At 58.5% G+C, this 229,331-nt stretch overlaps 11 protein-coding genes across 59 annotated transcripts; 6 read left to right on the top strand and 5 right to left on the bottom strand.

The window, feature by feature from the left end:
- Nucleotides 1-2,883: 2,883 nt before the first annotated feature.
- On the bottom strand, nt 2,884-38,453 carry TPM3 (tropomyosin 3). Of its 13 annotated transcripts, none has more exons than XR_007353600.2 (10): nt 38,325-38,453; nt 36,706-36,831; nt 16,565-16,698; nt 15,529-15,646; nt 15,205-15,275; nt 14,269-14,344; nt 12,895-12,957; nt 12,571-12,640; nt 4,842-5,841; nt 2,884-4,082 (listed from the first exon to the last, which is right to left on the bottom strand). XR_007353600.2 is itself a non-coding variant. In XM_075122928.1 (10 exons), the coding sequence occupies exons 1-10, from the start codon at nt 38,436-38,438 to the stop codon at nt 4,079-4,081; spliced, it is 855 nt and encodes a 284-aa protein (XP_074979029.1). In that variant the 5' UTR covers nt 38,439-38,453; the 3' UTR covers nt 2,884-4,078. The 13 variants fall into 13 exon arrangements, 9 of the variants coding, with proteins under 9 accessions (XP_074979029.1, XP_048683905.1, XP_048683904.1 ...); XR_007353599.2 differs by lacking the exon at nt 14,269-14,344 and adding an exon at nt 13,655-13,730; XM_075122928.1 differs by lacking the exon at nt 4,842-5,841 and adding an exon at nt 10,637-10,715.
- Nucleotides 38,454-52,438: 13,985 nt separating this feature from the next.
- Nucleotides 52,439-56,895, bottom strand: CFAP141 (cilia and flagella associated protein 141). The gene is made up of 4 exons (XM_048828256.2): nt 56,702-56,895; nt 55,357-55,397; nt 53,500-53,629; nt 52,439-52,759 (listed from the first exon to the last, which is right to left on the bottom strand). Exons 1-4 carry the CDS (start codon nt 56,828-56,830, stop codon nt 52,658-52,660), a joined length of 402 nt encoding a protein of 133 aa, XP_048684213.1. The 5' UTR covers nt 56,831-56,895; the 3' UTR covers nt 52,439-52,657.
- Nucleotides 56,896-59,841: 2,946 nt separating this feature from the next.
- LTAP1 (lipid transport auxiliary protein 1) lies at nt 59,842-66,143 on the bottom strand. Its single transcript, XM_048828255.2, has 7 exons — nt 65,991-66,143; nt 64,873-64,974; nt 62,919-63,036; nt 62,076-62,129; nt 61,150-61,316; nt 60,906-60,964; nt 59,842-60,284 (listed from the first exon to the last, which is right to left on the bottom strand). Exons 1-7 carry the CDS (start codon nt 66,057-66,059, stop codon nt 60,086-60,088), a joined length of 768 nt encoding a protein of 255 aa, XP_048684212.1. The 5' UTR covers nt 66,060-66,143; the 3' UTR covers nt 59,842-60,085.
- An 88-nt stretch (nt 66,144-66,231) lies between these two features.
- Nucleotides 66,232-109,908, top strand: UBAP2L (ubiquitin associated protein 2 like). 26 transcript variants are annotated; one of them, XM_048828224.2, is made up of 29 exons: nt 66,232-66,364; nt 71,885-72,014; nt 73,161-73,238; nt 73,990-74,100; nt 77,065-77,272; nt 77,605-77,700; nt 78,456-78,501; nt 78,819-78,928; nt 80,733-80,807; nt 84,461-84,630; nt 86,133-86,218; nt 87,312-87,483; nt 88,625-88,826; nt 90,276-90,556; nt 91,046-91,218; nt 93,160-93,337; nt 94,770-94,824; nt 95,397-95,571; nt 96,092-96,164; nt 97,720-97,915; nt 98,110-98,198; nt 99,296-99,349; nt 100,046-100,127; nt 102,491-102,708; nt 102,804-102,909; nt 107,096-107,163; nt 107,638-107,832; nt 108,272-108,322; nt 109,008-109,908. In XM_048828224.2, exons 2-29 carry the CDS (start codon nt 71,925-71,927, stop codon nt 109,101-109,103), a joined length of 3,534 nt encoding a protein of 1,177 aa, XP_048684181.1. In that variant the 5' UTR covers nt 66,232-66,364; nt 71,885-71,924; the 3' UTR covers nt 109,104-109,908. The 26 variants fall into 26 exon arrangements, with proteins under 26 accessions (XP_048684181.1, XP_048684183.1, XP_048684187.1 ...); XM_048828226.2 differs by having other exon boundaries at nt 107,635-107,832; nt 108,287-108,322; XM_048828228.2 differs by having other exon boundaries at nt 66,233-66,364; nt 77,065-77,233; nt 107,635-107,832.
- A 1,997-nt stretch (nt 109,909-111,905) lies between these two features.
- Nucleotides 111,906-117,765, top strand: LOC125625769 (uncharacterized). Of its 4 annotated transcripts, XM_075122891.1 has the most exons (7): nt 111,906-112,054; nt 113,560-114,913; nt 115,760-115,901; nt 116,375-116,473; nt 116,596-116,836; nt 116,936-117,032; nt 117,464-117,551. In XM_075122891.1, the coding sequence occupies exons 2-7, from the start codon at nt 113,814-113,816 to the stop codon at nt 117,471-117,473; spliced, it is 1,689 nt and encodes a 562-aa protein (XP_074978992.1). In that variant the 5' UTR covers nt 111,906-112,054; nt 113,560-113,813; the 3' UTR covers nt 117,474-117,551. The 4 variants fall into 4 exon arrangements, 3 of the variants coding, with proteins under 3 accessions (XP_074978992.1, XP_048684207.2, XP_074978991.1); XR_012665969.1 differs by lacking the exon at nt 116,936-117,032 and having other exon boundaries at nt 116,596-116,920; XM_048828250.2 differs by lacking the exon at nt 116,936-117,032 and having other exon boundaries at nt 117,464-117,765.
- A 1,736-nt stretch (nt 117,766-119,501) lies between these two features.
- HAX1 (HCLS1 associated protein X-1) lies at nt 119,502-123,180 on the top strand. Its single transcript, XM_048828254.2, has 8 exons — nt 119,502-119,827; nt 120,287-120,510; nt 120,843-121,048; nt 121,348-121,393; nt 121,763-121,878; nt 122,157-122,307; nt 122,463-122,616; nt 123,017-123,180. Exons 1-7 carry the CDS (start codon nt 119,775-119,777, stop codon nt 122,579-122,581), a joined length of 915 nt encoding a protein of 304 aa, XP_048684211.2. The 5' UTR covers nt 119,502-119,774; the 3' UTR covers nt 122,582-122,616; nt 123,017-123,180.
- A 7,699-nt stretch (nt 123,181-130,879) lies between these two features.
- Nucleotides 130,880-165,686, top strand: ATP8B2 (ATPase phospholipid transporting 8B2). The gene is made up of 28 exons (XM_048828218.2): nt 130,880-131,072; nt 134,633-134,700; nt 136,339-136,397; nt 138,270-138,383; nt 138,622-138,720; nt 138,989-139,050; nt 139,337-139,409; nt 139,646-139,716; nt 140,901-140,980; nt 147,736-147,894; nt 148,119-148,207; nt 148,819-149,015; nt 153,798-154,006; nt 154,530-154,573; nt 154,808-154,973; nt 155,263-155,451; nt 155,999-156,114; nt 156,370-156,534; nt 156,630-156,741; nt 157,081-157,186; nt 157,310-157,466; nt 157,767-157,950; nt 158,126-158,349; nt 159,026-159,109; nt 159,507-159,752; nt 160,156-160,294; nt 162,205-162,335; nt 162,799-165,686. The coding sequence occupies exons 2-28, from the start codon at nt 134,670-134,672 to the stop codon at nt 163,081-163,083; spliced, it is 3,591 nt and encodes a 1,196-aa protein (XP_048684175.1). The 5' UTR covers nt 130,880-131,072; nt 134,633-134,669; the 3' UTR covers nt 163,084-165,686.
- Nucleotides 165,687-168,963: 3,277 nt separating this feature from the next.
- On the top strand, nt 168,964-180,090 carry IL6R (interleukin 6 receptor). 2 transcript variants are annotated; one of them, XM_048828252.2, is made up of 10 exons: nt 168,965-169,072; nt 172,829-173,068; nt 173,337-173,460; nt 174,257-174,438; nt 174,876-175,036; nt 176,653-176,797; nt 176,918-176,961; nt 177,224-177,305; nt 177,673-177,781; nt 178,794-180,090. In XM_048828252.2, the coding sequence occupies exons 1-10, from the start codon at nt 169,000-169,002 to the stop codon at nt 178,999-179,001; spliced, it is 1,368 nt and encodes a 455-aa protein (XP_048684209.2). In that variant the 5' UTR covers nt 168,965-168,999; the 3' UTR covers nt 179,002-180,090. The 2 variants fall into 2 exon arrangements, with proteins under 2 accessions (XP_048684210.2, XP_048684209.2); XM_048828253.2 differs by lacking the exon at nt 177,224-177,305 and having other exon boundaries at nt 168,964-169,072; nt 178,794-179,000.
- A 1,527-nt stretch (nt 180,091-181,617) lies between these two features.
- SHE (Src homology 2 domain containing E) lies at nt 181,618-199,353 on the bottom strand. Of its 2 annotated transcripts, XM_048828257.2 has the most exons (6): nt 198,239-199,353; nt 196,151-196,277; nt 188,006-188,320; nt 187,334-187,493; nt 186,570-186,689; nt 181,618-184,643 (listed from the first exon to the last, which is right to left on the bottom strand). In XM_048828257.2, exons 1-6 carry the CDS (start codon nt 198,707-198,709, stop codon nt 184,457-184,459), a joined length of 1,380 nt encoding a protein of 459 aa, XP_048684214.2. In that variant the 5' UTR covers nt 198,710-199,353; the 3' UTR covers nt 181,618-184,456. The 2 variants fall into 2 exon arrangements, with proteins under 2 accessions (XP_048684214.2, XP_074979171.1); XM_075123070.1 differs by lacking the exon at nt 188,006-188,320.
- A 77-nt stretch (nt 199,354-199,430) lies between these two features.
- Nucleotides 199,431-210,134, top strand: TDRD10 (tudor domain containing 10). Of its 3 annotated transcripts, none has more exons than XM_048828262.2 (13): nt 199,431-199,518; nt 200,396-200,424; nt 201,307-201,383; nt 202,683-202,744; nt 203,421-203,491; nt 204,059-204,218; nt 204,741-204,783; nt 205,628-205,709; nt 206,317-206,464; nt 207,120-207,265; nt 208,034-208,188; nt 209,331-209,401; nt 209,798-210,134. In XM_048828262.2, coding segments are annotated over exons 2-13 (1,074 nt in total). In that variant the 5' UTR covers nt 199,431-199,518; nt 200,396-200,422; the 3' UTR covers nt 209,855-210,134. The 3 variants fall into 3 exon arrangements, with proteins under 3 accessions (XP_048684219.1, XP_074979175.1, XP_074979176.1); XM_075123074.1 differs by lacking the exon at nt 199,431-199,518 and adding an exon at nt 199,576-199,650; XM_075123075.1 differs by lacking the exons at nt 199,431-199,518; nt 200,396-200,424; nt 202,683-202,744 and having other exon boundaries at nt 201,208-201,383.
- A 2,440-nt stretch (nt 210,135-212,574) lies between these two features.
- Nucleotides 212,575-229,130, bottom strand: UBE2Q1 (ubiquitin conjugating enzyme E2 Q1). 5 transcript variants are annotated; one of them, XR_012666012.1, is made up of 14 exons: nt 228,753-229,130; nt 225,727-225,831; nt 225,205-225,309; nt 224,240-224,290; nt 220,589-220,729; nt 219,683-219,767; nt 219,012-219,072; nt 218,348-218,438; nt 218,194-218,252; nt 217,566-217,614; nt 216,690-216,785; nt 214,066-214,132; nt 213,457-213,773; nt 212,575-213,014 (listed from the first exon to the last, which is right to left on the bottom strand). XR_012666012.1 is itself a non-coding variant. In XM_075123071.1 (13 exons), the coding sequence occupies exons 1-13, from the start codon at nt 229,026-229,028 to the stop codon at nt 213,694-213,696; spliced, it is 1,266 nt and encodes a 421-aa protein (XP_074979172.1). In that variant the 5' UTR covers nt 229,029-229,130; the 3' UTR covers nt 212,575-213,693. The 5 variants fall into 5 exon arrangements, 4 of the variants coding, with proteins under 4 accessions (XP_074979172.1, XP_048684217.1, XP_074979174.1 ...); XM_075123071.1 differs by having other exon boundaries at nt 212,575-213,773; XM_048828260.2 differs by lacking the exon at nt 213,457-213,773 and having other exon boundaries at nt 228,753-229,128.
- Nucleotides 229,131-229,331: the final 201 nt, after the last annotated feature.

The following is a 229,331-nucleotide window of genomic DNA, read 5'->3' as shown; positions in this document are numbered from 1 at the left end:
GGCTTGTTGGGGGGTTCTGGGTACAACAGTAATGGGACTCTGCATGGGGGGGGTCCAGATGAAGCTGGTTAGGGCTCAGTAGGGGAATCTGGGGCGGGCTCAGTTGCTAGGGGAGTGGGGCACAGTAATGTTGGGATCCAGGTGCAACTAGTAGGAGCTTAGTAAGATGGGGATCTGTTGGGGTGGTACAGGTGCAGGGTAAGTGCAGCTCATCTGGGGGGGGTTCTGAGTGTGTGGGGGGAATGAAGCTCAGGGGGAGGGACTGGGTATGAGGGGGTCTGGATGCATGGGGCTTGAGCAGATGGGGGAGCAGCTCCCTGTACAGGGATCCCTCCCCCTGCAGCTGAGAAGTGATGGGTGCAGGAAGAACAGGGTAGGTTGTAGAGCTTCCTACAGCCAAGGGAGAAATTTGAGAGTCAGTCTAACTCAGCCCTGGCTGCCATGCAGCAGAAGAGGATGTCCTGTCCTGTCCTCTCCAGCCCAGCCAGGACTACCAGCTGAGCCTGTCCGACAGTAGGAGCTACCAGCTGTCTTCCCTAGTCCTGCCACTACCCACCCAGTAATTTATCTCTGATGGGTGCCCTGTGCACCTGAAACATACTGCGAGGGCATGTTGCATGACTGCTTCTGTGGCTTCCCTTTGCTTCCCCCTCAAAGTCATTTTTCTGCAGGAAAACAAGCAAGCATAGAAGTCCTCAAGTGGTCAGGCATGAGGTGGTGGCAGAAATGAAATGGGTGGAGAGATAGGGCAAAGACTAGCAATGAAGACCAGGTCTATGCAAAGGCCTAGAAATCACACCAAGGAGCTTGAGCTAGAAGGCAAGCAGAAACCAGCACAGCATAGAAAAATACCCTCTGTTCTATGATTATGTGTTTCCTGTGCTCTCCGCCACCTAATGACTTCTCATCTTACACTGGGACTGAAAGCTCTTTGGAGGAAAGTGCAGCTTTGTGCAGGGTCCAGGAGGCTGAGGCTTGGGCCTGTAGCTACAGCACCAAAATTCCTTGTTCTTTGATCCTTAGAAAGCTTTGGTGCAAGGGGAAACAGAAGCAGAGCCAGTGACATCTGCCCCATTTAGCTGAAAGGATTTTTTCCTCCCCTCCCCCCCTTTTTAAAAAAAAACTTCTGCAGCTGATCAAATAAGGTTTTGGGGGGTTCATTTTTACTGCAACCGGGGCTGTAACAAGAGGGGGTGGAGCTCTGCAGTAGGCAAGTCAGTGCAGCATCTCCCCAGCTGCCCTTCCTAACCTGTTGCCCTATAATTGTCAGATCTTTAGTTTCAGAGGCTGGAGCCTATGCCACTTGCTCCCCACTCCCCTGACATGCCTGCAGGGAGGCCAGACAAGCCCGACAAGCCCAAGCTGGAATTGTTTAGCTACAGTGGAAGCCAGTATTAAAATCTTTTTTTAATTTACTCTCCCTAACTGGATTTCTACATACACAGATAGAGCTTCTGCCTTCCAGTTTTATGTACAACAGCTGGTCTAATTTAGCTCTTATTTTTCCACAGCCATTTTAGGTCCCAACTGGAATTTAAAGCCAGCTGTAGAACTGCCATAATATTTGCTCCTTATATTTTATTAGACTCCTGCTTAGTACAGCTAGAGGCTAGAGAGGAAAGCGACTGCCCTGTAGGTTTAGTTAGTGCTACTGCTCAGATCGTAGACTTTGTCCTCTCTCAAATTTGAGGGAGAAGCACCTTGTACAGGCAGAGGATAACAGGAGAGACAACTGACAGAGCTAAGGTAGCTGTATAATTAGATCAGAGCTTTTAAAAGTTTGAGGAACTTCTAAAAGAGAGGGTCTCACTAGAAACATTTACATGTTTCAGGAAAGAAACAAGTTGTTTTAGCTTAAAATATTTGGCACAAGCAGCCCCATCAGTTAAAATCCTCACCCCCAAAATTTCTTGAAGGGGTTTAGGCTACACATTAAAGGTAAAAAGGGATATGCAGATGGGAAAAGCAGCTTCCCAGATCACTGCATTTCTATATGGGATGCAAAATGAGTTATTCTGTGGAAAAGGAAAAAGACTGAAACAGCAATACTTCACCCCAACACTTTCTTACGAGCCTAGAGCTGTCCTCTGCCATGCACCTAGAAAGCTGCAAACAGCAGCCATTTTAGTTAACATTTCTTCTGGCAGTAGGGATCAGGTAGTTCCACTCCCTGCCCTAAGGCTAGTTGGACTTTCCTTTTTTGCAGCGGGTGTTGGAAATATTCCAAGGGGAGCTGGACTCTGTCCCTTATGGTGTTTATCAGCTATGTGAACAGGTTTTGCAGGGGTGGTGGGTTTTGGTTTATCTTGCCTTAAAGAGGAACTTCTTCCTTTAACTCCTGAAAAGAGAAAAAGGTTTGATAGATAACATGAGCTCAGATTTGTTACCCAAAAAAGGTAGGCTTTTGGGCAGGGGGCTAAGCTTAACCCTGTGGAAGATACAGCCCTTGGAAAGAGAGATGATTATACATTGCTGTAGCCGTGAGTAAAGTAGCTACATTTCCAGAGAGCTCGCTTGTGGCAAGGTCTAGTTTGGCACCTTGCTTTAGTTACTGAGTCTGGGTGCAAAGGAGCAGAGAGTCATTACACCCAGTTACCATCTGGTTATCTGGTGCAAGCAAGAAGTTAATTGTCCATTGAACTGCTTACCTGTATCCAAGTGCCCCCTTCCCCACCAGGTCAGCTGGGACCCTGAAGTAGCTTACAGAGCATCAGTTGAGCATCTAGTAGCACCACTGGAAGTTTTGTATGGGGCTGTGGTCAGCTGCAGTTGACAGAAGAACTAGTGACCAGTTCATGCACATCCCAATCCTTAAACATAACGGCGCCCATGGGTGTAGAGCAGCTTTATTTTAATCAAAGCCCATTATGTCTAAAACCAGCATGGCGGGAATGGTTTTTATTTCAAAAGACAATTGTCAATTTTAGTATCAAAACACTTGATAGAGGTTGTCCTCTAACTGGCCCCTAAAACCACCACAACCAACAAGCCTCTCTCAAGCCTAAGCTACACGATGCAAACCTCTTGCAGATCTCACTACTGTGCCTCACAAACAGAACTTCAACAGTGCACTGCAATGTGGCTTGGACCCAATTCAAGACAATAAGAGTACTCCTGGGTAACAGGGGGACTGAAGGGATCCCCTCAGTATAAGCAAAGCTCTTCACACAAGAGGCAGTTTTATAGATGAGCTGTTACAATTTATCAGCAATGAGTGATAAAGCTCAGTGCAATAGCACTTAGTGAAGGCAGATTCAAACCCAGTGGCAACAATGAGTTAGAGGGCTGCTTCTCTAGTCAATGGCCAAAGGGGTGTGACTGGCACACACAGGGCCAAGAGGCCCCTGTGACTAATTCTTCCATTCATGAGTGTTCAAAGAGAACAGGTTTGGTCTTTTAGAAAAAGAAAGCACTCTCCTCTTTGCTCCAACGGCTCTACCATGCAAGGAGAAACTTTACGGCTGAGAAACTGGATGTCCCTTTTTGGGCCATCTGCTCCTGCAGGAGTTCCTGTTCTGACAGGATGCATTAGTGCCCAGCAGAAAGGCTCCCTGCATTCCTAGCCAGGCGACTTGAACTTAACAGCCAGAGCCAGAACTGTCCCACCTCTGCTTCTCCCTGGCAGCAAGGCAAAGGGGACCAGAGCTGATGAGCTAAAGAGGTCAACATCAAATTTTAAAGCCAATAGCTTCTTTTAGGTGCAGCTTGTGAGCCCCAGAGTTATTTGGAATGTTTACAATGGTTGCTACAAAAAAAGGTAGTTACAAAATGTGTACATCTCTCACGTTCTCCAGACATTATTGCATTGGTTTGTATTTCCCTTAATGATGCTGTTTAAGGCTCTGCCCAACCTGGTGACCTTTAACCCTCAGGTGACTTGGCAGAAGTTGGTTTGGTTGAATTGGCAAGAGAAGGTAACCCTTGGGGTTAAAGGGCAGCTCTGGCTGGGCTGGCCCCCAGCGAGTCGCTGGGTGGGGCAGAGGCGATGGCAGGGATCCTTTACATGTCGTTCAGGTCCAGCAGGGTCTGGTCCAGCATTCTTTGTGTGCAGAGATGCTCCTCTTTGGTGGATTTCAGTTTATCTAGTGGGAGGAAGAGTTAGACAGGTTAGCGGGGCTGTACCTATGTGACTGGTGAGACCTGCATTAACTCTTCCCCCAGCACACTGCTTTGGTCAGCTCCTCATTAGACTTTGGACACAGGGCCACTTGCAGCCACAAGCTGTGGAATTCAAAGTGTTGTTCCCGGCCTCTGCCTCTTGAAATGCTGACGCTTCCTGAGCAGCAAGATCTCCAGAGTCAGAACTTGGCATGCAGATGTGTCAGACTGAAGCTAGCCTCCCCCAGATCTCCCATTGCTTCAGTAGTATGCCTCTTACATTCCCAGATCTCAAAACCCAGAGAGTTGCTTTGTTTGCCTAATGGTAGTGTGCAGAGACTGCTGCAAACCCAAGTCAAAACATAATGAGCAATCCCTTTCAGCCAGACTAACCGGTCCCCCTCCAGGTGATCACTGGCAGATGTTAAAAGCCTGGTCAGAAAGGTCATGGGACCACCTGCTAATAGCCAGACTCTTGGGGGGGGGGGGGGGGGGGGGGGGGGAGTGCTTGAGGAAGGAGAGAGAGACTAGTCTAGGTCAACAGCGGGCTAGCAAGACCATGGGATGCTGGTCTGCCCTGGAGGCTAAAAACGTGTTTCAGAAGCCAGGAAAGTCGATCCCCCACAGCTGACCTGGATCAGCCTTATTCCAAGGGTGGCCCTGACATACCAACATGCAGGACCCCTTCACAAGCTGTCGAGCTGTTTGCTTTTTAGACAGCTTGAAACAGGCTGCCCACTTACCCCCACTGCTGTACACAAACCTAGGGTCTCCATAAAGTGTAATCACTGCTGAGTGGCAAGAGAAATTGTGTGCATTACTTGGACCTTCAGGGCAGTCCAGAAGTGATGCAGTGAGGGCAAGGCATGGCACCTTGCTAGAGACTCCAGAGGCAGCTCTGCCCAAGACACACACGGACTGCAGGATCTGTGGGCTTTTCCCAAGCAGGCTCTCAAGGGGGGGTATTTCCAAGCTTACGCATGCTTGCCATTACAGTGGCTGCAGCCACAGCCTCCAACTCAGTAAGTCCTTGGACAACAGCAGCTCACTCCCAAGATGCCTCTCCACACCCCAGGCCATGTGGTCTTAACAGTAACCAGGCTTCTCCACAGGCCTTCTGAATGGAGCTTGGCTTTATTCAAGCAGCACAGGTTTGCATTTTGTCTTACAGACCACAAGGCCAGTGGTTTATCATCATCAGAAACAGCCATCAATCCATGCAGCAGGAGATCCTACAGACATTCAGCATATAGTAAGGTGGTCAGCCACAGCACTTACAGACATCGGATATTGTCAAAAGCAGCTTCTACATCAACTCATCTAACAGATTGGTCTCCAATGTAGCCAGCCCCCACATCACAGTTGGATGAGGGAGCCAGAGCAGCAGCCCCCAGGGACTCCCTGTGGCACTAGTGGAGTGAGACTGCCCAGACTGATCAGAACCAGGAGGAATTACACGCCTGGGGAGGGTTAGGCATGGAGAACAGGTTACCTTTGAAAAAAATAAGTACATTAGAGGATAGACTTTAGCTGCCTCGTTAAATAGCAGTAATTGCACAAAATCTGCTAATCTGCCAGTCTGTTAAGAATGATCAGATTTCACTGTGGTCCACAGCCCTGGTGCTCAAATAAGCTTGTTTAGTGTCATTAGTGGGCCACCTTCTCAGTCACACAGATCATGCAGCGTTAACTTCAGCTCGTTAGAGAGCAGGCGATTTTTCTCAAGCTGGCTGTACAGGCGCTCTGCATCAGCAACAGGAGGATTAGGGGAAACAAGAGGAAGAGAGAAAAAGAGAGAAAGGGAAGGTTAGTAGAGTACCAAGATGAGCAAGTCATACAACCTGTCCCTAACATGTGGGGCTTAGAGATAAGTCACAGCTTGTTTTTACGGACGGAGGCATGGAGACAGGAGACCAGCACTGCTGACTTGCTTTTCAGCTCAGAAAGCCTGTGGTAGAAGCCAAGTGTGGCCAGAGTAGGAGTCCTATTGAGGGCTTATGGAGGCACAGGAAGGAAGATGGATTGTCCCTGGAAAATGAAGCCTGAAGGGTAATGGGTGTTCTTTATGCCCAGGAACAGGAGAGCCTTTGGATACACCCTTTGGACTCTGAACAATTCAGGAAGGACATGGCTAGATCAAGACTAGCACTCAGGCAACCCCATTTGCTTACAGTGCAGCCATGTGACCAGAAACTGATGAGCACTGGCAGCTCCCCAGTATCCCTCAGAAAGGATGCAGGACAGCAGTCACGGTCCATGACTTTGCCAGTAAGTCATGCTTAGCAACTCATGATGGGTTTATAACATGGACACAGGACCAAAAGCCTCATCTGCTTTCAAAGCTAACTGAGGAGCAGAGGTAGATCCCAGGACCAATAGCAGGATGATCCACCACAGAAGTGCCAAGGGAGACCTGCCAGCCCTGCACCCAGCAGCACCACAGACTGAGATGCTGGAAGTCTCCTATCTTCTCAAGCAGCAGCCAGTTCATGGGAGCCTGCCAACTTTCCAAAACCAGACCAGCGGGCTCCAAAGCTATGTGCTATCAGAGCACAACTAGCCAAGCTAACCACCAGACTGGTCCCGTGGGTAGCGAGAGCCCAGCTCAGGCATAGGTCCTTCCCAGTAACCTAACAGCCTTCGCTCACTGCTTTCTTGAGTCCCTCTGATTAAACACCTTCCCACCCCACACACAGGACAGTCATCTCTTGATAGACTGCCTCAAGGGACTCCTGTGCTCCCAGTACTCCCTCTTGCTGGGGGAAGGAAGGATGGAGGGGGCATGGTTTTGTTCAGCTGCACTGTACCATTAAGATCACACAGGTGTATACTGGTCAGTAGAAGCTGCTAGCTTATACAAGTGCAGGCCCTTAAAATGTAGCTCTTGCAAAGAGGCAAGTCAGCAGGCCTGACAATGGCAAGCTCCTCCTAGCCCCACTGAAACCCCACCTTGAGAATGGAATTCCAGGTTCCTGTCAGCATCCTGGGGTCAGGGGGAAGTCACTAGCTATCCTCTTGCTCACCTCCTGAATCAAGCAACATGCTTCGGGGGAACTGTTCTAGGTGTTTACAGGTGTTCTCTGCCCTCAAACTGCTCTTTGAGCTAGTTAATCTTCAGCCTAATGTTAGGCCATCAAGACCACGGAGACTGTTTCATAATGGCTCTGGCCTGGACAGCCATTGTGGTGGTCCCCAGTACCCAGGCACTTGGACCAGCAGATGGCAGTAGCACAAGAACCTCCCAGTTTTAGTTAATCGGAGCCTCTATAGACGCCACACCTGGAACCAATACAGCCAGTTCCCCCATGACAAGATTTCTGGGAGCAGGGCTGTGTTTGCTGTGTGCTCTGAATGCTATGGTATTCTAGAGGGGGCCTCTAATAGAGCCTAGACTACAGGTCCCAGCACACTGACACCCCTTTCTCAGAGGAGGGGGAGCTGGGACCCACTCTGCCAGGAGCCCAGACTGCCTTGAAACAGAACAGGCAGTCACTTCAGCCCTTGGTTGGGCAGACTGGTCACCCTGGTGAGCAAAGCATGAACATGTAATGCCAGTCTGAGTGTAACTGCCTGTGGCCTTCAGTGGTGGAGCCAGAGAAGGGCTTTATGGCAACTGCCGGAGTCATCTCCATACTGGGGAGCAGAGGGAGGAACCAAATGGATTCCTCCCCCACATTTATTTACTGCCTAGACCCCAGGGAGGAGAATCCAGTAGCTAGACAGCACTTGTTCTTGAGCCCATGATTTCAGCTAGACTGGTATGAAACACCCCCAGCCTTGCAAGGGTGGCCTTGAGGCTCTGACCAGCATTGCAGGTGGCTTTCAGTCACTTCCTCCACTGACCACTCTGGGGAGAGCTGCTGAGCCTAGTCCTCATGTCAGCCTGCCTGTGCATGTGCCAACCAAGCTGGTTGGGCCTCAAAGCTTTCACAACCCCAGGTCAGGAATTGCAGCACCCAAGCATCCATTCAGAACACTACTGGCAGGTGTTATCTAGCATGACTGGCCGGAAGGGGGCCTGCTGACACCCCAGTCCCTGGAGGTTTCAATTTACATTGAAAAGTCAGACCCCAGGGGAACTACTTAGAGCTGTTTATTTCAATACAATTTATTGGAAGTGGCGGTTTCTTGGCCTCCCAGCCCAAAGTGAGAATGTTTAGTTCAAGGGCAGGAAGCAATGGCACTTTGAACCTCATCCCTTCAGGAGTGGTGACAGACAAGTGGGGAATGTTTCCAAGGGCAAAGATTTCAGTGTGATGACTAGTTACTTGTGCTTTATTACACTGGGGTGGTTGGAAATGTGTTTGAGAAATGCTAAAGGTGGCTTCCATGAAGGTTACAAGTGCCAATGTCTTCATATGATGCAACAGGCAAACTTCAGCATCTCAGAGCTTCAAGCCACTACAGCTGCTTCCCAACAAGTCAGCATGTAGCCTTTTCAGGGCAGCGACTCTTACTGTGTTTGCACAGCTCCTTGCAATGGTACCATCCTGACTGGGAGCTGCTGTAAGCCAGCTGAGTGAACTGGAAGGGGCTACATAGCTGAAGAGTAGAGTAAAGTGAGAGCAGGCTGGGGAAGTCTTCTGAACTACAGAGTACATAGCCTCAGTTTCCAAGATCTGGCTCATGAAGGGTTATGTTTGGACTTTACACCAGGACTTCCAGGACAAAGTGAAAATTTGAGGAACAGGAAAGGAGAGAGATTTGGTGAGCCACAGACACGATTATGTCAACCTGGGTAGTGTTCATAATCCCCAAAAGTTCTAGTAACTTGTGCAAGTCAAATGACCTGTCTTTATGCAGCATGACTGGTTCTAGGATTGGTTCCTACCACCAGCTGTGAACCCAGCACCACACTCCCCCATATCTGCAGTCCAAGCACTTTGGCCAAGAGGCATGTACGGATTTCCGACATTGCTTCTACACCCCTCAGACGGGCATTGTGCACGACAGAAACCAGGATCTTGGTCTCCACACAAGTAAAATTCAGTGCCGCTACTGGTACAGCTTCAGCATCTGACCAACCCTGTCCAGCTGGAATTCCTAGATGTGCTTTCCTACGTGTGTTAGCTTCTGCATCCAGCCAAGTGGATCACTGACCAGGGTAAATCAGACAAGGTGTACACAGTGACTTTACAGTGAGCCAGCATTTGATTGCCCCAATGCTGACTGCATCCTAAAGGGGAATCAGGTGTGATAAAGCCATTAACTACCAAGACCAGGATACAAATGCAGCTTCAGATTTCCTACTACAACTCCAAGGAACCATTCAGTCGTTCGGAGCACTCAGCACTTTGTATTGTTTGCAGATATGCAATTCAGACATGTGAGCCAAGAACAAACAGCAGAAGGAAGAACTTCTTGCATCAATGTCTATATATTCCATGGACACGGGAGAGTTATATGGGCCTGGAGGCAACAAACTGTTACCATCAGGCAGCAAGTCCAGAAATCCATGGCTCAGCAGCACCAGCCATTTCACTCATTACCAATGTATACATCAAGTTGTTCCTTAGAGTGACATCATGCTCAAGCAATAGGAAGTACAAAAGGAGCTTTATGACTCTACATGAAATATGCAGATAACAAAAACACCCCCTGCTACATTCAGCCCCTGTACCCAGACATACTGAAACAGCAGCCCCTCTGAGCACAGCAGTGTCTGGCACAATAGGTCATACAGAGGAAGCTTTGTTTGAGGGCAAATGCAGCACAACTGCTCCTGAGTTTCAGTGCATTCAGTGTTTATTCCCAGGGATGCCCTGCATACAGCCTAACTGGACAAGGGCACTGGAATTCAGAGAGTAGCAGAAAGAGCATAGTGAAGAGTGCAGATGCAGAACAAGCCACCAAGCAGAGGCAAATCCTAAGTGGAGTTTGGAATCAGATTTATCTGTATGAAATAGAGAAGGAGACACTTGTTTTAAGAGGCCCTTAAGGCTTTGTACACAGCAAACTGGGTTTATGGAGTTTTCAGATGTTAGAAACAAGGATGCTTACTTCTGAGTGAATATCAGCCCCTTCCTTGGTTAGTGGGCAAGGGAGCATGCAGAGTCCACAAGTCAAAGCTAGAGTAACAAACTAGTTTTGGCTATTTCTAGAGTAGTTTATGGATCTTAATCCCAGGATCATGTATCCCTGAGATTTGACTAGCACTAACTGCAGCTTCTGCCACACTAGATCTTGCAAAACAATGACACATTGTCACTCCTGCAGGAAGCCTTCTCTGAGTAACTGGGAACTGCATTACTTGGCACAAATTAAATGGATTCACACCCATCCCGTTTCATTCCCAGCTAGCACTGCATCATACTAGTATTGTTCATGCACATCACAATAATCTAACTCAAGAGTTAGTCACAGCATGCTGACAGACACCACTGCATTAATCTAGAGGCAGAGACCTGCAGGAAACACTACCCATCCATGTAAATTATCTCCATAGCCAGTCTATCAATCACAGCAAACCAAGCAAGTTCTGGCTGTTTAGCCTGCTCAAGCAGAGGCAAACCCCACACCACAGCCAGCTGATATTTACATGGAAGTCATATCATTGAGGGCGTGGTCCAATTCCTCACTAATAGCTTTGTACTTCAGTTTCTGTGCATAGAGTTCATCTAAAGAGGTTTGGAGGAGAACAAAGGGAAAAACCAATAAGAAAGGCAGGAGGAATATAGTCCAAATACCCAGAGGCAGGAAATGCAGCATGGAATCCAGGAACAGGAGAAAATGAAGTCAGAGGTGAAAGAGCTGCAACTCAATGTAGTTAGGAACCCATCTATCGATTTTGTTTAGAGACAGGACCCAGGTTTGGTCTAGTTTAATCAAGAAGTGCCTTGCAGGTTACAGATACAGGTTCCTTGAGGAGAAAAGGGCCAATAACTTCAAAACAAGGCAACTTAAGATGTGTTGACTCACAATGGTCACCTGCCTGACTGGATCTGCAGTAACCAATGATGAGAGGTTTAAGCAATGAAGCAAGAACCCCCCCCATTTTGTGGGGGAGCTGAACTGGTTTCCTGAGCTAGAGGACAGAGATCAGTTAAGTAGGTATTTTCATCTCAGTTTCAATAGGAAACTCCAAGGTTACCATGCTTAGTGGCTTTAGTCATCTAGTCTAAAGATGTAGGGAATTCCCATTACAGAGAGAGCATGTACAATTAACAGGAAAAATCCTAGCATGCAAACTACACCTGTGTTACCTGCCTTAATTGGAGGCTTGGAATCCAGTCTTATGAGAGTTTTAGTACTGATCTTGCCAGCTCCACTTAATTCCAAGGGAATAGGACTTCTGGCTACAGTACAGCTGTTATGTTATTCCACAGAGTGCCCAGAGGACCATGTCTTGCTCAGTCTTAAACTGTCACTTCAGCAGGCTTGTAGATCAGAGCCAACTGTCTCATGATCAATGTTTCAAGCAGAGCATGCAACAAATATTTTTGCAGTTGTTGTAATGAAGTTATCCCATGGAAGGCTTAACTGGCTTACCATAAAACATCTAGATCTGTTTGTGGCTGAAAGTACAGCTCAGGTGGTAGTATTCACTGTGCTGACAGCATGATTTCTAGACTGAAGCTATCTTTGCAAGAGTCTAGCTTCTTGGCTACATCAGAGCTTGTTAGACCAAAGTCTTCACCATTTTGAGCTACCAAAAGCTAGGGAATCAACAGGAGACCCAGACTGCTTAAGTCATTGGGTCAGGGCAGGTTGAGTCGTGGCCTTCCACCACCCTTCAAGACAGATGAAACCTCAACTATGACTTTTCAAAAGAGGAATTTAAATGGGTTTTAGGGTAGGGCTGAAGACCAGAGAGCCATTTCATGTGTTGGAAGTTGCTATACTCCATGGTTGGCACCACCTAAACCAAGGCTTAGTGGGTCTTGTACGACTACTTGCTTGTACCTAGTTATAAAAACCTATACCATGGGTTTCAGCTACACTAGCCTGACAAACATCTTACTGTCCCCTACCTGAGGTTCTCAGGACACCTTACAAAAGGTTTTCCCAATCCCACTCCAGAAATTTCAGACTCAAGAATGAGTTATCCTGGCTATACAAATGCCTTTTAAGCAACAAAATGCATGGAAATCCCAGTTGCTTAGTCTGGAGTGGCCAGGTGACACCTGAGTGCCAAGCAGTAATCTAGGAACATGTTACAGCAACACTTATTCAGCCTCAGTGCAGAGACTGAGCTGGGTTGTTTAACAGTAAATACCAGGTCCAGAGTCTGACTCAGCAGCTCTAGCTTCAGCTCACACCACTTGACAGCCAGCTAGCTGAACCAGAACAGGCCATGCCCATGAAGTGAGTAATCAAGAAGATTCTGATCAGGGGTAGCCTGTCAGCTCCCTCCCATAAGCTCCAGCACCACCCATGCCCCATGGCATCTTGGGCAATAAACTCAGCTGGCCCATCTGAGTGATCTTTGCCACTCCCTAGGTTTCATTTGACACCCCAGTCCCCAAAACATACCTTCCAAGTCATCAATGGTCTTCTCCAGTTTGGCTACTGATCGTTCAGCAAATTCTGCACGGGTCTCCGCCTGACAGAAAACAGCCAATCAATACCGAACTAGTCAGTGGTTCTTCACTTTGCATCTGTAGACACATGGGGCCCATGAGACTGATCTAGGAGGAGTCTACCACAGTGAAGTCAAGCTAGTGTGGCCAGCCTCAGAATGAGGTGCCCTGGTCCTGGCATCCCGACTCTGGTGGCTGACAGCCCCTATCAAGAGGTTTATCCAAATCCCACACCCCTGGGAACATGCTTTCAGACCCTGGAGAAGTGGCCACTCACCTCTTTAAGTTTGTCTGTCAGGATCTTAATCTCCTCTTCATATTTATCCTCTTTTTGAGAGTACTGTGGAAGAGGCAGAGAGTCAAATCCCAGTGCCACTAACTGCTATTAACCACCTCCCACAAATAGGTCCTGAAATCTGAGAGTCACTAAGTCCAGACCTCAGCTGCAGAGGGGAGGTTAGAGGCTCACTCTTGTACCACAACACAAAATTCCTTCCTAAAGATGTTGCACCAAATGGGCCAGCCACAGGGAGTCTGGCTCAGGACTGTAATTCACACCATGCTTATCCACCAGGAGGTGGTTAGGAAACCAAACCCCAGACCCATGTGTCTGATATTCAGCATTAGGCACATGGATGAATAAGTCTGCTTCACAGCCAGGCAGCCAATGCCTTATACTCATGTTGCCTGTGAAGCTTCCCCGCCCCAACCTTGGAACAGCTTAAGACAATGACCACCACCACCACATACACCAACAGACATTGGACCAATGGGAGATTACCTCACCCACCTTGTCTCTAGAGACAGGGAGTCAGACAGACACTCATGACTACTAGCTCTGCACTTCAAACCATTGGCACGCCCATGTCTGCAGCTCCCAAGGACATGCAGACTGATTCTGTAACAACTCAGCCTCATGCTAAGGCCATTACAAGTTCCACAGACCAGGGAGCATTCCCATCTCACTGGGTGCTCTTTAGTCAGAGGCCCATGCAGGAGTGCCTGCAGGCTTCTGGCCCTTTGCAAGGCAGGCCTACCTTCTCAGCCTGAGCCTCAAGAGACTTGAGATTGTTGGTGACATTCTTCAGCTCCTCCTCCAGCTCGGAACATTTACTGTGGAGGTTTTACAAAAGGCAGGAGAGAAGGAAAGAAAAGTGGGAGGGAGACAACACAGGAGAGATGAAAAAAGTGAATCCATGTGCAGAGGAGACTGGAGAGCTATTTAGGAGCCAGATCTCAAGTGACAGGTGGGATTTCACTTCCAGGCTGTCAGGAGAGTTTAGAAGCAGCTTTGTATGAAGCGAACACCCACACAGGCACTGACTACAGACACCTATTCTTAGTGCCTTGTCCACACTACAGCAATAGCAAGGCCTTAAAACTGAGCAGCTGGATGCAGATTCATGCTGGACCCAAAGGCTCACATGTAAAAAACTGAACATTAATAAGTACGCTGTGGGGAGGGAAGCTGTTCTACTATGGGGCAGCTGCAGCTGCCACCTGCTCAGAGAAAGGGAGGTCTGTCAGTCAGCAGGAGAGACTGGAGCATTCCAGAAGTGAGAAATGAAGGAGAGAAATGCTATTAAGGAGCAGAGGGCAGGAGTGTGATGAGGAGGCCATAAGACCTGTTTGACACTTGAAGGGTTAGTACCTTTTCTTCAGCAACAGCCAGACACTTCACATTCTGGTCCATCAATCGAATCTGTTCATCCAATTCCCGGCAACGACTGTTAAGGACGATCACACGATGGCACAAGCAAGGCAAGGGGGGCAAAGGTCAAAAGGAGCAGCAGCATCACAAACAAAGCCGAGCAAAAAAGAGGGAAGGGAAGGGGAAAAACAAAGAAAAGTCATGGTCACGACATGCACATCTGGGTGGGAAGCACAACTACACTTGCTGTACATGCAAGCAAGTGACTTTGTTATACAAGGCCTAAAAGATGCAACGGAAAGGCTCTCACTTCCCCCTCAAAGAGGAATTAGAGCAGCCACGCTTGAGGAAATAAAAGCCCTTACACTGCATCTCTTCGTGTTCTGGATAGAAACTAGCCAGCTACTCAGCAATGCTCTGTTCAAGAGTCTCTAATACTTCTTGATAGGATCTTAGAAGCCAGATCAGACTCAGGCATGGATATTCTATGGTTCCATGGGCTGCTTTAATTCCCTGTCCAGAGGGCCTTTGCAGTAGGTTGCATTGTGTATGTGCCTCAGTTTCCCACATCAATTTAAAGATAAGCTAGTAGACACCAGCTGCTCTATTGACCAACAAAGCAGTGCTGGTGAAAAGAACTAGGCTGAGAGGGACCTTCTGATCCTGTAGGTACAAAGTCACTCCATGCAAAGAGAATGGACATATCCACTACAAGGCAAACATTTGATTGTGATATGCATATTGCACTCCATGCCCCCAAATGTTGATTTTCCCCTGGTAGGAGTGAGAGATCAAGGAAGTAACAGCTCCTTTGGCAGAAGAACTAAACCTCAGCCCACACTTCAGGCCTTGTTTAACAAGGTTTGGGAGGTTTCAGTCATGTTAGTTCCCATGCAGAGGGAGTCATGCAGAGGAGGTCCAAGGCAAAATACTCACGACTCTGCAAGCTCAGCCCTCTCCTCAGTGCGCTCCAAGTCTCCTTCAATGATCACCAGTTTCCGGGCAACCTGGAGGAGAGAAAGCCACAGATAGTTGATAAGGCAAGAGATTCATTCTTCGGGAAGGAGCTCACAATGGACTGCTGTCCTGAAGCCCAGCTGGCCAGTTTCCTTACAAGGAAAGGATGGCATGATCTCAGCTGAGTGAAAAACCAACTCCTACTCTCACTCAGGAGAGCACTTTGGACAACAGGATCCATTAGGAGAGCTACCTTGCACCTGGGTGAAGCCAAGAGGGGCAAGATAGCTTTGAGAGCCTCACCTCCTCATATTTCCTGTCAGCCTCTTCTGCAATATGCTTGGCCTCCTTGAGCTGGATCTCCTGCAGTTCCATCTTCTCTTCATCCTTCAGGGCTCTGTTTTCAATCACTTTCATGCCTCTGCCCAAGACAAAAGGAAGGGAGGTGATGAACAGAACTGTGACCTTAAATTGGCATATTATACACTACAGCACCTTTATGAAAGTGTTCTTGAAGCAGGGCTGACTGCAATCAGGGTTTATACCTACTCTACATATTAGGGTTCAGAAGGAAGTTCACCCTCATCCACCAATGTTACAATTCAGTCTCAGATAACATCTCTGGAGAGTCTCAGGCCATGTCTACACTACCACTTATGTCAGCAAAGCTTCTCTCCAGGGTGTGAAAAAATACAGCGTGCTAAACAGCTTTGCTGGCATAAATAGTAGTGTGCACAGCCCTGTCGGCAGGAGAGCTTCTCCTGCTGACAGCCAGCTCACCAAGTGGTAGTAGCTCCGTTATGTTAATGGGAGAGCTCTCCCATCAGCACAGAGGGCTACACAAGCAACCTTACAGCTGTGCTGCTGTAAGCTCACCCATGTACACTTGGCCTAAAGCCCCACCCACAATGTTAATCTTTTTTTATACAGAGAAAGCGTAGAGGCAAGAGACTGATCTCCTTGCCTGCAAGGAGGATTGCTACATGGGTTAAATAGCATCCATGCTCATGGTAAAATACAGAAACCCATGGGGCCCAAGCAGCAGCAGTCTAAAGCATGACCTGCCAAGAGCAAACCACGAAGACTGGATAAAGCTGGAGGTTGTGACAGGGCAGAGGATGGACACCTGAAAAGACATCTAAAGGGATGTCTGACCAGCCATCTGAGGAGCTGTCTCCCAGACTACACACTTTACCCCAAGATCCAGATACACCTGGTGAGTTCAATGTTATTTTGCATTAACATTCAAGAACACCTCCACCACACATCTGCAATACTAGTGTAGAGCCAGAGAAGAGTGATATCTGCGGAAGCCTCCTGCTTCTGTAATGCAGCTCACCTTTCACTCTCATCTGCAGCTTTCTCTGCCTCCTCCAGCTTCTGCAGAGCTGTGGCAAGACGCTCCTGGGCTCGGTCCAACTCCTCCTCTACCAGCTGGATACGGCGATTCAAGGATGCAACTTCTGCCTCAGCCTAGAGAGTTGATCACACCATGAGCTAGTCTACAGCGCGTCCAGCACTGACAGCAAGGGAGGGCTCCTGGGATCAATGTCCCAGTCCACCATTGACTGAGATGGAAAAGAAAAGCAGTGCCACGTCTGGCAAGTGAAGACTGCCCTCCCAATGGTGGGGAGGGACAATGCTGGAGTGTCCTCTGATGGGCAGAGTTTCATGCAGTTAAGCTGCTCCACACAAGTTCCCAGCATACCACAAAGAACTAGGATTTCAGCTCAAGCAGACTTGTGACAGGTACCTGCCCAACTAACCTCTGCTTGCATGAGCATCAGATCTGCCAGAGGATTTCCAGTTAACACTCTCCCTTGATCCTCAACTGCAGCCTGCCAGTCCATGAACACTGCAGCCAGTCACTTTACACAGAACTAGTGCCATTTGCGTGGCTGAGCTGTGACTCAGCGTGGCTGGAGGAAAGTTTCAAGCAAGTCAGCAACTGTAAGTTTATCTGAACCACATTTGGAGGAGGCACCACCAGACTTCCAGGGCTGATCACTGTGCCTAGGCCAGCCAATGCACATCACTGCCGGCCTCCAGAGACAGGCTTCCAAGGACACCTTGGAAACACTGAACAGCAGCTTGATTTTGCTCAGTCCTTTAGCAGGAATTTGGAGCTAGACGCAAAGTTTGGGGAGATCCTGTCTCTAGAACAGTTCTTTGGGAAGGGAATTCTACAGCTATAGCAACAATGCAGCCCCTAGTTTCAGGGTCAGCCTCTCAATATGGGCTAGTGAAGAGCCACTGCAGCTATAAAAAGCTTTAGGTCTGGTCTATACGTAGAACTTGGTCAGGCTAGCTCCAGCACTCAGAGCTGTGAAAAATTTCATGCCCTCTGTGCCCCTTAGATCAGCCTAATGCCCACTGTAGATCCTGCTAGGCTGCCAGAAGAATTCTTCCCTTGACCTTGCTGCTGCCTCGGAGGTGGGTTTGCTACAGTGACAGAGGAAACCCTTCCATTGCTCTAGTAATTATCCGCTACTGCACTGCAGCTGGGCCATGGTAGCCCTTGCAGTGTAGCCATATTATCTTGGATCATGAGCTGTGGTCACCTGGGTCTGTGCTGTGAAACAAGCCAGCTGGGAGCCTGGGAAAGGGAGTCACTTGAGCTTTTGCTCTGTCAGCAGGGAGACTTGGTTCTCCACTCAAATCTAGACATTGCTTTGATAGCTACAACAGTTATGCAAGCGATTACTCTAGTGCTAGACACACCTTATGGGCTTCTGAGACACTGCAAGTAGGTATTCTATGAACATTACGACCCAGCCTGAGGCTGCAGATGAACTAGTACACTTGGCCAATGCCCATTCCTCCCCTTCCCCCATCATGGGGGGGTCTCTACAGCTTAGGGATGTCTGCTTGCCACTTAAAGGCAGTAATAAGAACCCTCCCCATCTGCCTTGGGCAATCGGATTTCTTCCCAGTAGCTTAGAAGAAGTCCTGCTGAGAGGAAGTGCTACCAAAGAGCTGCAGCTCACTTCAGTGCAGCAGTGAGGAGTCTGGCAGGACCTTTCAATCTGAAATACCTTAACCACCACATGTAACACAGCCGCCGGCAAGTTGCTGAGGCTTCAAAGGGAGCCAGCTTGAGCTTAGGGAAGTAGAAGTGCCGTACCAGCTGAGCAATGGGGAAAAAAGCTAGTGTTAGAATAGGGCTCAATATATTTGGAGTTAAAGCTTGGACAAGCCATTCAGTTCTTCTCCTTGGCTGGACCATTAACAGACGCATGGTGCCCTGATGAGCAGGGGTGAGGCCAGTACCATCCAGTGGCAGGTTTGAAGGAGTGCATCATGGGAAAGGGACTTTTCGGTGAGCACTTCCATGCAAGTGCACCTCCAAGCCTCTTCTGTGGATGCCTGAAGGGTGCTGTCATGGACCAAGCCCTGCTGGAGGAGTCAGTGAGCACCTATACTTGAGAGGAAGGGGGTTAAAACTGGAAAAAGTTCAGCTAAAGGTCTGGTCTAGTTGCAATCAGTGCACAGCCTGAGGAAAGTGAGACAGACCAACAGGAGAGCACTCTCCTCCCCAGCAAGTCCAGAGGAACACCAGAATGGTAAGGCCCATCCCCTCACATGCAGAGTAGCTGCAGAGGGTAGGATGCTGTCCCCACCATGGCTGTGGGGAGAACCTAACCGTCACCTCAGTTTCTGGCTATGTGATGTTTTAAGCTGGACTCAGCCCAGCTGTGGTAGAGAGAAGGCTCCCTCACTGCTGTGGAACTGCTTCTCTACCCTCTCTCAGCCACTGCAAGGGGGCTCCACCTTCTACCCTTCCACCACTCACTTCACTGCTAGTTTTGGCTCCCTGCAGCTTGCCCCAAGAAGTAGGGAAGTGAAATTCCTGACAGCTTTGCAGTCGCAACAAAACCCTGCTTGGTTTAGTTACCTTCTGCAGAAGGGTGCCCCCCCACACACACACCTGCAGCATGAGCAGCATCTCAGGAAGACTGCTGGCAGTCTTCGGAAGGCAACCCCAAGCCAGCTTGAACACAGAGCACTTTGCAGTCCTCAGAGTATAGGAACTTGCATTTAGAATCTTCTACAGAGTTTGATGGCTTAAGTACAACTTCCCTCCAGCAGCCAAGAGGGCTCCTCACAGGAGTAAGGGAATTCTTTGGCCCTGTTAGTGGTAGCCTAAACCAGAAGACACCTGTGCCCAGCCCCCAGCTCTAGAGATCTATGCCTCTCCCCAGAGATGTGAATGAACACTATCACAGGGCTGCAACAAGCCAGGGTGGCAGTGTACGTTTCCATGACAACTGCTGGCTGAGCTTTAATATGACAATACCTCAATTACAAAAGAATTTCTTATGAGGCTGCAAATAAAGAGCAGAACCAAGACCTGGGCATGGCTTCATTTTATTGCCCTGCAGTGTCTTTCCACGGCCAGATGTAAACTGGAGCCAGCATGTAGGGCAGCCCCTGGACTCTCAGGGCTTCAGTGCTGACTGCTTAAACCAGGGCACTCCTTAAATTCACATGTAAGGTAGGGGTGTCTTCCACACCTGAAGCCCAACTGCCTCATTTTAACCATCCTGTTCTTCAGCTTAGACTTAGCAAAGCCACTGCATTGATCCTGCTGTAGCAGGCCATGGTGACAGCCAGCAAGACAATCAGTGCATCAGACCCAACCCTCAGCCATTCATGGGCAGGCTATGCTATCTGGATCAGACTCTTCACCCCTATGCACCCAGGATATCAAGCAAGCTGCCTGTTTTCAGACCAGCTTGGACAGACTTGAGCTCAAGTGTCAGGAATCAATATGAAAATTGAAAGGTGGATAAGGAACTGGTTAAAGGGGAGACTACAACAGGTCACACTGAAAGACTAAGTGTCAGGCTGGAAGGAGGTTACTAGTGGAGTTCCTCAGGGATCGGTTTTGGGACCAATTTTATTACTGACCTTGGCACACAAAGCAGGAATGTGCTAATAAAGTTTGCGGATGACATGAAGCTGGGAGGTATTGCCAATACAGAGAAGGACCAGGATATCATACAGGAAGATCTGGATGACCTTGTAAACTGGAGTAATAGTAATAAGATTAAATTTAATAGTGAAGCGTGCAAGGTCATGCATTCAGGGATTAAGAATTTGTTATAAACTGGGGATGCATCACTTGGAAGTAATAGAGAAGGACCTCAGAGTAATGGTTGATCACAGGAGGACTATGAGCCGCCACATTGGCCATGAAAAAAAGCTAGTGTGATCTTGGGATGCATCAAGCGAGGTATTTCCAGTAGAGATGAGGAGGTGTTAGTACTGTTATACAAGGCACTGGTGAGACCTCCTCTGGAATACTGTGCGCAGTTCTGGTCTCCCAGTTTGGATTATCTTTCTTAAACATGAAAGAGGTACAGAGAAGGGCTACTAGGATGATCTGAGGAATGGAAAACCTGTCTTATGAAAGGAGACTCAAAGAGCTTGGCTTGTTTAGCCTAACCAATGGGGAGATAGGATTGCTCTCTATAAATATATACCACGGAGGAAGAATTATTTAAGATCAGTACCAATGTGGACACAAGAACAAATGGATATAAACTGGCCATCAGGAAGTTTAGACTTGAAATTAGACTAAGGTTTCTAACCACCAGAGGAGTGAAGTTCTAGAACAGCCTTCCAAGGGAAGCAGTGGGGGCAAAAGACATATCTGGCTTCAAGACTAAGCTTGATAAGTTTATGGAAGGGATATGACATGACAGGATAGCCTAATTTTGGCAATTAATTGATATTCAACTATTAGCAGTAGGTATGCCCAATGGTCTGTAATGGGATGTTAGATGGGTAGGATCTGAGTTACTACAGAGAATTCTTTCCTGGGTGGCTGGCTGGCTGGCAAGTATTGCCCACATGCGGAGGGTTCAGCTGATCACCATATTTGGGGTCAGGAAGGAATTTTCCTCCAGGGCAGATTGGCAGAGGCCCTGGGGGATTTTCGCCTTCCTCTGCAGCATGGGGCACAGGGACTCTCTGCACCTCAAAGTCTTTAAACCACAATTTGAGGACTTCAGTAGCTCAGACATAGGTTAGAGGTTTGTTACAGGAGTGGGAGGGTGAGATTCTGTGGCCTGCATTGTGCAGGAGGTCAGACTAAACTATCATAATGGTCCCTTCTGACCTTTAAAATCTATGATGCTATGACTCTGACCTGCTCAGAGCCAGAGCATTGATTTCAGCTTATTCAGGATACCATTCTGCAGAGTCCAGTAGTTCAAAGAAAGCAGTCCCTCTCCAAGCTGAAGAATGTTAACTCAGTTTGTATTTCAGTCCACTGCAAGTGTCACTTAGGCATAGCACTTGGGTCGACAGTGTCAGCATGGACACTGCATTGCTAACTTGTGAAATGCAGCAACAGTTGATGTAGTCCCCAGTCCCCTACATTAACAGGGAAATTGGTGGATGCACACCACTGACACAAGGCATCTAGTGTGGACATAGAAAAGCAATTTAACTACTGTGGGGCCTGTATTTCGACCTAAGTTACATAAGCTTAATTTTGTAATGTAAACGTGCCCTAAGACGTAACAGACATACTGGGTCAGACCAAAGGTCCATCCAGCCCAGTATCCTGTCTACTGACAGGGGCCAATGCCAGGTGCCCCAGGTAACCTAACAGGTAATGATCAAGTGATTTCTCTCCTGCCATCCATCTCCACTCTGACAAATAGAGGCTACGGACACCATTCCTTGCCCATCCTGGCTAATAGCCAATGGACTTCACTCCATGAATTTATTCAGTTCTCTTTTAAACCCTGTTATAAGTCCTAGCCTTCACAACCTCTTCAGGCAAGGAGTTCCACAGGTCGACTGTGCACCAAGTGAAGAAGAGCTTCCTTTTATTTGTTTTAAACTGGCTACCCATTAATTTCATTTGGTGGACCCTAGTTCTTATATTATGGGACCTTGATGTGATTGCTTCTTCCTGCCCCTGTTCTAGCAATTCCAGACCAGTGTCCATACCCAGCCCTGCCTTGAATACTGAAGTCCTTGTTATGAAAGTACTCAAGAGCACCATGTACTGAACAAGTCAGTTTCTGATTAAGCCAGTATTTGAGCAGGATGGAAAGTCTGGAAGTTTTCCACAGAATTCCCGCACTGGCAGCATCACATGTGATGTCACTTCCATTCTCTCAGAACACTTCAGTTCATGCCAAGTGCCACTTACTTATACCTATGAGCTTATAGCACTGAGTGAGCAAACATGGATGAGCTCAGCCCAGCTTCCCCCCACTTCCCCTTTATGGTTCAAGATGGAGTCAGAGACGGATAATACAACCCATCACAGCTCAAGCCCCAAAGCATTTTAAGTCAATGCTGTTTCTGAATGACAAGCTAGTACCACTAGACTCACGAGAGGAGTACAGGAAAATACACCAACTGTCTGTTGGAGAATCCTTCTCACAGCTCCAGTTAATTATTTACACTGTCAGCATGTTTAGACTTCAAGGGAATCATGTATTTGAGGAGCTGGGAGAAGGCTGTGTTTATGTCAGGGCAAACGGATTCAGGGCCAAGCATGAGGCATTACTTTGTTTCCCAGTGTAGATTCTCAGGCCCCTGCTCAAAGAAAGTTTCAGTGAAAGGGCAAAAGGGGTAACCCAGAGAAGCCAATTCATCACTGCACACCAAGAAATCAGTGAACCAGTAACTGAAATGCAAGGAGCACACACAAAACTGCAGTATGACATTAGATTAGAACCCACCCTTCCTTCCTCAGAAGCCATTCCTTCTCAAATACTGCTGCTCCTATTCAGGATATCCTGAAGTTGAATCTCCTTAGATAGAGGCAGAAGAGTTTCCCTGGCCAGGTAAGCTGCTGTCCAGAAGGCCACCTGGCTGAGTGATCCATGCCAGCTCCAGTTCAGAGAGAAGAAAGCCAAGGCAAGGTGGAGTTGACAGACACCATTTTGGAGTAGCAGTTTCCAAATAGTTGTGTACTGAGGTCATGCTGGACTTTATAAAAACCCAGACTAAGTTTACACAGATGTTCAAATGGGCCCAGACTTCATCCGAGTGCTGCTGTACAGATCCGAGTTTCTAGTACATGCCAGATAAACTGGTGGATTTCTTAGCCAATCACTACAACTTCCTGAGACGAAAGTGACCTACCCTAAATTGCCACAATACCCAAACCTGAGTCACTACTGCCTCACGATAACAAGTCAATAATACAGTGAGCAAAAAGATAATCAGTATTCTAAGTATCACCTGATATTAGTGGGAGTGTTCAGCAAAGCACTGCTGTAGACATGGGCAGCCAGCCTTTCAGCAAGGAACAGCCTGGAATGTGAACATGCAGGGCTAACTACACACCTCTTCAAATAACTACACACCTCTGCAAACAGAGCCTGGGAGACAAAGGAGGAAGGCAAAAGAGGCAGTCTCAGCAAGGGAAGACTGAGAAGGGAAGGTGGGACCAGATCCCTGGGACTAAGTAGGCTCAAAACCTAAAGAAAGTCTTAAAATGCTGCTCTGTAAAAATCTTTACCACCTCCCACAGGAATCTGTCAAGCCTGTCTTTCTAAAGACCTAGAAATGGAGTAAAAAAATTGGTCTACAATCTGCACATTCCTATTGCTATCTTTGGATGGGGCAAGTCTACCGCATACAGTACTGGAGGGAATACAACTGCTGCTTGTTACACTATTGCGACATGCAAGTTGTATCTGTAGGTCAGCCAAGGGCCATAAGGAGTTTGTGCAGACCTGACCATGCCTGACACTACATGTCTGACCAGAAGCAAGGTAACCAACTGAGGAGAGTTCTGCTGCAGGACCACACCCCTCCAGTAGCTAGTTCCAGTGCAGCTGGAGAAGCTGAACACAGAAGTGATTTAAGTGATACAATGAGGATGATTTAGGGTAATGGCTTTCACTTCGGAGACTGGCACACCCACTCCCTCTGTTTGGTATGAGAGAGGGGCAGAGGGCTTCAAATCTAGTTAGTGAGCTAGGAGTGTTCCAAGAACTGGAGAGATTTTATAAGAAATTTTGCCTAGCCCCACTGGCCAAGCATGGATATTTACAGTTACTTATTCTACTGAAGGAGAATTGGGAGTGTTCCTTGGCATCTTTACTCTAGCTGGAGCGTCCTCAAGAAAGTTTTAGCAGCCAGGGCTACTTTACCACCACTTCCCAGCATGTAGGGTATGGCATTGTTCAGCCTGCCAGAGCCCTTCCTCCAAGCTGGCTTCAAACTAGTGCTTCAGTGGAAGAAACAGATCGTATCTTTCAGCACGTACTAAGTTTCCCATGTACGTCTGAGGGTGGGTTAGCATAGCTCTCAGCCTACTTGGCTAGAATCCCACCAGTAAGCTAGATTTTCTTCAGTGGTTCAGGATCCCTTCCCGCACACCATCCTAGGATTTAGGCAGTGATCAGATTTGCTAAATTAGTATCAGCTTCTGCCATATTTAGCATGTATGCCAATGGTCAGAGAGCTCATCACAAGATGAGCCGGCTTATAAAGGCTACTTCTGGATTTAATATATCCCCTTGTTATCATCAAGGCAAGAAAGTTACTAAAAACAGTAAGGCTTTCAATTTAGCTATATGCAAAGCTTACTGAAGTTAAACGCCTCTAGGAACCAGGGTATTAAGCCCTTGAAGTTGGCACAACTAGTATTCAAGGCACTGTTCTGATCTGCTAGAGGCTGAACTGGGTTTTACCAGTGACAAATCAATCCTTAGCAAAGCCACAATTTCAGCCTGTCAAATCTGATGAAGTGAGCTGTGGCTCACGAAAGCTCATGCTCAAATAAATTGGTTAGTCTCTAAGGTGCCACAAGTACTCCTTTTCTTTTTGCGAATACAGACTAACACGGCTGTTCCTCTGAATACAGTGATTGTTGCACTAGAAGTGCTTTAGCTCAAATAAATAATGAATTACTTAGTAAGGCGGTTCCTCTTGGCCAATCAGGAGGCTCCCAGAACCTCCAGCGTACAGCAGCAAAACGTAAAATCCACATGTACAGCAATTACAGGCCTGCTGCCTCACCTCTACGCAAGGAGAGCACCAGATGCCACCACACCCAGGCGGGGAAGCAGAGCTCACAACCCACTCACTCCAGCACACGAGGAGGAAGGGGGATGCCCAGCACTACATGGTGCAAGCAAGCACACGGCACCAACGTGCCCATCCCCCTCCCAAGCCTCCCTACAACGGATCCCACACGGGGGGGGAGCATTTCCTCGGAGCCAAACTTGCGGCCTCATTTCCTGAGCGGGGAGCGGAAGAGACGCGGCCCCACCCCCGGCCAGCCCGGCTACGGCCGGTGACCCTCCCCCCCCTCCCGCGGTTCATCCCCACCTAGCCCAGCCCCCACCCCGCCGGTGACACCCCCCCCACGGAGCCCAGCCCCCACCGGGCCAGGCTATGCCAGTGACCCCCCCCCGCCCCACACACACCCCCCGCCGGCCGGCGACCCCCCCCCCCCACCACCACCGAGCCCAGCCCCCGCCCCACACACACCCCAGCCCCCGCCGGCCGGTGACCCACCCCCCCGCGGTTCATCCCCACCTAGCCCAGCCCCCACCCCGCCGGTAGACCCCCCCCACACAGAGCCCAGCCCCCAGCGGGCCAGGCTATGCCAGTGACCCCCCCCGCCCCACACACACCCCCCCCCCCGCCGGTGACCCCGCCCCCCCCACCGAGCCCAGCCCCCGCCCGCCTCAGGAGCCCGCAGAGGCGCCCCCGGCCCGGCCCGGCCCGGCCCGGCCCGCGGGGGCTGCGGCCTAGTCCCGGCGCGCGCTACCTGCTCGCGGTTGCGGCGCTCGGCCTCCACCTCGCGCTGCAGGCGGTCCGCCCGCTCCTCCGCGTCGTCCGCCTGCTGCTGCAGCACCTGGATCTTGCGCTTCACCGCCTCGATGGTGGTCACCCCGGCCATGGCTCCGCCGCCTCCCGCTCCGACTGTAGCCCGCTTCCGCCGGCCCCGCCCTGAAATACCGGAACTCGCCCCTCCCCCGCCGGGACGTGACCTCACTTCCGGCCGGGCGCGCGAGGACCCCGCCGGAGTCCGCCGTCCCCGCCCGCTCAGGGGTTGCCATGGTTACGAGGCAGCCGGCAGCGCGTCCCTGCTTCACGCGGCGCGCAGGCCCCACCCCCCAAAGCCACAGCGCCCCCCCCGTTCCCCCCCCGCCCGCCAGCCCCCCAGTCTGAGTTACAGCCCAGAGCCACAGCGCCCCCCCAGATCCCCCCAGTCTGAGTTACAGCCCAGAGCCACAGCGCCCCCCCAGATCCCCCCAGTCTGAGTTACACCCCAGAGCCACAGCGCCCCCCCGTTCCCCCGACCCCCCCGGCCCCCCAGTCTGAGTTACAGCCCAAAGCCACAGCGCCCCCCCAGATCCCCCCAGTCTGAGTTACACCCCAGAGCCACAGCGCCCCCCCGTTCCCCCGACCCCCCCGGCCCCCCAGTCTGAGTTACAGCCCAGAGCCACAGCGCCCCCCCAGATCCCCCCAGTCTGAGTTACAGCCCAGAGCCACAGCGCCCCCCCCGTTCCCCCCCCGCCCGCCAGCCCCCCAGTCTGAGTTACAGCCCAGAGCCACAGCGCCCCCCCAGATCCCCCCAGTCTGAGTTACACCCCAAAGCCACAGCACCCCCCCAGCCCCCCTGCTCCCCCCGACCCCCCAGTCTGAGTTACACCCCAGAGCCACAGCGCCCCCCCGTTCCCCCGACCCCCCCGGCCCCCCAGTCTGAGTTACAGCCCAAAGCCACAGCGCCCCCCCAGATCCCCCCAGTCTGAGTTACAGCCCAGAGCCACAGCGCCCCCCCCGTTCCCCCCCCGCCCGCCAGCCCCCCAGTCTGAGTTACAGCCCAGAGCCACAGCGCCCCCCCGTTCCCCCGACCCCCCCGGCCCCCCAGTCTGAGTTACAGCCCAGAGCCACAGCGCCCCCCCAGCCCCCCTGCTCCCCCCGACCCCCCAGTCTGAGTTACAGCCCAGAGCCACAGCGCCCCCCCAGATCCCCCCAGTCTGAGTTACACCCCAGAGCCACAGCGCCCCCCCGTTCCCCCGACCCCCCCGGCCCCCCAGTCTGAGTTACAGCCCAGAGCCACAGCGCCCCCCCAGCCCCCCTGCTCCCCCCGACCCCCCAGTCTGAGTTACACCCCAGAGCCACAGCGCCCCCCCGTTCCCCCGACCCCCCCGGCCCCCCAGTCTGAGTTACAGCCCAAAGCCACAGCGCCCCCCCAGATCCCCCCAGTCTGAGTTACAGCCCAGAGCCACAGCGCCCCCCCCGTTCCCCCCCCGCCCGCCAGCCCCCCAGTCTGAGTTACAGCCCAGAGCCACAGCGCCCCCCCAGATCCCCCCAGTCTGAGTTACACCCCAAAGCCACAGCACCCCCCCAGCCCCCCTGCTCCCCCCGACCCCCCAGTCTGAGTTACACCCCAGAGCCACAGCGCCCCCCCGTTCCCCCGACCCCCCCGGCCCCCCAGTCTGAGTTACAGCCCAAAGCCACAGCGCCCCCCCAGATCCCCCCAGTCTGAGTTACAGCCCAGAGCCACAGCGCCCCCCCCGTTCCCCCCCCGCCCGCCAGCCCCCCAGTCTGAGTTACAGCCCAGAGCCACAGCGCCCCCCCGTTCCCCCGACCCCCCCGGCCCCCCAGTCTGAGTTACAGCCCAGAGCCACAGCGCCCCCCCAGCCCCCCTGCTCCCCCCGACCCCCCAGTCTGAGTTACACCCCAGAGCCACAGCGCCCCCCCGTTCCCCCGACCCCCCCGGCCCCCCAGTCTGAGTTACAGCCCAGAGCCACAGCGCCCCCCCAGATCCCCCCAGTCTGAGTTACAAACCAGAGCCACAGCGCTCCCCCCGACCCCCCCAGCCCCCCAGTCTGAGTTACAGCCCAGAGCCACAGCGCCCCCCAAATCCCCCCAGTCTGAGTTACAGCCCAGAGCCACAGCGCCCCCCCGTTCCCCCGACCCCCCCAGCCCCCCAGTCTGAGTTACAGCCCAAAGCCACAGCACCCCCCCAGCCCCCCTGCTCCCCCCGACCCCCCAGTCTGAGTTACACCCCAGAGCCACAGCGCCCCCCCAAATCCCCCCAGTCTGAGTTACAGCCCAGAGCCACAGCGCCCCCCCCGTTCCCCCCCCGCCCGCCAGCCCCCCAGTCTGAGTTACAGCCCAGAGCCACAGCGCCCCCCCAGATCCCCCCAGTCTGAGTTACACCCCAGAGCCACAGCGCCCCCCCGTTCCCCCGACCCCCCCGGCCCCCCAGTCTGAGTTACAGCCCAAAGCCACAGCACCCCCCCAGCCCCCCTGCTCCCCCCGACCCCCCAGTCTGAGTTACACCCCAGAGCCACAGCGCCCCCCCGTTCCCCCGACCCCCCCGGCCCCCCAGTCTGAGTTACAGCCCAAAGCCACAGCGCCCCCCCAGATCCCCCCAGTCTGAGTTACAGCCCAGAGCCACAGCGCCCCCCCCGTTCCCCCCCCGCCCGCCAGCCCCCCAGTCTGAGTTACAGCCCAGAGCCACAGCGCCCCCCCGTTCCCCCGACCCCCCCGGCCCCCCAGTCTGAGTTACAGCCCAGAGCCACAGCGCCCCCCCGTTCCCCCGACCCCCCCGGCCCCCCAGTCTGAGTTACAGCCCAAAGCCACAGCGCCCCCCCAGCCCCCCTGCTCCCCCCGACCCCCCAGTCTGAGTTACACCCCAGAGCCACAGCGCCCCCCCAAATCCCCCCAGTCTGAGTTACAAACCAGAGCCACAGCGCTCCCCCCGACCCCCCCAGCCCCCCAGTCTGAGTTACAGCCCAGAGCCACAGCGCCCCCCAAATCCCCCCAGTCTGAGTTACAGCCCAGAGCCACAGCGCCCCCCCGTTCCCCCGACCCCCCCAGCCCCCCAGTCTGAGTTACAGCCCAAAGCCACAGCACCCCCCCAGCCCCCCTGCTCCCCCCGACCCCCCAGTCTGAGTTACACCCCAGAGCCACAGCGCCCCCCCAAATCCCCCCAGTCTGAGTTACAGCCCAGAGCCACAGCGCCCCCCCGTTCCCCCGACCCCCCCGGCCCCCCAGTCTGAGTTACACCCCAGAGCCACAGCGCCCCCCCAAATCCCCCCAGTCTGAGTTACAGCCCAGAGCCACAGCGCTCCCCCCGACCCCCCCAGCCCCCCAGTCTGAGTTACACCCCAGAGCCACAGCGCCCCCCAAATCCCTCTGACCCCCCTAGCCCCCCAGGTCCGAACCCCAGTCTGAGTTACACCCCAAAGTAACAACAGCACCCCAGTGGGTTACACCCCCTACACCTCAAAGCCGCACCCTGAAATCACCACCCCCTGGACCCCAAAGTCTGAGGTGCTCTCCCCCCGACTCTAAGACGAGCCCCAGAACAACCCGAAAGGCACAAACGCTTATGAGCGTAAAGGTCAGAATCCCTGCTAAGGCCCCGAAAGCCACAAACACCCCAAAGTCCCAGTGTCACAACCTTCCCACAACCCCCCAAATCCCAGCCACCCCTTGTAGGTCAAAAAGCTCTACTGATAATAGACCTAGGACCCGCAAACTCTGCACACTGGCAAGCTGCAAACAACAGTCACCCCTGCACACCTGTGGGCTGCCACCTGTCCAGGTTTTTGCCAGGATCCTCCCCTTTTTTAGGGAGCTGTCCTGAGAAATCCCAAGCTGCCAGCTGGCCAATGTTATGGGCTTAGGATCATCCTGTACGTCCACTTTTTTTGTATCTCAAACGTGGCAGCCCTAAGCCCAGGAGTCACCAGTCCATCCCCACAGGCCCCAAGCCCAGGAGACCATATACATATATGGGCATGAAGACTATAATTCATGATCTTCACCTCCCAGAACAACAGCACAAGCCTTCGCGGGTGCAGCTAGACATTCCACTCAGCTGAGATCACCCAGCACATGGCTCCCTCCTTTCCCATTTCCCCCCAGCATGACAGCATTGCTCAGGCTCTGGCCAGCATTTTGTCCAGGTTACTTGAAAAGTAACTGGGTTAATACTCACTAGCACATTTTTCATTTTGAAATATCTTTAGCTTTAAGGAGAGGTGTCTGATCAGCCTCCTGGAAATCAACTGCCTTTATTCTGGGCCTCTGCCCCTGACCTAGAAGGACCCCCCGCCCCAGCCCAGATTTTCTGCTTAGCACAGTAGAGAGCAGGCCTTTCAGGGAATGAGTTACAGCTCCCTGACACTGCCCATCCCGACCACTAGGTGTAGGTTACAGCACCCTTGGGGTTGCACTAAACTGTGCCAGATGACTGTGATCCCCAAAGGACCATATGCCAGCTGGGGATAACTGAAGTGCATTGTACACTCCCCCGTCTGCCCTTCTCTGTCCCCAATGTGCCCCCTATGCTAGGGGCAGTGGGGAAGGAAGAATAGAGATTACAAGCAGGCAGGCAGCAAAATAGGTGCTTAGCAAGGTAAAGAATCTGTCCCCCTTCTTCACAGGGTGAGAAGAAAGTTCATACTCCTTGACCCATTCAGCCCTTGGCCTCTTTCGGAGGCTGCCAACCTGTGTGGCAGTTAGCGCTGTCTGTGACGACAGGGGAAATATGTCCACTGAGAAACGGGCTGAGGTGCCCACTTCATTTCACCCAGGCTGCTGAGCAGCCGTTACATTGGGACTGAGTTATGAGCCCAGCTCCCAGCGTTGTACGGCAAGTCTCATGCTGTTTGGTGTTTTCCATAAAGCCCCGACTCCCAGCATCATGTGATTAGCGGGGACTCTCCGCTGTCATAGTTTCTAGCCCTCAGATTTAGAGAAGAGTTTGTAAATGTGAATCCCGCAGCCAGACTCTAATCTGAAGGCAAATAGAAAGAGCTTGGAAGAGATCACTTTCCCTGTCCCATGGCTTTTACGCCACCCTTCTGATTTTTGAGGCTTGATTCATTATTTTTGAATACTTGGTGTTGGCAAGATTCCCAGCAGCTCAGTGAAGCTCTGACAACTTACACTAGCTGAGAATCTGACCAGGGTCACTTAGGACCTGGGCTGCATGGAAGGCTCCAAAGCACATAGACACTCCCTTGAGCCAGTTTCTTCCCCTTCAACGGTTACATTTTTTAAAAGTAACTCACTGCTACCCGTGGGTCCTGTGCTTTAAAGTGCTGCAGGGGTTTCCCCATAGACATACCTGGAAGCCCACTAGTTTTAGCTAGAACTGAATACTCCCCCCACACCTCTAGCCCTGTGTGCTAGGCGATGCAGGACGCTTTAAACAGCTTTCCTGTGTTGTGAATGGCAGAGTCCCAGGAGAGTTTGCTGATTTGCTGCTTATTTTCAGCCTAACCGAAGTTCCCTTTTGTTTTTACTCATGACGATAACCCCTGTTTCGCAGTTTGCACTATTGCAGTGTGGAGCTTTCCAACAGAAACACAATTTGCACTTCAGCTCCAGCCAGTCTGCGACTGCAGCTGCTGCCTGATTGCTGCTAGCAAAGGACCGCACACCATTTCCCTGGCACTATTTCTCTTCCCCTGACAGGGCGCTGTGACCGTCCCATGAGGGCGCATGCTGTAGCCTGCCCACATGTGTGTGGAAGCTTTGGCACAGGTTCAAGAAGCCATGTCCGAGCAGGCTGCGGCCAGAGCAGCCACCGTCCAGACATGCTTGCCACACGCAGTGTCAGGCTGGGAAGCGTGAAATACACCCGACTCCCCAGCCAAGACCTGCCCACACAAAGCTGCACTGGTGTAATTTCACAACGATGTAGTTATCTGCGCATGGACTGTCTTAAATCGACTACAACCCAGCGGGTATTGGTTCAGCTCGCACTGGGAAATGTACAGGTGCAAGTAAAGCCACTAGAACCACTTTTAAACCGATATAGGTGTGTCCACACAGAGGTTTAACTATACTGGTTTTCAATCTGATTTAAATTAAACCAGTGCAACTTCAGTGCCTGTGTAGATAGACTCTAGGGAAAGTGCCCTTTTTCTGCTGGGTAAAACTGACAGGCAGTTTTGCCTTACCTGTACTTTGCATTGTCCAGGTCCTGAGCTCTTTACTTCATCCATACTCAGAGAAAATCCCTCCTGACTCAATGGAGAGATCTGCCTGTGTAAGGATGCCCAGATTTGAATTTACTGTGCATGGTGAGACCAAGCCCCAGAGGACCCGGAGAGCCCAGAAAACTATAGCAAGAGGGGACTGGAAAGTGGGGCTGGGGGAAAGTGGAAAGAAAGAGGGCAAGATGGAGAGGAAAGAAAACCCCAGAACCCACTGACAAAAGAGGCCTTGTCTTTATTGCTTAAGGCACCGATTCAGAAAGGTCCTTAAGCATGAGCCAAACTTTAAGCACGGACGTAGTACACTGGGATTACTCGCATCCTTAAGTACCTTGCTGACTTGGGGCCTAAAGGAGGAAGCCCTGAGCAAAGCCACAGAGGTTGAAGAAACATCCCCGGCCTGGCCGCAGCTGGTGTGGAGCCAAAGTGTTTCTGTTTGCACGCCCATTGCACCAGCGCTACGGCTCTGCAGCCTGCCCCTCCCCAAGGGCTTTACCAACCATCTAGGCTGCTCTTTAATAACTGGCTCTCCAGGCTGGCCTTCAGAGTGGGGGGCTCTGAGATCACCCTGCCTTCTTTGTCCCATATCTCCCTGCAGTGCCTGATTGACCAGCAGGGCTTTGCACTGAAAGGTGCATATTCCTAACTCTCACTGTCCTGGGGAACCCAGCTGCACTTCCGGGCTGAGGAACTATCAGGGGACTCGTTTCTGGTTCCCATCGGCAGGGGACACTTTCTCCTCCTGGTTTCAACTCAGGCATTCTCCCATGAGTCATCACGTTCCCACCATGGCCGGGGGGCAGGGGGGAGTGAAAGGTGGTGAAAGCTCCTTCATCCCTCAAATCTCTGTGGAGGATGAATCTGAATAGCTCATCCCCTTCTAATTCCATGCAGCAGCTGCATGGGACTCTGATGGCCCTTAGCCCCATGACTGATGGGAGGACGACAGCACTGAGCGAAACCCTATGCCGCTTGTGCCATTGTTTTCCTGGAAACCGCCGACAACAATTGCAGCGCTCTGCAGTTGTCGAGAGGGCCGCAGAGCTTCCACCCTGCCCCAGCCCAGGCCAACAATGGCTTTTCTGTTTCCACGGGACCGAGCTCTTTCCACGGCACAGGGGACACAAGGATTCCTAAGGTCACGGAGAGGCTGTAGCTGGCCTGGATCCCGGGCACAGGTCTCAGAGCCGTATAGCCCACATCTGTCCCCCGTTGTCTTGGCTTTCAAATACAGGTTCTCTCTCTACCCACATCAACGGCAACAGCATTCTCAGTGCCACTTCCTCACACCACGGCTGTGCAGGAGCCTTCTCCTCTGCAGCTCAGCTCACCTGGGAGCTGCCTCCCTGCATCCCCCCAGCCCATCAACTCTGCCCCTGGAAACACGCCGCTCCCCACCCTGCTGTCCTCCGGCCTGGCACCGTTTCCTCTCTAACTCCCCAGCCTGGGTTGCCTGGAAGCTGCTCCTCCAAAGGGAGCTGTATTAGGCTTGCAAGGGAGCAGAAGGGAGTGAGTCTAGCCCCTGATGATGATCTGGATCCCGGCACTGGATGTGGCCGCGACCGTAGGCCCAGATTCACTCCTGAGCCAGCCCTCGGAGCAGGAGTTCAATGGAGGGGGTTGCACCTCCTCTACTCAGGAGCTGCTGGAGCCTGGTTCCAACAGCCCCTATGGGCCACTGCAGAGGCAGAGTCTCTCTGGGGCACAGGACCATCCAAACCACTGCCTTTCCCGCCATGGACACGCCCTCGATCTTCCCCTGGCCTGCCCCAGAATCCCTTGCGCCTGGGCCTCCTGCCCAGGGGATGCAGACTGGGCCGTGCTTCCTGCCCAGGGCCTTTTGCTCCGGCACTATTTCCTGGGAGGCTCTTTCCCCCCCTTTGCATCCATGTCCAGGGCGTGGAGCAACAGGAGCAAGTTTCCGCTCTGCTTTTCTGGCTGCTCTGTGACAGCGGTGAGATGGGCACACACCATGGCAGGCCGCACAGCCCTGATCCCTGCCTCAGAGGCTGCCTAGCAGCAGGGGCCGGAAGAACCCAGCAGCTGAAAATATCCTTATCTCTCCCTGTTGCTCGTTGTGCGGTCAGTGACTCCACATTGCACATCTCTGCAGCTGCTTTCCCTGCCATGCCGCAGGGCTGCCCTGGGCACCACTGACCAGCACAGGGAGCCGGGGACGCCCCTTCCTGCGGCTGATTTTGACTGCACTGCACCACCATGCTCTCACACACACAGGTACACCCACTTCCTCTGTGTGTGCACACTGTGCACACCTTGCACGCTGCACACCCTCTCACACCCTGTGCACACCCACTCACTCCGTGTGCACACCGTGTGTGCCGCACACCCGCTGTCAAGTTGGCACGGCAGAGTCTCTTCAAAAGGGGTTTTCCTGCTGGTGAGAGGTGCCCTAGCGGAGGCCCCTTTATCCACAGGAGAAGGGCACCCTGGGTGCAGGGCGAGCTTCCCCACACCCGGGCTCCCACCTTCCACCTCTAGTGGTGAGAGGGTAGTTCAGGCTCCGAGCCCCACCCAATCCTTGGCCTCTGTTGAGACCCACAAAAAGAGGCTCGGGTAGGACGCTGGCCACTCTTTCTCAGTTCTCCGGTGACGATTTGTGCTCGAGGGCTGGGGATAAGCATCCTTATTCCCAGAGCCAGACAGCCCAGCCTCGGGCAGGAGCGACCATCAGGGCTAAGGAGAAAATCCCGGGTAGGGTGTCATCTCTGTGCCGTCAGCCTTCCCTGCCGTCTGTCCCCTCTCTGATTATCACCTTCAAGTGCTTTAATTGAGCAGAGACCAGCGGAGAGAGAGCGTAAAGCACCCTGCACGCACACCCAGACACGCACGGGCCCATAAGTGCACACACAGACACATGTACATACATGGCTGTGCGCACGCAGCCTCACACACACACAGCCATTCACTGCTGCTCCTGCCCCTTCTCTTCGCTCTCCCTCTCCACATGAACCCAAGCCCAAGATCCCCAGGTGCGAGCCCTCAGGTGACTGCATGGGGTCTATCTCGGGTGGCTGAGGCCTGGCCTACCCTGGGGCTTGCTCCAGTTCCAGCCCTGGTACAGCTGCCTGGGCACAGATCCCTGGTGTGGACAAGATAAAACCCGTTTAGAGCAAGATCTGCACTGGGTTTCCCGGAGGGGTCAGCTCCACTGGTGTAAACAGCAGCTGGATCACAGCTGAAGCTCCCAGTGCGGGCAAGGCCTTTAACGGGAGAAGGTGACTTCCTCTCGCTCCATCCCAGGGTGGTGGTGGGTGGGGGGCAGTACAGAGGCCACGGGTAAAATCCCATCTGCATGAACAAAGCAGCCCAAAGCAGCATCCTGCTTCCTGTGAGCATGCCAGGCCCCGGAGGGGCAGCGCTGAGCGAGCTCGTCTCATGTGTCAGCCTGAAACCCAAGCTCTGCCTGAATAGACAGGTATGTGGGCAGCCTATTAATACCCCTGCGTAAGCCTGGCGCTTGCATGCCGCTGACGCACAGACCCAGTGACATGTTTTTGTCAGGCCGTGTGCCCACGTCCCTTTGTGAGGGCAGCACCTGGCTCCTGCCTGGGGAAATCCTTGGATGGCATCAAGCTCTTGTAGCAGTTCTTATGCGCCCCCCCCACCCCAGCCTTCAGCATATTATGGGGAAGGGAGACACAGCTAGAGTGCCCCTGTGCCCCTCTGAGCTCTGGCTACCAGAATGGCCCCTCAGCAGCTGGGTGTTAGATAGAGAAGCCCTGAGGCTGCTCTAAGTTATGCTAGGTAAACTAGATAAATTCATGGAGGATAGGTCCATCAATGGCTATTAGCCAGGATGGGCAGGAATGGTGTCCCTAGCCTCTGTTTGCCAGAGGCTGGGAATGGGTGGCAGGGATAGATCACTTGATGATGACCTGTTCTGTTCATTCCCTCTGGGGCACCTGGTATTGGCCACTGTCGGTAGACAGGACACTGGGCTAGATGGACCATTGGTCTGACCCAGTAGGGCCCTTCTTATGTTCTTAGGGACCAACGTGGTCCCAGCCACCCCCAGGACTGGGGAGCATACAGGTGGAATAATGCCACCTTTGGCCTTCTCACTTCAGCCCTCTGATGAGCACAGCTCAGCCAGCTGGGAGGCTCCAGCCCAGTGACCGCAGTGGTGTAAGACAGCCGGATCTGACCTCTGGTGCCCAGCCCGGGGGCTCCCTCTCACCCCAGACAGCTGCTTGCTGAGGCAGGGGCTCCAGCACCGCTTTGGTTGATGCTGGTTCGTTTCTTCTCTAAAGAAGCAGGAGCCGACAGTAAAGCAGGATGGCTGGACAGAGCCCAAGCCCGGGCTGTGGGAGGTACGGTTTGCTCTCCATGACAGCAGTTCTGCTGTGTGTGTGTGTGTGTGTGACCTGCTCCTGGGTGTGGCTGTGTATGTGCTATGCAGACATGTGTGTCACCATGCGTGTCTGTGTCACTGTGCGCCTGTGTGTCATTGTGCGTGTGCTCCCAGGCAGGTGGTGGGGCCTGGCACTGCCATACGTACATCTGCTGCCTTCTTCTCAGCCAGCTCCAGCTTCTCCTGGGCATCTTTCAGGGCCTCTGAGTATTTGTCCAGCTCGTCCTCCGTCCCCTTCAGCTTCTTCTGCATGGCCGCCAGCTCATCCTCCAGCTGCCAATGGCAAGAGGTGTCACTTACGGCTGGCACCTGGGAGCTGCTGCCCACCCAGCCACCCCATCTGTGCCCTCCGAGACGCTGAGCACCCCTAGCTGGGATCCCTAAAGGAGGCAAAGTCCTCCGTTTTGCTGGGATCCCCCCTGGCTTGCCCAGTTTATGCCCAGCGCTGGCCTTAGGCACAAGCAGACACTGCCTCTCATCTCCTCCCCCATGATCCGGATCTGCAATTCATGGGCAGTGGGATGAGTGGGGACGGGAGTCGGTTCTACATGGGCACGAAGGGCCTGACTCAGCTCACTGAGGCCAGGCCAGTGGGGCTCCATTGACCTGGGTGCAGCCGCTCCTGGTTTGTAGCAGGGCAAGCGAGGGGAGAATCATGCCCCAAGTGGAAAGTTTCTTCTGCCCGGTGAGTGGGGAGCTACACGGGGCCCCGGTTTAATGGCTCCTGCAGAGCTGCCCTCCTGAGTCATCTCCCTGGTGCGCTGTGGCAGGATGTCAGAGCCCAGGTTCCGCTAAACCCCAGCATGGCACAAACCCACCTCCCATCCCTCCAGCTGCGACTCTGTACTCCGCAGCGGAGCTGCTGCTGCATCGCTTCCGGGGGAAAGGCAGGGCTGAGCTGGGCGGTGTGTGAAAGGAGGGAAGCTGCCCTTGTGGAACTGGAGCAGGATTCAGCGCTGGGCACACGTTTGTGTTTGTGTGACCCACAAGCGATGGGGGTGGGTTTGTGAGTGTGGTATTTAGGGGGCACACAATCCATGGGGTGGGTGTGCTCAGGACACACAATCTGTGTGTGTGTACACTGTATATTGGGCACAGAAGCCGTACTGTGCGTCTGGGTGCGGTACACAGCCACCTACCACATTCTCCCCCAGGTATGCAGCTCTACGTTGTGAGTGACCCCCTGGACTCCAGCACCGTGCATGGCCGTGCATGGACCTGTGCGTGTTTGCCAGGCTGGCGGTGTGTATTATGGGTATGGATGAGTGTGTCTGGAGCAGCGTCTGCGTGTGCCCAGGCATCCGGGAGTTGACGGGCATTCCCAGTTTGTGGACCAGTCCCCTCCTGGATCTGCTGCACCCCCCGGGGCTCATGGCAGCACCACTTGTACCCACAGACTTGACTCCAGCGTGTCTGTGCCCAGGGCTGGAGGAGCCGAAGGCAGGTCCCGCTCCGCACCCCTGAGGGACCCTGACACGCAGCACTCCTCCTGCTCCGGGGGATATGGGACGAGCCCCATCCCCGGCGGAGCAATAGGAGCCTCCCCAGCCTTCGAGTGAGTCTCCCCGAGGGGGAGCCGCTGGGCTCCTGGGGGCAGCTGCCTTTCCCTGGGGTAAGTGCCACTCTTGCCACGAGGGGGGCGAGGGGCTACTAGGTCTCTGGCCAGGGCAGGAGTCCACGCAGGGAGCCAAGGCAGGAGTCCGGGACAGGGAGCCAACCCCGGGGAGAGGGGTGGGTTAGGGACAGCGCCGGCCTCTCTTTCCCACCTGTTTGCTCCTCTCCTCTGCCTGCTTCTGCTCAGCCTCTGCCTGCTCAGCCCGGTCCAAGGCGTTCTCCTTGTCCAGCTTCAGCATCTGCATCTTCTTCTTGATGGCCTCCATCTTCACCTGCGGGGCTGGGGCGCCTCTGGCTGGGAGGGACGAGCAGCGACGTGGGATGCGTCGGGCTGGGGCTGCCGAGTGTCTGGCCCCCTCCCTGGCCGAGGGTTTTATCAATACGCCCCTGACAGGTGGCTCGGGGCCTTTGCCTTTCTTGGGCTGAGCCGCCTCCTCTCACTCCCGAAATGTCTGTCCACAGGGCCCCATTGTCTCAGCACCCGCCGGGGGAGCGTGGGGTGGGGGGATGCCTGCTCAGTGACTTCATGGACAGGGCCATATTTGGGCCCCCGAGGGACAGCTGGGAGATGGTTATAAAAAGCACAGGCAGCTCGGTGGGCTGGGGGTGATGGGGGGAGATCCCCTGCTCTTCTGAGAGTCACAGATCCCAAGGCCAGAGGCTAGCCCAGGCCAGAGACCTGCCCCCCTCTCCCCCCCAAACTCTGCAGGGCGAGACATCACTGATCTGTTCCCCGTATTGGTTCTTGGTGTCAGGCGAGCTCATGCTCTCCTCCCCAGGGAGAGCTGCTGGGTGAATACGGACCTTTCTGGCCCTCTCTACAGGCAGCAGTCTGAACAGAAGACTGGGAGCCAGGACTCCCAGCTGCAATTCCCAGCTCTGGGAGGGGAGGCCAGTGATTAGAGCTGGGGGGCCTGGGAGCCAGGATGCCTGGGTTTTAATCCTAGCTCCGGATTGGAGTCTAATGGTTGTGTGGGGGTGGGGGGGCTGGGAGCCAAGACTCCTAAGTTCTATTCCTGAACAAGGGACTCTTTCTGTGGCCTTAGGTGAGTCCCTTCCCCTCTGAGCCTGACCCTGGCTGGCTTTCCAGGGGATTCTCCCATTACCAGATAAAGCCCTTTGCAGATGGAAGGTGCCATATGAAGGCTGAGCGCCATGGGGCCCTCTCCTGCTCTCACGCACCCTCAGTGGGGCTGCGCCGCACTCACCCCACTATTCCCGTCCCACTGGGGGGAGCCAGCCATTCCACAAGCTTTATAAAGGGATGTGGCAAAGCGGCCCGATCCCGCTCCTTTCGGCACCAGTGGGGAAGGTCCTGGGGGGCCTGTAGGGGAAAAGGGCAGGGAGCCGCATAGCGAAGTCTGCAGCTGGCGAGACTCGCTGCCCATGGGGTCTCCTCGGTTCTGTGGGCAGCACAGCTCCTGTGCGGGGCCTGAGCCAAAGCCTGTGGGAATGACTCCGGCTGACCTGAACGGGCTTCGGCTCAGTCCCAGGACCAGGTGCCCCTCTGCACGGCCCTGCCCGCCCAGGCCTGACATTAGTGCTGGCCCCTGGGCATGGCCGAGGTGCTGACCTCCCTGAGATCAAACAACAATGGCATGAAGGCGGCCCCACAGAGAGAGCTGGGCTTAGCCGCAGCGCCAGGCTCCCTAATTACAATGGAATTGTCTGGCACCGGGGGTGAGGGGGGCGTGACCGACTGGGAAGCAGCTCCTAGGGCCTTGGCATGATGGGGAGGGGGCTGGACCCGCTCACGGCACCTGCCCCTGGAGCACAGGTGGGGCCTGCAGCTGCTGCCAGGGCCCAGGGGAGGGCAGCCCGTGAGACAGGTGTGCAGGGGTGAGCCTGCGTTGCCAGGGCCTTGAGATGCTCTATGGGGGCACAGGAATGGCACCCTCAGGCTGACTGGCTGAGCCACTGGGGGCTCCGTTCCCTGCAGGAACGCGTGTCCACGGATGCATATCTCTGCTGCCCACTGTCTGCCAGGCCCCATCTCCCATCATGCGGCGGTGCGCTCGTTAGCTCACAGCGCTGGCCTTGGGGGGCAGAGGCCTGCCTGTGCCCTGAGCAGGAAAACACCCTCTCTCAGTCCCATGCCCACCGGTTCTGCACCATCCCATGCCCCAGGGGGGCGGATGGGGGCAGGAATGTCTGAGACCCGCGGTCAGTGAGGAACCTCAGTCCCTGAGTTTTATCCACATTCCTGGAGGATTTGCAGTGTCCCAACCCCAGGCCAAGTCCCTGGCTGTACCCCACTCCCAGGCCTCGGCCCAAAGCACCTTCCTCTGTTCATGAACAGCGGGGGAACCTCAGAGAGAAAAGAACGGGGGCGCGGCCGCATCTGTGTGGGTGTCAGAGGCGAGGGGACTCCCGGGGGCTGGGAGGGAGGAGGGCTGGATGGGGAGGGGTGGGGTAACGAGGTCTGTAGTAGGGCTACATAGGAGAGGGCTCTCTCAGGCAGGCCTGGGAGCAGGGGGGTCTCTGCTGGGGACCGATGGGCAAGGTCTGCCTTGGGCTGGGGTCAGACGGGGCGCGCTCCTCTCCCTGAGTGCTTGGCCCAGCGGACGCCTCTCTCAAGCAGCTCTGGAGGCTGGGGCAGGCAGATGCTGCGGGAGAGAGGAGTAAATCCAGGGGCTTGCTCTGCCCAGCTCAGGAAAGAGAAACTGGGAATGTCTCGGGCTCCCACGCAGCCAGGCGCTTAGTGGGAGCCCTGGAGCCTTGCCCAGACCCACCCAGCGTGGCACAGAGGTGTCTGATGGGGTGGCGTGGTGGGGGGAGCCACTCTGCTCTCCAAGGGGGCCTGCGCAGGGCCCAAGAAAGGGGTGCTGGGCAGGCAGGTCTGATGGCTTTAGGAGGCTGGTGCCAGGAGCTGGGGGCCAACGCGCTGCCCAGACAAAATCTCAGCAGCTTCTCACCATTACTGCTCTGTGCTCTTCAGGGGGGCCCTGACCCCCATGCCTGAGGGTGGATTCCCCAGGGACGGGTGTGAGCTGGGAGCTGAGCTTCCGAAAAGCTGCCCCTTGCACGGCCGGATCCCTGATGCCCGGGCAGAGCCAGGCCAGGCCCTGCCCACTGAGGACCAGAAACGTGGCCTCCGTCAGGCCAGTGTAGCCTCTGAACTGCAGAGCCATGGGCAGCATCACCAGTGCGGGGTGGGGCACGGCCCAGGCTTGGAGGAGCTGGAGGGATGGGGCGGGCGAGGCGAGCGGCCCGCACAGAGCACCCCCGGCCCCCAGGCCCTTTGTTCCTGCAGCGCCCGACTTCGGAGCTTGAAATAAACCCCAGGCGCCTCGGAGAACAATCCTCCCAGCGAGGGCGGCGGGCGCAGGGCCATGTTTATTCAAGGCCGAGTTCATTCCATTCCTGAAACCGAAAGCTGACAGCTGGCGCGTGTGTGACACCGCTGCCATCCCAACCATCCGCCCAGGAGATTCCAGCCGCCCAGCCAGGAGGTGGGAAGGGGCCTGTGCCCGGCCCCATGCCCCGGCCTGTGCCCTGGGTGCCATGGACGACAGGTGCCTGCGGGGGCCAGGTAACCTGACCCCATCTTGGCAGCAGGGCCAGGAGAGACGGTGCTTTGTCTGTGAGCGGGGACGGGGGCTCAACTCAGCCCGCTGGACTCCAGGGATGGGGGCATCAGTTCTCTTGCCCCGGGGGGCAATGAGCCCCAGGGGCTGCGCCACTCCCTGCCCCATAGCCAGGCAGCACGTTACTGGTGCCCGTGGAGAGGGCCATGTCTGGCTCAGAAAGGCCTGAGGCCAACAACTAACAGGCATCTCGTCTCCTTGGGCAAAGTCCTGGCTGTGCATGGCCCCCTCGGTGCTGGGATCCTCCCTGTTTGCTTTGGCCGGGGGGCCTGATGCCTCTGCTCCCCATTTGGAGGCAGAGAGGGAAACAATGGCCATTGATGGGGAGAGGATCTGAAACAGCTTTATTGCAGCGAGGGGCGGGGAGGGAATGACAGGAGGGGGAAGGGCGGATCCGATCGGAGGGGGGCTGCCCCCCACCCCTGGCCGGTGTCGCGGATGGTCCCAGGAGTGGGGCTTGCTGGAGGCCGAGCCAGGCGGGCGGAGAGAGCCGGCGGCGTCTGCCCCGGGGCGGCGCTGAGCGGCCCTGGCGCGGGAAGAATATGTTTGATATTTAGTTGGTTTTCCAATAAAACAACCTAATATCAAACATATCAGCCAGCGGCAGGGGCAGGGGCAGGGTCCGGCCCTGGCACGCTGCGGAAGAAAAGAGAGAGAGCGTGAGGGTTAACGGCCCCCCCACCCCACCCCGGCTGGGTATGGGGCCTGCTCCCCCGGCTCCGTTCCGGCGCAGCGTAGAACCGGGGGGAGAGAAGAACGGACCCCATCCCCCCTTCCTCGCGCCCCCATCTGCCAGGCTCCTTCCCTGCCCCCTCCCCCATCGGTTCCATCCTGCGCAGCCCCTAGGGTGGGCTTCTTCCCTAGGGGGAGGGGAGCGGCGTTCACTGAGGCAGGGCGGAGACAGGACTCCTGGCTCTTGTTCCATTCATGGGCAAGTTCCTGCCCCACCCTGTGCCTCAGTTTCCCCTTCTGTACCTTGGGGCTAAGGGTCCTGTGTGGCTTTGTTCGTTGCTGTTTGTACAGCACCCTGAGAGCCCCGTGGGAGGGGGCTAGAGAAGGGCAGGGGGTCCCTGGGCCGCCTCTGAGGAGCCACGTGCTCCGTCACCACCCCCACTCAGCTCCCTGCCCCAGCGCACTGGGCTCCTAGGGAATTATTCCCAGTGGGAGTCTGTGTCCTGCCCCCTGTGGGCCAAAGCCATCCCCGGTGGAGCTGGCAACCACGGAGTCACCTGTCGGGGAACCTGGCCATGAGTGTGGTCATTAGAATTGGGAATGCTGCATCCACTGATACAGACCCGCCCCCATGCCTATATCCCCCCCATGATCTCCCTGTCCCCCCACATCCCACAGGCCCCCTCCAGTTTCCCCATGACCCTCCCCCATCCCCCCATTCCTCCCATGCCCCCCTCGCCCCCATGATCTTCACACACATTCCCCCCCATGCACACCCCTTCCCCCTACACCAGCAGGATCTAGGCCAGCAGGACCCTCTCTCAGAAGCCACTCAACTGCTGGTTCCCAACGCTCCAGGAGACGAGAGGGGTTCCTGAGGCCTGGCCACCCCCCACTGGCAGGGGGCCTGAACCTCCAGCCAGCCGGAGGGGTCCTTTTCTTGTTTCCATCCTGGCTCCCCTCTGTACACACATGCCCCCAGCATGTGCCCACACCATTGTGCCGCCCCATAGGTGCTCCCCTGGCCAGCGCGGCTGCAGCCACCCACCCTGGGGCTGAGTCCGGCTCCAGCTGCTCACCTGTGCCATGGTGACGAGGACGCAGCCCAGACCCGCCACCCAGGCAAGGGAGCCCCACGGCTGGCTGTGCAGTGCAGCACACACTGCAGCGCGCTCCTGATCACGGTAGTGACCCGTTCACTGATTGACACAGAGCAGATCAGGTGGGTCATGTAGCTGGAGGAGTCCGGTGGGCTCAGCCTGGAGAGCTAATGCCTGGAGAAGCCCAGAGGCTATGGTGATGGGCACAGGACGGGATGCATGGACAGGCTGGTCTGAGAGCCTTGGGGGAGTGGCTGTGTCCTGTGGATGGAGAGAGGGTGCCCAGGGCCAGATCTCTGTGACTCTCAGCAGCCAGAGAGACGGGGCTCAGAGGTGGGGCCTGGCCCCTGTTATTCAGCCAGGGCAGGGCAGGTGGGAGCTGTCAACCCCCCCCCCCCCGCCCACTGCACTGAGCTCCCCCCGTCACAGAGAGGAGCCACCAGCTGCCTGGGGATTGGGGCCCAAGGCAGGAGCACAGCCCCTGGAGAGCAGCCGAAACAGCGTGAGCTGGGCCGGGGCCCGTCCTCCAGTGCCAGCGGGAAGGGCAGCTCGCCCCATGCCTGTGACTGGCCACACCCCCCCGGCCTGCTGCGGGTGGCAGGAGGGTTCCCCAGGCTCCTTGCCCATCTCCCTGCCCTGCAGGTGCTGGCAGTCCGTCCCCAGACAGTGCTGGAGCCGGGGCCTTACCTGAGCCGGGCATGCTGTCCGGGCGCTCCCCATGCGGCTCTGGGTCGGGCTGCAGGCGCGGCTCCGGTTTATAAACGCACTTGGCTGCGTCCGGTGGGGGGAATCGCACACTCGAGCGGCCGGACCACACACACGTGTCCTCGTTCCCAGTAATTACCACCCATCAATCCCCGCCCCCTGCCTTCCGAGTTAAATTATCCCCCGATCAATGCGGTTCGATCCACCCGCGCTGCTGCCGGCTGCCCCCGAGCCACGAGCCGCCAGCCTGCGCCCGGTCGATATCCGGGGCTGTTTCCAAAGAACTCCCCCCCCGTCCCCCACCACCCCAGCCCCACTCCCTGGCCCGGGCCGGCGCCGTCGAGACGCCTGAGCATGTGGGGCCAGAGGTGTGAAATCCACAGGGGTGAAGCCAGCTGGGGCATGACCCCCCCAAGGAGAGGGCTGAATCCTGCTGTCCTGGTGCAGAGGGTGCTCCCCGCCCTGCTCCTCCAGCCCCAGCAGGGTGAACTGCACCCCGCTCCAGCAATCGGTGGCTCAGGCACCCAGCCGGCTTGTGAAGGCAACACCAAACTCACCCCACCCGGGAACGTCTCCCTTTGCCCCTGTCGGGCCCCAGGCTCCTTCCCCTTGCGCTGCCCCGCAGGCAGCAAGCTCCAGCAGGGGGCACTCACGCACACAGCATCCAAATGAGATAGCAGGCCTTGCCCCCCCCGGATGTGACCCCCCCCGACCATTGGCCCCTGTGCAAAGCTCACCCTATGGGCGCCTGTCACACCTGCATGGCAGGGCTGCCAGTGGGGCAGGGCGGGCCCAGGGTGGGTCTGGCTCAAATGCTGCGGGCAGTGGGGTAGATGGGTCAGGACTGACCCAGTGGTGCGATGCTCGGGGACACGGCCCTGCTGGAGGTGGCATCTTTCAGCTAAGGACCATCATCAACAGAATAAATTCATTGAAACACTGCGTGCCTGACCCCCATGTGTCCCGGCTCCCCAGCATGACACTCCACCGCATGAATTCCCACTTCCTGGCCCAAACACTTGGGAGGCTGTTCAGCTACCCTTGTGCCCCACTCCAGAGGCAGCCGCATCTAGCATCCGGTGCGCAATCCTCATATAACTAGCTGCCCATGACCCACTCCAGATGTGGCATCTCCATAGCAGAAGCAGGCCCAGTAAGAGCCATTTGCCCCCCCCACATTTCACTTTATTTACACATTACAGATGTTGTGGGGGGCCCCTGAGCGTGGATCCCCAGTACAATCCCCCCCGCCAACCCGGGCTGGAAGGAGCAAAGTCTGGCTCTCGTGTGCTTTTATGGCTGGAAAGAGCTTCAGGCTGCCTGAGGAAACCGGGGTGCATTATTGGCCTGGTGCGACGGTGTCACGGAGTCCCGGGGTGATGCTCTGGAGCTGCTCCCCATGAAGCCAGTCAGGACTCTGGGGAAGTCTCCTCTCTGGGAGCAGCCTGTCTGCAGGACACACAGCTCACACAGCTTCCACCTTCCTGGGTCTGACCTCGGAGCATTCAGCATCCTCTGCCCCTCCGTGCGCTTCCCATAGCGAGTCCGCCCAGGCGGGGTCCTGGGGAAGCCAGAGGGTCCTGCCCCCCAACTCCGCAGTCAGACGTGACTCTCAGCCAGCCAGTAAAACAGAGGGTTTGTTAGACAACAGAAACATGGTCTAACACAGAGCTTGTAGGTACAGAGAACAGGACCCCTCAGCAGGGTCCATTTTGGGGGGCAGTGAGCCGGACAACCACGTCTGCCCTTCACTCCATGTCCCAGCCAGCCCCAAACTGAAACTCTCCCCAGCCCCCCCTCCTCTGGGCTTTGTTCCTTTCCCGGGCCAGGAGGGCACCGGATTCCTTTGTTCTCCAGCCCTTTAGCTCTCACCTTGCAGGGAGGAAGGGCCCAGGCCATCAGTGGCCAGGAAACAGGGTGTCAGCCATTCTCTGTGTCCAGACCCCTGCACACATCTGCCCTCTAGGGCTCTGCAATGATCATACACCCTTATCCCACCACCTAGATACTTAAGAACTGCATAGGGGAAACTGAGGCACCCCCACACTATTCAGAGGAAACATTAAGAACAGTCCCACTTTGTCACAGACGGGGACGGTGTGTTGGAGGGGAGAAGCTTGAGGGGGTTGGTACCTAGCTCGCAGGCTAAGGCCTGGCGGCTGCGGGGGGCAGGGGACAGCCGTGCTCTGGGACAGCTCCTTGCCGCATCGTTTCCCACTGGCTCGCTGGCTCCCATGCAGCTCAGGGCCAGGTGTCCGTGCATGCAGGCAGCTCCTAGCAGAGGGGACTTGGCAAAATCACTGGGCTGCTCCCCACCCACCAGGGGTCGGAGCTCTGATGGGCTGGGAGACCCTGCGGGGGGCAGCAGGGCCTGCAATGTTGAAGGGATGGGTGGAGAGTGGGAGCTACAGCATCCATGCCACCTGGAGCCCCTAGCGTGACCTGTTCTCAGCGGGGAGCCAGAGAGCTGTGCCTGGTTCTCTAAGGGTGGGCTTGGCACCTGGACTCCTGGGTTCTACCCTGGCTCTGGGAGGGGAGTGGGGTGTGACAAAGTGGGACTGTTCTTAATGTTTCCTCTGAATACTGTAGGGGTGCCTCAGTTTCCCCTAGGCATTTCGTAAGTCTCTAGGGGGTGGGATAAGGGGGGTAATTGTTGCAGAACAAAGGGCCAGGGTACATAAATGGCCGACACTCTGTCTCCTGGTAACTGATGGCCTGGGCCCTTCCCCCCTGCAAGGTGAGAGCTAAAGGGTTGGAGAACAAAGGAATCCGGTGCCCTCCTGGCCCGGGAAAGGGACAAAGCCCAGAGGAGGAGGGGCTGGAGAGGGAGTCAGTTGGGGCTGGCTGGAGACATGGAGTGAAGGGCAGACGTGGTTGTCTGGCTCCCTGCCCCCCAAAATGGACCCGGCTGAGGGTCCTGTTCTCTGCACCTACAAGCTCTGTGTTAGACAATGTTCCTGTCATATAACAAACCTTCTGTTTTACTGGTTGGCTGAGAGTCACGTCTGACTGCGGAGTTGGGGGGCAGGACCCTCTGGCTTCCCCAGGACCCTGCCTGGGCGGACTGGCTGTGGGAAGCGCACGGAGGGGCAGAGGATGCTGAATGCTCCGGGGTCAGACCCAGGAAGGTGGAGCCGGGTGAGCTGTGTGTCCTGCAGACAGGCTGCTCCCAGAGAGGAGACTTCCCCAGGGTCCTGCCTGGCTTTGTAGGGAGCAGCTCCAGAACATCGCCTGGGGACTCCGTGACATGGGGTCTCCTGGATTTTGGGGGAGCAGGGAGCCAAGACTCCTGGGTTCTCCTCAGCTCAGTCATGGACTAAGTGGGTGACCACAGCCAAGTCCCTCTTCCTCTTTGCACCTCTGTTTGCCCAGCTGTGAAAGGGGGTGATGGCACCCCCTTGAGGGTAGGGGGCTATTACAGAGAGCGGGGTGCCTACCCCCCATGCAGCTCCCCTGGCCTTGCCCTGGATCCCGGCTGGCGTCAGCAGGGCATGGCCAGGCCCTTCATGGTGGTCTCCACGCCGTGCTCCCCTCGCTGGCGACTGGAGGGGGCGGGGGGGTTGTCTCTCAGGGACATTGGGGGGGTTACTCTGTTGTCATCAGGGGCTCTCCCTCCTCGTGGCCCAGCTCTAGTGCAGCCAATTAGTTCCCGCTGCCCCCTCCCCCGCTGCCCCATTGATCCCTTTGTCCTGATGGAGTTTTCCCCGGGGCGGGACAGGCTCCTGCACGCACTGACCTTGGGAAAGCGACAGATGGCACAGGGCGGGGGGGGGGGGGGAGCCAGAGAGCAGCCCCCTCCCCCCGCTCTGCCCATCCCCACCCCAACCACAGCAACTGGGGGTCCCAGCACCCCCTCAGCCACAGGGGCCCCAGACCCAGCCCAGATCTCCACTGGCAGATCCTGTCTGCTGGGCTCCTTCCCCAGCCCTGCCCTGGGGCCCAGTCCCCCTGGCTGTCGCGGGCTGTGGGGAGGGGAGCGGTCCCTGTGCTGCTGTGACCGCCTCCTGCTGGCTGATGGAGGGAGCTGCTCTGGGCTGGGTCCCACCCGCAGAGGGGGAAGATGTGAAAGGAAGAACGGGGCTTGTGGGACCTTGAGCATCCCTGTCCCCAGCTGGGAGAGACGAGGACGGGACGGGAAATGCATAGGCCCCCTGCACGGATCCTGGGCATGAGCCGCTCACGGCCCCTCGCTCTGCACCCTGGGCTCAGCCGGCCCCATCTCCAGGGCCAAAGCTGGGCACTGCAGGGCAAGAGCGGCCCACCTCCGAGCCGAGCAGCTGGGGACGAAGGTGGGTGGATGGGGCACGCCCAGGCAGGGCGAGGGAGTGGGTCTCTAGGATGGGGGGGGCCACGGGCCCTGGCGCATGTCCCTGATGGCTGATCTGATGTGACCCGACAGACGCGCTAATGAAAAGCCCCTCTTGGGAGGGTGCCGCTGGCTGGCCCCAGCCCTGTCAATACGCTGAGCCAGGCTGGGCGCTGACGGCCCCTCGGGCAGGGAGCCACCAAGGTCAGGCCGAGGGGAGAGACCCAGCACAAAGACTGGGATTGGGGGGCAACAAACCCAAGTGCAGAACCATGGGCCACAGGCTGGGGTGTGTCCAGGGGCCAGCCCCATGGGCTCCAAGGGAGAGCTGGGTGGGGAGGAAGGCTGCCCATGGTTTCAGATCACTCAGAGGGGTGTTTGGGGGATCTACCCCTGAGTGAGACCAGCATTTCACTGCAGCCAACGGCTCACCCCCCATCCCTCTGCACTGGGCCTGTGCCACCTGCCCCATCCCATCCGTGCCAAGGGGGGGCCGTCCTGCCCAATCAGAACAGAACACGAGGGGCCGGGTGGAGCCGGGCCTGCGGGACCCCTTGTGTGTCTGGCTGTGGCCCCCCCCAGCTCCATCCCCCAAGCGTGTGGCCAGAGTGGGGGGTGTCACGTGTAGCCTGGTGGCTCTGCTCCGTGCATTCTCCCTTCATGTGGGGCCATGCTGCTCCGCCCCCATGTCTCCTCCCTGCACTGCTCACGCCCAGCCTGAACTCCAGGGCCTGAGGGGGGCCTGACACATGCTGTGCCGGGACCCCAGGGCCAGGCTGCAGTCGTGACCCATCCCAGGTGCCATGGAGGGGCCTGTGGGCTACATGCGGGCACAGGGTGGGAGGCAGAGGGCCAGGGAGGAAGCCCCCCTCTATGTGTGACCCCTTTCCCCAGGGGATCGGGGTGTCCCTGGGGGAGGGGATGGGCCTTGTTCCCCCATTGGCAGGGAGGATCCAGGCTCCACAGGCCGATCTTGCGCTCAGCCATGAGCTGGCCTGGCCTGGGCGTGCCCCTGCCAAACAACCTGCTCCCCCCTGGCTTCTCTGTCCTGGGAAGCCAGGACCTGGGGCAGGACTTGTTGGGGGGACGGGGGAATCGTCAGCTGAATGGGAGCTCCCAATGCGAGGCTGTGAGCAGAAGGACTGGTACAGAAAGGGGCATTGCGAGTGGGAGCAGAGACCTCTGGACTTGGCCCCCAAGCGACTGCTGCTGGACTCCTGCGTCCAAGTCTGGGGCCCGCAGTCCAAGGGGGACGTGGATACATTGGAGAGGGCTCAGCAAGGACGGTGCGAAAACCTGCCGCCCAGTGGGAGACTCCAGCAGCTCCATCTGTTTCGCTGAACAAAGCGAAGGCTCAGGGGTGACTAGAGCCCAGGTGATCCGTCGCTGCATGGGAACAGGCAAAGGCCTGACGCAATCCCAGGGCTGGAAGCTGGAGCTAGGCAAACTCAGACTGGACATAAGGGGCAGATTTTAAATTAACATCTGGAACAATTGACTCAGGACTTGGGGAATTCTCCATCACCAGCGGGGCCAGTTCCCTGAAAGCTCTGGTCTAGTCCCATCTGGAATCCCTGGGGGCAGGGGTCTGGCCTACGCTCTCCAGGTGGTTGGATGAGATGATCACAGTGGTTCCTTCTGGCCTTGGACTGTAGGAATTGGCTGGGGCTGGGGGAGACAAGTCGGGGGGCAGGGGAAACGGCCCGTGACATGCACCCTTTGTTATCTGCCCTTCAAGCCAGAGCAGCTGAGCGGGTGCCCTGGCCTGGCTCAGTGTGGCTCCCGGAACAGGCCCATGGCCGCTGAGGGTGTGCGTGTGAGGTGTGTGAGGGAGCGTGTGTGAGGTTTGTGAGCCTGTGATGTGTTGGGGGTGGAGGGGTGGAGTGTTAGTGGGTGCGGCAAGGGAGCATGTATGTGTGTTGGGGGGTGCCTGGGGAGGCGAGTCCCTACCCTGGGGATCCCCCTGCTGGGACCCCCCACTCTGCACTGACGGTGCTGGGTGGCGTCTCCTGCTTTGGCCAGTGCCCCCAGGTCGGGGATTGGAGCGCCAAGGGCTATCGCACCTGGCAGGGCCACAGTGAGGCCAGGCTGGGCACAGAGCCAGGCAGTGCAGCTGTGCACAGAGCATGCGGGTTGGCACCTGGGCACTAGGCTCTTATCAGGGGCAGCGTGCATGCATGTGAATGCGTGTGAGTCCACACACATTTGTGTGAATGTGTCGCGTGTTCAGACATGCTTCCTCTCATGCCCAGCCCCCTCCTTGCTGGAATGCTGCCACCCCAGTTCCCTCTGCACCCCTCAGCCACAGCTTGTGTCTCCATCGCTGCTGAGCCCCAGCGTCCCTTCCCTGAGCTGGGGCCACCCGGATCCTGGGGAGGATTCGTTGGACACCAGCCAGCCAGCGATGGGGGCCTTGCACCTCACTGCGGGGGAGCTTATTTGCCCGGGAGCTGGGAAATCCTGGGGGCACAGATGAGCTCGGGGAGGTTCCCCACAGCTCTAGCTAACTCGACCCCGGGTGGTGCTAAGCCCCGGGGACAGGGGCCTTACGCTGCAGTGAGCCCACCAGCTGCGGCTCTGGCATGCAGGGACCTGGCCGCCCTGCTTCCCCACGCTGCTAGTGCATCTCCACTGGCCTGGCGCTGCCGGGGTCCCTCCCTGCACCCCAACAGCAGGGCTTGGCACACCCCGGGCTTCTCCAGGTTGCGGGACTCTCTGGTCTTGCCTCTAGTTGCATTAACCCACTTGGCCACCAGGTGTCACCGACGCTTCACAGATGACAGGTGCAGACACCCAGCGGCTCCCGGGGTGTCTCTGTTCACCTGCAAGTTGCTGGATGGTTTCAAGGGGCGTCATTGGATTCCATTTGCCAGGACTCCTGGGTTCTGTCCCTGGCTCTGGGAGGGGAGTGGGGGCTGGTGGGTGAGAGCAGGGGCAGCTGGGAGCTAGGACTCCTGGGTTCTGTCCCCGGCTCTGGGAGGGGAGTGGGGGCTGGTGGGTGAGAGCAGGGGCAGCTGGGAGCTAGGACTCCTGGGTTCTGTCCCCGGCTCTGGGAGGGGAGTGGGGGCTGGTGGGTGAGAGCAGGGGCAGCTGGGAGCTAGGACTCCTGGGTTCTGTCCCCGGCTCTGGGAGGGGAGTGGGGGCTGGTGGGTGAGAGCAGGGGCAGCTGGGAGCTAGGACTCCTGGGTTCTGTCCCCGGCTCTGGGAGGGGAGTGGGGTCCAATGAATCACAGCAGGGGCTGGGAAGCCAGGACTCTGGGTTCTATTGTTGGCTCTGGGACGGGAGTGCTGTCTCGTGGGTTATCGGGGTGCTGGTGGTGGGGGAAGGGGACTGGGAGCCAGGACTCCTGGGCTCTTCTATACCTGTCTGTGCCACTAACTTGCTGAGTAATCTTGGCACAAGATCCTTCTGCACCCCCTGCCTCAGTTTCCCCTCGATACGGCGCTGATAATGCTGCTGCCAGGGCACTGGGAGGCTTCCTGCCCAAAGTTCTGTGAGGCCCTGGGATGGGAGGGGAAGGTCTCTTGGGAATTCTAGCGACACAACCAGCTCCCTGTGTGGCCCAGCATCATGGTGCCGAGTGCCCCGAAGCCGGCTGGCCGCCCGCCTGCAGGACTCTGTGCCCACACGGATGGGAGCTGCCCCCCAGCGGGAGATGCTCACACACATTACACCAGTTATTCCCACCCCATTGGTGGGGCTTCTGCAGCATTAGCGGGAGGGTGGCAGGGGAGCTCACCCGCCCCAGCAGAGAGGCCAAGGACTCTGCTAACTCCATGGAGTTTCTTCAAATCTGCCCCACGACATGGTGTCTCCTGCTGCCTCTGGGCTACCCCCCCACCCCCGGTGCTGGGATCTAAACGCCGCCTCTCCCCAGAGCCTCAGGCTGCTCCGCTTAGCTCAACACTTTAATCTTCTCGGGAGGTTTTGTCGCTGTCTCTGAAATAGCAACAGCCACGACTGTCCCATCGGGAGGGCGGCTCTGGGGCAGGATGGGCAAGTGCCGTGAGGTGCAAAGCCTGGGGTCCCAAGGAACCCTGGGCTGCGGTGGGTCGCAGTTTGGTGGAGTGAGGGGGCTGGTGTGAGCAGGTTGCTGCTCCCCAGAGCTGGGTGCTCACAGCCTCTCCAGGTAGAAGGACTTCCCCCCATGGTTCAGCTCGCGGAGGTGCTGCAGGTGCTCGCAGTGTAGAAGGTAGCGCAGGGCTGCACGCCGGACCTGGCAAGAAGGCCAAGAGCTGTGTGAGTAGCCAGGACCCCTCTGCCCTTCCCTGGCATCTGGCTGGGGCCTCCTGCCTGGTCCCATTGCCTGCTGCAGGGCTGGGTGGAAACCAGCCCACGCCCCTCTGCCCCCAGCAGGAAGGGGACTAGCCCAGTGCCCCCCACCGCCTGGGCAGCAGCTGAGCCTGCAGCGGGGAGAGCTGTGGGCTGGGTGTGGCAGGGCGTCAGGCCTGGCCCTCCCCTCGCACTGCACCTTTGCTGACGCCGCTGTTGCTCACCTGTGCCAGCGTGTGGGGACTGGGGCCCCGAGGGGCCCTTTCCCTCCCACCTGGGGTGCAGCCCGCTTGGCGGGATGGGCGGATCCGTGAAGGCCGCAGGGGGACCACGGTGGGCTCTCCAGGCCGCTGGCTCTGGGGCATTTCCCCTGTGACTTGATCGGACCGTATCCCTCCAAATGAAATACTCCCCGCCCCCTCGCCCTGATCCCGCTGCCCCTCACCCACGAGGAGCCGACTCCTGCCCTGCTGGGGCCAGAGGCTTGTGTTGCAAACGGGACCCGGATGGAGCTGGCCACGGCGATGCCTAGGGTGGGTGATCTCCCCTGGCGTCCCCTGGCCCATTCTCACCGAGCAAACCGGGTGTGAAAGGCGGCCAGCTGGGAACCCCCCACTACCAGCACGAGCCTTCCCAGCCAGGCTCCCTCCAGGGTCAGCGCCCCCCTGCTCTCCCCAGCCTTACCATCAGCAGTGCCTTGTTAGCAAAGCAGAGCTCCTCTGCAACGCAGGCCCGCAGGTTCTGGCAGGCCTTCACCAACCTCTGCTCCTCCTGCTTCTCCCTCTCCAGACAGAGGACTCGGCCCCACGCCCAGCTGTGGGAGGAGGGGGGCACTGAGACACGGCAGCCTTTGTCGCGCAGACCCTCGCGCTGGTCAGGAGAGGCCCGGCGCAGCGGGGCGTGAGTTGCATGGAAACGCAGAATGGGAGGGGGATCGGCAGCCATTGGCCGAGGGGGACAGAACCAAACCCCTCACCCCTGGGCTGAGTTTGCCCCATTGCCTGAGTCAGCACCTGGCTGCTGCACTGAGTCAGTGGAAATGACTTAGAACCCGAACCTCCCTCCCCCCGCTCCCGCAGGGCCCTCAAGCTGCCAGTCAAAATGCACTCGACACTTTCACTTTTGTTTCCTAGCTTTCAGGTTCCTGGGCACTGGTTAGTCCCCTGACGTGGGAGACCTGGCTTCTATTCCCGGCTCCGTCCCTGCCGCTCTCTGTGCCTTAGTTTCCCCTCCCGCCTTGTCTTGTCTGTTTAGAGCACGAGGTCCTTGGGGCAGGGACTGTCTCTCGCTCTGTGTCTAGGCAGCTCCCAACACAGTAGCCCCCCGCCCCCCAGCCTGGCGACTGCTGGGCTCTAAATCACACCCACAGCGTGGGCTTGGAGCTCCTCTCACAGCTGGGGTCAGTGAAATAAGCAACTGAGGAGAAAAGGGGCCTTTACTTTGGGCTCTGCGAAGTGGGTGCGAAGCCGGTCGGATTTGCACCGGTGGGAAGGACAGGCCCGGACGCGGGCAGCTGGGGCCAGCTTAGCTCTGACTGTGCTGACCGAAACCAGGGCTCTCAGGGTCGCAGCCGAATGTGCTGGGGCTCGGCCGTGGAAACAAGCCCCACTGCCTGCAGCTCCCGCCATGCGCTTAGGGGGATAAACGTCCAAGCCACCAGCCTCGGCTCAGCGGCGGTTCTCCAAGCACCTGGCTCCCGTGCCCCAGCTGGGCTGCCCGACAGAGCTCACCAGGAGGGCCCCAGGCTACGGCCACCGAACCTCCTTGCTGACATCCATGGGCAGGATCAGGCCCAAAGCCAAGGGGTGGGGGAGCTTTGTCTGGTCCCGGGCCTGTGGCTAGAGCCACATGAGCAGCCCCCACTGCATGCCTGGAGCCCCTGTGATTTGAACGGAGCTGGGGGCGGATGTCGGGGGCCGTCAATAGGGGCCCTTAGCACCCGTCACCTCCAACAGCCCCAGCTGGGTTCAACGGAGCTGCCTCCCGCCCTCGCTCGCTCCTCCTCCAGGCCCCGGGAACCGAGGGAAGGGGCCAAGTGCTTTGCTCTGGGGAGGGCGAATGGCCCTGGGCTGCACTCAGGAAACACGTGGCGTTTAAAGGGAGCTGGAGGCCCGGGCGTCTGGCTGGCTGTCGCGGGTGGGGCGTCTGTGACCTTTGCTTTATGTTTTTGCCCCAGCTGCCTGGCCAATCTCTGCCCGCCCGGCTGGCACGGCGGCAGGTGGTGGTGGGCAGGCAGGGGGGCCTGGGCTGGTCCTGTGCAGGGGGTGGGGGGCCTCAGGCTGGACCCATACAGGTGGGTGGCGGTGGGGGCCCACTGGGAGGGGGGAACTGCCCTTGGGCTGGCCCCATGTGGTGTCCTGTTTCCCCATTGGGAAAATGTGGTCACCTTACCCCCACAGTTCCCTTTGTCAGTAGCCCCCGCCACCACCCCCCCTCGCCAGCGTTCTGCTGCTGGCCGTGGTGGGCGTTATTATTCCACAGAGAAGTGGCTTTAATCACAGTAACAAAGAGCTAGAAACCCCCCTCCACAAACCCATTTACCTTTTAACCAGATTCTCATAGGCAGCCTCCTTCTTCACCAACTGCAATCGAAAGGGCACATTCAGCTCTGGGCCCAGCCTCTCCCCAGTTTGTATTGCTACCCTGAATCGTAAGGACTGCCAGCTGGGAGGCAAAATCACCAAGCCCCAGCAAGGGAAAGTGAGGCTTCTTATACTGATTGGTTCAAAGCGCCTTCCATTTCGGGTGGTGAGGGGTGGGGTGACAGCTCCTAGCACCCATCACCCTGAAGGGTCACAAAGTGCTTTGTACAGTGATATATAAAATAGGAGAGTGAGGACTCCCAGCACTACCATGCAGCCACCTCTGGGGCGCAGCCTGGCAGCTGGCTAGCAGAGCACAGCCTCACTGCGCGATAGTTTAGGGTAGAATGTAAATACTCATGCTGGGTTTCGCTGGGATGCTGGGCTTGATGCCCCGAGTCTTACAAGTGCCACAGTTTGAAGAGCCACAAGCAGTCAGGACCTGCGTGTTATAATCCTCGCGAGCCGCTGGGAGCCCCCCATGGCCAGGCAACAGAGCCAGGCCCAAGAACAGAGGCCTCCAGACCGCAGAGTGCTCCAGGGCGGGCAGCAGGAGATGCCAGCTGGGAGCTAAAGGCAGAGGGGGCGAGTGAGCCTTCAGCTTCTCTCTGCAGGGAGGTTGCCCCGGGGGATAGGGCAGGGAACGCAGGGCCTGACTGGGGAGCTCTGCTGGGAGCTGTCCCCTCCCTTAACACCCCAGGGAGGGCCGGGTTTGGCCCAGGGACACGCCAGGACGGGGTGAGGGGGTGCTGATTGGATATCTGTTCTCAGGCCAGGGGTAGCGTGAAGAAGAGACCGGGACTGTGGCTGTGGGCAGAATCTAGCCCTAAGGAATGAGATGGGAAGCCAGCCTCTCCCCACGTCTACGGCCTTGATGAGACCCAGCCCCTATACAGCTGGGAGCCGCTCAGCCCCACAGGCTGCTGCCATCAATGGGGCCCAGGCCCCGTCCCCCTCCGTTCTATGTGCCCAGGGGCTGCCCTCCTGCTGGCCCCTCCCGAGCCCTGGCTCCAGCCCTGCCCCCCATCTCTACACCCTGCCGGCCCCCCCAGGTCCTGACTCCAGCCCTGCCCCCGCTCCCCATTCCATGCCCTACTGCTCCCCCCCCAGGGCCTGGCTCCAGCCCTGCCCCCCCACATCTCTACATCCTGTTGGTCCCACCAGGACCTGGCTCCAGCCTTGTCCCCCCCATCCACACCCTACTGCTCCCCCCTGGGGCCTGGCTCCAGCCCTGCCCCCCCTGTCCACACCCTACCGCTCCCCCCCCAGAGCCTGGCTCCAGCCTTGCCCCCCCCATGCCCTACCTCCTCTTCCCTCAGGAGCTGCTGGAGCGAGGGGACATTGCTGCCCTTGCCCAGCTTTTCCCTGCCGGGTGCCATTGTCGCTCTGGGGGCGGCTGCCGTCCCGGTACCGTTTGGTTCCCTGGTCACCATGGCAGCTTTAGAACTGTGAGACAAAGCCGGAGGCTCTGTCTGGGTGATCCGTGTAGCCCGGAGGAGGCGTGGGCAGAGTTCAGTCGCCCTGTGGCGGGGGCCTGGGTGCTCACCGGTGCCCAGTGTCCCCCATCCATGGAGCTGCGGGAGACCCCTGCTCAATTAAAGGGCAAGGACAATTTAATGAGCCCCGCGTTTGTTCCTGTCTCTTCCAATTGCCCCTGAACTAGGGCAGCCCCTGGGCCTGCTGCCCTGGAACCCTGCTGCAGAAGGCCAGGGACAAATCCTGCTGCCCTTGGGCCGGGAGCTTTGCCTGCACTAGCCAGATCCTGCGAACACTGCAGGGAAATGCGCCCCCTTTGCCAGGGAGCCCCTCTCCATGCACTCACAAAGGAAATGTTGCTAGGAGAGCAGGGCCCCACGTGCCATGCGACGCACACACCTACTGTACAAAGCCGTTCCCTGCCCATCGGTGAAGGCGCGGGGTGTCTGTAATGCCCAGGCTCTGGCTGCCCACGCAGGCAGCCTCAGTTACTGATACTTGATAACTGTGATCCCCATCTCGAACAGGGTCAGCCAACCGACCTGAACCATCCAGGCCCGATTGAAGGGCTGCTGGCAGCTGGCAAAGAACCCAAGGACTGCACCCGACTGGCATGAACCGACAGGTGGCAGCCATGCACTTTCTCTGCAATGGAGGTGCCAACCCCAGAGCCTTTGGTTCCCAGCCTGCCACGCTCCATCTCATCAGCCTGTGCAGGGCCTGCAGTCTCCAAGCTCTCTCCGCACTAGCGGGGAGGAGGGCTGGAGTCAGGGGCCGCTGTTTGCCTGCATTTGGCCAGTGTGGCAAGCTGAGTCACACGTGCTCGCATACGCCGTGACTGTGAATTTCTTCCAGGCCCATAAGTTTACATGAGGTGTGAGATACAGGTGTGCGCAGGAGCTAAACCAACACTGACCGCCACTCACCCCCGTGCTCTCCCCCTGCCATACATCAGCCCCTGGAAATCTATTAAGATCCCCATTTCCAGTTCAAAGGCCCATACCCAACCCTCTTCTTCCAGGGGCGGGAGCAGTGCTGCCCATCCCCACCATGGCAGCAGGGAGGTCGAAGGGTGGGAAATACAGCAGGGGGGCACTGGGCTTTGGCTAAAGGGTGGGGTTTCAAATGCACTCAGCTCTCACTGATGGGAACAGCGAAAGGGCCAGCAACTGCACTGGGCCAGGCCAACCCTGAGCCCTGGGGACACTCCCATGCGAAGTGGGTGCAGCCCCCTGAGCCTATAATACAGTTAGAGGCACCATGCTGGGGAGTCCCAGGGGTAGTGGGTGGGCCAAGGGCATAGGATTACTCCCCCCACCCATCAATCCATCCCCTTGCAGATATTGCTCCCTCCTCTGGGGCAGATGTGCCATCCAGTGTTGCTGCTTTTCATGCCAGGATCTCAAAGTGCTTTTCCCAGCAGTTAATGCTGCACCCTCACATCCCCGCAGAATAGGGCCCGGGGACTTCAGACACATACCCCCAAAGTCAGCTAAAAAACTGAACTGCTCTTCCTGGGAGGCAGCCCCCATCTGCCTGCCCTGAGAGCCAGTGCAGGAATGACCCCACCCCAATTGGCAAAGAGAAAGGGAGAGGGAGCCAAGCCTCTGCCTTTTCATCCCAGCTCTGCGATCCACTCCCTGTAGGCACAGTGGGTGAGTCACCTCCTCTGCTCCCCACGTGTAAAACAAGGAGCCCCTGCCCCTTCTCCTAGGGAGGAGACAGGGAAAGGAGCACGGGGTGCAGCGAGAATCCCCAGCGCCTGTAGCCGTGTATAACCCAACTGCAGCCAGCTGCTGAGGGGAGGGTGCGCTGTGCAGAGCCTTCACCAGGGAATGGCCCACGTTCTGGCAAGGGGAGGAGCAGCAGGAGAGGAAGCGGGCAGCAGCAGCGCCTGGGGGGCTCCCAGCTGTTCTTGGCCAGGTGATGCAGGAGCCTGCTCAGTACAGCGACAGTAAGGGACCTTTCTCAGAACCCCCTGGCACCCGCTCCATGGAGAGCGCAGGCAACTGCACGGGCCACCTCCCCCCCGGGATCAGACACTTCCCCCACTCTTTATTAGCCACCTCACAGGGGCTGGGCCAAGGCTCAGGCTGTCCTGAGAGCAGCAGGTGCAGCCCTAGAGCAGGTGGGGTCCGAGGGAGGGTTCCCTGCAGTCAAAGAGCACGTCGCCTGCAGGGGAACGTTCCTTTTATTAAACAGCAATTTAAAAAGAGAGCGAGCAGGCCTGACTGCCAGGGGCGCCTCCTCCGGCCCAGAGCAGGTGTCTGCCAAGCCCGGGTGACTGGCTCGCAGCTTGCCTCCAGCCTGGGAACTTTAGCTAGAGGGTGTGCTGCTGCTTGCTGCAGCCCCTTCCCCGAGAGGCCTGGAGGAGTCCATGGTGAATGGCACGAGGCGCTGGTGAGAGCGGGAGGGAACGGGGAAGATTTTCACCCAGCTGCCCAGCTGGGGTGTGTGGAAGAGACAGTTAGCAGCAGCAGCCTCACCCCCCAAGAGCAGGACACTGAGCCATTTACTGTCTGGGTGGGGTTTAAACAGGCTCAAGATACCAAGGCAACCCCCCCAGGTCTAACGGGCAATTCAAGCACAACAGGCTGACAAGGAGTGGGAGGATGGAACCACAGGCCCCCCTTGCATCAGAGGGAACCAACTCCCACAAGGCGTTTAACCTTCGGAAAGCCCAGCCCATGGCTCCAGCGTGGGAGCTGGAAACCACCGCTGGCCTCAGCCCGCGAGCCATTGCTGGGAGTGATGGAGGGTCAGTGGAGTGAATGGAGCCATCGCAGTCAGTGCAGAGGGGTGCAGGAGCACTGACCTGGAGCAGTGTCTTTTATAAATATGCTAAAGCTACTCCAATAGTCTATTCACAGGGCTAGGGGCTCCAGAGAGGCACTAGCCACTAAAAAGGGATGGAGCCTGGAATCTCTTCAGAGCCCAAAACACAGGCCCATGCCGGCTGCTGGTCATCTCCCTGTTCTGCAGCCAGTACACGGCTTCAGAAAGGGCCTCCTGCCCAGAGGCCAGGTATCCCCAGCCATGATGTTGCTGTTAAATCCAACTCCATGCAGCAGTGAGTGATCCATGAGCCCAGTGACTTCCCGCCTTCCAGCTACCACCTGGACATGGACTGCTGCCAAAAGCCACTTGTGACTTGCCCCACCCAGCAAGGGGCTCTCGGTGGCAGGTCCCAGGAGCAGTGCTCCTGGCGCAGCTCACAGGGTGCTCTCCAGCGTGTTGTAGTTGTCCTTGAAGCTCTTCAGCTCCAGGAAGTGTTTGGCACGTTTGCTCTTCTGGCTGGAAGGCAGGTAGGTGACCTGGATGGTGGCTGAGTTGGAGACATCAGGCGAGAGCGTGAGATCCTTCGCTGCTGACTGGTGCTGCCTCTGGCTGCTGCCCCCTCGCGCTTTGATACTGTGGAGGAAAAGGGGATGTTACTGAATCCACCCGGAACAGAGAGCAAGCCTTCCTGAGCGAATAATGAGACTGCAAGAAGCCTAATTAGATGTGCCAGTCAGTTAAATCAACGGGGTGCAGGCTCTCGGAAGGCAGGTCTGGGCAGGCTGTACTCTTTAACCTGTAAAAGGGGCAGCCTAGGTGCGGTCAAGGAAAACACCAGAAGGAAACTGAACAACGGATGGGATCAGAAGCCATGCTGGCCGCTATAGGTTGCAGGCCCCAGGCCACTCCTGACCGGAGCCCTACAGACTTTGCTTTTCTGACTGTCAGTTTGGTTGCTCTGACTCACTCAGATGTAAGGGCCTTAAGAACTGGGTCAAGTGGCTCCTTCCCTGACCTGATGCCTCAGGGAAACGGAGACTGTCTGCCTCAGATTGTTTTGGAGGCCTTCTTAAAGGGGACACTTTGTCAGTTTGGTTTTGGCCTCCCCCTTCTCAGTTCCTGTACAGACACAGCCAGCTGCACAGAGATGGGATCCTTACGCTGCAGAATTTCACCATCCACAACCCCCTTCAACGGATGGCCATGCAGACCAAGGCCCGGATGTTAAACATTCCCATCGCCAGTCAAACTTACATGTTCGTGAGCTCAGTTAGGGCACCCTGGTACTTCAGATATTCCGTCTTCCCAAAGACCTGAACACAAACAGAAGAGTGCCTTAGAGACCCTGGACTCTTGGTGTGCATTGTCCTTGATCCTATTCGCAGCAGCAGGCAGAACAGAGGGGAAATGTGTGCAATGCTGCAAGGCGAAAGACCTGGCTCTGCGGGAATCCACGCCCTTTGCAAAGACCAAAGAGAAGATCTGGGCTGACACTCACCCCTGTCCCATAGCGTGCAGTGTCATACCCATCCAGGAGGGTGTCAATCAAGGTTTTGCGAATGCCTCTGAATGGAGTGCTGGAATTTCTCAGCTCCAACAGGTAGGCATGGAAATTCTTTCCCATTAAGGACTGGGGGTGTCGGCCTTCTACATAAAATGGGATCTCTGAAAAAACAAAGTGACACAAGGATGCCAGTGATGGCGGGTCAGAGTGTGACACACACTCCAGGGGCCTGGAAGAACGCGCGTCCTTATGAGCGACCCAAACCATCCAACAAACTCCTCCTCCTGCACCTCTGCCTTTCTGACGGAGGCATCATACAGCAGAGACCAGGTTCTTGCTGCTGGCAGAGACACCGAAGCTAGGATGGTTCAACGAATCACTGCATCAAAAGGGAGCACATGAAAGACACTTTACAGCCAAAGCCTGCAGAAGCCTTTACTAATTGGGGGAGTTTCTCAGAAAAATCAAGCCCAGGTGTCTCAGATTGGACACCCAGAAAGTGAGGCACACAACAGTGTGAGATCCTTTCGGAAAGCCAGGCAGCTTAGTATTTGAGGAATGTCTTTTCCTGTGGCACTGTAGATAGTTTAGACAGGAAAGACGCAGTGTAAATAACTTCCCATGGCTTCTGCTGTGTGTTACATTCTGTATTTTACTCACCTTGGCACTGACTAACCAGATCAAATTCGCTTCTACTTCACTTCATTTGTGTCACGTACTAGTTTTCAACCTTTTCCTCTAGCAGACATCTCTACCCCTCTAGTGAGGACCCCAATTCCTTAGTTGGGAATCCCTCCCACCTAGGGATATGGTGGCAGCCCCCAGGCGGAGAACCCTTGTGCTAGCACAAGGCTATTGGCCTAGGCTCCAGAGGCATGTCCCCCACTGGCCACGCTCCCCACCTAAAGGCTTTCTCTTACCAGAAGCTCTGATTGCGTCCAGTGCCTTCATTCTGTACAAGTAGTTATAGCAACCTGGAAAAGAAAACACAAACTGGTCTGGAGAAAGAAAACACACACACACCAGCAAGTTGGCACAAGCGGGGGCTGCGTGAACAGGAGATTATCCTGTTGGAGCCTTTCCCACAGCAATGAGGCTAGCCCCGTGCAAATCGCAGAATGACACTAATCCGATTATGCAGCACCAATGGTAACTGACAATCAGTTTCCTTTGTCTGGGGGTTTCTGCTCTGCTTGGTGAGAAAGGTAAAGTCGGGAGTGTCAGAGCAGAGGTGGCCCAGAAGCTATACACCATGGGCTGTGGCTGCTTTCCTCTGTGACATGACAGAGGGGAACAACAGCTCCCTACACACTATTCCATTTTGAGCTGAATGGCTTCATTTCAGCCTGTGTGGTGGGAGCCTTGGTCGCCACAGGCTGCTTCTGTGTATTAAAGACAGGGGCAGGGCTGCAATCTGCTTGATTGTAACCAAGTCAGAGTAACTGTTAGGGATCATGCCAGGTTCTGGTGTGACAGGCTGCATGGTAACCATGAGCAGCTCAGCAACAGCGCCACCTGCCCCACGGAGAAGGACTGCGCCCCAAACAACACTGCAGCAGGACAGTTAATACTGTGGGAAGAGCCAGACAGGCTCAAAAGCTAGCAATGTAACTTCATAATTCCCAGATTCCGAGAGCAGTAGTGGGAGGACATTTGCATTGTGGAGGTTGGAAGGCTGAACAAGAAGCCCTTTGATCATCCTCCCCCTCCACCCAATATACTCATCAATAAGTTAGGGTGCATATATTTAGAAGACACAGTACATTGGCTTCCTGGTGTCTCTAGCTGCAGGAGCCTAGCATCATCTTCAGCCAGGAGCCGGGGTTCATACTTAATGTCCTGTACCCTTGAGAGGCGAATGTCAATTTCCTCTTTCAGGTCCTGTCCAGAAGAGAACAATGGCATCTTACATTTATAGAGCACCCTCCTTCCCAAAAGCATCTATGAATCCCAACAGACAGGGATCACTGCACCCAGCCCTGAGATGCAGCAATTATTTAACAATAGAAAGTAACACACTGTGACCATTTAATCCAGGAAGTGAAGATTCCCATAGTCAAGGAGAATTCAGAGAGTCAGAGCACAGCTATCAGGCCTGGTGTCCACTTAAAAGTTAGGTTTCAGAGTAACAGCCGTGTTAGTCTGTATTTGCAAAAAGAAAAGGAGTACTTGTGGCACCTTAGAGACTAACCAATTTATTTGAGCATGAGCTTTCGTGAGCTACAGCTCACTTCATCGGATGCATACCGTGGAAACTGCAGCAGACATTATATACACAGAGAGACCATGAAGCAATACCTCCTCCCGCCCCACTGTCCTGCTGGTAATAGCTTATCTAAAGTGATCATCAAGTTGGGCCATTTCCAGCACAAATCCAGGTTTTCTCACCCTCCGCGCCGCGCCCCCCCCCAAACTCACTCTCCTGCTGGTAATAGCCCATCCAAAGTGACCACTCTCTTCAAAATGACAGGTTTCAGAGGAACAGCCGTGTTAGTCTGTATTCGCAAAAAGAAAAGGAGTACTTGTGGCACCTTAGAGACTAACCAATTTATTTGAGCATGAGCTTTCGTGAGCTACAGCTCACTTCTGTAGCTCACGCTCAAATAAATTGGTTAGTCTCTAAGGTGCCACAAGTACTCCTTTTCTCTTCAAAATGTGTATGATAATCAAGGTGGGCCATTTCCTGCACAAATCCAGGTTCTCTCACTTCTCCAAAAAGTGGTCACTTTGGATGGGCTATTACCAGCAGGAGAGTGAGTTTGTGTGTGTGTGTGTGGTGGGGGGGGGGGGGGGGAAGGAGAGGGTGAGAACACCTGGATTTGTGCTGGAAATGGCCCAACTTGATGATCACTTTAGATAAGCTATTACCAGCAGGACTGTGGGGCGGGAGGAGGTATTGTTTCATGGTCTCTGTGTGTATATAATGTCTTCTGCAGTTTCCACTGTATGCATCCGATGAAGTGAGCTGTAGCTCTCGAAAGCTCATGCTCAAATAAATTGGTTAGCCTCTAAGGTGCCACAAGTACTCCTTTTTTTTTTTTTTTTTTTTTAAGTTAGGTCAACATAGCTATGGCGCTCAGCGGTGTGAAAAATTCACACCTCAGAGCCACAGCTACCCCGACTTAGCCCCAAGAGTAGGTACAATTAGGTCGACTTAAGAACGTTTTGATTGACCCAGCTATCATCGGGGAGGTGGAGGTCCTACCGTGACAGAAAACCCCCTTTGGTCTCTGCAGGAAGACTCAGCGCTACAGCCCTACATCGGCATAACTACAGGGCCAGAGCTGTGCTGCTGGAGTGCTCCGCGTGTAGACATGGCCATCAGAGCTTTCCTTTAGCCAGGACACCACAGCTGATGTCCTGACTCTTACAAAGTGCATCACAGAACCTGGAACAAGAGCATTGATTTTAAGACTCATCAGAAAGATGGTATCCTCCAGGAGCAGGGCATTCCTTAGCTCCTGGCTGGAGCATTGGGTGCATGGTGCATCATGGGGAAAAGAAGAGCCAAGACCATCTCCTACAGCACCTGGCTGTTCCCTGAAGGTCTCCCATCTAAGAACTGCCCCCCGGCCCTGTTTAGCTTGGGATATAGCTGCAGCGTAGGAAAATAGGAAGCATCAGCACACACAAAGCCTTATGGAAACAAGCAGATCGATCGCCCAACGCATAACCTCCCCCCCCGCGGCCAGCAGGAGGCAAGCCCCACACACGGACCTTGGGGGCGTGTTGTCCAACCGGCACATGGGGCCCCCGGCGGGACTTCATGGCGAAGCGCATTATCTGCCTTTTCACAAAGATGAAGAGCAGCACAAACACCTAGTCAAACACAGCAGGAGAGAGACGCGGTTAGAACCCAGCAGAGCCAAACCCTCCTGCCTCGGGGGCCGGGGCCCCAGCCGGGCCTCCGCCCTGCGAAGGGTCCCGGCTGCAGCTTCCAATGCCCGGGGGGACGAGGCGCCAGCGGAGAGGCCGGGGGCTGATTTCAGAGCAGCGGGCGGGGAGCCCGAGGGTGCAGCCCGCGACGGCCCTTTTAAAGGGGCCCCCCCACCGCCGTCTCCCCTGGGAGGGGGCAGGGGACACTGGAGAGGTCGCGCGGGCCCCCCCCCGCCCACTATGGGGGCCCCTCCCCGCAACGGGACCCCAGCGCGGGACCCCCCCGCCCACTATGGGGGCCCCTCCCCCCAACGGGACCCCAGCGCGGGACCCCCCCGCCCACTATGGGGGCCCCTCCCCCCAACGGGACCCCAGCGCGGGACCCCCCCGCCCACTATGGGGGCCCCTCCCCCCAACGGGACCCCAGCGCGGGACCCCCCCGCCCACTATGGGGGTACCTCCCCCCCAACAGGACCCCAGCGCGAGACCCCCCCCGCCCACTATGGGGGTACCTCCCCCCAACGGGACCCCAGCGTGAGACCCCCCCGCCCACTATGGGGGCCCCTCCCCCCAACGGGACCCCAGCGCGGGACCCCCCCGCCCACTATGGGGGTACCTCCCCCCCAACGGGACCCCAGCGCGAGACCCCCCCGCCCACTATGGGGGCCCCTCCCCCCAACGGGACCCCAGCGCGGGACCCCCCCGCCCACTATGGGGGCCCCTCCCCCCAACGGGACCCCAGCGCGGGACCCCCCCGCCCACTATGGGGGCCCCTCCCCCCAACGGGACCCCAGCGCGGGACCCCCCCCGCCCACTATGGGGGCCCCTCCCCCCAACGGGACCCCAGCGCGGGACGCCCCCCCCGCCGCTCCTCCACCCTCGATGCGGGCCCGGGCAGGCGCCTCGCTCCGCCCCCGCTCTCCGCCCGGCGCCCCCTCAGGCCGGGGCCGCGGCCTCACCAGGCTCCCGTAGGCCATCACCAGCACCACGTTGACCCCGGAGAGCCAGTTGCTGCCGGACGTCGCCATCCCCGGCCCGGCCCGACCCGGGGCCCCGCAACAACATGGCGGCCGCTGAGGCCACAGTGCGGCCGCGTCACGTGACGGGGGCGGGCGGGAAACGGGGGCGGCGCGCCCGGCCAACCGCCAGAAACCATGTGACCCAGGGCGGGCCAAGGAGAGGCGCGAGGCCGAGCCACGTGACAGGCGGGAGCGGCGACAGAGGCCCCCGTCACGTGGCGGGGGCGGCCTGAAGCCGGCCTGGCCCCGCCCTCTCCTGGGTCACGTGATGGGGCGGGCGCCGCTGGGTAGTTGTCAGTGTGGGGGAGACTCAGGTAAAGTTGGTAACGCGGAGGCGGCGGCGGCCCCGGTAATTGCGCGCGGCCCCTTTAAATCCCGGCCCCGGCCGGGCGCCCCTCCCTCAGCCCGGGGAGGGCGGCAGCGGCCGGCGTGGGCCCCGGGCCAGGGGGAGGCGGCCCCGGCCCCGCTCCCTGCCCGGATCCGGACGCCGTGCGGCGGGTTTTGTTTACGGTCGGCTTCGCGGCCTAGTGGGCCCGGCCGAAGCCGGGGACTCGCGTAGTGCGCGCGGCCGGGCCCGGGGAGGGGGTCGCGGGCGGGCGGCCGGGCCCGGGCCCGGGGGCGATGGTGGGGGGCGGGGAATGGCGGCAGCGGCCATGAGGGCGGAAGCGGCGCCGCGGCCGGGCTCCGACCCTCCCCCCCACCTCCGTCCTGCCGGCTCCGAGGGAGCTGCCCGGCCTGGCCCCGCGCCCTCGGCCGCTGCCGCCTTGACCTCCCCGCCGGATGGAGCTCCCTGGCTGCCGCCCCTGCCCCCTGCGTGGGGGGCGCCCCGCCCCGCACAATGGCCAGGCAGCTGCCTGCCGCCGCGCTCCCCCCGGGCCCTGCGCTCCCTGGCCGCGCTTCTTGCGCCGTGTGCTTGCCCGGGGGTCTCGCTGCGGGGGCCCAGCGCCTCCCCCCAGGGGCCGCGCAGCCCCGCTGGCTGATCCCTTTGCTCTGGGCGCAGCCTCTCAAAGCCACCAGCCCTGCTGGCCTCGAGAGCCCGCAGCGGGGTGAGCCCATCGGCGCCTGGCGAGAGCCACCCTCTTCGCTGCTGTTGGCCCTCAGGGCGTGAAACCTTTCTGGCCCTGTGGGCGGCTCATCCCCATTGTCCGCTGCTGGATCTGCCCTTCCCTCTCCCGAGCAGACTGATGCCAGTGCTGGCCGCTGGGAGCTTCTAGACTTCTCCTCCTGTCACTGCACAGTGACTCCTTCACCCCCGGGGCCGCCCTCGTGTCCCGCTGGTAGATATAACAGCCGTGGGTTTATTTCAGTCGCGTTCCGTACACCAGGTTGCTTTAGAAAGGCACTCCTGACTGCTTGTAGCAATTGTGCAGACGCTTGTGCGTGGCACCCTTTGCTCAGGTGAGCTCTGAAGGGCTTTACTGACTGTATCTGGAAACATAACTATGCGCAGCATCAGGGTACCCAGTGCTAATAGTCTCTGGCCTGGAACAGGGTGAATTAAAGGAAATGATCCAGTCTTCTACACTTCTGTAGTGCTGTGCATCTCATGCATTTATTACATAACATGCTCCTCACAATCCAGCATAATCTGAGTTTAGGTAGAGCTCTAATTACCAAGATATTCACAGGAACCTGCAGCAAATTGGAATAATAATATATGGTACTTGTAGCTCCTGAGGGATCATTCTGGTTCATTGACATCCACACCAGTTCAGAATCGCATGTTACAGTATATTTATGTAGCCTTTGAAACTATCTGTTCAGATTTCAGAGTAACAGCCGTGTTAGTCTGTGTTCGCAAAAGGAAAAGGTGTACTTGTGGCACCTTGTTGCATCCGATGAAGTGAGCTGTAGCTCACAAAAACTTATGCTCAAATAAATTGGTTAGTCTCTAAGGTGCCACAAGTACTCCTTTTCTATCTGTTCAGAGCTTCCCAGTAAAATAATGACAGGTTTCAGCGTAGCAGCCGTGTTAGTCTGTATTTGCAAAAACAAGAATAATGGTCGCTAATACCACATTAAGATTTCGGTAGTGCTTTATCTCTCAGCATTTTGCGAAAATCTGTATTTTCTATACCCATGAATTATTTCATCCATAACTGAAATGTATTTGCCTCTTTGCGAAATGTGGCATAACTCTTACAGACTATCCCTCTGTGCCAGGCTCTTTCCGGTGCACACGCTCCCCAGCAGTGCAGAATAATCATTCTAAATACTTTGCCCTTCTGTAGTCCTTTCATCTGAGACCTTAGAGCCTTTTTCAAATGTTAATGAAGCTTCATGGAGGGGGTGTGAAAATATCATCATTCCCTTCTAACAGAAAGGGAAACTGAGGCTGAGTCATGCTGTGACTTGCCTAAAGTCACGCAGGGAGTCTGGCAGAGCTGGGAATAGAACCCTGGTCACCTCCATCTGTTTTGTGCTCTGAACACTTCTTGCAATCGTGCATTTGACTGAGAGATCTCTGCTCTACAAAATGCAGCTGAGCTAGGATTTTTGATGGAACACATAGATTATTATAAATCTTACATTTCTTTGTCTCCCTTTTCCCAAAATACCTACTAGCCTGCATAGACAGGAATCTCTTCTACCCGTGAAATGAAAAGCAGTGGAAAATAAGTTCAGAAAGTGAAGAGTAACTGCAGAGTAAATTATTAAAAACATCAAATTAAAATGATAGTAAATTAAATTGCAAGCTCCTTGAGGTGTAGTGGTCGTGTCATAACATAGTTGTGGAGCACTGTGGCTTTGTCTGATCCTATATAAATATAGTGTTTCCCTTTTTGGCATATAATTCAGAAGTCAAACTGATTTGATAATGTTTTTCATTTCTCTAGTTCATTTCATTCTAGAATACCAGGGACACAATGGAAGGAAACTGGAATCACTATTTTATTTATATAGCATCTGCCTCGAAGTACAAGATGCTTTACAATTTAAAAAGAAATATACAGGTAAAATGAGTGACCAAAATACCAGTTAGAAACTTCAGTTAGATCAGACTGTCGCTGTTTCTGTGTGATAGCGTTTCAGATGTCAGACTCCTGGACTAATATTCTGCATTTTTAATAGTGCTTAATCCATAAGGGTTCTGAAGGGCTGCACAAACTAGAGTATGATCCTGGAGTGAATTCTTGGTAGGTGGAACCCTGGGCCTACCCAGAGCCTCACTGAAGTCTGTGGGGCACTGCACAGAGCTCATTGCAGGGTTGGGATCAGAACAGATACTTATATCAGTAGTTTCTTGCTGAGCTTTATACATAATGGTTATTTAATTCACCATTGAAATGCTGCTGTGCCAGGATTGAAACATGGCAGCTGTTAAACCGGTGCCTAGGAACTGCATAAGGGTTTAGGACAAGAAAGTAATAGAACCATATCCTACTGAAATTGCATATTAAGTTATGCATGTTTCATACTGTACTTATTACTTCCCTCTGGGCCTGCAATTCTGATGCCAAATTTAGTTTAATATGATAACTTGTTTGTCTGTGAAATATTTAGTGCTGGAGTAGATGTACCAGTGAGGAATAAGAGTAATATTAGGGGAAGAATCGGGTATGGGGTGGGAGGGGGAGTTTGCTGGTATGGCTTTTTGTTTTCTGACTTCTGTTAAAGTTTCTGCGGTGCTTTAAGGAGTGGGGGGGGAGGGGAGTTTTCTTCATTGACTCTACCCCCAAATGTTCTTATTGAGCAATGAGCCCTGTAGCATGAGTTTATTATGCTTTGTATCAGGCGGTGATACTGTTAGAGCCATTCTGGCAAATGCTAACAAATATCGTCTCATTGTTTCCTGGTGCTTCCCCTCTGTGTGTATCAGTCTCTTGTTTTATACTTGGATTTTAAGATGCTTGGGACAGAGATTATCTTCTTGTTCTGTTTTTGTATAGTGCACAGCACAGTTGGTCCCGGTCCATGACTAGGACTCCTAAGTGCTGTGGTAATGCAAATAATAACAACAAAGGCAGGTGATTGTTACCCCCATGTTATAGACCGAAAAAGCGAGGCAGAGGTTGTGATTTGTCATAGTGTATCAGTCTGAGCTAGAACTCAGGAGTGCGGAGGTGATTTGTATGTCAAACGTTATTTGGCAATAAGATTTTTGCAGACTTGCCCATCGGGTAACAGGTTTTATTGCTGAAGGAACTGAGCAAGATCTGGAAGTTTCAAAAAGTTCTGAAAAATCACTATTATTTAGGAGTCTTTGTATGTTTAAAGATGTTTAAGATGTGGATATCCCAAGGAGGTGGATGACTTGACCTTTTGTGGGAAATTGCAGGAAAGATTGCATTAGAAGCATTCATTCAAGTGAACAACAGAAGCTGGTACAGGCCATCTCTCACTGGAGCAGCAAAATAGTGTTGCAGGTTTACAAACACAGTGCAAAGCTAACTTTAGGGGCTTCTGCTTTGTGCTCCAAAGGAAAGAGGCAGTTGCACTGTCTACTCACTGTCTTTGAAGATTTAGATTTCCCATCCCTTAACACTGCCTCATGCTGAGAGGCTTTTCACTCGCTCCACCCTCCTACAGTACATTGGTTCCCACTTGAGGACACACAATTGATCTCCATGAATAAAGTTTCAGATAAGATACTGATCACTTGTTTCTCTTGCTGAGGTTTCTGTCTGCATGCATTATTTGTTCCTTCTTAGATTAGGGAGGTCCCACGTGCTGCTAGTGAAGGGCCTATCGCTCCAGAGGTAGAGCTGATAGCCTTATTATCCCAGTGGTAAAGTATTCAAAGTTACTTAGTTCAGAGGCTCATAAATAACTGAAATCCTCCTTGGTGCTTTTGAACGTACCTGGCATTCTTTATTCTTTGGAGCCGTTTAGGTATGGTGAGATTGCACAAGGTGTTACTGTGACTGCCGGACTTTCCTTGCATTGGGGGTGTAGGGATTTGCAATTTAATTTGGCTGTGATATATTTTCTGTGCCAAACTATGTCTGGACAGGAAGTCCTGAAATGATCATATAGCATTGCTGAAAGTGTCTCACTAGTTGCTGTGCCCTACATCGAACATGGGCAAAGTGATTTACTCCTGCGTAGAATTTTTGAAGGGTTTTGGAATCCCTCAGATGATATTTATAGCACTCTTCTTTCCGGAGTGTACTGGATTATAGATGACAAATTAATATTCCTAGAACAGGGTCACAGCCCAAATTACCTGCTTTGTGTTTGAAGATGAGAGCTCTCTATTTCAAACAAATGTTGGAAACATCTTGACTTGGAGAGTCACATCCCCACCTTTCTGTGGGATGCGGGGAGTGATGAACTTGTGAGGAGCAGAGGATGAAAGCAATGAGAACAGAGGTTCAGTTGATGGTCTTGAGGCTTTGAGCTGTTTGTTTTTGTGCACTTATAAAGTGTCCACCAGGGTAGCATTGAGGTGCCTCTAAGCCATGTAGATGGAAGGATCCGCGTTGACGAATGCTAATTTATATTCCTCAGCCTCTTGCATTTGAGCAGTGGAATGTTAAAGGCTGCCTCCTACTACGGAGACACATTTCTGCTCCAAAGATTTAGTCATGTAGATTTGGGGGAGGTGGGGGGGTGGGAGGCAGTCCTCTATGCAGGAACAGCCTGGGGTGTCTCAGCATGGGTGCAATGTTGTATCTTTCAGATATTGCGTATTATATGTTAGGGCTTCAGGAAATAGGAGAAGGTGGGTGGCCTTTTACTTTCACATCTCTGGAAATAGAGTTGGTGTATAGTGGTTTTGGGGGTATAAACTTTACTTTGGTGTCCAACCCACTCAGTACCCAGAGCCTTGGTACTGCCTTTTGTTTTCCATTTCTAACCGTCTGTTCTCTCATCTCTCCCTCCCCCCGCAGAGTTCTACCTTGTAAATACTGTTATTTGTATATACTGTAAATGATGACATCGGTGGGCACTAGCCGAGCCCGGGGGCCCTGGGAGCAGACACAGGCACAGAGCCAGACACAGCACAAGCAGCGGCCACAGGTAAGGGAGTGTCCATGGAAACCAGCTGGCTTGGACGTGGAGACTTGGCACCTTCAGCTGCTCCAAGCAGTTGGCTAATAATTGGGCTTGGCCTAACACAGGGGTTCTCAACCTTTTTCTTTCAGAGCCGCTCCTCTCCCCTCCTCCCCCCAAAATACTATAAAAACTCCAGGCCACAGCAGGGATGAGGCGGGGGCACTCAGGGCTCCTGGCTTCAGCCACCGGATGTGTGTGTTGGGGGCCCTTGGGGCTTTAGCCCTGTCGGACTCGGGGCTTCAGCCGTGGGGGGGGCTCCATGCTCTGGACTTCAGCCATGGGTCAGGGCTGGGGCTTTAGCCACGGGGTGGAGGGGCTCAGGGCTGCAGGTGGGAGAGGTAGGGGGTTCGGCTCTCGGGGGGGCCCCTCAGGGCTTCTGCCCCTCGTGGGCACTGGGGCTCAGGGCTTTAGACCTGGGCGGAGTGGTGGTGCTCGGGACTTCAGCCCCGTGGCTCCGCTCCTGGCTTCAGCCCTGCTGGGGTGCCATGGCTCGGGGCTCCCTGCAGTTCTGCTCCCGGTTTCAGTTCTGTGCTTCAGCCACGGGTCCCTGTAGCCCCCTAAAACCAGCTTGCGGACCCCCAGAGGGATGCGGATGCTGGCTGAGAACCATTAGCCTAACATACCTCCTAGAACAGCTTCCTCTGTGCTGAAGTGTGCTGCTGTGAGAGGCAGGGGGACAGGCTGACCAGGGGCTCTCTGACAGTGTGGTCACTGCTTCAGTGTCTCCAAGTGAGAGCCTGAGCTGGAACCTCTCTGTGTTTTCCTGGCCACTCCCTGCCCCTGTAGGTAAACCCAGCTGACTGATGTGCCACTTGCAGAGTTTGCTTTGAGGTTCTTGTTTCTTTCTATACTGAGGGATCTGTCCTGGGAAGCTAGTTTATTGTGAGATTGTTGGTTCTTCCTACGGGTTCAGTGGCATTTTGTTCTCCTTCAGACGTCTCCACCTGCCTCTCTTTCATCTTTATGTCCACTTTGAGACCTCCCATCTGTGTGCCCCTCTTCCCCCCACTCCTTACTGGTGTTCTCAAGGAAGCTGTAAGTGCTTAGAAGAGAGTTAGTTTGAAATGCATTGCTCTAACCCTCCTCCATCATCACCTGCAATCTCTCTAGGCCACTGCAGAACAGATTCGACTTGCACAGATGATTTCGGACCACAACGACGCTGACTTTGAGGAGAAGGTGAAACAAGTGAGTGTGGGGAATGGGGAGAACTCAGGATTGAGCAGCTTCTCTAGCTAGACGAAGTTGGCAGCTCTGTTTTCAGGAGCTGAAGTGCCAGCTGTGTTGAACAGCAATAGCAACTCTGAAATAAGCCAGAACGGGCCCGGGTTGTCAGGCTAGTGATGGAGGGCTGAGGGGAAGCAGGTCAAAGGGGCAGCTAACTCAGATACCTTTGCCAGGCCAGGTGGAGGTCTGCCCTTCATTGTCATCTTGTTCCTTCTGTTAAGAGATCTCTGCAGTGGAGCAGACCCAGGGAGAGCTGCCCTTGGGATAATAAGCTGCATTGGTCAGAGGAAGCAGATACTAAATCTTGTGTGTCCCACATGTGAGCTCATGAGGTTGAGCCATCAGCCTTTCAGTTCTCTCTGCAGCATTGTCACCCTCTTGTTGTGAGGGCCTCTGGCCAGCACCTGGAGTCACTTTGGGATTTGCAAGGCCCTGCCTCCACGTTGACTGGTGAGAGGTGACTTTAGGATTTCTGAGACATGGGGGCACCTTCACTCCTGCTTCTCTGGCCACCCAGTGTACGTTCTGGGGCACACGGTTAAACTCGGGGACAGCAAGGAGACATCCGTGCCTGGACACTTCTTGGTAGCTCTTCTCTTCTGCAATTACAGGTTTTCTCTCCTCTCGAACCCAAGGCATTTCTTAGCTCTAAGGAGGTGTCAGTCCTCTCTGGGTTTGGAATGAGCTGATTGTGTCCTCTTCCTCCCCACAGCTGATTGATATCACGGGCAAGAACCAAGATGAGTGTGTGATTGCTCTGCACGACTGTAACGGGGATGTCAACAGAGCAATCAACGTGCTGCTGGAGGGGAATCCGGACACGGTAGGACAGACTCCTTCAGCTTTGATTAGCAAAAAGGTGGTTGTGTGAAGCCTGGTTGGAGCTAGTGATCACCAGGTAATACAGCTAAGTGTGCGAAGAGCACACGGGATGGGGTAGCTTGTAAAGGGCTGTCTGACAGTGCGAGTCAGGAGGCCCTGACAGTTAAGATTGCAGTGTATGTGTAATGGGGGGCCATGCCCTGGCTTGTTTAGCGGCCTTTACTGTATGTGCATTGGGGAACAGATCAAGATCGAGTCATCTGACAGCCTCAAAGGAAGCAAGTGAGTAACCTAGTAAACCTCTGTTTCTTTGTGTCTCCTGAACTTTAACATCTTTGGCCCTGGGTTTTTACCCCGATCTTGGTGCAGTCCCATGTCTCTCAGCTGGTGTGTTCGCCATTGCATGGGCTGTCCCTGCTGTGTCCTGCTAGGGTCCAGCTCTTCTAGGTGCGGTGTGTCCTTCTAGTTAGACTTGAGTTCCACGGTTCATCTGAGTGCTCACATTCCGTCATACTTAGTTAACCCTCAGAATGACCCTCTCAATAGGCATCTGCCCAAAGGAAGCTTCCCCCCTAGCACTAGTCCATCACCTTTATGGTAAAGCAGCCCAAACAGTTTCATCAGTTGTAACCGAATCAGCATCGGTGAATAATGTCAAAGCTGTCAGGCCCTTCCATACTGCGGCTGAAGGTCAGATCTTGCCTATCTGGGTACAGTGGGGTAGTGTTGGTATTGGAAGGCTGATCTTAACCAAATTTCCTAGCTCTACTGGGTTTGAGACTGTCACTTTAGTGTCTGGTGCATTAGCTGGGTTTCTTTTAGAAAAAAGTAAAAAACCGATGTTCTAATTACTGAACTGTATGTCCCTGCCATCTGTATTCTGCATATCATCTCTCCTTCCGATCTGTGGACTCCCACGTGCTTTGGCATATCTGTACTGTCCGCGTGATGGATGCTTCCATGCCTTCACGGAGCCATGTGGGTTTAAGGGCCAGCCCTTTCTGCCCAGAAGCATGCAAAAACTGGCTGTCGGTTAGCTGTAAACTCATTTTAAAAACAACAGGAGTACATCTAACCTAGGCATATCTCAGCTGTGATTCTGTGCTTCACCCAGAATCACTTCCAGGGCTTCTTCCAATAAAACCGACATGCCATTAAAATCTTAGCGGTTTAATTTCTTGAATGAAGGAATTGCTCATGAAAATAATGTTGTGGGTTATATCAAATCTGAAGGTATGCCCTGTTTCCTTTACATGGGCAGCTGAGCCACTCAGCAGTGCAAGATGCCAGACGCAGTCACTGCAGTAGCTTTGCAAAGGCAGGACCAGCGTTGGCAGGGTAAAACCCTCTCCACACCAGCCACTTCTTTAGTCTGCAGTGCCGTAGGGGGCTTGCAGGTTGCCACCTGCAGCAATCTGAGCAGAGTCGTCTTCTGCACTGAAATTGGTGAAGGCTTTCTGAGCCTCTCTTGGTCTGAGTTCAACTTCTGCTGAACAACTCAGTGAAAAGGTATTTGTCGGGATGATGCGCCATTGATGATGAGTGTCTCAAAGATGCCCTAACGCTGGTGAGCACTGGCTCACTTGCTTAACGGAGTAGTATTTGAACGTGTCACACTTCAGAGGATAGAAGAGCAGACAGGATATTAGTTCTGAGTTTGATTTCTATTATGGTTGTGCTGTACAAAGTAAACATTATCCTGACTTCCTTCTGAGTGAGTTGCCTGTGAAGAGAGACTCCTCTGGTTTGAGGCCAGCGTGTGCCTAAAAGCTTTTTTGCCCCTCTGTGTGTTGCCATCCAAGGCCAGCTGTTCGTTAGTCAGCAAGTTTGTCAGTGACTTGTGACTCAGTGTTAATTGTGCTAACGGTGTGCAGCATTGGTTCAATATGAATGTGAAACCATTTCAAACTGGCATGAAATAAAACTGCCGTGGGTGATTGGGGTGAGGTGGTGATGTGTTGTTTAATTAAACTTGGAATGACTTGAGCTTCCCTGTTTGTGGGGTTTTTGGTGCTTCTCACAATGCTCTCCTCCCTGGAACCAGGCAAGTGTGTAGAAATGCCTGTGTGGTGGGAACAGCGGGTACCCTGGGATTTTTTTGTAATTTCCAGAGTTAACATGTTATGTGAACAGATACTGGGGCCCAAGCAAGTGACACCTTTTTGGGTTGTTTTGCCAAAAAAACACGGGCAGTTCCTTCCTCCCTGTACGGCCAAAATGTTACTTTTCAAATGACTGAGATAACGTGATGTTTTTCTAGCAATCCTTTAATTGGGTCTTCTCTGGGATGAGTGACCTAGCGCGGATCTGTGCCTGAGATCCCAAGGTAATAAGCTGAGTGATCACTGGAACTTCTTAAAAGTTTCTGTGCTACTGAGAAATCACTTCCATTCCCTTAAATGAGGGCAAGTGAGTACCCTGTCTCGGGGGCTGTAGCCTGAGGGGTCTCAGACAGCAGAGAAAAGTCAAAATGGCCCACGTGTGGAGTGACCTAAAAGAGATGATAGTTCTTTCTTCAGTTCCTGGGACAGAGCTATTTGGGTTATAAGAGCAAGCACAGCTCAAATTATTGATTGGCTTCTGAGATGGGCTAAAACAAAACAGCATCCCTCAACCCTGTACAGCTGCCTGCAGGTCAGCAGGAGAGAAGCCTGTTGTGTCCATGCTGTGTCTGTTCTGAGGGACATCACTTAGAATGAAAGAATGCAAACTGAGGAACAAGTATTCTTGGGTGGGTAACTTTCTGAGCGAAAGCTGCCAGGAGCCTGTCAGCTCAGACAGTGGAGAGGAAGGTGGCAGTGGCTGTGATGTGATGTGAAGCTTTGGATAAGTGCCTATCTTGTTTTATTAGAACAGTTTTCTGTCTTCCCTCATTATATTTCCCCCAGGATGTTAAATTATGCATGTAGCCTGCATCCAGTGTTGATCAAATGATGAACTTCTTTCCCCCTCTGCTAAACTTCAGCATTCCTGGGAAATGGTTGGGAAGAAGAAAGGAGTCTCCGGGCAGAAGGACAGCGGGCAGACAGAACCCAGCGAAGAAGGCAAAGAGAACCGGGACAGGGATCGGGATTACAGCCGGCGACGTGGCGGGCCACCAAGACGAGGCCGAGGCACCAGCCGTGGAAGAGAGTGTATGAGCGTGCCCTTTAATAGCAACTATAACTATCATGGTACATGGCAGGCAATTAAAGTGTTGTGCTGACGTTCGTTTTAAAGCTCATAAGTCTAGAAAAATGACTACAAAAATCATCCTCTTGTATGTGTGCAGAGTCCCATCTGGTGCCCGCAGCTGGTTCCCTGACCCTTTGGCATCTGAGTCCCTGGGTGATGGATTCACGCCATAGCTGCCAAACGGCACTAACAGAAGCAAAACATGGTGCCATAGCATCTATAGCTCTGTGTCAGTTTCCCACACAACCCTCACCATGTGCTCTAGGGTCTCCTTCCTTGAGTTCAAAATGATGTTGGAAGTTGTCCTAGTGTCGTTCTCCGTGTCTTTCAGTTCGGGGCCAGGAGAATGGATTGGATGGTGGGAAGAGTGGAGGCTCCTCTGGAAGAGGCACAGAGAGAGGGAGACGGGGCCGCGGACGAGGCAGAGGTACACAAAGTGGGGGTTGTGTGCAGGGGGTGGTGGATCCGATGTAGCTATTTCCAGTTGACTTCAAAAAGCTCTTCTGTAGAGAGGTCTTGAGGGGCTGAACAGAAGTCACAGGCAGTAAATATTTTTCATCTCTATTCTTGTGTTAATGCTTAGCACCTATATATTGCTTTGCACCTGGTAAGCACAGTAGAGCCATTAACTAGTTCTCATACCCTACCCCTGAGGCTTAGTTAAATATTGCCCCATTTTACAGGTGGGGGGAACTAAGACAAAGGTGGCTGTTGTATGAGATCAGGGAAAGCATTTGTTAGCACCAGAATCTAAGTTCTTGTCCTGGTACCTCTGGGCAGCTTTGCTGCCTCTCTGTGAGCAGCACTCATTCATTCTCATTGCTGAGAGTCTAAAAATAAATCTTTCCATGAAACAACCTGAGTTGTTTGGTAATTGCTGATGAGACCATGTCCTGTAGATTTGGAGTCTGGCCTCTCATATTTGTGCCTTGTGACCGATGGGGAGCTAATCTGTGGTTGGAATCATTTGTCCCTATTTACACCGCTAACATGTAATTCACATGCATGTAAAGGAGCAGTCTGAAATCTTATCAATGCAGGAAGATGCTGAACATTGTCATATACTGGGCGTTTGAAATGCCGCATAGTGTTAAACACTTACCTTCCCAGCAACACACAGCAAAGCTGTGAGCCTTGCTGTTTGACGGCAGGACAACACTGATGTGTGTTTGTCTCTTACAGGTGGCTCTGGAAGGCGGGGGGGAAGATTTTCTGCCCAGGGCATGGGGTAAGTTTTTATTGGATACAAAACAAGAAAAGCAAGATAATTAGTGAATTTGTCTCTGCACGGGGGTGGGCAGGGGACAACTTAAGTCTGGTTAAACTAACTGGTGGGTTCTGTCATTCCTTGCTGGTTTGTGTATCTGTCCCATTGCAGCAGCTGTATCGTACTGAGTTGCATTTGGAATGGCTAAGACAGCAGTAGGTTTGTCTTACAAAGTGGACGGGGTCTGCTTAAACTATGTCCTGGTTTAAATGTGATTGATTTTCATTCACAGCAGTTACAAGGAAATCTAAACTTGCTCCCCCCAATCTGTGTTCCAGAACTTTCAACCCAGCGGATTATGCAGAGCCAACCAGCACGGAAGAGAACTATGGGAATAGCAGCAACACATGGAACAGTACTGGCAGCTTTGAGCCCGACGATGGGACAAGTAAGTGACCTCCATGCTTCCGTCCCATTACTACCTGCTGGTTAGATCAAAAATTGGTTTCTTGCAAGTCCCCTTCAGTCACAAAATAGCAAGGGAATGGATTGTGGATTCAGGGCAGGAATTCAGTGTCCTGCTTTCCTTATACCCAATGCTGTTCTTGTTGCAAGTGTCCAGTGTGCGTTCATTGGGTTTCCCGGTAAGTTTTACTCTCCGACACTTTGAGGTTATCAGTGGAAGTGTGACAGCTGCACAGTCAGATCTAGCATGTGCACTGGAAGCACCTGGGTCGTGCAGTGCCCTGCTCCGAGCTGGTGAAGGTGCTGACCAAGGGCACTGGCGTGTTTGCCTCTGACTGCTTTCTGGCATGGGGGCTGTGTTTTGGCACACCTGTCAGCACAGAGGACATTGTGTAAACAGCGATAAGGCTGACTGGTGGCAGCTTTTCCTTGCACGTAGTGCATCCTCCTGAGCCAAGCTTTCTGCGTTCAGATGTCTGCTCTCTCTGTATTCCGACGTGGGGAGTGCTCTGCTTCCTGCCCCAAACTGTTTGCAAGATGAGATCTTAATACGGAAAGCTGGCTTCTGGGGAATTGATGCCCAGGGCCTCCCTTTTTGCCCAGGAGTTCTGCTCCTCACTGAGCTGTCCAAGCACTCTTCTCTTGCTGTTTTCTTGCATTGTGAAAATGGGGTGGTGTTTTCATATAAACATTGAGAGTGGGTTGTGAGATTTGAGTAGATGCAATTTTGGCAATGCAGTAACTGGACATAGTCTCATGGGACACTCTCTAATTAAAGCTAGTCGTGAGACATCTGTACGTTTTTAGAGGGGAGCAGTATCTTACATCACAGTGGGGTCAGAACTTCTGTGCTTCTCAGCTCTCTCCTCTGAGTTACTCAAGTGAGCCCGAGCTCCTGCCACCATACATCAGACTTTTAAACCAGACTATTCTGACGCTGCCCCGTTCGTCTGCCTGCCTCAGCTATGACAGCTCAGTTTTATTTTCCTTCTTCCAAAATCCCAACTGAAGACCTGTTACTTGTTAGTTTCCATTGATTACGTTCCGTCTGTGTAAGGAAGTGGTTAATATCGTAATTATGCTGTAGTTATGGTAATCTAGCAAATGCATTTTTCTGTCTCACTTTCAAAGCTGCTGTTCATTAGAATGGATTATTGCACCTTACCAGCATGTAGCTCTATTTTGGTATCTCTTTCAAAGACAGCGAATAGCCTTTTTCAGAAAAATCACTTTTTTGGTCACAGCTTTTTAGCAGATTGAAACTTCTGCCGATGGGTCTGAGACCGTGTAGCCATTTAATCTGGACTGTTAGAGGGCTGGATAAGAATCCATACCTTTGGGGCAAGGGAATGGTTTTTTGTTTACACTGCGTAGGATAAAAGAATGGATAGAAACATGCCACTTCTACTTACTGCAAGTTCATACCTTTCTTTTCCAAGTAGATTTTCATTGTGTGTACACCCAAACCAGTGTTCTTAGGAAGGATAAATCTAACCAGAGTCTGTAGTTGCTGGGTGGGGAGAGAGCATTGCTTCACTCCACATAGAAGGATCCAGGTTTGCTTCTGTGCTACAATGTGTTCATAGTGTAAATTTCATAATAAGTTCTTTACAAACATGTCATGCATTATCATTTTATGTTTCCATTTTAGCAGCCTTGAGCATCTCTCTTTAATTTTAGCAATATCCACAGGTACAATGTTACTGGTGTACGTGGGGGCAATGAAACTTGTTCTCAAGCCAAAATTTCACTGGTTGTTTTTCTTTTTCTTTTCTTTTTTGTTTCAGGACTTGATTTCATTGGGGGTGAGGGCTCAAATTATCCCCGAAAATTTGACACTGCTCCTGGTATGATACATCCAGGTGCACTAACTGCCCCGGATACCTTTACTTTATAGCTTATTTTAAAAACTGAAATATCTGTGGATATGTCTTCTTATGAATATTTGATGTTTGTTCTGACTGTGCTTTTACTAATGCTGACACCTTAAATGTAAATCAGGAGCGGTTATGTCTAAAGGCGCATGGGTGATGTAAATTCCAGGTTCAGCCACTGCTTGTCTGCACCCTCAGCACCACCAGGTCTGTGGCCCCGACAACATCCTACCCGGTACAAGGAAGTGCCAGGCAGCTCAGGCTCCTGTCTCTCTCTCTCAAATGCAGAAAGTTCTGACCTGGCTAGCTCCTAGTGCTGCACGTACCCTGAGTCCCAGGCTCAGCGACGCAGTGCTCTGCTCCCTGGCCTCCAGAGCAAGTTTTTGCAGAGGGTTTTGCAATGCTGCTGCAGGTGTAATTAGACCTGCTAGGTGCTATCAGCACATCACTCCCACTTACAGCTGCTTCTTGGTAAGCATTGCATTGATTAGTCGCTGCTCTGGCATTCACCACTGTGCAACATAACTCCTCCGTCCTGTGCACACATATGCCCGAGGTTCCTGGGTGTCTGAGATTCCACGCACTTGATGCTTCAGAGATTTAGGGCCTTGTCACTTTGCTTCCTGCCTTTGGGATCTTTTACTATTACGCACTTTAAGACCTGAAGGGGCCATTAGATCATCAGGTTTGAGCTCCTGTATCACACAGGCCAGAAAATTTCACAGTCATCCCTACATTGAGCCCAGTAGCTTGCTTGACTAAAGCAGATCTTCCAGAAAGGCAGCCAGTCTCAATCTGAAGTCTTCAAGGGATGGAGAATCCACCGCTTTACCATGGAAAGTGAAGAATAAATGGGGAAAGCTTGGCCGTTGAAGTCAAAGCTTGTTTTTCTGGATAAGGATCCTGTGAGGGTTCGGGTGCAGGTTTTCCATTACCTGCTTCTCCTCCCAGTTTTGCCCCGAGATTAAGCCTGCATGTCCCTTTCGTCTGCAGTTTCCTGTTCCTTTGTGGCCAGTTTACGGTTCTGAGCTGAGACCTCCAGCCGTGGGTAGTGCACAAGCTGTTAGTGTGAAACCAGCTGCTGGAGTTCTGCCATTCAGTGTCGCACCCATTTGTGTGTGCATCTGGATTTACATTCCATGGAGCTTCTCGAGCCCAGTCGCTCTTCTCTGAATTCGGTCAGTGAATATCCAATACCCTGTGGCACCTGCAGGCCCTCCTAGTCAGTTACAGGAGCAGCAGACTCTGATGTTAATGTTAGAGAGATGTCCGAAAAGAATAGAAAGGGGCCACCGAGGAGTCCCTCTCTTCAAGCTTGTGGCAAGTGCAACAGGGCCTCAGGCTGTCCAGAGGGAATGGCTAGCTGCTGTTACAGGAGCAGGCTGTCACCTGAACTACTATCTGGTACTAGCTGACTCAATGACTGCACCTCTGCTGCCTTGAAAATGGATAATATTTCTCCCAGCCAACTCCTTCCCTAAGAGAGGGGAGCAACTGCCCTGGAAGAGACTCCCTCACCAGGCGGGAGAGGGCAGGGCAGGCAATCTCCTGTCTTTCTGAATAGGACACTGTCTTGAGTGCCAGAGTGCTGGATTCGCTGGAGATGATCTCGCTTGGCCAGGAGCTTAGCGGGATGTTTGGTTTATTTTCAGCAAGGTAGATATACAGTGTGCTGGTTAGGAAACCATCCATTTCCTTTCTGGAGAGCATCTTGAATCGAAAGCAGCTCTTTGCATACACTTCTCCTTCCCTCTCCATGTGCAAGAAATCTCGATCAGGGCTGGACTGGGTGTGTGACACCTGTAAAGCAGCCTGGTAGGGAGAAGTTTTGGAGTGTAGGGAAAGCCTTTCTCATGGGTCTGGAAGCTGAAGAGTTTAGCTCAGCCTTCCTTGCCCCTCTGCTCTTCCTCTTATTCCCAAAACTGATCTGACAAAAGGAAATTGAAATGGGGCCCAGGGCCATGTCCTGCAGCACAGACTCTGTTTCCTGCTTTCTGCCAGTCACAACTGGATTGAGGTACCTAGCCTCTGCCTGGGTAGGGAGACGGGCTCTAGTCCCTGAAGGTCTGGAAAAGGAGCCTTCACACTGCTGCTGAGGGAGCAAAGAAGCAGAGGAGAAATGAGGAAAGCTGGCTTTAACTCTTCCCCACCCCCCAAAAGGGTAGCATGTACTCTTCCCCTGCCTGTGTTATAGCAAAGGGGGAGTTCTCCAAGTGTGGGATGCCCGGAGGCTGCAAGGACCCCAGGAGTTAAACTGTATTAATGTTTTGATCCTAAATAGAATAAAATATTTAGAGGTTTGAATCTGCTCAGTTTACCAGGGAAAATAAACAATAGGCTCTGCTAGTAATTTGCTTCCTTGGTGCTCTCAAGCAGCTGCATCTCTGGAACTGGGAGACTTTTCAAGTCTTGGCCTGACAATGATAGACTATATGGAAATTCCCCTCCCCCCCCTCCAAATCTGGGAGGGTTCTGACTAGCCTCTAAGAACCGGAGACCAAAATGTTCCACTTTTACAAGTTCTAAAAGCTCGTTAGCTGATTAAGGTGGTGTTGTCACAGGCAAAACTTGTCCTATTCTTGTAAATGTCTATAGAATTAACCCTGTTGGCTGTGTGGCTTTTTTTTTTAGTCTGGTTTGTATGGGTGAAAATGACCTGCTGAAAAGTGGCAGGCTGCTTTTGTGCCCTGATTTTCTGATGTGAAATGCTCCCCCTCTCCTCCCACCCCAGGACCTAAAATTAAGTCTCTAGTGGACTCTGAAGTGAGCATGCTACACCCAGAGTGCTCAGTTCAAACTGAGGTGTGTGTGTGGGGGGAGGGGGGAACAAGGGACTTGGAACTGGCTTGTAGGGGATGCAGTCAGGTTAAAAACAAATTTTTTAAAAAGTAAATTTGTCTATCTTTACAAATCAAACCTTGGACCATTGAAACCAACATGATGATCTTTTCACTGCAGTATTTTATCTGTTCGTCTTTTGTATTTGTCTGAAATTGAGCAAGGAAAATTCATGAATCACAGATTCCCAGTAGATTTCACTTTCAGAGTCTCATGTGCTAGGCAAAGTGCCCCCGTGTTGGGTTTCAAGCGCTGCAGGGAAACGTTCTCATTGAAACGAAAATAAACCAGGGAAACATTTCAGTTCTTGGGTCTTACGAAAGCTTGTTTACAAAACTAAAACTTGGGACTGAATTTGATCTGACAGTGTCCCTTTAAAAAAATCCATATGATTGCTAGCCAGTCTAGCTGCATGGTGGTGTCCCACAGGAGAGCTGGATTTTGGCGCCACCTCTGGCAGAAGACACTCTGGAGGTGGTGCTCTCGGTCTCTGCTGGGCTGGGGATAGCTGGTTGTGGGTACAGCTACGGCAAGGAGAGGGGGAAGCAGGAAAACGGATGATTCTGAGCAAAGAGGCTGGGGAAGAACCTAGGGAGCCCCCTGGCTAAACCCAATACCCTGAGTTTCTGCTTTGGTGTTGGGGTGTGTCTGTGTGCAGCGTTTCTTAGCCTCTCGCCTGTGCCTGGTTGGTGAGTAAGAACCCATCCAGCTGCCTGCTATGCTCCCAAATCGCTTGCCTGGCTTTTGTAAGAAATGGGGCTATGACACGTAGCAAACTTCCCAAACCCTTGCTTTCCTTGTAGGTGCTTGGAGGACAGCGACGGAGGAATGGGGAACAGAGGACTGGAATGAAGATGTAGGTACTCTCAATCCCCTCCCCATGCTAGAAGGGGGACAAAACCTGCTAGCTGAGGACTGTAGGAATAGCCCCAAACCAGGCTCCTTGTTCCAGGAACTGCACTGCACGACTCAGGTGGATTAAATATTGTCGCTACTGAACTCTGTGGAAAGTTAACACTGCGAGTTTGCAGCTTGGAAAGCATTGCCTCCTGTGGATCTGTAATATCCACGCTGGGGGCTGGGGGGAGGGAGTCTGGATGCAGAATGTCAAGTATCTTTGCTTGTCTTTATTGCCAAGGTTGTGCTTTTTATGCCTGTTTCCAGGAGCTCTGAGCTCTTCCTTCTGTGTTAATCTGTGGTTTGTCTCATGTTCATCTCGTTGCTTGATCTGTGTTCTCGGCATCCGATTCCACTGCTTCAGAAGAAACTTTGCCTTGGTTTTTAAAGTTCTCCTAACTTTGGCCCTCATCCAGCTGCCATTTAAATCAAGGGAGAGTTTTGCTATCACCTTAAATGGCTGCAGGACTGAGCCCTTTATTGTACATTTTTTCGCTTCCTTTCAGCTGGGCAGCTGGAGTTGACAGCAAAGGAAAAGGCATTCATTCTTCAAGTGCTGTCCGAAGGAAGCGTTAGTGCTGAGTGTAGAAACACAGGCAGTTAGAGCTGCTCCTGCGCTCATCAGGTCTCTGCTTGAAGGCAGTCTGGACACCCTTTCTTGCGTTACATGGAGGCCCTTTGCACACCAAGCAAACGCTCTGGCCTGGGATGGTTTTCTGTGGTTTTTTTTTTTTTTTTTTTTGGCCATTACTTGCAGAGGTGCTTGCAACAGTTCTTGGGCTTCTCTCTCTGGGATAAAAGCTGTTTATATACAAATATAGTCCACTCTAAACTATGTGGGGGCTGCTCTAAAACTTCCCATCCATCTATCCTGAGCATTCCTTAGAATTCAAACAGGAGTTACTGGCCTGTAGAAAGCAGACTGCCCCTTTGCTGGTTGTAGACCCAGTTCAGCAGAGCACTTTGGCTTGTCCATTGACTTGAGTGAAATGCAAGCACGTGTGGAGGGGCTTTGCTGACTCAGGGGCTAACTGAGCAGTTTTCCTGCACTGCCCTAGCAGGCCTTTGGGTTCTTGGCCCGGTAGCCAGAAGTCCTCACTTTGGCTGTGGGAACTGAGGCTCAACTGTCAGACTAAGTCTGAAGTGTCTTCGTAGCTGACTCTCCTCTCTCAGATATTTCCTCCTCCATGTCCGGTGGGTTTGGGGTCCGTGCTGCACTTCGTGAGTTTCCAGATGCCCGTTTTCCAATCGATTTTTCACTCCATAACTTCCCAGTTGCTCTGTTGGACTGAGGGACAGCCAGCACTGAGTGGAAATGCTTTCTAAGCCTGGCAGATGATTGAGTCATTGAGGAGGGTAAACCCAGGAAAAACCAAGGGCTGGCATGTTTGTGAAACACGTTATCAGTGCTAACCCCACGCACTGATTCTTGTGGGCTGCCATGAGCGAACCTTCCTGCACATGTTCTTCCCAGCCCCAGTTCCTTTGCATTTTTGCCTTAACTTTGAAATCTCTCTTTATTTGGAGCCCTAAAGCATGGTTCTAATGAGTGGGTTACCTCCCTCTTCTGTCTTCTAGCTTTCAGAGACCAAGATCTTCACTGCCTCCAATGTGTCTTCAGTGCCTCTGCCTGCCGAGAATGTGACAATCACAGCTGGCCAGAGGTGATGGCTTAATAATAATGCTATGGCAGTAGCAATATGGTAGTCCAGGGCCAGGGCATTGCTTCATAGAGTCATGGAACCACAGGACTACAGGGGACCGCAAGGGTCACCTAGTCGAACGTCCTGCCAAGATGCAGGATTTGTTGTGTTTAAACCATCCAGACAAATGGCTATCCACTTGGACAAAATTCAGGAGCTCTGAATAAGTTCACTTGGGTTTGAGTGGAAGGACTAAGTGCTTAGAGCCCAGGTTTGGAAGCCAGGAATTCCCAAGTTCTGTTAGAATTTCTGTCTTCGGCTCATCGGATTGTCCCTTTGTAAAACAGCTTTGAGATTTTCAGAGCAGACTAAGGGATTTAGGCACATCTCTTGATTTTAATGAAAGGCACTTGTCTAAATCCCCTGGACTAATTTGAAAGTCTCAGCCGAAATGCTTAACTACTTCACAGGAGGATGTGAGGGTTATTCATGTTTGTAGAAAACTTTGAGTTCCTCCAAAAGGTTCTATCAAAATTCAGAATTATCTCCATAGAGTTATTCTTGCAGACAATTCATTGAGTTCGACATATAAATGTAAACCATTAACATGTCAGTTGTTGGTCCCAGGAAAACAGTTACATCAGTGGCCTGTTCATTTATTAGTCAAGGTTTCACCTGCTTGGATGCAACTCTGTTTTGTGTAACTTCATAATTTGATTGCCCTGGCTTACCAAGCAAAACCTTTCTGTCTCTGTCCATTCTGTTGATTGCCAGACTTTTCTTAATAGTTTGGCAGGATTAGCTCTGCTTACTCAGCCTAGCCGATAGGTAGCACAGGTGTGCCTTGCCCAGGTGACCATACGTAATAGCTGCTCTTAGGCCTGGTTTTTCCTTTTGGTTACTTGTAGTAGGTACGGGCGGCTGCTCCTTTCAGGCAGTCCTTTGAGATTGCTAGAGACAGTTGCTGACTAGTGCTGAGGTAGTGTAGTGTGAATCTCTTTGAGGTCACGGGGGCGGGGAAGGACGTTCTTGGCTGGAATAGAAAGCTAACAACCCTCAAGGGATGGTACGGCTCCAGTTAACCTGGGTGGTTTCATCCTTTTCCTTCTCCCAGAATTGACCTTGCGGTGCTGTTAGGAAAGACACCCTCTTCTCTGGAGAATGAGTCATCAAACCTGGATTCAACCCAGGCTCCTTCTCTTGCCCAGCCACTGGTGTTCAGCAATTCCAAGCAGACTTCTATGTCCCAGCCTGCATCTGGTAACGCCTTCCCTCATCACAGCATGGTAAGGAAAATGCCACTCACCTTTGCCTAGGCAAGGTAGGGGGCCTGCTGAATTCACCCACCTTCTGAAACCCTCTCTTTAAGTAATAGGGGAGGGGCAGAATGGGTGCACCCATTTAGTTGAGAATCCCCAAGCTGCGTGATTTACAGCTTCAGTCCTGCGCTCATGGCTCCCAGTGTTGTGAGTTCATAGGAATTAGGTGACTGAGCAGGATAACCTCAGTGCTGGAGCAGTGTTCGGTCCTGGCTAACCCTGGGCCACGTGCCTCTTTCTCACTACGAAAGGGGAAAACCGAATCCCATAGCCTCTGAGCAGCTGTGAGCTGTATTGTCTGAAAGGGCGATAGGGTGGTAACCACAGCAAGGGAGCATGCCCCGAGTGTGTCGGGGCAGCTGGGCCTGTGACCATAGCCTTGCTGGGTGTCTCCTGTTCTGTACTTCCCTCTGGAGGCTTCTCAGAGAGCTGGTTTCTCCCTCTCAGGGAGACGACTTGTCCCAAGGACAGACTCTGCTTTCAAAGCACCAAAGGTGCCTGTTCCTTAAGGCAGGTGAGTGCTGCCACTCTGCTCTGTCCCGCTCCACTCAATCCCTGCATCTCAGGCTTAGCTTGTGCCGGGTTGGTTCTTGGCCATCCTGCAGCGACGGACAGGGGTACCCCCAGCCTGGTATGAGCTGAGAGCCCAGCAGTCCTGTGTTGAAGAGCGAAGAAGGGAATTGTTGAAATGCACCCAGAGAGGTGCCTGGAGCTGGACAACTGGTTCTTCGTGTCACCCTGGCAGACAGATTGGGAGGATAAGGATGGGTGGCATTTTCCAAAGCACCTATGTGACTGGGGAGCAGGAGTCCCATGGACTTTCGTTGGCACTTAGGGATTCTTGCAGATCCATCTGCTCCCTTTACTGGAGAGCTCAGCTGTGCTACATCCATGCCCTAAAACCTGGCATCCCACGCAGTGCAGGGCAAAATACGAGCATAAAGCCTCTCATTACAGACAGCACCCACAGTACATCCACGGGAAACAAAGCCTATGTGTGAAACATGCAGGGCAGGGGCACTCAGCTTTCCTGCGGCTCAGGGCTTCCCTTGGAAATCGCGGCCCCTGCTTTTAGTGGTGACTTTTCCTTTCCTTGTTAAAACCCCAGGTGAGCATGCTGGGGAAGGGGTTTGGAGATGTCGGAGAGGCCAAAAGCAGCAGCACCACAGGCTCTCAGTTCCTGGAGCAGTTCAAGACAGCTCAGGCTCTGGCCCAGCTGGCTGCTCAGCACACCCAGCCCGGCGGGAGCAGCACCTCCTCCTCCTGGGACCTGGGACCCCCAGCCCAGCCCTCAGCTCTCGCGCAGTATGGTAAGGCATCGAGGACGCGGTTTCTGGGCGGCGAAGAGTGTGCTGCAGTTGGTGGCGTGGAGGATTCACTTGGGAGTGCGAGCCCTGGAGCCTTTGGGCTCATTGCCATTCAGAACAAATCACCGGGAGCACACATCTAATTGCCCTCGGATTGGAGAGTTATTATTGCTCATTAAGGCACTCTCAGGGTCTTTCCTCGTCCTTTTTCCACTCCCAGCAACCGAAATGAGTTCATTCTGTGTGTCCATCTCACTGGCATCTGTTTCAGCCCTGCCAGCCTGCCACACGGACGCCTGCAGGCATCTGCTGACCAGTCCCCTCGCCATTTACGCAGCCTAGCGTGCTCTCTAAGTGCAGAGATCTGTAGAGAGGAATTTTATGAGCGGTGGCCTCAAGTACTTTGAGTCCAAGAGCTCTCCAGCGGAATAGATCTCAGATACACAGGCATGTGTCAGCCTCCATCTGCTGGAGGGAGCTGGGCTGCCGATCTCATCGGGCCCCTTGGAAAGGAAACTAGCCTCCGCTGATGGCTCTCATGCCAGAGGCCAGTGGGGAAAGGAAGCGATTTTCCTGGCCCTGGGGATACCTATGATACAAGAGCAGCTCTAGCTGTTCTGTGCTTCAAAGGTCTCTCCAAGCCTTGCATGGTCTAGTGTTAATGCAGTTCTTTCAGCTCCTACACGTTGTTTCTTGCTCTGGGGAAATGGCTCTGGTTCAGATATGAGCTGAGGAAAAACTCAGCCCTGTTCCAGCAGCCGCCAGTGTTGGCATCCTCTAAGTGTTTCAGATAAGGAGCCCCAGAGCAGAGGCAGAGAGAATGGGAGTTGTGTTTAGTAAGCCGGGGTGCAGGAGGTGCAGCCATGCTGAGGGGAGGAAGGCCTGGGTGGTGGTCGTGGGGTGCACAGTAGGTGAAGGAAAACAATCGGGCAATCAAATGCAGCCAAACTTGCGGAGGAGGGCAGGGAAGCAAAGCCAGGTTTCTCTGAGAGTCGGTGTTTGTGTAAGAGGCATTTGCAGTCGTTCTGTGATGGAGAAGCTCTGCTGACTAGATCTGCTTCCTTCCACCCCTAATCTTCATGGCAAGAGCTGCAGGGAGGCCTTATACGCTGAGCTGAAAGGTGGAGTGCTTGACAGGTCAGCACACTGCCCGTGGAAGAGGGCAGGGGTCTGGTTAGAATGCTGGACTGGGAGTCAGGGCTCCTGGGGTTCTTTTCCCAGCAATGCCCCTGACTCCCTTCGGAGTGGTACTCCCCATGCGCCCATGTAGGAGGGACCTAATAGCTCCATGGACATTAACTAACTCTGTGAAGAGCTTTGTGATGCCCGATGAAAGGCTCCAGGGAGGGGCAAGGTCTCAGTCATTTATTTCATTACTGAAACCTAGAAGTGGCGGGACTTGTGTTAGCTCTCACGAAACAACCAGTATTGATCCAGCCTTGTTTTGCGCAGCAGATCTAAAGACCCCAACGGACTCATCAGTTCACAGCCCCTTCACCAAGCGTCAGGCTTTCACGCCAGCCTCAGCGATGATGGAGGTGTTCATGCAGGACAAGCAGCCTGTGGTGACAGCCTCTACAACGGCACCGCCCCCACCATCTTCCCCTCTGCCCAACAAAACCAACCCTGTTCCACAGATGTCCCCAGGTTCATCGGACAACCAGTCCTCCAGTCCCCAGCCAGTGCAGCAGAAGCTCAAGCAGCAGAAGAAGAAAGCCTCCTTGACATCTAAGGTATGGGGTGTGTGGGGAGGTGGCAGCGGGATTGAGGCACAGCTGTGTTGGAATTGTAGCAGCCTCCCTCCCTGTTAATGGGAGTGGAGCTGGATTTGACTACCCTGAGTTGGATTAGGCTCTCCAGGCTGAACAGATTCATGTTCACAGCGTAATCCAGAGCACCTGCAGACCACAGGGGCGAGTGTGTTCGAAATTCCAGCAGGGTGAGGGTGGGTGTCACTGAAGTCAAGTCTGGGGTTCTCAGTACCTCAATATCTGACTGCAGAGTCGTAACCCTGCAGACATCTGTGTAGGTGAGCCCCTGTGGCCTGATCCCTGTACTCGGGGGCTGTTGGTCAGCTGACATAGCTCTAGCATTGTGACACTGAAGTGTGGGGTGGGCTGAGGTCAGAGCCCTCCTGTGCACATGTAGAATTTTCTCTGCCCACTTCAGTTTGGTTGTCCTTGCAGTGACTTGCCTTTCAGGGACCCCTTCTTCCTTTGCAGATTCCTGCTCTCGCGGTGGAAATGCCTGGCTCAGCTGATATCTCAGGGCTAAACCTGCAGTTTGGGGCATTACAGTTTGGTTCGGAGCCTGTTCTCTCGGAGTACGAATCAACGCCCACGACGAGCGCCTCTGTGAGCCAGTCTCAAAGCAGCCTCTACACCAGCACTGCGAGGTAAGCTCCTTTGCCATTAGGGGCAGCCTTGCTTCCAGCTCCATCTGGGTCTCAATGGACCGGCTATAAGGAGCCTCTGTGCTCTAACCCATTGCAGGGTCAGGAGGAGAAACAGCTTCATCCTAACCAGAGGGGCACCTTGTTTGTACTACTGAGATTCTGGAGTCTCCTGTACCAGCCACAGCACAGTGGGGCGGGAGTTTCCTTGGTGTCCAAGCCGCCTGGGTAAATGAGCGCAGGCCAGCACTGCTGACCCTGCAGCCTGCCCCTGCCTGCTCTGGGAGCCCCCTAACTATACTGCATACCAGTAGACCCTTTCTGGCTGGTCTCATAGCTATAAAGGGGGGACAGCGTATGCAACAGTAAACAGTTAAGTTGCCAGCGGACTCATTCAGACAAACGTATGGCTGATTGGCCTGCGGTACTTAAACAGAAAGTAAATTAGGGCAGGTTTCCTGCTGCCGTTAAACCACTCCCTGTGAATAATGAGAGGGGAATCCCCAGCACAACTGCGCCTTGTTCCAGGTGAACAGGTTGTGTGTGTGCTTTCTTCTTCACACTGTAAATACAAATTGTGGAGACTTCTGTAGCAAACAGGGAGAGAGCTGAGCACGTCTGTCCATTCAAACTGAGCGTGCCTTGTCAAATTGAAGGGTTCTCACCCCCTTGCTGTCTAGCTGATCCTCCTTTGGGAGCTGCTGCCACTCCCAGTCCCTAGCAAGTGTGTTGAGTATCCCTTATTGCACAACAACTTTGCCCTGATGTAATGCTGAACAGGAAGATGTTGGCCCTTTTGTCCCGGCGGAGTTACTGGAGATGTCTGGCATTCAGGCCGGGGAGTGGAGGAAGCAGTCATGGGGGTTTGTGAGAGTAAATATGCCTTAGGAGCTCTAATGTAAACCGTGACTTACGGCTGACCTGCCTGCCCCAACCCCTTCCTGTGCAAGGTCCGTGGCACAGTAATTCACAAGGGTTTCAATGATGTCTGGGTTCTGTGCATTTACTGCCCAGAGCTGGGCAGAATGGTGGAAGGGCTGGGGAAGACCTGTAACGTTAGGCAGTTCCTCCTCCAGCCATTGCCGTGTGTCCCCGGTTTATGTGCTTGTCCAGTCTGATTTCAGAATAGCTTTATATCCTCTCTCCTTATCAAGGATGGGGACCTCTGAGTCTGTCAGAAAGGGGAAGACTTGCCTGGATTTTTCACACTTAATTTTATAGAGAGCATTACATCCCCGAACCATTACAGAACCGTTAGCTTAGAGATACTCTGACCTCAGTGGTTCAGGAGCCAAATTAGCGATCAGCATTACCCAAAAGGGTCACAGTTGTGGGAATTCATTGTTTCATTTACTAGAGTGCAATAAATTCATATTTAAACAGCCTGGCCAGGGAAATGTATATAATTCTCACAGCAAAATGACTGACCATGTATTATTATTTTATCAACTGCAGCTGATTAATAACATAGTAAAAGCCTCCTGATTGGTTCATAACTTTAGTTAGTAATTAAATTGCACAGGGGTTTTATATCATGGGCTGCAAATAGCTGCAGGAGACCCATTAAAGGGCTGCTTGCAAGCCTCACTCTGAATATCCCTGCATTAGCGGGTCCTCACAGCCTCCTTCTAAGTACTAGCTCCGTTTTATGGGTGGGAAAGGGAAGCCCAGAGAGATGAAGTGACTTGGCTTGGGCCACGCAGTGAGTCAGTAGCAGTCAGAATGTGGGAGTTCCTGGCTCCCAGTCCAGTGCTCAGTCCACAGCACCACAAGCCTTTTTCAGAGAGAATCTCCCTGTGGCTGGGCCATCCCTCTCCTGGCTGCACTTCTCTGCTGGGTTTGATCAGCTACATTGATAAGCACATGTAAGCAAAGGCTTGAGGCTGCCAGCCCAGCAGGGTCACTTTGGAGAGAAAATAAACCCCTTCCTTTCTTTCTGTGTAGTGAATCTTCGTCCAATCAAAGCCAGGAGTCTGGTTACCAGGGCGGCACAATACAGACAGCAACGTATACCTCCCAGAACAGCGCTCAGGGACCACTGTATGAACAGAGATCCACCCAGACCAGGCGATACCCAAACTCCATCTCCTCCTCGCCCCAGAAAGACCTGACCCAGGCCAAGGTAGGGAGCTGGCCTTAACTGCCTTCTGGGGCCAGCGCATCCCCTCTCGGTGGTGCTGTCTTACCATGGCAGAGTGTGAAGCCCTGTGTGGAGGGGTGGCTGTAATTCTGCAGTGCAGGAAGGGTGTAAGAGAAATCAAAAAGCTGATAACTGGGCCCTGCAGATCACTGCAGAGGGGGAGCTGGCAAACTGGGAGAGCAGAGTGCTCAGCGTTGCTGGCTTGCTATGGAAAAGCCCTCTCTTCTGCTGAGCTAAAGGCTTGCTGCTGTGTAGAGGTGGACCTGATGTCGTCACCACAGGATGTGATGGTTGTCTGCAAACTGGCCTTGCTCAGGACTGAAGGAGGAGAGGTGGGAGTGGGTCATTTTAAATGGAGAGGTGAGTGAGGAAATCCATGGTTCCTTGATTCCACTGTAACTTCCTTTCAAAATCTGCAACACCAGCTAGAGGCAGGGTCTGTCAATATTTCTTGTAAATTGGAGCTTTATCATTAATTTAGCCCCAAGTAGGCATAGGTGTAATCCTGGGCCTTGTAGCTGCAGTGCGGCCCCCTGGGTACTGTGGTGGAGGGTGCACTTGCAGTGCCAACCGTGGATGATCTAGTTATTTCTTGGGATGGGCAACGTGTGGGATTTTCTCTTTCCTTCCCGTGATCCCGAGTGTTTCCCCTCTTTCTGGCCAAGGGCTGCACACACCTTCCACTGGAGCCTGCCACGCCACACCTGGGTTAGCTGCTGAGAGGGGCATTGGTCAGGTGCCCCGCTGCTTGGAGAGTCTGTCCCTTTCTGGTCTTCCCTGCTGGCTTCTCGGGGTGGCCTCTTTGGGTGGGGTGGGGGAATTGCCTCATGGATCCTTTGGTGTCGCCTCTTGTCTTGTGGAATCTGATAAATGTGCTGAGAACCCCTCGCTGTTGGCCACATGTCATGTGCCTGCCAAGTATCAAGAGTCCCCATGCTGAGATTTGTTCACCTTCAGTGAAATTCACTGGTGGCAAAATGAAAACTGACAGACGGTTCTGCTTTTCACACACCACCTGTGGTACTCACTGCAGAAGGGTAGTGCTGAGCTTGAGACTAGCATGATTCCAAAAGGGCTTGTAGATTCTTATGGATCACAAAACTATCCAGAGTGGGAATAGTTAATGGAATATCTGTGTTGGAGGAGATGTAGACCTCTTGATCAGCACTTGAGCCGGTCTCTAACTACTAGGTATTAGGAGGTTTCTTGCACCTTCCTCTGGAGCATCTGTACTGCCCATGGTCCGAGGGGAGCCTGAATGGGTTAGCCTCGTGTCTGATCCAGTCTGATAATTCGTACGGTCCTAGGTCTGCTCCTGGAGCTATTGTGTGGGCCTGGAGGGGGGTTAAACAAATGCAGAGGGGTCAGTGAAGACAAGCTGTAGCCATCCCAAACTCTCCCCTTTCTTTTCCAGAATGGTTTCAGCTCTGTACAGCCCACACAGTTACAAACCACGCAGGCCGTCGAAGGTGAGTTGCCAGCATGACTCGGGGGTTGGGTTTGCTCACACCACACATTCCCTTGTGTTCCTTCTGGGGGTTGTGAGCAACAGCCTCAATCCACGCTGGCAGAAAATTGTCACCTTGCTGGCCTGCTCTGTGCTGCTTGTTTTATTTGCTTACCCTAAAATGTTCTGTCTTTTACCACTTGCCTCTGTGACTTTGGGCAGGTCACTTAACTTGTGTGCCTGTCAAGTGGGACAGTCTATTCCTGATGATGATCCTTGGCCCTTATCAAGGGCTTTTCATTCATAGATCTCAGCTCTGTGTGAAGCTGGATAAGGATCATTGCTTCTGTTTTACTGTTGAGGGAAACTGAGGCACAGGGGTGCAGTGGCTTGACCATGGTCACGCAGCAGGTCAGCAGCAGAGCCAGAAATAAGCCCCAGGTCTCCCATCTCCCAGTTTTGTGCTCTCGCTGCCAGTTCATGCTGCATTCCCTTCCTCCACGGGCTGTTGGGAGGGGGGAATGTTTGTAGGTGGAAAGTGCTGGTGGTGTTCCCAGTGCTCAGAAGACCCCTAACCACAGCTTTCATTCACAGGTGCTCCAGGCCCTGTGGTGAAATCAGATTCCCCCTCTGCCCCCAATATTGCACCTCTGAATGATGCAGTATCCGCATCGTCCCTGCTGACAACAGCCAGCCAGCATTCATCAGCTCTGAGTAGCCTGAACCACACTGAGGAGCTCCCCAGTACGACCACCGCCCAACTCAGCAGGTGAGCTCGGGGCATGCCAATTGCTGGAGAAGCAGAACGCTAGGCCCTGTTCAGAAATGGTGAGTGGAGAGGACCTTTTGGACCACCTGCTGCCATGTGGTGATGTGGTACCCCTCCTCTCTCCAGAGGGGCCTCCAGGATCCCCTCACTTAGACACCATGGGATGGAGCTTCAGTCATTCTGGGCAAGAAAAGGTGTCCCTTCCCCTACCTGGCCAAGGCGTCAGGGAAGCGCTGGCTCCACAAAGGAAAGTGCTCTCAAAGTGCTCTTCCCCTGAAATGTACCGCGCTCTGTTTGCCTGGGAAGCAAGCTCAGCTTTGCTGTCAGGAGCTGGACTGCACTTGGCTTCCAGTCTTGTTGCTCTCTCCATATCTATCGTCCATCCCAAATGTGGTCTGGTCCTGCACCTGACGTCTCCTGTGGAGGGAGATAATGGAGCTGTATGGTAGCATTGGAGGGGTAGTGAGCCCTGCTGTCTAACTCTGCAGTTGGCTTGACAGCTTTTTCTCGCCTCCTGCAGCACGTTACCCACCCAGCAGAACAGCCTCTCTTCGTCTACGTCCTCTGGGCGCACATCAACGTCAACTCTTCTGGTGAGTCCAGATACTGCAGTGCAGATCTGCTCAGGCACTGAGCGCCTGTTACTCTGGCCCCACTCACTGGAAATATGGGCGCATCATCCCCTGTGAAAGCCAGGCCCTGATGCAGCAGCAGGCGATGTGTATAGCATAGATCTGGTGGCAAAACTGCTCACAGCCAAGTAACGAGTGCAGCCTGTCAGAGATGGGGTGGGACTCAGCCAGGCTGGCCAGCGATCTAAAGGTTATGGGGGAGAGATTTGTTTCAATATATTGCATGCCCGTTCATGGCTCTAGGCAGGATGAGGCCTGTTTGTCGCATACCAATAGCTCCTTACTAGCTTGCTGTAGCCATTAAGGGAGAAGTGTATGCCACAGAAACCTGGAGTTGCAACCAGATGCAGTCAGACTAGACTGTGGCTGATTGAACTGCAGTGCTCCGACATACCAACTGCTGGCAGTGCGGAAATGCTGAGCCCAGTGCTGCTGGTGCTTACAGCAGAATGAAATTCTTCCCACTCCACGGCATGCATTCAGTCACTGCTCTCCGGGGCTTGCACCAGAGTTGCCTTCAGCACGTTTAAATACCAGGCAGAGGCTCCGGATGTTTGCTTATGGGGGCACTGTTCGGAGCAGGGGTGGGTGTCTCTGGGACGTGGCACTTAACCCAGTAACACATGGAATGAGCAGCACCTTTCTCTTGGTCTCTCTCGCAGGACTGTATTGTTCCCCATGTGCTGGAGAAGGCTCCGGGCTCGCTTAGGGATTTGCTTAGGGGTTTTGCTTCCTTTGTAATTGTGGGTTCTCTCAGTACTGCCCCTTCCAAACTGAAGGGCCTTTTCTTCCTGTATCAGTAGCTTGAAGGGCCTTGTGTCCTGGCCTGAATGTTGGTGTGGTTTTTCGTGCTGGCTGTTGGGCAGCCAGTTCCCCAGATTGTGACTAGATTGTGGCAGTTTGACATTAGAGGATCTCACCGGAGACGGAGTCTGAACAGGGAACCTGCCACAGGGACGGCTCTCTGTGCCACTTGCACAATAGGTGACTGGGTGTGAAGAGCAAACAGCATCTTGTTTCAGCGGCTTTTCTCACCCCTCTTGTCACTGTTCCCCAGCTGCCCCTTTCGGGGTGCTGGAGGGGTAGTGGAGCCCTTTAAACTTGGGATTGTAAGATTTGCCCTGGTGGCTGAGGGGAGGTTTCGGGGTGGGTTTTGTTTTCCTAGTGTAGGTAAACTCCCCCATCTTGTGACTTTTGGAGATGCCCAGTCGCTGTGCCGGATTTCCATGGCCGCATTTAGTTCTGCCTGCAGCCATGTGGTACTGTTTGATAGCTGGAGACATGTAACTAGAGCCAGGCCTGCACTTTGGGAGAGCCCAACTGCAGAGCGGCATGCCCAGTGCAGGAGCAAAGCCCTTGCTGCAAACAGGTGCTGCAGTTAGGGATTTCCAGGTCCAGCAGTTGTTTGCACCCTCCCCCCTGCATACCGCTCCTCCTGCAGGGTGGTTGTTCGTCCTGCTTGGCTACATGGAGACTGCCTGGGCCTCTAACTCTTTCTCTCCCCACCCCTCTTTAGCACACTAGTGTGGAGAGTGAAGCAAGCCTCCATTCTTCTGCTAGCACTTTTTCCACCTCCTCCAGCACCGTCTCGGCTGCCCCACCTGTCGTCAGCGTCTCCTCCAGTCTTAGCAGCGTCAGCAGCCTGGGCTTGAGCCTCAGCAGCAACTCCACAGTGACAGCCTCCTCCCGGAGCTCTGTTGCAACAACATCAGGTGGCGGGGGGCTGCCTGCAGTGGGGGGGAGGGTGAGAAGCTGATCTGGTACTGTGCGGGGCGGGGGGGCTGCATGTGGTGGAGGAAGGACGAGAAGCTGATCTGGTGCTGGGGGAGGGGCCGCATGTGGTGGGGGGACGGCTGATTTGATCAGTGTTTTTTTTCACTGTGTAACTGTGTTTTTCCTCCTTCAGGAAAAGCCCCTCCCAACCTCCCTCCTGGAGTTCCTCCATTGTTGCCTAATCCGTACATCATGGCTCCAGGGCTGTTACATGCCTATCCGGTGAGTGGGGCTCTGGGGAGCTGGCCGCAGAGGTGCGGCATGCCAGTAGATCCTTCCTAGCTCTCTCTGTAGCTAGAAAGGAGGGACAGTGCATGCCAGAGGAATCAGAGTTGGTACCAGATGCAGTCAAGCAGACACCACCTGGTTGAACTTGCAACATAAAACTCTTACAAAAGGCTAATCAATGGGGCTGCACCAGGGCTCAGCTAGTTTGGAGGCTCCCCTCCTGGGAAAAGGCCCTGCGGGAGGGAGCAGTGCGTCTGTGTGCAAAGAGGGGTAAGTGTCACTTGGTGGAGATGACTGCAGGGGTATTCTTGGTGGAGGACTCTGTCTGAGCTGCCTGCTCTGTGGCGTGCTAACCTCCAGCAAGTAGGGCATGTACAGACATCCCCCACCCCCATCCAATGCAGAGCAAAGAGCCCTGGGTCCCAGCCTGGTCAGCCAGCAGCACCTATTGATCCAAGGTCCCTGGGAGCGGAGGTTTGGAGCAGTGCCAGCCCCTTGGTGGGTAACGTGCAAACAGCTGGAATGGGAAGTGGGTGGCAGTGGGACACTAGGACTTACCACTGAGCTTTCTCCTTACGGTAGAGAAACAGGAGCACTGAGTGCAGTGTCTCTGCTGGAGAATTGTCCCAGAAGCTGGGAACCAGGGTGACGGACTGAACCAAAGATCTTAGCCGGGGTGCTCAGTTTTTCCATACCAGCCCCCATTCTGTCGGGTGGTTGCGAGGCGCCCCTCTCGGTCAAGAGCCCACAGTCTTAGCTGTGGGTGTGTATATGTGTGAAACGAGAGAAGTTACACACTTGTGTATACAACTTCTGCAAACTACTTACAAACCGGGATTGTCCCACCGATATTTGATGAGCCATACAATCCCATGTGGCACCACATCTCTCGGCCGCGAACTAGAGATCTTTGACCAGGTCCCGTAGCGGTTTCTCTCGTTCCAGTCATTCTGTCTCTTGTTGTCATGGGGGCTGGTCTTCATTCTTGGTCATATAATTATCTGGACTATGGTCGTTCAGATCTGCCTTGGCTACTTGGTAATGAGCTGTAAGATTTGTGTACCTAATGCAATCTCCTGCTCCTTTCTTAGCCACAAGTGTATGGTTATGACGACTTGCAGATGCTTCAGACGAGATTCCCATTGGTGAGTATGTAAAATAAGATATGTAAGGCGCTTCTGTAGACCCAGCAGCTGGCCTGTATCTCTGGACCTAACCAGTGAATCCAGACAGGCCTGCCAGGTTGTAAAGTATTCGTGAGAGACTAGGAAAATGGGATTCCATATGTATACAGCTGTGGCGCTTTCTGTAGAGGTCACTCTAATCAATTTGTGATCAGTTCAGCTCCTCCAGGTGTTCTCTGGCACTTGGGAATCAGTAGCGTTAATTATTTGGTCAGCAGCGGTGATTGGGATAGTAGGTTTATGAAGCCGAGTCCAAAGCAAGCAGAGCTCTGCTCACTGTGAGTGGCGGATGGTGCTGGCTGGACTGACCTTCTCTAGAGACAGACGGAATGCTTGCCCCAGGGATGTGGTACATGGTCTGCAGAAGAGAAGTTATTCTTGTTCCCATGGCTGTGATGCTGGACGTACAGTCCTGGACCTTTTAAGAGCATGCATACCAGTAGACCTTTTCTAGCTCTTCTAATGGCCAGACGGGGGATGGTAAATGCAAGAGAAAATCCGGAGTTGCTACCAGATGCAATCAGCCTACCGTGTGACTGATCTGAACTGCATTACTCCAACACACTGGACTGTTGCAGCCTGGAAATCCTGTTTCTCCAAGAGGCCCGCCTTTGTAACAGTATGTAGTTCATTGCGCTTTCTCCCTGTCTCTTTTAGGATTATTACAGCATCCCATTCCCTACCCCCACCACCCCGCTGACTGGAAGAGATGGCAGCCTGAGCAGCAATCCGTATTCTGGTAGGAGGGAGGCACTTGTCCCTCGAGTTTGGGGTGGCTTGGCTATAGTGTGAGCACTGGGGCAGTGTTTTCTTCTGAAAGCAAGATCTCCGTATGCATGAGGTTTAAATACTGCACCTGGAAGCAGCCAAGCAGGGGAGCTCTTAGATTCTGGATGCTCCACGTGGCAGGCTCTGCTGGAGCCTCTCCGACTGCAGCACTCCAGCTCAGCCTGGTGTGTTTCTCCAAATGAGTGTGCGGCATTTCCTGTGCACTGCCCCACTGTGCAGCACTGGGCAGTTCTAGCCTCGGGAGTGCGGGGATGGCCAGTGGAGCAGGCACTACCCGTGGCTTGCGGCGATTATCCAGCTTGGGGGCTTTATTCTCTTTTGGTCCCTCTGACAATCCCGTTTCTGGTGTTACCGTGACTGGACACCTCATTGCAGCAAAATATCTAGAGGGATCCATTTAGCAGGGAGATGAAGAGCTGCCTGTCTGGCTTGGCAAAGCAGAGTCTAAGCAGGGGAAGGTACAATTGGCAGATACACATAGAGGGTAGAAACATAGGAGGGACAGGAATGCTGAGAAGTAATGGTATGAAATTCAGGCTGAATAGCTGGAAAACCAGCTCTTTTGGGCTGTGGAAGAGTCTCCCAAGGGAAGAGTCAGGTGGGGCATTTAAAAACTTGACTGGGCAACACACTAGCAAATATGCCCTAGGGGTCAGTCCGGAGCTGGAATTAGGAGGGGCCACCTGGCCTAAAAGGGGCTTTCCATCCCAGCTCCAGCACTGAGGCCTGCAGTTAGCTCCTTTAGCTGCTTGTCTTTGCTTTCCTGTGCGTCGCTTCTCCTCCTGCTTCAGGCAGGAAGTGCTTTGGACCAGCCCGCTGACCTTAGAATCCCAGCCCCGGGCTGATGGGCCGTCGCACGCATAATTTGCCAAGTTAGCACTGGAGCCATAATTAGCATTTGTGGCTGTCTTGGAGCTGGCACAGTGCCTTACTGTGTGCACTCTGAATGGGGAGAGTGTTTGCAGGGAAGAGCAAGCAGGTGCTCTTAAAGAAATGCAAATGGAGGCTTTCCAGACCCCTCGGCCTGTGCCCAGTCTCCAGGGCCAGCTGCTTGCGGGAGCAGAGGAAGTGATATTTGCGAGTATTCTCTACAGGTCATTGGGCCCCTGCAAGGGTACTTGCTTCTCTGCCATGGCATGGAGAGGACTGAGTGTGAGCAGCACTGTAAAAAGAAGCTATTCACATCTTCAGCTAGTCAATATCTGACTCCCCTGTTCAATGAGATCCGAGCACCAGGCAGCTGCTGGCTGACGGTGCAGGGCTCTTAGGGTATGTCTACACTACTCTTTAGACACCTGTGGCTGACTAGGGCTAAGGGGCCATTTAACAGTAGTGAGATACTTGGGCTGCAGCCTGAGCTTTGAGACCCTCCCACCTTGTAAGGGCCTAGAGCCTGGGCTGCAGCCCAAACTCCTACACTGCAGTTAAGCAGCCCATGAGCCTGAGCCCCACAGGCCCGAGTCGGCTGGCCTGGGCCAGCCGCGGGGTTGTAACTGGAGTGCGCACATACCCTGACAGCTTGGGGTCACTCGTGAGCCTGCTGCTTTGTTCTGGGCCCGTTCCAAGCTGAGTTTGGAATTGCCATAAACTCCGGGACCCTACTTGTGAAATCCTGGTGTGTCTGGCGCTCAGGCTGCGAGTGGGGCCTGCAGGAGTTTCTCAGACAAACCCCAGTGTTGGTGGGTCTCGCTCCCCTGTATGGGGGTTGGAGTATGAAGGCCAGAGGCTGCTATAAGAGCTTGTTAAGCACTTCGGCAGGACACTATGTCATGTAGTTTAGTCCCTGGGGAGCTGATTACAGGAACCCGTCTCCCTTTAGGGTCTGCTTCTCTGTGGGTTGCTCCTTGAGGGGCACAGAGGACAAAGGGGCTTTGGGGAAAGCAATTAGTTTAACAATCCAGCCTTGCATGCTGCATGGCTGCTGTGTGTCTGTAGGCCCTGCTGCAGAGGGGTCTGAAATGAATTCTCTCTCGGCTGCGGGGAAGGGTCGTATGTACTGGGCCCCTTTGATTTAATGGCTTGGAATCCTCGAAGGATCATCTGGAGGTTGGGGCAGGGGCCTGCGTTCTGTTCCTGATTCTGCGGCTCTCACTCTAGGACCCTGGGCATGCCAGCTTCACCCCCCCCCCAAGCGTCACGCAGCAAGGTTAAGGCTCACCAGCACCCCACGGGGGGTTGAGGCCTGTTGTTGGCAAGGTTCTCTGAGATCCTTGGGTGAAAGGTGACCAAGGCAAGGCAGTCGATCCCAGTCACTCACTCGTCGACCACTCAGCCCGGTGGCCTCACTCCCGCCCGTCTCCCTCTCTTCTCCAGGAGACCTCGCGAAGTTCGGCCGCGGCGACGCCTCCTCCCCTGCTCCAGCAACAACTCTGGCGCAGCCTCAGCAGAGCCAGACGCAGACACACCACACCACGCAGCAGACGTTCCTGAACCCAGCTCTGCCTCCTGGCTACAGTTACACCAGCCTGCCGTACTACACAGGGGTACCAGGGCTCCCCAGCACCTTCCAGTATGGGCCCGCCGTGTTCCCTGTGAGTGCTCCCCCTTTCCACACCTGGTGGGGGGGGCAGGGCAGAGAAGCTTGGCTGGCCCTGTGCTCACCATCCCGGCCCCTTCCTTTCTCTAGGTCGCTCCTACCTCTTCCAAGCAGCATGGTGTGAATGTTAGCGTCAACGCGTCAGCAACCCCTTTCCAGCAGCCCAGCGGCTATGGCTCTCATGGATACAGCACTGGTAAGAGACGCTTGGTGGGCAGTCAGTCGGTACGTCTGTAACATGTGGAGGGTTGTCAGGGGGGTCACAGGAGAGGAAACGGGCAATTGTCCCGGGCTGGAACAAACTAGTCCACTGAGCCCTGCCTGCGCTGGGCTGCTGGACTGCCACAGACACTGCCTTTCCGCCTTGGGTCTCTCTGGGGTGCTGTTGGAAACAAAGTGCAGCTGCAGTCTGGACAAACACCACTTTCAGTCCCAGGCCAGGAGATCCACCAAAAATCATCCTTGTGTCAGACTGCCCCAAGCAGTCCTGGGACTGACTTCAAGAGCCCTGGGGCTACATGGGCATTTACACCTCATGGGGAGGGCACCTGCTGGCTAATTAGAAGCAGTGCTGGGGCGACTTGTCCATGAAGATGCTGGGATGTCCTCTCTGTTTATGTACAGACACCTTGTTCTTGGTGGATTGCCTGCTGGTGGGTAAGAAGAGGGACTCTGCCCAGAGAAGAGTAAGGGCCCAGAGCGCTTCCTGGCAATGACTTGTAAGATGTTCATGTGCGGCTCTAGAGGGGTGGCCAGGACCCCTGGCACTCTGAGTCAAGCTTAAGTGAATTCTTCTTGCTCTCCCGATTGTCTGTAACTTCTAGCCTGGATGTACACTTTCAGAGCTGCTGCAGGATTTAGCCATCACATGAGTGACATGGCTGATGTTTCTCTTTCCCATCTGCAGCAGCATCGAGAATGGACTCGAGGAGAGACATTGCTCTGATGCACCCTTGTGCAGCATATTGATTCTTCTTGACCGGCCCAGCCATATCCCTGCGTTTGTTTGTATGGGATCCACGGAGCACTGCACACCCTTCCGGAGAGTCACGTGCTGGATTGCTGGCTCCCTGAGCATCGCTCTCAGAGACTGATAGCGTTTAAAGCTAGCAGGGACCATTAGATCATTTAGTCTGACCTCCTGTATGTCACAGGCCTGAGAATTTCACCCACATACCCCTGTAGTGAGTGCAATAACTTGTGTTTGGCTAAAGTGCATAATCCTGAAAGGCAGCCGGGCTTAGTCTGCAGACCTCAGGAGCTGGTCAGTCAACCCCCGCCCTTGGCAGTTCGCGGGTGATTAACTATTGGAACACTGAGAAACACTTGTGCCGAATTTCTAAATTACATTTGTCTGGCTTCAGCTTCCAGCCATTGGTTCTTGTTCTGCTGCCTCTGCTAAATTGAAGAGCCCTTCGCTACTTGGGATTTTCTCCCTGTGAAGGTCCATACACGTCATCAAGTCACGCTTTGATCTTTTGGATGAACTGAACAGATCATACTCTCCGAGTCTCTCGCTGTAAGGCATTTTCTTCATCCCTCAAATCATTTCAGGGCTCTACACTTTCTTCATGTTTTCAGCTTCCTTTTGAAACGTGCACACGAGAACTGGATGTGATATTCGAGCATCGAGCTAGTCAGTGAAGTATAGAGGTGAAATCACCTCCTTTCTCCCTAAGTCCGAGGATGGCATCCGCCCTTTTTTGCCACAGCATCACACTGGGTGCTCTTGTTCAGTTACTTGTCTGCTATCAGTCACTACCTCTGAGAGAGAGCCCCCGTTCTGTAGGGAATTACTTGTTTCTAGTTGTATAATTTTCTATTCAAACCCACTTTGTTTGAATGGCCCAGTTTACCAGACAATCCGGATTGCATTGTATGACTGCCCTGTCCTCCTCATTGTTTATATCCCTGCCAGTCTCTAGTTCATTATCAGTGACTTTATATTTGTTTCCAGATCACTGGTGAAAATGTTGAACAGGGTCCGACTTAGTACCAATCCCATAGAAACACTCCCATTGACGATGTCAGCCAGTTCTTAATCCATTTAACATGTACTCCACTGGTATTGTGTAGTGTCAGTTTTTCCATGAGAAAGTCATGGGGCACGAAGTCAAACACCTTCCAAAAGTATATTACATCTCTGCATTTACCTTTATCACCCGAACTTGGAATCTCAAGGAAGTAAGGCTTGTTTGACAAGACCTATTTTCTGTAAAATCACGTTGCCTGCCATTAATTATATTCCTGTCCTTTAATTCTTTTTCTCAATTGAATCCCTTATCAGCTTTTCCATTATTTTGTCTGCGATTGATGTCAGGGTGGCTGGCCTGTAGTTACCCAGGTCATCCTGCTTGCTTTTTCTTTTTTTAATGTTGGCACAATATTAGCATTCTTCCAGTCCTCTGGAATTTCTTTAAGATTTCTGCACATGTGTTGACAGGCTGGGCTTTGTCTGACACCAGACAGTATGTGCTGTCTCTGCTGGGCTTTTACAAATGGCAGGTGTGTCTAGTGTTTGTGCACAGCATCAGGGTGAGAAGGCTCAGCTGGTCTGTGTCCTCCACCATGACCTATAAATCAGAGTAATTCTTGATGTTGCGCTGGCCTGGTGAGTCTGCTGACCCTGTCCTGGCAGCCCACTGTCATATCTCTTCCCCCCAAGACCCTGAGCGACAGCACCTGTTGCTCTGTGATGCCAAAGTCTGGATCTGGCATGTAGTTTGCTGTGAAGTTGCTAGCTGACATGAAATCTCAGCCCATCTGGTGAAGTTCTGTGCGTGTCTTGGCTCTCAGTTCCCATGAATGTTGCCTACAAATCAAGGACTTTTGCTAGCACTGGGCCCGGGTGTGTGTTAGACTCACCCCGCCCCTAATGAGTGTGGTGTATTAAGGGGCTACCCTGCCCTTTCTGTGCCTTGTAGGGGTGGGAATGTGGTCTTGTCTATCTGCGTCATCCCTGCTGCCCCCAGAATGCTATGGCCACAGCCCTCTCGCTCTCAGCCCCACATCCTTGGTTGCGAAGCCCTGGCTAGTTCAGGAGATGGGGAAATGTTCCATCCCCTTCGTTGCGGCAGCCAGGATATCCTGGAAATGTTGCGCTAGAAGGGACTTCAAGAGGTAACCAAGTCCCGCCCCTTGCACTGAGGTAGGGCCAAGTAAACCTAGACCAGCCCTGACTGGTGTTTGTCCAGTCTGCTCTTAAACCTCCTCCCTCGGACGCCTATGCTGGAGCTTAACTCCCCGGAGAGCTAGGAAGTTTTTCCTGATATCTCACCTGAATCTCCCTTCCTGCATGTTGAGCCATTACTTCTTATCCTACCTCCCGTGGCCGTGGAGAGCAACTGATCCTTAATGAAAATAATTGACTGGTACCGGTCCCAGGCCTGTCCCCTGCAGGACCCCACTAGATACACACTCCCAATCTGACAGCAAACTGCTGATAACTCCTCTTTGAGTTCAGTCTTCCAATCAGTTCTGCACCCACCTTATAATAATTTCATCTAGACCACATTTCTCATTGGAGACCCGAAGAAACTGCTTTGGCAGCGGATTGTTCTGTTCTGGGATCCAAGAGCTGCTTGTCACCCTTGCCTGATGGTCTCCTCCTTGACAGATCTTCCCAGAACCAGATCGAAGTCCACTCCAGTCAGGATCCTTGCAGCAGTTCTTCCTGTTGCTGAACAGCTCTGCTAATTCTGCAGAGCCATGCTTCCCCTGGGGCTCTGTGCCATCGGAGCTGTTCTCCGTACCAGCGTTAGCAAGGTGCGAAACGGCTCCACGTAGGAGGACTGGGGTGTTGGGCCGTCTCCTCAGCACACCCCATAGTGGTGCTGAGGCTGCCTGGTGACAGTGTGTCAGCTCTGAGGGCATGCCCTTGCGGAGCGCACAGCCCAGGGAGCGGGCACTAGTGGAATGGGAGAGATGAGGAAATGGCACCTGTTAGCCATCCACGGCCACCCGTTTCTAAGGTCAAAGCCCCTCTGGGGACTGTTGTCTGGAAGGACAAAGCTGCTCTGCCCTTTGTAGGAGCCCCTGCCAGGTGCCGTCTGGCAACTCCCACAAAGCAGAGGATTTCTTCTGGTATAATCAGGTTGAAGCAGCGGGGTGGGAGCAGGGTGGGGTGTCTGAGGCCAGGGCGTTCAAGCTGGGAATGTGACAGATTCTCCACTCTTCTGAGAAGGGGCTTCCTCCTGCCAGGTGGGAGCTCTCTCCAAACCCCACCTGGAGTGGGGGACTCCAGTGGCTGCATCCAGTGCTGTGGCTCCTTCCTGCCTGGGAGTGGCGCTGGTTCACCTGGTAACCTCAGGGTGCCCGCCCCTGCCCTGCCTGCTGACGGGAGCTCCTGCCTGATGCTGACTTTTGGGTTCCTCCCTCCACAGGCGTATCCGTGACATCCAGTAACACAGGAGTGCCAGACATCTCGGGCTCAGTCTACTCCAAGACCCAGGTTGGTATCTCGTCCATATCTCTGGGCAGATAGTAGCTGGCGGGGGGGTGCTCCGGGGGACCTGTGCCAGGCTTTGTGGGAACTGCAGGCCTGTCTGGGTGTCTGCACTGCAGCTAGGAACGTGCCTCTTGGTCCAGTTAGACACTCGCACGAGCTTGGCTCGCACTAGTGCACTGCGAGCCGCTGCCGACGTTGCGACGGTGCTGGCTGGACCGAGAAGCACGCTCCCAGCTGCCGTGTAGACATGCTCGCTAATGCAGCGGGCTCTGTGGGGCGATTCTCTCCACCCGGAGGCAATCCGGCTGGGTGGGATTTGAGAGAGCGGCAGGAGATGTTTTGGGGTTGGGAAACGTCTCCCGTCTGAAGCATGCAGGGTGAAAGAGCCCTCGCCCTGTGCCGTCTTAGACGCAGGCGTGTGCTAGGGTAGACCTGCCTGGCGCCCCTCACCCCCCCGTGGTGTCTCCTTGGCAGCAGTCCTTCGAGAAGCAGGGATTTCACACTGGAACCCCGGCAGCCTCGTTCAACTTGCCTTCAGCATTAGGCAGTGGTGGCCCCCTCAACCCCGCAACGGCCGCAGCGTACCCACCAGCGCCATTCATGCACATCCTCACCCCGCATCAGCAGCCTCACTCGCAGATCCTCCACCACCACTTGCAGCAGGACGGCCAGGTAAGCAGCCCCCCAGCCCCCTGCCGGGTTATTTCCTAGGGCTCTCTCTCGCTCCCCTGGCCCCCCTTCCCTTCTCATGCCCCACAGCGGACACATGCAGACACGCGGTCACATGCACACACTCGTTCATGCCTGCACATACACACACGGCCTGTGAGAGGAAGAGGTGAGGAAGGCCCGGGGTGAACTCAGCTGGGGGGTACTCAGCGCCACCCCATTGCTGCTGGGCCGTACCAGGTACGTTCAGCCATTGCCCCTCCCCCCGGGAACATACCTGGTACGTCCTGACCTCCCCGTTCCTGCCAGTGGCGGCTCTGCAGGCCAGCAGTGGAGGGGTTAATGGCCACCCCCACGATCCCGCCGTAGCTGTCAGGTCTAACCGTGGATTTCTATTGTCATAGTTTGTCCCTTTATTTTCCATATCCTGGCACTGCAACAGCTTCCATATTTGCAGATGATTCTGTGCTGCCAACGCCAGCAGGAGGACCAGGTAATGAACCTCTCTGAATGGTAATGCCTTGCCCCTCCCCACGCTGCCCCCTAGGCCCCTCAGCCCCCAATCAGCCCTTCATACGCTCCCGAACCCCCTATGGCCGCACCACCCTGCCAGGCGAGGAGGGAGGCCCCCAGTCAGTAAGTGCGCACACACTCACACCCGCGGCACAGACACACACGCCCATGCTCACACCTGCCCGCCCCCACCCCCGGTTCCCTGAGCCGCAGCCCTGACGGAGCCCTCCAGCTGCTGCTGTGTGGTGGTGTTGGAAGCATTCCTGGTCTGGAGGAAGATGCGCGGAGTGGCTCATGGGGAAGGGGGAGGCGGGGGGCCCAGCTGGGTCGGGGGCTGTGGGCTGGTGTCAGCCTGCTGCACTGGGCTAGAGCCGTGCCGGGGCGGAGGGCCGCAGCAGGTTGGCACCATGGCTGTCTTGTGCAGCCCAGAGCGATGCTGTGGCCTGGAGCTCACCTGGCATGGTGAGCATGGGGCAGCTCTCCTGGAACTGGTCTCTCAGGTCTGCAGCTCGTGCTATTAAGCGCCGGTGCGGGACTCCTGGGTTTGAGGGCAAGGCACGGCCTGGCCTGTGGTGCGCAGAGCAGGCCGGGCTCAGGACCCTGGGGATTCTTAGGGCTTCCAGCTCGCCCCAGTAACCCTCTGCTTCCCCTCCAACCCCCCTCAGAGCGGCACCGGACAGCGCAGCCAGGGCAGCTCCATCCCCCAGAAATCCCAGGCCAACAAGTCCGCCTACAACAGCTATAACTGGGGCGCCAACTGAGGCTGCAGCGGCCCTGCGCACCTCGCCACTCGCTTCTGGAAGAGAAACGTACCGAAAACGACGACAAAGGAACCCGGGGAGGAGGGAGCGCCCCCTATCCCCCGGCACAGCGCCAGCAGCCCCCGGGGCAGGCCGGCCACTTGGCTCTGCATTGTGTCTGTTTTCAGCCACCTTTCCTGTTGTATGTAATATAGAATTTGTATTCTCTCTCTCTCTCTCTCTCTCTCTCTCTGCATTCAGACTGAACCGTTTGCCGTAGGGGCCTTTTTTGGTTTTTACTCCTTTCTCTCCCCGACTTCTCCCCCATCCTGCTGCCCCCTGACCCTGGTGGACCTAAAGGAGTGGAAAGCTGCAAGCCCACCTACAGCAAACCCCCTTTAATATTAGGAATAAGAACAGTAATTGATATGAACAGCATTGTCCGATGAATTAGTTGAAGTGTTTTTTGTACTGTGTTCTAAATTTAATGGATAAATGTGTCTTGTATATAAAAACGAAAACCCCACGCCGTCCTGGAGTCCTCATTTCCTCAGCACACTCCACTGCTCCCACAAGCCCAGGAGGGAATGTGTAGGGAAACCTCTCTTTATTTTAAGTTCTCCATCTGCCCCCTTCCCCACAGTGGGCCCCAGGCCAGGCCCTTCGCCTCCCCCCTTGCACGCTGTAAGTATATTCTGCTTTTGGGTTTTTTTTGGTCTTTTTTTCTATGCAGTCCAGATCTTGTATTTTTCAGTTGGAATTGGTCACTTCAAATGAAGCCCCCGTGCGGGTTATTTACTAAAAGAGAATAAAGATCACAAAGTGATGTGTGTATTTTTTAATACCTACCTTCTGAGCCTTGATCAGGATTTTTGGCACTGGGCCCTGGAGCATGTCATGGATGCTGGAGAGGGAAAGCGGTGGGCCGGGCCCTGTCCCGGTATATTGATGGGTAGTGGAGGAGGCCAGGCACGCTCCATCTCTGGGCCTGCATGTCCCCTTTTTGTCTTGAGATGCTGACCCCTCCCCTCTGTGGTCCCCAGGCATCTCTGCCCTTTCCAGGGCACTCATCTTGGTGGGCCCAGGTGCAGGCATGTTCTCCTGCCCAAGGCGAAGCAGTCACTGGCTGCAGGCGGTGACCCAATGGGGCTGTTCTCTTGTTAGGAGGTCTTTGGTTAGTCCCCACTCTGAGGCTGCCTGTCTACCGCATGCCACTGCCAGATGGGCAGGCCCAACGCCTCCTTACTGCCCCCTGTCTAAGGCTGTGCAGGGGTTCTGGCCGGAGTCCGCCAGGGCCATTCCCCCACTGTGCCTCTGGCAGGGGATGGTGCAGGAGTCTCTTGGGCAGAGGCTGCCACCCAGTGGTAACTAATAGACTAGCTACTGCTGACTTCCCTGCGTGGGGAGGATGGGGCTGGCTTTACAGACCCCATGCTGAAATCCCAGTCTGGCTACGGTGCTGCAGGGCCACAGCTGGGCTGGGTGTGGGGGCCTCACTACATGGAGCCAGCTGGCAGCTGCCCAGGCCCTCCTCACCCCCCTCCCCAGTCCCAGCCTCGCCCCAGAGCGTGGGTCCCCCCCTCATTTTTTTTCCCAGGGCTCCCGCCTTGCAGTGACCAGTTCTCCTCCTCTCTGTCTTGGAAGCAGTAGGGGCTGGTGGGTTGTGGGACCTGTCTCGGGCTTGGTAAATTGAACAGGCGGTTGGTTGGTCGCACCTTGGTTCGTAATGAAACCTACTGGAGACCAGAGAGCTGACATCAGCCAGGTTTTTTGCTGAAGTCAGTCACGTGGTGCAGCTTTTTGGTGCAGCATGGCTCAGTACGCACCCAAGGTGAAGCTACATGTGTCCTCCGGGAGCAGGGGTAGGCTGATCTGACACCTTCCGGAACTCGCTACCTGTCCCTAAGGTCCGACCCATCAGTTTGTTCCCTTTCCTTAGCTTCTTGCTCTGTCTGTGCCTTCTCTTCGGTCTGGATACTCGCGTGCGAGGTTCTGCTCCAGTCCCCTGCTTGTCCCAGGACAGAACGTTGCTCTCTGCACCTGTGACAAGTTTCCTGTTTGCTGATACCAAAGCTGACCTCAGCTTTGCAAAGTGCTCTGGGATTCGCAGCCATTTGGGCCCAGGAATGGTTAGAAATCCCTGTGCGTGTTGGCGATGCGTGCTGGTGTATGTGGTGTGAAGAACACAGATTGATGTGATCTACCTGAGCCTGGCCCATAGTGATCAACCTGCTGGGGGCAGGAGCGGCCCCTTCCCCAGTCAGGGGGCTTTGCAGGGGGTGCGAGTGCATGACTGCAGGGGCCTGCGCCAGGCCAGAGCTGTGTGTGGCAGTGGCTAAGAACATCCAGGCTGGCCCTTGGTTCCTCGAGGGGTGTGGCTCCTGCCGGTCCCCTGCCCTTCCCGGTCCCCAGTTGGTGCTGTGCGGGGCCCTCAGCAGCAGGCTCCTGTAGGCTCCAAGCTGCACCCCAGGGGGCAGTTAACCCTTAATAGGGCTCAGGGCAGCTGTTCTTGCAGCAGCAGGACTGTGCAATGGGGGGTGGGGGGCAGACAGGGAGCGAGAGGGGAGCTGTGGCCCGGACACCTCATTGTCTGACAGCCCCTTTACCCCAGCTCGGCTGCACCAAGGGGCTGCGCAGACACCTCCCTGCATGGGAGACCCGGCTCTGGACCACAGTCGTTGGGGCTGGAGCCTCAGCCTGTGGCAGGCCCTGTCGAGAAGGGAAGCCGTGGCGGGTTGTTCCTAGGCCCAGCGGAAGCAGGCGGGCAGGAAGTCTCCCCTGTACCTTGCTGAGCTGCCCGCAGAGAGCTGGGGGGGGCCTGCCTTTCTAACCCAGAAGCTGCTCAGCCCCCCACGTGCACAGCAACGGATGAGCAAGAGCCTCTTCCGGCTCCGGGCCGTCTGACGGTGCCCCAGTGGGGGAGGGTACAGCGCCGGCTGACTGCACCCCCCGGGCTGGGGCTCTTCTGCAGGGTAAGGCCAGGTCAGACCCGGTGGGGGGCAAAGACTGACCGAGACCTCCCGCTCCTGCCAGCAGTATTGGAGGGAGGGCAGATCCCATGTGCCAGGGGTGCCTTCCCCATGGGAGGACTTTATTGAATATACCCTGGGCAGGACGAATGAGACATGGGGGGAGGTTACCTGGCCCCGTGGCGGTGTGTTTTGGGGTGGGGGCGGTGCTGGGGGGGGCAGTAGAAGGCCAAGCCTGTGCCTGCTCTGCCCCCTGTAATCACAAGTCCTATGGCTGCTCTTCTGGGTGCTGCATGGCAGGACAGTGCCTGTTTTCAGCCTGTCCTCATGGCCGAGTCCCTGCTCCAATCACAGCACCGGGGCGAGGGGAGGTGCAGCCTGTGGTGTGACGGGGAGGGGGCGGCTGGTGGGGGGACACCTGGATGAACCCCAAAGCGCAGCATCCTGGCTACTTGTGGTGCAAGGTACCTGGCACTTCTCTAGATGCGTGTCCTGGCCAAATGGGCTGTTCCCCTCCCCATCCCTTGGTCCCCGGTAGGTGGGTTGGTGCATGATCCCTGCCCTCAACAGCTGGCACTTAAGACACGTTGCCCGGCTCACCATTGGACAGTTCAATCCAAACCTCCGGCTTCTCGCTGCTCCCCGAGAGGAGCAAGGAACAACCTGCTCTCAGCTGCCCTCTGCACACAGCTGGCTAGGTCCAGCACCCCGGGGTGAACGCAGACAAGCCACTTTCATTTGGGGTCCCATGTGCGGGTAGAAAGCTGCAGGGTCTGGGCAACCAGTGCCTGTCAGGGCATGGGGTCTGGCCAGCCAATGCCCATGGTATCTGAGTGACTGGTGCCCATCAGGCCATGGGGGTCCAGGCTGCAAACTTGAAACAGAATAAAACCCCTGTTTTATTTGTTTTTAAATCTCATTACAAATCTGCTGCTGCTGTTTGTTTGTTTGCAAAACTCTTTTTTCCCCTTGAACCAAACCTGGCTCTGGGTGCCGAACGACACCTCACCCCCACCCCGTTCTTCCTGTTCTCCAGCTGCCTGGTTGCATCCCAGAGGTGGCTGAATCCATCGCTGGCTAGTTTGTAAAGTGCTTCTGGATGCAGGATTCAACTGGTGTGGTTAGAGTCCTGCTCACCCAGCAGTGGGCGCTGCCTGCCCTCTCCCAGAGCCTCATCGCTCTCACGGGCCACCAAATCCCAAAGGCCACTGGAGTTTGCTCGGTCTCGGTCCCAGCCCCACCCAGAACATGAGACAGCCAGCGCCATGCTTGCCCCCGGTCATGCAGGGGTTAAATGGCTCCCTCCCATGCCAGGGCAGGTTCTGTCTAGATGGCACCTTAAATAACTCAGTGGCTCTAAAGCACCCGGTGATGACACGCTTGGGAGAGCGAGACTGTGGTGGTGGTTGGAGGTGCCCAGGCCAGGCCATGTCGCACGGAGACGGAGCAGGGTCCTGCAGGTGGAGGGTCCAGGGAATCAACCCCACTTTGGCCTCTGCTTCCAACAGGTCCAGGTGGGACGCAGTAGCCCCAGGCACCCTGCGGTCAGCATCATCTCCTCAGTCGCTGCCCCGGACCTGTCACTCTGGGAAGAAGCCCAGTGCACAGGGGAGCATCCCCCCAGGAGGGACGTGTAGGGATTGGCTGGGGGAGGCTGATGGATCCAGCAGGACCGGCTACGCGGGACCCAGTGGGATCAGCTGGGGATCCCTGAGCCGCCCCGTGGGACTTGGACTCGGAGCTCTCTGACCCGCTGCTGGGAATGGAGCCAGACGCTGCCCAGCCCCCCTGCCTGGGCCCTGGCCCTGGCCAACCTTGTCCTGGGAGCTGGGCTGCCACAGCCAGGCCTCGGAGAGCTGGGAGCGGTGATGTCCCGCAGGGGCCAGGGCCCTCCCGGCTTTTCCAAGTCAGGCCCCTGCAGGAGGCGTCAGCCCAGAGGGCCCTTGGCCTCTCGTGCCTCAGCCTGCAGGAGCGGATCAGACGCTTCCAGAAGAGCTTGGCTGCAAGCGAGGAACCCAGCCCCCGGGCCCCCAGCCCCAGGGCCCGGGGGTGGGCGGGCCAGGAGCCGAGGCCCAGTGGAAGGGACTGGCCGCCCCGCAGGAGTGAGGAGAGCGTCCTGTCCAGCAAGGCCCCAGGCTTGTGCCCCAGCAGCTCCAGGCCCCCTGCCCAAAAGGAGCGGACGGAACCAGCTGGGGAGACGCGGCCCCCGCCCGGCGGGACCAGGGGCCCCAGCGTGGGGCCAGGCTGCTCTGTGCGGGAGCAGGTTCGCTCCATCGAGCTGCGCTTTGGGGCGAGCCAGGCTCCCTGGGCGGCCGCTGCCCCCCGAGGCAGAAGTGGGCTGACGGGGGCCCCAGCAGCTGGGCCCCAGCGAAGCCGGGCAGCCTGGGGTGGGGAGAAGGAGCCACGGCCCCCTGGGAAAGGGCAACGATCCTCAGCCCTGCCAGCTAGGCTGTGCCTGCCCCAGCCAGAGCCACCAGCCCCTGAGCGGCCCCAGGGTGGTAGGAAAGACAATGCAGCACTTCGCCTGGGGGCACTGAGGGCAGGAGCCAGAGCTCCAGGGCTGCCCCAGGCCCCCCCAGACGCCGGCAGACCCAAGGCGGCCCAGGGGGAAGGTCCAGCTGGTGAGGGGCTGCCGGGGACCGGGCCTGCTGGGGGTCCATTGCAGAGCCACCTGCCCAGGCGTGGACCCCTGACATCCTCCCTGCTCCCTGCAGAGGGCAGGGCCCCAGAGCCGCCCCCAGCCCTGCCCCTCGCTCCCTGGGGCCTGGGGGAGTCCGACGGGGACGACTCTGACTCCACAGAGTCCTCACTCACCACCCCCAGTGAGCAGAGGCAGCCCCACGGCCGGAGCTTCGCCCTCAGGTGGGTAGCCGTGTTGGAGCCGGCCTTGGGGGTGCTCTGGGGTCTCCCCTCCAAGCCATCCTGGGGCTGGGGAGCTCTCACCCCCTTCTGCTCTGCTGGGAGGCCTGGCACCCTACCGGTACCAAAGCCAGGGTCACTCCTGTGCCACGTGCCCCTGGCTGGGTGGGTGAACATCGCACTGAGAACCCAACGCAGCCACCCTTGGCAGAGCCGGGCAGGACCCAGGAGCTGAGCGGGAGGGGCAGGGAGCAGGGCTCTGCCAGGGTGGGTGAGGGCCTTTGGGGGGCAGCTGGGGTTGGTGCTGGGTGCCTGAACCCTAGGAAGATAGCGGCGGTGCTGGAGGGTGCGTGTGGGTGCTGGGGGGCAGAGGTGTGAGGTGCTGGGGACGGGGGATGAGTGCTGGGGAGCAGGGTTGGTGGGGGGCAGGCGTGGGTGCTGGGGGGCAGTGTTGGGAGGTGGGGGGCAGGCATGGGTGCTGGGGGGCAGTGTTGGGAGGTGGGAGGTGCCGGGAGCAGTGTTGGGGGGTGGGGGCAGGTGTGGGTGCTGGGGGGCAGTGTTGGGAGGTGGGGGGCAGGCGTGGGTGCTGGGGGGCAGTGTTGGGAGGTGGGAGGTGCCGGGAGCAGTGTTGGGGGGTGGGGGCAGTGTTGGGTGCTGGGGGGCAGTGTTGGGAGGTGGGGGGCAGGCGTGGGTGCTGGGGGGCAGTGTTGGGAGGTGGGAGGTGCTGGGGGCAGTGTTGGTGGGGGCAGGTGTGGGTGCTGGGGGCACCATGGGGGGACGGGCCCCTGGCCGTGATGGGGTTTCTCCTGCCCCCAGCCTGGCCGAGCTGATGGAGTTTGGCCCGGACAGGAAGGAGGCGCCCTTGGATGAGGGATGCTCAGCATCACTGAACTCCAGCCTGTCCAGCCTGTCCGTGGTGTCCCCGATCCCAGCCCAGGACCTGGAGCAGCTGCTGCAGGAGGTGAAGGGCCTGGGAGAGGAGAGCCTGCAGGTATGTGCCACCCGAGGGGGCGCCATCTGTCTGTCTGTCTGTCCCCCTCACCCTGCGCACGGGACCCGTCCTTCCGGCTGGGCCCCAGGCAGGCCCCAGGTTGGGTGGGGTCAGAGTGAAGAGGCTTGGGCCAGGGCTTCGCGTGTGACAGGGGCTCCCCGTCAGGCCGGGGCTCCCGTGTGACCCCCCTGTTGGGCCGGGGCTCTGTGGTGGGCAGGGGCTCCCCGTGTGACCCCCCCGTCGGGCCGGGGCTCTGTGGCGGGCCGGTCAGGGGCCGGGTAGTTAAAACCGATCCTTCCTGCGGCCTGGGATCCAGCTGCCAGAGGAGCACGGGCCCGACATGGTGCAGCTGGTGGGGGCGTGTCATTGCCCAGCCCAGGTGCCCAGGTGCAGACCGGGGTGGAGGGGAGCCTTGACCCCCACCTCCGGGGTCTGCAGAGACCCTGGCCCCTAACGCGCCTCTCTCCCAGCAGCACCTCAAGGAGATCCAGGTGGTCGTGCTGCACAAGGACGAGGGGGCCGAGCTGGGCTTCAGCGTTGCAGGGGGGAGCGACCAGCACGAGAGGGTGACGGTGAGTGCCGGGGTCCCCCAGGGAGCAGCAGGGGGAGGGGAGCCTGGGGCCGGCAGGATGAGAGTGGAGGGTGGGCTTTGACTCTAGGGGCTAATGCAGCTCCCCGCCCTGATTCCCTGCAGATCCACCGCGTCTTTGCCAGCGGCCTGGCCGCCCAGGAGGGCACCATCCAGCCGGGGGATGAGGTTCTCTCCATCGACGGGCACTCGCTGACAGGCTGCAGCCATGGGGAGGCGCTGCAAACGCTGCACCGGGCCCAGGCCGCCCGGCAGGCCATTGTGGTGCTGCGGAAGGGGGCAGTGGATGGGCTCCCCAACGGCTCCCTCCCAGCGCCGGTCCCACAGCCCCCTCCATCAGCACCGGGTGAGTGACGGCCAGACAGGGCCCTGAGCTTGAGCAGGGAGGGGCTGGCGTCTGACAGCTCCATCTGTCTGTCTCCCCGCCACGGTGAGGCCCATGCAGGTGGTGAAAGATGCCAACGGACTCAGATTCAGCCTGGATGGGGGACGGGGGTCGCTGCAGGGGGACAGGCCACTGGCCGTCAAGAAGATCTTCCAGGGTGAGAGACCGGGGGTGCGGGGGGGGGGGGGGCAGCGTAGGGGTCAGGGCTGCGGAGCTGGCCGAGATGGAGAGGGAGGGAGACAGCGGCGGGGGGAGGCTGACGGGGGGGGGGGGGCGCTCTGCTCAGGAGCAGCTCCCAGCCCGTCGCTGCCCTGTGGGTCCCAGCGCCTGTGTCATCAGGGGGGCCTGGCTGTACCGTCCCAGCAGCCCCACTGGGGAGAGGACTCAGGGACAAAGCCACCCATTGCAAGCAGAGAAATCCCCCCGCCTCCCGGGCTCTCCCTACAGTGTGTCTCTCCCCATGGGCCCTGGGGCCTGCTTCATCACCCTGGCTGCATGTGGACCCAGTGCAGTCCCCAACACGACATGCCAGCAGCCCCTCGATCCAGGTCCCAGGGTCCAGGCTCGTCACCCTGGTGTCTCCTGCAGGGGGCCCTAAGGACCTACTGCAGCCTGGGGACGAGCTGCTCCAGATCGGGGAGAGGAGCCTGCAGGGGCTGATGTGGCTCGAGGCCTGGCAGCTCACCAGGGCCCTGCCCATGGACCCGTCCAGCTCCTCGTGAGAAAGAGGGGGAAGCCCTGATGGCCGTGAGATCTGCACTCAGACTGGACTTGAGCCCCCAACAGCGCTGGCATCTCCAGATGGCTGGGGCAGACACAGACATGGTTTTCTCTGCTGGGGTCTTGTTTCCTGGGCCTCAGTTTCCCTGTTCATAGAATGAGGAACATAATCCTGCCTTCGTCTGGCCTGTTTATATCATGAGCACTTCAGGGCAGGGACAGTCCCTGGGTGACTGGGCTGCGCGCAACGGGCCCTGATTTGGGTGGGGATCTGGCATGATGGGGACCCTGATCTCGCTCAGGGTCTGTGCCACGCTCAGCACAAGGGGTGCTTTGATTTCGGCTGGGGTCTGTGCATGCCCAGCAGAAGGGGCTCCCTGGTCTCGGTGTCTGGGCCGTGCCCAGCATGACAGAGCGTTGCTCTTGGTGGGGACCATGCCCAGCACAAGGGGCCCATCTCTCTGGGGTGGGGGCCGCGCCCGGCACAAGGGGCCCCGCTCGCTCTGGGGTGGGGGCCGCGCCCGGCACAAGGGGCCCCGCTCGCTCTGGGGTGGGGGCCGCGCCCGGCACAAGGGGCCCCGCTCGCTCTGGGGTGGGGGCCGCGCCCGGCACAAGGGCCCCTTCTCTCTGGGGTGGGGGCCGCGCCCGGCACAAGGGGCCCCGCTCTCTCTGGGGTGGGGGCCGCGCCCGACACAAGGGGCCCATCTGTCTGGGGTGGGGGCCGCGCCCGGCACAAGGGGCCCGCTCTCTCTGGGGTGGGGGCCGCGCCCGGCACAAGGGGCCCGCTCTCTCTGGGGTGGGGGCCGCGCCCGGCACAAGGGGCCCATCTCTCTGGGGTGGGGACCATGCCCGGCACAAGGGGCCCCGCTCGCTCTGGGGTGGGGGCCGCGCCCGGCACAAGGGGCCCATCTCTCTGGGGTGGGGGCCGCGCCCGGCACAAGGGGCCCATCTCTCTGGGGTGGGGGCCGCGCCCGGCACAAGGGGCCCATCTCTCTGGGGTGGGGACCGCGCCCGGCACAAGGGGCCCATCTCTCTGGGGTGGGGGCCGCGCCCGGCACAAGGGGCCCATCTCTCTGGGGTGGGGACCATGCCCGGCACAAGGGGCCCCGCTCGCTCTGGGGTGGGGGCCGCGCCCGGCACAAGGGGCCCGCTCTCTCTGGGGTGGGGGCCGCGCCCGGCACAAGGGGCCCATCTCTCTGGGGTGGGGGCCGCGCCCGGCACAAGGGGCCCATCTCTCTGGGGTGGGGGCCGCGCCCGGCACAAGGGGCCCGCTCTCTCTGGGGTGGGGGCCGCGCCCGGCACAAGGGGCCCATCTCTCTGGGGTGGGGGCCGCGCCCGGCACAAGGGGCCCATCTCTCTGGGGTGGGGACCATGCCCGGCACAAGGGGCCCATCTCTCTGGGGTGGGGGCCGCGCCCGGCACAAGGGGCCCATCTCTCTGGGGTGGGGGCCGCGCCCGGCACAAGGGGCCCGCTCTCTCTGGGGTGGGGGCCGCGCCCGGCACAAGGGGCCCATCTCTCTGGGGTGGGGGCCGCGCCCGGCACAAGGGGCCCATCTCTCTGGGGTGGGGACCATGCCCGGCACAAGGGGCCCATCTCTCTGGGGTGGGGGCCGCGCCCGGCACAAGGGGCCCATCTCTCTGGGGCTGGGCGGGACATGGCGGGGGAGGGGTAACAAGTACACACATAAAAGGCAGAACAATGGGATGTGTGTGGGCTTTTTACAAGTTGTTACTTTTATTGTTTATGCTAATTTCTGGGGGGCGGGGCGGGAATCCCACGTGTCCCGGTTTGACCCGCCCTCTGCGACCCAAACACAACAACGGGAGGGGCGGGGCCAGGCAGCTGCGCGGGAGAAAAAACCCACAACATTTCACGACTCTTGCGTGATTTGCTTTACGGCGACAGCGGCTGCCTCGGTTTACGGCAGGAGGAAGACTAGGAGCACGACGTGGGAGGTTGCGCTTTGCGGCGGCGCGCCCGAGGATCGTGGGGAATCGCCCGAGCGTCGGGCTGGGGTCGCTTTACGGCGGCGCGGCGCCACTCAGGCCGCAATCGCCTCCCCGCGACAGGGGGCGGCCGCGCTTGACGCGCGAAGGGGGCAGTCACGGCAGCGGCCGCGCTTTGCGGTAGAGGCGGCAGCGCGACAGAGGAGCCGTCTGGCTTTACGGCAGTAGCGGGATGAACCTTTACGAGCTGTTCCGCGGGTTCTTCGGCTTCCCGCGGGGCCGCAGGTTCGAGACGCGGAGCCGCCTGGAGCAGCAACGTCCCGCCCGCCGGGCTCGGCCCCCCATGGTGCCCCGGCCCGAGCCCAGCAACCATCTCCCCGGGCTCGCCCCCCCCCCGTGGCCCCCGGAGCCTGGCCCCGCCCCCCACTCGGCCCCCCCCCGTGGCCCCCGGAGCCTGGCCTCGGCCCCCCCCGTGGCCCCCGGACCTGGCCCCGCCCCCCACTCGGCCCCCCCCCCGTGGCCCCCGGAGCCTGGCCTCGGCCCCCCCCGTGGCCCCCGGACCTGGCCCCGCCCCCCACTCGGCCCCCCCTCATCAGCCTGGGCAAGGCCCCCAGAGGTGCCCTGCCTCGGGAGTGGGACATTCCCCCAGAGGGTGGGGGGGCTCTTCCCTGGTTGGGGGGCCCTTCCCTCCTCATGCTGATGCCCTTTGCCATGACTCCTTCTCTTCTCCACCCCCCCTCATAGGCCCCGGGACCCTTTCTTCGGGGGCATCACCCGGGATGAGGATGAGGAGGATGAATATGATGAAGACGGGGGCCCCTCATTTGGGGTGCGCCCCACCGAGGACTTTGGGTTCAGCTTCAGCGGGATGCGCTTCCATGACAACTTCGGCTTTGACGAGCTTTTCCGTGACTTTAACGAGCTCTTCAACGAGATGGGGGCCTGGACTCTGCCCTGCCAGCCTTTCGGTAGGGTGCTGCGCCAGGCCGGGAGCAGGGCTGGGATCGGCAGGGTCCAGGGGCTGCTGCTGGGCCTTTCTCTGTATGGGGCTGGCATCGGCTCTGAGCAGACGGCTCCATCGACCATGGTTTCTCTAGCCCCTGCTGTTTATGATTGGCATCATCTGCTGGAGTGAGCGCGTAGAGATAATGGGCTGTGAGTCAGGACTGAGGGGCACCAGCAGCCCTGGGGTGGAGGTAGCCCAGGGTTGGGACAGCAGCATGGGGGGGATACACGTCACGGCTGAGGGCTGTTGTTAGAACAGGGGTGTGATGTGCTGCTTTCCCTCTCTGCTCCCTAGAGCTTCCTGCCACTGAGGCTGCCCCACCTGCCTCGGGCCACTTGAGTGAGGAGCAGAAACGGCAGGCGCTGCGGGACTCGATGCTTAAATATCCAGACAGTCACCAGCCCAGGATCTCTGAAGAGGGCACAGTCCCTGGGAGGGACTTGAGGGATGGTGCGGGCCTGGCAGCCCCAGGCATGAAGCCTTGGCAGCCATTTGCTGGGGTGAGTGAACACGCGAGCTCCAGCTCAGGGATGCAGCTCGCAGCCTTCACGTCTGGGTCTCACAGCAGCCATCTCTCTCTCATTGCTAGCATGGCAGGGGCGCTGCCCATGCTCTCTGTCAGTACCTCCTTAGGGATAGCAGAGGCCCTCCTGGCAGGTGCTAGCACAAGCTGGTGGGCATAGGCCTCCCCAGAAGGTAAGGCAGGTCTGTAACAAGCCATCAGAGGCCCCATCGCTTGCTCTGTATGCCACTGTAATGCCCCCACCCCTGTTAATTGGCTCTTTGCTTTCCATAATAGCTGGGAGAGATGCATCCGGCTCCCCCGAGTGCCAGAGAGGACAAAGGTCAGTGCCGATCGAGTCTGGGGGCAGCTTGTGCCCTGCGGGGACTGCATGATGATCTGAGCTTTGGGAGGAGGGTGCAGCTGGGACCCCCAGCCTGGCAGAGAGGCCAGGCCAGGCTGTGCTGGCTGTGGTAGGTGCTGTTCCAGAGCTCTCTGGACTGGGAGGGGACATCAGAGCCCTGAGACCCAAACTGCTGCACGGTCTGAGGCGGGTGCCCCAGCAGGTGGTTTGGCACGTGAGACACATCTTGGTGTTGCTGCTGCAGAGCCCCACTCTCTCCCGGGCCCTTCCCAGGATGGGGTCCCTGAGCTCCTGGAGGGAGATGCTTTGCCTGTGCTCCTGCCTTATGCACGTCCATCCTCTGCACAGATCTGGATTCCCGAGTCTCCTCGGAGGGGCTGGAGACGGTCCTGAGACCAGGCGAGCCAAAGGCCCACTCTTATTTCCAGAGCGTGTCCGTCACCACGGTGACGGGGCCCGATGGGGTGAGTGCTGCAGGGCCAGGGATCACAGGAGTGACTCCTCGGGGCTGTGTCGGGAAGGGCCGTCTCCTCTTCTCTCATTAGGGGCTTGCAAACGTGGTCCTGGGAGCGGGGTGTGTTCAGTGTGGCTCCTGCAGGCGGCAGGTGCGGCCCTCAGTGCAGTCACAGTTCCCACCCTGCACTGCCTGCCATGCCTCCTGGCTGCCGGTGACTTGGGCTCCTGCGGAGGGGCAGGGCTGCTCCAGGCTGGGTGTGACAAGGGCCTGCTGTCCCGTCCTCAGACCGTGGAGGAGCGTCGGACAGTGCAGGACAGTCAGGGGCGCAGAGAGACCGTCGTCACCCGCCGCAGAGGAGACCAGACCCTTGTCACCACCATCCCGGAGGGCGGGCAGGGCAAGGACCCTCGGGAGGAGGACACCATCCCGGATGACGGTGAGTGTGGACCAGGTGCTTCCTGTGTGGTGGGGCTGGGGGCGGGTGGTGATTGGAGCCAGTGGGGGAGTCAGGAAGAGGGCCAGGCCCAGCAGGGTTCTTGGGGACTGTCCGGGAGCGCCCAGCTCCACTGATCCCTTTCTTCTTTTCTCCAGAGGAGCTGGTGCAGTTTGTGGGTGACTGGCAGCAGCGGAGGAGGCTCCGCACTCCAGACCTGGGCGACCCCTTCTCCTTCCTGGAGACCTTCCTCCGTGGCTGGTTCTCAAGCCGATAGCCCTGGCCTCCCTCGGAGCATCCCTGGGAGTCTCCGTACGTAACCCTGGGAGAGGGAGTGCCAGGCACAGACATCCCTACTTCCTAGGCACTGGAAGAGGGCGTCTTTCCAGTCTGCAGTGCCAGGGGAGAGGCCAGCTCCTCAGGGCCTGGGCCCAGGCTGTGGCAGCCGCTTGGGGGCTCTCGGATGGGGGAGGAAGAGGCCCTGTTGAGTCTCCTGCGCTTAGGGTGGGGCAGCAGGCTCAGGGAAGGGGTGTTGATAGTTCACCTGGTCCAACAGGTGGGGGCTGGCTGGCTGGCGGCTCTGCCCCATTGCAAGCCTGGCAGGTGCTTGCTCCCTTGGCTGTAGGGGACACCTGCCGTTCTTCTGGGTCTGCTGCTGGATGTGGGGGTGAGCACCGGGGGGCACTTTCACTCCAGCTGCCCTATATTGCAGGCATGTCTGAACCCCAGCAGCGAAACCCGAGGCTACGCCAGGCCCTGGTACCCTGTGCTGGACGGGCTGCCTGCTTTCCAGGGGGATCACTGAGCTGCAGTCCCCTCCTGCCCCTGCGGGGGGTGCCATGTACATGCAGAGGAATAAAGTCCATTTATGCCACAGGCTTGATGTGAGCTGTTTGGGAGCGCCTGGTACCCACCAGTGCACGGCAGAGCCCCTGTGCCACTCACTCTGGGGGAGCTAGAGTAGAGAGGGAACCAGTCCTGGGTGCTCGAAGGGTTGGCACCTCCCCTCTCATTTGCAGCCACTGGCAGGAGTGAGGTGGGGTTGGTGGCCTGCCTGGGCACAGGGCTGGCACCTGCCAGTGGGAAGTGATGGGCATGCACCAGCTCTGAGGGCTGTGTGGCTCTGGGAGAATGGAGACCCCTTAGCCGGGTGCTCAAGGCAGCAGCCGCTGGCGCTGAGCCTGGGGCGAGGGCACGGCCCTAGGTGTGGGGAGCGGGGCTGCTCAGGGACAGAGCTCAAGCTTCCCCCAGCTGCTGGAGCATCCCCTGAGGGGTGGAGAACCCTCGGCCCAGAGGCGAACACCCCTGTGGCAAACGGCTCAGGGGCATTGCTGGCAGCAGGGCCTGCCCACCCTGGCTCTGTGCCTTCCTGCCTGCACTGCCCCTACCTAAGCCGGCTAATTACACACACCCTGGCTCTGCTAACACCTCCCCTGGGCCCTTCTCAAGGGCTGGGGCTGGGGCTGTTCCAAGGCCAGTTTAATTAGCGCTCCTGAAATGCCAGAGCCGTCTGCCTGGCACGTTGCAGTCAGGGCAGGGACAAGCTGCGGGGGGAGCAGGTCAGGACTGAAGAGCACAGCAGTGTAGTGGGAGCCTACACAGTACTCAGCAAGACCCGTATGGACTGATCAGGGGTATAACGAGACGTCGGGCACTCTGACCCATTTGGGGGTCATCAAACCCCTGGCTGCTGTAGGGAGGAGGTTGCTGTCCCTGCCCCAGGATCATAGTGGGGCTTATCTGTGTGTGTGTCTGCGACGAAGTGGGACTGTTCTTAATGTTTCCTCTGAATAGTGTGGGGGTGCCTCAGTTTCCCCTAGGTAATTCTTAAGTCTCTAGGGGGTGGGATAAGGGGGTGTAATTGTTGCAGAGCAAAGGGCCAGGGTACCTAAATGGCCGACATTCTGTCTCCTGGCAACTGATGGCCTGGGCCCTTCCCCCCTGCAAGGTGAGAGCTAAAGGGTTGGAGAACAAAGGAATCAGGTGGCCTCCTGGCCCGGGAAAGGGACAAAGCCCAGAGGAGGAGGGGCTGGAGGGAGTTTCAGTTTGCGTCTGGCTGGGACATGGAGTGAAGTGCAGACGGTGTTGTCTAGCTCACTGCCTCCCAAAATGGACCTGGCTGAGGGGTCCTGTTCTCTGCACCTACAAGCTCTGTGTTGGACCATGTCCCTGTCGTCTAATAAACCTTCAGTTTTACTGGCTGGCTGAGAGTCACGTCTGACTGTGGAGTTGGGGGGGCAGGACCCTCTGGCTTCCCTGGGGACCCCGCCTGGGCGGACTTGCTGTGGGAAGTGCATGGAGGGGCAGAGGAGGCTGAAGGCTCTGAGGTCAGACCCAGGAAGGGGGAAGCCGGGTGAACTGTGTGGCCTGAAGACAGGCTGCTGCCAGAGAGGAGACTTCCCCAGGGTCCTGCCTGGCTTTGTGGGGAGCAGGTCCAGAGCATCGCCTGGGGACTCCGGGACAGTGTCCAAGCACCCTGCGGTTGTGGGGAACAAACAGGGTCCCAGGAACGCTGTTGATTTCGCTGCGGAGGCCGGGAGGCAGCGCGTGGCCCCGATGAGCCCCGGAGAGGAGTCATGGGGAACCCCGGTGCATGAGGTCTGACCTCATGCCACGAGGCGCTGAGCATCCTGGGTACTGCTATGCTATAACTCGCCTCTGGGAGCATGGAGCTGAGAGGCAGTCTGTGCTGAGACCATGCCACCCACCCTGCTGGGGGCACCATGCAGGGCAGGCTGCTGCAGCCCCTTTCCCCTGTCCCAAAACCAAGGTCACAGCATGTGCCCCCACCTCAGGCTGCACTCAGCCAAGAACCCCATCCGGAGCCCTCAAGCTGGGCTGAACTGGCATGAAATGGGGTCACCAGGAGCCACCTGGGGCCACTGCTCCCTGCGGAGCTGCAGCCAGTGGAGACTACAGCCCCCAGCATGCACTCCTCCAGGCCACGACCATGGTCACCTTCCCGCATGGCCCAGGGTCTAAGAACTGGAGAGAGACAGAGGTGCCCCCGTGCCCTGAATGGGTCAGCCTCCAGCATCTGTCTGTCAGTCACGCTGTCTCCTGTCTGTCTGCTCCAACACATGGTCCGTGTGGTCCTGCAGGTCCCCTAGGGGTGCGTACTGGCCTGCTCCCCGCCTCCCCCCATTGCCCTGTGGGGGCTGGGACTTGGGCAGATCAGCTCCCTGTCCCTGTAGTTGCTCTGGCAGGTGATGGGCACAGACCTGCTGAAGCTGGGCATCATGAATGCAGGAACAAGGGCATCCCCCAGGGGCCGTGGGGCTGCTGGTTCTGTCTAGGGGCCTCTCCAGGGGCTCCCCCTGCAGCTGTGCCAGCCCTGGGACTTCAGGCCACGACTCCGTATACTTGGCAGGCTGGGGCGCCCAGGTCTTCAGGAGGGTGTGAAGGCAAAACCCCTCTGGCTGGCGGGGGTGCTCTGGGCACCAGGCCAGCCCCAAGGCGCTGTGGGGGTCAGAAGGGGCTCAGGGCCCCAGCCTGCAGCTAGAGGAAAGGGGATAGTGAAAACCCTGGGCCCCATCTCCTTGGCAGACCATCTCCTGGGTGGGGCCAGGGGAGGGAAGATTCCCGCCTAGTTCCCTGTAGCTGGTCAGAGGGAGCTCGATCCCCATGGAGGGGGAGGCCTGCGATGGCCGGGGGGAGGGCGGCATGTCTCTGGACTGTGCCCTGCCCCTGAGCCCTTCAGCCAACGGGAAATGTACCCAGTGCCGGTGGCAGCTCCTGCCTGTGAGGGGTGGGCTGGCCGGGGGCACAGTCCCTGCCCTCCAGCAGCTGCCGCCCCCTCCTGCGTCCTAGTATTCCCCACGCCTGTCCTCAAATGGCTCCGGCGCCTGGCCGGATCTGGCTCAGGAGCACCCTCCCCTTTTTGATTACCCCAGGGGCCCCAGCTGCTGCATTGCTGGACTTGGGTGCAGCATTGCATGCTGGGACTTTAGCCCCTGCCAGCTGCTCTTGAACCCGGACTTCAGTCCGCTCTGGTTTGCAGCATGACCCCCCGCAAAAGTCTGTGCCAGGGCTGGGCTGTGGCCCCTGGGCCACCCCCCTCCCTGCATCCCAGAGCCCAGCATGTGCTCGGTGTAACGCCCTCCTCCCACCAGCACCCTGGCTGCGCGTCCCTGGGCACGTCTGACCTGGGCGCTCTCCCCTGGTGCTGGCAATGGCTGGAGGGGGTGCTGCCCTCTACCAGCTGTTCGTGGAGTGGAACGGCCCCTGGGAGTTGCCCAGGGAAAGCCCCAGCTGAGAGCAGAGATGGGCTGAGCTTTGCCACCCACCCTTGGGGGGGAGGCTGGGCCAGGCAGGGCTCAGTCACGGGGCCCCCCAGCCTGGGGGTAGGACGGACGTGAAATTTTTCTGCACTTAATGCCCCCTGGTGAAGCCTGGGCAGACACATGTCTGAGCCGCAGTCCCTGCCTGTAGCATCCCCGAGGGGCAGCCTGCTGTTAGAGGGGGCAGACACGGGCAGATCGAAGGCTCCAGGGAAATCCCAAGCAGAGATGGTACAGGCTGGCATGCAATCAGGTGAGAAGGGATCGGGGACAGCACTCTTACCCCACTGGCGACCCGAGATCCCCAGGCCTGGCAGCACTGCAGACTGGGAGAAGTGCCTGGCTACTCTGCAAGTCAGTGGCTGGGGAAATTAACCAGCAGGTCCCATCCTGGCAAGAGCAACTGATGGATTCCAGTGCGATTGGCAGCTGCTCGGTGCAGGACGCTGGGCTTCCTCAGGCATCCTCGTGTGTGGATCCAAGGGAGTTCTCGGTCCTTCCCCCTCATCTGCAGTATAGACATGAAATGGCCAGCGGCTAGCACTCCTGGGCCCTGAGCTGGCCACAGCACAGACATGCTGGTAATTGTGGCATCAGTAACTGTCCTTAGGGCCAGAGCAGAAGTTCTGCTCTTGCACGTCAGAAAATAGCCAGAGGACACGGGGGGCGGGCAGGGGTGTGGCTGGTTCAGTGCAACAGGGCTGTGGGCTTGAAAATGGGGATGGAGGAGGGGAGTCCAGGGGGCTACAGCCTGGGATTGAGGGCAGCAGCAGGGCTATGTAGCCAGCATTATTCAGTTTCTGCACAGGGGGCCCCTTTAGGGTATGGGTTTGCAGCCTGCCACTGAGCCAAGCCACTGCCTGGGGCTCCAGGTTGGCTCAGTCTCTGCCTCCTACAGACCCAGCTCCCCCCAGCACGGGAAGCGAAAGCCGAGGCATCTTGTCCCATCCCTGACCCTGCCGCTGGCTGCCCCACTATCTCCCCCGCCCCACCCTTGGCAGGCTCACAGCCTGGCAGGGCAGGCAGCCAGCAAGCACAATGCCAGCACGCCTGGCCCTGGTGCAGCATCTCCCAGGGTGTGCGTGTGCCCCACTAGAGGCCGCCACTGCCCCTCGCACATTGGCTTGTACACACACGCCAGCTGCCAGCTGCGGCATTCCTGGCCTTCTAGGAGTGCCCAAGAATGTGAGCTGAGCAGGGCGGGAGGCAGAAGCTGGGGCCTGCTCAGACCCTGGGCTGCTTCCTCCCTAGATCCCAGTGCAGCAAACCCCAGGGGGGCTCGGCTGAACCAGGCATGGGGCAATGTGGAAGGGGAAGCCAGAGCAGTGGCTGGCCCAGGTCCCGGTTGGGAAGGGCCTGGAGGGAGCAGGGTGTGCAGGGCAGCGGAATTCCCCCTCTGAGAAATCCCTGAGCCTGCTACTCTAGGACTCCCAGAGTCACCGGCACCTTAGGAGCTGAGGCAGTCTGGGCTGCTTAGCCTGGTCCAGGCTCTGAGCTGAGGTAGCTCCAGGGGCCCGGCCAGGCTTGTGCCTGACTGTTCCCTAGGGCTGGGGTGTAAATGTCCCCCAGCTGCCCCCCAGCCCGTTATAAACCTTTGTGACTCCCACCCCTTCCCTCCTAGCCACCCCCACTCATCCCATCCACCTCCATGCTAAAGGCAGCCTCCTGCTGGGGGGTGGGGGGGGGGGGCATAAACAGCTGCCACTGCTAGTCAGAGGTGGCTGCTCTGCAGTGAGGGATGAGGTGGTCGCAGGGACAGAGCCAGCCAATGTGGCGCGTGGGGGGGGGGTAAGGCTGGCAGAGGCGACTGGACCCAGCACGCAGTGCAGCCCGGCTGTGTCTGCGTCACGCCCCAGAACTGCTGCCATCTCCGTGTGTGGCTGGCACGGGGCCCCGGGGGTGGGCAGCAGGAGGGCGTCCCCTGCTGGCCGTACCAGTCACTACAGCACTGTATAGGGTGTAGCCCACAAAGCAGGCTCCCGGCCTGGGTCAGGGGGTGGGCGTGTGGGGGTGGGGGTGGGCGTTAACCGTTAGAAGCTGGGCGATGCTGCGTGCCGGTAGGCGGCATTGCCAGGCGCGGACTGAGCGTGTGCCGCCCTGAGCAGCCGCCTGGTGATGAGTTCGGAGACAAGTGAATGTCAGGGCGAGCAGGTAGTGATATCTTTGACTGGACCCACTTCTGCAGGGGGCAGGGCCCGGCTTTCCAGCTTTCGCCCAGCGTTGCCACAGGTAACATAGGATTCCCAGGTCTGGAGAAGAGCTGCCTTGCTCCAGACTTTCTCCCTTTTAGGGGCTGGTTCCATAAAAGATCTTCCCTCACCCACCTTGTCGCTGGGACCACTGGGCACAACAGCACCACAGGCAGAGAAGGAGCCGGGCAGGCCAGGTAACGAGATGGGTCCAGAGGGGCGGCCGGGTCCCAGGTCAGCGCAGAGCTAGCCGGGGAAGGAGCCGGGTCCCAGGTCAGCGCAGAGCTAGCCGGGGAAGGAGCCAGGCGGCCAGGCACCAGGCCCAGCTAGCCACAGAAGGGGCTGGGTCCCAGGTCGGTGCCCAGCTAGCCGGGGAAGGAGCCGGGCGGCCGGGTCCCAGGTCGGTGCCCAGCTAGCCGGGGAAGGAGCCGGGCGGCCGGGTCCCAGGTCGGTGCCCAGCTAGCCGGGGAAGGAGCCGGGCGGCCGGGTCCCAGGTCGGTGCCCAGCTAGCCGGGGAAGGAGCCGGGCGAGCCGGGTCCCAGGTCGGTGCCCAGCTAGCCGGGGAAGGAGCCGGGCGAGCCGGGTCCCAGGTCGGTGCCCAGCTAGCCGGGGAAGGAGCCGGGCGGCCGGGTCCCAGGTCGGTGCCCAGCTAGCCGGGGAAGGAGCCGGGCGGCCGGGTCCCAGGTCGGTGCCCAGCTAGCCGGGGAAGGAGCCGGGCGAGCCGGGTCCCAGGTCGGTGCCCAGCTAGCCGGGGAAGGAGCCGGGCGAGCCGGGTCCCAGGTCGGTGCCCAGCTAGCCGGGGAAGGAGCCGGGAGGCCGTGTCCCAGGTCGGTGCCCAGCTAGCCGAGGAAGGGGCCGGGCGAGCCGTGTCCCAGGTCGGTGCCCAGCTAGCCGGGGAAGGAGCCGGGCGAGCCGGGTCCCAGGTCGGTGCCCAGCTAGCCGAGGAAGGGGCCGGGCGGCCGGGTCCCAGGTCGGTGCCCAGCTAGCCGGGGAAGGGGCCGGGCGGCCGGGTCCCAGGTCGGTGCCCAGCTAGCCGGGGAAGGGGCCGGGCGGCCGGGTCCCAGGTCGGTGCCCAGCTAGCCGGGGAAGGGGCCGGGCGGCCGGGTCCCAGGTCGGTGCCCAGCTAGCCGGGGAAGGGGCCGGGCGAGCCGGGTCCCAGGTCGGTGCCCAGCTAGCCGGGGAAGGAGCTGGGTCCCAGGTCAGCGCAGAGCTAGCCGGGGAAGGAGCCAGGCGGCCAGGCACCAGGCCCAGCTAGCCAGAGAATAGGCCGGGTCCCAGGTCGGTGCCCAGCTAGCCGGGGAAGGAGCCGGGCGGCCGGGTCCCAGGTCGGTGCCCAGCTAGCCGGGGAAGGAGCCGGGCGGCCGGGTCCCAGGTCGGTGCCCAGCTAGCCGGGGAAGGAGCCGGGCGAGCCGGGTCCCAGGTCGGTGCCCAGCTAGCCGGGGAAGGAGCCGGGCGGCCGGGTCCCAGGTCGGTGCCCAGCTAGCCGGGGAAGGAGCCAGGTCCCAGGTCAGCGCAGAGCTAGCCGGGGAAGGAGCCAGGCGGCCAGGCACCAGGCCCAGCTAGCCAGAGAAGGGGCCGGGTCCCAGGTCGGTGCCCAGCTAGCCGGGGAAGGAGCCGGGCGGCCGTGTCCCAGGTCGGTGCCCAGCTAGCCGGGGAAGGAGCCGGGCGGCCGTGTCCCAGGTCGGTGCCCAGCTAGCCGGGGAAGGAGCCGGGCGGCCGGGTCCCAGGTCGGTGCCCAGCTAGCCGGGGAAGGAGCCGGGCGGCCGGGTCCCAGGTCGGTGCCCAGCTAGCCGGGGAAGGGGCCGGGCGGCCGTGTCCCAGGTCGGTGCCCAGCTAGCCGGGGAAGGGGCTAGCAGGGGGCTGGAGAGGGAAGGGTCCAGGCAGCCCAGACGGGGGGTACAGGGGCCAGGGCTGCACAGGGCGCTCTGGGGGGACCAGGATCGGTTCATGTGAATTCGCTGATGAGGGTCCGGGTCCCCCCCATCCCCCCGCTTTTGCACAGGCCGGGCAGCGCCTCCCCCCGGCACGCCAGGGGTTAACCCGCCCCCCAACCTGCCCCTCACCGCCCTGGCAGCCTCCCCAGCGGCCGGGCTCAGCGTCCTTTCATCACTTCCGTCCCCAGCCCCCGGAGCTGGCGGCGAGGCGCTGGGGCTGCGGCTGCACCGGGGGCCGCGATGGGGCTGTGACAGCGGCGGGGCCGGCCGAGGGGGGCAGCGCTCAGCACCCGGGGCCGCCTCCCCCACGCCCCGTCGGGCACCCGGAGCTGCAAGGACGGAGCGCGGGGGGGCTGCTCGCAGAGGTAAGGGGGGGCTGCTGGGACAGATGCAGGCTCTGCCCCCCCCCCCCCACGATGGGTCCCTGCCCCTGGGGGGGCAGCCCCGCCAGGCAGCGGCTCCTCGGAGGTGATGGGGGGGGGGGAGGAAGAGGATGAGGAAGGTGCTGCGGGGGGGGGGCTCCTGCAGGGAGGGGAAGGGGCCAGGTGGGGGGGAGGGGGCGGTGCAGGGGGGCAGGGGGGGGGACCGTGCGCGGGGCGGCAGGAGATGATGCGGGACCCCTGCTCCCAATTCTCCGCCGGGCAGCGGGGGGGACGCTGCGGAGGATTCTCCCAGCCCCGCTCCGGTTTTTGGCGGCGCGGGGGGGTTTCCCCCCCCCCCGCTGCGGGGCCCGGCCCGGCCCGGCTCTGGCCCTCGCTGCGGCTGGAGCAGAATCTGCTTTCGTGTCATCCGGGCTGGGGGCCCCCCCGGCCGGTGCTGCAGCCTGCAGGGCCCGCGCCGCATCCCCGCCTGGGCCGCTCCCTGCTCCTGGGCCGGGCTGGGGAAGGGGGCAGGGACCGGGGCTGGGGGGGGACCCGGATTTCCCCGTGGGAGAGGCACCGGCTGGGCCCATCCCCGTGGAGGCCGCTTTACCCCCGAGCTCTGTGAGCCCCAGCTGGAGTCCAGCCCCTCCACCCCCCATGCAGCCCCCACCTGGGGACCGCGCCCCGGGGGTCTGAGCGCGTGTTGGGGGAGCTCGGGGGTGTCGCACCCGCCGGTCTGAATAAACCTCCTGTCCCAGCCCAGCTGGGTTTGGCTCCAAATGTGTCGGGGACATATTTAAACCTGGCAGGAGGGTTTTTTTGGGGGGCCCCTTCTCCCACCCCCAGTGGAAGGAGCTGGCGGAGCCCAAGTGGCCCCTGGGCGCAGAAATCAGCCAGCTCCCCTGGGGCCGTTTCTTCTAGTTTTATTCTGCCTGTCAGAGTAGCACCTGCCCCCCCCCCCCCGAGATCGAGGGCGGCCACCCTGTTGTGCCGGGTGCCCGGGCCCTGACCGAGATCCAGGGGCTGCCCCCTTGTGCTGGGCGCTGCCCAGGCCCTGACCGAGGATCAGGGGCTGCCCCATTGTGCCAGATCTGTGGAGACCGAGGAAAACGCAGTCCCTGCAATCACCACCTGAATGGGCCTAGGCAGGATTGTTCTCCCCTTTTACAGTTGGCACCGGAGGCCCAGAGGGCTTCAGTGACGGGTCCAAGGGCCCTCGGTGGCAAAGCCAGGAGTGGAACTGAACTCTCTGGTTTCCCAGCTGGGTGTCCTGTCCTAGATCAGCCTCTGAGCAGCTGCAGCCGGGCAGGAAATGTCTGGTGCCGTTATGGTGACCAGAGAGCAAATGTGAAAATTCGGGACGGGGGTGGGGGGTAATAGGAGCCTATATAAGAAAAAGACCCCAAAATCGGGACTGTCCCTATAAAATCGGGACGTCTGGTCAGCCTAGCTGCAGTGGCCCTGTGGTCCTGGGAGCGGTGCAGCCCGAGCCCTGCTTGCAGTCCGGGCTGTCTGTTACTAACCTCTCGGGGTTGCAGGCCCCTAGCAGGGGATGCATGGACCCCACTCCCCTCCCAGAGCTGGGAATAGAACCCAGGAGTCCTTGGCTAGGGCTCTCTGCTCTGGGTCGCCCCGCCTGGGGCCTTCTCTGCCCTGAAGGCCCAGCTGCTGCCGCCTGCAGAGTCCCCAGAGGCGTGAGCATGGGGCAGGGAGGGGGGCGAAGCTGGGGCCCTGCCTCCATCCCCCTGGCTGGGCTCCCTGTGGCATGATTGTGGTCTCTGCACCTACGGCCTCCGACCCATCCCCCCTCCGCTTCCTGTCGCAGCGGCTCTGCTCTCAGGTCCTGGCGGGGCTGCCGAGGCCGGCGTGCAGGGCCTGGCTCGCTGGCCTGCACCTCGTGGCCACACGCAGGGGCGTGATGAGCAGCCAGGATGCCTGGGTCCTCTGCCCGGCTGCGCCCCTGCCTCGGCGGCCTTTCCCCACCGTTCAGGCTCTTGCCTCGGTGGCCCCTCCGTGGCCCCACTCTGCGCTGGGCGTGTTACTGACGGGGGCCCGTGGCAGGGTTATCCAGCAGCCTCTGCAGACCCCCGGGCCTGGCGGGGAGTCAGAGCCAAGCTGGGGGTGCGCGGGCAGCAGCAGCGCAGTGGGACCCCCTTTTGCCAGGGGCTGCAAGGCACCCGGGGAGAGGGAGACCCTCCCCGCTTCACAGGGAGTCTGCCTCAGAGCTGGGAGCTGAACCCAGGTCTTCCAAGTCACAGCCCAGCACCGGAAACACAGGCCCGGCCAGCCTCTGGAAGATGGGGCGATGAGGTGCATGGGGCCGTACTCTCTGTGCTGTCAATGGCTCTCGGTCTGACATACCCAGGTGGGGTCTGGTCTAGCTGCCTGCAGCCTCTCCCGGCTCCTGGGACACGGTGCAGGAGATCTAGGCCAGGGTCTCCGGGAGCCGCCTCCAACCTGGGCAGGGTGCTCTGCGTGTGAGCTCAATGCCTGGGGTTCCCGGAGTAGCTCACCCCGGCTCTCTGGGCAGCTTGGAGTAGGCCACGCACGTCCCCAGGCGGGAGCTCCAGACACGGCTGACCCCTGCTGCCCACGGACACTGGACAGGAAACAGCCAAGCCCCCGGGTGCTGCCGTGTGTGGGCCCCTATCGCCCCCTGCTCTGACGGTTCTGAGGAGGCTCCTGCCATGCTGAGCCCAGCAGCGACTGTCTCAGACCCTTGGGGCCGGCCCGGAGCTCCGAGTCTCCACTGGGGCCATGCGCAGAGCTGGGTGGCCTGGTAACCTGGCTCACAGCGTGTGTCGGGGGCAGGTTGGGAGGGCCAGGCCTGGGCACACGGGTCGGTGGCTCTATGCCCTGCGCGTGCCATACGCGGTGCCCCTATCGGCAGCATGGGAACGGGACCTGTGCTGGGCGTTCCCCCCCCTGCAGGCCTGGAGCAGGCCGGCTACAAGCAAGCAGCTGCCCATGTACTGGCGTGGGAGGAGGCCCAGTGAGCCAGACAGGAGGTGGCTGAGCCCTGCCTCGGGGGTCTCACAGCCACACGTGTCCTGGGGCTGCATAGCTGAGCTGTGTCCTGGCCGGGCAGGAGCCGCTCACCCTGCTGGGCTCCCAGGGAGCAGCTCCCACAGCCTGGGCTGCCTCCATTCCCCATGGGCTCCATCGGGCGCAGGATCCGCGGGACTCTCCGCTGGCGTGTGGGAAGGGGGTGCCTACACCCAATCCAGGGGTGCATCTAGGGACTTTCTAGAGCAACTGCTGAGCGGTGGGAGGCAGGGCTGGGGTAGCAGGGGGCTGCAGGTCGGGAGTGAGGAGCATGGACACAGGTCTGTGTGCGGTGGGGGGGCATCACAGGTTGGCACTGGGGGCTCCTGCCCTATTCCTGGCTCTGGTCAGTTTGACTTGAACACAATCACCCCCAATCCTCTCCCCTCCCCCAGCCCCCGGGAGGGGGTAGTCGGGGAGCCACAGAAGCTGCCAGCACTGGGTCCAGGAGCTGCAGGGTGGGAAAGGGGGTCTCTGGCTCTCCTGATGTGTTTTTCTCCCCCTTCCCCTTGGTGCAGGGTCTCCCATGGGCCTGACTAGCCGGACGTGGATGCCATGGAGCTGTGTGCAAAAAAACACCCCCCAGGTAAGGGGTCCTGCGGGGGGCGGGTCTGTGTAATGAAGAGTGTCACATTTTCCTTCGGCAATTCCCACCCACCGCGGGAGCGGAGTTGCTTTAAATATTTAAATAAGGCTAAAGTCATGGGGGGGGTTAATTTGGGGGCAGTGACGAGTTTTGGGGCCAATGAGGTTGGACGTACACTGCAGAAATTGCCTCTCTTCTCCCCCCTTGCCCTGGGCCTGCAGCTTGGGTTCGGGGTTCCTGTATGACTGGGGGGGTTGGAGAGCTGGGGGCGCTTGTACATCCCTTGGGGCGCAGAGTTCCCACCCCCTTAATCTCTGGGGAAGGGGGACAGAGCAGAGCTCCTGCACTCCAGAGCTCTGACCTGAAACCAGATCCAGACTGAGAGGCTTCTGCAGAGCTGCGGGGGCTGTGGGTCAGGATTGGGGGGGCCTGGCAGAGCTGGAGGGATTGGGGGGGTCTGGCAGAGCTGGGGAGCTACGGGGGGGCCGTTAGGGAAGCTTCCATCTCGCTCCCAGGCCCCCCCCCGGAACCTCACAGCCGGGCACATGTCTGCTTGGGGGGGGATATGGGGGGCTCTGGGGCGGGCTCAGTGCAGCGGTTGCCCCGGCAACACCATCCCGGCCCCAGTGGCTGGTGCGTGGTGGGGGTGAGCCCGGCAGAGCCCCTCCCAAGGGGGCATCCCAGGCAGGGGAGTGGGGATGGCCCGGCTAGGACGGGCGCAGGAGCTGCAGAGCATGGAGCTCCCCCGGAGCCATGACCGGCCCCAGGGAGATGCTGGAGAAATAGTCGGGGGCCAGCGGGAGCTGAGGGGCAGGTGCCTGCAGCAGGGGGGAGGGAGGGCTGCATGGGGGGCTCGGCCGGAGGGGCAGGTGCCTGCGGTGGGGGTCTGCATGGGGAGTGGGCTGGGGGTGCAGGTGTCTGCAGGGGTGGGGAGCTGGGCTGGTGGGGGGGCAGGTGCCTGCAACGGGGGGCGGGGCTGGCAGCGTTGGGGGACGGGCTTGCAGTTCCGCGTGCAGTGGGGCTGGGAGGAGCTGGGGGGGCTCAGGCTCTGCCAGTGGGGCTGCGGAGCTGGCCGGGCGGCAGCTCCTGGGGGCTGGGTCTCCATGCACCAGCCCCTCGGGCGGGACCAGCTGCAGCTCCTTCCTGGGGTGGGGGGGCGGCTTGCCCCAGGGTTCGCCCGAGTCCCTGCGTGACCTTGGAGGGCTTGGCCCCGGCTCCCGGGAAGTGGAGTGCAGGGCAGGGGGGCTGGAGGCCAGGGGTGACTTCCAGTGTGAATGGAGAGGAGGGGGCTTAATGGTGCATCCTCCCAGAGACAGCCCCAGGGGACGGGGTACAGGGCAGGGCTGCAGTGTGCACCCCGCTTTGGCTCCTGCCTCTTCCTCAGCACAGGGGCCTGTGTAACCAGCGGCTCCGAGTGAGGGCGGCCAGCCCCCCAAACTCCCCCAAGGTTGGGCTAGCAGGGGCTGCAGGTCGGGAGTGAGGGGCACCGGCAGAACTGGTGGGGGGAGTGGGCCCGTGTCCCATCAAGGTTATCCTGTACCCAGAGCGTTGGCTATGGGCTGGGGTAGTGGCCCGGGCGGGGTGGGGGGCATGTGCCAGGGCTCCGTCGGGCTCCCTCTGACCCGGGTTCTGTTGCAGAGGAAGAAAGGCGGGTGAAGGCCAACGCCCGAGAGTACAACGAGAAGTTCCAGTATGCGGTGAGTGCCCCGGTGCCCACAGGGGGTGTATGCAGCTGCCCCCCACCTTGCAGGGCCCGGCTAGTATGGGCAGGGGGGCTGCCGGGCAGGGCAGCTGGGCAGGACTCATGGGGTGGGGGTTAGGGAGGTGGAGGGGCCCACCCCAAAGGTTTCTCCCCATCTGTCCCCGAACCCCTGCTCTCCTCTCCTGAGCAGGGCCCCGGCAGAGGTGGGCTCTGGCTTGAGGTCTCTGCATGGGGCTGGGGGAGGAGGGCCCAGCCTGGGAAATGCGGGGTTGGGGGGGTGGCTCTGTTGGCCCTGGGGGATGGGGGGCCTGCAGTGCTGGGGGGATCGTGGTTCTGGGTTGCGGGTCACAGACCTCATCTGACTCCTCTGGGGGTCGGGGGTGGGAGCTAAAAATGGGTTTTGTCCATGAGAAAATTCTGCTGCTGAGCGTCTATTAATAACGCCGGGCTGGGACGTCCCAGCTGAGCGGGCCGAGGATGGGGCCCTGCTCCTGCACCGCAAACCCTCCCATCCCCCGGCTTCTGGAGGTCCCAGGGGAGCCCCCACCAGCTCCTTCAGCCAGCACGCGGTGGGGGGAAGGGAGCAGCTCACCTTGGCCTCCCCCTTTTTGCTGTGGGAGGGGGCAGGGAAAGGTTACTAGTAGCTGCTCCCCGGGCCCAGCCTCTGTGCTATTTCAGGGCAGCTGGACCTGGGGGCCGGGCTGCTGCTCGGGGCCTGGTCTGGGAGTGTCTGGCATTGGGAGATGGTGGTGCCCTGCCTGGCAAGCTGCCACGGGGGGGCCAGCATCACTTCCCAAGATGCTGGTGTCACGGAGTCCCTGGGCGATGCTCTGGACCTGCTCCCTACAAAGCCAGGCAGGACTCTGGGGAAGTCTCCTCTCGGGGAGCAGCCTGTCTGCAGGACACACAGCTCACCTGGCTCCACCTTCCTGGGTCTGACCTCCGAGCGTTCAGCATCCTCTGCCCCTCCGTGCGCTTCCCACAGCGAGTCCGCCCAGGCCGGGTCCTGGGGGGGCCAGAGGGTCCTGCCCCCCAACTCCGCAGTCAGACGTGACTCTCAGCGAGCCAGTAACACATAGGGTTTATTAGACGACAGGAACATGGTCTAACACAGAGCTTGCAGGTGCAGAGAACAGGACCCCTCAGCTGGATCCATTTTGGGGGGCAGTGAGCCAGACAACCCTGTCTGCCCTTCACTCCATGTCCCCAGCCAGACCCAAAACTGAAACTCTCTCCAGCCCCTCCTCCTCTGGGCTTTCCCCTTTCTCGGGGCCAGGAGGTCACCGGATCCCTTTGTTCTCCAACCCTTCAGCTCTCACCTTGCAGAGGGGAAGGGCCCAGGCCATCAGTGGCCAGGAAACAGGGTGTCGGCCAGTCTCTGTCTCCAGACCCCTGCACACACCTACCCTCTAGGGCTCTGCAAGGATCATACACCCTTATCCCACCCCCTAGATACCTAAGAACTGCCTAGGGGAAACTGAGGCACCCCCACACTATTCAGAGGAAACATTAAAAACAGTCCCGCTTCATCACAGCTGGTTCTGCTTGTTTGCCCCGTTCTCCCTCCTGGGACTCTCAACACCGCCCCCCACCCCCCGTGTACAGGGGGGTAAACAGAGGCTGAGAGAGGGCCGGGACATGCCAAGGCGGCCCTGCGAGTCAGAGCTGGGACCAGAACCCAGGAGTCCAGGCTGACAGCTCAGACAGTGGTTTTCCTCCTCTCTGAGCCTTGGGGCGTGTGGAATCTTGGAGAGCTGGGGGCGGGGGTGGGGGGAGATTCTTAGGGGGTCCCCATGGCTGGGGTTGGGCGCTTCAGGATGGAGCCTGTGGTCCGTGTCTCTCCTAATCCTGCCCATCTCACCCCCAGAGTAACTGTATCCAGACCTCCAAGTACAATATCATCACCTTCCTGCCCGTCAACCTCTTCGAGCAGTTCCAGGAAGTGGCCAACACCTATTTCCTCTTTCTCCTCATCCTGCAGGTGGGGGGACACGGTCCCGCCCTGGGGTACCATACAGTGGCTGGTGGGTGGGCGTCCCATGGGGAGGGGAAGGGATAGGCCCCTGTGTGGAGCCCTGCTGGGGATCCCTGCCTAGACTTGGGGGGGGATCCAGTGCCTTCTGCATGCAGCATCCCACCCTGCACGGGTGCCCTCTGGGGTGCCCGGGGCGGCGAAGGTGGGGTGCCTTTTGTGTTTAACCCCAGCCCCCTCTCTCCAGCTGATTCCCCAGATCTCCTCGCTCTCCTGGTTCACCACCATCGTGCCTTTGGTTCTCGTCTTAACCATCACAGCTGTCAAAGATGCCACTGACGACTACGTGAGTGCCCCCGGGGTGGGGGGGCGGGTGCTGGGGGGGAGCAGTGTTCCCTCCAGCGGCCCCTGGGCATGGGGAGGTGGAGCTGGTTCCGCTGTCCAGTGTGTGGTCAGGATGGAGCGGGGCGCTGCTCGGGCTCTGCCAAGCCCAGCTGCTGTCCCCCACCCCACTCCTGGCAAGGCCCAGGCTCGGCAGCCCGTGTTGGGGGCAGGTGGGGGGATGGAGCCCCTCCTGGGATCCCCTGACCAAGGTTTCTGCCTTCCCCCTCCAGTTCCGCCACAAGAGCGACAACCAGGTGAACAATCGCCAATCTCAGGTGCTGATCAACGGAACGTAAGTGTCCCGGGGCCCCGGCCTGGAGGAGCCCCTGGGGGGCCAGAGGGAGGCAGGTTCCCCAGCTGGAGATGGACTGTCTCCCCCCCCCAGCATCCGGCACAGAAGTCCCATGGGAGAGGGGCTGGGGGGAGCAGGCCACCTCTGAAGAAGGGGTGGGGGGGGTTTCAGGGCCGCTGCTCTCGTGGGCTCGGGCAGGGAAAGGCCTTGGAGCCAGGGCACGGCTGAGATAACGGTGGGAGGGGGACTCCCTGGCCCCCCTGACTCTGCTCCTCGCGCCCCACAGCCTCCAGCAGGAGCAGTGGATGAATGTGTGCGTCGGAGACATCATCAAGCTGGAGAACAACCAGTTTGTGGCGGTGAGTCTGGCTTCCAGGTGGGGGGCAGGAGCCTGGGGGCGAGAGGTCCTCCCCCCGGGGATGTGCTGGCTCCCACAGCCTTGGCGAGGGGCGCTCTGGGCAGCCGGAGGCCGGCTGGCGTGTCTGGGTCTCGGAGCCCACGTCTCCCCCAGTGGCAGGGATATGGAGCATTGGGGTTGGGGGGTGGCAGGGACCCCAATGGCAGCTCAGCCCTGGCCGTTCCTCTCCCCTGGCAGGCTGACCTCCTGCTCCTCTCCAGCAGCGAGCCCCATGGACTGTGCTACATAGAGACGGCCGAGCTCGACGGGTGAGTGACCTCGCCTCTCCTTCGCCCTGCCAGCCACGCGCATTCCCCCCACGGGGCTAAGGGGGCGGGACCGCCAGCCTCTCGGGGACTGGGGGCAGGGGAGTAAGGTGAGGGCACCCCCAGCATGGATGCTGCGCCCATCAGCATGGCGGTTCAGAACCAGCAGGATCTGCAAGCCAGGGGCAGTTTGGGGCTGGGGCTGTGGGGTGGGGGGCTGGGGTGGGGGCAGGGTAGTTGCTCAGTTTGACAATCTGGGCTGAGTGCAGCCCTGAGGTGCCAGGGGAGACCTGGACTTTCGATCCCTTGTAGACTCCTCAAGGCCCCCACTGAGATGGGGGCATCCTGCCAGGTGCCGCTGTCACGGACCCACAGGGCGGGCCCTAGGCCCCAGCCCTGGCTATGCCCCAAGGGGTCCCATTCTTCCTTCAGGCTAGGCCCTGCGGCTGCAGCACCTCCCAGACCGAGCCTCTGGGTGCAGCCCTCCTGCTTCGCCCCGTCAGCTCTGCCCAGCGAGTCTGACTGAGCCCGACGCCCACGGCCCCTGCGGGCTCCAGGCATCCCTGGGGTTGGCAGGGCACCCGGCAGCGTTCTCAGAGCCCCGGAGCCCAGTGTGGGGAGTCCGGAGACTCGCCCACAGAATAAAGGTTACGTCATCGGTTGGCCTGACCCACGTCCCACCCAGCCAGGTGCTGTGGGCTCCATTCCTGGCTCAGGCTCTCCAGCTCTGTCAGGCACCGCTGAGAGCTGTCTCCCCCCGGAGCCTGCCCTTATCCCAGCTCCCGCAGGCCCGGCTGAATTCAGGAGCGTCACTTGCTCGGTCTTTGCGGCCCCTCCGTCCCCGTGCGGGGTTTGAGCCAGGACCCAGCCAGGCCGTGCTGCCCAGTTTTGTGACCCAGCTCCGCCCTGGAGAAGTTCGTTGCCCCGTTGGCACCCGCGGGCTGGTAGCGCCAAGCCCAGTGAGTTGCGGCCCGGCGCGTCAGTCTCACAAGTATTACAGGCCTTTCCTGCGCGGGCACGGCCGCTGGCCAGGACGGGGGCATCGCATCGGGCACTGCACAGATGCAGCGGGGGCATGAGACAGGCCCAGGCTAGGCGGGGAGTGGGGCCAGAGCTGGGACCAGAACCCAGGTGTCCAGGCCCCTGTTCTGTGCCCTCGCCCCGGCCCACGCTGCCTCTCCTTCCAGAGAGACCAACATGAAAGTGCGCCAGGCCATTCCTGTCACCTCGGAGCTGGGGGACATCCGCAAGCTGGCCCAGTTTGATGGTGAGTGCGGGGGTCGGGGCGGCTCTGCACCCTCAGCCTTTCTGTCTCTGCATTCTCATGACGTGCTGGGGGGGGTGACGCTTCTGGGGGTTACCTGAGGCGTTTGGGGTGAATTCCTACCCCCTGCTCACAGCGGGAGGGAGCCCTGTCTGTGCCCACCAGGGGAAATGCTCCTCAGCCACCAGCTGCTGGCCACACAGGTGCTCCACTCCGGGAGCCCTGCCCTTTCCCAATGCAGGCCAGCTGTCACGGAGTTCCTGGGCGATGCTCTGGAACTGCTCCCCATGAAGTCAGTCAGGACTCTGGGGTAGTCGCCTTTCTGTGAGCAGCCTGTCTTCAGGACACACAGCTCACACAGCTTCCACCTTCCTGGGTCTGACCTCAGAGCATTCAGCATCCTCTGCCCCTCCGTGCACTTCCCCCCAGCGAGTCCGCTCAGGCGGGGCTCCTGGGGAAGCCAGAGGGTCCTGCACCCCAACTTCGCAGTCAGACGTGACTCTCAGCCAGCCAGTAAAACAGAAGGTTTATTAGACGACAGGAACATGGTCTAAAACAGAGCTTGCAGGTGCAGAGAACGGGACCCCTCAGCTGGGTCCATTCTGGGGGGCAGTGAGCCAGACAACCACGTCTGCACTTCACTCCATGTCCCAGCCAGCCCCAAACTGAAAAACCCCTCCAGCCCCTCCTCCTCTGGGCTTTGTTCCTTTCCCGGGCCAGGAGGTCACCTGATTCCTTTGTTCTCCAATCCTTCAGCTCTCACCTTGCAGGGGGGGAAGGGCCCAGGCCATCAGTTGCCAGGAAACAGGGTGTCGGCCATTCTCTGTGTCCAGACTCCTGCACACACATGCCCTCTAGGGCACTGCAATGATCATACACCCTTACCCCACCACCTAGATACTTAAGAACTGCCTAGGGGAAACTGAGGCACCCCCACACTATTCAGAGGAAACATTAAGAACAGTCCCACTTCGTCACATCTCTCCCCCCTTCGAGATCGAACTGAGCGGGGTCACTTTAGCCGGTGACCTGGGGAAGTTCGAAGCCACCAACGTTCCCATGGATGCCCCAGCATCTCTCCCATTCCTTGGTAGGAGTTACACCAGGCCCTTCCAGTTTCACGCCCTCCCTTAGGTCAGGGGTGGTCGATAGCACTCGCAGGCCGCATGTGGGAAGGTTTATGCAGCCCATGCCCTTTGGCCACCCCAAGAATGTCTCCCCATTGACCATCACCTTCTACTCCCACTGGAGGTCCGGGGGGCCTGGCCCCAGGAAACTCCACACAGACATATAGGTTGGGGTCAGGAGTGGGAGCCTGTCCACATCCCCAACCACCTGGCTGACGGAGTCTATGGCCTTGGGACCCAGCAAGGGAGCTAGACACCGGGGCTTTTCCGCAGGGTCCCCTTGGTTCAAATCGCCAGCCTGCTCAAAGGCAGTGAGGTGGGCATCCACCCCCCCCCCCCCTTATCCAGGGGCAGCAATTTAGTCTCGAGGTTCCCTGCGGAACTGGCCCCCCGGGATCTATCCCCACTCACCCCGGGGAGGTCCCCTAGGCCTCTCCGCCCCACCACCGCCAGTTCATGCTGCTCCTGCTTCTGCAGCTCTTTCTCGGGCTCTCGCTGTCTCCCAGGGTCCTCTTGCTCTCTCAGACTCAGCTCCAATCCCGTCTGTCTCGATCCCCCGATGGGGAACCCGATCGTGAAGACCCTCGTCTGGTCGGGGACAGGAGTCTTGGCGATGCCTGGCTCCCGCTTCAGCTGCTCCCAGATCCTGCTATAGCCCCAGTTGGGGTCAGGAATCTGTTCCTTAGAGCGGTCATCCTCCTCCAGCTGCACGATTAACTCTGCTTTGGTGAACTTTCCAATGCTCAACCCTCTCTTTCTGCACAGGGTTACAATGTCCTTCTTAAGGAGACGGTGACAGGCCATCACTCCGCTCCTCCCAAGTTGTTGTGGACTCACAGGCCCGTGTGTTCTCAGCTCCCCACGGTTTCCAGGGAGAACCCCTAGTGTGCCAGCCCTTCTCAAGGTCACCACCTCTTTGCCAGGGTCGAGCTGCAGACTCCTCCGCCCCTGAGACTGCTCACTGCAGTCCCCAGGGGGACCCCATTACTGCACAGTACTTCTCGCTGGTCACACACTCCCAGGGGTTAACCGCCCCCCGAAACCGCTCCTCTCTGAGCCTTCAGCAGGCCTGGTCCTCGGCAATCCCCCTTCGTGTTACTGCTCCCCAGTCACTTACTGCAGGAAGCGCCATCCACGGGGTGCAGTAGATCCCACCGCTGCCACCAGTTGTCACGGAGTTCCTGGGCGATGCTCTGGAACTGCTCCCCATGAAGTCAGTCAGGACTCTGGGGTAGTCGCCTTTCTGTGAGCAGCCTGTCTTCAGGACACACAGCTCACACAGCTTCCACCTTCCTGGGTCTGACCTCGGAGCATTCAGCATCCTCTGCCTCTCCGTGCGCTTCCCACAGCGAGTCCGCTCAGGCGGTGCTCCTGGGGAAGCCAGAGGGTCCTGCACCCCAACTTCGCAGTCAGACGTGACTCTCAGCCAGCCAGTAAAACAGAAGGTTTATTAGACGACAGGAACATGGTCTAAAACAGAGCTTGCAGGTGCAGAGAACGGGACTGTCACGGAGTCCCTGGGCGATGCTCTGGAACTGCTCCCCATGAAGTCAGTCAGGACTCTGGGGTAGTCGCCTTTCTGTGAGCAGCCTGTCTTCAGGACACGCAGCTCACACAGCTTCCACCTTCCTGGGTCTGACCTCGGAGCATTCAGCATCCTCTGCCCCATCGTGCGCTTTCCCCCAGTGAGTCCGCTCAGGCGGGGCTCCTGGGGAAGCCAGAGGGTCCTGCACCCCAACTTCGCAGTCAGACGGGACTCTCAGCCAGCCAGTAAAACAGAAGGTTTATTAGACGACAGGAACATGGTCTAAAACAGAGCTTGTAGGTGCAGAGAACGGGACCCCTCAGCTGGGTCCATTCTGGGGGGCAGTGAGCCAGACAACCACGTCTGCACCTCACTCCATGTCCCAGCCAGCCCCAAACTGAAAACCCCTCCAGCCCCTCCTCCTCTGGGCTTTGTTCCTTTCCCGGGCCAGGAGGTCACCTGATTCCTTTGTTCTCCAACCCTTCAGCTCTCACCTTGCAGGGGGGGAAGGGCCCAGGCCATCAGTTGCCAGGAAACAGGGTGTCGGCCATTCTCTGTGTCCAGACCCCTGCACACACCTGCCCTCTAGGGCACTGCAATGATCATACACCCTTACTCCACCCCCTAGATACTTAAGAACTGCCTAGGGGAAACTGAGGCACCCCCACACTATTCAGAGGAAACATTAAGAACAGTCCCACTTCGTCACATCTCTCCCCCCTTCGAGATCGAACTGAGCGGGGTCACTTTAGCCGGTGACCTGGGGAAGTTCGAAGCCACCAACGTTCCCATGGATGCCCCAGCATCTCTCCCATTCCTTGGTAGGAGTTACACCAGGCCCTTCCAGTTTCACGCCCTCCCTTAGGTCAGGGGTGGTCGATAGCACTCACAGGCCGCATGTGGGAAGGTTTATGCAGCCCATGCCCTTTGGCCACCCCAAGAATGTCTCCCCATTGACCATCACCTTCTGCTCCCACTGGAGGTCCGAGGGGCCTGGCCCCAGGAAACTCCACACAGACATATAGGTTGGGGTCAGGAGTGGGAGCCTGTCCACATCCCCAACCATCTGGCTGACGGAGTCTGTGGCCTTGGGACCCAGCAAGGGAGCTAGACACCGGGGCTTTTCCGCAGGGTCCCCTTGGTTCAAATCGCCAGCCTGCTCAAAGGCAGTGAGGTGGGCATCCACCCCCCCCCCTTATCCAGGGGCAGCAATTTAGTCTCGAGGTTCCCTGCGGAACTGGCCCCCCGGGATCTATCCCCACTCACCCCGGGGAGGTCCCCTAGGCCTCTCCGCCCCACCACCGCCAGTTCATGCTGCTCCTGCTTCTGCAGCTCTTTCTCGGGCTCTCGCTGTCTCCCAGGGTCCTCTTGCTCTCTCAGACTCAGCTCCAATCCCGTCTGTCTCGATCCCCCGATGGGGAACCCGATCGTGAAGACCCTCGTCTGGTCGGGGACAGGAGTCTTGGCGATGCCTGGCTCCCGCTTCAGCTGCTCCCAGATCCTGCTATAGCCCCAGTTGGGGTCAGGAATCTGTTCCTTAGAGCAGTCATCCTCCTCCAGCTGCACGATTAACTCTGCTTTGGTGAACTTTCCAATGCTCAACCCTCTCTTTTTGCACAGGGTGACAATGTCCTTCTTAAGGAGACGGTGACAGGCCATCACTCCGCTCCTCCCAAGTTGTTGTGGACTCACAGGCCCATGTGTTCTCAGCTCCCCACGGTTTCCAGGGAGAACCCCTAGTGTGCCAGCCCTTCTCGAGGTCACCACCTCTTTGCCAGGGTCGAGCTGCAGACTCCTCCGCCCCTGAGACTGCTCACTGCAGTCCCCAGGGGGACCCCATTACTGCACAGTCCTTCTCACTGGTCACACACTCCCAGGGGTTAACCGCCCCCCCGAAACCGCTCCTTTCTGAGCCTTCAGCAGGCCTGGTCCTCGGCAATCCCCCTTCGTGTTACTGCTCCCCAGTCACTTACTGCAGGAAGCGCCATCCACAGGGTGCAGTACATCCCACCGCTGCCACCAGTTGTCACGGAGTCCCTGGGCGATGCTCTGGAACTGCTCCCCATGAAGCCAGTCAGGACTCTGGGGTAGTCGCCTTTCTGTGAGCAGCCTGTCTTCAGGACACGCAGCTCACACAGCTTCCACCTTCCTGGGTCTGACCTCGGAGCATTCAGCATCCTCTGCCCCTCCGTGCGCTTTCCCCCAGTGAGTCCGCTCAGGCGGGGCTCCTGGGGAAGCCAGAGGGTCCTGCACCCCAACTTCGCAGTCAGACGGGACTCTCAGCCAGCCAGTAAAACAGAAGGTTTATTAGACGACAGGAACATGGTCTAAAACAGAGCTTGTAGGTGCAGAGAACGGGACCCCTCAGCTGGGTCCATTCTGGGGGGCAGTGAGCCAGACAACCACGTCTGCACCTCACTCCATGTCCCAGCCAGCCCCAAACTGAAAACCCCTCCAGCCCCTCCTCCTCTGGGCTTTGTTCCTTTCCCGGGCCAGGAGGTCACCTGATTCCTTTGTTCTCCAACCCTTCAGCTCTCACCTTGCAGGGGGGGAAGGGCCCAGGCCATCAGTTGCCAGGAAACAGGGTGTCGGCCATTCTCTGTGTCCAGACCCCTGCACACACCTGCCCTCTAGGGCACTGCAATGATCATACACCCTTACTCCACCCCCTAGATACTTAAGAACTGCCTAGGGGAAACTGAGGCACCCCCACACTATTCAGAGGAAACAGTAAGAACAGTCCCACTTCGTCACAGGGACCCCTCAGCTGGGTCCATTCTGGGGGGCAGTGAGCCAGACAACCACGTCTGCACTTCACTCCATGTCCCAGCCAGCCCCAAACTGAAAAACCCCTCCAGCCCCTCCTCCTCTGGGCTTTGTTCCTTTCCCGGGCCAGGAGGTCACCTGATTCCTTTGTTCTCCAACCCTTCAGCTCTCACCTTGCAGGGGGGGAAGGGCCCAGGCCATCAGTTGCCAGGAAACAGGGTGTCGGCCATTCTCTGTGTCCAGACTCCTGCACACACATGCCCTCTAGGGCACTGCAATGATCATACACCCTTACCCCACCACCTAGATACTTAAGAACTGCCTAGGGGAAACTGAGGCACCCCCACACTATTCAGAGGAAACATTAAGAACAGTCCCACTTCGTCACACCAGCGGTTTACCCAGCCCACTTGGGTACGCTCAAGTGCCCCATCCCCAGCTGCCAGCACCCCCAGGGGCACCGACTCGCTGCCTCCGGGGAAGCAGGGCACCCAGGTCACGGGTTCCCCCCAGTTCAACACTCTCCTTAGCACGAGGCACTTTGGCAGGTTTAGAGTAAAACCAACCTGGCGTTGGCTGAACAGAGCTCGAGGGAGAGATTCCGACATAAGCCAGCCTAAGGATCTGGAAACGTTAAGGCTACCGGTAAAAGGAACGTAAGACGCAGTTTATAGCCTGGACTTAGTAACCAGTGACTTTCCTGGCTCATTCGGTATTTCTCACCCACAGCCTGGTCCCTGCAGCGCGTGTCCCGTCCGGAGAGTAGGGAGCCATTTGTCATGAGCCGGACCCTGCTGGCGGAGTCCCTGTCACGGGTCACCTCTGGGGCCGGTTCTGCTCCGACACAGGCTTTGAGCCCAGCGGCTCCGCTGCCAAGAGCGCTCGGGGTTTGTTTGTCCCGTAGGTCTCCAGCTGGGAAACACAGGCTGTCTGGCAGCTGCCCTTCGTCTCAGCCTGGCTGGGGCAGCTCCCTGCCTCCCCCTCACGGCAGCACACGGGAACCAGGCCAGTGCCCACCCCCTGGGGCGAAGTGCTGAGGAGAGGGTCAGACCCGGGGTGATAGACCTGCCTGCTCCTGCCCCGGTGTGTCTGTGTCACCGGGGTGGCTCATCCCTGGATCCAGCTCTGCTCCTGCCCCGCTCTCTCCAGCGCCCCCTGCTGGGGGGGGGGGGGCGGGGATGTCTGAAGGAAGCTCTCAGCCCCGTCTGAATGCCAGCCCCTGCACCCAGGTTGCCCGAAGTCTGTGGGGCTGGGGCTGTGCCAGGAGCACTGGGATCGGAGCTGGGCTCCGGTGTCCAGCGCTGGGCTGAGGGGTACCAGGCTGCTGGCTCTCTCCCCAGGTGAGGTGATCTGCGAGCCCCCCAACAACAAACTGGACAAGTTCAGCGGGACCCTGTACTGGAAGGAGAACAAATACCCGCTGAGCAACCAGCACATGCTGCTGCGAGGCTGCGTGCTGCGTAACACCGAGTGGTGCTTCGGCCTCGTCGTCTTCGCAGGTGGGGGCGCGGGGCCGCCACAGCCCGGGGCCTGTCCCCTCATCCCCACGGCCCGTTCTGCCGTGGAGTCAGCCCTCCCATGGAGGGGGCTGTTCCCGGCCACATGGCCGACCAGGTGTCGGGCAGAGCTTCAGCGGGGTCCCCCTGCATTGGCCGGTGGGAGTCCCGGGGGGCACTGGGGTGGGAGCCAGGGGGCGCCCAGTGACGTGTTTCCCACCCCCCAGGTCCTGACACCAAGCTGATGCAGAACAGCGGGCGGACCAAGTTCAAGAGGACAAGCATCGACCGGCTGATGAACACGCTGGTGCTCTGGGTGCGAGTGAGATGGGGGCTGTGGGAAGGAGACGCCCCGGGCGGGTGGAAGATCTCCCGTGTGCTGGTTCTGTTACCCCGTCTCGGCTACAGCCCGCCACCCCCCACGCACGGCCCTCCGGGCTGGCCCCGGATCGCTCCCTTCCGGGCGCAAAGAGCAGGGCTGCCCCCTAGTGGTGCTGAGGCACCAGGACATGACGTTCCTGGAAGCTTTTAAACCTAGAAAGGCATAAAGAACTGCAGAGGCCCCACCCCCCGGGTGCACGGCCAGCCCCGATCCCGGGCTGGGGGACCTGGCCCCACCCCCCGGGTGCGCGGCCGGCCCCGATCCCGGGCTGGGCCCCGATCCCGGGCTGGGGGACCTGGCCCCACCCCCCGGGTGCGCGGCCGGCCCCGATCCCGGGCTGGGGGACCTGGCCCCACCCCCCGGGTGCGCGGCCGGCCCCGATCCCGGGCTGGGGGACCTGGCCCCACCCCCCGGGTGCGCGGCCGGCCCCGATCCCGGGCTGGGGGACCTGGCCCCATCCCCCAGGTGCGTGGCCAGCCCCAGTCGGAACGGGGTAGCAGTGCAAATCTCTCGATGAGCTCTGACCCCTGCCCTCCCTCTGGCAGATCTTCGGGTTCCTGGTGTGCATGGGGGTAATCCTGGCCATCGGCAATGCCATCTGGGAACACGAGGTGGGAGCCTGCTTCCAGATCTACCTGCCCTGGGACGAGGCGGTGGACAGTGCCTTCTTCTCCGGCTTCCTCTCCTTCTGGTCCTACATCATCATCCTCAACACCGTGGTGCCCATCTCACTCTACGTCAGGTAGGCAGCACCTGGAGAGCAGGAGCCGGCAGCAGTGGGGCTGGGGGCCGCTGCCGGGCTCCTGCCGTGGTGCTTCCCTGGGGTCGGGGCACAGTCACTTGGGGGGCAGAAGCCCAGGCCCGGTGGGGCAGCCTGGGAAGGCAGGGGAGGTGGCACATGGGAGGTGCAGGTAGAAGGCCAAGGAAAGGGGTCTGTGATTGGGGGGCTCAGGGAAAGAGGGTGCGTGTTGGGGGAATCCAGGGAGTGTGGGGTGGTGGAGATGGGGGGAGGGACAAGAGTCCAGTGTGTGTGGAGTGCCCGGGGAGGGGGTACCAGGCTGAGGGGGGATGCCTGGGGAGGAGGTACCTGGCTGTGTGTTTGGAGGGATGCGGGGGGAGGTACCGGGCTGTGTTCGAGGGAGGTGCCCAGGGAGAGGGTGTCACGGAGTCCCCGGGCGATGCTCTGGACCTGCTCCCTACGAAGCCAGGCAGGACTCTGGGGGAGTCTCCTTTCTGTGAGCAGCCTGTCTGCAGGACACACAGCTCACCCGGCTTCCACCTTCCTGGGTCTGACCTCGGAGCATTCAGCCTCCTCTGCCCCTCCGTGCGCTTCCCACAGCGAGTCCGCCCAGGCGGGGTCTTGGGGAAGCCAGAGGGTCCTGCCCCCCAACTCCGCAGTCAGACGGGACTCTCAGCCAGCCAGTAAAACAGAGGGTTTATTAGACGACAGGAACATGGTCTAACACAGAGCTTGTAGGTACAGAGAACGGGACCCCTCAGCTGGGTTCATTTTGGGGGGCAGTGAGCCAGACAACCCCATCTGCCCTTCACTCCATGTCCCAGCCAGCCCCAAACTGAAACTCTCCCCAGCCCCTCCTCCTCTGGGCTTTGTCCCTTTCCCGGGCCAGGAGGTCACCAGATCCCTTTGTTCTCCAGCCCTTTAGCTCTCACCTTGCAGGGGGGAAGGGCCAGACCCCTGCACACACCTGCCCTCTAGGGCTCTGCAAGGATCATACACCCTTACCCCACCCCCCAGATACTTAAGAACTGCCTAGGGGAAACTGAGGCACCCCCACACTATTCAGAGGAAACATTAAGAACAGTCCCACTTCGTCACAGAGGGTGCCTGGCTGTGGGGGTGTTGGGGAGGGGGTACCTGGCTGTGTTTGGGGAGGGGGTGCTGGGGAACGGGTGCTGGGCTGTGTGTCGGTGGGGGGTACCAGGGAGAGGGTGCCGGGCTGTGTGTGTGCAGGGGGGTGCAGGGCTGTGGGGGTGTTGTGGAGGGAGTACCGGGCTCTGTGGGGGGGGGATGTTGTGGAGGGGGTACCGGGCTGTGTTGGGGGGGGGTGCTGGGGAAGGGGTGCTGGGCTGTGTGTGGTGGGGGGCGGGTGCTGTGCTGTGTGTGTGTGTGGGGGTGCTGGGCTCTGTGTGTGTGTCAGGGGTATTGGGGAGGGGCTGCTGTGCTGTGTGTGTTGGGGGTTACTGGGGAGGCGGTACCTGGCTGTGTTTGAGGGAGGTGCCCAGGGAGGGGGTACCTGGCTGTGTGTGTGATGGGGGTGTGCAGGGAGGGGGTGCTGGGCTGTGTGTGTGTTCGGGGTGCCGGGCTGCGTGCAGGGTGCCCGGGAAGGGCGGTGCTGGGCTGCGTGTTTGTGTGTGGGGTGCAGGGAGGGGGTGCTGGGCTGCGTGTGGGGGGAAGGGGTGCAGGGAGGGGGTGCTGGGCTGCGTGTGTGTGTGGGGTGCCCAGGGAGGGGGTGCTGGGCTGTGTGTGGGGGGAAGGGGTGCAGGGAGGGGGTGCTGGGCTATGTGTGGGGGGAAGGGGTGTAGGAAGGGGGTGCTGGGCTGTGGGGGGGGAAGGGGTGCAGGAAGGGGGTACTGGGCTGCATGTGGGGGGAAGGGGTGCAGGGAGGGGGTGCTGGGCTGTGTGTGGGGGGAAGGGGTGCAGGGAGGGGGTGCTGGGCTGCATGTGTGTGTGGGGTGCCCAGGGAGGGGGTGCCGGGCTGCGTGCAGGGTGCCCGGGAAGGGCAGTGCTGGGCTGCATGCGGGGGGAAGGGGTGCAGGGAGGGGGTGCTGGGCTGTGTGTGTGTTGGGGGTGCCGGGCTGCATGCCCGGTGTCACGGAGTCCCTGGGCGATGCTCTGGAACTGCTCCCCATGAAGCCAGTCAGGACTCTGGGGCAGTCGCCTTTCTGTGAGCAGCCTGTCTTCAGGACACACAGCTCACACAGCTTCCACCTTCCTGGGTCTGACCTCGGAGCATTCAGCATCCTCTGCCCCTCCGTGCGCTTCCCACAGCGAGTCCGCTCAGGCGGGGCTCCTGGGGAAGCCAGAGGGTCCTGCCCCCCAACTCCGCAGTCAGACGTGACTCTCAGCCAGCCAGTAAAACAGAAGGTTTATTAGACGACAGGAACATGGTCTAACACAGAGCTTGCAGGTGCAGAGAACGGGACCCCTCAGCTGGGTCCATTTTGGGGGGCAGTGAGCCAGACAACCACGTCTGCACTTCACTCCATGTCCCAGCCAGCCCCAAACTGAAAACCCCCTCCAGCCCCTCCTCCTCTGGGCTTTGTTCCTTTCCCGGGCCAGGTGGTCACCTGATTCCTTTGTTCTCCAACCCTTCAGCTCTCACCTTGCAGGGGGGAAGGGCCCAGGCCATCAGTTGCCAGGAAACAGGATGTCGGCCATTCTCTGTGTCCAGACTCCTGCACACACCTGCCCTCTAGGGCTCTGCAATGATCATACACCCTTACCCCACCCCCTAGAGACTTAAGAACTGCCTAGGGGAAACTGAGGCACCCCCACACTATTCAGAGGAAACATTAAGAACAGTCCCACTTCGTCACACCCGGGAAGGGCGGTGCTGGGCTGTGTGTGTGTGTGGGGTGCAGGGAGGGGGTGCTGGGCTGCGTGTGGGGGGAAGGGGTGCAGGGAGGGGGTGCTGGGCTGCGTGTGTGTGTGGGGTGCCCAGGGAGGGGGTGCTGGGCTGCGTGTGTGTGTGGGGTGCCCAGGGAGGGGGTGCTGGGCTGTGTGGGGGGGGAAGGGGTGCAGGGAGGGGGTGCTGGGCTATATGTGGGGGGAAGGGGTGTAGGAAGGGGGTGCTGGGCTGTGGGGGGGGAAGGGGTGTAGGAAAGGGGTGCTGGGCTGTGTGTGGGGGGAAGGGGTGCAGGGAGGGGGTGCTGGGCTGTGTGTGGGGGGAAGGGGTGCAGGGAGGGGGTGCTGGGCTGCGTGTGTGTGTGGGGTGCCCAGGGAGGGGGTGCCGGGCTGCGTGCGGGGTGCCCGGGAAGGGCGGTGCTGGGCTGCATGCGGGGGGAAGGGGTGCAGGGAGGGGGTGCTGGGCTGTGTGTGTGTTGGGGGTGCCGGGCTGCATGCGGGGTGCCCGGGAAGGGCGGTGCTGGGCTGTGTGTGTGTGTGGGGTGCAGGGAGGGGGTGCTGGGCTGCGTGTGGGGGGAAGGGGTGCAGGGAGGGGGTGCTGGGCTGCGTGTGTGGTGCAGGGAGGGGGTGCTGGGCTGCGTGTGGGGGAAGGGGTGCAGGGAGGGGGTGCTGGGCTGCGTGTGTGTGTGGGGTGCCCAGGGAGGGGGTGCCGGGCTGTGTGTGTGTTGGGGGTGCCGGGCTGCATGCGGGGTGCCCGGGAAGGGCGGTGCTGGGCTGTGTGTGTGTGTGGGGTGCAGGGAGGGGGTGCTGGGCTGCGTGTGGGGGGAAGGGGTGCAGGGAGGGGGTGCTGGGCTGCGTGTGGGGGAAGGGGTGCAGGGAGGGGGTGCTGGGCTGCGTGTGTGTGTGGGGTGCCCAGGGAGGGGGTGCCGGGCTGCGTGCGGGGTGCCCGGGAAGGGCGCTGCTGCTGCTCTCTGGTGGGGAAACACGTCGGCGTCTCCGAGGCCTAGGGCCCCCCGTGCCGTCCTGCTGGTCCCCCGGGCCTGGCTGCCGCGGCTCTGTCTGACCCAGCTGCCTGTGCCCCTCTCGCCCGGCCCCTGCCGCCCCTTCTCCCTCTCTTAATGTCTCTCTCTTTTCGTTCCCCAGCATGGTTCTGTCCCCTTAGCCCCGAGGTAAGAACGGGTCACTCCCGCCCCTCCCCTGAGCCTAGCCCCTCCGTTTCCTGCTGGGGGAGCTGGGGGGTCTTGCCGGGGCAGGGGGGAGATGGGGGCAGCTCTAGTCCATGGCTCTAGCACCGGGCCTGGCGCAGGATTCCTGGGGGTCAGCTGGTGCTGCCCCTCACTCCCACTCAAACCCCCCTTCCTCGGAGCCCCTCGGCTTGCAGCGCTTCTGCTTCTCCAGGCCAGAGACCGCGGCCAAGGGGCTGCGCTCGCCTGTGTTGGTCAATATGAGCATAGGGGGGCCCGGAAACCAATGTAAGAGGAGTTAGCATGGTCCAGAGAGTGGGCACTGGGCCGGGGAGCCAGGACTCCTGGGTTCTATCCCCCTAGAGGGGATTGGGGCCTGGTGGGTTAGTGTGTGGGGGCCGGGAGCCAGGACTCCTGGGTTTTATCCCTGGCTCTGGGAGGGGAGTTGGGTCTAGTGGTTAGAGTGGAGCTGAGGGCTGGGAGCCAGGACTCCTGGGTTCTATCCCCCAGAGGGGATTGGGGCCTGGTGGGTTAGAGTGTGGGGGCTGGGAGCCAGGACTCCTGGGTTCTCTCCCCAGCTCTACCCCAGCCCTGTGTGACTGTAGGGTAAGTGCTGACCCTGTGAAATGGCTTAGCTGATGGAAGTGCCAGGGGTGCTGCGGGGTTGGCGGCTGGCGGCAGTGAGTTGCTCCCCAGCGGGGTGCTCCCCACCCAGCCATGCCGAGCCCTGTGCCCCCTCCCTCCCTGCGTGCAGCGTGGAAGTGATCCGCCTCGGCCACAGCTACTTCATCAACTGGGACAAGAAGATGTACTGCGCGCAGCGCCAGACGCCGGCCGAGGCCCGCACCACCACGCTCAACGAGGAGCTGGGCCAGGTGGAGTACATCTTCTCCGACAAGACCGGCACCCTCACCCAGAACATCATGATCTTCAGCAAGTGCTCCATCAACGGGCGCAGCTACGGTGAGCGGGGCCGGGGGCCAGAGCCGCGGGGGGGCCGGGGGCCAGAGCCGCGGGGAGGCCGGGGGCCAGAGGGGCTGGGGAGCAGGGCAGTGGGAGGGGGAGAGGACGTCTTTCCGTGGCCCTGGTGGTGGCTCTCCCCATCCCCAGGTCAGGCGGGGGTGGCCATGCTCCTCTGCTCCCTGGGGCACTTACTGTGGGGTACCCCCCAGCTCCTTGGATGCTGGGACACCCCTCCTGCCAGGGCTGTCCAGGCAGCAGCTCTGGGAGGGGACCAGCCAAAGGAGCCAGTCCTGGTGCCTCTGCAGGCTCCCTGTGTCCACCTGCTCTCCGTCTGTGCCTGCTTCGGGGGTGTGGGGGAATCAGGTGGAGCTGGGTGGGGCGGGGGCAGCTGCTCGTTCTGTCGGGCGGCTCTGTCTTGGGGACAGCGTGGCTCCTGTGGGGCGGGGGGCTCCCAGCATCCCCCCCCAGCGATGCTGCGCTGGCTGGTGTCCCCACATTAACCCTTTGCCCTCTGCATTTGCAGGTGACATGCTGGATGTGCTGGGGCACAAGGCGGAGCTGGGGGAGGTAGGAGCTGCCCCATCCCTTGCGGGGAGGTGACTGAGATGGTCAGAGAGTCCCAGGGAGGGGGGCTCCATAGGGGGCTTGGGGTGCAGATCCCGGGCACTGGGGGTGGTCTCTGCATTTCAAGGGGGAGCCCTGCCCTCCAGGCCTCTCCGTGTTGTGGGGGGCAGGCTCTGGCGTGCCCCTGTCCATGGCAGCGGGGGCCGGACGGGGGGGTAACTCTCTCCCCCTCCCTAGAGGAGGGAGCCGGTCGACTTCTCCTTCAACCCGCTGGCCGACCCGCGGTTCCGGTTCTGGGACGCCAGCCTGCTGCAGGCCGTCCAGCTCGGCAACCCCCACGTGCACGAGTTCTTCCGGTTGCTCTCGCTCTGCCACACCGTCATGTCCGAGGAGAAGAGCGAAGGTGGGTGGGCCACCCGGGGGCTTTGGTCGGGGGGGAGCTCAGGCAGTCCCCTGGGGAGGGCTCCATCCGGGGGTGTGGGAAGGGGGCTTGGGGCGTCCCCTGGGGTGGGCTCGGGCCAGCGGGGGGCTCGGGTTGTCCCCCTGGGGTGGGCTCTGGCTTTGAGGGGCTGGGGGGCTTGGGCCGTCTCCCCTTGGGGTGCAGTGGGTGCAGAGGGGCTCGGCCTGTCTCCCGTGTGGGGTGTTGCTGGTGGAGGCCGAGCACTGACACCCCCCCCCGCTGTGCCCCCCAGGTGAGCTGTACTACAAGGCGCAGTCCCCGGACGAGGGGGCGCTGGTCACGGCCGCCAGGAACTTCAGCTTCGTCTTCCGCTCGCGTACGCCCAAGACCATCACGGTGCAGGAGCTGGGCCGGGCCGTCACCTACCAGCTGCTGGCCATCCTGGACTTCAACAACGTCCGCAAGCGCATGTCCGTCATCGGTGAGCCGGGCGGGCTGGGCACAGAGGGGTGGCAGCGGGTGGTGGCAATTGTGGGGGGGTGGGGAATGGGGCAGGCTTGGGGGAGATCCTGTGAACAGTGGGGTGGAGGACGGCAGGGGCAGGGTCCCATGGGGACTGGCAGTGTGTGTGCCTGGGGGTCACAGGGGGATCAGCCTCAGGGACTGGGAGCAGGGGTTGTGGAGGGGACCTTCGGCTCCCTAGGATTTGCCAGCCTGAGGCTGCTGGTCCTCAAGCTCCCACTGCCCCATGGGCTGGGGGTCCAGCCACCGAGCGTGCCATGCCCCACACAGTGAGCAGGGTGGGACTGGGGAACACGGGGGGGCTTGGGGAGGTGCAGGATCACTGACCCCTCTCCCCTCCCTCGGCACCAGGGGCCTGACCTTTGCCGTCTGCCCACGGAGGGAGAGCACGTTGACCTGGCTGGGCCCAGGCAGCGCTGGGCTCGGGGGTTGTTCCCCTTGGCGCACCGGGGTCTCTGGCCGCTCTGGTCCCTGCATGTCCCAGCAGTCCCTTGCTCCCCCTGCAGTGCGGAGCCCCGAGGGCCGGATCCGTCTGTACTGCAAAGGGGCCGACACCATCCTCCTGGAGCGGCTGCACCCAGCCCACCATGAGCTGCTGAACGTAACCACCGACCATCTGAATGTGAGTGGGAGTCCCGAGCGCGGGCTGCAGCTGGCCCTCCGGGGGCCAGGGGCCCTGATCCTTCGGGGACTGGGTGGATCACAGGGCAGCCTCGAATCGACCCGGGGTCCTGGGTGCCGCCGTGGGGCGCGTCGACCTGGAACTCCACTGCCAGCCTCTGCCCCCCAGGGCTGGCTGGGGGGACCCATCCTCGCTGCGCTGGGATTGGCCTGGCCCCCGTCTGGGTTGGGAGCTGACGCAGCCACTGCCCTGCAGGAGTACGCCGGCGAGGGGCTGCGGACACTGGTGCTGGCCTACAAGGACCTGGAGGACGGCTACTACAAGGACTGGGCCGAGCAGCTGCTGCGAGCCGGCACTGCCCCTGACGGCCGCGAGGACCGGCTGGCCCGGCTGTACGAGGAGGTGGAGCGGGACATGACGGTAGGTGGGCTGGGGGCGCCTCCTGAGGGGCAGGCTGGGGCCATGGCGCAAGGCGGTGCCCCAGAATCACTGCTGTGTCTCCTCTCTCTGCCCAGCTGCTGGGGGCTACCGCCATTGAGGACAAACTGCAGCAGGGAGTCCCCGAAACCATTGCCATCCTAACGCTGGCCAACATCAAGATCTGGGTGCTGACCGGGGACAAGCAAGGTGAGGCTGGCTCTGCGCCAGGGGCTGGGTGGAGGGGAGCCGTTCTGGGCTGGCACCAGGCTCAGGCAGAGCACTCAGCCCCTCTGTCCTGGGGGCAGGACCCCCGTAGGCATCTGATGGCCAGCAGTGTAGGGAATCCTCCTGCAAGGAACCTTGGGGCGCAAAGCCCTGGTGCCCCAGGGTCATGGGGGGGGGTGATGGAGACTGGGGTGACACAGAGGGGGAGTGGGCTGGGGGAGTTGATCCCCGCTGGTTTGGGGGGGGCGGGCTCCCCAGGGGGTCCAATGGGCAGCGCTTGGGCACAAGCTCCCTGGCTCAGCCTGTGTCTCCCGTCCCCAGAGACGGCCGTGAACATTGGCTACTCCTGCAAGATGCTGACGGATGACATGACCGAGGTGTTCATCGTGACAGGCCACACGGTGCTGGAGGTGCGGGAGGAGCTCAGGTGAGGGCTGGGGGGGGGCTGCGGGAAAGCAGAGCTAGGGCTGGGGGGGGAGCAGGGAGGACACCCCAGCCCGGTCCCTGCGCTGCTGGTGGGAGCCCGGCTAAGCCTTCTCCTCCCCACTAGGAAAGCCCGGGAGAAGATGATGGACTCGTCGCGCTCCATGGGCAATGGCTTCTCCTGCCAGGAGAAACTCTCCTCTTCCTCGTCTGCTTCCCGGCTCGCCTCAGTGCTGGAGGCCATTGCGGGCGAGTACGCCCTGGTCATCAATGGCCACAGCCTGGTAAGGGGTGTGACGACACTTGGCCAGGCCGGGTGGGGAGGGGAGTGGTGTTACTGAGGGCGAACTCCCCACTCCCCTTCCAGTACCCCTCAGTCCTGACCCGCAGCCCCCTGGCTTCCTCCTACTCTACTGCCAGCTCTGCCGGTGCCCCCTGTCCCAACCGGTAACCCCCTGCCATTCTCTCCCTCGGTGCTCCTTGCCGTCCTTGATTGCCCTCAATGCTGGGTGTCCCTGCTGGGCTCAGGTCAGACCCCGGGCCTCATCCCCCATGAGCTTACCCATCCGTGCCCCTCCCCACAGGCCCACGCGTTGGAGGCCGACATGGAGCTGGAGTTCCTGGAGACAGCCTGTGCCTGCAAGGCCGTGATCTGCTGCCGCGTCACCCCGCTGCAGAAGGCCCAGGTGGTGGAGCTGGTGAAGAAGTACAAGAAGGCCGTGACGCTGGCCATCGGGGACGGCGCCAACGACGTCAGCATGATCAAGAGTGAGCGCTGGGGGCGTGCTGGCCGGGGGGGCGGCTCTGCCTGCGGGGCCGGGCTGGGGGTGGGAGGGGAGCACCGGTTTCCCACTGCAGGGGGTTGTGTGGGGCTGGGCACAAGCTGCTGCGGCCAGGGCTGCTCTGAGTTCCCTGCTGACCCACACATCTCTTCCCCCAACAGCTGCCCACATTGGCGTGGGCATCAGCGGGCAGGAGGGCATCCAGGCCGTGCTGGCCTCCGACTATTCCTTCTCCCAGTTCAAGTTCCTGCAGCGCCTCCTGCTGGTGCACGGCCGCTGGTCCTACCTGCGCATGTGCAAGTTCCTCTGCTACTTCTTCTACAAGAACTTCGCCTTCACCATGGTCCATTTCTGGTTCGGGTTCTTCTGCGGCTTCTCGGCCCAGGTGCGGTGCCAGGCTGCTGGGCCCTGGACAGGCCGGCTGAAGCCTCCTGCGGCTGGGGGAGCAGGGTTACCCGGGGCCGTGGGGCTTCCCTCCAGGCTGTGCCTGCTGGATTGGGCCCCAGCCGGCACCCAGGGGCCCAGCCAGGATCAGGGCCCTGCCGTGCCGGCTGCTGCGTGGACACAGGGAGGGAGGGGCCCTGCCCTGCAGTTCCCCGTGTGCAGGGTGATGACGGGGGAGGGCTGCGTTGGGGCCTCGAGCACCCAGCCTGTCTCTGCCGTGTGACTGCGGCCCAGGGCTGGGCTCAGAGAGCTGGGCTCTGCCGTGGCTGCATCCTCCCTGCCTTGCTGGAAGAGCTTGGAGGATGCCCAGGCAGGACTGGCAGGCCCCAGGTGAGCTCCCTTCTGGCCACCCTGCCCGGGCCTGATTCATTGGCCGGGGGCAGAGAACCAGGCTGGTCGTCGGGTCCTTCAGCGCTTGTGGATGGCCGGGGGGAGCATAGAGCTGGGGGGAAGCACGTCTGGCTGGGGGAGCACAGAGCCGGGGGGTGTCTGACAGGGGGGAGCGAGTCGGGGGGGGCACATGTGTCTCCGAGACAGGCAAGTGAGTGCCTTGTCCATTCCTGCATGCAGTGGGGCAGGGGGTGTTTTCCCCGCCCTGACCTCCCCTCTCTCGACAGACGGTCTATGACCAGTACTTCATCACCCTGTACAACATTGTCTACACCTCGCTGCCCGTGCTCGCAATGGGGGTGTTCGACCAGGTATGGTGGGGCTGGGGCAGGGTGGAGATCTGCTCCTGCTGGGGTGGCTGGGGGGGCCCAGCCTCACTCCTGTGCTCCTGGAGCCCCCACCCTGCAGAGGGGCCTCAGGCGGGGAGAGAGGGAATTCTGTGGGGGCCGCTTGGAGGGGCCGCAGCAGCAGGAGGCTGGCTGGGGGTCCCCCGTCTCCGGGGCCCTGGGCACTGCAGGGCCCTAACCCAGCTGGGTGGGGTCAGGGCGAGCCCTCCCCTCCCCCCCACCATGTGACTCGTCTGCCCTGCTGGGACCCCTCCTCAGAGGCAAGAGGTGGGCTCTGTCCCTGGCCTGTCCCTTCCCTGCAGGGGGCTGCTCCTGGGCGCGGGGACCCCAGGCTCACCCCTGCCATGCCCCCCCCTCACAGGACGTGACGGAGCAGCGCAGCATGGAGTACCCCAAGCTCTACGAGCCGGGCCAGCTCAACCTGCTCTTCAACAAGCGGGAGTTCTTCATCTGCATCGCCCAGGGCATCTACACCTCCGTCCTCATGTTCTTCATCCCCTACGGCGTCTTCGCCGACGCTACCCGCGACGACGGTGCCCAGCTGGCCGACTACCAGTCCTTCGCTGTCACCGTGGCAACCTCCCTGGTGATCGTGGTCAGCGTGCAGGTGGGCGGCCCCCGTCCAGCCCCGGCTCGTGTATCCTGGTCCCGCAGGCCCCGGGACCCAGCGTGCGGAGCCGGCGTTCGGCTCTGCATCTGGCCTCGGCGCAGGGGGCTGGACTCCCTGACCTCGCGGGTCCCTTCCAGCCCCACGTTTCTCGCGGGTCCCATACGGGGTCAGGTAGCCCAGGAAGTGAAGCAGCCTGGATCTAAGCTGTTGATGAGGTGGCTGCATCTTGGCGCTGGGCGGAGTGCGTGGCGCTCAGCCCTGAGAAGGGCGGTGGGCCAATGCGATGTGGTTTGGGATGCTGGGGGACTGAGGGCACTGCCCCGGGGCTGCCCATCGGCTCTCTCTGCCTGGCTCGGCAGCCTGTCTGCGCTCCCCCCTGAGCTCTTCCCTCTTCCCCCAGATTGGGCTGGACACGGGGTTCTGGACGGCCATCAACCACTTCTTCATCTGGGGCAGCCTGGCTGTGTACTTCGCCATCCTCTTCGCCATGCACAGCGACGGCCTCTTCCAGATGTTCCCCAACCAGTTCCGCTTCGTGGGTGAGTCCAAGCAGCTGCATTTGCCTGGTGCTGGGTGCCCAAGGCGGGCCGACCGGTCCCCGAGATCCCCGCGATGCCAGGGCCTGACTGCATGAGACATGCCCTGGTGACTGTGCCCCATGCTGCAGGGGAAGGTGGAACAACCCCCCAAGGTGCCTGCCGATCTGGCCTGGGGGGAAATTCACTCCTGACCCCACTGCGGGGCTCCCCAAGGCAGGCGAGAGCAGGTTTCTAGTGGGGCAGTGGCAAGGTTGCTGGGGAGCCGTCACGGAGTCCCTGGCGACGCCCTGGACCTGCTCCCTATGAAGCCAGTCAGGACTCTGGGGAAGTCTCTCTGTGAGCAGCCTGTCCCCAGGGCAAGCAGCCCACACAGCTTCCACTTTCCTGGGTCTGACCTTGGAGCATTCGGCCTCCTCTGCCCCTCCGGGCGCTTCCCACAGCGAGTCCGCTCATGCGGGGCTCCTGGGGAAGCCAGAGGGTTCTGCCCCCCAACTCCGCAGTGAGACTTGACTCTCAGCCAGCCAGTAAAACAGAGGGTTTATTAGACGACAGTGTCACGGAGTCCCCGGGCGATGCTCTGGAACTGCTCCCCATGAAGCCAGTCAGGACTCTGGGGCAGTCGCCTTTCTGTGAGCAGCCTGTCTTCAGGACACACAGCTCACACAGCTTCCACCTTCCTGGGTCTGACCTCGGAGCATTCAGCATCCTCTGCCCCTCCGTGCGCTTCCCCCCAGCGAGTCCGCTCAGGCGGGGCTCCTGGGGAAGCCAGAGGGTCCTGCACCCCAACTTCGCAGTCAGACGTGACTCTCAGCCAGCCAGTAAAACAGAAGGTTTATTAGACGACAGGAACGTGGTCTAAAACAGAGCTTGCAGGTGCAGAGAACGGGACCCCTCAGCTGGGTCCATTTTGGGGGGCAGTGAGCCAGACAACCACGTCTGCACTTCACTCCATGTCCCAGCCAGCCCCCAACTGAAACCCCCTCCAGCCCCTCCTCCTCTGGGCTTTGTTCCTTTCCCGGGCCAGGAGGTCACCTTTTTCCTTTGTTCTCCAACCCTTCAGCTCTCACCTTGCAGGGGGGGAAGGGCCCAGGCCATCAGTTGCCAGGAAACAGGGTGTCGGCCATTCTCTGTGTCCAGACCCCTTCACACACCTGCCCTCTAGGGCTCTGCAATGATCATACACCCTTACTCCACCCCCTAGATACTTAAGAACTGCCTAGGGGAAACTGAGGCACCCCCACACTATTCAGAGGAAACATTAAGAACAGTCCCACTTCGTCACAGACAGGAACAGGGTCTAAACCAGAGCTTGTAGGTGCAGAGAACAGGACTCCTCAGCCGGGTCCATTTTGGGGGGCAGTGAGCCAGACAACCCCATCTGCCCTTCACTCCATGTCCCAGCCAGACCCAAACTGAAACTCCCTCCAGCCCCTCCTCCTCTGGGCTTTGTCCCTTTCCCGGGCCAGGAGATCACCAGATTCCTTTGTTCTCCAGCCCTTTAGCTCTCACCTTGCAGGGGGGAAGGGCCCAGGCCATCAGTGGCCAGGAAACAGGGTGTCGGCCATTCTCTCTGTCCAGACCCCTGCACACATCTGCCCTCTAGGGCTCTGCAGTGATCATACCCCCTTATCCCATCCCCTAGATACTTAAGAACTGCCTAGGGGAAACTGAGGCACCCCCACACTATTCAGAGGAAACATTAAGAACATTCCCACTTCGTCACAGGAGCCCCATCCCCCTCCCGATCAGAGCCCCCTGTGAACTCTGCTGTTCTCCCTGCAACACGCCTGATTCCCGGGGGCCGGGAGGAGACCGGTGACAGCCTCATTTCTCTGCTGCCTCCTGCACCCCACTCCTGGTGCTGCTCCCACCTGCCTGGCTCTCAGGTCTCTCCCCCTTCTGCTGCCCAGGTAATGCCCAGAACACGCTGGCCCAGCCCACGGTCTGGCTCACCATCACCCTCACCACCGTGGTCTGCATAATGCCAGTCGTGGCCTTCCGATTCCTCAAGCTGGACCTGAAGCCTGAGCTGTCGGACACGGTGAGTGCGTGCGGCCAAGCCGGGGCCCCTGCGCATCCCCCAGCGCGGAGCAGGCCCCCCCCCAGGGATCGGACGTCTCTCACCCCCAGCCCCCCATGCTCAGCTGAGGGCAAGGGGGCTGCCCCGCAGCGCCCCCTCTGACCAGTGCCGGGAAAGGCCTTGCCATGGAGCAGGGGGCCGGATCCATCTCCACTCGGCCAGGGTTGTGTGGGGAGTTGTCTGCCCCCAGTAATCTCACCTCCCCCGCAGGTTACTGCCCCCTCACTGGAACGTCTCCATCGCTTTGGCCCCTGCCCCCGTCTCTGACCAGCTCCTTCTGCAGAGCTGCTGGGGGGTCTCGGGCAGGCTTTTTACGGCCCCCATTCACCCTGGCTGGGCCTTCGCCTCTGCCTGGCCCCCTGCAGTCTCACAAGAGGGCGGGTTGTGGGGTCTTTGGCTGGGCTCCTCACTCTGCCCCCCCCAGGTGCGCTACACCCAGCTGGTGCGGAAGAAGCAACGGACACAGCACCGCTGCATGCGGCGGGTGGGGCGTGCCGGCTCGCGGCGCTCCGGCTACGCCTTCTCCCACCAGGAGGGCTTCGGCGAGCTCATCATGTCGGGCAAGAACATGCCGCTCAGCTCCCTGGCGCTCTCCAGCTTCACCGCCCGCTCCAGCTCCAGCTGGATCGAGACCCTCCGCAAGAAGAAGGGCGGGGACAGCACCGCCAGCAGCCCCAGCGGGGGGGCCGACAAGCCGCTCAAGGGGTGAGGCTGGGGGGCTCCGATTCTTACCCCCGCCGGGGGCTGGGCGGCCCGTCAGCGCCCCCGGCTGTTCCCACCGCGGACCGTGGCTGGCTGCTGTGGGTGCTGCTCGCTTGGGAGACCCCCCCCCATGGCAAGGGGGAGGAGCGCCCCGGGAGGCTCTCCAGGTGCTGAGGTTTGGAGGCGGAATCTGGACCACAACCAACCGTGTAACCAAAAATCCCCCCACCCAGAGGGACAGGCGGCTCCCCCATCCGGAGCCCAGAGCCTGCAGTGTCTTTAATCGGGACCTCCACCCAGCCGGAGCGGACAGCTACCCTGAGTCATGCGCGAATGTAACGTGCTGGAGACACGGGGAGGGCCAGGCCTGGCAGGGGGCAGCTGGGCCTGGCAGCGCGTGCCCCCCCTCCGCCACACGTGTCTTTTTTATAGATATAAAATGAGAAAAACAGCAACCAACGGAGCCCCCACGTTTACGAAGTGACTCTTCTCTGTCCCCGCTGGCACTGGCTGCTCCTGGGGAGGAGCTGGCTGAGCAGAGACGGGCACAGACGTGCTCCCCACGCGAGCCGTGACACTTCCAGGGCTGCGTGGGCGCCCCAGGAGGGCGGGCTATGGCCTTGGCCTTCTCCTGCAGCAGGGCAGGGGTGGGGTGGGGAGAGGGATGCCCAGGCATGGAGGAGTTATGGGTCCTGCCCTCCCTGGGGCAGGGCAAATGCTGTAGCAAGGCTGGGCCCTCTCCTCTGCCCGGCTGGTTTCTACACATGGTGAAACCCTACGTGGCTGGGCGGAGACCCGACCCCCTGGGTGCTGCACCCAGTCAGTGCCCACCCCGGGGCTGGAGGGTTGTGGCACCTGGAGCCGAGGCCAGAGCCGGGGAGGAAACCGGGCCCTAGGGAGCTGTTACAGACCAGAGCAAAACCGCGGTGGAAAGGGCCAGGAAACACCCAGCGTCTGACCTGAGCCGGGCTCTGGGGGTTCCTGGCTGCAGGGGCGGCCCTAAGGTACTCCCAGCTTGGGGGTGGGGGGCGCAGCCACAGGGCTTTTGGCTGCTAGTTCACCCCCCCTACCCCGACAGCTGGTGGAGCTTGGCTCTGGCCTCGTGCAACCTCTGCCCAGGTCCTGGGACCAGCCCAGCTGATGGATTTGAAAGGGGAACCAGCCCCCCCCCCCAACTCCTTTCTTTTCTGCGTGCCAGAGGCTTAGGCAAGGGGCTGGGTCCTGGGGTCAGCATTGTTGACGGGCTGATTGTGATTCATTCCCCGCAACAGGGAGCCTTTCACAATCGTCTGGGTGTTTTGGGCTCTGTTTCCCTTCCCCTCTGTGCTGGGAATGGGCAGGGTCCCGGGGGGTGGGTCTCCTGAGCCACCTTCCTTGGGGCTCCCCAGCCCCTCCACCTCCCATCCACGCTCCCCTGGGGAAGCGTCCAGCCTGCTGGCTGCTCCCTCGTGCCGCGCTGGCAGGTGCATGGCCCTTCTCTTGCACACGTATTCGTAGCTCATCTCTGCACGCTTCTTGTGATGCATTCCTCATGTCCTTTGCACGGCCCCTACCCACCGGTACTACCCCCGGCACGCCTGGTACGCACACTGCCCGCGCCCGGCTCACTGCGGTCAGTACCCCCAGCTGCTCTGGATCCCTCGGAGGTTGAGTTGCTTGAGGCTGCAGGATGTAGCAGACCCGGGGCTGTGGGCAGGCTGGGAAAGGTCCCAGGGCCCCCAGTGTGGGGATCAGCTCAGGTGTCAGCCCCCAGCGAGGTGGGATCCAGCTGGAGGCAGAGGGGTTCTCCCGTACTGCTCCTGGACACCCCCTGGGGAGGGTCAGTCGGGGGGGGGGGGAGGCACAATGGGCCCAGGCCAGTCTTGTGCAGGGCATGCCTCCTGATCCACCCCTCTTCCCTCCCCTTGATCCATGTCTGTCCAGGGTGCCAAATAAGATGGGTGTGGGGGGAGGGAGGACCCAGTGTTCACTCCCCCCCGTCCCATTCTGCCTTTGAATGGGAGGGGCTTTACCAGCCAGGGGCAGGTTCGGGTGGGTGCTGTCACAGTTTCAGCCATTCTCTCCCCACCCGCAGCCGCTGGGGTTGACTACAGAGCTCGACCCACTTGACGAAGGAACAGTGTGCTTGGAGCGGGGGAGTGGGGTCTGGGACCCAGGACGACTGGGTTCTATTCCCAGTTGTGACACTGACACCCTGTGACTGGCTCTGTGCCTCAGTTTCCCCACCCCCCACCTCCCGTGAAGTGCTAGAGTCTCCTGGGGGGCTGGGTTCTGGAAGGTCGAGGCAGCTTCGGGCATTGCTGTGGTTGTGTTAAGCCCTTCTGGGAAGGGGCGAGGGCTGGCGAGGCCTGGCTGGGGGAGGGCGTGGCCCCCCGTGTCTGACTTTTATACCAAAGAGGAACTGTCTGTTTGGGAGCTGGCTGGGTGCGCGTGTGCTAGAGTATCTATTTTTGGTTTTTTCTGTTTGTTTGGTGGGGGGAGGTGGCGTGGGCCGGGCCGAGGAGCAGTCGGTATAATTTATTACACATTTCTATACTTGCAGAATTGTATCATTTTATGGGTATAAAGAGAGAAAAAAAAATAGCCTTTTATAAAAACGTCTCTTTCTGAGATCGTCTCACGTAGCCTCTGTTTTCTGCTGGGAAAGGGGAGAGGGCCAAGGCCCTGCCTGTGCCAGAGGGCTGGAGCTTGCCCCCAACTCCTCCAGCCCTGCCTCCGGGCCACCCATCACATCCACGCCCCTGGGTGCTCTGCAGACAACGGACCAGATTCTGCACAACGCTCGTTTGTTGTGTCTCCATGTAAACCCTGCACACGCCGGGCTCTGCAGTGCGAACACCCCTCTGGCTGCTGAAAAGCTGAATTCTGTGTGTGTTTGCTGCTCGCACACACAAACTGGGGCCCTGAGCGAGGGCATGGGCCAGTTCACACCTTGTGGAGCTGCTGTTTTAGGCTCTCTGTAAACTCAGGCAGGCATCAGCTACACTGTCATGGCATCTGCACAGCCGAGAAACTTCTTGTTTTTGGTAATGCAGCAGCTGTGATGCTGGGGCGAGGGCTTGAGTCTGTGTCTGTGGAATCCAAGGGCCCTGTTTGTATCGGGAGCAGGGCGCATGGAGCCTCCGCCCCTGCCCAGCATTAGCCCAGCTCAGGGTTCTGTTCTCCGTGGACAGCCAAGGCAGGATCCTCCTCTCTGTTCTGCAGCCAGGACCTAAGCTGGGGAGCGTGACGCTGAGAGTCAGGTGGGGGAGTCCGTGGCAGAGCTGGGTGTGGAATCCAGGTACCCACGGGGCTCAGCCTGGGGTGTTTACCCAACAGCTCCCTTGTGGGGCAGGCTCTGGATTTTAACTCTGTGTTACTGGGGGAACCTGTCAGCTCAGTTCTAGCCCCCCTTTTGTTTAAAGAGCAAAAGTTCCCCCAAACCTGAGCCCTTCACTGCATAGGAGAATGCACCATCCGCCTGCTCAGAGCTGCCCTCTTCGAGCCCCAACTGGCCTTTCAGGTCAGCTTTGGGCCCCCTTCCCTGGAGATACAAGCTAGCTCCCTAGGTGCTTAAAGCAGCATAGCTGTCGCTTTGAACCCCCCCCTGTGATGAAGCGGGACTGTTCTTAATGTTTCCTCTGAATAGTGTGGGGGTGCCTCAGTTTCCCCTAGGCAGTTCTTAAGTATCTAGGGGGTGGGATAAGGGGGTATGATCATTGCAGAGCCCTAGAGGGCAGGTGTGTGCAGGTGTCTGGACACAGAGAATGGCCGACACCCTGTTTCCTGGCCACTGATGGCCTGGGCCCTTCCCCCCACAAAGGTGAGAGCTGAAGGGTTGGAGAACAAAGGAATCAGGTGACCTCCTGGCCCGGGAAAGGGACAAAGCCCAGAGGAGGAGGGGCTGGAGAGGGAGTCATTTTGGAGCTGGCTGGGGACGTGGAGTGAAGGGCAGACGGGGTTGTCTGGCTCACTGCCCCCCAAAGTGGACCCAGCTGAGGGATCCGGTTCTCTGCACCTACAAACTCTGTGTTAGACCATGTTCCTGTCGTCTAATAAACCTTCTGTTTTACTGCCTGGCTGAGAGTCACGTCTGACTGCGAAGTTGGGGTGCAGGACCCTCTGGCTTCCCCAGGACCCCGCCTGGGCGGACTGGCTGGGGGAAGCGCACGGAGGGGCAGAGGATGCTGAATGCTCCGAGGTCAGACCCAGGAAGGTGGAAGCCGGGTGAGCTGTGTGTCCTGCAGACAGGCTGCTCACAGAGTGAAGACTTCCCCAGAGTCCTGCCTGGCTTTGTGGGGAGCAGGTCCAGAGCATCGCCCGGGGACTCCGGGACACCCCCAGCCCCCCCAGCTGCATGGGCATCACCTGAGGTCGGGACTTCATGCACTTTATTTTAAATTCCAAATTCTTCCTGCTTTGCGGGTGACAGCTAAATAGCGCCGACTTGGACAGGCACAGGAAAGGCAGAGAGGCCCCCCCCTCGCTCCCCGGCCAGCCCTGCAGGGCAAGTTCCCATGACCAGTGTTTAGCCTGAACTGGCCCAAGGGACTGGGCCTATCTTCTAAACGCCCCTGGGGCCCAGTGCTCGGCTGCTGTAACACCCCTGCTCTGCACCGTGGCTGCTTTACACCAGCTGAGAAGTTGGCCCATGAGCTCCAGGGACCCCCCCCCCGGTATTCTGGGAGGGTTTTTCATTTCCTCCCTCACAACCAGTGGTGGGGCCCTGAGGTGGCATGGAGCAGCGGCTGGCTCTTGCTCACATGCTCAGGGTCCCACTGAGGGCCAGGGGTGGGGGTGGGGAGGAATTGCCACCCGGGTCACTGGCAGGATTATCGGGGTGTCTCACTTCATTTCTGTGCCACTGTGGGGCCTCGGGGCCTCCCACTCCCTGGCACGTGCTAATCTGGGCTCCTGTGATAGCCGGTCCCTGCTGGTGGCTGGGTTTAGTGTGGAGCTGTGGGGGTCTCTTCTGGCCCTAAACTCTCTGACTCTGTCCTGTAACACCCCCCCTCGCCCCCGGCCCCCAGCATGTGCTTGCTTCCTGGCACCAAGCTGCTGGAGCGGGGCCCCCACCCGCTCTCCTGCCCGCCCCTGGAAATCAGGAGTTTTACCCCCGTGTGAGCAGGGCAGGGACACAGCCCCGGTCAGGAGGGGGTTAACAGGCCCCAGCTGGAGCGGGAGGGGGCTCACCTTGAACTGGGGGCAGGCCAGGCCTCTGCCTGCATTATGTCCCTCGGCGCTGTCACTGATTAACGAGGCTGGTACGCAAACAGCCGCCCCCTCCCAGCCCTGACCATACCCACAGTGGGGGCATAAGCTGGGTCTCCCCAGTGCCCACTAGGCCAGTGCCAAGGGCTGCTCACGCGTCCCCCCCCCAGGCCGAGTAACCAGTGCTGTACTGGGGGGCAGAGACCTGCCCAAGGCTGGCTGCCAGCGGGATCCCCCATCACACCCACAAAGCTCCCCCTGTCTGGGGGCATCCCAGCCAAACTCTTCAGAGCAGGCCCTAGGAGAGGGGGCTGCCTGTTACCCCACTCCCTGCCCCCCAGAGGCTCCTAGAACCCAGGAGTCCCGGCTCCCAGCCCTGCCCCCTCTAACCACCGCACCCCACCGGGTCCCAGAGCCCCAGGTAGAACCCAGGAGTCCCGGCTCCCAGCCCCCCCCCTTGACACCACGTCAGCCTGCACCTGGGGGCGGGAGTCGCGCGCGCGGGGGGGGGGCGTCTCTGCAGGTGCCCCCCACCCTCCCACGCGCTCCGCCCCCCCCGTTGCTCAATCGCCCCTTTCACAATCGCAGCCCCCCCAGTTCCTCAATTGCTGTTCCGCCGCCAGGCGCGCCCCCCGCCCGCCACGTGCCGGGGGAAGCCCCGGGCGGGGGCGGCGCCCGAGCTGCGGGATGCTCGCGGGGGGGCGGACGCCGGCAGCCCCCGGGGCGCAGGAGCATGTGGACGCTCCGGGCCGCCGGGCTGCTCTGCCTGCTCGCCGCCGCCGCGGGGGGGCCCTGCCCGCGGCCAGGTGGGTGCGGGGGCCGGGGGGGCGGCTCGCTGCGGGGCGCCTGGCGGGGGGGCGTCGGGCTGCGCCCTCTCCTCCGCGGGGTCCCCTGGAGCCAGGTGAGCAGCCCCGGCCGGCCGGGACCCCGCGGGGAGATCGGGGCTCCGGGCAGCCGCGGGCGGGGGGGTCTCTTTCGCCATGGGGACATTGCAAAGAGTGGGGGGGGGGAGGGGGGTCAGGACTCCTGGGTTCTGCTCCCGGCTCCCGGAGGTGGAGAGGGGGGTCAGGACTCCTGGGTTCTGCTCCCGGCTCCCGGAGGGGGGGATCTGGACTCCTGGGTTCTGTTCCCGGCTCCCGGAGGGGGAGAGGGGGGTCAGGACTCCTGGGTTCTGCTCCCGGCTTCCGGAGGTGGAGAGGGGGGTCAGGACTCCTGGGTTCTGCTCCCGGCTCCCGGAGGGGGGGATCTGGACTCCTGGGTTCTGTTCCCGGCTCCCGGAGGTGGAGAGGGGGGTCAGGACTCCTGGGTTCTGCTCCCGGCTCCCAGAGGCGGGGGGGGGGGTGTTCCAGGACTCCTGGGTTCTGTTCCCGGAGCGGGGTGTGTGTCTAGGACTCCTGGGTTCTGTTCCCGGAGGGGGGGGTGTGTCCCGGACTCCTGGGTTCGGGTCCCGGCTCCCGGAGGGCGGGGACAGGACTCCTGAGTTCTAACCCAGCTCTGGGAGGGGAGTGGGGTCTGGTGAGTTACAGGGAGGGTGCGGGCTGCGAGCCAGGACTCCTGGGTTCTCTCCGCGCTCCCCGGGGTTGGGGAATGGCAGCGCCTTATTTTCAGTCTGAGCTGAGAAGGGCTGAGATTTATTTGCTCCTTGTTCTTCGCTCCCCCCGCTGTGACTCGGGGGTGAGCGCTGCCCCTCCCCCCTGGCATGCTCCTGCTGGGACCCCCACACAACCTCCTCCTCTGTCCCCTGAATGGCGGGGCCCCACTGGGGGCTCCCCATGGGGCTGGCCACGGGCTCCTGCTCCCCTTCCTGGCCGGAGGTCCCTGGGCTAAGCTGAACTGGAGCTGGGGGAAATGCGGGGGGCTCAGAGGCCCTTAACTCCAGAGCTCCCAGCTGGGGCTGCCTGGGGGCTGGCCCCACTCCTTTGCCTGGTGCCAGGGGCATGGCAGTCTGTGAGCGACCCATGTGCTCTGAGCCCCTGTCCCAGTCTCTTGCAGCTGCCAGGGAGTGGGGGCAGAGGGAGCACCTTGCCCCCAGCCTAGGATTGGGCAGGAGGGGGGACCCCCCGCTGCAAAGGGGGGACCTGGGCCCTTGTGACCTGCAGGCACCACAGGAACTGGAGTGGAGCCCACTGTGGCCTGGGCAGGGGATGTGGGCAGAGGCTGCTGCCGCTCTCATCCTGCCTTCCCCAAAGCCGCACAGACCCCTCCCCCGGGGGCCAGACGGGGGCCTGGGGGGCGCAGAGAACTCTGCACTTGTAGGAGGGTAACTTTGGGTCAGGCCTGGCCTGGTGCCCGTCTGCCTCCCCACTCTCGGCCTGCATGACCCAGCGTCACCCCATGGCCCCCGTCGGCTGGGCTGCGCCGGGCTCATGAGCAGGGCTCCCAACTGCCCCACATCTGTGGCTGGGATCTGGGGTTCTCCTGTGTGGAGCCTCCGAGCTTCCCTGCTCTGTGTCTGGCCATGGCCACCCAGGGACCAGGCCGGGGCAGCGATGGAGTCGCTCCACACAAAGAGCAATGAGCTGCTGACTCTGGGGAGAGCCAAGTAACGAACCCAGGCGTCCTGCCTCCCAGCCCCCCACTGCTCTCCCCTGGAGGAACTGAAACTTCCCAGCACAATGGGGAAGTGCCCAGGCCTCCTGTGTGCCGATAGCCAAGGGCTGAGTTGCTGTTGCAGGGCAAGTAGGGAGTGGGTCCCTCGGGTGCAGGCCAGGCGGTGCGGAGCTGCCCAGGCCCCCGGCGCTGGGTTTGGCTGGGATCTGAGCAGCCTGCTGCCACGTGCGTCTCCCCTGAGCCAGCAGCCCTCGCACTGTCGCTGGGTATTTATACCCAGGGCGCCCCATGCTGATGGAAGGGTTAACCCACCCGGCGGGGCGGGGCCCCAGCCCAGGAGTCCCAGGTGGGGGGAAAAGCACAGGTCTGGAATTGCCCAGTCGTGGCCTCCAGTCCCCAGGAACTCTGCCCCACAGCCCCTGGGCACGAGCCTGCCAGTTCCAGGGGCGTTGGGGGCCTGGCATAGAGGACCCCCCTGAGGGGTCCTTGAGCCAGGCACTGCGCAGAGCCGCGGAAGCAGATGGCTCCTGCCCCAGAAGCTTCGCCTAAGGAGCTGAGGGAGGTAGGGCGGTTCCCCTGGCCGGACTGTCGGGGAGCTGAGGGCTGGGGAGGTGTCGGAGCTGCCCCAAGGGAGCCTGTGGCAGAACTGGGAACTGAACCCACCTCTCCTGGGTCCCAGCCCAGTGCCTGGTCCCTTCAGCGGAGAGGTGGCCCCCTCCCTCAGCATCTCCCTGAGGTGTCCTATTACCCCCACTTTACTGGGGGGCAGGGGTTGCCCCCCAAGGCTTGGCCCAGATTCGACTCCAGCTCTCCTGGCTCTCAGCCCCATGCATGGGGGGCTGATCCCTGCAGCGCCTGTGACGTGCCCCCGGGATTAGCAGGCAGCTGAGAGGTCCCTGTGCTGAGCCAGACCGTTGCGTAAGTGGGTTCGGGTAGGACTGGCTGTTCCTGGCAGGGCCGTGCGGACGCTGGGCGCTGGGAAACCTGAGTGTTTGCTTTTGTTATTGACGCTTGTGGGTTTGCAAAAATCCCAGCTCCTGTCCTGGCTGGGGGGACGGGGGGAGCTGTCAGCCTCTGACCTTTACAAACCACCTGGCCCAGCCACAATCCATCTGAACCAAACCCAGCTCTGGCCCCATCCCCGGGCCGGTGGTGACCCTGTGCCAGGGGTGGCTTGAGGATTAACCCTTTGAGGCCAGCAGCCCTCCAGGGCCCTGCTGCTGCGTGGCTGCCCTGCTGGCAGGGTCCTGGGTCCCCTGTGATTGCCGTGTACCCTGGCTTTAGGCTCTGGGAGCTGGAGGAGCAGGGATCCCTTGAGTCTGCTCCCCACACCCCAGGAGCCCTGACACCCCTCCTGCAACCGGCTCCGGGCACTCTCAGGCACCTCCTTGCTGCTGGGCACCCAGCTTGCCCAGGGAAATGAGGAGCCCACAGCCCCGTTAACGCACCCCAGGTAGGGCCCAGGCTGGGGCATGGCTGGCCAGACGTCTCAAGCTGTGGCTGGCAAGGGCTGGGAAGGGGGGATCTGATGGTGGTGGGGCCCAGCCGCAGTGCCTTGGAAAGAGGTGGGTGAGGCAGTGACAGCTCAGCCAGGCAGATGCTCGTTCAGGCTTGTCCTCTCCAGCAAATATTGACCCGGGCTGGCTGTCTCCTCCGTCAGGGAGCCCCTCCCGAGTCGTTTCCTAGGAGCCGGGAAGGGGCTGTCAAGTGGCCGAGGCTCTGGCCTCCAGCCTGGCGGTGAGACGGAGGGTCAGCACCACCATGGCACACAGCAGCCAGCGAGACTCCTCTCCTGTCACAGCATCTCCTGGTCAGCTTGTGGCACCCAGGGAAGGTGGCAATCCCCATGGAACAGAAGGGGAAACTGAGGCACAACGAAGTTGTTTGCCTAGGGTCATGCAATGAGTCAGTGGCTCAGCTGGGCATGGAACCCAGAAGTCCTGGTCCCCCCAGCTCTCACCCCTAGACTGCACTCCCTTCCCTCTGCACTAATGGAACTTCCCCTCCTGCAGCCCTCCCGCCTGACACGGTGCTGAGCGCAGTGGGAGCAAATGTCACCCTGCCCTGCCTGCAGTGGCAGCCGGAGCCAAACGGCACCGTCAGCTGGAAGCTGGAGAACCAGGCTGTGAGTTCGGAGCGCGCGGTGCTGGGGGCCAGCCTGCTGCTGCGCCTGGTGCAGGACAGTGACTCGGGCAGATACAGCTGCTATGTGGGCGGCTGCCTGGTGCGCTCGCTGCGGCTGCTGGTGGAAGGTGAGTCGCTCGGGGCGGGGGTGCCTGCTCCAGCGGCCAGGGGGGATGTCCAGATCCACGGGCGCCTGGACTGCGGGGGCCCCCATGCCTGCAGAATGCTGCAGCAGCGTCCGGGCTGCCAGACTCCTCCTGCAGGGTCCAAAGGCAGCACTGGGCGAGTGCCTGGCTGGCGTGGCTGGCCCCCCTTCTGCCCCCTGCCCAGCTCTGCAGCCGCTAGCCCCTGCTCACAGTCCAGGGGCTTCCCTCACCGCTGCTCTTCTGACTCCAGAGCCCCCGGAGCTGCCTGGTTTCTCCTGCTACCGGAGGAGCCATGTCAGGGACGTCCTGTGCGAGTGGCAGCCACGGAGGAGGCCGTCGCCCCGGACCAGGGCCGTGCTGTGGGTGAAGAAGTGGTGAGAGGCCTGGGGGAGCTGGGCCGTGGTCGGGGAGCACCCTGAGGCCCTGCGAGGGGCACCCAGCCCTGGGTAGCTGTTAGCCATGGAGCCAGCTGGGGATGAGAGCCAGGCCAGGGCAGGATTTGGCGTAGATGTAGCCAGCATGGCCGTGCTGCCGATTCCTGGCAGGGTCCCTCCCCGCTCCCCAGCTGCCGGCTCTCTGGGAGCAGAGCTGGGGCCTGCTTTCCTGGCACCAAATCGCCCTCCCCCCTCACTGGGTGCTGCCATCCTGCAGGGCTGGGAGTCGGGACGGTGCTGGACTGGGGGACGCCATGGCAGGGTTGGATGTGGGGATCCCCTGGGGGCTCTCTCCCATGGGCCGAGCCCTGGGCAGCGCTGGTGGGGGGCAGGGGGTGCTGCTGGCCTTCAGATCAGACCCCACGCCAAGGGCCTGACCGGGCCTGCTCAGGAAAGAGCCGTGCACCTCCTTGCAGGCATCCTCCCCCCATCCCCCCATGCTTACACCCTCCCGACTTTCAGTTCCAGACAAGGTCCTTCTCCTCTTCCTGTTCCAAAGCGCGGCCCCGCGGCTGCTCCGCTCCACCCCAGAGTGGCTGCAGAAAGCGCTTGGCCAGGGGCAATGCCCGAGCGTGGCATGAGGCTGCTGTTGCCTGGCTCAGCTGGGGATGTGGCAGCCCGGGGCAGACCCTGCTGTGACTTGGAGCGGATCTTGGGACCCTGGGGAGCTGGGGGGGCAGGGCCCGCTGGCTGTGTGCTGCGCCTGGGGCTGAGCCGTGTCCCCGGCCCCCGGCAGGTTCACCGGGGAGAACGCCACGGAGAAGCGCTGCCGCTACTTCCCCAAAGTGGACAAATTCACGTGCAGGGTCACGGTGCCACCCAGCGAGGACGACACCCTCCTGCTGGTCTCCGTGTCTGTCAGCAACGGGGCGGGGAGCGTGGCCAGCAAGGGCCAGGTCATCTCGGCCAACCGCGTCTGTACGTACGGCTCGCTGCCCTCACCCCCGCTGCCCCTCCTGATGCCCCCCCTTCTCCCTCTGCCTACCCCCCTGCCCCTCCCTGGAGCTCTGCCTGCCGTCCTGCCCGTGCCACCCAGCGAGGACGACACCCTCCTGCTGGTCTCCGTGTCTGTCAGCAACGGGGCGGGGAGCGTGGCCAGCGAGGGCCAGGTCATCTCGGCCAACCGCGTCTGTACGTACGGCTCGCTGCCCTCACCCCCGCTGCCCCTCCTGCTGCCCCTCCTGCTGCCCCCCCCTTCTCCCCCTGCCTACCCTCCTGCCCCTCCCTGGAGCTCTGCCTGCCGTCCTGCCCGTGTTCCGGCCGGGTCTCCCCCCAGGGGCTGCTGGGTGCGGGCTGGTGGGGCAAACGTGCTGCACCAGACCCCCCTGCCATGGCAACCCCCCTCTCCCTGACAGTGAAGCCGGACCCTCCGGTGAACGTGCTGGTGGAGCCGTTGGAGAGAGCGCCCCAGAAACTGCGTGTGAACTGGATGTACCCGCCCTCTTGGGACTCCAGGTTCTACCGGCTGCACTTCCAGGTCCGGTACCGGGCTGAGCGCTCCCAGAGCTACACGGAGGTGAGCCCCCCCGCTCCCCCCGCGCCTGACAGGCCAGCTCCACGCACGCCCCACCCTGCAGCTGCTGGGCAGGACGGGCTCCCATGCCTGGGCCCCTGCCCCCAGAGTTACAGCCTGGGGAGAAGGCCCTGGTGAATTGCGTTTCCCTGTGGACGGGGAGGGTGCTACCCAGCTCCCTGGGGCTGGAAAGGAAGGGGGGACTGTGATGCTTCCCGGGGTACCCAGGGTTCAGACGCACCTTGCTAGCATCATAACACACGTCCTAGACTGAGCCGGAGCTTTACTAATGGGACGTTAGTACGGGGCCAGAAGTGAACGCTGCCCCCCCGATCCTCCCAGTGTACTGCTGCTGGGCGTGGCTGGGCTCTTCCATTCCTGCAGCAAGCCCGCTGGCTGTTCCCTGGCTAGCCCGCTACAAGCCCAGAGAGATTCAGACTGCCCTTGGAGCCTTCGTCACTGTGACGAAGTGGGACTGTTCTTAATGTTTCCTCTGAATAGTGTGGGGGTGCCTCAGTTTCCCCCAGTTGTCACGGAGTCCCTGGGCGATGCTCTGGAACTGCTCCCCATGAAGCCAGTCAGGACTCTGGGGCAGTCGCCTTTCTGTGAGCAGCCTGTCTTCAGGACACACAGCTCACCCGGCTTCCACCTTCCTGGGTCTGACCTCGGAGCATTCAGCCTCCTCTGCCCCTCCGTGCGCTTCCCCCCAGCGAGTCCGCTCAGGCGGGGCTCCTGGGGAAGCCAGAGGGTCCTGCCCCCCAACTCCGCAGTCAGACGTGACTCTCAGCCAGCCAGTAAAACAGAAGGTTTATTAAACGACAGGAACATGGTCTAAAACAGAGCTTGCAGGTGCAGAGAATGGGACCCCTCAGCTGGGTCCATTTTGGGGGGCAGTGAGCCAGACAACCACGTCTGCCCTTCACTCCATGTCCCAGCCAGCCCCAAACTGAAAACCCCCTCCAGCCCCTCCTCCTCTGGGCTTTGTTCCTTTCCCGGGCCAGGAGGTCACCTGATTCCTTTGTTCTCCAACCCTTCAGCTCTCACCTTGCAGGGGGGGAAGGGCCCAGGCCATCAGTTGCCAGGAAAGAGGGTGTCGGCCATTCTCTGTGTCCAGACCCCTGCACACACATGCCCTCTAGGGCTCTGCAATGATCATACACCCTTACCCCACCCCCTAGATACTTAAGAACTGCCTAGGGGAAACTGAGGCACCCCCACACTATTCAGTCACAAACCGACCCCCACTGGCTGGGGGGGTCTGCTCCTGTGGGGTCTGTGATCTCGGTTAGCTGGCGTACGCAGCGCGTCTCCTGCCTGCCTGAAGGGAAGACATTCACCACCCGGTGACCTGCTTAAACTCCCAGACCTTACAGACCTCCGGTCTAGGGACCCAGCTCCCCCAGAGGATCCGTGCGCATGTCTCACGGGGGTGGTGACGCCCAGCAGAGACCTCCCCCCTCCACTCTTCGGTGAATTATCCTAGACAACGGACTCGGGGGATCCCTGTAAAACTCTGCACCCCCTGTGCCCTCGGCTAGTTGGCATCACGAGGTTCTGGGGTCACAGGGGAGCTGTGGGAGTCCTGATGCTCATGGTTTAATTCTGCCTGTTGCTTGCAGGCTGACCAGTTAAGAGAAACGTCCCTGGTGATCCATGATGCCTGGCACGGCGAACGGCACATGGTGCAGGTGCGGGGGCTGGAGGAGTTTGGCCATGGCTCGTGGAGTGAGTGGAGCCAGGAGGCCGTGGGCACCCCGTGGGCAGGTAGGACTAAGGGAGATGGGAGGGGAGGGGTCCTCTGGGAGGAGCTGGATCCCTAGACCCCCACCCCCTCGTCCCGATTCCCAGGGCTACTCTCTCACTCTTCCTCTCCTTGGATTGCAGATCCCAACAGCCCCGAGTGGCAGACAGGATCCTACAGCTCGCAGGTAAGGCGGGTGGTGCCGGAGCTGCCTGCCCGTCTGGCCCGTGGGCCCTGGTGGGAGGGTGGATAGGTCTCAGGGCTTAGCACTGTGTGTGCTCCACCCAAGGGCTCTGTGGTCTGGGGGACGGGGGAGCGGGACGGGGGACATGCCGTGCGTTGGGGGGTGTCACGGGCAGGGATGGGGGACATGCTGTGTGTTGAGGGTGTCACGGGCGGGGACGGGGGACCCTCTTGCTAACCCCCCCTCCCCTGTCTCTTTCCTCCAGTTCCCCTCAGATTATGATTTCTACAGCGACACATTCACAGGCCCCCCCGGGCCCTACAGCAGCAACACAGAGGGCACTAATGGTAATGAGATGCCCCCTTGCGTTGTTGGTCTGTCAGGCCCAGGGCTCCCACGCCAGGGACATGTGGGGTGACCCAGAGCCCAGCTGGCAGCATGAGCTGAGCACCCAGACAGAGAGCCCAGTACAGCTGCCTCAGGACGGGCTGATCGGGGCAAAGTGAGCCAGGTGGCAGCCCTATGGGTGGGCCCCAGGCTGGGCCGGTGGCTCAGGTGGTCCCCATCATTCTCCAGGGCTCCCCTGGCCTTTGCAAAGCCCCCGCTGGGAGGTGGCCCAGCAATACCCAGCCCTGCAAAGTGAACAAGGTTGGGGAGGGGGGCGCTGGGCCTTGCCATGTTGGGTAACGGTGCCCCTGTCCCCTCGGTTTGCAGGGGAGGCTCTTGGTGTTGGCGAGCGCTCCACTGTGCCCCTGTACACATTCCTGGTCACTGGAGGGAGCCTGTTCCTGGGCACCGGCCTGCTCGCTGGTATCGTGCTCAGGTGAGACGCGGCCGGGGTGGTGCGGGGGGTGCTGGGTCCCAGGCCCTGGGTGGGGCGATGCTACCGCTGGCCTGCTGGGGAAGCACTGAGGGAGGGACAGTCACTCTCAGCTGGTGCCCCGGGCCAAGCAGTGCATGCCTGGGTCGGATCTGTTACTCCGGTGTGAGTCTGGAGTGACTCTCAGGGCAGGACAGGGTCTGGCCTGCTGGGCTCAGCCCAGTTCCTGCCGGACTTACCCCTGCGGAGCCAAGAGAGGCCGTCTCCATAGAGCAGTCTGGGGCCTTCTGGCGAACAGGAAAGGGCCCCTGCCCCTTATATGGGTGCCCACTGCTGGCCTGGGCAGCTCTCTGGGAGTCAGATCCTGGTCTCCCTCCAGCCGAAAGATGCCCCTGAGGCCCCGGCAGGGCTGGGAGAGCCCCCTCCAGCCCCGCTCTGTTTCTCTGCAGTCCAGCAGCATGGACTCCTGCTTGGCTCTCCGCCGGGGTCCTTTCCTGAGGGCTGTGGGCTGCCTTAGCTGATCTTTGTGTGCTGGGCAGCCGGGCTTGATCCGTTACAGAGGGGCCCAAGCCCTGCCCCCAGCACGACTCTCCCCCTTCCACTGCAAGTGACTGACCCAAACGGTGTAGTGGGGGGCTCGGGCACACTGCCATGGGAGCAGCGGGGTGCATCTCGCTCTCTGTGGCCCCCCAGCCAGCGCTTGCCTTCAGGTGTGGGGGGGAACAGGACACCCCAGTCACCACCGGCTGTGTTTGCTGCTGGCCCTTGTGCCACGGAGAGCTGCCCTGAATGCCCATCTCACAGGCCATTACTGATGGAGACTCAGTGGGGCTTTGCCCTCTGCCTGCCCCCAGGGAGAGCCATAGGCCTGGGGCAGCCGTGTTGTGGTCCCGGGGCCATGGGCACCCTGCCAATGCTGGCCTGAGTCCCAATCCCGCTGCCAGCAGGAATTGGGGTGTCTGTGGGGCAGGAGCCCCCCAATCTTGGCCCCTTCCTGACCTGCTCTGTGTTCAAGGTACAAGAAGAAATGGAGGAGGGGCTCGCTGGGCCAGGGCAAGGCCAGCGTGGTGGTCCAGCACCCCTTGGTGCTGCTGGCTCCTCCGAGCCCCACGTCCCCGGTAAGCGAAGCCCCGCTCCTCTCCCCTCCGGCGTCACCAGGCAGCGTCGGCTCCACGGGCCCCTTCGAGGTCACCAACATGGATTACCTCCTCGTCCCCCAGTAGCCGGGGAACCTGCCTCGCTGGCCTGCGACACACCAACTGCCCCAGTAGGCGCCAAGCCAGGGGCCCGACCTTGTGGCTCAGCTATAACTAGCCCGGCCCTTAACCATGGCTCTACCTCTGCCCCGGCGGGCTGGGGCCGCTGTGCCAACCGCTTCCGGGCCGCTCTGGGCTCCTGGCGGTTCCAGGGACGCTGCTGGAAGGAGCCAAACCTGCTCTGCCCTCCCCGGGAGATGGACCCGCGCCCACTTGCAGCGATGCTCGGGGCTCAAACTGGCAGCCAAGCAGCTCTCCCACGGTCTCCCCCAAGCAGCCGGAGCCAGTGTTTCCCAGCCCGCCCCGTGGCGGGGTTTGGACAGTCCTTGGGTGTGGGCGGGGCTGGCGCCCCCGCGAGTGACACGGCGTGGAGGGCGTCCAATGAGCCCACTCCACGTGGAAGGTGGCAAGGGCTGGCCCGGCCCCACTGCTGGGAGAGGGGCATTTACCGGTAGAGCCGGGCAAGCTCCAGGCACTGGGCATGCAGGGCACTGCCCCGCGGCCAGGCGCTCACCAGGGCCTGAGGGCCAGCAGAGTCTGAGCCAGCACTGCAGCTAGGTGGGAGCAGCTGCCACGGCCTCGGGGGGCAGGGGCACCCAAGCGGCAGACGGACTCAGGGCCTGCCCCGCTCCGGCAGTAGTGGGCCACGCCTGGCCCTCGGCAGCTAGAGTGGGCTCCATCCCACTGCCCCCACCAATTGTACGGGGCTGGCGGTGCCAGGCGCAGCAGCCACAGACGACAGACCCTGCCGCAGGGAGCTCACCGTCTGAATGGACATGGGGGACAGCGGCTCAGAGTGGGGGGCAGGACGCGCCCGAGCGTCCCCCAGCCGGGCACTGGCAGAACCCAGGCCTCCCCGCCTCCCTGGAGCAGCTTGTGTGGGGCCGTAACAAATGCTCAGTTGGGCGTGTGACTGGCCTCCGCCCCTCCCCGGTGCAGCGCTGGGCATGGGATTCCCCCCCCCCATCAAACTGGTGTTTGTGTTAACAGGGGTTTGTACAGGAAGAACTGTGTGTGTTGGCAAACGTGTGTCCAATAAATGTTTTTTACTGCGTGCACAGGGCTACCGTTGGCCGGGTGGGGGCGTGGGATGGGGGAGCTGCTCTGGGGTGGGTTTGCTCATGGGGTATTAGCCGTACCTGGCGCTGGAGAGGCGTAGGTGGAAGCAGAGCACTAACATGTTCCTCCGTGGCTGGCGAGCCCAGGCCAGAGCCAGGCAGAGAACCCAGGCATCCTGGCTCTTAAGCCTACAATTTGTTTTGCAAACCTGAGAAAGCAAAACGGGGGCTGCAGCTGGTGAAGGGGACGGGTCCCTGTTGGGGCTGGCCCCTGCCTTAGAGGATGCAGCTGTCTCTCCTGGGGCTGGGGGGCGAAGGCAGCAGGGTCTTGGCCAACTCTTAGCAGCAGCTGGGGGGATGGCAGGGCTCGAGCCCTGGGCACATGGGAGAAGGGATGGGTTCAAAGGGGGAGCGGGGCCCAGGGCTGTGGATTCAAGGGGAGATGTACAGGGCAGGGGCCAGGCTGTGGGCTGAGCCCTGGGCCTCCCTGGGGGTGCTAGCCCCACGGCTGTCTGCGCCCTCTCCGTGTGAGTGGCTGGGGCATCCCCCACCCCCGCCCAGGGCTGTGCAGAGGAAGGTTTGCTGCCTGCTATGTAAATGGCCTACCCTGAAAGTACCTGCCACCATCAGCTCTAGTCTGGGTTTGAGTCAGCCCCTTCCCCCCAGAGCAGCTGGTGGCAGGGCCTGACAGGTGAGCGAGCGTCCCTCTGCCCCCAGGGTGAGAGTCAACACCCTCACCCCGGCGTGCAGGAGCCAGGCCCCCAAGCTGGGGGGAACCAACCTGGGAACCAGCCCACGGGCAGGAAAACACCCCCTGGAGCATGCCCAGGGCTGCTTTTGAAGCCCCCTCCCTGTTCTCTGCCTGGGGGAAGGGGTTCGCCATGGTTCTCATGGAGCCGTTCTGCCACCCTGGCCCCCCAAGAGCAGCAGGAGCTCACACAGCTTTCAGACTTGGTCAGACAGCAGGCGGGGGGCCGGGGACCCATGCTGCTCTTAGGCCTTGTCTACAGGGGGGAAACTGCCCAGCAAAGTGATCCTGGTACGATTCCCACTCTGGGTGGGACAGTCGCTGCTGTTCCAGACCAGAGCCTCCACAAAGGCCGTTGGACCAGAATGGCTAATGGCTAATGGCTAATGGTTCTTCCATAGCAACTCTGCTGGCCCCAGCTGCACAAGGCCTGACCAGAAGTAAAGCCAGATTTACCCCAGGCTAACAGCAGACTCCATCTCAGACCAGCTGTGTGACTTGTCTCTCTCTCACTTCTGGTCACACATTTTATAAGACACAAAGTTCCCCAAGTGCGGCTGAGAGCAGGAAGCTGACTAACCCTGTCTCTGTCACTGAAAAGGGAGAAGGAAAGATTTTTTTTTCCCTTCGTGCTGATGCAAATCAGAAAATCCAAAGCCCAGGGAGCCTTGCCCCTGATTTCAACGGGCTTGGAACCACGCACTTACTGCCACTGCAGCCCTAGCGAGCGTCTCTTCTGCCCAGGGCTCAGCTACACGCACACATACTGGGCAAGGCTTTTCCTTGAAGAGAGAGTTTATTTCCTCCTAGCTCCATGGCTACAAGCAGCCTTGTGCCCGTTCTCACCCGACATTCAGAGAAGTCATAGAACCTTCTTGGGCAACATCATAAATACATTAAAAACAATTAATACAGACAAGCAGCTGGTTAAAGACACAGTCTCCAAAAACCAAATGTCGAACACTAGCTAGCGATCCACACGTGGCACAGGGCTCAGCTACCTGCTGAACCAAACAACGCATGATGACCAGCCGGGATGACCTGCCCGTCACTTGCCCTGTCCTAAAAATAAAGTGGCCATACGCACACCGGGAGCGTCGGTCCAGCTGGATGCTGCGTGCACCTTCTACCCGGATGCCCCGGGACAACGGCTAGACCAAGCAGCAGCCTGGCTTGCGCTGGGAAGGGGATTCAATTCCTTCAGTGGGGCAAAGGCACTCAGGGCTTGAGCCAATGCACATGTCAACCCCACGCCATCCGCACCCCTCCCGCGAGGGTGCTGGCACAGGGTCAATGGAGCGGAGCTAACCCTGCATTGAGGCCACAGCTGGCCAGCCGGGTCTCCGGCCACGCTCCAGCAGGGAGAATCGGCAACCAAGGGGTGAGTAACATTTTCCTTCCTTGCCTGGTCCCACCCTGTAATGCAGAGTCCTCGCCACACGGTGGCAGCATTGTCCCAACCACTAACTGGCCCCTTTCTGGTCTCTGCCCACCCAAGGGTGCAGCAGGGGAGGCCCTGGCCCTGGGTAGGGGGCAGAGCAGTGGGGAGGGGGTGGCCTCCGTAGGAGTTGGGGCTCTGCTGGCAGTTTGCGTCCCCTCCATTACAAACCCCTGCCAGGTGCCAAGTCAGCAAAGCAGGTGCTGACCTGAGCCCCGGCCAGCGACGCCCCGGGGCTTAGCCACATGCTCAGGGGCTTTGCTGACCAGGCCCCCTTATGGGGAGGGAATCACCTGACTCAGGCTGGGGCCGAGCAGAGCCATGGTGCTGCTCTACCCACCTCAGGGCAGTCGAACCGCACAACCCCCTAGCCTGGGGTAACAGGCTGTGTCACACTAGCTAGGCCTCACCCGGCTGGGACCAGGAGCACCCTTAGTGCAGGGCAGCTGGGTGCCCACCCTGGGGGCTGTGCTGGTGTAGTCCTGTCCCAGCTGCCGTATCTACCCCACAGGGAACCCCATGAACGCAACGAACACGTGCTGTCAAATATACCAGTCACAAACTGTGGGGGGAGAGGGGGAAGGATCAGGCTGAAGTTGGGCCCCCAGGGCCACCTGAGAAATTCTGCTCTCTCCTTTCTCCACTCCAGTAAGCCCAGGGGTCACTTACCCCTAGCAGCCCTGGCCTCATCAGACAGAAGAGAGACTTTCATGCTGGCAGTGAGGAAATCCAGCCATCTGCCAGGACCCGTCCGTCCTTCATGCCCACTTCGAGGTCTGGCGCAGGCTGCTCTGCACCAGGATGAATTTCACCTCTCTCCCCCTGGCAGCGCGGCCGTCCCACCGTGCACAGGCTGGTTGTGACGGGAGGGTTGCTGGAGCCCTTTTTTAAAAACACACTTGCACCATCAATTTGTTTTCAGAGGGAGAAAGCTAGATGCAGGCGCTGCCAGGATGGCTGCCGGCCGCCCCGTCAGTTATGCCCCAAAGGAGCAGTCAGGTGTTTAGAGCCTGGAGAGGCAACGGGCACAGGTTACCAGGAATAGGTAACGACGTGTGCCCCCATTCCATTAGGCAAGTCCTCGTTACGGCACTGCCAGAAGTATGGGCAGGCAGGCCCCTGGGAACGGGCCCAAGGGCACCCGGAAGAACCCCTCTGTCAACTGCTGCTCCCCCCAGAGGGCATGTAAAGCACCACAGTCCGAGCGGGAGTTACTTAATTCCAAGCTGGCACTCAGCACAAGTAATTAACCTATTGGGACTTGAAAGCATGTCAGAAAAATGCCCTTCCTGCCACCTGGAGCAAGACGCCCACACGCCCCCGCCGGCAGGTGGGAACGCACTCCGTCGGGCACTACCCGAACACAGAGGTTGCCCTCCGTTCCTACCGCCACAGGGCGTTTGGCCCTGTCTTTGGGCTACACCAGGGCAGGACAGACCGGAGAGAAGAGAAGGCATGGAGGGCGGAATGAGCTGGCAGTGGAGGGTCACAAGGATGCTCACAGCAGGGAGACACCTTGCGATTGAGTCAACCATCTTGGCCTGGACAGGAAGCACTGGGGCAAAGGGAGAGTCTAGGGAAGCAGAATGGCTGCCCAGGGTGCCAGGCCCCAGCTGCCCACAACCGTCCGAGACCCCAGGAAGCCAAAGGGGATGTCACCCTCTCAGACAGCGGCTCTGGCTTGGCCCGGGAGGCAGGAGTCAGCAGGGGAGGAGCTCTGGCCTGTGGCAGGTCAGGCAGGTCAGCCCGGAGGAGCCAAATGGCCCCTCTGGCCTTAAGGGCATTGAGACCAGGACCAGCTGCCCAGGGTCATGCTGACTGACAGTCCCAGGCAGCACGGGGTCACCTGAGGCTGGGGCACCTCCCCGCGGGGCAGGCCATTGGGAGACAGGCTAGTGATCCCTACATCCCTTTATACCGGCACCAAAGCCTGGCAGCTCCGGCTCCATGCAGGGCCAAGGGGGTTCTCCATGGGGCAGTGTTCCCAGGCTGTTCCCCCGGACGGAACAAGCTCAGCCGTGCTGGTGAGCAGGGCCTTCGACTCTGTCCAGAGCGGGCCCCGGAGAGCCTGCCGCTGCTGCGATGCACCTGGCTCCACGCGCGCGCCCGCCTGCCCGGCCCTCTGGCCGCCCCGATGTCCATGGCGAAGGCCCAGGCAGCTGGCTGGGCGCAGCCGCGCTAATGCAGCTTGCTGTGTACAGGGTGCAGCAGGGTCATGTGCTCCGCCCCTTTGAAGGGCAGCTTCTCGGTGGAGTAGTGATGCACCACCTCGGGGACGCTGCCGAAGACGCCGCTGGTCTGGCTCAGCGTGTACTTGTTGTCCTTGGTCTGGGCCACGAGGATGTGGACACATCCCTGACTGGTCCTGCAGCAAAGCCACGGGGTGGGGGGAGATCAGCCCTGCCCATGGGGAGCGACCGCAGCCGGGGTCCCTGGGCCCTGCGTGCTGCAGTCCTCACTCTAGCTCCTCCCGTCCCAGACCTCCCAGCACTTCAGGTGTGAAACCTCGCAAGGCCCGAGCAGCTTCGTTATCCCCACTGTGCAGAGGGGAAACTGAGGCTCAGGGAGGCTGGGCCTCAGCAAGTTAGTGGCCGACCCAGGAATAGAACCCAGGAGTCCTGACTCCTAAGCACTTGAACTCACTCCCCCTCCGGAGCCAGGAAGAAAACCCAGGAGGAGTCTTGGCTCCTGACCACCAGACCCCACTCCCCTCCCAGAGCTGTAAATAGAACCCAGGAGTCTGGTCTCCCAGTGCCCTGCTCCCCCCACACTGTGCACTGAAGGGTGACCCCAGAGCAGCAGTGACTGGCTCCAGGGGGAGACTTCTCCACGGACAGCAGCTGGATCAGACCCAACAGGAACTGCTGGGTGCAGAGCTCCGGGCTGGCTCCTTGTCCAGCGTGCTGCCTTGGGGGCGGGGGTGTTTCCTGGGGTGTAGCTCTGGGCACCACCCCCTCCAGGCTCTGCCAGCTAGCCCTGCTGCCAGGGCCTGGTTCTCTGCTGCCAGCACTCTGGGCTGCCATTTGCACCCACTGCTTCCCATGCCAGACCGACACCATCGTCCCCCCGGCCAGGTGGGACGGGAGCAGCCGCACGAGGCGCTGGCGAGTCCCTGGGTATGTTGCCCATTTCCCTGGGCTGGGCCTGGCTGGGGGCTGCCCAGGGCCATTCCGGCCCCGCGGTCGCCTCGTCACCAGCCCAGCCCCCCTGTTTGTTCCCTTCCCTTCTCCGATTGTTTCGGCTCCAGGGGCTCCACTTCCTCAGGAAGGAAACACCGCCAGCACTGCCGACAACGATCCTCCAGCGCTGTGCCAGAGAGCCGGGGGCCAGGCATCGTTGCGACCCGAGCCGGCCCTCAGGGCCGCCCTCCCAGGACACAGCCAGCAACAGGGAGCGGGGCCTTGCCCCATGCCTCGCATGGGGGCTCCCCATGGGGCTCCACACCCAAAGGCACGGAAACCAAGGGGGTCAGTCTGCTCCCCAGAGACCCTTCTGCCCAGCAAAGATGTTTCTGCAAGGCAGCTCCACAGAGCCCTGCCAGAACTCCTGGGTCCTATTTCCAGCTCAGGGAGGGGCATGGGGTTCAGTGAGTTAAAGCAGTGGGGCTGGGAGCCGGGACTCCTGGGTTCTTTCCCTGGCTCTGGGAAGGGCCCAGAGTCTAGTGGGTTAGAGCAGCGGGGCTGGGAGCCAGGACTCCTGGGTTCTATCCCTGGGAGGGGATTGGGGTCAAGTGGGTTAGAGCAGCGGGGCTGGGAGCCAGGACTCCTGGGTTCTATCCCTGGGAGGGGATTGGGGTCAAGTGGGTTAGAGCAGCGGGGCTGGGAGCCAGGACTCCTGGGTTCTATCCCTGGGAGGGGATTGGGGTCAAGTGGGTTAGAGCAGCGGGGCTGGGAGCCAGGACTCCTGGGTTCTACCTCTGGCCCAGAGGGGCCTGGGGTCTGGTAGTTGCCAGTGCAAGGTGTCCATTGGACATGACCGCCCCAGGGGTGTCACCCCCTGTTTTATCCCGTGTAGAAGTCTCCAGCAGCAGGGCTTCCCCACGGGCCAAGTCACCTCGCTCCCGGGAAACGCCTAGTTCAGTCTGTCTCAGTGGGGCTGACCCCTGCATCTCCCACCAGCGATCGGCTCTTTCGATGGATCCCAGCCCATGGTACAGCCACTGCCCTGCCAGCTGAACCCTCCTGGCCACAGGGGAGCCGTATCCCTCAGCCAGGCCCATCCAACACCCAAGGCTGGGGCCTTGATCTCAGCTCTGCCCGCCCCCCTGTGGGCAAAAGTCTCAACGACTTACTTGAGCGCAATGGAGTATTTGCCGTTCCCCGTCTCGCTGGTCCGCACCAGGTAACCGGCCTCTTTGCAGGGCTGCAACCGGCTCTCAGCCTCAGCCCGGGTGATGGCTCCATGGTACCAGCTGCGAGGAGCAGAAAACGAGCTGGGTTTCTGAGCATGGCAAGTCCTGTGGGGCCCCTGAATTCTGGTTGTGTGGGGTGGCCCCCTCCCCCAGCAATGGGGGGCTACAGGAACCCCTCATATGCTCTCCCAAAGGAGTGCTCAAGTTGCTGGGCGGTTAGCTCTGGGGGTGCATGGCACAGCACAGTCTCCAACTTCCCTCTCATGATAGTAAAAGGCGCCTGCATGGCCCAGGAAGCAGGGCGGGGGATGCATTTAAGGGCTGGGTGTCCAGGCCATTGGAGGCTGATAATCTCATTAGCTTTAGGAAGTGGCTGGAGATCCTGGGATGGGAGGAGATGGGGCCAGCAGGGGACCCCAACACCGAGGCTGGCCCAGAGCCACTGCTCAGCTCCTCCACATCCTCGTTCAAAAAGCCAAGATTTGGAGGCAGGGGGAGGAGAGAAAAATTTGATCTCCCAAAGCCAGCGGGGAGAGCCTGGGGCAGAGGGGTCGAGACGAGGGACACCCCAAAGCCCTCGGAGGGACAGGCCGGTGGGAAGGGGCAATGGTGAACCAAAGTCATGAAGTAACCTCATTTTGTTTGGGACGCTCCCTGGGGCGCGGGGCTGGGCAGGGGAGGGGGAGGCCGGGCGCGGGGCTTACGGCTGCTTCTCCAGCGCCAGGGCTGGGTCCACTCGCTCGCCCTCGCCGTGGTCCGAGAGCGTCGGCTTCAGGGTCTTGGGAGTCCAGCTCTTCTGGCGATGGTGCTGCCGCAGCACCTCATCCTTGGGGGTGCCCGCCCGCTCTGCTCCCTCAAACTGGACTGGAAGGAAGGGCTCCGTTTGCCATCCAGCCACGGGCAGAGGTGCCCGACTCTCCCCACCCCAGAGCCAGCCTGAATGGGCCGCGGTTGTCTCCCCATGGCTGCGAGGGCAGCCGTGTCTCCCTTGTGCTCGGCTCTTCCCCAGCTCCTGGGCTTCCAGCAGCTGGGGAGCCCAGATCCCCTCCTCACCCCCAAGGACATGTTCCTGAGCCCCCTGCCAGGGGTTGGGCACTGCCCACTGGATATGGGCACCACACGGCGTGGACGGACATCCTGGCCTCTGCTAGCAGGAGAGTGGGGCAGAAGTCTCCCCGTGTAGAAGTCTCCAGTTTTCTGGGGCCATGCAGAAACCAGAGCGACCCCATGGCTGCTCCTCTGAGAGCAGGCCCCAGGCATGTGCCCGTATGCCTCTGTCATCTGCAGGCCCATGCCCTGCCAGCCCCAGTGTCCCGCCAGCCAGTGCGCCCCCCCCCCCCCCCCGCTGGCCAGCGCCCCACAGCCCCTCCCCCTACCTGACAGAGCCTTCACTATCTGCTCCTTCTTCCACTCCCAGGGCTGCTCGTACTCTGCGGCAGGACGCTCGTCATTCTCCGGGAGCCGGCTGTCCACGGCCCGCGCCCTCCTGTCCTGCGTGGTGCTGGCCGGTGCCTCCCTGGGCTCATAGGGGGTATCATACAGCTGCGGCGGGGCCTTCCCCACCTGCTCCTTAGAGCCCTGCCGCTTGGGCACTGTGTCCGGCCGGGCGCCACCCTCCCCCAGTTCCCCGGGCCCGTCCAGCAGCAGGATGGCCTTGACCACTGGGTCCTTGGAGCCCCGCCTGCGGATTTCTGAAAGGCCAGGGGAGAACCAGAGTCAGCCAGAGCTGGGTGGGAGGGGGCAGCAAGGGGGCCTGGCCCCTGCCCCATAATAATGCCCAGGTCATCCCCCAGACCCAAAGGTTGGGGTGAACACCCTGGAACCTGCAATGTCAGGGCTCAATCCAACACGCCCCGCCCTGGGAGACTCCCACAGACCCCCACAGGCGTTGGCCAGGCCTGTACCCAAGGGCTGACCCAAGCTGGTCCTGGGAACCCCCCGGCCCTGCAAACCCAAGCTCCGGGGGGCAGGGGATTAATGCTGCTTTGTGGGACATCAGCACATGGAGCTGGGAGGGCAAGGTGCTGTCCTCCCTGAATGCTATGGAGCTGGGAAGAGGGCGTGTCCCCCTGGTCTCAGCACTAGGGTACAGATCAGGAGATGAGTGCCAGGGGGTCTGGGGTCTCTCTGCCCCTCCCTAAGGCGCCACGGTAACAGGAACAATCCTGGAGCTGCAAAGGGATCCTTCCTGCTGGGAGAATGGAGCGGGACGTGCAGGACAGGCTCCCAGAGGAAACGCAGGCAGGAAGCTACGCCCTGGCTGTCCGATAGGAGCCCCTACACCACGGCAGGCCAGCGGGCGCAGCGAAGCAGGGCTGGGACCAGGCTAACCCTGCCGACCTCAGGACGCGCATGCAGCTGACCAGGGGCTGGGGACTGACCCCGGTCCCCCCTCCATGTTCACACTCAGCACCGGGACCCTTATCCCCCTGTGACGAAGTGGGCCTGTTCTTAATGTTTCCTCTGAATAGTGTGGGGGTGCCTCAGTTTCCCCTATGCAGTTCTTAAGTATCTAGGTGGTGGGGTAAGGGTGTATGATCATTGCAGAGCCCTAGAGGGCAGGTGTGTGCAGGGATCTGGACACAGAGAATGGCCGACACCCTGTTTCCTGGCAACTGATGGCCTGGGCCCTTCCCCCCCTGCAAGGTGAGAGCTGAAGGGTTGGAGAACAAAGGAATCAGGTGACCACCTGGCCCGGGAAAGGAACAAAGCCCAGAGGAGGAGGGGCTGGAGGGGTTTTCAGTTTGGGGCTGGCTGGGACATGGAGTGAAGTGCAGACGTGGTTGTCTGGCTCACTGCCCCCCAAAATGGACCCAGCTGAGGGGTCCCGTTCTCTGCACCTGCAAGCTCTGTTTTAGACCATGTTCCTGTCATCTAATAAACCTTCTGTGTTACTGGCTGGCTGAGAGTCACGTCTGACTGCGAAGTTGGGGTGCAGGACCCTCTGGCTTCCCCAGGAGCCCCGCCTGAGCGGACTCGCTGTGGGAAGCGCACGGAGGGGCAGAGGATGCTGAATGCTCCGAGGTCAGACCCAGGAAGGTGGAAGCTGTGTGAGCTGCGTGTCCTGAAGACAGGCTGCTCACAGAAAGGCGACTGCCCCAGAGTCCTGACTGGCTTCATGGGGAGCAGTTCCAGAGCATCGCTCAGGGACTCCGTGACAACTGGTGGCAGCGGTGGGATCTACTGCACCCCGTGGATGGTGCTTCCTGCAGTAAGTGACTGGGGAGCAGTAACACGAAGGGGGATTGCCGAGGACCAGGCCTGCTGAAGGCTCAGAGAGGAGCGGTTTCGGGGGGCGGTTAACCCCTGGGAGTGTGTGACCAGCGAGAAGGATTGTGCAGTAACAGGGTTCCCCTGGGGACTGCAGCGAGCAGTCCAAGGGGCGGAGGAGTCTGCAGCTCGACCCTGGCAAAGAGGTGGTGACCTCGAGAAGGGCTGGCACACTAGGGGTTCTCCCTGGAAACCGTGGGGAGCTGAGAGCACACGGGCCTGTGAGTCCACAACAACTTGGGAGGAGCGGAGTGATGGCCTGTCACCGTCTCCTTAAGAAGGACATTGTAACCCTGTGCAGAAAGAGAGGGTTGAGCGTTGGAAAGTTCACCAAAGCAGAGTTAATCGTGCAGCTGGAGGAGGATGACCGCTCTAAGGAACAGATTCCTGACCCCAACTGGGGCTATAGCAGGATCTGGGAGCAGCTGGAGCGGGAGCCAGGCATCGCCAAGACTCCTGTCCCCGACCAGACGGGGGTCTTCACGATCGGGTTCCCCATCGGGGGATCGAGACGGACGGGATTGGAGCGGAGTCTGAGAGAGCAAGAGGACCGTGGGAGACAGCGAGAGCCCGAGAAAGAGCTGCAGAAGCAGCAGCAGGATGAACTGGCGGTGGTGGGGCGGAGAGGCCGAGGGGACCTCCCCGGGGTGAGTGGGGATAGATCCCGGGGGGCCAGTTCCGCAGGGAACCTCGAGACTAAATTGCTGCCCCTAGTTAAGGGGGGGGGTGTGGATGCCCACCTCACTGCCTTTGAGCAGGCTGGAGATCTGAACCAGGGGGACCCTGCGGAAAAGCCCCGGTGTCTAGCTCCCTTGCTGGGTCCCAAGGCCACAGACTCCATCAGCCAGATGGGTGGGGAGGTGGACAGGCTCCCACTCCTGACCCCAACCTATATGTCTGTGTGGAGTTCCCTGGGGTCAGGCCCCTCGGACCCCCAGTGGGAGCGGAAGGGGATGGTCAATGGGGAGACATTCCTGGGGTGGCGAGATCCTGGGACAGAGAGAACTGGTGTCAGACCCTGGGTGGTGCAGCCTCAGAGGCTGAGGGCCTGTGTGAGCTGGGTGAGGGTCCCAGGGACGAAGCCCCTCGCCCTGCCTATGGCCCAGATCCCTGTGCAGACCCAGGAGGGGTGGGGCTGGCTGGCCGTTGGGGTGCCCCAGGACACCAGCTGCGAGACCCTGTTGTGGGGTGACTGTGTCTCTTTGGGACAGGATCCAGGCCCTGCTCCTGTAACTGCCGAGGGTTTGAATTTGAATCCAGGGAACCAATCGGTGGAGAGGGAAATGGTCAGTGAAAATGCAGATGACCTGGCTGGCAGCAGGGAGGAGCCGCTAGGCTCAGGCTACCTGCCTGCCTGTAACCAGACCCCTGGGACTCGGTGGGACAGAGAGATGCTCCCTGCCCCCTTGCACACCAGACTGGGGACTCTCGCTGGCTCTGATGCAGTGAGGAAAGCAGTGGCCTGCCCCCACTGGGACAGCAAGGGCAGTGCTGAGCACAGTGGGAGCTGAGACCCCAGCTGAGTGGGGGGAGACACAGGCAGGGCAGGGGATCTGTGGGGAGTGGCAAGGTGCTTGGTAAGGGAAGTTTGGATGAGCCTAGGCAGCCTTGTGAGCTGATGGCTGTGTCCAGTCAGCAGGGTGGGAAGGCGAGGAGAGTGGAAGATGAGAGTCCCTGGACCTTACCTGTTAGCTGGGTGGAGAATTGGGACAGTGAAGGAAATGGGTCTCTCTGTCAGGGGTATTGACTTGCCTATGGAGGGAGCTACCCTGATCTCCAAGCAGTTGTCTGTGACCAGCCTTGTGTGCTGGGACAAAGGGAATGAGATCCCAACCTGTGTGTCTGGTAAAGGAGAAAGTGTGTCCGGCTCTTCTTGGTCTGTGGAGCAGACAGAAGGGGCCTTTCAGCCTGTGATGGTTGAGGGTCATGCAGTTGTCTCAGAGCTGGTTCTGGATTCAGCTAAAGCCCAGGAAGGGAAGGGTCCTAAGTTTCTGTCTGCTCGGGAGAATGGCCCTGTAACTAGGTCGCATCCAGTTAGGGTCTATGTAAAATCCCCGAGACCAGACAATTCTGGTGCTTGTATTTTGCCTGTTGCTAGTGTGTTGTTGGAAAGGGTGTAGCAACTCTGTCTAATCAGGGTGAGATCCTAGCCAGGGCACAAGGAGAGCAGGAAGGTGATGTGATTGTGGAACCTACTGAGGGTGTGGAAACCTGTAGCAAGAAGGAAAAGATTCCTGAACTTGTGTGTGGCAAAGGGAAGGAGAATGCTTCTAACCTTTTATCTAGGAAGTCTGTAAGTTTGCATGAAAGGGGATTGTGTAGGAATCCGCCTGATGGGCCAGAGGTGATTCTGGATGTAAGGGAGACCCAGAAAGAGTCTGTAGTTGCTCAGGAAAGTGTTCCCCTAGAGCAAGCCCTAGGTAAAGAGGGTAAGAGCAGAATTTCTGGGAGGGGGTGAATTGTTGCATAGAAAAGCCCTCGGGAAAGGAATCCTCATGGAGTCTTTGCAAGCAGTTTACTGCCACTGAAGGGTGTGAAAGTGATTTAATCAAGAAAGTTTAAGTTCCTAACAGCCAGAAATTTTCTGTTGTGAATGGATCCACTGACTTTCCTGTTGAAAGATCCAGTGTGGAGAGCTTTGAGAAGGTCTCAGATGGAGTGAAAGCTATTAAGAAAGGTATACCGTCCTATAACCAAGTGGCTGTGTTTGGCCAGCTTGTTGGGGAGACAAGGTTGTTGGGAAAGGGATGTCTCCATGCTAGTTCTGTAAGTGAACAGTATGTGGCCCAGGTCAAGATGGGGGCCCTTAACCAAGAGAGCCCGAATTGCAGCCCTCCAGACTGGAGCTCTGGGAGAAAACCCAATCCCAGTTTGACCCCCTGGGGTTTTGGGGTGGCCAAAGGGCATGGGCTGCAGAAACCTTCCCACATGCAGCCTGCTAGTGCTATCGACCACCCCCGACCTAAGGGAGGGCGTGAAACTGGAAGGGCCTGGTGTAACTCCTACCAAGGAACGGGAGAGATGCTGGGGCATCCATGGGAACATTGGTGGCTTCAAACTTCCCCAGGTCACCGGGTAAAGTGACCCCGCTCAGTTCGATCTCGAAGGGGGGAGAGATGTGACGAAGTGGGCCTGTTCTTAATGTTTCCTCTGAATAGTGTGGGGGTGCCTCAGTTTCCCCTATGCAGTTCTTAAGTATCTAGGTGGTGGGGTAAGGGTGTATGATCATTGCAGAGCCCTAGAGGGCAGGTGTGTGCAGGGATCTGGACACAGAGAATGGCCGACACCCTGTTTCCTGGCAACTGATGGCCTGGGCCCTTCCCCCCCTGCAAGGTGAGAGCTGAAGGGTTGGAGAACAAAGGAATCAGGTGACCACCTGGCCCGGGAAAGGAACAAAGCCCAGAGGAGGAGGGGCTGGAGGGGTTTTCAGTTTGGGGCTGGCTGGGACATGGAGTGAAGTGCAGACGTGGTTGTCTGGCTCACTGCCCCCCAAAATGGACCCAGCTGAGGGGTCCCGTTCTCTGCACCTGCAAGCTCTGTTTTAGACCATGTTCCTGTCATCTAATAAACCTTCTGTGTTACTGGCTGGCTGAGAGTCACGTCTGACTGCGAAGTTGGGGTGCAGGACCCTCTGGCTTCCCCAGGAGCCCCGCCTGAGCGGACTCGCTGTGGGAAGCGCACGGAGGGGCAGAGGATGCTGAATGCTCCGAGGTCAGACCCAGGAAGGTGGAAGCTGTGTGAGCTGCGTGTCCTGAAGACAGGCTGCTCACAGAAAGGCGACTGCCCCAGAGTCCTGACTGGCTTCATGGGGAGCAGTTCCAGAGCATCGCTCAGGGACTCCGTGACACCCCCAAGTCACGGAGCCAAGCTGCTCCCCGAGGAGAAGGGGGCCCAGAGCCGAGCTCCCACATGGCGCTGGCTCCGGAGGGAGGGAGCTCCCACATGGCTGCTGTGGGCAGTCCAGGGAAGGGACCCTGCCCAGCGCCTCGCAACAGGAGCCTACCCTGCAGCCGGGGCCACCGTGGGCACAGCCGAGCCTTCAATAAAACCACCCGGCTGCCCCCAACCCTTCTCCGTCCACTGCGAACCCCGGCGCCCTGCATGGAAAAAACCCATCAGCCAGCAGCAAATCTTTCATTTCCAGCTTCCGCTCCACTGGCTTCCTGTTATTCCACCCAGCTGCTTGGCCGGGGCGAGCCGGGCCCAGCGCAGCACGGCACGGGCTGGGGCTGGAGGCGGCTGTGCTGGGAGCCGGGCAGCCCAGCACGCCGGGTTGCTAGGCACCCGCGGGATGTATTTTTCAAAGGGCAGCGGGAGAAAGTTGCCGTGAAATGAAGCTGTAAATCACCCCGATTCTCTGGGCTCGAGGGAACCGCAGCGCTCCCAGATAGTCCCCGTGCCCCCGCTGCTGTCCCTTGGGCCTCAGGCAGCCCAGGAGCACGCCACCCCCAGGGCGCTGGAGACAGGAACAAAGCCCGAGAACCTCTGCCCACGGAGACGCCCGGGGAGAACCTCAGAGGTGAAAGCGGGAGACGTGCTGCACCAGCTCGCCCAGCGATCTCTGCCGATCCCACCCTGTAGCCCGGCTAGTCCAGCCCAGGGGTCCCCACCCGGCTCTGCCAGTGCCCCTCACTCCTGACCCACAGCCCCTGCCGGTCCAGCCCGGGGCACACTGGCTCTGCTGAAGCCCTGCCATTTGACCAGGGGAAGCTGCGATTACCCAGGCCTGGGCAGTCTTGAGGGCGCAGCAGAAACCCGGCCCAACTGCTTAAGTGATGGACACACCCTGGGTCTGGGAAGGCAACGAGCCCCCGACTGACAGAGTCCCTACACACTTGCTCCAGCCCCACCGACTGGGACGAGGCTCAGGCGTGTGCCCGGCTGTTTTGCAGAACTGGGGCGTGGAACCCGGCAGCAATCAGGAGGGACTCAAAGCTCCAGCCGCAAACAGCCCAGAGCCCTAACTCTGCTCCCACGCCCCCTCCTCTCCCCAAGGCGTCGCCCACCCAGCCTCTGGCTTGGCTGAGTTATGCAGGGCAGGCTCACGGGCACGGATTGCCACCCGCTCCCTGGCCCAGCAGTACTCAGAGTGAGGTGCCACGCGCCCGGCACACCAGTTCGGGGGGGGGAGGGGGGGCAGGGGATGGAGACCCCCCCCTTTGCTGTGCTAGTCACTTCAGAAGTGCACCAGTGTCCCCTGGCTACCCCAGACCTGACCCCCGCCAGACACCAACCGGGCCTTCCATGGGCTTTGGATCGGAGCCCAGGGGAGGCGTAAGCAGTAACCCAGGGAATTCCAAGCTCCTCCGTGTGCACTCGTTCCCTGAGACCCTTTGCAGTCCCTGGAGTCCACGTGCGAACGGGGCCAAGCGCCACGCTCCATGCCTGCCCCGAGATACGACCCAGCCGCCTCCCGGGGTCAGTGACCGAAGGCAGAGTCAGGCCCCCACCCCCGATTCCCTCGAGCCCTGGGAACGAAGAGCTCCCAGCCCCGGTGGGTCGCACAGGGCGAAGGCAGGAGCCAGCCGGGTCACCCGATGGGGAAGGAGCCCTGTGCGCTGGGGCTGTCGCTGGCCAGGCCTTTGTGCAGCAGAGCTGAGCTGGCTGGTCTAAGAACGCGGGCGAGAGAGCGGGGAGGGAGGGAACCGAACAGGCCCAGACACAGGTAGACACAGCTCTGGAGCCCGACCCACCTGAGCCTGGCCAAGGACTCCAGGGACGATGGGGGTTCTGCACACCAGGATCGGGCCCGCGAGGGATTCAGTACCTGGCCTCATGGAGCGCTTCCTGGGGCGGGGGGCGTGTGCTCATTTCACTTCCCTTCACTGAGGGATTTGAGCAGAGGTCAGAGTCCATCGACCCCCGGGTCAGGCCCTGGCCAGAGCCTACTCTGCTCCTTATCTCTCCCCGCAGAGCAGCAGGAAACAGAAGAGCCGGCTTCCTGCTCCAGCTCGGTTTCATTTCCACAGGCCGCTTTGAGGGCTGCTGCAAGGATGGAGTCTGCCCAGCCTGGAGCAAACCCACATCATACCCAGCTCCATAGCTTCAGGGGATGGGTCTTTAACATCTGCGAATATCCCCCCTGCATGGGACTTCACGCCACGTGAATGAGCCTCCCCAGAGCCAGGCATTTCCCGATTTGGCAAGGGGCAGATTTAAATATTGACCCATGCCTCATCCCGCCCAGAGTTTCCCTTTCCTGGGGTCTGATGGGCACTGGCCAGCCCCGCCGCGGCTCCCCGGCCATGCACCTGTTATCATCTGCTGCGCGTCGTAGGGCTCCATGTACCCGTCGTTCTCCTCCAGCCGCTCCGCCTCCCGCTGGCCCTTGGTGCGCTTGGCGTCGTACGGGTCAGCGTAGTCCTCCAGAATGACGACCTGCGGGGGGCAAAGAGCTCCCAACATACCAGCCAGGACAACCACAAGCCCCCTAAGGGCCGCAGCACCAGCGTGCCCAGTTATGGGGCGGGAGGGCCTGTGTTTCCGGCAGTGCTGAGGCCCACAGCCCCCCACACCTTCAAATGGAGAGGGGACCGTCAGCCCCTGCTTCACAGCCACTGGTGGCACAACCGTGCGACACGACTGCGTTCGCACGCACGGTGACGGGAATGCTTCACGGTTGGAGACAATATAATCCCAGAGGGATCAGAAGCTGGTAGGGACAGAGAGAGACGAGGTGGCCTGGCCTGGTGGGGAGAACATAGGAGACCTGGCTTCTATCCCTGCTCTGCCCCTGCCCTGCTGGGTGGCCTTGGGCACGTCCCTTTCCCCCCTCTCTGCCTCAGTTTCTCCTCCCACACTTTGCCTGTTCGGACCCGTGAGGCCGCCGGCGCAGGGGCTCTCTCTCACGTCGACGCAGCTCCCAGCACAGACCAGGCGGCCTGCAGCCCTCACAGATGCCGGCCGGTCGCGGTGATGCTAGCGGGGAGCCTGGGGTTCCCTGTCACCTGCTAACGCACATGACAACCGCAACGGCCTCACGCTCACGGGGATCATACCAGCTGGTGGCAGCATGCCAGCGTCCCCGGAGAAGACAAGGCCTCTGCATCAGTGCAGCGCCCAGCACAAAGGGGGCCCGATGTGCAACCGCAGCACCCTGAATTCGAGACCCGGGACCTGAGAGGCAGAGACACGCGTGGGTTGCAGGCAGTGGGGGGTGCCCAGGCGAGGGCTCCTGTGCCAGCGGGGGCAGAGGGTTAATGAGGCCATTGGCTGCAGAAGCCAACGTGAAACGCACTCGCCTATCAGCGTGGGTGCGGCGGGCACACAGGACATGCCGGGCGCCCATTTCCCCCACTCTCGCTATCCAGTGAGGCTGGGGGGCTGGGGCTGGCCGCTGGGCTGGCTAGCGGCAGAGCTGCAGGTCGGAACGGGGGCGTATCTGCAGAGCGGGCAAGGAGGGGCCCTGGGCAGGAAAAGCAGCGAGAGCTGTGGGGCAGAATCGAGGTGCATTAGAGCAGCCCGGGGCTCCTGGGGGACGCTCTGTGGGTCAGGGCTGACCGGCCGGGGACACCTCTGTCTGGGCCAGCAGGAGAGCTGCAGGTCAGGATCATGGCTCAGGCCAGTGCTGCCAGCGGCTCTCCAATTCCAGGACGTAGACGCTTTATTTAGCTAAACCGCAGCCCCTAACTCAGCCTGTCCCGCTCCCCAGCAAACGGGATCCTTCCAGCCAGACTTTTCATACCCCTTCCCTTAATGAGCAGGCAAGCCCGCAGGGACTAAACGAGGTCAGCGCGGGATCAATAAGCTGGGGCGGGCGGGAGGGACAGAGCGCCTATTCTCCCTGTGATGGATTAAAGCGAGATTGGGATAAAGGGAATTACAAAGAGACGGCGGAAGGGAAAGGAGCACAGAGTTAGCCGGGCTAATGAGCTGAGTCGATGGCATTGAATGCTGCCTGCTCGAGGAGTTTTCCTCAGGTCCCTCATTTCGCAGGTATGGGGAGGGGGAATGAGAAGGTGACCTGCCCACGGCCACGCACGGGATCTCTGCCAGGCAAAGGGGCCGCCGCTCTCCCTGAGGGCGCTGGCTCCCTCTAGGCACCGATACTTCCATCCGGCAGGGCAGCACCATCCCCTTCTCCAGGCACAGGGCATGTGGACGCTGCGTTCTGACCGCGGGTTAGCCGCGGGAGTTAAAGCCCCAAGGGCCGCACTGCTAACGCCCACGAAAAGCGGAGTGGCCGTGTCTTCCCCGGGGGGCTGACCCCGAGTTAAGAACAGCCATTTGCTGCCACGTAGGCGCCCCTGGGAGAGTCCAAGCCAAGCCCAAGCCCACACAACAGCTCCCGCGAAAGCCAGCTCCGGGCGCTACCTGCTAGGCCGTCCACGGCTCCTTACCGTCTCCTGCTTGGCGCTCTTGGCCTTCTCCTCCGGCGACGGGCTGGAAGCTGGTGCTGGGCTACTGCTGGGGTAGCTTTTCCCGTTCTTCTCATGGGCATCCACCTTGATGAGCCGGTTCATGTAGGTGCTGCAGCCGGTGCCCTTGGGGGGGCCCTCCTGGGGGCTGCCTTCCGCCCGCGAGTTCTTGCGCATCTTGCCCGTGGCAGCCTGGATCAGTCCCTGCAGGTTGTCCCGGGACAGCCTGCTGCCGCCATCCTTGCCAGGCCCCGGAGCTGCCCTGCAACCCCCCAGCTCGGCCGCCGAGTTCTTGCGGTTTTTGCCCTGCAGTGGGCCGGGGCCTGGCTCAGCGGGGCCCAGGGGCTTCCGGGAGGCACTGCACAGCTTGCCCAGGCTCCCGCTGCCCGGCCTGGCCCGTTCTGAAGCGGTTTTCAGATTGGAGGGGAACTCCTTGAACCACTTGGCCGCCATGGGGCAGGGGGGCCGCCGGGCTATGGCTGGGAAAAGCTGAAGCTGAGATGCTGGGGGAGAAGGGGGGGTGACCTTTGGTGGGGATGGGGGGATCCGGAGCCTGGTGGCTTGGGGGAGGGGGTGTGCCCCACACACGGGGCCCGCGTGGGCGCTCCGTGCCAGCTCAGAGCCAGCAGGGGATGCAGCTCGGGAGACGGGGTGGTCCTGCTTCCCCCTCGCCCCCGGTAAATCACAGTCCCAGCGTGGGGGGGAGAGTCATGGCAAGGGGGCCCCCATCGCACAGGTGGGGAGCTGGAGTCACTCGTGGGGGGGGGCTGGTCCTTAACCCATGGGGGGTGCAGCAGTGGGGGGGGGAGAGAATTTCACCTGCAGGAGAAGGGGGGTGGGGATCCTCCTTCACCCCGGGGGGGATCAGATGGAGTCGCTCCAGGTCCTGCACCCCGCCCCAGGGGGCCCCACGAAGCGCCACTGGGCGCCCAGCTCCCGGGCAGCCCCGAGGCCTGGAGGGGGTCTGCGGGGGCGCAGCGCAGCGGGGGCGGCTCCGCGTCTCCTGCGCCTCGCTCCCTGCCGCTCAGCTCCGCTCCGAGGCCGCCGGCCAGCGCTGCCCCGGCTCCCCGCCCAGATCCGGAGGGGGCGGCGCAGGGCCCCGGCCGGCCGCAAGGGGGAGGGCGCCTGGCCTGCAGAGAGCTACCCCCACCGCGCGGGGGCGCAATCTGCCGCGCAGCGAGCAGGGCGATTTCCAGCGGTGTCGGGGCGCGCTCGGTTTGTAAATCGCCGCCCCTGCGCGCCGCTGAACGCTCTGCGCGCGGGTGAGAATTGCGACCTCCGCCTGCGAATAACCCTCGGCCCCGCGCAAGCCAGGGCGCAAAACCTTCGTGCCCCCGCGCAAGCTCCGCAGCGGGAATCGCTCTGCGGACCTGGCCGGCGGATACAAGCTGCGTGTGCGCGATAATTGCAATGAGCCGCGCTGCCCATTCGTGATTATCCAGCCGGGCGCGGCCTGTCCCGCCGGGGCAGGTTCGCAGCCGGCTCGAGTGAGCGACGGGCATTGCGCCCTCCGGCTCTGGGCCTGGCGCGGGTCCGTCCACTCCTCCCGCGGGATTCGGGTTCGGGTTCGGGTTCGGAGCCGGCTCCGGGCTGAGCGGCGGCGGCTTTGCCCTGGCTGCTGCGCGGCGAGCCCGGACCGCAGGGGTGGGTGCCCGAGGGGGCCCCGGTGCGTGGGACGCGGGGGGCTGCTGGCAGCTGGCGGTGCCGCGAGCTCGGAAGCCGCACGTCCGTCCCCCTCTTGGGTAGCGGCCAGGGACGGGGCTGAGCACGGGACCCCCCCAAACCTTCCCCATCAGGCCCCTCGGGGAACTGCCCCACCCCTTCCCCCATGTGGCTCTCTGGGGATAACTGGCCCCCTTATATAGTCCCCTTTGGGGGGACCCCTGGAAGGGAAATTGCCCCCTTCCCCATGCAAGGGGGTCTCCCCCATAGGCCTCTGGTGCCCCTCCCCGGTGGGGCCAGCTGGTGGGGGTGCCCAGGGGTGCACACCTGGCTGCGATGGGCACATCTCTGAGGGCACCTCCCTGGGTTCCCATCCGCAGGCTGCCCCCGCGCCAGCCGGCCCCACCCTTGGGAGAGCCTGGTCAGACGGGCCTCGGCCCCCCGACGCTCACTCGGTCTCTCCTGGTCTCTTTGCAGGTTGCTGGGCCCTGTGACCCCTGAGCCATGTGAGTAGCTGGGGGAGATGAGCTCATGCTGGCGGTGAGCTGGGGGGCTCGGTGTCTGTCAGGCCGGGATTGGGGGGGGCTCTCCTGGCTCTGGGCTGGGAAATGCCCATCCTAGCTCCTGGCCCCCCACATTGCAGTGTGTCCCATGGGGTTCTGTGGTGCTGCCCCAGCCACCGCTCGGTTTGGGGAGAGTCTTGGGCAACTGCCCCTCCCCCACCCTAGTCCTGGGGCGGCCCTACCGGTACAAAGCTCCGGCCCCCGATCAGACCTGTGTCAGGCCCCATGGCCAACTGGATCCCAGTTCTGCAGCAGCATCCCTGGATCCAGGGGCGGCGTCAAAAAATCTTTATCCGGAATTAAATCTGGCAGCATGGGGTTCCGCTGGCATAGGGCCCCGCAGCTCCGTTCACGCCTTCCAGAGCTACCATTTCAGGCTGCTGCAAACTCAGGAAACCTCACAGCACTGGTTTCCTAAGAGGTCGGCTCTCGGAATTATTTTGGGGCGGTTCTAACGTCTGGTCTGTGCTAGGCCAGACTCGATCACGGTGGTCCCTTCTGGGCTTGGGATCTGTGATCTAGGCCCTGGTCCTGTTTTGAGGTTATTTCGGTGGCATGAAGGCTTGAAACACACGTGTGAGTGAGCGCGAGAGAGGCGCCCTGGTGCAAGGGGTGAATTGCGTGTGTGGCCTATTGCAAGGCCCCAGGGCCCTGAGCGTGTGTCTGGCTTGATTTATTTACCTTCCCAGAGGTGCTGAGCACCCGCAGCTCCCTGTCACGTCACCCTCCTTCCACGCTGTGACTGTCGGGTGGTGGGTGGTCTCGTTTTGCTGTAGTTAAAAGCTCACAAAACGCGCATGTCCTCTGTTCCTTCCTGCCGTTCAGGGCAAGCAGCAGCGGTGTCTGGGGCCCTCCCAGGCCCCAGAAGACAAATGGGAAACCGGAGCAGCTCAAATACTCAGGTAAACCTTGGTTCCTTTTCCCCACCTGGTGGGGTTGCTCATGTGGCTGTTTGTTTTGCATCCTCCCCAAGAAAGCAGGAGAATCATTAACTCTCGGTGGGTCTAGGATTTACCGCTGTGTGTTGCACTGCAAGGTGTCCGTCATCTTTACGGGGTCAGAGGTCGAACAGCCAGTCTGTGTGATTTACAGCTGTGTCCTGTGACAGGACGGGTATCTCTTGTGCGTGTGACCTTCTGACAACTGCGCTTTTAATATTGCAAACAAGTCAGTCGTTAGAGTTGCAGGCACTTTTGTGGGGCACTCTCCTGCTGTTAGCAATGACAAACTGCTTTTTGTTTGTTGTCAACACCAGTGGGATCTAAAATAAGCCATGTGTGACAGTTCAAGCTAAATCCTTAATCTGGCAAATGGTTAAACCCGTACGTAGCCCCACAAAATGCAGATGTTAAACTGAATACACATTAAGGACGTGGGTAATTTTTTGCAGGATCAAAAGTCTGTACCTGAATTTCCATTATAAACCCTTTTACAGGGGTCAAAGGAAACTGGCATCTCCTCCTGGAAACTAATATCCAAAACCTGGATCACGAGGTTGGGAGTGATGGGGGAATCCATCTTTGGCTTTTAAGATAAAAGACGTGTTTTATTGTAACTAAAATACAGCTTGTTGATCTCTTGAGGAGTAAAGTAACTAACGTCCCAGAGATTCTGTGTGTGTATGTCTGTGTGTGTACAGAAATACTAATTTTAATGAGAATTTTCTGAAGATGTGTGCGGTGCACAGATATGCAGATTGGCATTGTTAGCATCTGTGGGCTAATGTCCATCATCAGAACTTAGCCCAAAATGTATTTACGTAATAGCAGGTATTGCCGTGGAGGGGGAGCTATTTACCAAAATATGTATTTGTCCCTTTCCCCTAAACAAGCGGGAGAGGGGGTCCCTTCAGACAACTCTCAGGTTTGTTATTAAGACTGTCTTTGCTTGGGAGGCTTTTTTTGTTTTTGTTTCTTTGTTCAAAAGTTGCAGTCACAGTTTGTTAGAGTGGCCATTCCAGGTGTGCACCTCCCAGACCAGGAGATCCTGTGTGTCCTGCTCGGGTGTCACAGGCAGGCATGGTGCACGGGTGGCTGGGCCAAAATTTGAGTCAAATTTGCTGCAATTATTTAAAAAAACCAAGTTGCTGTTTCCAGAAGAAAGTGGCGGCCTGCGATTTGCATCGAGCCTTATCCGTGAGCTTGTCAAGACCCTGCTCCGCTGCAAGCACAAAATGGAGTTTTTCTTGCTTGTTTTTCAAGGCATCACCAAGAAAAAGGACTCGGAAGTTTATGTTGGAAATGTCCCACCTGATATGAAGGAGGTATCTTCCCTGCTGTTTTGGAAGGGGCATTCTCTGCTTTAATGATATAAGCTAAGCAATTAACATTGACGTCCCACCGAGTCGTACGTGCAGTCTGCTGTTCTTAACTCTCTTCGGAATACAGTTACTTGGGTTGATTTCTCTGCTCTGCCCCCAAATACTCTTCCAGGGGAACCAAAAGGCGGTTTGCAAGCATCCGCACTTGTCCCGGTGTGAGTGGAGACAAGGAGGTGGCGGGTTGGTGCTGGCAATGGGATTAGTGATGCTTTTGGGGGGGACCTGCAGCAGGAACTCAGCAGTTGACTCTGATCCGGGCAGAGGAGCTTTCATCCGGTTGCCCGGGGTTGCTCTGCTCTCATTCCCTGCTGCCTGTCCTTTGGAACCAGGGGCAGGTGTCTGCTCCGTTCGCGTGACCCTTTGCCCAGGAACCGCGCCAGCAGACCTCGTTCCAGGGCCGGCTGGCCTGTGTGGACCAGGTTTCGCCGCAGCCTTGCCAGCTGCCTGGCGGCACAGACAAGGGTTGGACTCACCCAAGATAAAATGTGCTCCTGTCCCTTTGGGAAGGGGACGAACCCGCTGTCCCGACTCTGACAAATAAACCGACAGCTGCAGCCGCCGTCGGTGTCTCTGCCGTAACGAGGCCTCCCCCTGACCCTGGGCTGCTTTGCTTTCCTAGGAGGACATACTGCTCCTGCTCAGGGACTTCCACCCGCAGCGTATTCAGAGGTGCCAGGCGGGGTTGAGAAGGTAGGTTTGTTTTTCCTTTGCCCTTAGTGTTGCTCCCTGTTGTCCGGCTCAGCAGGCTCCCGTCCCTGCTCCAGGGGGCTTTGCTCTGTGATGATAGAGGCTAGTTGCTGATACCTGCCTTGGAGAGCAAATGGCTGATGGGGCAGGACCTGGTGCCTGGCCTTTCCTTAGCTTGCTCCGCAGACTGGGTGGTCGGGGTAGTTACCATGTTATTTCATTCTAGGGGGCGTCTTCAGAAGAGCCCCCAGCTGGCGCCATAACTTCTCCCTTCTGTCCAGAAACAGCAAAACAACCTTCTGGGGTCACCCTGGAAGCTTCTCGCCACCTGCCCCCCGTGTCCCCACCAAGCTAGTGTGACGGGAAGGCAAAGACAGCCCAAGGAGTAGGTTCTCGGGAACGGTTCCTGGAGATAACTTGGTTTGGGCTGCTCTCTGCCCTACGGCAGTCTGGCTCGTTGCCCTGAGTTCCCTGCAGGTCCGCCCAGTGGCACTTGTTCATTGCTGGGCCATTTCTAGCCTCTTGCTATTGGACACGCAGTTGTGTAACGTCTCCCCCTCCCCTCCCCAGCTATGCCTTTGTAGATCTCGGCTCCTCTGAGCAGGCGCAGGCCGCAATCCGGCGCTTCAGCGGGCAACTCGTGAACGGACGTCGCCTGTTTCTGAGCTGCACGGGTGCAGGCAATGGGAGGAAGGACCCGGCTGAGACCCAGAGCACCATGGAAATGCCAGTACGACTGCTGCGAGCTCTGAGCTGCGCCGTTTTCTGCCGGGGAGGCCCCCCCGCCAGTGTGTGCGGCCAAGACGGACCGAGCCCTTTGCTCGCTCTGTGGTGGCGCCCGAGACACTCACCCATCCCTTCTCTCCACGTTACGTCAGTCAGGCGCGGGGGTGGCTTCCCGGAGGGGGGCGTGGGAGGCAGGACGGACCCGGGTTCGAACCAGGAAGCCTGGGGGATGTTGCCAGCCCTGTCGTGATGTGAATGGGAGAACGGGGGGATGCAGTGTCCGAGACCTGCCTGGTGCAAGAGGAGAATAAAACCCACCTTTGCAAAGTACGCTGGGCTCTTTGGAGGAAAGCCCCCGTGTCGGTGCACCATCTTCCCTGTCCCGCAGAGCCGGCTGGAATACGACCGTCCGCAGCCCTGCGCTGCCCGCTGCGGGGAGCAGTCAGGACGCAGCTCCAGCTCTGAGTGCTTCCAGGCTGTGGGGGCTCTGTCTTGTAATGTGAGATCAGCTCTGTTTTCTTTGCAGGCTTTGGAGAGAGTCCCCAGGGGAGAGCTTGGTCTGAGCCATGGTAAGCTCTCGGGGGGCGGGGGGGGGGGGGTCCAGGCCTGCTGCCTCCGGGCACTGGTTCCATCAGCAGCTCCCCACCTTCCACCCCCATGGGGAATGAAGCTTGGTGGCTGCCCCACGCCCCTTTGCTCCGCACCCTTCTGGAGTCCTCCTAGACCAGGCCCCCAGACGGCAATTCCCGGCCTCCGGGCAGAACCGTCAGTGGGGCCCCCGCATGCACGAGCCGCGCCCGTGCGGACACCTGACCTTCGGGCGGTGCTGCATCTGCACTGGCTGGTGCCCAGCAAGCTGCCGGCTGGGCCTGTTCTTCCGGCACGGCCAGGGCTTCCACGTGCCTGCCTGGGCTGCCAACTGTCTAATCGCGCAAACCCTGCTGACAGCAGGGACTAAGGAAAATGCAGCGGGGCTCCTGTTTCCTGGCGGGCAGGAGCTCACCTGCATTTTCCTTAGTCCCTGCTGTCAGCAGCTCGCCCTGTGGAGGACAAAACACAGAACTGGCTCCAAACACCAGAACTGTCCTTCCTGAGCAGGGGGCTGCAACGCTGGTGCCGTTCGGGCTCCTGGCGCACGTGGGCCTGTTGGGGACGAAGGAATTCAGCCGCATGAGGGACCGGCTTAGCTAATTTGGGGTTCAGTTCTGGGGGTGATAAATGCCGCTGGGCATGTTTCGGTTGCTCCTGTTCAATCTCGCTGTAAGGTTTCCAAACCCGTTCTCCTACAGCCTTCCCCAGCCGCCGCGAGAGCTCCCAGGGCAGGAGGGGAAAGCGACTGAAATCCTGTCTGGCGGATTTTAATTAAAGGGCTCGTTTAAATCTCAAACCGTCCTGTTCTTCCTCTGCTCCTAGCCCAAGCAGAGAACAAAACCCTGCAGCCGGCGCCTCCCGATGCAGCGAGGCAGATCTGTTACGCGGTTCCCATGGAAATGAGGTAAGCACCCGTGCCAGGGACTCCAGCACCCACCCCGGCATCCCCAGCTCGGGGATAACTGAGCTGTGAAGTTTAATGCTCCCACTTGGCTCTGGCAGTCCTCCCCTGCTAGTTCAGTCGAGGCGGCCATGTTCCAGACGGCTTGTAACCTTGTTGGAGGAGTTCAGTTCTCTGATCTCCACCAGGACAGGACAGGGCACCAATCCACTCACCTCATCCCCAGAATAGCTCAAACGGCTTTTGGACACTCCATAACTCCGCCGACCCAGGCCCCTGATCCCCACCCCACAACCTCTCATTGGCTCCTCTCCTCTCCCTGCCAGACTGTCTTAACTTAACCCGTAGAACGAATTCATTCCAGCTGGCAACGGAGCACCTGCTCCTTGCTTTGCACATATCGAATGTGCAGGGCAGGAGACGAGAGGCCGAGCTGCTGCTTGAGGACCCCTGTAAATGAGCCTTGGAGGGAAGGAGCAGCCATGGATGAGAAGCTCTTTCAGTTGGCTAGATTGCACCCCTTCTCTTTCCCACCTTGCTAAAGGCTGTACCCCAGGAGACGCCTTCCCTTTGCTGACTGTCCTTTTAAGCTAGTTTGTTTCCTCTCCAGAGGGTCCTTCTTGGCACTCATGCTAAAAGACTGCTTTAAGGATTTAAACTGGTTAGTGGCGATTGCAAAGCTGCACGGCGAGGCAGGGCTGCTGGTGACGGACGCTCTGCCACAGACCCCGTACTTTTGGGCCATACACCTCACAGAGGTAGGCACGGTGGAAGCTGGGCTGTGAGTCCTTTCACAGGAGCCTCCTGTGAGACGGTCGCCTTGGTCTTGGTGTGCACGTACTGGACTGTAACGCGTATTTGTGGGCTAGCACGTCCTGGGGTGAGAAGCCTGCTGGTGTCTAAGAGCAGTCTGTGTAAGGTTTATGTAGGCCCGAGAGGAAAAGGCCAAACGTGCAAAGGGAACCGCAGCGAGTTCTGATTTCTGGGAACGGGATGATTGATGCCCATTCTGAGCACGGTTTCATGCTGGGATCTCTGTGCTTTGAATTTACAAGGCTCAAATCTAACGAGGAAAAGGCGCAATGGGATCAAGTTCCAAGACCTCCCACTCCACCCCCACCCCCACCCGCCCTGTTTTGTTTCTGCTCTGGGGTCTTCGCTCCTGAGCCAGCATCGTGCTGAAATCCCGCTGAGGCCCCAGGGGGCTAAGCATGATTTGCTGGATTGCAGAGGGAGTCAGAGTCCAGCTGGGTGCACGGGTGGTCCGAAGCTAGGGCGGAGGGGAGGGGAGAGCAAGGCTGTGACCCTCGGCTGGCACAAGAGTACAAGTGAGTGGTGGCGGCTGGGCAGTAGCTCTGGGAGCCTGACGCGAGGGGTGGGAGTGGCTGCTGGAGTCTGCTCTTTCCTCCGCAGGAAAGTCACTCGAACATGCACAAGCTGTTCGGCCGGCTGGCGGAAGAGGAGTCCAAGCAGCCCTGCCTGGCAAAGCAGGCGGTGCAGCGAGGGACCCGCTGCATGGCAGAGTGCATTCTGGGGGACGACGGGGCAGCGTGGAACAGGTATAGGACACAAGCTGCATGCTCAGAATGGACCAGCTGGGCATGAGGCAGCGCTGGGACCAAAGGGGCAGGAGGAGTGGGGCGGGGGGCATTTGCTGATATCTGTTCCCCTCCCACTGTGCACTTAGGGCGTGTGGCACCTTTCCTGGGCTGCAGGTTTCTTAGCGCGCCTTCACCACGTGCAGGAGCCTCTGTCCCCGCTACCGAGCCGCAGCCGCCCTGTGCCAGAGCTGCCTAGCTGCTGCCGAGACTGGGGAACGAAGCGTGAATTCCCCTGGCAGAGGGGCAGTCCAACTCAGCTAGTGCAGTTATCCAAGCTGGGGTTTGTCCGGGTGTTGGGGTGAACCCCTGGCCGCCTTCAAACAAAGCACATTCCGCTCTAGCCAAGCTTGGCGGTTCACCAGCCGCACGGTGTCACCTCGCACTACGCTGGTGAAACGTGCCCCCTGCTGAGTGCCCAGAACCAGCTCTTGTCTCACCTGGCTTCTTCCCTGAAGGTCTCTCATGCAGGTATTGACAGGGCCTGCCCTGGCTTCGCTCTCCCGGTCGGAGTTACTGAGATGGCAGTAGATAATATTGCAGCCAAAACTCCATATTGCTGATACTTTAAGCTGCATTGTTTAAGAAAAACAAACAAAAATCCCCTAACCCCTGAGGCAGTCAGCTGGCTTCTCTCTCTCTCTCTCTCTCCTCTTTGCAGGACAAATATTAAATCCCAGGTCCTGTAGCTTCTTTCTGGGCTCACGGGCTCTTGTCTGACCCTCACAGGTGCTGGGTCTTGGAGAAAGTGGAAGATCTTGCAGTGGTTCTCTTTGTTGACTTTGGCCGTTCAGCCACTGTCCCTCTGAACTCGCTGCGGAAGCTGGATGAAGACGATATCTGGGCCATAAAACCGCTGGCCCAGCCCTTCATCTTCCAGAAAGGTACTAGCATAAGGCCCCGATGTTGCAAAGGGATCCGATCACCTGGAACCCTTCTGCTGTGTGGAGTCCCACTGATGCTCTGCCTGGATCGCTTTGTCCTTTGCAGCCTCCCATGGCTACAGCCCTCGGATTTTAAACTTCAGTTTGGTAGAAACAACCTTCTGGTAGGGTGGTGCCACTTGCTGGCCAGGTGGGTGTATTGCATTTGACTGGCAGCAAGGTTAACCTTGTCTCTCCATTACACTCAGTAAAAAACAGCATTTTCAGTATGAAAACCCCCGATTCCCAATGCGGAGGTGCAAACCTGGGCTGGAAGAACGCTCCGCAGCTGTAAAAGCACTGTGGCTTTTTCTGCTTTGGATACTTACAGTCCCAGTGGCAAAACAGTCACCCGCTCGTCCAGGAACATAGTAGTTCATCATAGTAGAACTGATGAAGTGAGCTGTAGCTCACGAAAGCTCATGCTCAAATAAATTGGTTAGTCTCTAAGGTGCCACAAGTACTCCTTTTCTTTTTGCGAATACAGACTAACACGGCTGTTCCTCTGAAACCAGTAGAACTTATCTTACCCTGAAGGTCTTTGATGCCTATTTCTCCTTTCTCACTCCTCCTGCTGGGTTGCTGCCTAGTGACAACGTATCACGAACTCCTAATTTACCATAAAATGTTTGCTGCTCCTAGCGTGGGTTGGGTGTAACAGGAAGGAAGCCCACCTTGTACTGGCTTTCCTGGGTGGACTGAATTCTCATTTTCCCCTGGTTACCAATCTAGTTGCTGGTTTGCATCCCTCGTCCTGCCATCACTAGTTAATGCCTCTGATTAAAATACCACCTTGCTAATGGGGTCTACCACAGCACGCTTGGAAACAGAAGAGATGGTTTCTATTTGCCTGTCTTTGTATCCTCACAACCTCCCTAGGGTGGGTACCATGCCCCTGTTTTACGGGTGGAGAATGAAGTCACATGGAGCCGGGCCTTAACCCAGGTCTCCCACCTCCCAGGCCAACAGCTTATACACAGGAGCATCCTGCCAGGTCCCTGTAAACTCTGGAATCACTTGGCTGTTTAAAGTGCTGAGTTACTGTCCTGCGTTCCTCCATCTGGAGCAGGGCAGAACCCCACTGAACCCTCCTTGTCTTTTAGAGATTGTCTCTGCAAGACCCATGGTCCGGCAAATCCTGCGAGGGAAGGTGGTTGGCCCGTCTCGCCTGGAGGTAATACATAGCCCTGCACACTTGGTGTGTGAAAGGCTCCTGTTATTTGAGGGGATGCTGTCCTCCCCAAAATGCACATGACCATTGGTCACATCTGTCATCACAAACCCTGGGGTCCTATTTTATTGGGTGTGAATGTGTCTAACCATTGGACCAACGTACATACCTGAGCCAGCTTTCTGGTGTGTGTACAGCAGTGACCAGGTCCCCTGCGGTTCCTTCCCACACCTGTGACATCTTTACCCATCTGCCACCAGCCTCCCTGGAAGGGGAGTGAGTGGCAGTGGGTCACGGGCTTAGGGGGAGGGAAAGGGAGGCCAATAGCAGCTTTTTAGAGGAGGGATTTGGAAATGGTGGGTGAGACCTGCTAACGCTGCCCCACTTGCCTTGGGCCAGCCTCACATCCTGAGCTTCACCTTCTGCGCAGAGGAGGAAGAGGAAGCTCTGAGCTGAAGTCCCCTGCGGGGCTGCACCTGCCTCTAGCTGCCCAAAGGAGGAGCGGGGTAGAGAACTGCTGGACCTTGGAAAAGTAGTCTTCAACCTGAACCAGCCTTATTAACTGGCTCCACTGTTGTGAGTGGGGGGAGTCCCTTATTTCTCCAGGTTTAGTGATGTCCTCACTTAGCTTCAAGGGGAAGTTATCTAGTTTTGATTTTTCTGTAGACTTGTGAGGGAGCTGCTGACTGTCCCTCTGGTGCCTGACTATTAAATGGACCCTGGCAAGTCCCACTAATGCTGCCTCAGCTAGCTGACGTGTTTACAGGCATGCTGGAGCTAGGTGTGGGTCTGTCCAGAGTGCCTGTCTGCTGAACAAATCACCTCTTTGGGCCCAAGGGAGGGTTGTTCCCTCAGTGCTAGTAGGACAAAGCCTTGCAGCCCTTTCTTCAGCAGGACTAGAGCCTTCAGCCGCTGCCTTGTGTCACGCTGTGCCCGCAAGCTCATTTGGGTAAAGTATCTTAAAGTGTAGGTACAAATCCCCAATTTCTGTTTCTCTGATTGGACAGGGTCCAAATACACAGTTCTTAAGAGTGACTAAACTGCCAAGGCTTAAGGGCAGAGGTTGGTTTGTTTTTGAAGGCGGGAAGAAACTAATTGAATCAGGGCTATGGATAACTCAGGTCTGCCCCTAGTGTCTGGGTTTGGGGCTCAGTTGCTAAGTAGCTCAGAGCAAAGTTGGTCTGGTCCTCTGGGTGAAAGAGCAAAGCTAGCTTGAGAAGCTTATTTAAAGTAAAATGGCCTCAGGTTCCCACCTCATCCACAGTTTTAGATCAGAAGTTGTCAAGCTTAATTTCACAAGTGAAAGTCAGGGGGTAGAGCTGGCTGTTGTGAAACCATTGAGATTCTCCCACAGTAACCTCCAGGATGGTGAACCTGGCTTATAGAAGCCTTTTTCTGAAAGGCAAAACAAAGCTGTAAAACCCCTGCATGAGGCAGGCAGCTTTGAAGCTGGATAGAACATTTTAGTGAGGTGCTCTAGCTTACAACACAATAGCCAGCTATCTAGTGTGTGAGTTTAAAGCTCTAATCACAGGGAAAGTCTTATTTTAGCTAGGGCTTGAGGGAAATTCTCTCTAGCATTAAGTGGCTTGGCAGTGTTTGGTTGATGGCACATCAGAACAGGAGTTCAGCTCCCACCATGAACCTGTCCTGGGGTCTTACTCTACTGAAGGATCGCAGTGACATGGGTATTTTACCATGGTTCAAAGGGTGGAGGGCATTTGTGAAGCAGGTTTCAGTCAGAGAGGAACTCTAAAATTGGTAAGGAAAACAGCCTGGACCCTCCCAAATGACACTCTGCTTCCTTTATTCTGTGAACAGAACTGGCTTACAAGCAGGCCATGAAATGGTCCATGTAATTCCAGAGCACAGATGCAGAAGGGCTGCTGGTTAAGATAATGGGCATCTTCTGAGTGCCTGTGAGTTCTGGTAGCTTCTATTCGAGAAAGTTCATGCTGACAGGCCTAGATGTTACAGCAGCTATGAAGTCACAGTACTGGCCATCTAAATGCCACCTTTAAGGGATGGAAGATAAGAACAGGAAGCAAACAAGGGGATGAGCAGGGAGTACTCTGTCCAACACACACACCCTCCCCTGGTGCCTGAACTCCAGGAAAGCAGTAGGGGGCAGTTTACCCCATTGGAGACCTCTGGGCGATCAGCTGCCAGCAGCAGCTGCTTCAGGAAGGAAGGAACCAACCACACAGGAGGCAGATGGGGGATGATCTGCTGGTCTCATGGCCCATAGCTAGAGGCCAGAAGCCAGAGGGTTCACATCATCTTGCACACTGACTATTCCAGGCCCAGAAGCCTAGCTGTACTCAGCAGGTCCAGGGGACTGAGATCACATAGGTAACTGCCAGCAAGGGTAAAAGGGGCAGTCATATACCTCTTCAGAAATGGAGTCAGAGGCTACAGGAGAGAGCCCAGCTGCCATAATCAGTTCATCACAACCCCATGAATTTGGGGGGCATAAACAGGGTTGCCTTTCCAGGCAAACCTCCCCTCAGCCAGTAACCTGCCTCACTAGTGTAGGAGGTAGAGATGCTCTGTTACCTCTACAGGGAGCACAGAACTGGCCCAGCTATTAGCCAGTTTAGTACTGAACCTGCTGTCTCCCTGAATGCGAGGTGCTTTGCTCACCCGTGTCTTACTGAACAGCAGCCCTGGCAGAGACAAAACCAGAACAGGTTAGAGAGCAGGGCAACATCTCACATGCAAGCAAGCGTAGGGCTTCTTACAGTCCCCCCCAGCAGCAACAGCCCCCTCCCCCCAGAGCACATACAGATTATAGCTACTTTATCCTCTGTTCTCCAGAAGTGAGACACTTTGTGGTTTCTAGAAGGAAAATCTGTTCTTGATTTAGCAGATTAGCAGGCTAACCACCTCTTCCTTACAGCATGGAATTTGGATGCTCAAAGAAGTCATTTGCATACCAGACTTCCCCAGTCAGTTCTCCTGTGGGGATTTCAGAAGTGTTGATCTCAAGCAGATTTTGGCCAGCCATAAGTTAAAGAAAGACATACTGCCCCGTCCCCAACACAGCTCCACCGCCACACTGAAGACAGAGTTTGGCTTGCCCACCATCGCTTTAAGGGGCTCAGAGCAGTATGGTGTGCCTGCAGTGTAGAACTCAGCTCAGCAGTAACATGAGAAAAAATAGTCAGACCAGCATCTTCAAATTAACAAACTGTAATTTTTCTTCAAAGATACATTTTCCATACACATCCATCATACACTGTAACCAAAAAAAGCAGTGTACATGAAATAAGAAAATAAATTAAATCCGTAGCATAGGTGAGGAGGGTGCTCTAGACCGGAGCGGAGTCGAAAGTTTCCAGCGATACAAGAGGCTCAAGAGTTTTGTTTTAATAAGGATGCCTGCTAGCAAAGGTCCAGCAAGAGTTTCATGTCAGTCCGACTGATTACGCAGTTTTCCCCTTTGAGTTTATGACAGACATTACTGTCCTGCAAACAGGCAGAGCGATCACATCCCAGGAGGGAGCCACAGGGGCATCTTACGGGCCAAGTACAGCGTTCAAAAGTAACCAAGTGGTCCTGCAGAGCCCAGCCAGCTGTCAGTGCTAGCCATCTTCCTTGGGTGGTGTGTACCAGCCTGAAACAAGAACAAAGACTCCATGGGAGGGACAAGTCTCACCCCACTACTACAGCTAGACTCCCCAGAACAGTCACACCAGATTCCTGCAACCTTCTATGTGACAAGAGCCTCACATGTGAGACCATGCAGCTCTGCGATAGACAGCTGGACAGTCTCCTCCCCCCTCCCATGCCTTGCCTGTAGGTTCTGCCCACACTGAAGCACTGCACAGTATGCATGCTGCACGCACAGGGCAGGAAAATACTCTCCATCTCGAGCACTCCAGCTCTGCACATGCAATACCTGGTCTAGTTCTGCGGGACCACAAGCACCCCCAGGATGGCTAGGCCAGGCATCACCCAGATATTGCTCTGCTACACAGCCGTTTTTAGTGGCAGCATTACATGGTTCAATTAGCTGGGTACCAAATTTAACCCACCCTGTAATATGCCCCATGCACCTGCATTTGAGAAGCGGTGGAGGAAGAGATGGATAGTTTCAGCAAACAGGAGAGAACTGTGTCAGCAGTAACTCATCTCGGTCTCAGGCCAAGTAAGGTATTACACATTCAGCTCCTTCGAGCTGCTGCAGTTCTTCAGAGAGAGAGTTCTCCATCCAGCTGGGTTTGTTATTCGCAGTCCTGCTCTGCCCCAGCTGCTAGCTTCCACATGGATAAGATGGGTAAAGCCTCATGGAATCAGACATCGCGAAGCAGATGCAGGAACATTTTAACAAGGCCAGACATCCTGCCACTGCACAGATGCCACAGCATCTCCCCTGCGCGACACACACTTACATTCGGTCTCTTTCTGCAGCGAGCGAAGGGTCCTTCCCACATGCCAAGAGAGGAGGCTTTGCACAAGGTCCAAGCACGAGCTGAGAACCAGGGCATTTCACTAGACACACTGCCTGCATCCCACTCAGTCACTCTGCTCTCAAGCAGTGATTCTGAAGTGGGCACAGACAGGCTCAACATGCTGTCTCTTCTGCTGTGCCCTCTGCAGGAGCCCCATGGCAAGGGCAGACAGACACCCCCCCACACACACACACCCCCCACTGGAGGCCTTACCATTCTTCTCATGGATCTGAACCAGGGACTTGTAGGACTGCTGAGCTCGCGTCAGGCTGTACTGATTCTGCAAGGGGAAGCCAGAGGGACAGTCAGGTCAGTGCACTACAGAACACAGGCATCAGTTAAACCAGCTGCTCCGGGCCAGCACCATGGGATGTCCCACCCCAAGTCACTTCATACCCATTTCTGGGACCAACACCTAAGGCTGCAAATGATCAGAGCTGATGGTGGCAGGCAGCTTGCGAGTGATCCCATCTGCGCAGGGTTACCAGCCCCCACTCCAGAGCTGTAACAAGAACGCAGCACGTCATCCCAAGCCCAGTCAGGTTTCCAGAGCATGCCTGGCAGCTCTGAGGGTGCTGAGATGCAGGTGGGTACTGCGGCCCCAAAGGGCATGACAGCACAGGGGGCTTCGCACCAGGATTATTGGCTCCATCCCACAGCCCCGGACAAAGCACACTGCTGGCATTTCTGATTCACAGAATCATAGAATATCAGGGTTGGAAGGGACCCCAGAAGGTCATCTAGTCCAACCCCCTGCTTGAAGCAGGACCAATTCCCCGTTAAATCATCCCAGCCAGGGCTTTGTCAAGCCTGACCTTAAAAACCTCTAAGGAAGGAGATTCTACCACCTCCCTAGGTAACGCATTCCAGTGTTTCACCACCCTCTTAGTGAAAAAGTTTTTCCTAATATCCAATCTAAACCTCTCCCACTGCAACTTGAGACCATTACTCCTCTTTCTGTCATCTGCTACCATTGAGAACAGTCTAGAGCCATCCTCTTTGGAACCCCCTTTCAGGTAGTTGAAAGCAGCTATCAAATCCCCCCTCATTCTTCTCTTCTGCAGGCTAAACAATCCCAGCTCCCTAAGCCTCTCCTCATAAGTCATGTGTTCCAGACCCCTAATCATTTTTGTTGCCCTTCGCTGGACTCTCTCCAATCTATCCACATCCTTCCTGTAGTGTGGGGCCCAAAACTGGACACAGTACTCCAGATGAGGCCTCACCAATGTCGAATAGAGGGGAACGATCACGTCCCTCGATCTGCTTGCTATGCCCCTACTTATACATCCCAAAATGCCATTGGCCTTCTTGGCAACAATGGCACACTGCTGACTCATATCCAGCTTCTCGTCCACTGTCACCCCTAGGTCCTTTTCCGCAGAACTGCTGCCTAGCCATTCGGTCCCTAGTCTGTAGCGGTGCATTGGATTCTTCCGTCTTAAGTGCAGGACCCCGCACTTATCCTTATTGAACCTCATCAGATTTCTTTTGGCCCAATCCTCCAATTTGTCTAGGTCCTTCTGTATCCTATCCCTCCCCTCCAGCGTATCTACCACTCCTCCCAGTTTAGTATCATCTGCAAATTTGCTGAGAGTGCAATCCGCACCATCCTCCAGATCATTTATGAAGATATTGAACAAAACCGGCCCCAGGACCGACCCTTGGGGCACTCCACTTGATACCAGCTGCCAACTAGACATGGAGCCATTGATCACTACCCGTTGAGCCCGACAATCTAGCCAGCTTTCTACCCACCTTATAGTGCATTCATCCAGCCCATACTTCCTTAACTTGCTGACAAGAATACTGTGGGAGACCGTGTCACAAGCTTTGCTAAAGTCAAGAAACAATACATCCACTGCTTTCCCTTCATCCACAGAACCAGTAATCTCATCATAAAAGGCGATTAGATTAGTCAGGCATGACCTTCCCTTGGTGAATCCATGCTGGCTGTTCCTGATCACTTTCCTCTCATGCAAGTGCTTCAGGATTGATTCTTTGAGGACCTGCTCCATGATTTTTCCAGGGACTGAGGTGAGGCTGACTGGCCTGTAGTTCCCAGGATCCTCCTCCTTCCCTTTTTTAAAGATTGGCACTACATTAGCCTTTTTCCAGTCATCCGGGACTTCCCCGGTTCGCCACGAGTTTTCAAAGATAATGGCCAATGGCTCTGCAATCACAGCCGCCAATTCCTTCAGCACTCTCGGATGCAACTCGTCCAGCCCCATGGACTTGTGCACGTCCAGCTTTTCTAAATAGTCCCTAACCACCTCTATCTCCACAGAGGGCTGGCCATCTCTTCCCCATTTTGTGATGCCCAGCGCAGCAGTCTGGGAGCTGACCTTGTTAGTGAAGACAGAGGCAAAAAAGCATTGAGTACATTAGCTTTTTCCACATCCTCTGTCACTAGGTTGCCTCCCTCATTCAGTAAGGGACCCACACTTTCCTTGGCTTTCTTCTTGTTGCCAACATACCTGAAGAAACCCTTCTTGTTACTCTTGACATCTCTCGCTAGCTGCAGCTCCAGGTGCGATTTGGCCCTCCTGATATCATTCCTACATGCCCGAGCAATATTTTTATACTCTTCCCTGGTCATATGTCCAACCTTCCACTTCTTGTAAGCTTCTTTTTTATGTTTAAGATCCGCTAGGATTTCACCATTAAGCCAAGCTGGTCGCCTGCCATTCATCACATCATCCAAGGAAACAGCAGCTCCCAAGTATTAAGGCACCTGGGAATCTTGGCTTTAAACTGCATCCACACAGTAGATGATTCTGAAACATTACCAAGGTCTCAAACACTCCCTCCTCCCCCTGCTGCTCCAGACAGGGCCTTACTTTATTGGCTCCAAACTGCACCCTTGCTTTCCCTTTCACCAGCGTGGCACTGATCTGCATTATCACTGATTCAATAGAATAGGCACTGCTCCAGCCCTGCAAAACAAGGTGAAACAGTGAGACTGGCGGGAACCTGCCCTCCCAGTGACTAGGCAACAGCCAACAGAAGGCGTTCTGCTCCTGACTGGCAGGAGCTGGCTTCTCTCGGCTGGGCTCCGCTGGGGGGTCCAGGCAGGCCCCATCCAGCAATGCTGGGGTACGGCTATTAACAGAGGATCAGCAGCCTGCCCACCTCAGGCTGCACCAGTGTGCTAGGCCAGTGTTTGTCAATCTTTGCAGGCTGGTCACCACTTGTTCAGAGAGGGACATTTTCATGACCCTCTTCACCCTGGCCTATAAAAGTGAAAAGAACAAGAACAATGCTAGCCCTAGAGAACTGGGGTGTGTTCTCTGAGGCTGATGGAACACTAACTCAAGGGGCGGGGAGAAGGGGAGGGAGGGAAGAGATTTGCTTTGCTTAAGATTGTGTTGAAAGTTTCAACACCTTGCAGTCTTCAAGTCCTCCCCCGCTTTGAAAACACTGCTGCTTGGCACTGTTGCCCACTGACTGAACATTTTGCCATATCCTGTAAGCAAATGTTTTCTCCCTCCCCGAAAACGAAGAGAGCAGTGCTGTACAAAACAGGGAAGCCCCATAACGCCAGGCAGTCAAGGAGTCAGAGCAGTGTGTGAGCGTGAACTCTAGCAGCAGGATTTTCAGACACCAGCAGGGCTCCCAGCACCTAAGCACTAGGTGCCCAGGGCACACAATGGCCACCTGTGAGAACACAGGCCTTCCCACAGTGCAGCAGCCTACGCTGCAGAGAAGACACTCACCTGCTTTGTAAGCAGCTCCATGCAGATGGCACCTCCCCCCAGAACATACCTTGGGAGGGAAGATGACCTGAGTCAGTTACACGAAGGACAATCACACAGATCTCTTGCAGCAATGCCTAGTCCCTTCCCCCTCCTGAGCCTGAGGTATCTAGTCACTGCTCCCCGTCAAAGGGGGGTGGCAGTTCTACACAAACAGCACTAGTTAGCTGCTATGAAGACAGGAGCTGAGCAGGTCTCCGGCGCCTTTCACCTCTGTCACCTCCACAGTCACCCTCCCATGCTGGGCCCTGCACTCCCCCACGAAAGGCCACAGTCACCTTCCCCCTCTAGCACCTCCAGTCACCAATAGCAAACAGCACACTGGGGAGATGGCCACTGACCTACTGGGGTGGGGGGTGGAGTCACTGGAGCGTCACCTCAAATGCTCTCCGCAGACCCAGCGAGGGGACTTGGACCAAAGACATACGGAGACTATCTACACCCCCTCCCCAGCCCAGAGGAACCACCATCCTTGGTACTAATGCAGAGATCTAACTGCGCCCCAGCAGCAGCTCCCTAGATCTGGGACAAGGGACTGCCACAGCCAAAGCACTTGGTGGCAAGCGCAATCATTTGAATGGTCACTTACCCGCCCGAGAGCACAGGGGACACAACCCTCACAAACGGTGGGTCGAAAGGGAAGTTATCCTGCAAGGAGAGAGAGACAGGGCTGTTGAGAACCACAATACAAGCTCCGGCAGGGCAGAGTGGGGCAGGAAGGGACCGGGGGCAGCAGGCCTTACTTTAAAGGAGAAGTTTAGGAGGATGAAGTCCATCCCTTCTTTCTCTTTGAGGATCTGGAGATCATTGTGCAAAGCGCTATCCTCGTCAACCCTGCAAAGGAAGAGCCCATGGGGTAAGAGCACAGGGCAGGCAACATTCTGTACTGCCCACAGGAACTCAGGGCAATTGCACCTGGCTGACCCCAAGCCCATTCCTACTGGAACACAAACACGAAGGGATTCAGGTTCACAGCCCAGCCCCTTGCTCCCCAGGCAAGAGCAGGATCATGCACCAGGGGAGGAGACGGAAGGACCCCCCAGCAGGAGCATGGCACGACACCGACAGCTTCCTAGGGAAGCATATGTGGCCTTAGGCAAGGAGTGGCTGCATTTGGAGGGCAGGGGGGTGCGGGACTGTGTCATATGCACCCATGCCAAAGCTCCAGAAACAGCAAATAGCTCTCTGCTCCACAGCTCCCTCGAAGCAAAGAGGAAACCGAGGCACAGAGTGGGCAGGGCATGTGAGTCTCAGTGGCAGAGTCTGGAGCACAGCCCAGATCTGTCAAGCATCACCTCCTGCTCTAGTCACTAGCTCCCACCTCCTCTCCCGCTACACACAAGCTCTATGTACCAGGGCCCAGCCAACCCAAGTTCTGCCTACGACCTCCCGAGCCAGGCCACCTACTTCAGGAGTTTGACGTTCCAATCGTACAGGCTGTCGCTCACTAGTTCAACTGCATAGTTTCCTGCGGAGCAGAGAAAGGACACGTCAGCGCCATTGCAGACAGCAGTCGCTGTTCGGACAAGGATCTGAGCAGCAGCCCTCTGGATCCAAGTCACCTTGGGACAAAGCACGAGCTCAACCTGGCAGGGAGCGCCCTTGTCTAGACAGGCTGTCCCCATGGGGCACCAGCAACTCTGACTGCCCCTCCCAGAGTCTTGGGGCGTAGGGGCGGGGGACAGTCATCCCCCTACCGCCACCAATGCGCACGGTGAAAGGGCCATCACACCCATCTAGAGACTTAAGGGAAGCAACTACCAACTCAGAGGCCCCCCCCCACGCATAAGCTCCTTGTTCCCCTCTAACACTGACCGGGATATCACTGGTCCAGCTCCCCCATCTCCTTTGAACCCCAAACACGGCTCTGGGGAGCCCATTCCATTAGGACATAGGGAAGGGAAGTGACCTGCTCAACAGACCAGCTCTCCCTGGCCATTAGTTACCGGCTGGCACGACCATGACACAAGCAATCAGATTAAGGCGGGGCAGACACAGCAGGGCCCTCCACAAGTAAGGTCAGAAGCTGCCCCTCCCTCCTTCCCCCTTTTCCAGGCCCAAGACTAGTCACCACTTACCGCCCTTGAAACTTGGTGATCGGTAAATATCCCTGAGCTCCTTCATTAGCCGGTCAGTGGCCTGCACAGAGCCAGACACTGCGCCCTGCGAGGGGGTCGGGAAGAGGGATGGGGAGGCAATCACATTGTTTCACTGGTCTCACTACAGTCATTGCTACTGAAGCCAAGGCCTGAGCCAGAACTCCTGCCCTGGGAGATTTGGCCCAGGTGGGTTACTGCCCTCAGTGCAGCCCCCTCCTCTGCACTGCAAGATCTCCAGTCTTCCAGGTAATGGCCACCCCTCCCCAGTGACAGCTGCACCAGAAATTCAGATCCTCTAAGTTAGGAGGCAGGCAGAGAGCCCGAGATGAGCTCAGCGAAGACAAGCCCAGACCAATGGCGAGACCTGTGTTACCCCAAGACACCTGCTGTACCCCAGCAAAAACAGAGGAGTCCAGGAAGGGTCCGACCTCCTGGTGCTGTGCAGGGCAGAGCTCCAGCTCAGCCGTACTGGAGGAGGGGGCCTGAATTCCAGCAAGGAGTGGGAGAAGCAGCTGCACTTGCTTCCAGTAGCATTAGAGGTAAGCGAGCCAGATTCCTTTGGATAAGGCACCCAAGCACAGCTGTCTTCACGTGGACTCTCTGGATTATCCCTGCATCCTTCGCCGGAGACAGCACATTTGCTACACAGCTACTGGCCAGGTGTGGCCATGCAGACTACAAGCGTCATGAGCACTGAGCAAATGCAGATCCCTCCATGGAAACCGGAGTCACTGAGGCTCACTGTGCTTAGGGAGCTAGAGCGCTGCAGCAGAAGGGGACCGACGCAGGCCCGAGCACTGCTCTCCCAAGTGGTGCAGCAGCTTCACGGGGTATCCCTTGGCCCCCTCTGTGCCCCAGCCCCTCCCCCCTCCTAGTGACACGTACATTTAAGTAATCTTGCCTCTGGTTCTGTTTGATTTTCTCTAAGATGGCCAGGTTTTCCTTCCCGATGCCGTCATCCTCAGTCTTCTTCCCGTCGACTGGCTCCTCCTCTTTCATCTCATAGTGATCCAAGTCCTCAGTGTCCTGGGCAGGGAGAAGAAAGATCTCACACCAGACACCCAGCTCCACTCCTCAATGCTCCCGGCAGCTGCAGTTTTACAGCAACTCAATGGAACGTACGATACCCAGGGCAGGCTCTCAGGAGCACCCTGGGCTCCCAGTCTCCCTCAGTGGAAATTCTCAGCAACTCCCTTCCCAACATGTGCAGAGATGTCACAAGATCCTGGTGGGCCTGTGGTGTCAGAAGCCAGCGTGGGGCAGAGGGAAGCCAGGTCTGAGCTATGGGATGGGAAATTCCAGTCCCTGGGCAGCGAGCTGGGTCCAGCACACCACTTGCACTTCACTCCTCTGGAGGATCAGGAAGAGAGTAGGAAACTACCTGGAATGGCCCCCAGCCCATCCTGCAATGCTCTGCCTCCAGGACAAGTAGGTAAAGAGTGCCAGGGAGCTGCAAACTCCATCGCCCTGACGCCATACAGCTGTGACACCTTTGCACTTCTCCAGCTCCGAGCTGTCGCTGCACTCAGGCGAGCACGAGTAAAGACGGCTCTTTGCCTCTAGTGAACAGCAAGGCTCAGAACGCCCGAGGATCCCAGAGCAGACGCAGCTCTCTGGATTATCCCTGCATCCTTTGCTGGAGACAGCACGTTTGCTACACAGCTACTGGCCACGTGTAGCCATGCAGACTACACGTGTCCCTGGAGCTCACACGCAAACTCACCCCGATTTCAACAATGGGACTCCGAGAAATTCTCATCTCCAGAGCAAGAGAAATACTGAGGTTCTGTAGCCGCTGTCACTCCCACAGCCCCAGCCCTCCCACGGGGAACTGGCTGCAGCTCGTTCAAAGGTGAAATCCCACATCCAGTCATTACTAGGCTCTGCTGGTCTCAGCTGCCACATGAGAATCTCACTGTGTATCCAACTGCTCCCCAACCACCAGCCATCCTGCCCTTTCCCCTTCCCAACGCTGTCCCTGCTCCCTTACTTCATTGGGGGACCCCTTGGCGGAGGCTGCAGATTTCTGAAAGAGGAAACCCAGACCCAAAATTAAGCAGGTTTCTGAGCAGACTCCAGGTGAGCTCCCTCTGCTCCCCTCAGGCATGTTTCCTTTCCACATGTAAAGTTGGCACGTACAGCTCCTTGTTTACCGGCTTCTCTGCTGCCAAGTCCAGCTCTTCTTATAATTAGCCACTATCCCCTTATGTACGTTCCCCCGAACTGGAAGGCTCCATAGCTCTGCTCAGCCTTTGCTCGTGAAGGGGGAAAGCGATCGGAGCTGTCTCAATACATGGAGACAAACGCTGTGGTCACCAAGCGTGTGGAAGGGACCCAGGGCAGATTCCCAGGGCCTCTGTGTTTGTGAAACCCAGAGCAGCTCAGAGCCCTTTTCTCTATAAGTAGTCCCATATTTCAGGGTACTTGTGGAGGGTCTTCCAGATCACCCCCAGCTCTGCAGCCCCCTTCCCTCCCTCCACAGTCAGCTCGCCAGGGAAGGTAGCTGAGTGGGACATAAAACACTATCCACATAGAGCCAAAGCACGCTGGCTCCTCAACCCTCACAGAGCATGGTCAGAAGCCCCATTCCCCAGCGCAGCAATGTGTTGCGTTACACCCATTGCATCCGCAGACTGCACTCGTCACTTGCGCTGAGGCACTGATGGCTATCGGCACTCAGGAGAGATGCAGTGTCCCTCCATACAAAGCTCTGTTAGCTAAGTGCCGACTCCACCAACCTCCTCACTATGTGCAGAACCTCAATGAAGTTTTAAACCTCCGTGAGGGAGCACCTTGCTCTCGACACGCTCCAGGGCACCTGTCGCTATTCCGGAGAAACAATGTGTTTTGGGAAGGGCTTTGCCTAGGAAACCCCTCCAAACGGGATTAATTTGCACAGCACCCTACAGTGATCCTGGCCACAGCACATTGATGGAAGCCACAGGGCCCAGGATCAGGGGTCATTTTGGAGGTGTCAGAGTTAGTCCAGCTGAGTCTCAGGACCAAGTGTGTTATCACTAGGACCATGTGATTTTTTCATTTCATTTTATCCATTTCCACCCACTCTCTCCCTAGGGTCTGGTCCCGCCCCAGGGGCTCAGAGGCCCTGAAAGTGAGCCTGACCTGCACTCACCCCACAGTGGTGGTTCCTGTCCCACAGGGCTGAGCCCAGTTCCCCTCTCCAGGCACCACAACCAGGCACACAGGGTTACATCACCACTCCGGTTTAGCCCAAAATGACAACAGTGGGTGGAGGGGTGACAGCAGTGGCCAGGCCAGATTTGAGAGAGTGACGTTGTGACCTGGTGCATGGGGTCACATCGCCACTCACTCAAATTTGGCCCAGCTGCGCCCCCATTGTCATGATGGAAGGATGGCTGGGCCAAACCTGAAGCGGCACTGCACCTTGAACACAGCTGCAATGCCTGGAGTGAGGAGAGGGGCCCAGCCTTGTGGGATGCAGCAGTAACTGCAGGGTGAGGTTTTTCATTTTATTATGTTATTCCACATTTGTAAAAAGCATGAGACTCTAGTTACCACCCAGTTCTCAAGGGTCCATTCACTACTGACAGTTCCAGCTCAGCGCAGCGTGGGGGAGTGTATATGTCACAGGCAGGCTGGGAAAGTGGGTGAGTTTACACATACTGTATGTGATGTCGCGTATCAGTTTAACGCACAACAGCCTCTCTCAGGGGATGAGCCTATCCCTGATCCAACAGGCTCTCATCTTCACTACAATCCCTACACTGTACCACCCCCCACTAATTGTACAGGGCCTGTAACTGCCCCCCAGGTTCTGCTGTAATGGCTGGGAAGAACTGTATGAACCTTGCACACCCATTTCCTAGCCAGAGGCATCTTAGGCAACATCACCATGCAGAGTCAGGTTTATTCCATCCCCTTGAAAAGGCCTTGAGCGCGCAAACCAACAGCTAAAGCCGACAGGAGTTACAGCAAAACTGAGTCCTCACCAGCCTGCAGTGAGATACGATTACCTCTCACCTCCTGGCCAAGTCTCTTGCTTGCACACTTCACAAGCCTGCCTAACCCTCTCTCTCCAGGGGTCAGATTTCCATTATACAATTTCAGTGCCAGCAATGGCAACTCAAAACTCCACACCAAGGAGATCAAAGAGCTTAGCTGGTAAATTTCAGGCCCTGGAGAACTGCAGTACAAACAGACAAAGCAGCAAGCCAAGGGATTCTGTTCCCAGCTCATAATTCATCTCCCCCAGCAATGGCAAGTCTTGAAAACACGGGTCTCGGATATCAACCAAATGCAGAGGATGGCAGCAGTATCGTTTCCTTAAGGCTCTCAGTAAAGCAGACCCAATGACTCCCAAACACGCTCAGTGACGGATCCCAACCTGGCCAGCATAAGGAGCTGCTCATGCTTTGAACAGGAACAAGCCAGGTTTGAATCTGACAACTGCTGCTCAGGCTAATCTGCCTCAGCTCCTTTCCTGACATGTCACTACAGCTCTCTCCCCACCTCACCCCTGCTGCCGGATAGTGTGTGAACTTCCCCGGCACTTACCTCTGGCATCTCCTCATCTTCATCCTCCGAGGACCCCTCTTCCTGGGTGCTCTATGGGAGGACGGAGACAAGCATCAGAACGGCCCCTGTGGATTCGCTGCCATTCTGCAGGGAGGAGCTAGCCAGCTGAGTGACAACTACCCAGACAGCCTGCGCTAACAAGCAGCACCTCAGCTAGGAAGCTACCACCAGGCAAAGCTCACCGACAGGTGCTCCGGGGCAGGGGCCTAGACAATTCTGTACCTCATTAACAGCAAGTGGAGCCCTAGAATCCCCTGTAATGCTTCCAGGGAAGGTTGGAATAGGATTGACAATGAGAATTCAGCTTAAAGCTAAAGTGAAGCCAGAAGCTTTTTACAGGCTGTTTGTTCTAGAATAGCTGCCTCAGAGGTGAAGGGTTAAGTTGGGGCAGTAACCAGAGAAAGCCCAGTGGGCAACATCTGACACACTGGCATACATATCCAGAGTGGGGAGATCACCAAGTCGGGGCTCTACCAGCACCGCACAGGCAACCTGGCTCAACAAAGCTGGCCAGTAATGCCAAGGTGACGTACTCGTCTCAGGTACGGAAGCTAAACACATACACATTCAATTCCACAGACACCCGCACAGAGACTGGGCAAGAAAAGGACCCGTGCAGTGCACTGCCCTCTCTGTATGTTACAAGAAGCACACGCGATGCAGGGCATTGCTGAGTACTAGGCAAGCAGCACTTTGGTGAAAACAGGTACTAGTCCATCTGCCATGCTCCAGGAGAGCAAGGAAAGCCGCAACCCTGGAAAACAGACCCCGTTTGGAGGGCACCCCCAGATCTAGCACCACAGAATCCCACGACAGACAGAGTGCCAGCTTGGGCTGGGCACATGGGAGAAGGGCCATTGCAGTGCAAAGCTGCACAAAAGCCATCTTCTCAGCAGGCTTTTCCCCCAGGTCAAGGTCGGAGCAGTTTGTCTCAGGCCTGTTACCTGTTCTGCCGGCAGAGGCTGGTCCAACATCTCGACATCTGGGTGCTGGGGAAGGTTGTAGAGTTTGCACAGGTCGGAGATTATCCGCTTCAGGTGCTGTAAAAGCTGCCCAGCGAGGAGACAGACAAGCAGCATTAGAAAAAGACACACAGCCCCCAGCAATAGAGTGCAGCCTAAGCAGCCCCTGACACCACCACACTCTTCACTGCATGCAACTCAGATACGCGGGGAGGTCATGGGAGAAGCTCCTTACTGAACGCAGCTTCTGCACCGCACCAGTGCGGGCTGTATGCCAGAATGACTGCAGGCTGCAACCAGCAACCAAGCCACATCCCACGTAACAGAAGAGGATAGGGAGACTCACTAGCTGGACAAGCCTGAACTGCTCGGCTTGACTCTCCAAATCCCTTTACAATCACACCAGGCAGAACACTAGAGAACCACAGAGCAGACGGGACTCGTAGGGCTTTTACTACTCAAGCTCTCCACATCCAGCCCTTCCCCACTCCTTGCCACCCTCACCAATGTATTTCCTTTCTTGACTTCCACCAGCCTCTCCAGGATAGCTGCCAGGTTTGGATCATCCGACTCCACAGACCAGATTGGGGGAACAGCTGGGTAAGACTCCTAGAGAACAGGGGAAAAGGTCACATTTGGGCCATTGTTACAGAGTGCACCTCAACCCCACCCAGCCTAGGATGTCAGAGGGAGCATCCCTCTGACTGGTGCAGCAAGCTGCAGTCCTGCCTCTCCTCCCTCACAAACACACAGCTCAGCAGGACAGCGTCCAAGCAAATGCACTCCACCCTCCGGACTAATCCCCGATGGAGGCAAAATAAACAATAGCTCTGATGGCACTAATCTGTGTCAATTCTGTGCTGCTACACTCCCTCCAACCCACAAGCTCTCTGACGGATGGGGAGGCGAGAGAAAGAAAAGTGCAAAGTCTATGTCACTTCACACTACTGCCTACGGGCACTAGGGCCAGATCAGGAATGGCGAGGAGAGTGAATTAAATTCTACATTCCCATCCTACGCAGACCACTGCCTGTCAGCCTCTTAAGAGCAGGCAGCAGGCCCCCTCTGCCCTGCATTCTGCTGACAGCACTTGGTAATGTATCTTTTTTTTTTTTAAATAAGCCCTCTGGAAAATCATCCCGGAACTCACATCATGGAAATAGACCCCTGGGCAAGGGAGTGCAGAATGTTGCTTCTCCTCAGGACAAGCTGCTTGCAACCCCAGCCTTTAACCTACCCTACCTGAGCAGGCCCCAATACCTAGGTACAACAAGAATGTTTGAGTCAATGAGGCTGCTGCAGCATATGGCCCACGAGCTCCAAAGCCCCCTGCAGCGTGCTAATGTTCTTATTGCACATGCTCAACTGCTCCCTGAAAGGGAACTCTCAGCCTTTGCTTTTTACCCACAACAAACAGAGTCCTGTAAAATCCAGCCCACGCAGAGCCAGGAGTCTCATGTGCACCAGAAAGATCAAGTCCTTATTTGACGTTTCATTTCAAACACAGCTAAACCAGTGTTTTCAACAAAAATTCCTCATTCTGAGCTGCATGCAAACACCCTGGGCAGAGACCTTGTGCGTGGGTGGGCAGCAGAGAGGTTTGTCTTGGACTAAACGCTTACAACAGTTACGTGTCCTGAGAAACAGGATAATAACGGAAACCCTCTGGGGCCAAAGACACGCACGCAGTTCTATCCAGCAGAATTCCCACTGGGACCCCCAGAAGGGGAGACCGACCCAAGAATTACCATGGCCAGTTTAACTGCTGCAACTGTCCAGTCACAACAGGCCAACACCATCCCTCTCCTGCAATCTCAGGAGCAATCCAATTCAGAGACTGCGCCAATACTAGGGCAAGCCTGCAGTCACACCCTGCTTACACACCAACCCAACGTGCACTCTGCACCAAGGTTTGTGCGCACTGCAGGCTGCTCTAGACTGCAGTTTACCATTTCAAAGTTCTGCCCAGTGACCTTCTGGCTTCTGTGTGTGCACTGCAATCCTGCTGCCATCCTCCCCGTGAAAGCAAAGAGCAGAAGCTCTGAAGCAGGATGCTGATGTTTCAGGAGATAGCAGAAGGACAGACTGGGTTATCCTGTGTCCACCTAAGGAATTTCACCCAACACCATAGAGCAGGCTGCAAACCACAACTGGCACCAGGCACAAGTCTACCATAATCCAAATTCCTCCCAGTGGACAATGGGGGTGCCACAATCCCCAGCTGTCAGATCTGAATCAGAACAGGAGGAGAGTGGCACCTGGGGTTCTGAGTGATATTCCCAGCACCATGGAGCCAATAGTTGGCGCAGCTCATCTGCAAACCCCCTTCACCTTAGGCAGCATAACATGTGAAGTGGGTTACAGCATCCTGAGGCAGCTGTGTCTCACTAGTTACTGGAAATGAACATGCAGTCAGGGTTTTAGGAGCAAACTGCTCACCCCTAGCACTTTAACCTCACATCAAACAAGCCCCAGCTTAGCCAGCCTCAGCTGAGGTGGTGTCTGCATACAGCAGTACCTACAGCTGAGTGTCTAAAGGGCAGAGATTTCAGGGTCTAATCCAGAAGCTAATCCCACCTGACTGAAGAGAGATTTATTCATAGGTACACCATGCACATCTCTCCCTCCATGTCGTATTGCCCCTGCTCTAGCTCCACTCTGCTCGGAAACCCTGCAGCACCTTTTGGGGCAGCGTGGCATCTGCATTTCAGATCAGTTACATTCATGTTGAAAAGGGGACTAAAATGGGTCATTTACTTTTAAATTTAAACGCCCAACCCATTCCTGCTCATCCCAGAGAGTGAGCAGGTGCAGGACAGGAAGCTTAAACTTGAATGAGCCAAGGGAACTGTTCCTTAGGGGAAGAGATAACTACCATTTTAGTGAGGATGAATATAGCGCTGGAGGCAGGGGCTCATCTCAGCATTCCTACCACAGCCCCTTAGTTCCTGGGATTCACAGCAAGGAAGAAGAGCAGGCTGGACTGAACTTTGCCTCTCAAAGGGTACATCTACACTGCTAAAAAAAATAACTAAAAAACCTAAAATCCTGTGGCAGCGAATCTCCGAGCCAAGGTCAAGTGACTGGGCTCACGCCGCAGGGCTACAAGTAGCCGTGTAGACAGTCCCACCTCGGGCTGGAGCCCTGGCTCGGAGACCCACCCGCTCGCCGGGGCTCTAGCCCCCAGGGGACCGGCGCGCTGCTGTTTCCAGGCCCACGGAGGGAGCCCCAAGGAGCCGGTCCGGCTCTGAGCTCGGCGCGGTTTGGTTTTGCAGCGTGGCCGCTCCGACCGTGCTGGCCGAAGAGCCGAGGGTTTGGGGCCGGCCCGTGCGACGGGGAAGCTTTTAACCCCCCGCCGCCACCCGGCGATGGGGCGGAGACGCCGGCCCGGAGCCAGCCCCGGGCTGGGGCGTGTCAGCCCCACGCAGCGACCGCGGGGAAACGAGACCCCAGGCCTGGGAGCCCCCCCCCGGGAGCGCCCCCCGAACCCCGCCCCCCCGGGAGCGCCCCCCGAACCCCGCCCCCCCCACCGTGATGTTGCAGTGGATGCGGACGGGCCCGGGGGGTGGGCCCCGGCTCCCGGACCCCCCGGCGCGGGCCCCCGGCCCGGGCACGAACTCGCAGCTGATCTCGTCCGGGCAGGCGCTGCCGATGCGGAACCGCTCGTGGCCCCGGTGGAAGATGGACTCGAGCAGCCGCAGCTCCCGCCTCAGGAGCCGCCCGGGGGAGGCCGCGCCGCCCCCGCTCCGCCCGGGCCCCGCCGCCGCCTGCGACCCCGCCGCCTCCTCCGCCCCCGCCCGCTGCATCTTCCCATGGAGGGACCCGCTCCGCCGCCGACGGCCCCGGGCCCCGCCGACCCCGCCTCAGCGCCAGGAGCCGGCCCAAGATGGCGGCCGGGACGGGCCCCGCTGCCCGGAAGTCACCCCGCCCCTTCCCACCGGCCCGCGCGCCAGGAGGCGGGTCGTCGTCACCGGAAGTGGCCCCTCCCCCGCACACCTGTCGCTGGGAGGAGCCGCAGCCGCAGAGGAAATGACGTTGAGCTCCTCCGCCGGACAGAGGAAGTGACGACCAGATCCAACGCACCGGGGCCCGGAAGTGAGTTCCCCGAC

The sequence above is a fragment of the Caretta caretta genome, chromosome 24, assembly GCF_965140235.1.
Source record: "Caretta caretta isolate rCarCar2 chromosome 24, rCarCar1.hap1, whole genome shotgun sequence".
Taxonomy (NCBI): domain Eukaryota; kingdom Metazoa; phylum Chordata; order Testudines; family Cheloniidae; genus Caretta; species Caretta caretta.
The sequence above is the reverse complement of the archived record's forward strand: the minus strand, read 5'-3'. Positions and strand labels throughout refer to the sequence as shown.

What these genes read in the sequence shown, in the direction of transcription:
- TPM3 (XM_075122928.1), bottom strand. Translation starts at nt 38,438, where the DNA reads ATGGAGGCCATCAAGAAGAAGATGCAGATGCTGAAGCTGGACAAGGAG. An exon ending in TGACAGACAAACTTAAAGAG is followed by an intron (nt 12,641 to 12,894) that starts GTGAGTGGCCAC and finishes GTTTTCTGTCAG; the next exon opens with GCGGAGACCCGTGCAGAATT. An exon ending in GACCATTGATGACTTGGAAG is followed by an intron (nt 10,716 to 12,570) that starts GTATGTTTTGGG and finishes AAACCTCTTTAG; the next exon opens with ATGAACTCTATGCACAGAAA.
- CFAP141 (XM_048828256.2), bottom strand. Translation starts at nt 56,830, where the DNA reads ATGGTGACCAGGGAACCAAACGGTACCGGGACGGCAGCCGCCCCCAGA. An exon ending in AGCTCCTGAGGGAAGAGGAG is followed by an intron (nt 55,398 to 56,701) that starts GTAGGGCATGGG and finishes TTTCGATTGCAG; the next exon opens with TTGGTGAAGAAGGAGGCTGC. An exon ending in CTAACAAGGCACTGCTGATG is followed by an intron (nt 52,760 to 53,499) that starts GTAAGGCTGGGG and finishes CCTTCTTGCCAG; the next exon opens with GTCCGGCGTGCAGCCCTGCG.
- LTAP1 (XM_048828255.2), bottom strand. Translation starts at nt 66,059, where the DNA reads ATGGCGACGTCCGGCAGCAACTGGCTCTCCGGGGTCAACGTGGTGCTG. An exon ending in AGAGACACCAGGAAGCCAAT is followed by an intron (nt 62,130 to 62,918) that starts GTACTGTGTCTT and finishes TTTCTTTTCCAG; the next exon opens with GTTGCTATAACTACTTGTAC. An exon ending in GGACGCAATCAGAGCTTCTG is followed by an intron (nt 61,317 to 62,075) that starts GTAAGAGAAAGC and finishes TTGTTTTTTCAG; the next exon opens with AGATCCCATTTTATGTAGAA.
- UBAP2L (XM_048828219.2), top strand. Translation starts at nt 71,925, where the DNA reads ATGATGACATCGGTGGGCACTAGCCGAGCCCGGGGGCCCTGGGAGCAG. An exon ending in GGCTGTTACATGCCTATCCG is followed by an intron (nt 98,199 to 99,295) that starts GTGAGTGGGGCT and finishes CTCCTTTCTTAG; the next exon opens with CCACAAGTGTATGGTTATGA. An exon ending in ATGGGCCCGCCGTGTTCCCT is followed by an intron (nt 102,709 to 102,803) that starts GTGAGTGCTCCC and finishes TCCTTTCTCTAG; the next exon opens with GTCGCTCCTACCTCTTCCAA.
- LOC125625769 (XM_048828250.2), top strand. Translation starts at nt 113,814, where the DNA reads ATGGAGCCAGACGCTGCCCAGCCCCCCTGCCTGGGCCCTGGCCCTGGC. An exon ending in GGCCGGAGCTTCGCCCTCAG is followed by an intron (nt 114,914 to 115,759) that starts GTGGGTAGCCGT and finishes TGGCCCGGACAG; the next exon opens with GAAGGAGGCGCCCTTGGATG. An exon ending in ACCAGCACGAGAGGGTGACG is followed by an intron (nt 116,474 to 116,595) that starts GTGAGTGCCGGG and finishes GATTCCCTGCAG; the next exon opens with ATCCACCGCGTCTTTGCCAG.
- HAX1 (XM_048828254.2), top strand. Translation starts at nt 119,775, where the DNA reads ATGAACCTTTACGAGCTGTTCCGCGGGTTCTTCGGCTTCCCGCGGGGC. An exon ending in GGCTTCCCGCGGGGCCGCAG is followed by an intron (nt 119,828 to 120,286) that starts GTTCGAGACGCG and finishes CCCCCCTCATAG; the next exon opens with GCCCCGGGACCCTTTCTTCG. An exon ending in CTTGGCAGCCATTTGCTGGG is followed by an intron (nt 121,049 to 121,347) that starts GTGAGTGAACAC and finishes TTTCCATAATAG; the next exon opens with CTGGGAGAGATGCATCCGGC.
- ATP8B2 (XM_048828218.2), top strand. Translation starts at nt 134,670, where the DNA reads ATGGAGCTGTGTGCAAAAAAACACCCCCCAG. An exon ending in TCATCAATGGCCACAGCCTG is followed by an intron (nt 157,467 to 157,766) that starts GTAAGGGGTGTG and finishes CCCTCCCCACAG; the next exon opens with GCCCACGCGTTGGAGGCCGA. An exon ending in CAACCAGTTCCGCTTCGTGG is followed by an intron (nt 160,295 to 162,204) that starts GTGAGTCCAAGC and finishes TCTGCTGCCCAG; the next exon opens with GTAATGCCCAGAACACGCTG.
- IL6R (XM_048828252.2), top strand. Translation starts at nt 169,000, where the DNA reads ATGTGGACGCTCCGGGCCGCCGGGCTGCTCTGCCTGCTCGCCGCCGCC. An exon ending in GGGGCCCTGCCCGCGGCCAG is followed by an intron (nt 169,073 to 172,828) that starts GTGGGTGCGGGG and finishes CCCCTCCTGCAG; the next exon opens with CCCTCCCGCCTGACACGGTG. An exon ending in GCTGCGGCTGCTGGTGGAAG is followed by an intron (nt 173,069 to 173,336) that starts GTGAGTCGCTCG and finishes TTCTGACTCCAG; the next exon opens with AGCCCCCGGAGCTGCCTGGT.
- SHE (XM_048828257.2), bottom strand. Translation starts at nt 198,709, where the DNA reads ATGGCGGCCAAGTGGTTCAAGGAGTTCCCCTCCAATCTGAAAACCGCT. An exon ending in AGAGCGCCAAGCAGGAGACG is followed by an intron (nt 196,278 to 198,238) that starts GTAAGGAGCCGT and finishes TGCCCCCCGCAG; the next exon opens with GTCGTCATTCTGGAGGACTA. An exon ending in GATAGTGAAGGCTCTGTCAG is followed by an intron (nt 187,494 to 188,005) that starts GTAGGGGGAGGG and finishes CCTTCCTTCCAG; the next exon opens with TCCAGTTTGAGGGAGCAGAG.
- TDRD10 (XM_048828262.2), top strand. An exon ending in GCCCTTCATCTTCCAGAAAG is followed by an intron (nt 208,189 to 209,330) that starts GTACTAGCATAA and finishes CTTGTCTTTTAG; the next exon opens with AGATTGTCTCTGCAAGACCC. An exon ending in TTGGCCCGTCTCGCCTGGAG is followed by an intron (nt 209,402 to 209,797) that starts GTAATACATAGC and finishes GCCTTGGGCCAG; the next exon opens with CCTCACATCCTGAGCTTCAC.
- UBE2Q1 (XM_075123071.1), bottom strand. Translation starts at nt 229,028, where the DNA reads ATGCAGCGGGCGGGGGCGGAGGAGGCGGCGGGGTCGCAGGCGGCGGCG. An exon ending in ATCACCAAGTTTCAAGGGCG is followed by an intron (nt 219,073 to 219,682) that starts GTAAGTGGTGAC and finishes TCTGCTCCGCAG; the next exon opens with GAAACTATGCAGTTGAACTA. An exon ending in TGCAGTTTGGAGCCAATAAA is followed by an intron (nt 214,133 to 216,689) that starts GTAAGGCCCTGT and finishes TTCCCCTTGCAG; the next exon opens with AATCAGTACAGCCTGACGCG.